The 279167-nt window shown below is 41.9% G+C and overlaps 6 protein-coding genes across 7 annotated transcripts; 5 read left to right on the plus strand and 1 right to left on the minus strand.

Annotated features, from left to right (window-relative positions):
• Positions 1-98143: 98143 nt before the first annotated feature.
• fgf11a (fibroblast growth factor 11a) lies at positions 98144-179455 on the plus strand. The gene is made up of 5 exons (XM_034136389.1): positions 98144-98389; positions 142743-142853; positions 154203-154306; positions 176775-176973; positions 178700-179455. Exons 1-5 carry the CDS (start codon positions 98197-98199, stop codon positions 178840-178842), a joined length of 750 nt encoding a protein of 249 aa, XP_033992280.1. The 5' UTR covers positions 98144-98196; the 3' UTR covers positions 178843-179455.
• Positions 179456-188239: 8784 nt separating this feature from the next.
• chrnb1 (cholinergic receptor, nicotinic, beta 1 (muscle)) lies at positions 188240-223588 on the plus strand. Its single transcript, XM_034136400.1, has 11 exons — positions 188240-188300; positions 192303-192436; positions 196285-196329; positions 196785-196894; positions 203507-203615; positions 203709-203853; positions 211977-212162; positions 213788-214011; positions 218334-218503; positions 222189-222336; positions 223216-223588. Exons 1-11 carry the CDS (start codon positions 188240-188242, stop codon positions 223360-223362), a joined length of 1479 nt encoding a protein of 492 aa, XP_033992291.1. The 3' UTR covers positions 223363-223588.
• Positions 223589-228164: 4576 nt separating this feature from the next.
• On the plus strand, positions 228165-242497 carry chrnb1l (cholinergic receptor, nicotinic, beta 1 (muscle) like). The gene is made up of 11 exons (XM_034136401.1): positions 228165-228255; positions 230514-230647; positions 230745-230789; positions 231134-231243; positions 232057-232165; positions 232237-232384; positions 232505-232690; positions 233155-233378; positions 233470-233648; positions 242063-242201; positions 242357-242497. The coding sequence occupies exons 1-11, from the start codon at positions 228165-228167 to the stop codon at positions 242495-242497; spliced, it is 1506 nt and encodes a 501-aa protein (XP_033992292.1).
• An 11191-nt stretch (positions 242498-253688) lies between these two features.
• On the plus strand, positions 253689-261061 carry cldn7a (claudin 7a). The gene is made up of 4 exons (XM_034136323.1): positions 253689-254112; positions 257442-257606; positions 259193-259277; positions 259940-261061. Exons 1-4 carry the CDS (start codon positions 253890-253892, stop codon positions 260106-260108), a joined length of 642 nt encoding a protein of 213 aa, XP_033992214.1. The 5' UTR covers positions 253689-253889; the 3' UTR covers positions 260109-261061.
• Positions 261062-262015: 954 nt separating this feature from the next.
• Positions 262016-265671, minus strand: si:dkey-112a7.4. The gene is made up of 3 exons (XM_034136388.1): positions 265407-265671; positions 264746-265089; positions 262016-263490 (listed from the first exon to the last, which is right to left on the minus strand). The coding sequence occupies exons 2-3, from the start codon at positions 264924-264926 to the stop codon at positions 263417-263419; spliced, it is 255 nt and encodes an 84-aa protein (XP_033992279.1). The 5' UTR covers positions 264927-265089; positions 265407-265671; the 3' UTR covers positions 262016-263416.
• A 3197-nt stretch (positions 265672-268868) lies between these two features.
• LOC117487676 (cornifelin homolog A-like) lies at positions 268869-276875 on the plus strand. Of its 2 annotated transcripts, XM_034136317.1 has the most exons (4): positions 268869-268971; positions 272072-272173; positions 272333-272487; positions 276274-276875. In XM_034136317.1, the coding sequence occupies exons 2-4, from the start codon at positions 272074-272076 to the stop codon at positions 276460-276462; spliced, it is 444 nt and encodes a 147-aa protein (XP_033992208.1). In that variant the 5' UTR covers positions 268869-268971; positions 272072-272073; the 3' UTR covers positions 276463-276875. The 2 variants fall into 2 exon arrangements, with proteins under 2 accessions (XP_033992208.1, XP_033992209.1); XM_034136318.1 differs by lacking the exon at positions 268869-268971 and having other exon boundaries at positions 271933-272173.
• The last annotated feature ends 2292 nt before the right edge of the window (positions 276876-279167 follow it).

Genomic DNA, 279167 nt, shown 5'->3' on the forward strand with positions numbered 1-279167 from the left:
ATGACACAGCTGATCGTCTGACAGCAGCCAGCTCTGTCCCCGTTATTTTCACAAACACCCCCGCCACACATTTACCGACACAAACATTTGTATCATCCGTTGTAGACCCAAATAAATAAAATAAAAGAACTCATTCTCAAAAAAGATAAACGCCATTCTTAAAATGTATAAACGAACAATAGTTTGATTAATATTGATTAGAGTGCACAATATAAATAAAATAAGAGAGAGATATATTATCTATCAAAAGCCAGTTAGATTAACATTCATTGGATTGCACACTTTGTTTGTTTGTGTGGATATGTAGCAAATTAACATTTTAAATAGTACTTAATGACTGACTGAATGGAAATGACAACGAAAATGTTTCCAATAAATGAATAAAATGATTTTTGTCCACTTTGTTGTTCAGATATATCACATATTTGTAACTGAATTATACATTAATTGAAACAAAACACAGTATAAACTGAGGAGTGAGTCCCGTGAGTTTCATGTGTTGTCTTCACTCCGCTGGGAAACTGCTCTCATGTCAAGAAGCATCAGATCAGTGCATGCGCTGCATCGTCCAATCAGTGAGCGGTACACAGTAACGGGCCGTCTCCACGGCAGCGTTAAAAAAATCTTGGAGGTGGGCGTATCTGAAGCTTGGGGATTTTTTTGCGATCAACCAATCACATAATCTCCCACCCGCGACGCCCGAAGTAAACTGGATATAAACTCCCCAAAACAGGCGAAAACATACCACTGTCTCTGCCACCTCCCTCCATGCCTGGCTCCTCCGGTTTATATCCCGGTAGGTCTGGTCATAAAGCACCGGGTGATTGATTCGCTACCGCTAATTTCTCCTCCATTTTTTGGAATATGAGGAAATGATCTGCGGTATGTCTCTCCCAGCATACACGCCGTTTGATTGGCTAGAGCTTGAACTGTCAGATTTGCGTACACGGGATTTGATTGGCTGACGCTTCCTCCTCAGCTTCAAAAGTTGAACATTGTTCAACTTTGGATCTTGAAAATCCTGAGAATCTCCGCTCGCCTGCCCACAATGCATTTCGGCGAAAGCGAAAAAAAGTGACGTCACCCCATTCAAAGTGAATGGGCAGAAGCGTTTCAAGATTTTTTAACGCTGCCGTGGAGACGGCCCGTAAGGGGACGGGGCGAGTGTCTGAGGATTTCACCGGAGGATGGTCTGGTGGTTCCTTGGTTATCGCTCCTCCATTATCACTCCTCGATCCTCCGGTAAAAATAAGGCCACTGGGACGGTACAGACAAATCAACTCCCGGTGATACCGAGACCGAGGAGCGAGGAAATGAAAAATAACCGAAGTGAGACGCACCCTTTGACGGGGGGTGTGGGCAGGTGTTTTGTTTTTTTAAATGTTGAAGTTAAATGCATCAATCTGCTGCACTTTGAGTGCAAAATTAGGTTACTAAATCTATGGATACATCTCTCAACACCCATATGAAACAGAACTGTAAACAGATTTACTTTTTCTTTATGCATATTTTACAAATCACTCCCCTTTTAAACTGTATTTTGTGTTACTGTATAGTATGAGTTGCAATTATTTCATACCTGTTCTCTTATTTTTTATAACTATAATGATCATATAAAGTTGTGCCTTGAAAATACTTATTTACATAAATGATTACCAAACCGTTTGAGACCCACTACTTAGACTAAAGTGAACTATCTAAACACTCAAGAGTCCTTTACCTCACTGAGCTGTTGTTAGAGAATAGAGGATTTTATTTTTTTATTTAGCCTTTATTTATACAGGTGTAAAATCTCATTGAGACACAAGGTCTCATTTTCAAGAGAGACCTGTCAGTGGTAACACTACCACACAAAGTTACAGACAGACAGGACACTAAACACAGAGGCAACACTAAAATACAACATCGTAAAAAAAGTAGTCAGATATAGCAGGTGCAAACACCCACAGATGATTTCTCCAGCTTTTTTAAAATTAGTTTAAAATCCGTGATGGGTATCAAACTGGTCAGCTTAAGTTCCTGCTGAAGTGTGTTCCAGGTCGAGGGGGCAGAGTATGATATGGCTTTTTTCCCAAGCACCGTGCGTACTGAGGGGACGGACAGAGTGATGTAATTTTGAGATCGTAGGCTATAGCTGTACTGTTTGTGTGATATGTAAGTGGATATGTAGAGGGGCAGCAGTCCAAGCATAGCGGTATAGATGAGTTTGTACCAGTGCAGTGATCTGCGCATTGATAATGATGTCCAGTTGACTAAAGAGTACAGCGTGCAATGGTGTGTGAGTGGTTTACAGTTGGTTATGAACCTCAGAGCCCCATGGTAGACAGCGTCCAGCAGATGAAGGGAGTGAGCTGAGGCGTTCATGTACACAACATCCCCGTAGTCCAAGAGGGATGTCCTCCCGTAACAGATTAAGGTAGGGATCCTCTCTCCCTCTTTTTCGTTCCTACTCTCTGTCTCTCCGTGTCGTCCTTCTCTTTTTCCTCCTCATCCTCTCGCCCTTTCTGACCTTCCTGGGCAGTGCTTGGCCCTGGATTGTACTCTTGGATGGAGGCATTAGGACAAACCAGAGCAGTAACTCAGGGCACCTGGGTCTGGTGTCCTGCAGCTATTAAAAGCCTCTCTGCTTCTCTCTGGGCTCTCTCTGTTTTCTCCTGTAGGCACCCGGCTCTGATTAGTATACACAGTACTTGATTTGAATTGTTTGTGCAAATAAACACCTTTTTCTACCCGCTGACATGTTGTCTCCTTTTTGTTGTGGCCTTTTCAGGGTTCGTACGGGTGCTGGAAATCCTTGAAAATGCTTGAAATTGTACGAGGTGTTTTCAAGGTTTGAAAAGTGCTTGAATTTTGGGAATGGTGCTTGAATTTGGGATAAAGTGCTTGAAATTGTAAATGCTTTACTTCGCTTTTTAGATTAAAAGAAAATAAAGAAGTCGGAGCGCGCTTAATTGCTTCGCTTTTACATAAAACAGCTCCGCCCCGGCCTTCCCGCGCAATGCGCGTGACCGGCAAGTGTTTTTGTTACGTGTGTGACCTGGGGCCTCATTTATAACGCCTTGCGTAGGATTGACGTAGGAAGGTTGCTTACGTAGTACAAAGCACAAAAATAGGTACATACATTTTCCGCCATTTTCCGATTCACAAAACATTGCGTACCGGCGAGGGAAGTGCGTACGGCACTCCCTACGCCTGTTTCCCTTTATAAATCACAATCGACTCGTAACGCCCATATTTGCCTATACATAGTCAAAGAAACGCCCATTCATTCATTCATTTTGACTGACTGCATGAAGAAGATCGCAGGAAATTACGATAGAACAGCTAAAAAAGACATCTCACACCGTGTCAGATTTTGGTTATTGTGGGGAGGTCGAGATAAATCATATTGTTTGGTGGATGCAGTTTGAACCAGAGTAGCAGCATGGAGGTCGGATCGTCACCAAAATAAATAAATAAGTGGTCCGAAAAAAGTTAATGACAAAAAAAATACACATAACCTTCCTCAGGCAGTGTGTTTGTCCCGGGGACAGGAGACACCCCCTTGATGAGAAACTGTAAGAAATGATCGGGGAATCCCTCCGGAGTGGAGTCATGACGACTGGATCTGAATTATTTTTGTTGTATTTGGTGGTTTGTGTTCCAGCTGTCGATCAGCAACTATATATCCATAATCCACCAGTTAAAGGAAATACAACTAATGGATTGTGTTATATTAGCTGTACAATTTACCACATATGGTGTTCTTAGTTTCCATACCTCCTCTGTTTTACGAGCGACTTATCAAGTCTTGGCAAACGGCATAAAACACGATTAAACGTGATAGTATATAAAACCATGCTCGTATCTACAACCTAAAGAAATGCAAAACGGCGTCAGTTTAGACGTAATTCTGTCCTCCTGCTTACCGCATCATTTATGAGAAAACATTTCATAACATTAACACAACATATTCGAGGTGGTTTTAAATAGCATATCCGTATTTATTTATTTCTCCAAGTTATGTTTTTGTGTGCACTGAGGAGTCTCAAACAGGCGTTTGTTTAATCATTTAAAGATTGGCTTTAATCAATGTTTGAAAATGAATTCTTCATATTTGATAAATGAGGTAACATTTTATTTATGGTATTATTTCCACATATTTCTCTCCATTCTTCCTTCTGCCAACGGTGTCGCAGTTTCTCGTCTCTCCCGTTTGTGTGCTTAGTGCGTACGCATGGGTTAGAGTTTGCGTGGAGGACAGCACATTTTCCCGTCAAGTTAGTATTTTATAAATCGCAAACATTGCGTAGAAACTAGCGTACGCCATTTTTTTAGCGTATATCCCTTTATAAATGAGGCCCCTGGGCATTCTGATGAGAGTGATAGATGACAGTATGCCAGGAGGTTGCCGTGTCAACGAGCGTTGGCTAGCAGAAGACAAATACAAGCCATGGCTTTAGACGAGGGTCAAGCGAAGCCCAAGAGTAGCCTCCTGCAAAGTGTGCAACAATAACGATGCGAGAGTCTGCGCTGACGAGCCACACACCACACGAAAGGTACGCGGTAGTAGAGCATTTTAGATTAGGCTATCGTTGCATGTAAAATACATGACAATTTTCTCTGTGCGAGGCAAAACAAGCTCGCCAAAATGGCTTCACTAGTCTGGCAGTATTTTAAGTGTCCGAAAATGACAATAAAATAGCGGTATGCAACGTGTGTGAAGCAGAAATCCTGCAGCTCCACCCGCTGTGACGGACCGGTGAGCGGAGCAGAACACACATTAAGAGTTAGACCTAACACACTTAGCTATTTTATCTACTTCTGGAACAAGCTGATTCCGGCGATCGGCCCCAAAATTGGCGATCGGAGCATCCCTAATAATTGTATATGATATGTTTTATAATAATTGATCATGAAAGTGTTATCAAAGCTGGTAAAGGTGCAGCTAGTTTGAATGACTTTGTATACTGCAGGTGTAACGGAGTTAAAAATGTGTAGACATAATTATTAGTTATAAATTACGATTTATAATAGGTTGTGAATTTTATTTTTATGAGATTGTTTCCTTTTGATGTTTTTGAGTTATGTTTCTGGTGGGAACACTTTCCCGTTGCACATCTTTTTCTATTTCCTGTATGTCATTTCCGCTTTCCCCTCACATTGAAGTGAGTGCTGCGGAGGGTAAGCTGTGCTGGGAGAGGCGTTACAAATCATTGCGGTTTTGTGTGATGGACCGGCTGTTTGGGTTGATGGAAGTGATGTGTGTTGTTGAGTGTTAATTTGGGTACATTGTTGACCCGTTTTTGTTGAGTTTCCACCGTAGGAAATTGTATTTTTTTAGTGATATCTGTGGTGTGGTTTTGGCGGGAATTAGACGCGATTTGCGTCATTCTCTTTGTTTACATGTTAACCCTTCCTTTCTTTTCTTTTGTAAAGATGTGCAGCGTGGATTCAAGGAGAATATTGTTTTTGTTCTCAGGTATGTTTGTATTTGTATTTTTGTGTGATTACTTAATAAGATTTTCTTGTTCATTTAATAATTTCTTAATCTCTAAATAAGCTAGTATGTATGAATGGACATTGAAGTGAGTGCTGCGGAAGATGTGCAGCGTGGATTCAAGGAGAATATTGTTTTTGTTCTCAGTCCTCAGAATAAATGCCAGAAAACACCCCAGATGCTTCGCTGTCGTTTCTTGAAGGATAACAGGTTTAATTTTTCATCCTCATGTAGAATGCTATTATGAAACACACATTTGGTTGTTTATAGCATAAAGAACATCTGATTTAATGTGAGGTAGGGAAATAATCATTTGAGTATAAGTATGAGTCAGAGTTCCCATTAGAATATTTTTTCGCCGGTCAAAATGTCAGTTAAAGTTGAAATCTTCCGGACAAAAGTAGAAAAGTGCCGGTCAAAGTCTTCTTTGTTATTTATTGAGCTTTAAAACAAATTGATATGATTCGATATTAAACAAACTAATTATAGTAGATTAACTACATTATTCAAAAGTGTACAGTAATTTACAATAACACGGGAATAATAAACGGAGCGCTCTCTCCCTCTCCTGACAGCCCGCCAGTATCATGCAGCTCGCGGATCAGTAATGAGTGACCCGACAGTAAAACTAAACATATCTATAACTAGTTTAGGTACTGAAACACTTGTAGTCCACGCCCGCCCGCAAGGTGGGCCCCACCCTCGGGCTGCCTTCCGGTATAAATAGGAAGGAGGCCCAACAATCTGCTCCCTCTTTTTCTTCAGCACCCCGTTACTGAAGCACAAGAGACACTTCGATTACAGAGAACATGAGCAACAATTGTGTGAGAGATTGTCCCTCATGTGGCTCTGGATACATCATGAGCTACGACCAGCACACGGTATGCGAATCCTGCCTGGGGTCAGAGCACGCGTACACGGCTCTCAGCCAGCAGGTAGCATGCATACACAGTGCCCGTCTCCCCTCGGACGACAGGAAGCGAAGAGCGGACGCTCTCGCTGCTGCGGCCGAGGAGGACGATTGGCCCGTCCAGGCTTTCGGGCCCGTGGACAGCAGCCTCATGTCCCTGGAGCCAAGTGCCGGGCAGGAGTCGGACGACTCCTACCCCGCCTCCCTCCACGGTTCACCGTGCGGTTCTCCTCTCCCCCGGACGGGGGAGACAGAGTCGGAGCAGAGTGCCGGCTTGGCGGCCGAGCACGCGGTCCCCTTCTCCGTCACCACGGCGCTGCCGGCGATAGGTGGCATCCTGGGGGAACTGCCGGAGATCATATGCAAGGCGTTTGATGCATTTCTTTCCGTATTGTTGGAGCAGAACACCTCTGCTACGCGCCGTTCGTTGGATGAGGCTGGATCTCTATTAAATGAAGAAAGGAATTGAAAACACCGGAATCAAAGTTATAACAAATTATCTGAGTTTACTTCTAGTAGGAAACCAAACACATATACAAGTTATACAGAGTACTCCGGGTACTCCGGGCTTCAGGTTTGTGACGCGGTTTACAGGTAGACAGACCAGCCTTCAGGAAACGAGAAGTACAGACTTCAGGTTTGGGATGCGGTTTACACGTCTCTAGACCAGCCTTCAGCAAACCAGAAGCATTTTTTCATACAAAACCAACCGTATACATATCCCTATTTTGGGGCGGAGATGTGTTGAATTGTTCCTTCCCATTTTCCTCCCAAGCGAATCAGAGAGCCCCTGGGGAGGAGCTGTGTAAGCTGACCACCTCCCCCAAGTGTCCTGACTGGCTGGATTCGCTTCTGGTGAGGTCAATAGTTCTCACCAGGACTTGAAATTCCAAAGTCCCCTAAGGTCAAAAGTCAATTCTTATCTCCGTCCCGATCTCCCCTCCCTACCTTTTCCAGGGGAGTTATCTCATAAACTTTTCTTTTTCAAACAATTAAACCTTTAGTGCCCCCATAAAAAGAGACCCAAATCTACCTTAAAAACAACATCTGGTGTGTTGAGGTGAAAGGGACAGGGTGTGTATATGACCCAGGAGTGTGATTACTTAAAACAGTTCAAACATGTTCACTAAAATACAATTCAAAATAATACATCTTTACTTCAATACAGTTTAGAATCATATCTTCTTACTTCAGTATCCATGCCTTGATGGGCCAAACTGTCGTAAAAACCATCCATCACAGGCAGACCCGATTGTGAAAGGACGTGAGTTCTACGTCGATCAGCTCGAGTCTTGTTCTGAGGGCTGGTTATTTTGGCAGTGCCGTTTAGATCCGTAGAGAAACTCGATTGCGAGGGCTGGAGGGAGGTAAACGTGCCGTTAGCAGACGTGCTGTCTTAAAAATGATGGGATTTGAAAGGTACTTCTGTGTTGCGATCGCGTCTAAATGTGTTTTGGGGTAAATGTCCGGGCTGCAAAGTAACCAGTACGGTAAGAGCCTTTCAGTTTGAGAGGTAATTAAAATAGCTACGTGTGATATTCTAACCTGAAGTGTGTGTTGCTCCGCTCACCGCTGCAGGGTCAGCATCATGTAGAGCTGCGTGTCGAATCGTCAGCAGCAGCTGATCTCTCTCTCCCGTCAGATTAGACTTCGCTCGCGTTTATGTCCATATCGATCAGATCTAGCTAGTTCTAGCTAATGATAATAATAATAATAGATTTATTTTATATAGCGCCTTTCAAGGGACCCAAGGTCGCTTTACAACTAGTATAGGAAAAAAACAAACATAACAAAACAAAAGTCGGACAGACAAAACAGATCGATTAGGGGCCGAAAGCCTTTGCAAACAGATTGGACTTGAGGGCCCTTTTGAAGGCGTCTAGTGTGGGGATGTTGCGAATCTCCGCAGGGAGAGCGTTCCAGAGGGTGGGGGCTGCCACACTGTAGGCTCTGTCCCCGAAGGTTCGCAGTTTGGTGCGGGGGATGATAAGCAGGCCAGAGTCTGAGGACCGCAGGTTCCGGGGTGGGGCATGTGGGTGAAGGATGTCCGATAGGTACTGGGGGGCAAGGGCATGGAGGGACTTGTAGGTGAGGAGGAGGATTTTGTATGATATACGGGACTTGACCGGCAACCAGTGTAGGTGGATGAGGGTGGGAGTGATGTGCTGCCACGGCTTTGTGTGCGTGAGTACCCTGGCAGCACAGTTTTGGACATACTGGAGCCTGTCCAGGGTTTTTTTGGGAACCCCGAACAGGACACCATTGCAGTAGTCCAAGCGAGTGGTGACAAATGCATGCACGAGGGTTTCGGCAACCGACTCCGAGAGTGACGGTCGGAGTCTGGCAATGTTCCTCAGGTGGAAAAAGGCCGATTTGGTCACAGATTTGACGTGGGAATGGAAGGAAAGGGTGGAGTCAAGGATGACACCCAGGTTGCGGGCTTCAGGAGATGGGGAGATGGAGCAGCCATCGACCTCAAGGATGAAGTCACCAACCTTCTGGAGCAGGGCCTTGGGTGCCACAACCATGAGCTCTGTTTTATTGCTGTTCAGCTTAAGGTAGTTGGAGGACATCCATGTTTTGATGTCATGCAGGCAGTTGATGAGAGACTGAGGGGGGAGCTGGGAGGATGGAGTGGTGCTGAGATACAGTTGGGTATCATCAGCGTAACAGTGGAAATTGAGTCCATGATGTCGGATGATCTGGCCGAGGGGGAGCATGTAAATGGTGAACAGGAGGGGGCCAAGCACAGAGCCCTGGGGTACACCGTGGTGGACTGGGGCCGTGGGTGAGTTTGAGCCACTGATGGAGACAAACTGTTTCCTGTTATGGAGGTAGGATGTGAACCAGGACAGCGCTGTGCCAGTGACACCTAGGAGGTCTGAGAGGCGGGTGAGGAGGATGTTGTGAGAGATGGTGTCAAACGCTGCAGAGAGGTCCAGGAGGATGAGGATGCTGAGGCGGCCAGAGTCAGCAGCAATGAGGAGATCGTTGGTGATCTTGATGAGGGCGGTCTCAGTGCTGTGTTGCTGTCTGAAGCCGGATTGGAAGGGCTCATAGAGCTCATGGTTGGACATGTACAGATTGAGTTGGCCGGCGACCACTCTGATATGACTACCTGCTTATTAAAAGACACCTAAACAATAAGCGTCGCTATGCAACCGGGTGAGGCCACAAAGTATAGCGCAGCAGCATTATGCATTTGTTTACATGCCCACCGGAACCCCGAGGCATTACCAACAGATCAACGCACAATCAAACCATACAGGACATCTCTTTCTCTACATTAAGGCCCAATCCCAAACCACTCCCTCGACCCTACCCCTCCGTGGCGGAGTGAACTCCGTCTGTAGCCACACTCGCAGCTGAATGAGGCTCCCTCCTGTCAGATGGAGGGAGTAAATACAGCGGCAAGCTTTGGGACAAACTCCCCTCTCTCTGACAGAAACAGGAAATGCCGTAACTGTATGTAACAACGGTTTCAAATCAGCATCTCTTAGACAAAAAATGTAAATTAATAACTCAAATAAAACTCCAAACATCTTTCATTGTGTTACTTTTTTGTAAAGCTCTTTTAGTTTTAAACCTGATGTTTATAAGCTTCTTAGTTTTTGCAACAGTCTGTAAATATACACAACTTTATAATAAAATGCACACATTGACCTTTTTCTAGACTAAACACAGGTATGATCCTAAGTTAAAAAAATATGAGGTTATCATGAGGTTGTTAACATCGCAATTTATCAGTGGATGTTTGCTGGAACTACTTGTAAACAGCGTGTTTCCTGACGGACACACACAGCGTGACTCCGGTCAGGTAGAGACCGGTCTCAAGTCAGCACCGATGCAGACTCGCTGTTTGAGGGCTTGATAGCCCACTCCCCCTCCACACCGCTCCACACTCGTTGGTTTGGAACAGCACTTAATGTGGCGGACCCTCCGCAGGGGTAGGGTGTAGGGGGCGGTTTGGGATTCGGCCTTAGTGTTCAACCCAGTCTCACGGCATTTCGTGTTATTAGTCACGAAATTAATTTAATCTATTGATTCGTGTTCACCAACACGATTTTCACATTTTTTTCGTGTCACACAGAACGTTTTTAAATGCAATGTATTTCTATTGGTAGTATGTGTCGTGCCTGCAACACGTCTTTTTGTCCGGTCGGGTCTTGGAAGACCAGAAGCTGTGTGGTTCATACAAACATGTTCTTACTCAATATCTTACCCTAAGCCTAACCCTATCCCTTTTATTTTAAATTGTATAATGTCTGAGTTTTTTTGCCGTCAGTGAGGAAAAGAAATGGGGCTCAGAGCCTCAGAATACTGAAATCTGTATTTTATGTCATCTTTTTTTCCTTCTAATTTGTTATTATTTGGTGCAGGCACGAAACATACTACCAATATAAATACATTGCTTCTAAAATCGTTCTGTGTCAGAATACTTAAATCTGTATTTTTTTAAATGTCTTTTTCCTTCTAATTTGTTATTATTTACATTGCTTTTAAAATCGTTCTGTGTGACACGAAAAAAATGGCGAAATCGTGTTGGTGAACACGAATCAATAGATTAATTTCGTGACTATAACACGAAATGCCGTGAGACTGTGTTGTAGTGTTAGACATTAGAATTGACTATTCTTGTCTGTCACATACTCTTCTTGTCTGTCACATAAGTGGCGCAACTGAAGCGGTATTGCGCTAAAGGGGAAATTATTTTGACCGGAGAGATTTAGATTTGCCGGTCTTCAGCATATTTTACCGGTCATAGTCCGGTAATTACCGGCTAACGGGAACTCTGGTATGAGTATATAAATATTAGGGCTGTCAGTCGATTAAAATATTTAATCGCGATTAATCGCATGATTGTCCATAGTTAATCGCAAATTAATCGCACATTTTTTATCTGTTCTAAATGTACCTTAGAGGGATATTTTTCAAGTTTTTAATACTCTTATCAACATATGAGTGGACAACTATGCTTTATATGTTTGTTTATTATCATTTGAACAATGACAAATATTCTCATGAATATTAAACACAACAACCTCTGAACATTACAAATATTCGCCTCAATTCAACCTAGAACCTCTCTCATACAATACTGTGTGTGTGTGTGTGTGTGTGTGTGTGTGTGTGTGTGTGTGTGTGTGTGTGTGTGTGTGTGTGTGTGTGTGTGTGTGTGTGTGTGTGTGTGTGTGTGTGTGTGTGTGTGTGTGTGTGTGTGTGTGTGAAAATGTGGAGGATCGTTGGAGCTATGTGCAGCTCAAGGCATATATGCCTGTGTGTATGAGCTGTGTTGCGGCACTATCCGTGCTGAGTGTGCTGTCTGGCTACCTGCATAAAGTCAAGTGCTCGGCGCAGTTGTCGGCGAAATGTCGCTCCTCTGTTTTCATTGAAACAGCTCTTTATATCCGTTAGCTCAGCTAGCTAGCACCAGATGCTAACAACAACACGTAAGGTGTGCTTCGCTCGCGCCACACATACACACACCCTCCCGGTCCTCCCGATGGCCAGTCCGGGCCTGCCGGTGAGCGTGGAAGTGTGGTCTGCCACAAGCGGGCAGCAGGAGCGGGGCTGTCAGCATCAGCTTGTAGATGGTATTTTAAACTCGATGCGCTCTGAAACTACGGCGGCCGAGGACAAAAAATACACATGCGTTAATCGCGTTAAAATAATTAGTGGCGTTAATTTTTTTTTGCGTTAACGCGTTATTAACGCGTTAACTTGACAGCCCTAATAAATATGTAATTTACACCATCTTGTGGTGACAGGGGAGAGGCACGGGCACATGTTTCATTTATGTGCACTGAAAAGTTTTTCTGTCGCAATATTATTTAAATAATATAGTGTAGGACCATACCTATATAAGGCATATTTATACTTTTTTTTTCTTCAAAATACCAAACAGATCATGCATTTTAGCCATGCCTCATTTCGCTCAATTTGAGCACCAAAATTACAAGGACAGGTTGCTTCAAAGTGATCAGAACCACAGATTTGACAATCAGAACAGTTTTGCCCTGGGCAGTCCACTTATCAGAGGTTCTACTCTGGAAATGACACTAAAGACAGTGGTTAAAGTGAACAGTGAAGTTGGGAGCTGAGAGACAACAATGCATACTCCATTAAAAAAACAGTCTGTAGGGTCTTGGACTTTGGGAGTTTGGGCTGAAGGGTCGCCGGTTCACGTCCCGAACGGACCAAAAATATGGAGTGCGGACTGGAACTGGAGAGGAACCAGTTCACCTCATAGGCCATTCCCTGCTGATATGCCGTTGAGCAAGGCACTGCACCCCCAACTGCTCCCTGATGCCGGCTGCTCTCCACTCTGGATCCTTTCAAATGCATGTGCATGTGTGAATATATAACTGTGTATTTGTACAACAAAAATGCATGTGCATGTGTGCATAACTGTGTGTATTTGTATGTACCTGAATAATAATGCATGTGCGTGTATATCAATAAAGGTCCATCATCTTCTTCTTGTTACAGCTTGGCACACATTATTTTTCTTTTAAGAATGTTTGGCATCTACATTGCGCTGAATATTTATTATTGTGCAAGTAATTAGGGCTTTATTTTTGGACAGGATGGAGTAAACATTGAGTTCAACTAAAAGTTAGCTGGGTTACTCTAAAAAACTATGAAGATGAAATTAGTTAACCTTTAAAACTTTTCTGTTTGTTTCAAAGTTTGTTGCAATTATAATGTTTTGTGTATAAAACGGAAATGTTTTGAGACCACAATTAAATTGTGAGACAATCTAAAATTCTATTAAAATTCGAAACATTTTAGTGGGTTGCTTTGACATTTTCAAAATACATTTCTGAGCTGCCTGATCAATTTCAGCATGTGCAGAGGAGTATTTAAAGTGGACCTATCATGCTATATTTGAATAATATAGTGTAGGACCATAGCTATATAAAGGCATATTTATACTTTTTTTTTTTCAAAATACCAAACAGATCATGCATTTTAGCCATGCCTCATTTTGCTCAATTTGACATTTTTTAGATCTGTTTTAGCAAGGGCAGATTCAGTGAGAACAGCACCATCTACTGGCCTGGCATATGTACTCCAGCGCTTTCGAACGGCAATGGCCGTGGCTGTCTCCTCCTGATTGGTGGAGTTGGCCCAATAGCCGTAGCGCCACCGTCCTGACGTCAGGACAGTGTTCCAATCTGGATCAGTTTTTATCAGATCCGTTGCAGCCCCTTTTTTAGAGATTTGGGTATGGAGGAAAATAGAGAGGGTTGTGTTTTCTGACACTTGGTGAGTTCCCTGGAACACCGGGGACACATATTCATGTATAAAAGACGTACAAAAGTGCATTTTGCATGATAGGTCCCCTTTAAGGGTGACGTTTGATTTGTTTACCCTCAATGAAAACATATTTATTATAATATATTGTATAAAGGAAAACATGCAGATTTGAAATGTACCTCAAGTGAGTACTTGGAGGATGGTTTATGTATAATTTACGTAAAATAAAGTACAATGCCCATTGTTCATTGAAGGAACATCCAGTGCAAACATTGTGTGGTGATGTGTTTAAATAGTGGGACAACAATGTAGTATTATGGCACAGGAGATTAAGATTTATTTGGCTTCGGCTGCACAGACAACATTATGAGCGGGATCAAGCTGATCTCGCAACCAGGCAACTTTCAGGACAAAGAAAGTACTTGGGACTCACATATGTAGTGTCTTTTGCCACCACAAACATCATCCCAGTTATACAGCCAATCTTTTGCCCCGATTACTTTTGGTGGGACAATCCCAATACAGTCTTGCCCTGCCTCAGATTTGTCCCAGGAAGTCCACGAATTGTTCGGCTCATTTTCCTTCCAGTTCACTAGCAAGAACCACGCCACAACAGTGATGTTTGTACGTTTATTGAAGTAACATGTGAAGGATATGAGGGGGGTGAAGAGATGATCTGGGAGGACGAGCTATGGTCCGTGCAGTGGGAGACTCAGAGTGGGGGTTCCGTCTCCGGCATGACCTGCGTGGGCTGATTACGGTCCCCCAGACGATACCTTGAATTTAATGTTAGTATAAGCAGTATATAGATATGCACCGTTTAGATATAAATGGTGATGGGCAGAGGATGAGGGATGAAGGGATGTAGGGATGAGGGATGAATGTATCGCTCGGTGTGAGTCGGAAGGGAACTGTATGGGTAGAAGGGTGAGGGAGGGTGGGTTGAAAGATGAGACAAGCGGTGGCCGGAAGCTTTTGCCGGATATAAATAGGGGTGGTCGTGGTTTGAGGCGGAGTTTTAGGCGTGGCCATGCTCCTGAACCTATGTTAACATTTTACACTCCAATGGAGTGTTTTGTCATTGACCCAAATGTAGACGTCCTCCATCACCATATCCTGCAACCCGATCCACACTGAATGTATGAGTTCTTCAGGGTTCTGCTCTTGAAACAGAAACGTCATGTTGGTCAGAAAGGCCTGGTCTTCAGCATTGAGAACGACAGCCAAGTCGCCCCCATTGTCAATACACCTACTGCGAGCTGTTTGCCACTTTTCCATGCTTTTTGTAAGGAGGTAGCAACGTGAAGCATGTTCAACCCAGCCAGGTAGGCAGCGGGAACATTGCAGTGTGACTTTGTCGCAGAGATTCCAGAGGAAGGACAGTCTGTTGGAGAACAGGATTGAATGTTGGCGATGGTTTTCTGTGTGGAGGTTTGGCGCAACTGTTTGATAGTGCCCAATCTCTATTACATTACATTTGTGTCTGGCCTGTATGCAGGATCTATGAGTGACCGGGAGATTTTCAAGCTGTCTGGCATCGTGAGCCTGCTCACACCAGACATGGCAATAATGGTCGACAAAGGGTTCCTTGTGGACAATCTGGTTGAGTGCAAAGTTTACCGGCCTGCCTTTCTGTAAAAAAAAACCCAAATGAGCAGGGAGGATGTCAGGCAGACTCAATCCATTGCACGTCTGAGGGTCCATGTGGAGAGGTGCATCAGAAGGGTCAAAGAGAACAAACTCTTTGACAAAGCCATACCACTGTCTGTGTGTGGAAGCATTGAGGAGCTTTTCAATGTGGCTTGCTTCTTGGTCAACTACCAGAACGGACCACTGGTGAAAGCATGGGCAAGCCTGGGCAGCAATGATTAAAAGATTTCTTGCTCCCAAACCAATTGTGTATTTCATTGTGGTCGTTACAAAAAGCAGTCATACCATACTATGTTTAGGTACTAATGAATTATAACCTCAAAACAAATGCACACAAAAATAACATAGGACAATACATAATATAATAAATCCACAATATGATAACATTTTACAGATTCATTTAATACACCTTTACAAAACATAGGTTGATGTTATATCGGGGGAAAAAAATACATATTTAAACATTTCAATTAGTCTCTGCATATTTAAGTAATGCTAGTTTATGTAACAGATGAACAGATCAATGCAAGATAAGTTAGTTAGCATCCACAACTTTTGTTAATGAATAACGTCATATGACATTAAATGTCTGCCAATAAACACCCCTTTCTTCCTCACATAGGTCCTTTGACTAAAGGATCTTTTTGACTTATAGAACACACTTTGTTCTGGTTTTAGCAATTGAAAGAACTATATACAGGAAAATATTCATGTTAGATCAGTGTAGTGTGATGTAGTGTGGTACACTAATGTAGTGTAGTGCATATCAGTCCATGTAAAAATAAAAATAATCTCCCTTCTCCCTCATTTCATTTCAAACCTTTATTTATCCAGGTTGCAGTGGCGAGCCGTCAGGGCCCTCTAGGCCCTCTGTGAGGGCCTAAGATATTCCAAAAAATAATATTTAAAAACATTAAAAAAAAAATATATTTGTTTTAAATATATATTTTTTTAATATTATTTTTGTTATATTTTTCATTAGTTTTACCGAAAAACTTTCGAAAAACTTGATTTAATTGTATTTAAAATAACATTTCCAAAGAAATAAATCCTTCGAATCTGCCTGTTCATTCTCTGTTTGAATGTGAAGGGTTACATGAAAGAAGCTCGCCTGGCCCTCTCTGTGATTCACAGAGGGTTGCTATAGTAACTGAACGAGAGAGTAATGTCAAATGACAGTACAATTGACCAATCATATCTTCCCTCTAAATGGGTGGGTTTTATTATCGCGGACATTATGACAAGTTCCGCCCGCTGTGAAACTTTTCTTGTTTCCATAGCAACAACAACTTCCTGTCAACAGCGTGAACTCGCCTTCAAAATAAAAGCATGCCAAATTACACTTAAGACATACAACGGCAATGAAAGTAACAAACACAATGCAATATCATTTTCAATGTCAAAGAACACAAATGGGGTTCACAGGTGTTGTTTTGTGTGGTAGAGGGTCGCTGTCATTGATGCGTTTTGCACCCTGGGCCGTTGTTTTGATATTCCGCTGAAGTATACGCTGTGACGTAATAACTCTTTTTTTCTTTTTTCGAGGGAAGGGGTGGGGGTCAGAGGGCCTAGGTATAAAGCTCACGGCTCGCCACTGCCAGGTTGTATCCCATTGAGATCATTGATCTCTTTTTCAAGGGAGACCTGCTCAAGTAGGTTCCACATGAAACATTAAAAACATAAACAGAACAACAAAAGGACATCACACTGTAGCATTACAGGGATTACAATTTACATACTATCCACATGCACAGGTACCAACAGCTTCCGATTCACTAGCATCCAACCGAGCTTTAAATGTACCATGGTACATTTTTATATATAAAGCCATGTTAGGGAAACTTCCATCCTACATCTGCTCCCTGATCTCACGGCGAATTGTAAGTGGCTACTGCCTGAGATCGCATGCTATGGTTTTATTAAATGTGCCAACTGCTAGGACTGTCTTAGGGAAGATAGCATTTAGATGCGCAGCTCCACTGTCCTGGAATAGTCTGCAATTGAAATGGAAACTGAGCAATCTGGTGCCACTAAATGTTTTTAAAGCTCGATTGGATGCTACTCAGTCGGAAGCTGTTGGTACCTGTTCATGTGGATAGTTATGTAAATTGTAATCCCTGTAATGATGCTGTATGATGTTCTTTTCGTTTATGTTTTTAATGTTTCATGTGGAACCTACTTGAGCAGGTCTCCCTTGAAAAAGAGATCAATGATCTCAATGGGATACAACCTGGATAAATAAAGGTTTGAAATGAAATGAAATGAAGCCTTACAGCCAATTGGTTCGCAAAAGGGTTCATCTCATGGGCTTCATTTGAACACAAATGAAGCCCATGTTGGTCAAAGTGTGTAAAACAGGCAGATTGGACATCTCAACAGTGTGCTCTATCTCATACCGAGTTTCCAATGAGTAAAGCCTTAGAATAACTCTAAACAACGAACATTAAATCATATGTTCATGTTAACAATATTGTTTTTATTCCAGTTGAATGATTGTGATTGAAAAGCCTAAGGAGGCTCGTAAACATTGCAAAGAGGTATTTGTATTCCTTAATAATATTCATAAACTTAACCATGTTGTAGCCTGAGAAAGGCTAAACCATATCAAAGAATACATTTATTAACTAAATTATCTCATTTAGCAGTAGCTTTTATAAACAACAAAAAATATGTATTCAGTCGTTGAACCAGGGACCCTGCGGTCGTGAGTCAACTGCTTTCCAGCTGAGCCACAGCACACACGCTGAATCTCCCTGAAAAACACTACACCAGGGGTACTCAAACTTTTTTATTAAAGGTCCACTTGTGAATTGTATACAAAAAACCTGGTCCGGATCAATGCCAGTAAAGTTTTTTTATAATGGGACACAGGGTTCGGTCCGGATCCGGACCTTAGTCCGGAGTTTGAGAAGCCCTGCACTACACCATATTTATTCATGTTTTTATTCCTACATTTATTTATGCTTGTATCTATTTATACTTATGACATGTTCCGACCTCTATATAAGTGAGGGTCTGAGCTCTTTTAATTCCATCGTGTCACCACCGGGCCCGGGTACAGGGGGGGTAATATGGTTCTTATTATACATCCATGGGTATGAGGAGCGTTGTGGTTCAACGGTTCAACAGATCTGAATCGCTTCCTGAAGCAGTCACGTGGTATCGACAGGCAGCGAGGCTTCGTTTGTCATCGATGACGTCACTGGCCCAAAACGATACAAGCCTCGATACATGCTTCACAAAAAGCTTCGGGGATTACTCGACACACGCTCCGAAGCCTCGACGCAATACGTAACATCACTAATTAAAACCTCACTTTGTGGCTTCCGTATACAGTTTCCTCTCCTTTTTCTCTCGCCCGGTCATTTTATATGTTGTTAATTCCCTCTTGTTCCCCTAGCCCAGTAGGTAACGTAACAGGGACACATCATGTTTTTTGGGTTTCAGGAAGCTTTAGTGTAGTCAGGTTTTGTGTGCCAATCAGAAGGTAAGATGTTGCTGTTTGTTACGCTTTTGTAAAGAGATTTCCCCGCTAGGCTTAAGTGGCGTTTCCCCTTGGGTTGCGTCTGTTTGTTTTTTTCATAGTGTTGTGGCGACGTGGTTACGGACCGTCTCCACAGCAGCGTTAAAAAAATCTTGGAGGTGGGCGTATCTGAGGCTTGGGGATTTTTTTGCGATCAACCAATCACATGAATCTCCCGCCCGCGACATACGAAGCCAAAAAGCCCGAAGTAAACTGGATATAAACTCCCCAAAACAGGCGAAAACATACCACTGTCTCTGCCACCTCCCTCCATGCCTGGCTCCTCCGGTTTATATCCCGGTAGGTCTGGTCATAAAGCACCGGGTGATTGATTCGCTACCGCTAATTTCTCCTCCATTTTTTGGAATATGAGGAAATGACCTGCGGTCTGGCTCTCCCAGCATACACGCCGTTTGATTGGCTAGAGCTTGAACTGTCAGATTTGCGTACACGGGATTTGATTGGCTGACGCTTCGTCCTCAGCTTCAAAAGTTGAACATTGTTCAACTTTGGATCTTCAAAATCCTGAGAATCTCCGCTCGCCTGCCCACAATGCATTTCGGCGAAAGCGAAAAAAAGTGACGTCACCCCATTCAAAGTGAATGGGCAGAAGCGTTTCAAGATTTTTTTAATGCTGCCGTGGAGACGGCCCGTTAGTGTCAGCTGTTTTCGGACAGCTGTCTCGGGGGCACATCCACATGATTTCTTGGTGTTACCTGCGTGCAGGTCGCTCCATAACTCCGCCGGGTTCCAGTGCGTAATTGCCCGCCGCAAGCCACATGAAGACTAGGTGAGATTAGTAAGATTTTGGTTGGGGGAAAATTCTCTGTTGGGTTTTGTCTTTTGCCCATGCGTGTTGGCAGTTTAATACTTTGCTTTCTGATTGGGTATAGGTAATATATTATGGCTTCTTTGTCGGCGTTTGTGGATGCGCCCTCAGTGTCTTTCTTAGATGATTGCCAGAAGGCGCAGTTGGTCGAAATAGCAGAGCATTATAAAATTGCTGTTGTAGGGAGCAAGCGGAAAGATGAGATTAAAGCTGTCATCTTTGTTTGAGCAGGGGGTGCTGCAGAAGAGTGAGTCTGGTACTTGATTTGAATTGTTTGTGCAAAAAAACACCTTTTTCTACCCGTTGACATGCGTCTCCTTTTTGTTGTGGCCTTTTGAGCCAGGTCGCAACAATAATACATATAATCATGTCTATATAACCTCTCACACCTTGTACTTGGTTTTGAGGTTGTCTCATTTTTTTTTGGCTTGGGCGTGAGTTACCCTTCCCTCAACCCCCATTTTTGCCAAAATTGTCCTATGTAAATGAAAAGGAGAAAGCAGCAATTAAATTACATCTTGAACAATATTTATAACCTAAACGCAGGTTTCGCTAACTCAAATTTCAGTCTTTTTAAGACCACTTTGAATATTATTTAAGACCTATTTCACGGCAAGAAAGTATGAAGGAAAATTGTTATGAAAGAGATACGTCCCATAATTACTTATAAAGTAAATCTATTCATGTTCAACATAAGAACAATGACTGAACATAACAGCATAACAGTCCAGAACTGTGTTAGCGTGTTAGACAAAAAGTGTGTGTGTGAGAGAGAGTGACAAGAGCTATATTCAGAGCTCTGCTGCCTTGGCTACAATCGTTCATCGTTGCTGTTGTATGATTGGTGCTTAACTATGGTATTTAGCGTCTACAGCACCTCCGCTTTTAGGGTTGACGTAGACCCAAACGTCGCCCGGAGGTCCCCTGGTGTTGTTGCGGGAGCTGCTGCACTAGCTAACGCTACATTAGCAAAACAAATGCAAATTTATTTTGCAAAAGGTGCAGCAGGCTTCAAACACGTTCCCTCCACTGGTTTCAACCAAGCACTACATTCGATGTTTTCCAACCAAATACGGTTGAACTTACACTTCCCCATATTTATTTGTAAGTAGATTTGAAGATACATGAGTTTCTGACTGTCGCTAGCTGAAGCTTGGTTGCGAGGTTACTAGCTGGGTGTTCTCCAATAAGGGGCCGGGGGAAATAAAGTTAGTGATTACTGGTTCCATGTTGATTTATTTCAATACAGATTGTTGGGGGGAACTGAAAGGCTAAAGAGAGGCGAAGTCCCTCCCCTTCCGGTTGAGCTCCATGGGACCTTATTTCGGAAAAGTTATTCATTGAAGTCAATGGAGAGAGAAAGATTATCTTTCGATCCCGTTTGAATTGTGCCACGAATTACACACATGATGTTTGTCAATTTAAAAGATAATTTTCAAAAGTCAAAAAAATAAAAATGTGTCGTAAAACTGTGAAGTAACACTTTGTGTGAAACTGCTCAATGAACTACATCTCCCGTCTCGCACCACACATCAAGACGGCCGTCACGTTGGCACATTTCACTTCTTTCTTTCAGAATGAGGCGAAAAGTATTAAAAGAGGTGAAAATCACTACAAGTCTGGCCATGTTGAGAGCTGTACAAAAGGAGAGTTATGCCCCTTTCACACCGGCGCTTTTCCAGCTCCTGCTGGGAGCTAGAGCCTGAAAAGCGCCGGTTTTTCCTGTTCACACCGCAGCGGCGGCGCGTCATAGCTCCGGAATGCGGTTCACTTCCAGCTCCAAAAAGTTGTCGGTCCAGAGGCAAGAGCTTTGGAGCTATGACGCGGCGTCGCTTACGTCGAGGCGTGCAGGAAACCTTACTTTGACCATCCGTTCGCTGTTATTGATCATTGTGGAGAGCAGGCAGACGTTTTGTTTGTTATTATAGCAGCTATCGGATGGAATTAATACATGGGCTGTACAGGTTGTCATGTCCGACTATCACAAGTAGATTCATAATGAAAAATACGCCGGTAAAATGTGCCTGGAGAAAACGGCTTAGCAAGTAGTCAGTTTAGCTTCGGTTGCTATGCCAACATCACCCATGTTATACCAGAGAAACTTTCATAACAGCGTTGTGATGCCAAACAGCGTCAATTCAGACTGACACACATTCACTTAAGGGGAACTGGGGATATGTATCAGCTGCTTGTGTGACAGTCAGACAGTGAATACTTTAGAGCCGTGTGAGCTAACGGGAGAATAAACTCCCGTTGAAGAGCAGCCAGCACTGTAGCGGTCGGTAAATGCCGCTGAAACACATTAATAAACAATGAACCACGGCACTCTGGAGAAAAGTATAAGGTTGGAGAAGTCGTTATTTAATTTAATCTGGCTTCGTATGATTAAAAGCAACACGATCGTCGACCCGACGCAGTCCCCGGCCCGTTGTTGTGGGAGAAAATCTCTCGGCAGCTCTGGGCGGTGTGAACAGAGCGGGAGCTGAAAAGGGAAACCGGAGCTGAACCAGAAAAGCTCTCGCTAGGAGCTAGAAAGGGAAAAGCGCTGGTGTGAAAGCCGCATTAGTCGGTTCCGTAAGAGCCAGCATGCGGGACCGGGATTCTGGGATTTGTAGTCTTTCTAGTTGCGTATTTTTCATAGTCTTATATTTCAACAGTTTTACGACAAACTGTCTTTTTTGACATGGAAATTCTTTTTTAATATTGACAAACATCATATGTGTAATTCGTGGCACAATTCAAACGGGATCGAAAGATAATCTTTCTCTCTCCATTGACTTCAATACAAACGTTTTCCGAAATAAGGTCCCATGAGTCCCACCGGAAGGGGAGGGACTTCGCCTCTATTACCGTACTGGTTACTTTGCAGCCTGGACATTTCCCCCAAAACACATTTAGACGCGATCGCAACACAGAAGTACCTTTCAAATCCCATCATTTTTAAGACCTTCTAAATCATATTTAAGAGCTTTCTTATTTTTTCGGTCATATTTAAGACCTTTTTCTGGCCTTAAATTCAGATTATCAAATTTAAGACTTTTTAAGACCCCGCGGGAACCCTGTAAACAATCTCACTTGCTTCTCACCGATAACCAGGGGCGGACTGGCCATTGGGAATACCGGGAGTTTTCCCGGTGGGCCGGTACCGAAGTGGGCTGGTCGGACAATTCACTAGCCAAAACTGAAGGGAAACTGGAGGAGATAGCAGGGTTGGTGAAAATGCTAATTCGAGCTCAAGCCACCGAAGATGAAGAGATAGGAGGCGTACGAAAAGTTCCTCAAAGAGAAGCTCCTGGTGGATGAGATTGTCGGGAAGATTTACGATGAGGATCAGATGGAGAGGCAGCTGGAGAAGGTCAGAGCCACTCAGCAGCACATTGAAGAGTTCAAGAAGCACCGGGCGGCGTGGAGACACATGGAGGAGAGCAAAATGGCCAAGATCAGAGAGAGATGCAAACATGCGCATCGCACCTGTCACTGCAGCCGTATGACTTCACCGTTCGTTACAGGTCAGGGAAGACCAATATAGTGGCAGACTTTCTGTCCAGAGTGTCGTAGGAATGAGGTACTGTTCTCCTTCGGGAGAGGAAGGAGGAAATGTAACGAAGGTAACTTCGTTACTATCGACTGACGGCTTTGGGGCCTTGTAATATTGCACATGTGGGTTTGCACTTTATAAAACAACTTCCCTTTGCACAGAAATAATGTCACTTGGCACTTTAGTGGTGAACACCTACAGAGCTGTGAACACCTACACGCTGGCTATCTGTTAACCCGTGGTGTTTTGATGAATAAATGTAACAATGGTTTAGCCACCCTTGCAAACAGACCTTTATTGGTCTTGTCATATTGTCAAGAAGACTGATATATTGTGATTGTTAATAATCTTTATTTAATGTTAACTTAGCCACTGGTATCCATGTTGTGTTTGGTTACTAGAAAGTGCAACATTTTAAATAAAAACGCTTAAATCGTATGAGTTTGTCGCCATTTTGAATCGTCTTTCATCTAGGAATTCAAATAATCAAACAAGTGCATTCCTGCAGTATGCATTAGGTAGTGGTGACGTATATGTTAAGATCTTTAATGGATTCCAAATGACGCTGGTGTATTTTTTTTACTACAAGGCGTTTTGCCTCTGGGTGAGCATCCGTTTTAATTAGAGGTCAATGACTGGATCAATCAACCCATCAATCAATTATTTCACTAATCACTTGTAAAGTTATTTGTCACAGCTCACCACCTCTCAGCCATAGCCGAGGGCGACGCTGCCGTAGATCAACATGTGTTAGAGAGAAAGAGCAAAGGAAAGTCAAAGGGGTGCCATCATGAATGCAAATAAATCAAAGAAAAGTTGTCAATAACAAAATGCCAATTACAGCAAAGGTTGAGGCTGAAGAAAGAACTAGAAACAATGGATCGAGATCTATATATGGAATCATGTTCCATTGCCAAAGCAGGGGTTGGGTCGAACACTTGAAGTTGGATTGAGATCTATGGATCGGACTCCTTTGAAGCTAAGACCACAAAATTGGAGATACAACACAATCTGTCCACTCCGTGTTTTCTACTCTTGTTGTGTGGAATTAAATATTGGCATCTCACACACCCCCAGTTTTCAAATATGGACGGTTGATGCATCTTGTGTTAAAGGGCAGATACAGTCTATAATCATTTGGTTCTTCTTACATCGTTCCACACCTGATTGGGGTTGATATCAGATAATGGGCCAATGTGCACAGAAGTGAAAAAGCACCTGTTCTAAGAGGACCTGTCTCTGTTACACATTACAAAGTCTGTGAAGACAACCATGTGGGCACTGATTCCTATGACATCATAAAAGTCTATCAAAAATGTTTTAAGCAATCACTAATAGCATGGGAAAACTCCACATGCAGAACTACTGTATGGCAAGCAGTGTAGTCCAACATTGACCTAGAAAGTTTGTAAACAGTACTGACAAAGAGTCATTTTATTGTTCGCTCTTGTTTTCTCTTCCAAATAAGTAAACCAACCGGGGGTTTGTTTACAACCTCTTTGGTTGTCTAACTGTTAGTAGGTTGATGAATGGGTTTTTAATAGAAAACAAACCAATAAACAAAGAAAAGTATGTGGTTTATAGGCAAACTCTTGCACGAATAGCACCAAAATCTGCCACAGGCAATGGAAAGGTGTTCAAATGTTTAGGTTTCAAGAAGCTCAAATTCACAATAAAGGTAGGAAGTTAATCTTAAAAGGGCCTAAAGAGCAGAGTTTCTGGTTGACATGAGGTTTGCATTCATTCAGGGAATGATCTGAGTGTTTGTTCCTCTTCCTTTCTTATGCCCTGCAGAAAGGGCGTCGCCACAATCTGATTGGTTGAGAGGAGAAATGCAACAAGCTGCTCTCAATTCTTAGTTAGGAGCTGTTCCCCACACCTGGTGCAACAGGTGATCTGAATGACCTGCAATCAACTCGCTGGGACGGAAATGTACTAGCAGATAAATATGCAAAGTTGGCAACAAGAAAAAGACAAATTAGTATGAATTTGAAATATAGCAAGGCTGAGATTAAAAGCAACATCAAATCCCAATTTAAAAAGAAACTGCAGGACGAATGGGACAGAGGAGTTAAAGGTAGGGTAGGTAAGTTTGAGAAACCGGCTCGAGATCGCTAGAATTTGAAAATACACAACCGGAGAATATCTGCCACTTCCTTATAGAGCCCCTCCTCCAACACACACGAACGCGCACATGACCAATGAGGGCACGAGATAAGTTTGTGCCCCGATGTAAGGCTGACAGGCAGGTAGGCCATCCAGTTATTTTAGCCGGGCCGGCTAAAATGATTGGTCGTGCTTTTTACAGTATTACGGCTTCCACAGATGACATATTTTTATGGATTTTTTGTCAAAGCAGTATTGGCCACTCAGCCTGCATCCAAAAAGCACTCACTTCCAAAGCTACCATCGTCTGGGGAAGGCAAACTCCTGTTCATAAAGTGGATGGACAGCCGTGAAGTGACCATGTGCTCCACAGTGCATGCAGCCTTCAGCGGTCAGATGGTCCAGCGGAAAGTGAAACAGGCTGGTGTGTGGCAGACTAAGACTGTTCCCGTTCCTGACGCTGTGTTGGACTACAACCGAAGCATGGGTGGCGTGGATGTGTCTGACGCTTTGATCGGGTACGACAGCGTTCTCCACAAAACAATGAAATGGTACAAGACTTTTTTAGATGTCCGTATCAGGAAGAACTGCAGGAACTGCCATGATGCTGGCAAAAAGAAGGCGAAGACAGCTGTGTACTGCAGGGCTGCATCTCAGGTCGATTAAATGGAATCCTTGCGTCCCTCACTTGCGTCGTTTCCCTGTGTTTAGTCCCTCCCACCAGGGAAGCATGAGAGACGCAAGGAAACCACGAGAAGCAGGGAAATGAGTTTTAAGAGCAATGGGATGTCCTTTCCTCCGGAGCGTCACGTGAAGCGACGTCCGTTTGTGATGACACCGCACAGCTGATGTCTGACAGCAGCTCTGTCCCCGTTGTTTTCACACACACCCCCGCCTCTGTTAGTACACATTTACTGACATATACATGTGTATCATCTGTTGTAGACCCAAATAAATAAAATAAGAACTCATTCTCAAAAAAGATAAACACCATTCTTAAAATGTATAAACAAAAAAAGTGATTATGAAAATGTTTCCAATAAATTAATAAAATGATTTTTGACCACTTTGTTGTTCAGATATCACATATTTGTAACTAAATGATACATGAATTGAAACAAAACACAGTATAGACTGAGGAGTGAGTCCCGTGAGTTTCATGTGTTTTGTTCACTCCGCTGGGAAACTGCTCTCATGTCAAGAAGCATCAGATCAGTGCATGCGCTGCATCGTCCAATCAGTGAGCGATACACAGTAAGGGGGCGGAGCGAGTATCTGAGGATTTCATCGGAGGATGGTCTGGTGGTTCCTCGGTTATCGCTCCTCCATTATCGCTCCTCGGTCCTCGATCCTCCGGCACAAATAAGAGCCATGGGACGCTACTCAAGATGGCGCAGACAAATCAACTTCCGGTGATACCGAGGACCGAGGAAATGAAAATAGTCGACCTGAGACGCAACCCAGGAATTGTCAGGTCCCTCTGTGCTTCACTTCCAAAAATAATTGTTACCAGGAGTGGCATGACTAAATTGTAACATTGTAAAGTTTTAAATAAATCTGCAGTTGGAGTCAAACTTCATTTTGTTCAGTTTTTTTTTTTTTTTAATTGTTTTTTTTTTACAACAGTTGTATTTGGATGGAATGAATACCTACAGTGATAATTCAAAGTAATAAAATGATTTTTACAGTGAAAAAGGTCAAATGGAACTGATGGTTCCCAAATTACCCAGAGGTGAGTCCGCCTGGACTTTATTTTTCTAAACCTCTCTAAAAAGGTCAAATTTCACTTGTTTTGCATCAATGTTGGAGAAACAAGAGAAGTCAACAGAAGTAAAAAAGAGGAGGACATAGGCTGCGTCTCACTTCGGTTATTTTTCATTTCCTCGCTCCTCGGTCTCGGTATCACCGGAAGTTGATTTGTCTGCGCCATCTTGAGTAGCGTCCCAGTGGCCTTATTTGTGCCGGAGGAACGAGGATCGAGGATTGAGGAGCGATAACGGAGGAGCAATAATAGAGGAACCACCAGACCATCCTCCGGTGAAATCCTCAGACACTTGCCCGCCCCCTACACACGGCGGCGTGCGTTGACGCTTCAACGCTTCTGCCCATTCACTTTGAATGGGGTGACGTCACGATTCGCCGAACTGCATTGTGGGAGCAAAGCGTAGCTTTTTTCGCGGTGCTCGCTGCAAAAGTAGAGCAATGTTCTACTTTTGAAGCTGAGGCGGAGGCGTCAGCCAATCAAATCCTGCGTATGCAAATCTGCCAGTACAAGCGCTAGCCAATCAAACCGCGTGTATGCTGGGAGAGCCAGACCGCAGTTAATTTCCTCATATGCCAAAAAATGGAGGAGAAAATAATCGTAGCGGTAGGGAATCACCCGGTGCTTTCAGTCCCTGTTCACCTGCCGGGATACAAACCGGAGGAGCCAGGCATGGAGGGAGGTGGCAGAGACAGTGGGTGAAACTGGTAGGTTTTCGCCTGTTTGGGGAGTTTATATCCAGTGTACTTCGTTTGAATGGACAGCTAGCAGGCATAGACAGTATTTAGCCAGCATGGAATGTTGTATAAAATAGCACCATAGACATTAATTAAAAATCGCTTTTTAGACATGAATGTCTATGGTGAGATTCATACACGGGAGCCTATTTACCCGGGGGAGACACGGGAGATTCATGTGATTGGTTGTTGGTCGCGTTGCTCGCGTTAACTCCCCAAGCTCAAGACACGCCCACCGCCAAGCGGCAACGCACGCCGCCGTGTGTAGGCTGCGTTACTGTGTATCGCTCACTGATTGGACGATGCAGCGCATGCACTGATCTGTTGCTTCTTGACATGAGAGCAGTTTCCCAGCGGAGTGAAGAAAACACATGAAACTCACAGGAGTCACTCCTCAGTTTATACAGAGTTTTGTTTCAATTAATGTATCATTTAGTTACAAATATGTGATATATCTGAACAACAAAGTGGACAAAAATCATTTTATTCATTTATTGGAAACATTTTCATGATCGCTTTTTTCGTTTTACATTTTCATTTATTGTCATTTCCATTCAGTCAGTCATTAAGTACTATTTAAAATGTTAATTTGCTACATATCCACACAAACAAACAAAGTGTGCAATCCAATGAATGTTAATCTAACTGGGTTTTGATAGATAACATATCTCTTTTTCTTCTCTCAATTATTTTATTTATATTGTGCACTCAAATCAATATTAATCAAACTATTGTTCGTTTATACATTTTAAGAATGGCGTTTATCTTTTTTGAGAATGAGTTATATAACTTTATTTATTTGGGTCTGCAACAGATGATACAAATGTTTATGTCAGTAAATGTGTGGCGGGGGTGTTTGTGAAAATAACGGACAGAGCTGGCTGCTCTCAGCCGATCAGCTGTGATTCATCACAAACGGACGTCGCTTCACGTGACGCTCCGGAGGAAAGGACGTCCCATTGCTCTTAACCTGTTAAGCACCAAGCCTGTTTTTCATGTTTCAGGCTAGAAAATGACATGCCCAAAACAAATGACTACAACTTAACTTCTAAACGGGTTATATGAATAATTTCTTTTATCAAAGCAAGGTTACATCTGTGAGTTGGATGTAGAAGTGTCAGAATCAATATAAATGTTTTTTATTTTAAAGAAAATTCAGATTTTACATAGTAAAAAACTGTAAATTATAGTGTCCGTCCAAAAATTATTTGTTACAGATAGTGAAAACTACCCTTGGATGATGGGTTAGTAAACTAAAAGCTTTAGGAATCCAAAGTACAACATATAATAAGTACCCTGTATCAAGATTGATGCAAAACAAGTGACATTTGACCTTTTTAGAGAGGTTTAGCCAAAACCACCCCACCTCTGAGGTGATTTGGGTGAAAATGTTTTATTTTCCATATCTCTGGCCCCCCTTGCTCAATTTTGATGGTTGACACCTCTTTCTGACCGTTAGAGCCAATAGAATCGAAGGGGGAGGCTCACACACACACATTGTGAAGAGAAAAGGTGGGGGCTGCGCACATGTAAATGTAAAGCAGAATGGAGCTACATTCTAGCTCTGGCATTTGGAAACGAAAAAGCAGTTTTATTGCTTATGGATTATCAGAAATCATTTCAAAGAGGGCACAGATACATTGGATGAACCTATGGATTAACTGCAGCATCGTTTTTTTTATCGTTTTAATGCCATTGAAGACCAGTTTTGACCAAGGTAAGCCATGTTAGCGTTTCTAGCTACCTAGCTCCACATGTTATGATGTACGCTTTCGTTTATAGCGTCGCAAATGTTTATCACTGAATGTTGAGGTGGGCACCACTAGATTCAGTGTCTCCAGGACACCAAAAACGAGTGGTTGGCTGTGCATCTAGGATAAGTAATAAGGGAGTTATTGTGAGTTTAATTCAGAGGCTGAGTGTTAGCAGTGTGGGTTTTTTTTGGAGAAAAAAAATTAAAAAGATCAGTTAGCTGAGTTTCTTCCTGTTACATGGATATAAAACATTCATAGTTTATTAAATATTAAGATCCCTTAGACGTTGTTTCCTGCAAATGACGCGTTTATCCGCCCGGTACCAGGCGGATGGTGCGTAACAGGTTAAAACAAATTTCCCTGCTTCTCGTGGTTTCCTTGCGTCTCTCCATGCTTCCCTGGTGGGAGGGACTAGACACAGGGAAACGACGCAAGTGAGGGACGCAAGGATTCCATTTAACCGAAGTGAGATGCAGCCATCATTTCAAGAATGAGATTTGGTCACACAGGGCTAAATAACACATTATTCATTATGAAAAACATGCAACAGGCAAATGTGGATATTGTGGTCATTATGACACAGTGGAGCACATTTATTTTTGCAATGTCCCAAATACCATCAAGAACGTATACTGCTAAAGGAAGCACTGAACAGAAATCAAACAGGATTAAATATAGTAAAGATTTTGAGAAGGAGTTCAGGGGATGTAGCATACAGGGTAGTATTTGGTTAAGAATTTAGATTAACACCCTGCTGATCCACACTCCATTTCAGAAGGTGGCGGTAAATGCACCTAAAAGCTGTTTGCCAACCGCCATTAAACAATAGAACAAGAAGAAGAAGAACTCAGTGGAGCTGCGTCTCACTTCGCTTAACTTCCATCCTTGCGTCTTACGGCCCCTACACACGGCGGCGTGCGTTGCCGCTTCAACGCTTCTGCCCATTCACTTTGAATGGGGTAACGTCACGATTCGCCGAACTGCATTGTGGGAGCAAAGCGTAGCTTTTCTCGCGGTGCTCGCTGCAAAAGTAGAGCAATGTTCTACTTTTGAAGCCGAGGCGGAGGCGTCAGCCAATCAAATCTCGCGTATGCAAATCTGCCAGTTCAAGCGCTAGCCAATCAAACCGCGTGTATGCTGGGAGAGCCAGACCGCAGTTCATTTCCTCATATGCTAAAAAATGGAGGAGAAAATCATCGTAGCGGTAGGGAATCACCCGGTGCTTTCAGTCCCTGTTCACCTGCCGGGATACAAACCGGAGAAGCCAGGCATGGAGGGAGGTGGCAGAGACAGTGGGTGAAACTGGTAGGTTTTCGCCTGTTTGGGGAGTTTATATCCAGTGTACTCCGTTTGAATGGACAGCAGGCATAGACAGTATATTTAGCCAGCATGCAATGTTGCATAAAATAGCGCCATAGACATTAATTAAAAATCGCTTTTTAAACATTAATGTCTATGGTGAGATTCATACACGGGAGCCTTTTTCAAGCCTTTTTACCCCGCTGGCTGAGAGCCCCCCCCTCCGCTACGCGCCGTTCGTTAGATGAGGCTGATCTCTATTTAATAAAGAAAGGAATTGAAAACACCGGAATCAAAAGTTATAACAATTATCTGAGTTTACTAGTAGGAAACAAAACACGTATACAAGTTTTACAGAGTACTCCGGACTTCAGGTTTGTGATGCGGTATACAGGAATTCTAGACCAGCGAGTCAGCAAACAAGAGGCACGGTCTTCAGGTTTGTGATGCGGTATACAGGAATCTAGACCAGCGTTTCAGCAAACAAGAAGCATTTTACATACAAAAACAACAGTATTCATATTCATATTTTGGGGCGGAGATGTGTTGACTTCTTCCTTCCCATTTTACTCCGAAGCGAATTAGAGAGTCCGTGGGGAGGAGCTGTGTGAGCTGCTCACTCCCCCAGGTGTTTTTACTGGTTGGATTCACTTCTGGTCGGGTCCAATACAGCGAATCAGAGTTCTGACCTGAACGTGAGATTCTGAAGTTCCACAAGGGCAAAGTCAATCTTATCTCTGCACCGATATCCACTCCCTTACTTTCCCATGAAATATTTCACATAAACTATTCCTTCTCACACAATTAAACATTGAGCACAGATATAATGATGCCCAAAAAGAACCTTGAAAAGAATATGTGTGTGTGTGCTGGTGGGAAGGAGGTGTATGTGTGTGTAACAGGATCTCTGGGTCAGTGAGTTGTAAGTGAGAAGACAATATCTATAAATGTGATTACTTAAAACAGTTCAAACAATACATGTTCACTAAAATACAATTAAAAATAATACATGTTTACTTCAATACAGTTTAGAATCATATCTGTTTACTTCACCCCCTTCCCATCACAAACTTTACACAGACCCCCCCTTCCAATTATCAACTCCTGTCTTGTTTCCGCAAACTCTTGTGTCCTGTGCAGCTAAAAGTTTTGCAAGCCCCCGTTCGTTTAGTACCTAAAATAATAGACATCGCGGCTTTTTCCAGCTGACAAACCCGACTTTCTGGTCAATTCTTCTATTTTCCAGCCCTTGGGGAGAGACACGGGAGATTCATGTGATTGGTTGTTGGTCGCGTTGCTCGCGTTAACTCCCCAAGCTCAAGACACGCCCACCGCCAAGCGGCAACGCACGCCGCCGTGTGTTGGCGCCGTTAGTCCCTCCCACCAGGGAAGCATGGAGAGACGCAAGGAAACCACGAGAAGGGAGAAGAAGCAAGGAAATGTGTTTTAAGAGCAATGCGAGCTTTCCTCGGAGCGTCACGTGAAGTGAGGTCTGTTTGTGATGACGCCGTACAGCCGATTGTCTGACAGCAGCCAGCTCTGTTGCCGTTTTATTCACACACAAACATACATCTCTCTTTTTATTTTAATGGGTTCATAATAAAAATGTATTGGAGATCATGAAAAATGTTTCCAATAAATTAATAAAATGATTTTTGTCCACTTTGTTGATCAGATATATCACATATTTTTAACTAAATCACACGTTAATTGAAACAAAACACTGTATCAACTGAGGAGTGACTCCTGTGAGTTTAATGTGTTATTTTCACTCATGTTAATCCACTGATTGGATGATTGCGCATATATATATATATATATATATATATATATATACACATATATATGTATATGTATGTATATATATGTATATATATATACATATATATGTATATGTATGTATATATATATATATATGTATGTATGTATGTATGTATATATATATATATATGTATGTATGTATGTATGTATATATACATACATATATATATATATATACATATATATACATACATATATATATATATATACATATATATACATACATATATATATATACACATATATATATACATATGTATATATATACATCGTTAGCGCTCTTCTCGTTTGCGGGCCGGCTAAAATGATTGGTCGTGCTTTTTACAGCGCTACGGCTTCCACAGATGACTTTTTTATGGAATTGTTGTCAAAGCACTTAAGATATTCATTGCTATCGGGATGTTAAGAGCATTCCATGGAATATAACAAAAAGTGTATCTCGAGCCAGTTTCTCAAACTTACCTACCTCACCTTTAAGATAAATGTACACAATTATAGCTATGACGTTACCACACACAAAGGATTGGACACAAAAAAAAAAAAAAATGCTTTTAGAAGGACCCTCTAACTTATGAGAGAACAAACAGTAGCAATAAAAGGAACAAAAGAAAAACGTAATTTGGTGAAATACATCAAATTATTACAACAAAAAGCACAGAAAATGAGTAGGAAACCGTACTAATTATAACTCAAACAAAAAAAAGCAGTACATGAAAAACAATAAGGGAAAAAAAACAGGAACAAAAACCCCATACGCGTCTAGAAATAACTAGAACAACATTTAATGCGAGGAAAATGCACTTTTAAAAAGGTTCTTAGTATACTGAGTTTTCAATTACATGTACCTTTGATGTTCCATATCTGTACAGCACATTATCATTCAGCTCAGTTCAAATATTAAAGTCACTATTATTGTCGTCCATTCACTTTGTCGCATCACTGTTCAAAAGTGCTTCAGTACATAGGTCGGTAGTGAACGCATTACTGTTTTAACGCACCTTAGTAAACTTCAGATTTCATGATTGTTTCTTTGGCTCTCCCGTCTCCGGTCCCAAGGTCCGTCACTGTAAAGAGTCCCCGGGGAAACGGCGAATCCTCTTTTATCGTTCCGGATGGGGTTAAAAGAGCAGGTTGGAGGCAGGGGTGGTTTATTATCATGTACATTGATCTTGTTGGTTTATAATGTTTTTCATTTCATACATTAATTAAGTATAATTTAAGTAATGGATGTTTGTTATTCTCAACTAAATGTTTATTGTTATTTAACTGGTTTCCTTATCTGAGCTTACCATCTCTGCACATGCCACCCCTTTTGATGGTACGGTCCAATTGATGGGTCTATAAAAGGTGGCATGTTAGGCTCATTGGGAGGAGGAATAGTGTGGGAGACAGTCATTGGGAATATTGATGTTGTCAAACATGTACCAAGGATGAATAAATTCCCACACCGGGTTGTATCAGAACGTTCTGCCTCTGTCTCCTTACTTGGTCGGGCCGCTCACTTGTCAGCTTCACACACACCAAGGCTTTTCCCGTTCTAGCTCCGTGCTAGAGCTTTTCTGGTTCGGAACCGGTTCTTCGGTTCAGCTCCCGCTCTGTTCACACCGCTCAGAGCCCGACTGGTGCTGCGTCATTGTTTGCGTCATGATGTAACCGTTTGCGTGCCTGCTTCATAAAGCCAAACCGCGCGGAAACCCCTCACATCGACAACAACAACAATGGCCGATTGTGTTGAAGCGCTACTCGTTTTGGTTTTGCTCTGTCGAAACGAAATGGGACGACTTTACTACCAACTTTACAGTCGTTACATGCTACATTCAAAAGTTCTTTACAATCATCATCAACTTCAACAACAATTCCGTAGGAGAAAGAAGGTAAATATACATCCTATTCGATGGCGTTAGAGCTAGCTGTTGTTAGCCTCTGCATGCGCCAAGCTCAAAATACCCAGCTTTGCAGCATTAATTACTATGGTATCACATTAAAACTGATTCTCAATGTTATTTCCACAGATCACGTTGAAGCTGGCGGAAAGGCGGATGTCGCGTGTTATTTGGACACAGCCCAGATCTTCCGACGTAAGCGTGACGTATGCGGTGCTTGCTTTCTAGACCGACAACAACTTTTTGGTGCTTGAACCGAACCGGATTCCGGAGCTTAGAGGCGGCTCCGCTACGGTGTGAACAGGAAAAAACTGTGCTTTTCAAGCTCCAGCTCCGAACCGGCCCTGGAACCGCGTTGGTGTGAAAGGGGCAAAAGACAGCAGAACACATGCATTATGTACTCAGGAGGGGACTTTGACAGAGGATTACTAAAAAAGTACACAGTAAAAGTAATTCATTTTATTTGTGGTAGCAGTCAAACTAGTACAGAGTCCAACAGTGTCCGTTTTATTAAGAACTTGCGGTAAAAAATATTTGTAAAAATGAAGAGCAGCTGATTTGAAAAACAAACTTGAGAGACGGCTGAGTTGACCGCAGTGCAGAGTCGCTTTATAGTTTAAATCTCCTAACAATGTTGTCCATTTTAGACATAGGCTTATTATATTTACAGCCCTTAATAACATTCATTTTCTGGGCTCAATGTGTTTCTTGGCAGTTTTCGTTGTGATCGCTAAATTCACCTTGTTTATAATATTATCACCGTTCCAAGCAAACGAGTGCTTTTGTTTTGAAATCACTTCCGCGAGTTTCGCGCCCCTCGCTCCAATGACCATTAGACCATTTAGTAAGCTAAAAAAGCAAAAACGCCTCGCATACGCTCTTCCGTTTATCTTTTTAATAAAGAAAAACAAATGGTCCGAAGATACACGGATTCATCTCCCTCTATCATGTTGATTTGAATCCGAAGTTCTGAACATGAGCCCGCCCTGCTCGACATTCTGAGCCAATCACAGCGCGATAATGACCTGCCTTCCGTTTCAACCATACTCCTTCCGTTTCCACTATACTTTCTCTCACACATACATACATTCTTCTCTTGCATACATATATTGTCTTCAGACATGCATATATTATTTATAATATTAAATGTAAACATTGAATGAATGTGCATGAGCAACATTTTTAAATATGAGCGTTTAAAATATGAGAGCAAAATGTATATATGTGTGAGTGAAAAATGTATAAATATGTGAGTGACAATATATGAATGTGTGCATTGAAATATGATAATATGAGAGCAAAATGTATGAATGTGTGAGTGTAAATATATACGTGTGTGAGAGTGAAAATGTATGTATGTATGTAAAAGGAGAATGTATGTGTGTAAGAGTGAAAATATATGTATGTAAAAGGAGAATGTATGTGTGTAAGAGTGAAAATATGTTTGTAAAAGGAGAATGTATGTGTGTAAGAGTGAAAATATATGTTTGTAAAAGGAGAATGTATGTGTGTAAGAGTGAAAATATATGTTTGTAAAAGGAGAATGTATGTGCGTGAGAGGACCAGTATGAATTACGGCCTGTACGGCCCCTCATACCATGCTTGGACGATGTTTACTTTGTGGTTGTGCATGTCCCTACTTTGTTTAATCACACTGGGGTTAATCACACCGTGCTGATTGGTTTTAAGCTAATCCCTGCAGGAACATCGGTACTAACCTACATCCTCATACAGATGAATGCACACACACTTGTGCCTCTTCTACACACTCTATTACAGAGCCATTCATCAGTGAGTTTTTCTGCTCCGATCCTCAGGCGAGGTGGCACTGCTGATGAAGATTTAGGACCTCGACCCCAGTCGTGTGTGTGTGTTTCCCTTTGTTAACACTTTCTTCACTATCTCCCCACACCAGTATCACACGGGGAAAGGCAGATCACAACTTATGAAGTTATCTAATGTCACACACACCAACTGACCTTGGGGATGCTGTCATGTGTGTCGCGTCTCATTTACACACACATGCTCAAGGTGTGTGTGAGTAAATTAGTGATTCGATTGTTAATCTGCCTGATGAATTCGCCTGTCTCTTCCAGGGTTATTGACAATCTCTGAATGCTTTATTCATCTATGAGTGTGTGCGTCTCAAGGGTAGATCCCAACATGTATCGGCATTAATGGGTTAGGATTACATCACATGGGGAATTCTCTGCTGTGATTGGTTACTTCTAGATGCTTATATTCACAGAACGGGGCGTGTTGCATTTCAGTTATCAGTCCATTACCCTTCTTGGAAGATAAGGATTGTCCAATGAGTGTTTTGGGATTTGTGTGAAACTGCCAGTACATTCGGTCATGTGTGATTGCACACACACGGCTGCCTTCCACATACGAAGTATCCCTTGTGTTTCCCGGCAGGAGAAGGTCAGAGGAGGCATCTCGAATGTTCCTCTAGGTAGGCAGTCAGTCATGGCAGAGCTGCTGATCCACTCCCCTCCACAGAGGTCATATCTGCAGTCCCCAATGCCCCGAGGCCTCTGAAGGAACATCAATCACGACAGACCTTGGACACACCAACACACACCCCTACGTTCACACTATAATGTGCTTTAAAGACAGCCCTGACCACCCCTTTCATGGGTAAACACCGGCCTCTTTTATCATGTTACATACTGTTTCAAAAGCATATAAAAGGCAATTCAATATTATTGATGGCTGGCGCCTTTGTGTAGTTTTAGGTAAGGCTTGCGTCTCATTGGCTAGTTTTGTCGTGTTATTGGTAAGGGGGAAATGTCATGCCATTTGATATAGAGATCAAGGTTGTTTCTGATGTCCTCATCAGTCACACTAACCCTTCTGTGGAACATATTAAAAGCACAAGGACAGTTGGGGTGTTCTTCCTTTCAGTGTGCATTGCTACTATATAGTAGTTGAAGAATACATCCACCAGCAGTTCTAACATCTATTAAAGCCCTTTTGACACGCGCCCTGCTACCCATGAAATGATCTAGACATTACCCGGAGGAGCTGCATGTGAAGACGCAAATGTCCGAATCAGTTCAATTGGACATTAAATGGACTTTTACCCTGCCAGCTCCCAAGTAGAAAGTCTGTGTAATGATTGAACGCATGTGTCAAAAGAGCAGAGAGGAATTAACCGCGAGCGAGTGGGCCTGTTGATGACGATTTTATTGCTGCCAGCGTGAAATAAGAAGAGAATTGCCACAAAATAAAATAAAAACATATATATGACAGGATTCGAGAACTTCAGACAGTGAGGGACAAAATCAAAGGGACATAATAAAGAGACTGTACGATCTACCCAGGTGCAACCACTTGCCTAAAGCAGGCAGAGAATTCTCATGTGAGAACATGCTTAACATGTGAAAGAGAAAACCTTGGATAATGTCTGGACCTGATTCTCTAGAAAATGCCAGAGTTTTTATATGAGAAAATAGCCTATTTAACATTTACATTGGTACCATATACTGTAGGCAGCTCTATTTAATCTCATTTCATTTTCTGTGACTTCACGTTCTATACATTTGACAGAAATACGTTGCCATATCATTAATGAAAACCAACAACACATCTTGGGTACAAATTCAAGCTTTTCTGACTAGGTTTGGGTTACATAAAACGTCACCAAATCCTGAGATTCACTCTAAGCAAGGAAATTATTTTGTAATTCAGCAGCACAAACACTTTTGTTTTTTTAAAGAAGGACGACTACAAACCAGCAACAGATGGATTTCTCTATTTTAGAAAATGTTCTTTTTGTATTAAGAAAAGTATTTTTAGGTGTGTTACGTATTGCGTAAAACCTCCTAATTGTTCAGTTATCCTTCAGAATGCGTCAGGCATTTTTACATTTATTTTTTATAAAATGGACAAAGTGATTTCCCACCTATCTGGCAATAATGCACATAATTATAAAATCAAGTGAATAAAACTGTAAGCAAGCGAGGTTTCACTCACTGTTACAAATATTACCAAATGTAAAACTTCATTCAAAATCCTAAAGAAGATGAATTAAGAATGTACAGTACAGTAGGGGCTGAACTTTTCTTAAGGCTGCGTGATATTTTGTGTTTTTTAAACTTCACTATGAGAGCAAAGCAAACAGATGATAAGTGCTCCGGCCCAGATTGCATGCATCTCTCTGTGCCTCGCAGCACAGTATCAGCACTGTGGTTACTTATGCATGCATAGCCTGGTCCGGCCTGCACAGATGAGTTTGGCTCAGCTTAGCAGAAGCAGAAGCCATCTTCTACTGATAACAGCAAACACTCCGACGGTAATTTATATTTTAATTTTTTTCTTAAATTATTAAAATCCCCAACCCTGACACACGCACGCACGCACGCACACACACACGCACACACACACACACACACACAAACTGTGGGAAGTCCAATGAATCGAAAATACGTAGCAATGTAGAGGAAGTGTTTTGCTGAGCCAAAATGTATTCAAAATATGAAAATATAAAACATGAATACATTTACTGTGTAGTACAGTCAGCTGAATTTTAGTTGCATACTGTATAGGAAAGGAAATGAAATGCTGACAAATAGGATATCATTTTGAAAGATAATACCTGACCTTAAAATTGTGTTATAATAACATAATATATGTTTTATGTATTTAAATTGTAAACAATTGATAGCTTACATTAAAAAATGTTTTTTGTTACAGCATTTCTGAATAATTGTCTTTCAATATGCAAAAGAGGAATTATTATATGTTTGTTTGTTTGTAGCCTTTATTTAACCAGGTTAAAAAATCCCATTGAGATCAACGATCTCTTTTTCAAGGGAGACCTGCGGTACATTAGTTACACATAAAAACAACAGAAAACAAAAAGGACATCACAACATAATTACAGGGGTATAAATTAGCAACCTATTCACTTATATTATAACTGTCTGTGAATGTAGGGAGAAATATACTGATGCATGGTATGGTATTTAACATGTCACTTGCTTAATGTGTACACAAAGCATTAATAAGTTAATTGCACAGTGTTAAATAAATCCATTTAAGTAATAATTGTGCAGAGTCACTGCTGCGGCTTATTCCTCAGTTGAAACTCAAAAGCAGCATCTTCTTCCAACCCTTCTTCAAGAGACCACGGAAGAATCCCTGTCCTCCCCTCTGCCTTTTTTTTCACAGTCTAGGGACCTCCACCTCCTCCTCCAGGACTTCCAGCTCATCATCCATGTGAACTATCACATTGGAGTCCAATCGGTGTTCACAGGGTCCACGTATTGTCATATTGATATTCTGTACAAATTGTAAAGTCCACAGACAAATATAACATTTGTGATATTGGGCTATATAAATAAACATTGATTGATTTATTGATTGACTAGATAAGTCTCCGTCTTCTCCAGGTCCTTCCTGCTGAATTACTGATGTGACGGTTAGTGTGTGTGTTGCAGGTCCTGTCGTGGGGGTGGGGGTAAAGCCCATATCCTGGATGGCAGAGATGACGCCCTCTTTAGCAGAGAAAGTGCTTTCATCATAGTCCATCAAGTGGAAGGACTACCCTCTCATAGATGGCTGTGACCAGGAGTTCTGCTGGTTTGGTGTCTCTTCCATCATTAATAGCTTTATAAACCAGTACAATTATTTTAAAATCAACATACTGGGAACCAATGCAATTTAACTAAAACTGGAGTATTGAGCTCTCTTTTTCTAAAGCAGTCTCTGGTTTCGAACTGCACTTTGTCTTTAAAGCACAATGGTAACAAACTGATCCACCTGTGATCCTCCGGCTCCAGAGAGACATTAGCTCTCTTCATGTAAAACAGATGTTCCTCATTCCTCACAACAGCTGCTGCTCTCAAAGCGAGGAGCAGAAAATGGATAGGCTCTCCAGGATATTTATCATTAAGTAATTGCACACAAAATCAAGCGAGAGTCATTTAGCTGGAAGTGGAGAATAATCTGGGTGATTTGACTCCACCAGCCTTTCGGACTTCCCCTTTCCTTTCTTTGATCACCAACTCCTTCTGCTCCTTTTTCTCCTCTTCTCCCCCCAGAGTGACCAGATGCCGGCAATTTCCCGACTGTTGACTTATTTACATTTCTGCAATCATGTGAATGTTTGAATATGTATGATCTCTCGCTGTGTGGCATCTGCCTATACCGCCTGCTTATATGTGTGTGAATAATATCCATAATATGTTGATGAACTGTTGGATTGTGTGTGTTCATAAGCAAAAGTGTGTGTTTTTGACATCAAGAAGAGAACAGCTGATCAGTTTGGTGTGTGTGTGAGAGATCCCTCTTCCTCTGATCTGAGTTTTCTTCTTCTTTTCCGTGAAGACATGCCAGTCCACGAGAGGACGGGGAAAGACCGGATGGAAAAGTCCAATCAATATTTTATGAGAGCTAAAACCTCACGGCACACACATTTTTATCTTTTCTCTCCCTGAACACTGTTTATAAATGGATTATCTTCGGGGAGCTGAAGGATGTTCGAGGAATGAGATACAGTACGTGTGTGTGCACCTCTGACCATTTTATTTCAGACATTTTATTTGGACTTCTTCGATTTGTCATATAATATCACCAGTTTTGTTCTTTAAAGGTCCCATGTCATGGCCATTTCTACTGATCATAATTCCATTGTTGAGGTATACTAAAATAGATTTATATTGTGCAATTCTCCAAACTCACATTGGTTTCTCATACAGCATCTCTGTATAGTATGTGTATTCACTCTCTGTCCTAAACGGCTTGTTGGATCTCCTGACCCCCTCCCTGTGAGCCCAGTCTGCTATGATTGGTCAGCTCGCCCACTCTGTTCTGATGAGTCCACCGTCACAGCGGAACATCAGTGATTATGTGTTACAATGGCGTTAGCAACCAGAAAATGACACCAGCAATGACAAACAGATGAGAATGTGGGGTCTGGGTGCCGTGTTGGCGGGACGTTGCGGGGCTCGCTGCTGGAGCGGACAGTGTGAGCTGACTTGCTGGTGTTGTTTCCTTGTTGCTGCGTGGGGTCTGTGGTCACACAGACCCACAGCCAAGCTGCGGGTGTGTGTGTGTGTGCTCCGGCCGAGCTCGGGCCGGGCCTCGCCGTGTCTCGCTGTCTCAGGCTGAGAAATCCGCGGAGCTGCAGCTCAGAAAAGTTGTTACGTCACTTGGTTCTCGGAAGAAAAAAATGGAAAAAGGAAATCTCCAACATAGACACGTCTTTTCTGTGTTAGAGTTTTAGTCGCTACAGGGTGTACTTTGAGGGTTTGTGACTCTGCAGACCGTATACATGCATAAAAAGCTACATAACACACAAGGGACGGGTAATAACCAGAAAAGCATGACATGGGACCTTTAACATTATTTTATTTGAACCACAGTATTTTCATAACTTTCAGTCGCATTCGGGTCGACGATGAATATAAGAAGGCTAATTATATTGGCTCTAACGGTTAAAAAGAGATGTCAATCATCAAAATCGAACGAGGGGGGCCAGAGATATGGAAAATGCACCCAAATGACCCCAGAAGTGGGTTTATTTTAGCTAAATCTCTCTAAAAAGGTCACATTTAACTTGTTTTGCATCAATCTTGATACAGGGTACTTATTATTTGTTATAGTTTGGATTCCTAAAGCTTTTAGTCTACTATCCCATCATTCAAGGGTGGTTTTCACTATAAGTAATTTTCTTTTTTTGGACGGACACTATAATTTACATTTTTTTACTATGTTCAATCTGAATTTACTTTAAAATAAAAAATATCTATATTGATTCTGACTTTTCTACATCCAACCCACAGGTTTATCATTGCTTTGAGAAAAAAGATTATTAATTTACCCCTTTTAGAAGTGAAGATATAGTCATTTTGAGCCTGAGACCTGAAAAACAGGCTCAGGGCTTAACAAGTTAGTAAGTAAGTAAGTAAAACTTTATTTATATAGCACCCTTCTCAACACGGATGTACAAAGTGCTTTACAGTACAGTACACAGGACACAATTCAAAGTACAACTATAAAATGTACAATAAAAGGCATAAAACAGCAGCAGGTAATACATAGGATAAAACATACGATAAAACACCAATAAAAGACAGCTACTAACTCACCTCCTCCGACGACCCAAAGGCCTGTCGGAAAAGGTGGGTCTTTAACTGCCCCTTAAAAATCTCTACTGAGGCAGAGGCTCTTAGTGTCTGGGGGAGTTTGTTCCAAAGCCTTGGGGCCACCGCCTCAAAGGCACGGTCCCCCTTAGTTTTTAGCCTGGTTCGGGGCACCCTTAGGAGGCCTTGCTCAGAGGACCTCAGGGCCCGGGTTGTGCTGTGAGGGTGGATCAGGTCATTGATGTAGGCTGGGACTGGGGCTTGGCCATGGACAGCTCTATATGTGAAAACTAGGACCTTGAATTGGGTTCTGAGATGGACAGGGAGCCAGTGCAGGGCAGAAAGAATCGGAGTGATGTGGCATGTTTTTTTGGACCGAGTGAGTAATCTGGCTGCAGCAAGCAGGTTAACCGCTTTGTCTTTGTGTACTTAGACGACATTCTGATTTTCTCCAAAAACCAGGAGGAACACGAGAACCATGTCCGCCAGGTTCTTCAGAGACTGCTGGAGAACAAGCTCTATGTCAAAACTGAGAAGTGTGAGTTCCACCAGAACCGGGTCAGCTTCCTGGGCTACATCATCAGGCAAGGCAGAGTGGAGGCAGATCCAGGGAAGATCGAGGCTGTGGTGGAGTGGCCAGCCCCCACTACGAGGAGGGAGCTGCAGAGATTTCTGGGCTTCGCCAACTTTTACCGCTGCTTCATCAGGAACTACAGTAAGGTTGCTGCTCCTCTCACAAGACTCACCTCTGTCAATATTAAGTTCTTCTGGACCCCAGAAACTAATGAGGCTTCTCTCAGACTCAAGTCCCTGTTCACCTCTACTCCCATCCTCATCCAGCCAGATCCTGATAAGCAGTTTATTGTGGAAGTAGATGCGTCAGACACTGGGGTGGGAGCTGTCTTGTCGCAAATTGCTGGTCCCAATAACAACCTTCATCCTTGTGCTTTCTTTTCACGCCGTCTCTCTCCTGCAGAGCGCAACTATGACGTTGGTAACAGGGAGCTTCTGGCAGTAAAGCTGGCGTTAGAGGAGCCATTCCTGGTCTGGACAGACCACAAAAACCTCGCCTAGATCCAGTCAGCGAAGCGGCTAAATTCCCGACAAGCCAGATGGGCTCTCTTCTTTAGTCGTTTCAACTTCAATCTCACATACCGTCCAGGTTCCTGTAATGTTAAGCCCGATGCCCTATCCAGACTGTACTCTCCTGACATTCCCGAGTCCACAGCTGTTTCTATCCTGCCCAAGAGCTGTGTCGTTGGCGCCCTCTCTTGGGAGATTAATAACATCATCCAGGAGGCATTGAGAGAGCAACCAGACCCTGGTAACGGTCCTCCGAACCGCCAGTTTGTTCCCGATGCTGCCCGCTCCAATGTCCTGCAGTGGGTCCACAGTTCCCGGTTCTCCATCCATCCAGGAGTTAACCGCACGCGCTCCCTCCTTAATAGGCACTTCTGGTGGCCAACTGTCAACAAGGACACTCAGGAGTTTGTCTCTTCCTGTTCCACGTGTGCTAGGAGCAAGTCCTCCCACCAAACTCCTGCAGGGTTGCTCCAGCCTCTACCCATCCCTAGCCGTCCCCTAGCCGGGACTTTTCATCTCCCTCTCATTAAGTGTTAACAAAATAAGAATCACATGCACAAAGTCAAGAAACTGACAGTGCAAATAAAGGCGACATGCATAGAAAACGTTAGTGCAGTTTATGGCCCGAGATAATACGTGCAAACACATACACGCTGTGCCATGACAACCAAGAGCTGCATGATTTAAGACTGTGGTCATCCTCTCCTCTGTCTTCTCTCTTGAATGCCCACTACTCCTCCGACACACAAAAAAAACATGACCTTTACAGCCTGTTGCATGATAAAAACACTTGCATTTCTACACCTGTCACACACACGAGTAAATAACTCAGGGTTCATTAAAGTCTCCTGAGGTTGAAGGTGGGACCCCCTGTCTCTAACAGGCAACAGATTGACAGGGGTCAAACCCACACTGCATCTCATAGCTTTTATTACCCCGATAACCACCAGAGCACTCCCAGCTCCTCCCCCGACTCCCACAGCTGCATGATGAAGCACTTCATGTTTTTGTTGCAATATTTACATTTATTTATTTATTAGACAGACACATGAAAACACCAAACATTCTTGATGGCATTGGTTACTTAACGTACACCTTTCACAGGTGTGGAAATAAAAGACTGCGACAAATAAAATGTAGTTTTTTAACCAGACTTAAAAAAAATAACAATGTAGGGGCCTAGCGTGATGACAAATGATGCCTTACTATGATAACCATTATGATTTAAAAAAAGGGTCATTTCCATTGCATTGTTGTTACAAATTAGCAAAATGTAAGTCACTCAACTATTGATTTGAAAGTTCAGTTTTAAAAATAATTGTTCAGTTTCTTTCGAAAACTAAAATCTACTTTTTACTTTGGATTCATGGCAGTTTAAAGCTTAAATTACCAATATATGTTTTTAATGTCCAAAATAAACTGAAAATATATATTATTTTAGCAGTAAAAATTGACTTTTATGCATGAAAATAAAACAATGCATTTTTAATCAAAAGGTTTTTTTTTTTTGACTTTTTCATATTTTACGACTACAGCTACTGCACAGTATATTCCCCCTTTTTATATTATGTAATTTATTTACTCCCAATCCACATATTGGGTGACAATGTGTCTTCCTTTTCTCATAGGGCAACTCTCACAAATCAGAACCTCTAACAAGTACAATATACTGTAAAAACCACCATGTTCATCAACATTTTTATACATTTTCGCCTCTCCACTACTGGGGGTTTCAAGATTTTGATTCTTAATTGAAAACTGTTAAAAGTAGGATTGGCGATTCTTCCGAGTATTTCTCTCTCCACTTCCACCTATGAGTAAACAGCATTAAATAAAATAATACAAAATGTTCAGTAACAAAATATCACCTACACTGTTAATATTACAGCCAATGTTGGGGCTTTTAATTAGATAAATAAGTAATTATTCCTAATAATCCCCATGATTAAAATAATTGGCAAGAATTTAAAAGAAAATGGATTAAGCAACACAGAATTAAACAGGAAATTAAAGCTTTGTATCGTGATCCTGAACATTATGTGATCTCCACACTTCAGCTTCCACCGCCCAGCCAGCCAATCAGATGCCGTCAGATGCAACTTTGCCAGGCTGCCTCAGGGCACCGCCCACTCACAACAGAGCCATCAGCTGTCAATCATTGCTATAGGAAGGCTTGTCCCCTGGCTACTGCCATCAGATTTGTAATCCTCAGTGATAATGGCTAATCCAATTGAGCAAATCCCTGCTGTCATAAACTCATCCATACCGTGGCCTATACATATTGGAACATAAATATAGAATAGGATATCATGCTGTGTTGAAAACTCTCCCTCTCTAACAGACACTCATGTAGCACAGAGCTAATACCATCAAAGGCCGCTCGGCTGTCTCTCTTCATGTGCCAGGCGCTGGAATACACTGAAGCACCTCCTATAGGACATGATGGGAGCAGAGAGCGGAGGAAACAAAAGAAGAAGAAGACGAGGCTTCACACCAGGAGATGTCATTATTGTTGGGTTTGAAGATGGGCTGAACAGCGGGAAGATGCTAACATGTTTCTAATGAGGGCTAATTCACCCCGAGGGTCGACTGCTAGGCGTAGCTTACTTGTCAAAGAAAGGGTGAGATTACATATAGATGCATAACCTGAGGCGAAAACCAGAGAAGAAGACAAAGGGTGGATAAAGACACATTTATGAATATGTGTCTCCATTGCAGTATAGTGGATATATTCCAATCAATATGCAAAAAAATATATATTTTACTTCTTCTCTACTTTAGAGGATCCCCTTCCAAACAATGAAAACTGCTCCACAGCTCTATCTCCGTTCCCCCCGCTTCCTCTTCCATCCCTTTTTTCTCTGTGGATCATGGCAGGCTAATCTCAATCTGTTTCGCTGTGATATCACACAACAGCTCTATATCTGTGGTGGTGCCAGCCTATTGGGCTCATTCGCCACAGTGCCAGCTCGCAGTCTGCCAGCTGGAGCTCCACACACTCCAGCATTTAGTGGGGTTTTCCGTCCGCTGCATCCAAACGCTTGAATCTGCTGCAAAGTGTTTTCCCCAGCCATTGTTCAACTCACACTGCGGAAAAAACCATACTGCTGTGACCAATGTGGGACAACCTTTTCTCAAAAGGTAGCCTTGAATCCCATCAACGTATTCACACCGGAGAGAACCGTACAGCTGTGAAGAGTGTGGGAAAACATTCACTACATTGATTAAACTCAAAGTATTTTTTCTTTTCAAGTGGAGTGTTTAACTGAGGTGTCAAGCTTCAATTCCTAATTACTTTCAGAACAATTGAGGAAATAAACAGGCTCTTTTGCAGGCCCTGGCATCAATGTCAATATTCCGAATGTGATCAAGCGTTGGTAATGAAGACAGTCAGAGATTGATTTGATACATTTAAAGTTTCTAAATTCCAATAGTTTTTAGTTTCCTTTTGAGTAGCTCAAGTTAATATGTCACCAGTGAACCTGGTCTTAATGGGAGCTCCTCTGTGAACAATTGCTTAAACCCTTTTAATTAGGAGTTACAGTGTGTGTGTTGTGTGTGTGTGTGTGTGTGTGTGTGTGTGTGTGTGTGTGTGTGTGTGTGTGTGTGTGTGTGTGTGTGTTTTTCCTCTCCATCCAAGCTGTCTTTTGCTGAAAGTGTGAGTGCAGTGTGTAAAGCTGTTCCTCTGCTGGATTTCCCAGGTGTGCACACCTTAATTTCTTTCTTTTTTAGTGCACGTTTTTATTACTGTTGGCCATGACAGACTGTTAATTACACTGAACTATTAAAAAGTTAGAGACTACAGATGTTTTAATGCCAGGAAGACCACAATCCCGTAATTATGATTAGCTCATCAGATTAAAACTAGTTTCCAAACTCTTTAAACATTTCTAAAAGTTTGAATTTATGTTCCAACCCTATATGGAAACCACCATGACACTGCGTCAGAATTCATGTTGTACTACATGTGATCCTCTTTGTAGTCTGCTGTGTCTCCTAAAGGGGAAATTGCTCTGGACTCAGTGAACTGGCCAGTGTCAAGACAAGATAGATCATTTAATATCCCAGTGTTGAACTGCCAGACTGGCTGGTGAAACACTGAACAAGAAACATCCTCGTCTCACATAAAAGCGTATCTGGGCAGCCCTTGAGAAACTCACTGTGCACTAATTTGAAGGTCTGCTGCTTAACACTTCCTTCTGTCAGTTGTAGAGAATCTCTATAATATAAAAAAATGGAAATAGTAAAAGCCCTGCCTCTTCAACTAGCGCCAATAGGTTTTGATTGAAATGTCTCGACAACTTTTGGAATGATTTTCATGTACAGACACACTGATCATTTACGTTTTCCGAGCCAAATGCCACTCGAAACTTTTATGAACTGGAACATTTCTTCAGCAAAAAAGAGTGTCTGGACCTTGTAGTAGTAGATACAATTTATTTTGAAACTGCGTTGATTGTAAAAAAAAAAAATGTAATTGCTTTTGATGATGCTATTTGGTAATGCCAAGTTTGTGCAGGAAGTCCAATGATGGGCTAGCAGATGCAGTGTTTCTACGTCACCTTTTAGTTTCAGCTTGCTTAGAAACAGTGAGAGCATGGCATGAGATGGTAATGGTGTTTAAAACTGTGCGTATGAAGAGTTGTAAATGAGACCAGCGTTAAATGACAGGTGACAAGCAGAATGTCTTTTAAAATTGCACGCTATTTATACCCATGAGATCATGTTGCTTTCAAAACAACTCCTGGGGATTGTATTGTCATACCAAGTTTGGGCTGAATTTGAGATATGTGTGTGTGGGTGGACATTTGGAAAATATTTCAAATGTCCAAACCTTAATTTTCTTTCCCGGGAGCACTGCTTTCACTTCAAATTGTGCTAGAATCGTACTAATTTACAAATTGGGGCTACACCATATTAAAAAAAAAAATGTCAATGATTGCAATATAAAACAAATTACACAAATAATTACAGGAAAATTCATCCCAAAAGATGCATTTTAAAGTTAAATGAAGATATCTGGTGAGTTAAAGAGAGATAACTGATGCACGTTGAGATGACCGTCATGTGATCTTGTAACATTTTTTTCTATAAACACATTTGATGTTCTATCTTACACAGGCTCCGCCCTCTACTGGATTCTATGGGTACTACTCTCATCAATGATACGCGAGCGTTCAAATACTGAAGTTGTATATACGTAGCCGGCCAATCAGGGCGAGCCTACCTGAATGCGCGCGCAGGCCGCACAGTATATAAGTCAGCTACACCTCCTGACTGTCATCCTTTTCTCTTCAGCGAGCGAGACAACACCTGACCAGAAAAGCATTCGAAAAAAATAAGTAAAAAGTATCTTTCCTCCAGGCAAGCAAATGGGGTCGCCACTGCAGGAAACCCGTGCCTGTCCATCATGCCCGGCTTAATAGCGAGCGCCCATCCCCACCAGCTCTGTTTTGAGTGCCTGGGACCAGACCACACCGAAGACTAGCTCGAGGTGGTGGACGTGGGAGACCAGGATATGGCCGAGGCGACGCCACCAACGTTAGCCATCTCAGCCGTGTGGGTTATAGATGTAGCACGTCATTTCGGACGCCCCTACCCATGTGGGTCCGTGATCTGCACGGGGCAGGCCCTCGCTGAAAGGAAAACCCCCGCATGACTTGATACGCCCCCTTGATAAATAAATGTAATTATAATGAACCAGCTGCAATGGATCATGGATCCACCAGGGGGGAGCAGTGATTAAAAAGCTGGCCACACTGGAACTCATGTGAAATAAAAAATAAACAGCTGATAGATCTACAGTAGAGGTATCTGATATAGCGGATATTTGTTAAGATCCATATGTCACGGATAGGATCATATCTGTGCTAAATAAGAGTAATGTCATAATTTCAGCTCGCATTTAATACCATCCTCCCCGACAGACTGGTGACCAAGCTATCAGTCCTGAGACTATCCCATTCCTTGTGCCTGGATTAAGGACTTCCTGACTGATCGCCCCCAGAGGGTGAGGATAGGCCCCCACACCTCCACGTCCCTCAGTCTCAGCACCGGGTCACCACAGGGCTGCATGCTGAGCCCCCTTACTATACGCCCTATACAACCCACGATCTCGTCTCCGCCCACACCAGCAACTCCATCAAAAAGTTCGCTGATGATACCACCGTGGTGGGCTGCATCTCCGGGGGTGACCAGACCGCGTACCTAGACGAGGTGGAGCAACTGTTAGCGTTGTGCAAAGTAAACAACCTGCAGCTGAACAAGCTGAAAACCCAGGAAATTATCATTGACTTTAGGAGGAAGAAGACCGACATGCAGCCCCTGTACATTGATGGAGGCTGTGTGGAGAGAGTCCCAGCCACACATGACGTGACGCCACTGTGGCTAAGGACAACACCCGCCCGGCTGCGGCGGCCACTCCATGGATAAGATTGTTCATCTGACCTATGCAGCGGTCTGTATAATCATTCCCGTCCTGAGAAGGGAGAGCGGGGGCGTCTGCTTGAGGAGAAATCAAGGAGACGCCCAACACACCTAGATTATTGGCCGCAGCCGCCATCTGTGCACCGAGCCTGAACATTTTGTCTAAATATTCCAAGGCCTCCCGGTCCCGCGGCAGCGGGGGCAGAGGTTTCTTCCCCTCCACCCAACCAGCTGATCGCGGCAACAGATGGGCCGCCAGGCTCTCATCGAGGGGGGGCACGCCAGAACACACCGTGTCTGATCTGCCCTGCACCCTGACAATGCCCGACATAGATGCTATGGCGACCTTCGTCTTCAATGGACGCCGCCATGTCGCCTCCACACACTGCCAGATCTCTGGCAACGGGGGCGAGGCGAAGGCCGGCTGTGCCGGAAGCACCGGGCCGTAAAACCCCTGCCTAAGGTGGCTTATAGGCCTCGGTGGCAGCGGTGGGGGGAGCGGTAAGCCTACAAGCTCCGCTGCCTGGGTCATCACCACTGGGAAGTCCAGTGGCGCGCAGACCTGAGTGCTGGGGCCCTCCTGTGCCGTCGGAACGGGGGGTGTCGGACAAGGAGATGTCGTCATCTTCCTCCGCGAAGTCGACCACCTCGAGGTCCACATCCTCTTCCTCTCCGTGCACCTGCGGGCCGAGCTTCCTCAAGAAGTGCCTCCGCACGATGCCGGCGGTTCAGCATTCGGGATCGAACGGCAGGCAACGCAGGCCGGTGTCTGGCCCACTCCCTGCACGGCATGATCCTGTTCCCAGGCACTGGAAACACTGACGAATGCAGATCTGCTCCCGCAATCAGGCCAGGGGCACGACAGGCAATTACGATGCTCCAGGAGTGGCTCCATTTAAAGGGCCCAGGTCATGGCCATTTCCACTGATTCATAATTACATGTTGAGGTATACTAAATAGATTTATACTGTGCAATTTTCCAAACTCACATTGGTTTCGCATACAGCATCTCTGTCAAGCATGGGTATATCAGCAGTATTCACTTTTCTCCACTAAACGACTCGTTGGAGCTCTTGCCCCCCTCCCTGTGAGCCTAGTGTGCTCCGATTGGTCACTCGGCCACCTCGTTCTGATTAGTCAACCACCAGAGAGGCTGCGCCCATGTCTAACAGTGCTTTTCCCGGCTGCTCTCAGCGTAACATCAGTCTTATCATGGCGTCAGCACAGCCGTATATATTTATATACATATATATTTTAAAACTGTTGTTATAGAAGAGTGTGACGGCCCCAGGGGCCTTTGTCTTACGATGGGGTGGAGCTGAAGAGGCTAATCAGCACGATCACGGACACCTCCGGACACTACGGACCCAGTCTCTCTCCAAAGCGGCTGCAGGAAGACTAACTCTGCGATCCTCTCAACCACCTATCTGCATTTACCACATAAATGTGCCGTGTTTTGTAAACTCGTGTATGTCTCCTTGTCTTTGTGGCCTACGAGCCGCTCATAACAAAGAGTAAGTTATTTTACCGCGTTATAAACTACTACTGTTTGATGAGAAATCAAATCATGGGTTTGCTATATATGAATTCAGGGAAGAAAAGGATAGCCCTACTAAGTATTTCCATTAAACTTTATTTTTAGAAATGTACAAAATGAACATAAATATACATATATACACGGTATATCATCCATTCCTCCTCCTTGCATCTTGCCTGCGCACAGTCGGTGCGGTGCCTTTTAGCACGACGCCTCAGTAGTAGTAGAAGTGCCTTTTAGCACGTCATGGATTGTCCGCCAGGATCTGGCTGGACGAAATCAAATGCAAATCACAAAATATTAGGGAAACTTAGTTGTTTTACATTCGTTAGTAGTAGTTGTGTAATGAACAGCTTGCCTGCTAATATGCTAACCTAGCTTTGTTTACCTTGGTAGCTAACACGATATGAACGTTAGCTTGGAGGAAAGGCAACTATAATGCAGTGTAATAAAACTACTATGAACAAAAGCTAGTGTTTCATATTAGGCTAGCAATAACGTGTTTATAATTGCAATCGTATACGGGTATTCTGCTACCATACAATGTAACTTGCATGAATACATTGTTTTGCGCTAGCATACAGCTAGCCTCGTTAGCTACATGCAGTATATGTACGGTCCACATGTACGGTAAAATCACAGTACAGTATACTGTATGAGTATTCCGTGTGTGTGAATGCAGACATTCTCCTGCTATGAGATACATGTATGCAAGGCCATCTGCTGATATTAGAGTTGATATATGGAAACTCTAGCAACTTAGTTAGCACAGTTAGCACTGTGTCAATGGCTTAGCAGTCCAACACAGTTTACACAATTTAAACAGTCTTGTTTGATAAATACACAAATAACATATGCAAACTCACAGGTTGTATACCCAGATCTTCCCCTGCTCCAAACGGTCCAAACAAGCTGTGGCATATCCGGCCTCAACTGGGCAATGTTTTGGAAGCTTTCGTTCTGTGAAATGCCGGTTCTTCGAACCTCTGGAGGAGGAACACGCCGCTGCTGGTGTGGCCATAGCTCTTCGGAGTGGTCCATTTCGTTCCGGGTACCGCATGACATCAGGCGGGTACCCGGAACTAAATGGAAGACTCAAAATGGGCCAGTGCGTATCTCCAACGAGGCGTTTTGGGGAGGTATTTCTGTGTTAGAGTTTTACTCGCTACAGGGTGTACTTTGAGGGTTTTGACTCTGCACACCGTTTACCATGCATAAAAAACCTTCATAACAACAAGGGACGGGTAATAACCGGAAAAGGCATGTACATGGGAGCTTTAAAAAAATATTCGTTTTCTTCCTTTCTCTCAATAGTACGTCTCGCCTTCAGTGCTAGGCTATCACCTCCGCTCGCTGAAGAGTAAAGGATGGTGGTCAGGAGGCGAGGCCTCCTTTTATACGGAAAGTGAGATTGCGCACGCATTCAGTTAGGCCCGCCCCGGGGCCGGCTACGTCTATAGAAATCTCAGTAGGTGAATGCTTGCATGATGGGTACTAACCCATAGAGTCCAGTAGAGGGCGGAGCCTGTGAGAGATATAAACCTATCGTTTTTCAACCATTAAATTGTCCTCATTGCCCCGTGATTTAATCTGGACTGCATCATCTCCCGACACAGTACGTTTTGGAAAACCCCCCCGTCTCTGGATGTTGACATCATCCTGCACTGTGATGACCCTCCTCATCTAACCACAATATGTTGGTACTGCCTTATACAAGTCATCATTTGCTTTGAAAAAAATATATATTCAAGTTCAGAGCACTGAATAGGGCTGAAACAATGTTTTTTTGCAGAGGAAGTAAAGAAACTTCTAATGAACAGACTGAAGCGGGGGAGGAGCGGGTGGAGGCCTGTGCTGCGGAGAGATTGTGCGCTTTGCTCGACTGGCTGTTGTATCTTCACAAGACAACGGGTCAGTTCTCTCTCCGTCTTCCACCGTCCGCTGTGGCTCTTTAAGTATTTAGAGCTGCCAGCCGTTTCTTCCCCCCCTCTCTTCTGTCGGTTCGAGTGGGTCTAATGCTCCGTCCCTTGTCAGCTTGGCCTCCACTCCCTTTCATTTCCTCTCATGTCTTCTTCCCTTCATCAGCATATTTCTGTCTCTGGACATAACGTCTACTCTTGTCTCCTTGCTTCTTGAAGAAATAAGTATTTCATATCTTTGTTTTGTCATTCTGCCCCGTCACGTTCTGTCCTATCCCCTCAATAAAACTTCCATGAACCCTTAAAGGTAGGGTAGGTAAATTTGAGAAACCGGCTCGAGATACACTTTTTGTTATATTCCATGGAATGCTCTTAACATCCCGATAGCAATGAATATCTTAAGTGCTTTGACAAAAAATCCATAAAAAAAATTCATCTGTGGAAGCCGTAATACTGTAAAAAGCACGACCAATCATTTTAGCCGGCCCAGCTAAAATAACTGGATGGCCTACCTACCTGTCAGCCTTCCATCTGTGCACAAACTTATCTCGTGCCCTCATTGGTCATGTGCGCGTTCGTGTGTGTTGGAGGAGGGGCTCTATAAAGAAGTGGCAGATTTTCTCCGGTTGTGTATTTTCAAATTCTAGCGATCTCGAGCCGGTTTCTCAAACTTGCCTACCCTATCTTTAACCTCTGCTTATGAGTGTAGACATCTTGTCTGTGTGTTTGTGCACACACACATGAATATTAATGGAGGGTCTGTGAGAGATATACAAAAGGTGAGGGGTAGTCTGTGTGACACACTAAAAAACTTGAATTTAATACAGTTATGTGGGCTGGTTCACAGACGGAGCTGTTCAGCTATCGGAAATACAGTGTACTCAGCAGGGCACAAAATAAAAACCATCCTCCCCAAAAACTGAACCCTAAACATGACCTTCTAGGCAGAGGTAAAAACTAAATTTACCGATAAATTAGGTTAGCCTTCGTTCAGAGTCACCAGTTATTAACAGTTTAACACTGTGTGTGGCAGAGTTCAGATTAAATGTTAAAGACAAAGTGTAGATACCATTTGTTACACGCACAAAATTATATATTTCTTTGGTAAAAAAAGTCAAAACGTCAGATCCTGAATTGACATTTATGTAATCACTGCATTTTGTTGATGCTTTGTATGAGTTTCCCAGCCAAGCAACTCCAATGTTTGCCAGAAATTAATTATAAGTCATTTTGAACATTTCCCTAATGAGATAAGAAGAGTAAAAGCACATTTTTCATTTAAACAAGGCTTTTAAACGGCGTAACAGACCAATATATTTTAGGGCCCTAAAGAGAGCCAACAAGCTGTCAACGGAAGTGAGTAAACTTAAAGGGGACCTATCATGCAAAATGCACTTTTATACATGAATATGTGTCCCCGGTGTTCCAGGGAACTCACCAAGTGTCAGAAAACCAACCTGGTCTCACCAGAATGCGTGACTCCACCACGACTCCTTAAACACCGCAGTGCGTGGTGGAGTCACGAACTTTGCTACATTTACGTGTCTGCAACCACGCAAACAACCCAATGTAAAGTGAATGAGGCTCCTTTGTTGTGGTGCACACATGCATTTCTACAACATCCAGCAGTGAGCTTTTATTCTATAAAACGTTTTTAAAATCTACTTTATAGCTTGTAGTAACTCAGGGGAGGCTTCTTTTATTTTATTTGTATTCATAATAATTTTTATTTTTCGTCAGAATGTATTATGGTGCATTATTTACCAATTTTGTTCTCAAAAAACAGTGCATTGTGTGTAATACAACTGTGATTTTTATTAAATTAGTTAGTTTTTAAGGAAGGCCAGAGCTTCAAGCTGTGTCAAATAGATTGTTCCCTTAGTTAACGTTATTTAAAAAATAATTATATTCCAATTTGATCATGTCCCCTTTATTGTATTACGGACCCAAAGAGCAATGTTGAGCGTCCATTCCCATTGGATAACGGAGGGATTTTACACCCCGGAAGTAAGTATTCTCCTACTGTCGATCGATCTTATTTACAGTGATATCTGCACTACTCATCAACTCAAAAACACCAGATTATCCTTGTTAATTACACAACATTGATTGGTTTTAAATTGTGTACAATGCTTTGTATTTTTCCCCTTTCAATTCGGAGAAACAAATATTTGAGTGTTTGGATGGCAAAAGACACTACACTACCCAGAATCCTCAGCTATGGGACTACACCATGTGCTTAGAACGTGTCCTACCCATAGACTGTATATATAAAGGTCCTACCCCCCCCCCTTAGGTCACAGGCTCCTCCAACAGTGCAACACAATAAAGCAGATACACAGAAAAAATAGTGCAAGTAAATACAAAAAGAAAAATAGTAAAAAGTGAAATAGTGCAATAAGAGTCTATATACAAGTGATTGGAATATGATGTATTAGATAAATAATTTCTAAGTAGCAGCCAGATGAATGTTATGGATGTTGTTTCTAAGTTCAGGTGTTTAATAGTCTTATGGCCTGTGGGTCAGTGTGGGATGAAACTGTCCCTGAGTCTGGTGGTTTTAGTCCGGATGCTGCGGTACCGCCTGCCAGACGGCAGCAGACAGAACAGTTTGTGGCTGGGGTGATGGGGGTCTTTTATAATCCTGAGGGCTTTCTTTAAGGTTAACCTGGTATTTTTACTCCACTACATTTATTTTAGTTACTTTACAGATTTGGATTAATAATGTGAAATATAAACAACCCTTAAATCAGACTTTAGTTACACCTGAGTAAAATTCAGTGAAGGTGATTGTCAAGTGCCAACAATCAGGCGAGATATTTGGTAGTGGGTGCTTGAGAAGACTAAATATTTATCTGCAGATCCCTATAAAGCATATTCCTTACTCGTTATTCTCTACTAATAGTTAATTAAAAACTGTATATAATGGCTATTTTGCACATCCCTTTCAAGATTTCAAGATTTTCTAAGCTTTATTGACATATCATATACACAACTACGGTGTAGTTATGCAATGAATGAAAAACTTGGGTCACAGGTTCCTCAACAGTGCATTACAAGACATCTATCGATATCTGTGTACCTCCACCATTAAACATATTCTGCACATTTCTTATACTATCTACATACATCTTATAAGAGTATAATTAATATGTATAATATCAGTTAAAATAAGTGCTTCAACATAGTTAACATTGCAGGAAAGTTGATTGTCAAGTTCCAAAACAAACCATGCAATATATTAGACGTTAAGTACTTTGTCAGGCTTAATATCTGTAGATACCCCCAAAGCTTTTTTCTTATTTAAAAGAAGACCTTAACCTAAAGTATTCTTTAATGTTTAAATAAAGCCTTATTAGTTTGTCTGTTTTGCCAACACACTCTCACTCCCAACGCGTCCAGGAGTGACGCTTGGTCAGAATTCCGTGGCGTCCAGTTGTGATGCGCCGAGTCTCCATCAGCGTCATAAACGGATGCAAAGAGCTTTCAACTGATTGCAATGTATTCCCATCGGCGGCGGTATTTGACGCTTAGGGAAGCACGGCATTCGTTTGTGTCGGCAGCTGTTAAAGGCAATGTGAGCGTCCATTCCCATTGGATAACGGAGAATTGTACACCCGGAAGTAAGTATTCTCCTTACTGTCGATTGATTTGACAGTGATATCTCCATTACTCATCCACTCAAAAACACCAGATTACCTTTGTTAATTAAACGACATTGATAGGTTTAAATTGTGTACAATGCTTTTGTGTTTTTCCCCTTCAATTCTGAGACAACTTGTTTTCTCTGAAATGTGGAGCGCCAAAGAGACTACACTACCCACAATCCCCAGCTATTGTTGTGACGACTTATGTCCGCTTTGCGACAAAACCTCGTGATAAGTCAACAAGCTCTGTGATTGGATGAAACATAAATAGGTGATATCTGCACTACTCATTAACTCAAAAACACCAGATTATCCTTGTTAATGAAACGACATTGATAGGTTTTAGTGTACAATGCTTTTGTCACGTTTTCCCCTTCAATTCTGAGAAACAAGTAGTTTTGAGTTTTGGATGGCCGAAGACACTACACTACCCCAATCCTCAGCTATCTTCGCGAGGCCAGGTCTCGAGGTCACGTAGTTCACGTGATACATCGCTCGGAACCTTGAGACACCACTACCCACAATCCCCAGCTATTGTTGTGACGACTTCTGTCCACTTTGCGACAAAACCTCGTGATAAGTCAACAAGCTCTGGTGATTGGATAAAACATAAATAGGTGATATCTGCACTACTCATTAACTAAAAACACCAGATTATCCTTGTTAATGAAACGACATTGATAGGTTTTAGTGTAAAATGCTTTTGTCACGTTTTCCCCTTCAATTCTGAGAAACAAGTAGTTTTGAGTTTTGGATGGCCGAAGACACTACACTACCCACAATCCTCAGCTATCTTCGCAGGCCAGGTCTCGAGGTCACGTAGTTCACGTGATACATCGCTCGGAACCTTGAGACACCAGCAAGGTAAGCTGTAATAAACTCGACTGCTCACTTAATTTTCGACAATATTCAAATATAACACAAATAAAATATTTGGGTTATGTATTCAAGTCCCACCCAGGCAGCAGGATTCGTAAGACAGTACGAGAAACTTAAAGAAAATGTAGTCTGTAACAGTTATTTTCTTTTTTGTAATAACGGCTCATTTAGAAGCTAGCATTAGCCACCGTTTGGCTAGCTAGCTGTGTTAGTACAATGTCGTAGTCATCAAAGGAGCTAGCACTGTTAGTTGTATCGCTCATCAAAACAAAGAGGACTCTCTGGAGCGAAAGTATTTGTAATTATTATTTATTATTTATTACTTAGCGGGAGTGTTTTACGTGTTCGGTGTAATGACGTAACATTTTTTGCGGTTGCTGGTCATTTGTTTTTTTTACCATAAGCTGTCATCAAGAAGGAATGCCATAATTTAATGTCATGATGTTTATATGTGAACAAATTACACAGTACATTAGAAGTCAGTACACATTAGCCTAATTATTAACAGAATGTTGTTCAATTTTGTTCAAAATGGAGTCACTTAGCATTGGCGTTTAAATGTTACATTCTGTTATACAAAAACCCCACTTGTCATTTGTGTTTGAATATATTGAATATTCACATATGATATATAATTTGATTCAAACCATTGGAAGTTTGCGCACTATCTCAAGTATTCACAGCATATTAGACTATATCTTCTATCTCTCCAATTGCATTTAATATAGAGCATGAACTTAATAACATATTTGTGTATTTGAGAAAAATGGATCAACTGACAGCAAACATTTTTGAGATAATCCCTCTATGTTTAACTTTCATTTGCAGAATGACAAAGCCCAAAACAACTGTGCCCCTCCTGCCAGGCCCCAAATTCCCTTGGGCGTAAAACATGCGTGGCGTGTGTCTGCCCCCTTCAAATAAATAAAATTTTAAAAAAAGAAGCGGAATTAAAGGACTCTAGCTGGGGGGCTTCTGTGAAGAGCAACAGGAACGCCAGCAGGACCGTTAAGTCGGCCGAGCTATCTGTGAGTTTAAATGACTTATTATTTAAGATGTTTGGCCTCTCAGACGATTACATATCTTATTTGTCAAACTTGCCCTCAGTGAATGTGAAACCATTTTTGGCTTTAAAAAGATTTGTATCATTGATCAATGTGCCTGTATGCAATCTTTTTCGCTCCAATTCTTGCAGGTTCTTAAACTACACACCCTTGGCTCCAGCCCGGTCCTTTTCCAATAAGGGCCGCAGTGGGGAGATCCGTGGGGATCTGGTCCACCATTTTGGAAATGCTGATGGGGTCGTTAGGGAGATCCTACTCAAAATGAGGAAACTCTATGAGTACCTCCTGAAAAGTAAGATCATCCTTGTACTTTATTATCTCATTGTGTAGTCATCCATGGGCTTTGTGTCAATGCATTCATCAAATTCACACTTCTGTTACATCTATCCCGTTATATCATTAAAATGTCATCCCCCCCTGAGCCTTTTTTATATAATACAAATGCTGTATTATAGAACAAAGGCTGTCAACATGGGCTTGTCAGGGCCAGCATGTTATCACTGTGAACACTAAGATACTAATATGAGGGTACCACACTAATGGTATTGCAGTTACCTACTTTTTAGTTTTTATTTATAATTAATTATTTGTATGCATATTTCTTTATTTTGTATTGTGTTTTAAGCCTGTACAGCACTTTGGACAACATTGAAATGTGCTATACACAAATATTTAAAGGGTTGAATTGAATGCAAATGTCGACATTACTCACCTGTAGTTAGCAAGCATGCACGTTATGCATGTGTCTGTAATACAAACACATCTTTGCAGGCATCATAAAGATGAGGCTGCTCTGTTTTCCCAGTTTGTAACTCTTGCCTCCTCTCTTCATGTCTTAATCCCTCTCACATGAGATGGGAGAAGAGGAGGAGACACCTCGAGAGACGAGTTGAGGCAAAAGACATTCAATGAAATTAGACATCATGACACTCCTACCTCGCACCCTAATGTCCAGGACACACATGGTGCCGCACGTGTGCTTATCATTACGGCTTATGCTTTTTATCTGGGCATCCGTAGAAACATGTCAGAGCAGCCACAGTTTCGAAATGACACAGAAGAAAAGTCATGCCTATTTTCTTCTGTGAGACGCACGTGGTTCTTTGCAAAAACATACCCGGCAACAACCTGTCAAAAGTCTTATCACCATGTTTCATTACAGATTTAATGTATTTATCTGCAAGTTTTAAATGATTTCTAGTTTAATGAGAGAAGCTGCTCCAGACTGCAACTACATTTTCATTATGATCATGGTCTTCACTAAATACGATAAGTTGTTGTGTTAAACACTGATATGAGAAACATAGCAATATGTCTACAGTCAGCTGTGGTAGCTTAAAAACATTATTTTCACACTACCTGAATTTCATTCACTTAAGAACTACCTGGTTGATTTATAATAAGAGGGAAATTCAATGCATTTAATTAATTTCTTGCAAGTAAGGCCAAAAATAAGTCTTCCTTAAAATGTGTTCTGTTAATTTTCCCTTGTATTATTTTCAACATTTGCAGTGTGTGCTGCACAACAAGCTGCATCAACATCTGCTGGTCCACCAGCCCCCCCTGGACCAGAGCAAGAGCCAGAGACAGAGACGGAGCGAGAGCCAGAGCAAGAGCCAGAGCGAGAGCCAGAGACAGAGACGGAGCGAGAGCCAGAGCCAGAGACGGAGCCAGAGACAGAGCCCTCCGGCCTCCTTCCGGAGACATTTACTCTCCATCTATTTCTCTTCCTCCACCTCCTCCACCTCCTCCATGCTCCCAGCCTTCTCTCTCCCCCCTTGTCTTCTCCTCCACCGCCTCCATGCTCCCAGCCTTTCTCTCTCCCCCTTGTCTTCTCCTCCACCGCCTCCATGCTCCCAGCCTTCTCTCTCCCCCTTGTCTTCTCCTCCACCTCCTCAATGCTCCCAGCCTTCTCTCTCCTCCTTGTCTTCTCCTCCACCTCCTCCATGCTCCCAGCCTTCTCTCTCCTCCTTGTCTTCTCCTCCACCTCCTCCATGCTCCCAGCCCTTCTCTCTCCTCTTGTCTTCTCCTCCACCTCCTCCATGCTCCCAGCCTTCTCTCTCCTCCTTGTCTTCTCCTCCACCGCCTCCACCGTCAAAGAAAAGTTGAAAAGGTTCGATTTGCACTATACTATATACTATACAATACATTTATTTAAATGATTGTTTGGAAGACTTATTACCTAATTATTAAAATGGTGTTATTTATTTTTAGAATGCAGGAAACACAGGACCCAGAAGGTGTTCCTCTATGAGAGCATTGTGGAAAGAAGAGTTTTTAATGTAAGTGTGTTATAATTTCTTCCTTTTTGTTTTTCTTGTTAAATAACATAAAAACGTACAGAACATTATTGGTACCGTCTACAGACCATCAGTGAGATATCTGCACAGAGCCCAAACGATACTAACATATAACCGCCTCTGAATCCAGAGATACACAAGTATCCACTATCGTACAAGTATGGAGCAGTGAGGTTCCTCAATCCATCCTCAACACTGCACCTTTTTTTGTCATTGTAAGCATTACAGGACTACGTTTTGCAATCACCTTATAACCTTGTGTTGTAGGAAACTCCCAGTCTTAAAGAAGCTGCTCATACTGGTACGATAGTGGATTCTTCTGTATCTCTGGTTTTCAGATGCTGTTGTCTGTTAGTATTGTTTATGTGTAGAAATCTAACCTTATTGATGGTCTTTAAATGGTACAAATAATGTTCTGTAAAGTTGTATCACCTAACTTTGTAAAGTATCTCTCATTAATATTTCTGTCCATTTCATGTCATGCCTTTCAGCAAAGACAAGAAGTGAAAATTCGCTGGACACCATGCATGTATGTGTTGTACTGGAAGCAAAGGGTTTATACACTGATACAGTAGGCTCATCTCAATTGAATACTTTTGTATTGTATGTTGTTATGTAATTTGTCCTACAGAAGAGACACAAATCACTAACACATGTATTAGTATTTTCTATTCTATATTAATTTATATCATTGACCTTCCACTTTTCCCACTATATTAAGAGTATGTACTCTTAATATTTAAATGTTTTCATCAAATATAACACATTCAAAAGTGCTTTACAAAAATGAAAGACATTAAGAAAAAGGCATTTTAAAAACAGTCATTAAAAAGCAACACAATCTACCTGCATTGCAATTACTCTAAACGTGTAAAACGTGCTTTAAAACCAGTAGGAGGTGCGGGTTAAAAAGCTGTCAAGTTTACAGTGTTAACAAAATAAAATATACTGCTGTTTTCTGGTTTAGTTTACGACGGATATATTCTGTTTATTGTTTGATATTTGTAACACAAAAGCGATGTAAAAAACTAACAGCAACACAGAAAAGATGGTCTTAACATGACCCAGCGGTCTAGTAGTTAATAAAAAACTGAGGGATTCTGGGTAGTGTAGTGTCTTCGGCCATCCTAAACTCTGAACAAATATTTGTTTCTCCGAATCGAAGGGGAAAATTACAAAAGCATTGTACACAATTTAAACCAATCAATGTTGTGTAATTAACAAGGATAATCTGATGTTTTTGAGTTGATGAGTAGTGCAGATATCACTGTAAAATCAATCGACAGTAAGGAGAATACTTACTTCCGGGTGTAAAATCCTCCGTTATCCAATGGGAATGGACGCTCAGCTCTCTGCGTCCGTAATACAATAAAGGGGACATGATCAAATAGGAATATAATTATCTTTTAAATAACGTTAACTAAAGGGAACAATCTATTTGACACAGCTGAAGCTCTGGCCTTCCTTAAAAACTAACAAATTTAATAAAAATCACAGTTGTATTACACACAATGCACTGTTTTTTGAGAACAAAAATTCGTAACTTCGTAACACCATAATACATTCTGACGAAAAATAAAAATGATTATGAATACAAATAAAATAAAAAAAGCCTCCCGTGAGTTACTACAAGCTATAAAGTAGATTTGAAAAACGTTTTATAGAATAAAAGCTCACTGCTGGACGTTGTAGAAATGCGTGTGTGCACCACGACAAAGGAGCCTCATTCACTTTACATTGGGGTTGTTTGCGTGGTGCAGACACGTAAATGTAGCAAAGTTTGTGACTCCACCACGCACTGCGGTGTTAAGGAGTCGTGGTGGAGTCACGCATTCTGGTGAAACCAGGTTGCAGAAAACACAACCCTCTCTATTTTCCTCCATACCCAAATCTCTAAAAAAGGGGCTGCAACGGATCTGATAAAAACTGATCCAGATTTGAACACTGTCCTGACGTCAGGACGGTGGCGCTACGGCTATTGGGCCAACTCCACCAATCAGGAGGAGACAGCCACGGCCATTGCCGTTCGAAAGCGCTGGAGACGCTGTAGTACATATGCCAGGCCTGTAGATGGTGATGTTCTCACAGAATCAGCCCTTGCAAAAACAGTGCTACAAAAGTGCAAATTGAGCGAAATGAGGCATGGCTAAAATGCATGATCTGTTTGGTATTTTGAATAAATATGCCTTATATAGGTATGGTCCTACACTATATTATTAAAATATAGCATGATAGGTCCACTTTAATTTTAACTACTATTTCCTCATGTACACTAAAGAGAGTGGAAGGACACTTTGAAATATGGGACTTTTTATTCCTTAAATTGAAAGTACTTAATTGAGGATGGGTTGGCCTTACTAAAGCTGCAGAACCTGACATGCCTGCCAACACCTGAGGCCATGTGCACACACAATAAATGGCACAGAATTTTTACTTACGGTAATTCACTTCAGAAACACTTTTTGTTATATTCCATGGAATGCTCTTAACATCCCGATAGCAATGAATATATTAAATGCTTGCATCTGTGGAAGCCGTAGCGCTATAAAAAGCACGACCAATCATTTTAGCCGGCCCGGCTAAAATAACTGGATGGCCTACCTGCCTGTCAGCCTTCCATCTCGTGCACAAACTTATCTCGTGGCCCTCATTGGTCAGTGCACGTTCGTGTGTGTTGGAGGAGGGGCTCTGTAAGGAAGTCTGAAGGAAGAGGCAGATTTCTTCCGGTTGTGTACTTTCAAATTCTAGCGCACTCGAGCTGGTTTCTAAGGAGCCCTGGACAACAAACAATTTATGTTTATGTGGGGAAATGGCAGTGCATACATTATTTGAGATATATTTCAAACTCGGACTTCATTTTCGGGACATTTCGGCCAGGGGTGTAGAGCTATTTGTTTAAGCACTGGATTCACAAAACAGGAGAGTCTGTGAACCAGTCTGACTTGATCTATGAATTCATGTCCGTGACTCTCACAGTATCTGCTACGCAGCGCCTTCACTGTGTTTACCTTCATTAGAACAGCTGCATAGAGATCGAGGCTGCTACGTTTTAGCCACACACACACACAACACACACCCACAACACACACACACACACACACACACACATCACACACACACACACACACACACACACACACACACACACACACACACACACACACACACACACACACACACACACACACACACACACACACACACACACACACACCCCTATTACTCGTTTTATGAAGGAGATGTCCGGTCACCAGGGCGCATGATGTGTAAATAATAGGGCTGTCAGTCGATTCAAATATGTAATCGCGATTAATCGCATGATTGTCCATAGTTAATCGCAATACATTTTTTATCTGTCCTCAATGTACCTTAGAGGGATATTTTTCAAGTTTTTAATACTCTTATCAACATATGAGTGGACAAATATGCTTTATATGTTTGTTTATTATCATTTGAACAATGACAAATATTCTCATGTATATTAAACACAACAACCTCTGAACATTACAAATATCCGCCTCAATTCAACCTGGAACCTCTCTCATACAATAATACTGTGTGTGTGTGTGTGTGTGTGTGTGTGTGTGTGTGTGTGTGTGTGTGTGTGTGTGTGTGTGTTGTGATGGATCGTTGGAGCTATGTGCAGCTCAAGGCATATATGCTCGAACGGGAGCTGCCTGGACGCTGCAATCATGTTGCGCGCACTATCCGTGCTGAGTGTGCTGACTTTTCGTACAATGTCCCACTGTCTGGCTACCTGCATAAAGTCAACTGCTCGGCGCAGTTGTCGGCGAAATGTCGCTCCTCTGTTTTCATTGAAACAGCTCCTTATATCCGTTAGCGCAGCTAGCTAGCACCAGATGCTAACAACAACAACAACAACACGTAAGGTGTGCCTCGCTCGCGAGTCGCGCCACACATACACACACCCTCCCAGTCCTCCTGATGGCCAGTCCGGGCCTGCCGGTGAGCGTGGAAGTGTGGTCTGCCACAAGCGGGCGGCAGGAGCGGGGCTGTCAGCATCAGCTTGTAGATGGTATTTTAAACTCGATGCGCTCTGAAACTACGGGGCAGCCGAGGACAAAAAATACACATGCGTTAATCGCGTTAAAATAATTTGTGGCGTTATTAACGCGTTAACTTGACAGCCCTAGTAAATAACCCAATTTGTGTTCTGTGAAACTGAAAAGGATATGACATTGTTTTTGTAACTTTCGTTGCAGTTGTATATGTCTTAAATGTAATTTAGGTTAACTTCCTGTTTTATTTAGATGCTTTTATTTTGAAGGCAAGTTTACGCTGTTGACAGGAAGTTGTTGTTGCTATGGAAATGTGAAATGCTACATGATGTGTGTGTGTTTGTTCTCTGCTCAGCTCAGCTCTGTGTGGGTGTGTGTGTTCGGTGTATGTGTGTGTCCGACACCGGCATTAGTTTTCAAATTACCATGAACAGTAATTTACACACATGTGTATTCCCAAGTGAAAGAAATGTGTTTAATCTTAATCTCGATGTAGGCTAGTGTTAAATGCTGTCGGAGTGCACCGGAACAAACGCTACTATCATAATATCTTCTGAAAACAAATGCCCACACACACACACACACACACAGACATACACACACACGCTCTGGCGACCGGACATCTTCATAAAACTAATAATATGGAATAATAATCGGGCAGTTCGATGTGTCTAACCATAAGAAAGTATCTCGTTCGCACGAGATATGTATATCGTGCGCACAAATTAATAAAACGTGGCCTCGTTTTATTTAAATTGAGGCCACGAATTACATCTCGTGCGCACGAATTAATAAAACGTGGCCTCGTTTTATTTAGTTTTCTCTCTATGAACCCTCCAGGGCTCCGTAGATTTCTCCATTCTTACCTACCCTAAATCTTCTTGAAAAAAGCTGATAGCTGTCTTTCTGGTTTTGAGTTGCCACCGGCAGGGAAAAAAAGATCCTTGACCAAGCATCATTCCACCTTCACCTGTCAGTAAATATGTCTCACAGAAACTGTCCGATGTCTGGCTTTGCTAAAAATTAATGGTGACAGAGGGTAGCGCAATATTTACGACAAGAAAAATCACAAACAAGTGCTGCCAAACCTCAAACCTAAAGACGTTCTTAGCAGTGTGGCCAAATCTCTTCTGCGTTTGTTTTTCTAGTTGCCGACAAAGTGGTAATACGAATCTCAAATATCAGGCTACGAAATACTTTTTAATTCTAACCAAGGTCATTCGTCTTTAGCTAACAGCACCTGCACTGACATTAATTGTCATCTTGGTTCCAGTGGGGAGCCCTGAGCTGTGTATAGCCCAGTGTGACTTTGTTCATTAAATCTTTATACTGTTTTGGTGGGCCACTGTGTTGTTATTTGTCTTGTATTGCAGACAGAAATGAGAGAAGGAATGCCTAACTGCACTCACATAATCACTGTGTGCAGAAAACAGGCTTTTCTGTCCTTGCACATCAACAAATTAGAGGAAATTGGATGAGACTGAATAAATCATAGTATAAAGTCAACAAAGGGAACCTGATTTTTTCTCATTTTTATAATCAGCAATAAACCCCAAAGTAGAGGCCTTTCCACCTCTTGTGTGTATTTCTAATGTGGTGTTATTGTGATAGTGGAGGCTGGCAGGTTCTGTTCTGGGACATAATACAGCTCTGCTCCATAAACCCAGCTACACCTGGCTCCAACTGGCTGGCTGCTGGGCTTTTTGGATGGCAGGATGGTTCACTGTTATATTTCACACAGGCTCCGCCCTCTACTGGACTCTATGGGTACTACCCTTAACCATGCTATGCGAGCATTCAGATACTGAGTTGCATAAATGTAGCCGGCCAATCGGGCGAGCCTACCTGATTGCGCTCGCAGGCCAACAGTATATAAGGTGGCTGCGCCTCCTGCCTGTCATCCTTTTTCTCTTCAGCGAGCAGCAAACAACTGATGAGAAGTTAAGCGTGAGAAGAGGAAAAAAGAAAAGATTAAGCGAAGATGGATTCACCACTCCTCGAGACCCGGCCCTATCCTGCATGCCCTGGCTTGATTGCGGGCGCCGATCCCCACCGCCTATGTTTCGAGTGTTTGGGGCCTGACCACGCCGTGGACGGCGTCAACCATTCCCCGGCCTGCAATGCCTGCCGAATGCTCCCACGGCTCAGACGCCAGCACCGCCTGGAACATTTCCAGGCACATTATGTCTCGCCGGGTGAGGCGGAGGACCAGCTGGAACTCGACGTGGTGGAGATGGTGGAACAGGATGTGGTCGGAGAGGTGCCATTTACATTCGCCATTCCGGCGAATCGGCCGGCCCCGTCTGTCGAGGAGGAAGACGACGAGGACTTCTCGGTGTCGCACGCTTCCGGGTCCGGCGTCCATGAGGGTCCACTAAGGTCTGCCGGTCAGGACTTTCCGGTGGTGATGGCCTTCGTGGCGGAGTGTGTGGGGCTACCGCTCCCTCCACTACCACCGAAGCCGGTGAGCCGCCTCCGTCAGGGGTTTTACGGCCCGGTTCGCCCGGCACAGCCAGCCTTCGTTTCGCCCCCGTTACCAGACATCTGGCAATGTGTGGAGGCGATGTGGCAGCAGCCACTGAAGACGAGGGCTCCAGTGATAGGGCTACTCAATTAATCGTATTTTAGTTGCAATTACGATTTTGGCTTGCAACGATTATGAAAACAACATAATCGAAATATAACGATTATTTATTTTTTTTATATATATATATATATATTTTTTTTAATTGGTTTTTCAGTTGAATGAAGTTCAGGGTAATCAACTGTTAAAAACATACTGTTCAAACAATATTTTTCCAATAAATGGATGTTTTCAAAGTAAATGGATAATCGTTTTTTAATAATCGTGATATCAATTATTGACCCAAATAATCGAGATTATGATTTTTGCCATAATCGAGCAGCCCTATCCAGTGGCTAGTATGGCAGGAATCCTCAGGGTGCAGGGCCGCACGGACACAGCGTGTCCCGGTGTGCCCCCCCTTGATGAGAGCCTGGCGGCCCATCTGCTCTCACAGGCAGCAGGTTGGGCAGAGGGGAGAAAGCCTCTGCCCCCGCTGCTTCGTGACCAAGAGACGCTGGAATATCTGGATAAGATATTCCGGCTCGGAGCTCAAATGGCGGCAGCGGCCAATAATCTGGGGGTGTTGGGCGTCTCGTTGATCACTCCTCAGCAGGACGCCCCCGCCTCCCCGTCTCAGGACCGGAGTGATTATGCGGGCCGCTGCATTGGTCTAATTTCTCGGTCATAATCGATTGTTGCCGTGAACGGCCGAATGTTGTGTCAGTAAATGTTGCGGCCGCAGACATTGTGGGACAGCATTTTCTCCTTTCCTTTCGTAAAGGAAGGTCCAGTGTTTCCTAAGCTAAAGGAGGTTATCATGGCTGCCACTGAGGCACTTCCGGGTCATTTCACTCCGTTAGGAAGATTCCTAAGCTTAACTGACTATTCGACCACAACCCAAAGCTTTTAAATAATAAAATGAAGTATTTACAAATTATGCTTACAGATGTACAGATGGAGCATCTTATTTCAGACTCCAGCTTACTGCTTCCTGCCTACTACCTGCCAGTTACCTGCCTAAGACCTGCCAAAGACCAGTATCTGGGAATGTTAAGCCCTCCCACTATTTTCCAAGAGGGCGTTGCCAGATTTTCAATTTCAGGATTTAACCAGGAGATGGCGCTTCCTTCACAAAAACAGGAAGACAACTTTTCACAGACTTTCAGTTTTGTTTAGAAGAGCATTTGAACACATCAATATTTTAGATCAAATGAAGTATATCTAATCTTGTAATTCAATAATATATAGTCTTTATATATTAAATAACTATGGCCAAACTAAGACTTAGGGTGTTGTCGGCCGTAAGCGAACCGGGCCGTTGGCGTCCGGCCGTTCTGTGATTCTCCAGAACTCACAGCTGGCCTATGAATAAGTCCCGACTCTCTCTCTCCGTTCTCCGCTTGTAATTATGCCGTTACAAGCTTCATAGTTGTATTTATCATCTCAGACATTGGAAAAGTCTATGTTAAAAAGCCTCAGTCACCTTAATTCATGTAATAAAAACATCTCAGGTCAGTAACACTGAAAGCTAAATGTGCAATACCATGTTCAGCTATGTTACTATTTATAATGTTATTGTTGTTACAACAGAAGATGTTTTTCTTTATATTGAAGTTAAATGCATCAATCTGGTGCACTTTGAGGTCAAAATTAAGAGATTTATGGATACCGCTGGAAAAAGCTGCAGTACATATGCCGAGCCTGTACGTAGCGCTGTAACTTCCTCCACAAAAGCAGTCTTCTGTTTATTCAACGTGGTGGGGGCGAGGGAACCGGGCAGAGTTTTTCGCCGGTCAACGTGTGTGAAAGTTTAAATCTTCCTTATTGAGCTTTAAAACAAATGAATAACAACTATATATAATAATAAAATAAACACCGGCTGTTGTTATGCCTGCTGTAACGTTAAATTACTCCATTCTCCGCTTAAGTAATTATGCCGTTACAAGCTTCATAGTTGTATTTATCATCTAAATTTGCCGAAACAAGTTTAATATTCTGAAAGCCAAGACTTTGTTTATTTGAAATCAGATGAAAACAAACTGTAACGGACCCTGCCGTGTTATCTATGATTACTATGCCTTACTGTACATTCATAATTTCAGCCGGAGGGAGGTGGGTGGCGCTGCGGAGGAGCAGATTGCGAGTGAGAGGTGCCTGTCATCTTCCCTTTACAAGCTTCACAAATGTATTTATCGTGTGATTTTGGAAATAAAAGTTTCATATTCTGAAAGCCAAGACTTTGTTTATATATTATACGTGGGTAGCTATGACGTCAGAAGGAGTTACCGTAAATGAGAGCTGCCGTAAAAAAGTGTTTCTAGGATTTCTAAACGAACTATTACAGCTGTTATAAAGCATTAAATAAAAAGTCATGAAAAAGATAAGGAGGAGAAAAGGTTTAAGGAAGTAAGCAAGGAATACAGAATGTCGAAATCCTCTGTTTCACGCGATGTCGAACATTGGAGACAGAGGACGGCGGTCCCCCAATCTACACAGCGGGAGAAAGAAGATCATAAAGCAGATCGGAGGAGACATCACGATCTTTCCCACATTATTGCAATTCACCTATACTTAACCCCAAATAAAAGAACCCAATAAAAACAGTTGTTAAATAATAGTGAAGTCACGTTGTAATAATAACTCATCTCTCAGTTTGAGTGTTCTTTTTCTGCTTTTCTGACTATTTCTCATTGTGGGGAAACATAACACCCAGAGTCCTGATCGTTTTAATGAAGTTGAATACAGAATATTCATATTTGTCAGTGATTTCATGTCAATTCGGCGAACATAAACATAAATGATCGTGGTGAAGATGGTGATTAAATTAGGATTACAAATCGGGAGAGCCGGCTGCATTTCCTCTCGTTCGTTTTTTTCGACTAAACAACATTATTTTGTTAAATAACAACATGGTGATGTTTTGTAAATGATTACATGTCTTATTTAGCACAGACTATGATCCTATCCGTGACATATGGATCTTAACAAAGATCCGCTATACAGTAGTACCAGACCCAGACATACTGTACATCCAGCTTACTGTATCGAAGTTGATTTCACATGAGCTCCAGTGTGGAACCCCACTGCACCCCCTGGTGGATCAATGATCCATTGCAGCTGGCTTCACAATAATTACATTTATTTATCACGGGGGCGGTATCAAGTCAGACTGGGGGCCGGCTCTTGATCACGGGCAAATCACGGGCCGACCACAGGTATGTTTTGGTGAACAGGAGACACAAAAAGCAAAAGGAAACTGAACGTGTTTTTACTGTTTTAATGGCTTATCAAGAGCACAACTGAAACATAACATCTGAAACGATGTAACAACATAATACACTTTTTGGGGATGCAGCTTGGGATGTGAGGAGTGAGGGACTCGGCTTAGAACGGGCGTGTCGCCTTCTGTCCTGCCAGTGTTGGCAGGACATGAATTAAAATGTCGAACTCGGACTTCATTTTAAGGACATTTCGGCCAGGGGTGTAGAGCTATATTTGTTTAAGCACCGGATTGGGAAAACAGGAGAGTGTGTGCACTGTGCACCAGTCTGCCTTGATCTATGAATTCATGTCCGTGACACTCACAGTACCTGCTGCCCACAGCTGTTTTATAGAAGTAACTGTAATCAGATCACTCGTTTTTCAAATGTAACGCGAGCTGAATACAGTTACTTGATTTTTGTATTCTGATTACGTAACGCCGTTACATGTATTCCGTGACAACCCAACCCTGGATATGAAGCCATTAGAATAAATCAACACCCAGTAGTTAATTCTTATCTAAAAACAGCGGGACGATAGCTCATATGACATTTCAAAGGTCTTTGAAATGCTGGTGGACTAACCGGAGATAATTACAGTGCTTGCCTCGACGGGGAGGGATTGCATTCAACCTGGTCTCACCAGAATGCGTGACTCCACCACGACTCCTTAACACCGCATTGCGTGGTGGAGTCACGAACCTTGCTACATTTACGTGTCTGCACCACGCAAACAACCCCAATGTAAAGTGAATGAGGCTCCTTTGTCGTGGTGCACACACGCATTTCTACAACGTCCAGCAGTGAGCTTTTATTCTATAAAACGTTTTTAAAATCTACTTTATAGCTTGTAGTAACTCACAGGAGGCTTCTTTTATTTTATTTGTATTCATAATCATTTTTATTTTTCGTCAGAATGTATTATGGTGCATTATTCACCAATGTTTGTTCTCAAAAAACAATGCATTGTGTGTAATACAACTGTGATTTTTATTAAATTAGTTCGTTTTTAAGGAAGGCCAGAGCTTCAGCTGTGTCAAAGAGATTGTTCCCTTTAGTTAACGTTATTTAAAAGATAATTATATTCCTATTTGATTAAGTCCCCTTTATTGTATTACGGACCCAAAGAGCTGAGCGTCCATTCCCATTGGATAACAGAGCATTTTACACCCGGAAGTAAGTATTCTCCTTACTGTCCATTGATTTTATTTACAGTGATATCTGCACTACTCATCAACTCAAAAACACCAGATTATCCTTGTTAATTACACAACATTGATTGGTTTAAATTGTGTGCAATGCTTTTGTATTTTCCCCTTTCGATTCGGAGAAACAAATATTTGTTCGTAGTGTGTGGATGGCAGAAGGCACTACACTACCCAGAATCCTCAGCTATAGGACTACACCATGTGCTTAGAACGTGTCCTACCCCCCCCTTAGGTCACAGGCTCCTCCAACAGTGCAACACAATAAAACAGATAGGCTACACAGAACAAATAGTGCAAGTAAATACAAAAAGAAAAATAGTAAAATAGTAAAAAGTGAAATAGTGCAATAAGAGTCTATATACAAGTGATTGGAATATGATATATTAGATAAATAATTTCTAAGTAGCAGCCAGATGAATGTTATGGATGTTGTTTCTAAGTTCAGGTGTTTAATAGTCTTATGGCCTGTGGGATGAAACTGTCCCTGAGTCTGGTGGTTTTAGTCCGGATGCTGCGGTACCGCCTGCCAGACGGCAGCAGACAGAACAGTTTGTGGGGTGATGGGGGTCTTTTATAATCCTGAGGGCTTTCTTTAAGGTTAACCTGGTATTTTTACTCCACTACATTTATTTTAGTTACTTTACAGATTTGGATTAATGATGTGAAATATAAACAACCCTTAAATCAGACTTTAGTTACACCGGAGTAAAATTCAGTGAATTCAGCCAACAATCAGGCGAGATATTTGGTAGTGGGTGCTTGAGAAGACTAAATATGTATCTGCAGATCCCTAAAGCATATTCATTACTCGTTATTCTCTACTAATAGTTCATTAAAAACTGTATATAATGGCTATTTTGCACATCCCTTTCAAGATTTCAAGATTTTCTAAGGTTTATTGACATATCATATACACAACTACGGTGTAGTTATGCAATGAATGAAACACTTGGGTCACAGGTTCATCAACAGTGCATCACAAGACATCTATCGATATCTGTGTACCTCCACCATTAAACATATTCTGCACATTTCTTATACTATCTACATACATCTTATAAGAGTATAATTAATATGTATAATATCAGTTAAAATAAGTGCTTCAACATAGTTAACATTGAAGGAAAGTTGATTGTCAAGTTCCAAAACAAACCATGCAATATATTAGACGTTAAGTACTTTGTCAGGCTTAATATCTGTAGATACCCCCAAAGCTTTTTTCTTATTTAAAAGACGACCTTAACCTAAAGTATTCTTTAATGTTTAAATAAAGCCTTATAAGTTTGTCTGTTTTGCACATCCTCCTATCAGGCACTAAACTGTTTTATTGTAGAGATCACTTACAGTATCTTCTTGATATTTTCTATTCTATATTATTTATATCATTGACCTTCCACTTTCCCACTATATTAAGAGTATGTACTCTTAATATTGAAATGTTTTCATCAAATATAACACATTCAAAAGTGCTTTACAAAAATGAAAGACATTAAGAAAAAGGCATTTTAAAACAGTCAATAAAAAGCAACCCAATCTACCTGCATTGCATTACTCTAAACGTGTAATAACGTGCTTTAACCAGTAGGAGGTGCGGGTTAAAAAGCTGTCAAGTTTACAGTGTTAACAAAATAAAATATACTGCTGTTTCTGGTTTAGTTTACGACGGATATATTCTGTTATTGTTTTGATATTTGTAACACAAAAGCGATGTAAAAAACCCACAGCAACACAGAAAAGATGGTCTTAACATGACCCAGCGGTCTAGTAGTTAATAAAAAACAATAATATCAAAACAAATTATTACTACTAACTTTATTGTGAAATTAAAATAGAACGGTAAAAGAATAGTTTCCGGTCCATTCTGAGGCCCGATCTCTGTAGATAAATAAAGAACTACGACAGATGAGTAATGTTTAATGCAGCCAAACCATTCATTACAATGCATTCATGTGATGACTTTCAAAGAGTAAAGCAAGCACTGCTGAATAAAGTATGATTTGATCTTTGACGAAACGTTTTTTTCATTGGAATGCAGTTGGAGGTCAACCAATCACAGAGCTTGAGGCAAAGCGGAACAATAGCTGAGGATTCTGGGTAGTGTAGTGTCTTCTACCATCCACACACTCCGAAAACATATTTGTTTCTCCGAATCGAAAGGGGAAAATACAAAAGCATTGTACACAATTTAAACCAATCAATGTTGTGTAATTAACAAGGATAATCTGGTGTTTTTGAGTTGATGAGTAGTGCAGATATCACTGTAAATAAAATCAATGGACAGTAAGGAGAATACTTACTTCCGGGTGTAAAATGCTCTGTTATCCAATGGGAATGGACGCTCAGCTCTTTGGGTCCGTAATACAATAAAGGGTACTTAATCAAATAGGAATATAATTATCTTTTAAATAACGTTAACTAAAGGGAACAATCTCTTTGACACAGCTGAAGCTCTGGCCTTCCTTAAAAACGAACTAATTTAATAAAAATCACAGTTGTATTACTTACAATACATTGTTTTTTGAGAACAAACATTGGTGAATAATGCACCATAATACATTCTGACGAAAAATAAAAATTATTATGAATACAAATAAAATAAAAGAAGCCTCCTGTGAGTTACTACAAGCTATACAGTAGATTTTAAAAACGTTTTATAGAATAAAAGCTCACTGCTGGACGTTGTAGAAATGCGTGTGTGCACCACAACAAAGGAGCCTCATTCACTTTACATTGGCGTTGTTTGCGTGGTGCAGACACGTAAATGTAACAAAGTTCGTGACTCCACCACGCAATGCAGTGTTAAGGAGTCGTGGTGGAGTCACGCATTCTGGTGAGATCAGGTTGATTGCATTGCAGCGGGAGCAAACGCTTGCCTCGGGGAGGGAGAAAAAAAGCCACAGTGGAGAATAAACAGAAGGGTAACCATGGTAACTATGGGCGGGAAGTCTTCTTCGCTGCTTTTGTGGCAGACTACAGCGCCACTTACAAGCCTGGCATATGTACTACAGCGTCTCCAGCGCTTTCGAGCGGCAATGGCCGGCCGTGGCCCAACCCCACATTCCCCTGATAGGTGGAGAGTTGGCCCAATAGCCGTAGCGCCACTGTCCTGATGTCAGGACAGTGTTCAAATCTGGATCAGTTTTTATCAGATCCGTTGCAGCCCCTTTTTTAGAGATTTGGGTATGGAGGAAAATAGAGAGGGTTGTGTTTTCTGACACTTGGTGAGTTCCCTGGAACACCGGGGACACATATTTATTAGGGCTGTCAGTCGATTAAAATATTTAATCGCGATTAATCGCATGATTGTCCATAGTTAATCGCGATTAATCGCAAATTAATCGCACATTTTTTATCTGTTCTAAATGTACCTTAGAGGGATATTTTTCAAGTTTTTAATACTCATATCAACATATGAGTGGACAAATATGCTTTATATGTTTGTTTATTATCATTTGAACAATGACAAATATTCTCATGAATATTAAACACAACAACCACTGAACATTACAAATATTCGCCTCAATTCAACTTGGAACCTCTCATACAATACAAAGTGTGTGTGTGTGTGTGTGTGTGTGTGTGTGTGTGTGTGTGTGTGTGTGTGTGTGTGTGTGTGTGTGTGTGTGTGTGTGTGTGTGTGTGTGTGTGTGTGTGTGTGTGTGTGTGTGTGTGTGTGTGTGTGTGTGTGTGGAGATCGTTGGAGCTATGTGCAGCTCAAGGCATATATGCTCGAACGGGAGCTGCAATAATGTTGCGCGTACTATCCGTGCTGAGTGTGCTGACTTTTCGTACAATGTCCCACTGTCTGGCTACCTGCATAAAGTCAAGTGCTCGGCGCAGTTGTCGGCGAAATGTCATTGAAACAGCTCCTTATATCCGTTAGCGCAGCTAGCTAGCACCGGATGCTAACAACAACAACACGTAAGGTGTGCCTCGCTCGCGCGAGTCGCGCCACACATACATAGACACACACCCTCCCGGTCCTCCCGATGGCCAGTCCGGGCCTGCCGGTGAGCGTGGAAGTGTGGTCTGCCACAAGCGGGCGGCAGGAACGGGGCTGTCAGCATCAGCTTGTACAGTAGATGGTATTTTAAACTCGATGCGCTCTGAAACTACGGGGCGGCCGAGGACAAAAAATACACATGCGTTAATCGCGTTAAAATAATTAGTGGCGTTAATTTGTTTTTGCGTTAACGCGTTATTAACGCGTTAACTTGACAGCCCTAATATTTATGTATAAAAGACGTACAAAGAACACCGTTTGGTAGGCTATGTTTTTTAGGTATATTTGTTATTTACCCAGTAAGCGCTCATTTTTAATCACACACGTCTCCCCGTCCCGAAAATAATAAAACAAATAAAAAGAGGAAACAATTTGATATGTCTACCATTTATTTTAGGAGTGTAATATTGTTAAGATCCATATGTCACAGATAGGATCATACATTTACAAAACATCACCAGAAATCACTCTGATTGGCTGTTCAACTTAGCGAATCAGTGCATGAGAAGCGAAGCGGAAGTGAGGGACCAAAACAAACTATTAAGAAGGCAAATCTGAGATTTCATTTAACTCTAGCTCTCGACACAGGTTCGGAAAGCCCCATGAGCTTCTCGTTGTAGAGTGAAAATGGAACACACACGCTATTTTTTGTTTGTTTATATCACGCATATCTGTCTGTTCTTCTTCTCTCGGTGTATAACGCAGTCTGTCTTCCGGTTATTGCCTCTTTTGAATGACGAATGCACACTACCGCTGCCTGCTGGTAAGGACAGTTATTGCCACTCGTCGACTGAAGTCTTTGCGGTGTGTTCGTAGGCAGGGCGGCGTAGCCGACGCAGGCGACGTAGGAGACGTAAAAGTCGGGACGCCTTCGGTACGCGTTCTTTGGTCTCAGGTTGGTGTGTAGCGGCCTTAAGAGCCAGCATGCAAGACCGGCTGTACAAGATTTCGGTGAGTGTTAAAGGAGTTATGACATCACTTACGCAACTCTTGGATTTGTGGTCTTTCTAGTTGCGTATTTTCATAGTCTTATATTTCAACAGTTTTACGACACACTGTGACTTTCTTGACTTAGAAATTATTTTTTTAAATTGACAAACATCATATGTGTAATTCATGGCACAATTCAAACGGGATCAAACAATTATTTCTCTCTCTACCATACATATTTTTCCCGAAATAAGGTCCCATGGTGGTCCACCGGAAAGGGAGGGACTTAGGCTTTCTATTAGCATCCTGGTCTAGTCTCACTTGTTATCCAGAGGTTTATTTGCATCATCTAGGGAGGCCAAAGCTGTGTATACGTGCATTATGTGTTCATTAAAGTTCCCCACAGAAAACCCCTCCATATCAATCCCAATTTGGGGCCCATTTGTTCCTGATTGGTGCAGGTTAACAGGCAGTGACTGACACAGAGGGATGGTGCATTATCATATTATTTGAGGCAGCACAGCGCAGCTGAGGCATACCGGCATCTAATCCACAGCTGTATCGAGGGATTTAGAGGTGAGCGGGGGGTAACACACAGATGCTGTGGCACTCAAAGATACACACAAACACAAACCGACTGACAAAAACTCAGTTCAACACGTAAAATACGCAAATGAAAAACATGTGCTTTTCAACCTCTTGTATAAGCTTTGACATGGCTCCATTTGTGGTTAGGTGCACAGTGTGCGTTTTCTATCTTTATTGGGTATATTTATCTGTGACACCAAGTCTTGGCAGGACTAAGGCTGACAAGCACCCCAGGCTCCCTTCATGCAATTGCTAATGTAGAGATGACAGATTCAAAGATATATGTCATATATCTCGGCCTACACTTTACATGTTCTCTATATACTGAGTAAATTCTTAAGATAAAGTCACTGCCTGATTTTAGTGCATATCCATCATACATAATCACCAAATTCCTTCTCCAAAATGTGTGATTTTTCCAACATTAGCTCCGGGCTCCTTGCTCTCTGTATGTCTATAACCCTCCGCAAAGTTCTCAAAGACGGTTAGTGTTGCTATCATTAATGTCGACTGATAACAGGGTTGAGAAAGGAGGCGGAGAGAAAGAAAGAGAAAAAAAGCCAGCCTTAATCAGGGTTATTGGAGCCAGAAATAACAAATGAGCCAACACGCCTTTACATAATGAGCTCGAGATTAGACTGCGAGACAAAACAGGACCAGTCACCTCCGCAGTGTCAGAGAGAGAAATAAAGAGGGCTACATGTGAAGCGACAATGGGAGGGGGCAAGACGATGAGATGAGTAAAAGAACGGGGTGGGGTGGGGGTTTGAATGAGTTACACATGGAGAGGAGGAAGATGAAGACACAAGGGTAACATGAAAATTGATGTATAGTTTTTTATACAAAAAACCGCCGCGGTGTTCGCACAGATCGCGGCCACTCTAATCAATGGGTACTATTCCACCAGACCCGCCGCGTTACGGCTCAGAAGCGTCCCAGAAGCGTCTCGGCACTGGGCTCTGCTCAAAATAGGATTCAAGTCTATTTTTCGACGCGACGCGAGGCGTTGCAGAGGCGCCGGGCAGGAAGTGGACCGGTCAGAGCATCCGGCCCATCCCCAAAATAAACTAATTTTGCAGACCCTATCTCTCCGTAGTCTTTCAAGTAGGAGGATAAATGCCAGCGTTCTCCTCCGGTTTACAGGCACTGTGTAAATTATATATATAGAATCATTTTGATGATGAATGCATTTTTTTACCACTAAAATACAGCAACACAGCTTTGATTCATGTCGTTTATAACTGGGATATTACAATTATTATTAACTTTGTCTGTACAAAGTAGTTTGTCCAGGAAATATGCCCAAATCAACAAAAACTGCGAGCCGGCAGGCAAGACGCTCCGCTTCTGAAACGCGCCCGGTAGGGTATGACGCTGGAGGAGGCCGGACCAAAACCGCGGCGCAGCCGTGACGCGACGCAGACGGACCCGGTGGAATCGAGGGGTCAGAGGAAAATATTTGTTGTGTCCAAAAGGTGGTACTACAATTTCCGTATCAGTCCGTGACGTCACCCGGCCCAGAAATACTTTTTCCCATTGACAAATATTGGGAAAGAGACGTCTGTAAATCAGCGGATAATTTTTTAACTAAATAAACTACCCAGTATTAACTATTTTCAACCCAGTCTCACGCCATTTCGTGTTATAGTCACGAAATTAATTTAATCTATTGATTCGTGTTCACCAACACGATTTTCGCATTTTTTTCGTGTCACACATAACGATTTTAAAATCAATGTATTTCTATTGGTAGTATGTTTCGTGCCTGCACCACGTCTTTTTGTCCGGTCGGGTCTTGGAAGACCGGAAGCTGTGTGGTTCATAAACACATTTGCTTACTCAATATCTTACCCTAAGCCTAACCCTATCCCTTTTATTTTAAATTGTATAATGTCTGAGTTTTTTTGCCGTCCGTGAGGAAAATAAATGGCTCAGAGCCTCAGAATACTGAAATCTGTATTTTTTGTCATCTCTTTTTCCTTCTAATTTGTTATTATTTGGTGCAGGCACGAAACATACTACCAATAGAAATACATTGCTTCTAAAATCGTTCTGTGTCAGAATTATTAGAATCTTTCGGTCCTTAAAGTTGTAAAATGCACTAAAAACCGAATCTAGATTTTCTCTTTCCATTCATTCTAGAGAGCCGAGAGCGGGAGCTCGGCGGGCAGGGCTGCAACTGCGCATGCTCTATGACCGCACATACGGGTATGTCTGCTCTGACAGCCAGGCATGACGGGTAATCTGACGTTTTGCTCTCGAAAACCAAATATCTTGCCTGATTGTTGGCTGAATTCACTGAATTTTACTCAGGTGTAACTAAAGTCTGATTTAAGGGTTGTTTATATTTCACATCATTAATCCAAATCTGTAAAGTAACTAAAATAAATGTAGTGGAGTAAAAATACCAGGTTAACCTTAAAGAAAGCCCTCAGGATTATAAAAGATCCCCATCACCCCAGCCACAAACTATTCTGTCTGCTGCCGTCTGGCAGGCGGTACCGCAACATCCGGACTAAAACCACCAGACTCAGGGACAGTTTCATCCCACAGGCCAGAAGACTATTAAACACCTGAACTTTGAAACAACATCCATAACATTCATCTGGCTGCTACTTAGAAATTATTTATCTAATATATCATATTCCAATCACTTGTATATAGACTCTTATTGCACTATTTCACTTTTTACTATTTTACTATTTTTCTTTTTGTATTTACTTGCACTATTTTGTCTGTGTATCTGTTCTATTTCATACTTACTGACCGCCAGAGGCGGTGCTTTAGCACTGGATATCTTCTGTCTCGCGCATGCGTAGGTCGAATATTTATATCAACAAAGTCACGTATGACCCCGTATGACACCGGAAGGTATAAGTTCCGGTGCTGTCAACGGGCTCAGTCCTTTTTCATCTTCTCGCTGCGTAGGTTACTACTTATGAGTAGAAGCCAAGCTAAGCTTACTGAAAATTGGGATTCTAGCTCATCGCTACCTGTAGCCTTGCGATCGTTTGATCGGAGCTGCGGGCTAGGAAAAACGCTCGCCCTCCAAAGGCTGCGACGAGCTGTCCGTCCTCCCAAGGGAGAGGACCGCGGTGTTCACCGCCCGGACCCCAGGAGCTCCGGACCGGTAAAGAGCGGACGCTCCTGCACACAGCCGGTGAGATCGCTACCAATTATTGCTGATTGTGCTATATCTATATACTCTCAAACTAATGAGATAATTGTGTACAAATTAACCGAGGGCTCTCGCTAATTTGTTACTGTTACCTGTACTATCATCCAGTTAGCTGAGTGCTCCCGGTGAAAGCTAACTTTCTACTGTACTAGTGAAGGGAGCGTCTCCGCCCTCCTCCTCACTACATACTTTTGGTTCTTTACCTGTACTATCATCCAGTTAGCTGAGTGCTCCCGGTGAAAGCTAACTTTCTACTGCACTAGTGAAGGGAGCGTCTCCGCCCTCCTCCTCACTACATACTTTTGGTTCTTTACCTGTACTATCATCCAGTTAGCTGAGTGCTCCCGCTGAAAGCTAACTTTCTACTGCACTAGTGAAGGGAGCGTCTCCGCCCCCCCTTTCACTGCTTACATTGGTTCCTTGCCTGTTCTATCGTCCAGTTAGCTGAGTGTTTTCGTTCAAGTTAACTGTTACGGCGCGAGTGAAGGGAGTGTCTCCGCCCCCCTCTCACCGCATACATTGTTTCTTTACCTGTTCTATCGTCCAGTTAAGCTGAGTGGTTTCATTCAAGCTAACTGTTACGGCGCTAGTGAAGGGAGCGTCTCCGCCCCCCTCTCACAGCTCACAATTAGTTCCTGTTCTATCCTCCAGTTAACTGAGTGCTCTCGCTCAAAGCTAACTTGCTACAGCGCTAGTGAAGAGAGTGAATCCGCTCCCCTCTCCCTGCACACAGTTGGATGCCCGTTCCAGCCTTCAGTTAGCAGAGTGCTCTCGCTTAGGCTAACTCGCTACGGCGCTAGTGGAGAGAGTATTCCGCTCTCCTCTTACGGCATAAACCCATTAACTGACTTCATTTTTTCTCACTCCAGTTAGCAGAGTGCTCACGCTCAAGCTAACTACTATTGTGCTCACTCCCCTCCACGGCATAATTGTTTCCTGGCCAGTTATTTACAGGCAGCTGAGTGCTCTAGCTATCGCTAGGTCTAACGGCTCTAACACCTGTATGGCTCCTCTTTAACCAGAGGATGGCCATGACCTTTGCCCCTCTTGTCTTGGCCTCGAGCATCTGAGGGAGGGCCTTTCGGAGGACCCGTGCATGAATTGCACCATCATGCCTCGTGCGGTAAGAGCTGCCGAGGTTGAACTACTGACTGAGGGTGGCCTTCCCCCCACACAGTCGACTCCAGCCCAACCTACCCATCCTAGGCGTTGGGCCGCAGAGGCTGCGGGTGCACCGCCCAAGAAGAGGACTAAGCCTGATAGGCTGTCCTCCAGGGTGGACCTACTCACTACTGAGCTAGCCCAGATGAGGTCACTCCTCTTGGCTCTCCATTCCCAAAACAGCGCCTGCCAGTGCGTTCTTTAGGCGCACTCCGGCACCCGCCACCCGCACTGTTCCTCCCTCTTGTGAGTATCTGAGGGAGTTACATGCATGCTGGAGGGACACTAAGGCTCTTTACAGTCTTACGTCCGATGGCCGAGCCTTGGTAGCCATGCAGGATGCGGCAAGAGTTGGCCTTGACCACACGCCGGCTGTTGAGCCTACCATTGCTTCCCTCATAGTTTCCCCTGAGGTCGGAGGCCAGGTGCCCTCGACTCCAATGTCGGGTCACTGATGACCTGCTCACTAAGGCTTACGATGCAGCGGCACGCATGGGCCGTGTAGGCACCTCGTGCTCGCCCTCTCAGCTTCCCTGCAGCAGGATGCTCTTAGCGCTTCCTTAAATCAAGGGTACAAGCTTCAGTTCCGACGCTGGCCCCAGTCTTCAGCCGGGTCAAGATGACCACCATAAGCGACCCGGCAAAATAAATCGCCCTAAACCAGGAGCTGTCAGTCCTCCTTGCCAAGGGTGCAATCGAGCCTGCGGACCCCATCTCACAGCCCGGGCTTCTACGCGACCTACTTCCTGGTAAGGAAGAAAGGCGGTGGACTTCGCCCAATCCTCGATCTGAGGAGACTCAACAAGTTCCTAAGGATTTTACCTTTCCATGTGCTGAGCACAGCGGACGTTCTTCGTACCGTGGCCAGGGGGGAATGGTTCACGTCCGTCGACTTGAAGGACGCTTATTGTCATGTGCCTATTGTGCCTCATCACAGGCAGTTTCTTCGCTTTGCCTTCAGAGGTCGTCATTTCCAGTTCAGGGTGCTCCCATTTGGACTCTCCCTCTCTTGGACGACTGGTTAATCTGTGCACCATCCCGGTTACAGACGATCCAGGACACGGCTCTCCTTCTCTCTCATGTCGCCCGGCTAGGCCTCAAGGTGAACATGGAGAGGAGTTGTCGGAACCCCTCTCAGAGCCTAACCTTCATTGGGGTGGCTCTGGACACAGTCACTCAACCAGCGAAAACAGTGTTCTCGCCCCCACTCCTGGTAGACGTGATGCTTTATTCTAGCAGCAGCCGACTGGATAAACCGTCCTGCTAAAACTTCTTGTTTTTTCCAGCTAGGTGAAGGCAGTGCTCTCGCTCCCGCTCCCTCTGCTGGTAACATGGGTATAGTTACATCCCTTTTGTGTTTGGCGAGTAGGAGCGTTGCTCTACTCTTTCCGTTCAGCAGGTAGCTGGTGAAGGCTGTGTTGTCGCACCCCGCTCCCGCCTACGCTGCATCTGGCATTCGTTATTAACTCAACCAGTGAGGGCGGTGTTCTCGCCCCCGCTCCTGATAGACGCGCTGCTTCATTCTAGCAGCAGCTGCCTGGCTAGGCTGTCCTGTTAAACTTCCTTGTTTAACCCAGCTAGGTGCGGGCCTGTCCATCTGCTGCACAGACTCTGCTGTGGGACGCCTTGGCGTCTCCCCAACAAGAAGGACCTCTTGTCTCAGTTGGAGGGTCGGATGTGGCACCCCGACCCCTGCCACCTCCAGCTGTGGGTCTGGCCACTGGGCCCGACCCACTGCTGAGCGACTGCATAGAGTCTGTCAGGAAGACTATTCTCAAATGCTAGGGCACAACCTACTCGTAGGCAGTACGAAAACAGGTGGAAACTGTTTTTTGACTGGTGCCAAGGGCGAAATGAGGACCCAGCATATTGCTCGGTACCTACGACCCTTGAGTTCCTTCAGTCCCTCCTGGACGACGGCCGGTGTCCCGCTACCGTCCGGGTGTATGTGGCTGCTATATCAGCTCAACACGCAAGGGCTGACAACAGCACAGTGGGGAGCCATAGGCTGGTATCCCTCTTTTTAAAGGGGAGCTCTGAGGCTTCGCCCCCCGAATATCCCAAGGGCCCCTACATGGGACCTGCCCTTGGTGCTGGATGCCCTATGCTTGCCTCCTGTTGAACCTTTGTTACAGGCAGAACTGAAGTGGCTCTCAGCTAAGACTGCTTTCCCTCTTGCCATCACCTCAGCAAAACGTGTAAGCGAGCTTCAGGCCTTGTCTGTGAACAGCTCGTGTCTGAGGTGGAACTCAGATGGCTCAGGTGTCACCTTATGGCCGAACACAGCGTTCCTCCCTAAGGTGCTGGCACGCTCTCATTTTAATCGGCCTATCCAGCTGGCACGGTTTGACCCCCCATCAGGAGAGGGGGAAGAGAGGTCGAGACTCCTATGCCCGGTGCGGGCCTTAGAGCTTATGTCCAGACTACCGCTGACATGCGTCAGTCTGAGCAGCTCTTTGTGTGTTACGGTGGTCCTAGAAGGGGCTGTGCGCTCTCAGAACAGCGCTTGTCCCACTGGATCGTGGACGTCATTGCCCAGGCATACAAGGCGAATGACCGTCCCTTGCCACCTAGAGTAAAGTGCCACTCTACCAGGAGTGTCTCCACATCATGGGCGACCTGGGGAGGTGTGCCCCTGGAGGACATATGTGCTGCGGCCACATGGGCATCTCCGAGCACATTCGCCAGATATTACAGGGTGAATGTTGCCGCCCCTCACCCGCTGGGTGTGGTCCTCCTGCAGAGTCCGTCTAGGCCATCCTTATAGGTGAGTATTCAGACTTCCTCGTGACTCTGTTGATATAGGTCATCCAGTGCTAAAGCACCGCCTCTGGCGGTCAGTAAGTATGAAATAGAACGATAGTTACGTATGTAACTACGGTTCTATGAATACTGGATGACCGCCAGAGTTCTTGGTCACTCGGAATTTCGTGTTTCTGCGAGAAGATTCCATAGGACTGAGCCCGTTGACAGCACCGGAACTTATACCTTCCGGTGTCATACGGGGTCACACGTGACTTTGTTGATATAAATATTCGACCTACGCATGCGCGAGACAGAAGATATCCAGTGCTAAAGCACCGCCTCTGGCGGTCATCCAGTATTCATAGAACCGTAGTTACATACGTAACTATCGTTTTATTGTGTTGCACTGTTGGAGGAGCCTGTGACCTAAGGGGGGGGGGGGGGTAGGACACGTTCGAAGCACATGGTGTAGTCCCATAGCTGAGGATTCTGGGTAGTGTAGTGTCTTCTGCCATCCACTCACTACGAAAAAATATTTGTTTCTCCGAATCAAAAGGGGAAAATCCAAAAGCATTGTACACAATTTAAACCAATCAATGTTGTGTAATTAACAAGGATAATCTGGTGTTTTTGAGTTGATGAGTAGTGCAGATATCACTGTAAATAAAATCAATCGACAGTAAGGAGAATACTTACTTCCGGGTGTAAAATCCTCCGTTATCCAATGGGAATGGACGCTCACATTGCTCTCCGTAATACAATAAAGGGGACTTGATCAAATAGGAATATAATTATCTTTTAAATAACGTTAACTAAAGGGAACAATCTCTTTGACACAGCTGAAGCTCTGGCCTTCCTTAAAAACTAACTCATTTAATAAAAATCACAGTTGTATTACACACAATGCACTGTTTTTTGAGAACAAAAATTGGTGAATAATGCACCATAATACATTCTGACGAAAAATAAAAATTATTATGAATACAAATAAAATAAAAGAAGCCTCCCGTGAGTTACTACAAGCTATAAAGTAGATTTTAAAAACGTTTTATAGAATAAAAGCTCAATGTTGGACGTTGTAGAAATGCGTGTGTGCACCACGACAAAGGAGCCTCATTCACTTTACATTGGGGTTGTTAATATAGCAAAGTTCGTGACTTCACCACGCACTGCGGTGTTAAGGAGTCGTGGTGGAGTCACGCATTCTGGTGAGACCAGGTTGTTTTTATGCCAGCTACAATGAATGACCGAACGTAGCAGACTACCCGTATAAGATTGCAATTGTAAACATGTTCTTGCTAGCCTAATATGAACCACTAGCTGTTGTTCATAGTAGGTTGGCATATTACACTGAACAACTAGCAAACGTAGGTTAGCATATTAATCTAGCTGGCAAGCTAACGAACCTAAAACAACTAAGTTTCTCTAATATTTTGTGATTTGCATTTGATTTCGTCCAGCCAGATCAGGAAACTCCTGGCGTATCCGGCGAACAACACATGACGGGATGACCACTCTGATGCCTCGTCCTAAAAAGCCCCAGCACCAGTTTACAAAGCTGCGATAGGCAAGATGCCAAAAACGCCTATAAGGGGAGGAATGGATGATATACAGCAGGGCTATTATACAGTGTGTATATTTACACATGTTCATTTTGTACATTTCTAAAAATAAAGTTTGATGGAAATACTTAGTAGCCTTTCTTCCCTGAATTATTTGCTCCTATAACCTATCATTCATATATAGCAAACCATGATTAGATTTTTCATCAAACACAGTAGTAGTTTATTACAGGTAAAAATAACTTACTCTTCTTCCGTTCTGCGCCTCAAAGGTCTATAATCGAATCTGTACATGTTATGGAGGTTCTGCAGGGTGTGGGGTATGTATTGTGTATATCTTGGCATATAATCAGGGGTGCACATAACTTTTTATGGGAGTTACTCAGATGAGTACCAGGAGACAGGGTTTGGTACTCACCCCACAGGAAGCGTCGTTTCAATAAGTGTATTCCTCCTCACTGTCCTCCTCAGTGTCTTCCTCACTGTCTTCCTCACTGTCCTCTATTTCCACTTCTTGTATGGTAGAGGATGATGCTGCAGATGCACCTCCCTGTTCCTTTTTATGCCTCCGATTTGCCGTCTCCATCCACAGGTCAACAGCTGGCTTTGGGTCAAATGTCTCTGTGGTCTTCTTTGACAGGTGAATGTGCATCAGGGCTGAAAGACGAGCATGTGACAGACGAGATCTGTACTTGGTCTTTATTATGTTTAGATGTGAGAATCCCCTCTCACAAGCTGCACTGCTCAATGGCAGTGTAAGAGACAGTTTAACTAATGTGTTGATGCTGGAGTAAGCATCTGGATTACAATTTATTATTTGGAGCAAGTCATACACAGAGGAGGCAGCCAAGTGTTTTCCTGCTTGCTTTAAACACATCCATTCTCTCAGAATAGTGTCTCTGTCAAGTTGCAAGGTGGCCTCATATTTCTGAAGAATGTTGCAAACGGTTGTGTTGCCAAAACTGTGAATTCCTTGCATTTGCTGAGGCCAAGTTGAAGGATCAAACACTAAGAAGTGATCAGATGACTTGAGGGAGTCATCTGACTTCAAACTCTTCAATTAACCCCCTGAGTACGTTTGTCTTGTCCCTGTCAGCATCATCATTAGAAACAGTGTGTGTCCTCCTGTAGTGGCCTTCAGCATCGAGCAGAAGTGTGAACTGTCCAATGGCCACCATGAGTTCATCCTTACATTCCCCAATGGTCAGTTTTTCCTTCTGAAACCTAATGGATGTGATCTTCAAAATGTTGCCAATGTCAAGCATGTTGGCCAGAAAACAGTGAAAACGCTCAGAGCATATATGCTTTAAGTCATTGTTATCACTTGTAGCCAGTTGCATTTTAATGGCTGGCAATAGTCTTGATATTTTTAACAGTGTTTCATGCCTCCACGCAGACCATCTGATATTGTGAAACTTACCCAGTTTCACAAAGGGGATCCCATTTTCATGACACCATTTCTTTAGCACAGCAGTGTGTTTTGCTCCACCTTTCTGTAAATAAAACTGGAGCAGCTTGACCACAGATCGATTAAAAGTCTCACAGTAAGGAACGTTGCGATCAGCTGATTTGGCGCAGTTCTCCAGTGTGTGCGCGGTGCACAGGATGTGCACAAGCGAGTCTCCCACCGCAGCCAGTCGGCGTAGTTTTGGCACAACTCCGTTGTACACACCAACGTTAACAGCAGCCCCGTCTGTGCACACAGAGACCAACTTTTTCTTCCAGTCATCCAAGCCTGCCTCCTGGAAAAGCTTCACCAGTCCGTCTGTTATGGCCTGCGCGGTTCGGTCAGCACCCAGTTCAATTAGTCCAAGAAAGTCCGAAGTAAACTCTCCGTTGCTGGACACGGACACGATGTAAACGATCTCCTGCTCGGTTTTTGTGATGTCCTCAGATCCATCAAAAAGTAGCCCCCAAAATTCAGCAGACTTCAACTTTAGTCTCAACTCCCCACTGATAGTTTGCGCAATGGTCTGCATTATTCGTGTCCCCCCTTCACGCGAGTGATATGCGCCTCCGATATTTACTCCTAGCCGCTTCAGTAAAGGAATATCCTCAGCATAGGAAGACATAGGACGTGCATGTTTAGCTTTATGAAAGGCGAGGAGAAAAATATTACACAGGGCTTGCCGTTGCTCTTCATTCAGCTTGCCTTGCCATCTAGCAAGTGGGTGGTTGGATAGTTCTTCTGTAGTAGCTTGTTTATTAGCAATAACTTGTGCCACATTAACATGCTCCTTGCTCTTTTCATGTTTTTCAAACAAAGGGTGGTTGAAATTTTTCGAGCCTGTATAAAACGTACCCGTTTTGTCCGCTAGATGTGGATGCGAGCGGCATATTTTGCACCACATTTCAGTGCGCTCATCATCGGCATCCAGCCACGGCACGTCTTGGAGCCACTTAACAGAAAATAATCGTTTCTTCGGCTCTGGCTCGGTTTGTTGTTTCTTTGCAGGTGGCGAAACGCCAAAGTAGTTGCTCAGTGTTTTTTGTTTTTTCGACATGTCTACTCCATTGAATTTTTACATGAAACACGTGTACACCAAATATGTTTTGATTTGACCAGGTACGCAAAGGCGCGCAATGACTCACGGGACGTTACGCATTCCACATTTTGGCCGCGCATGCGTACCTGCGTACCAGTTATGTGCACCCCTGCATATAATGTTGTGTGCTACTATTGGTGTTTTCAGCTAGCTGTCTACATAATGTTGTAACTGTCAGCTAGGCTACCTTTCTAATTTCTTTGCAACAGACGTTTTCCACTTCGGTAGGCATCATGGTGCAGTTTCCACAAGTGCACCTAAATAACAACAGTTGTAGGTACAGTTCGGTTAGTTAGCGTATAACATATACGGCTGTACCGACGCCATTGTAAAACTGATGTTCCGCTCAGAGCCGAAAAAAGCACTGTGTTAGACATGGGCGGAGCCTCTCTGGTGGTTGACTAATCAGAACAGAGTGGCCGAGCTGACCAATCGGAGCACACTGGGCTCACAGGGAGGGGGGGGCAGGAGCTCCAACAAGCCGTTTAGGACAGAGAGTGAATACACATACTATACAGAGATGCTGTATGAGAAACCAATGTGAGTTTGGAAAATTGCACAGTATAAATCTATTTTAGTATACCTCAACAATGGAATTATGATCAGTAGAAATGGCCATGACATGGGACCTTTAAGGCGAGACACGGCAGGCAAAAACATCGTTTTTCATGCACTGGTCAATTTTTGAGATTTTGTGCTATTTTAATTCCATAACATGTTTTCTTTCAGGCTTTTGGAAGGAAAACGTACAAAATACCCCTTTAGGTGTTTATTTTTACTATAGTTTGTCTATTTGCGTCTGTAGTTTTCTCCTAAATTCACCAAAAGTTAGCATTCTAACGTAACGTAAAGTACCGCGACCGCTGTTTGCACCATGTAATCAGAGGTATCGTTGGAAAGCTCCGTCTCTCCTGCACAATATAATATAAAAAAAATAAAAATATGGTCATTTCCTTTGTATCAGCAACCAATCGTGAAAGTACAAAGGGGTCTTAAACCAAAAAACCAAATCTCATTGGCTGGTGTCAATTTCTGACAACTTGATACGTTCAGATGCGTCACGTGGTGTGCTAAAACACTTCCTGGTTTAGCTTTCCACTGGAAATTTAAATCTCAAAATGGCAAAAGAACAGCGGAAAAAACGTTCACAGAGAAGACGACAACAATTCATGGGCCTGCAGGCCTCCACTCTCAGGACAGTTCCGGTGTAGGCTCCACTCTCAGGACACCTCCACTCTCAGTACAGGAAATGACGATTCTGACGAACACATTTTTTTTCCCCGCCCCCCGAAGGACTCGTCTGATTGAAGTTTTAAAAACACAATGGAGACTCATCACGGAGGTGATGAGTCTGCCATTTTTCGCTCAAATGACACCATGGAGGAATGTAACGGGAGTTGACAGGGGACTCTGCCCGCCTCACGAGTGCCTATTTCCGGACACTTTTTTTCACTTTTCCCCCTATTTTCCCCAGTTCTATACATTTTTCTTTTTTTGGCTATTTCACCCGGTTCTACCGGGGACACTGCCCAGTCTCGGGTGTCCCCCCACAGCCTGTGTCCAGCCGTTTCCCCCCCCACTCATCCATATATTAACGGATTTTGACCATTTTTGTTGCATTTTTCTCCTCTCCTCTGACTGATCGAATGGCAAACGCGACCCACCATCGGAGGGCCTCCGATGCCTCCGATATATATATATATAACGACATCTTGTATTTTAGTTACACCCGCTAGACAACACTGGAGGGTTCGAGAAATAACCGTGTTTGCCGGGTGCACCGAGGCGGAGGTGGGGAGGTTCCAGCCGAGAACACGTTTTTTTCCCCGCCCCCCGAAAGACTCGTTTGATTGAAGTTTTAAAAACACAATGGAGACTCCATCAGACGAGTCCTTCGAGGGGCGGGGAAAAAAACGCGTTTGTCAGAATCGTCACTTCCTGTACTGAGAGTGGAGGTGTCCTGAGAGTGGAGTCCACACCGGAACCGTCCTGAGAGTGGAGGCCTGCAGGCAGACCCCTCTCCAACAATTGTCATTTGCACGAAGCAAGGTTAGACAAAAAACAAATGACCCTGACCATGAAATACCTTCACGGAGTGCGTCGAGGCGCAAGCTGTCATCCAAAGAACAGGAGGGTTTAGGTAGCGCCACACAGCAATGTTTAAAGGTCGTTTTTTCTCCTATTCTGAGTGAGACATTTCCACTTAAAGGGGACCTATCATGCAAAATGCACTTTTGTACGTCTTTTATACATGAATATGTGTCCCCGGTGTTCCAGGGAACTCACCAAGTGTCAGAAAACACAACCCTCTCTATTTTCCTCCATACCCAAATCTCCAAAAACGGGGCTGCAACGGATCTGATAAAAACTGATCCAGATTTGAACACTGTCCTGACGTCAGGACGGTGGCGCTACGGCTATTGGGCCAACTCCACCAATCAGGAGGAGACAGCCGCGGCCATTGCCGTTCGAAAGCGCTGGAGACGCTGTAGTACATATGCCAGGCCTGTAGGTGGTGCTGTTCTCACAGAATCAGCCCTTGCAAAAACAGGGCAAAAAAAGTTAAATGAGGCATGGCTAAAATGCATGATCTGTTTGGTATTTTGAAAAAAAAAAAGTATAAATATGCCTTATATAGGTATGGTCCTACACTATATTATTATAATATAGCATGATAGGTCCACTTTAAGTAGCACTTACATACACCAAACTTTCCAGTTATATTCCTATCAATATTCTGAAGGTCTTTACAGAAGGGTTTGTTAATATATCATTCATAGCCTGAATTATATAACATTTTATACCTAAAAACATGGCGAAAATGGATATTTTAGGGCTGTTGACAGTATTTTCTGATTTAGATATCCAAAATCCCTTCTGTAAAAACTTTAGATTCTAATATGACTACAAAATGAAAGAAGAATTTTGAACCTGGCTTTATCCAATGTTCAGATTTGTGTTCCTGAAATGTATTTAAAATATGCGCATATTTAATGAGATTATGGCTCATTTGCATATTTAAACATGCTATTTCATCAAACTTGTAATACAAAAAACAATTGTCTTCATGTCAGTAATTAACCGGAGAAATCTCTAGCTGATATCTTTAAGTTAAAAAGATTACCCTATTCACCTGTAGTGTCTTGCCTTAAAGTGGACCTATCATGCTATATTTAAATGATATATTGTAGGGCAATAAGGTATATTTATTAGGGCTGTCAGTCGATTAAAATATTTAATCGCATGATTGTCCATAGTTAATCGCGATTAATCGCAAATTAATCGCACATTTTTTATCTGTTCTAAATGTACCTTAGAGGGATATTTTTCAAGTTTTTAATACTCTTATCAACATATGAGTGGACAAATATGCTTTATATGTTTGTTTATTATCATTTGAACAATGACAAATATTCTCATGAATTATTTAACACAACAACCTCTGAACATTACAAATATTCGCCTCAATTCAACCTGGAACCTCTCTCATACAATAATACAATACAAAGTGTGTGTGTGTGTGTGTGTGTGTGTGTGTGTGTGTGTGTGTGTGTGTGTGTGTGTGTGTGTGTGTGTGTGTGTGTGTGTGTGTGTGTGTGTGTGTGTGTGTGTGTGTGTGTGTGTGTGTGTGTGTGTGTGTGTGTGTGTGTGTGTGTGTGTGTGTGTGTGTGTGTGTGTGTGTGTGTTCATTGAAACAGCTCCTTATATTCGTTAGCGCAGCTAGCTAGCACCAGATGCTAACAACAACAACAACACGTAAGGTGTGCCTCGCTCGAGTCGCGCCACACATACACACACCCTCCCGGTCCTCCCGATGGCCAGTCCGGGCCTGCCGGTGAGCGTGGAAGTGTGGTCTGCCACAAGCGGGCGGCAGGAGCGGGGCTGTCAGCATCAGCTTGTAGATGGTATTTTAAACTCGATGAGCTCTGAAACTACGGGGCGGCCGAGGACAAAAAATACACATTAAGTTAACGCGTTAACTTGACAGCCCTAATATTTATACGTTTCTGTTTTCAAAATACCAAACAGATCATGCATTTTAGCCATGCCTCATTTCGCTCTATGTGCCGTTTGCTGTCTACGGGGCTGATTCTGTGAGCTGCAGCTGACCACGCCCCCCTGCAGGAGAGGGGAGCCGTGCTCTGATCAAGTCCAAGAGGGGGAGAAAAAAAGATCTCCGTCCTCCGTGTTTTATTATATTATTATAGGCCTATAGAGTCGTTATTCATTTGTTTTAAAGCTCAATAAATAACAAAGAAGACCTTTGACCGGCACTTTTCTAATTTTGTCCGGAAGATTTAAACTTTAATGGACATCTTGACCGGCGAAAGAAACTGAAAATCTGCCGCACGGTCCCCTCGTTCCTTGGAAGAGGCGGAGAGGTGGGTGTTTGTCATCTGCTGGTGGACTAACCGGAGAGAATTACAGTGCTTGCCTCGACGGGGAGGGATTGCATTGACTTAAAGCAGCGGAGAATAAACAGAAGGGTAACCATGGTAACTATGGGCGGGAAGTCTTCTTCGCTGCTTTTGTGGCAGACTACAGCACCACTTACAGGCCTGTAGCTTTCGAGCGGCAATGGGCCGGCCGTGGCCCAACCCCACATTCCCCTGATAGGTGGAGAGTTGGCCCAATAGCCGTAGCGCCACTTCTGTGACGTCAGTGAAGTGTTCAAATCTGGATCAGTTTTTATCAGATCCGTTGCAGCCCCTTTTTTTTTAGATTTGGGTATGGAGGAAAATAGAGAGGGTTGTGTTTTCTGACACTTGGTGAGTTCCCTGGAACACCGGGGACACATATTCATGTATAAAAGACATACAAAAGTGCATTTTGCATGATAGGTCCCCTTTAATGCTGCATGCGTTTTTGAAATAAGTGTTGTGTGTAATATTGTACTTTACCAATAAAGAACCATGTGAATTTAACTGGGGATGTGCAAATAGATCAGTCCATCTGGGTGAAGAGATGGAGGGTTGAAAGTGGAGAAAAGGGAGGGCGGAGTGGAAAACAATGCTGCTGCCTGATCATAGTGTCACCCTCTAAGGCATTTGCCGATGGAAACTAACTCGCTCACAGATTCATGCCCTGTCATTGGTTGATGGCTTTGGCCCAGGAAACACAGACACACACAAACTGACTCAGTACATTTATTTCCTGCTCTCTGTCCCTCTTTGTTTCATTGTCTTCTTCCTCTGTCCCTCTCCATCTTGGCCCGGGTTCCTGTCTGTCTCCTCGGCGTCTCTGTTCTCCCTGTTGGCACTCTCTCTACAATGTTTGGCTTGCTTGTACTGAGTGATGTCTTCATTGCAAAAGATCAGCGTCTGTTCCTCTACACCCCCCAAAACCAAATCCTCCCTTTATACCATCCTCCAATTGCTTTTTGAAACTGTGTCCTTTTACTCAGCCAGACTTTTCCCCCAGTTAGGGTTAATTTGGTAACTGTCTGTCCCAGCACAGGCCACGTTTGTGATTTTAGGGTTAGGGTTAGGGTTAGGACAACTTCCTTGGGCAACTTCCCACTAGACTAGGTTTGGTTTAATAGAAAGGGAGAGGGTGAGGGATGCCCTTGGGTGGGGAGGTGGGAAATATAGCAATGGTGCAGTATGAGGACAGGGCAAGGAGAGTGAAAGAGGTAATTACGTTATTTAACAGCTCAGGAAACTGCAATACGGTGGTGATAGGTGATTGAGTGTGTGTGTGTGTGTGTGTGTGTGTGTGTGTGAGTGTGTGTGGGCGTAAGGGAAATCCTGCAGGGCTTTCTCTTCTCGTTCCCTGCTAGGCCAGCAAAAATGGGGAGGGAGGGACTACAGCAGTTCTGCCTACAATCACAGAATCCCTCTATCATTTAACATTTGCCCTCTCAGGGGAATGCTGGCTGCTCCGGGGGCTGAGGCTGTTGCTCTGCTGTCATCTCAGTTTAATTTAAACCTTGTATTACAAACAGGAGGGGAATTCTTCTTTCTTTTCTTTTTTTTCTTTTTTACAGCTGTGTTGGCAGTTAATCATTGGGACTGCTCTTAGTAATTCCTCACCAGTCCGGTCTATTGTTGCTAATAGAATACAACTCTAAGCTAGCAGTGTAAGAGATTAACCTAGTTTGCTAATCAGACTGAATTGGCGTTTTGTTTTAAAAAAAAATCGGACATTTTGTTAATGTGCTAACAATTGGAAGACGATGTCCCCGTTCTTTCTACAGTTAGCAAAGACTATTGCAAGGGTTCAGGGGTGAGTTCTGGATACTATTCAGGGAGTAATCAAAAACCCTGACGTGTTTGTAATGACTCCAATTGTGTGATGGACCCATACCTAGCGGTGTAGAACATCAGAAAGCAATCCATTTAGCTGATGCCGTGTTCCAGATACAGTGTGATTCAGTAATTCACTTTCACGTCACCACGTCTTTGGCCAAAGCTGATGGGAATCTTGCCATGCTGCCAGCTAATCACCAGTGTTATTCAGCTGGGCATTCATAAATAAGCCCTCACAGAAGGAGAGAGTAGAACAGAGAAGGTATCTAAACTAAATAAATATTTGGTAACAAAGCATGACTAACATCAACCTTACCATGAACTTATCGCTCAGATCCCAAGTATTCATTGTTTATTTGTATTACCGATTGCCAGAAAATGCAGTTTCCTGTTAAAGATCCGTTTTTTTTACATAAACCACATCTCATGGTCTTCACCCGACGATTGACTGTTCTCAGTTGCAGTCGTGTTGCCATCAACATCATCACAATGACAATGCTTGCATACTGATGTTTAAATGCATATTGTTTACCATGTCCTCCATCTCAGTTTAGCATGTTATTATGCAACCATTAGCAAATTAGCACCAACACAGCTGAGGGTCATGGGATTTTGTATATCATATTGGTGCTGGGGGAAAAGGACATGATTGACATCTGTAGCGAATACAATTTGCTAATTATTATCCCCATTTCTGATTGACCTCCTTCTATAGTTGTACAATCGTTGGCTTTTCAACAACCTGTCTGATCTGATCTAGTTCCATACTCTGTTGAAGAGGAGTGTGCAGTGTGTTTGATAAGAGTGTGTTCGTCTGACTGACTGATGCAGATGTATGGATGATGTGACGGCAGTGAGGCAAAGTCCCGACTGACTCAGACAGTGTCACGGCATCTATACGTCCTTGTCATAGCAGAAAGCACAGCACTGACAACCTGGCTTAGTTTGTCTCTTCAAGCCAACATCACATCACAGAAGGTGGGGTGGGGCGGGAGAGTAGGAGGTTGGAGTTGTGGGGCCACCCTGCTCTGACCCGGCTCAGTTTGGTACCGGAGAAGTGACAGAGAGAATAGGGGAGGTAGAAGCGACTTTGTACGTCGAAAGGAGGGACTGAGTGACAGAGGGGGAGGAGAAAAGGGAGGGAGAAAGAAGAGCAAAGGGGAGGGTTTAGGGAAATAGATTTGAGAGAGTGAGGCGAGGGAGTGTGTGCGAGGGAGAGAGAGAGAGGGAGGGAGAGCATGTGAAGCACGCTGCCAGCCCTCACTCAGTAATGCACTGTGAACAGGGAGCAAGTCACACACACATACGCACACACACACACACACACACGAGTACATGCTGCCTCCGTCACACACCCTCACACCCGTACACTTTCACACTGTGTCGCTCCTTCTTACACACACATGTACACACTCCCTGACACGTGTGCGCTGAGGTAGAGGAGACACACACTTTCTCTTCTCACACACACACACTGACTCAACAGAACCAGACCGGACTACTGTCACCCACCGGTGGAGACTCTGGCAGGAGGAGCAGCATCTATCGTAAGGCATGGCTACCTGTCACCTCTCTATTCCCCTTCACCTCACCTCTTTTCCCTCCATTCATTCATCCCTCTTTTCTCCCAGCTGCGAGGAAGCATGCATGGCTGAAGGACACAGACTCTGCTGTGGTGTCGCGCGCTGCCTAGAGAGTTGGAGAGTCCGATCCGATAGGGGGGATATATAGACTCTCCCTCCCTCCCTTTCCCCCTCATTTTTTCTGTGTCCCTTTCGGTCTCTCTATACCGTCGCTCTCTGAATGTCACCTCTATCTCTGGGAAATGCTGGATTTGTCAAGCTCCCTGTCTTTTTTTCCCTTCTTTTCTCAGGGTGCGGGTGAACGCAAGGGTGATGCCTGAAGAGCTTGAGAGACAGCGCGGAAACAAGATGCACTTCGTCCAGCGGGGTCCATCTGCACCCCTTCCTCCTCGTCCCAGCTCCAAAAGCTGATACCTCAGGTCGGACAGTCTCTACTTCTACTTCTCGTGCTCTGACATTGTTTTGCTTGGAGAAATTGTACAGGTTGGGGGACAGAAGGAAAAGGAGCACTGTCACTCCTGTTATTTTGGAGCGTTGACATCCGGGCGTCCCACCGAATAGGTGCAGGCGTCTTAACTGCAGGACTGAGCAGGTATTTCATTTTTTCTGCTTTCGTCACGAAGCGAATGGTTCTATCGGACGGGGTTAAGTTGAACTTGATTAGAGCTCCAGGAGGAGAGTCGATTGGACAAGGACATATTGGTGGGCTACACTGCAATGGATTTGGGTGGATGACATGACCGGTCCTAAAAGAAGTACAGTGATTTGTAATAAGCTTCACCTGATCTTCACTTCCTAAAAGAAACTAGAAAGACTAGAAGGCAAACCTTCATCAATCCAACCTCAAAAAGCACCCATTTTCAGTTTTGGGTGGGCCTTTGTGGTATCCACCCCTATTTCCCCCATCTCCTCTTTTTGTGCCCTTCTCCCCGTGATACGGTCCTTCCTCAGAAGCCCACTCCACCGATCTACACTGCTCCCTCAGCGGTGCTCCGTCGCCCTGGGTGAGCGGGCAGGGGGGTGGCCCACGGTACCCCCCGACACCTGGGCGCCACCGAGCCGCCAGAGGCTGGTGAGGCGGCTGCAGGGTCAGCGCTGGGAAGATGGCCGCTCTAGCCAGCTCCCTAATTCGCCAGCGCAGGGAGGTCAAGGACCCCCAGGCGAACCGGCCGATCGCCAGCAAGCGCAAGCCCTGCCCAAAGAGCAACAAGTCGCTCTGCCAGAAGCAAATTCTAATATTAATATCGAAAGTTCGACTATGTGGCAGTCGAGGGAGAAAAATGGAAAAAAGACCAGGTGAGTTCCCAAAAGGCCTTCCTATTAAACTCTTTCCATTTTCTTCCTCTTCACTTCACCTTCTTTGCTCCATTTTCTGCCTGTACTGAATAACTGGATTTTGATGGTTAAGTTGCCAGACTACTGATTAATCCTCAACTGTAAAGCTTCAATCGAGAACATCCACAGTTTTTGATTTCCAGTGCCGGACTTAATCTGAATCTGGGAAACATCCCAGCCAATCTTACTGGTAGCTGGACACATCATGTCCTGTATTTATGGTTGTAAAGCAATTGGAGTCAAATCCAGCTTAATGCACACAGATTTAGACCACGGACCAAAGGCATAACCTCGGCCATGTTGTGACTGTTGAGATGACTCTGTTCATGTCAACACATCCACCACGCGCTGGTAATCTGCGAGCACACAACAAACTTGGCTCATACATACGGTGATTTACTGTGATATAAAAATGTCAGGAGGCGTCTCATTTGCAATTCTGGGGGGCCATTACTCTCCCTGTTGTTCCCCCAAGGCAAGTGGAGCACAGTGCGGCCTAATTTGTCTTGTGTGTTTGCATGTTAAATATTATTGCAAAATTATTCAATGAAGCTAAATGAGACAGTGACTGTTTATGTTTGCGATGAGTGTGTCTGTGCTACAAATGGAGAAGGTTTTTGACATTACGAGGCAAAGATACATTATTATTATTCTATAGTGTTGAACATCTGTATCCATATGATAGCAATATGTTGATTCCTTATTTTGTCAGACTTTCTGTGGTCTTGCCAAAACCTTTTTGATCTATTCTGCAATACACTTCAAAATGTATATAAGGAAAGGCAGGACTGAACACTTACACTGTCCAATGTACATTTGGCAATTTGTCCATGGACAAAATGTACTTTTGTAGGTCAGACCACCTTGGTGCCAATGTTTGATTTTAGGTTTGTACCCTTAGTAAGATAGTTTGATCAATTGTCTTTATCAAAAGCTGAAAGTTGCATTTTTTGTCTTGGGATGCATTTTCTGTTTTCTTTGGAGGAAGTTACTTTTTTATTTGTGTTTCTTCAAAGCAATTACACTTTAAAAAGCCTTATTTTGTCTTGTAATTTTTTTGGGGTATTTATAAATGACCCCCCATTTATTTAATTGTTTTTGATATTTATACATTAACACATAACCTTTATTTTTTTTAAAGATTGTTTTTGTTAATAAAAAAAAAGCTTTATTTTTCATCTTTGATAACTCTATATATCTTCACGTGTTTGTTCCATGAAAGTGCTCACCTCAGCTGTCTACAGTTTGTGTGTTCCTTTCCCCACATCTACCTTCCTTGCACGTCCATGCAGAGAAAGTGTGTGTCCTTCTCTGCACTGTGCCAGTGTGCTTGTGTGTTCTGTGATATTTATTACCTCACTGTGCCAAGTTCATCATTGTAATTACGTGGGGAACCTCTAACGGAAGCAGCATCTGCCATAGAGGCGGCTGCTCTCTATATTGTAATTACCGTAGTAAAGTATGTCGGACGGGTCGTGGCAGTGCCAGCTCTTTGGGAAAAGACCAAGCGTGCGCCATGTCCATCGTTGGAAACCATTTCCATCCCATTGGGTTCAGTGTTTCTCACACTCTGATGGGTTTATTATAGTAATCGCCTGGACAAGGTATGGAGGCTTTGGTTAGAGACGCATTACCAGCTTTACCATTTCAGGGTTGTGATTTACAACTGTCTTAAGTGCCATGTGTAGCAGTGTGTATTTTCCTCATTCTCTACATGTGTGTGGTCAGTGTAGAAAGGACACTACTGACCCCTGGCCATGAGTGTGTCTAGCTGGTGTATGTTAGTGTGTATTCTGTGCGAGTTTCCTTTTCTGAGCTTCAGCCCGAGGCCACAGTCGACCCCTGGCCAGAAATAAACGACTAGAATATTCCTGAGCCGCAGCCTCGCCGCCTCCTCCTCCTCTTCCTCATCTTGGCATCCCTTCAGAGCTGCCTGTTTACAGCTTGCATTCACTTTGGCTTCCATTGTTTCTGCTGGCATTATTTGGATGATATTGGCTTATTCTGCACCCTGTGGCTTTTAGTGCCTTGCATTGTCTTGTATTTTGGTTGGTGCCCATTGTTCTCCCATGGCTTCCATTGTCCCATTGGCTTTCTATTGACTCTGTTGCCTTTTTTTGGCTTCTATTGACTTTTATCAAGCCAGTGTTTCCCACACTTTGACTTTACTTGGATGGGCAGCCCAGCTATATTAACTTCCGCCAAACCATATTCTGCTCACTTCATCTGGTATGAGCGATGGACAATGGTGGAATTCACTGCCCTCGTTTGACTGGTTTTATTGACACATTACACCCACAGAGTTCAAATCATTCCCATGCAGAGCCCACAGTGAATGATTTATATAAAATCTTGTAAGCCATTTTACTGCTGTATATCCTAACCCTAACCCAGTCCCCACAAATGTGACCACCACAATCTTAAATGTCCTCCGTCAGATGCCAACGAGAAAAGCCAAAGAATCTCAAATATTCATTTTACATATTTGACAATAAACAGCAGAGATGATGACAAAAAAAATCCACCCAGATTTGACAACAGTTTGACATATCACAGTATCAGTACTTGTACAAGCTTGTAATTTATAATCCAAGATGATCAACACATTTTTTACTGTGACTCACCGGGTGAGCGTGTCAATATTATGGATGCAGCCATTAACGTTCATTGTTATGTTTGCAGCTTGCTTGAATGTCAAATGACATCCACGACAACATATACAGTAGTCACGCCCAAGTCAGTAGCTGTTTTCTACTGTTCCCAGGCAGGCAGAAAACACTCAAACTGCACAGCACCAGAGCAACATGATCACCATCATCAGGAGGAGGTTTTATGGAAAGTGTCGACTGGAAGTGAATAATCTTCTTTGTATAAATCGACTTATTAATTAGTTGACCAAATGTTGCAACAATAACCAAGAATACTCCACTTTTATGGAAAAGATGAAATCTGAAGTTTAATTATTTTTTTGTATATTTTGCTTTATCCCATCTTTCCAGACTCACCGACATATTTCACCAAATGTTTGTCCCTATTTGAAGTCCAGTATATTGTGACACTTTCCACAGATAAGTTAATGACACCTCAAACAGACATGATGTGTGTTTGTGTGTGTGTTGATGTCGTTACCATGCATTTAAATGTCTTGTTATGCAACACTGCATTGTGAGCATCTCCCCTTGTACTGCTGAAGGTCATTTAAGGCCACTGTTAAAGTGTAGGAGTTGTGTCCTCAAAAATGTGATACCTGATTCTAAGTGATGAATGGAGAGGTGTGACGAGTGTTTGCGTGTCCTGACCCGACCCAAATACCTCCCCCCCTCCCTTTACTTCCTCTGTTACGGTGTCAAACCACATCTCTCCCCACTCTGTCACCCGTCACCTCTACAGACACGCGCCCTCTAACCCTCACCTAACCCATACTAATGATGCACTACAGCCCACTCAGCTTATAACAAGGTCAGCTTGCCCCTGCACGAACACACACACACACACACAGACTTTCAAGTGCAGAATACGGAAGAACACCCTTAATTACTCACACATAAAAATACACCTACGCACAGAAGAACTAATAAATCAACACAAACGAATGATGAGATTTGGTGATAATTTAAGCAGCGAGTGTGGGAGAGAGATCATTTCGCCCTGGCGCGTGTGTCCGCCACTGATATGATCTAATGAGGATGTTAAGCCGCCTATTGGATATCAAAGCGAAAACCAAAATAGCTCGTGTTGTCCTCTGAGCGGCTGTGGAAGCCCCTTCTCTGTTCTGTTAACAGGATAGAATAACACTCAGAGTTGTTACTGTAGCGCGGGGGCCAAGTGTTCATCCAGCCACTGCAAATTGGTTTGTGCGAAAATACGACAAATGACAGATTTTAAATGCAATTTTGGGGGGGAATTGGGTCAAATTTCTGCCAGATTGATTGGCTTTTGATGCTCAGTTTGAAAGGGGTGGTAACGCCTGATTAATTGCCTTAATGATCAATGATCTGCTAACCACACAATCTGAATTTCGCTCAGCTATCTTGCACTATGAGCAGTTTCGCTTGGTCCGTCTTTTTTCGTGGCTGAAGTTATATTTTAAAATGTGTGGCTCTAGCTTCCTGATCTCCTCTGTTCTGTTAACAGGATAGAATAACACTGAGTTGTTACTGCAGCGCGGGGGCCAAGTGTTCATCCAGCCACTGCAAATTGCTGTGTGTGTAGCTCATTGTTGTGCCGTGATTCATCAGGCCACATCAGCTCCTCTCATTAACACACAATGATTTATCAATAATGTGCGGCAGCGTTTGGAGAGCACACATTGAGCCGGGCCGATTTACTGCCTCGTAGACCGGACACTCTAGACAAGCTACACCAGAGAGGACTATATTTCTCCCACTCTCTCTCTGTTTGCGTCTCTTTATCAGCTTTCTCCCTCGCTTTGCGTCCTGTTTTCGCCTCCTCCCTTTCTCCCATGGCCCCCGTCCCCCCTCCACACCACCCACTTATCTTCTCAAGGACATCTGGCTTTCTTATAACTGTCTCTCCCTCAGTGTCTCGCTCTTCACTCGCCGTATTTCCCCATTGTGTCTAATCATGTTGTCTCTGGGCCAGTCAGTTAGTCACTGTATGCTACAATGGCATAGATACTGGAGGTATTGTGCTGCCATGTTACGTAACCCCGCTTCTTTTGTTAATGGATCAGGACTGATGCATGATGCACGTCTAATGTATGGAAAATAATTGTTTGCTACTGTTATCCCCCCCTCTTGGTGTACTGTATATGTGATGCAGATATATGGAGGGTGTAGGTTTGCTTAGGTAGACAATTTGTATAAATATAACAAATAACTCATGATGAAATTGTTTTTTCCTTAATATTCTGTCAATGCAGCTAAAGCCATAGGTAGAGATTGACCTGATTTTAAATCAAGTTTTGGGGGAATTGGGTCAAAATTCTAGCAGATTGATTGTCTTTTGATGCTCAGTTTGAAAGGGGTGGTGACGCCTGATGAATTGCCTAAATGATCAATGACCTGCTAACCACACAATCTGAATTTTGGTCAGCCATCTTGAACTTTGTGCAGTTTGGCTAGGTCCGTCTTTTTTTATGGCTGAAGTAGTAATTATATTTCGTGGCTCTAGCTTCCTGATATTGCATATAGATTTGCACAAAGCATTGCAACCTTTTCCTTTGTTGTCAACATTTTTTAGGGTAGTGCTGGTCAACAGACCAAACTGATGAGGTTTCTGTGTACAAGATTGTTAAAAATGTTTCATTGTCTTTACAGTATAAGACATCAGGACTCTCCACGATGCACATTTATGCAAAGATTCATCTGTATTTCTTGATTTCAGGGCAATAAATTGAGCTAAATGGCTCACATTGATCCACATCATGTCACATCTCCTTCTTACTCAAAGCATGATGAAAAAATCATTATCATCCTAAATGTAGAAAATAAATCCGATGAACCTAACATTTTCTAATATCAATTTTAATATCCCCTGATGACTGACACTCAATCCAAACCATTCATTTCACCCAAAGCCTGTCCATGACCGTGTACAGAACTCCTCACAATTGCTATGGAATAATGCAGTAACTGTACAATAACCCTATAGATAAAAGGAGTGAAAACAAAGCAGAATCAGTTCAAAGAGTTAAAAGATGCTCCCTCCTTTGAGTCAGTGCAGTGGTGATGCAGAAATGAGCAGCTGTACAGTAAAACACAGCAAATGAAGCTGCTACAAGCCGGTGGGCATTTAAAATTGCTTCATTACATCGTTGTTTCCGAAAGGATGCTCATGAAAAGATTTTTACAATATTCCCGGTTCAGGTCCACCAGACTGCACATAAAGATGTCTCGGATTTTATCATGTGACACCTCTGCTGTGCTCCCACTTTGACCCTGGACCGTCCCTTTTGTTCCAAGCATTCTGAGGCATTCACAGATTATAAATGCCTGGCATAGATTTGGACAGTAGGACATTTATCAAGACTATTTTAGCTATATCCCAACGGATATATGTTGTCCCATGCAGAGGTGGGAAGTAGTGGAGTACAAATACGTTGTTACTATACATTTTTCTGGTATCAGTACTTTACTCCTACTTATTTCTCTGACGACTTTTTACGTTTACTTCTTACATTTTTAACACAAATACCTGTTCTTTCTACTTCTTACATTTTCCAAACAGGCTGGTTACTTTAGTTTGAATGTGTGTTCGGTGGCGTGATCATTATTATTTAGAGTCATTGCGTGCCTATTGATTTGAACACGATCCGTGTGTCCATCATTTCCTGGTCTTCTCTAAAGAAGAAACATTCATTAGCTAACAATGACATTATTGTTCTATTAATATAAAGGGATGTCAGGTACTCTTTAAAACAGATGGTAGTTATGGGTACTTTTTTACTTAAATACATTTCGAAGCCCATACTTCTTTACTTTTAATTGAGTAAATAAGTTTAGTCAGTACTTCTACTTTTACCAGAGTATTTTGAAACACGAGTATCTGTACTTCTACTTGAGTACAGGATGTGTGTACTTTTGCCATCTCTGGTCCCATGAACTACCTAAATAACTTTTTATTGTGCATGCTCCTTTTCTCATTAGCCACAGACAACCAACCACCCCCCATCCATCACCAAAAACGACAAATCGCCACATGCTTTAAAGTGTGCATTACCAGCAGGCTTCTGTTGTTTTGCCGGTGTGCCAGATGTTGGGTGTGATATGGTGCCCTGAATAAATGATTTGGGGATGCTAACACTTGGCCTGTGCGATGATCAATGTGGGCTCTCAGTGCCGCCCCTCCCAACCTATTGATTTATGGTGCGGACCTCCAATTGTATTGACGCGGAACTACTTTTTGATAAGCATCAATCAGCGTTATCTGACAAAATTGAATATGTCTGTGTGCGTTTTTCAATGTGGGCTCAGGGTTTGATTGTGTGTGTTCCAGAAAAGAAGTGTGTGTGTGTGCTGGTGAGGCTATGTGGGGTTAATGAAGGCTGCACTGTGCCCTGGTAGGAATGAGGTGAGCTGCTTGGACTCAATATGGCACGGTCCTGGCACGGCACGGCACAGCAAGTGTAATGAGAGCAGGGCAATGATGCCTTGGGGTTTAAGATATGGATGCTTTGCTCTTCAAATGACCTCCAGCGGAGACCCTCACGGTGAAGCATTTCTGCATGCATGCAAATCTGCTGGCGTTTATCTACAGCAGCACTAGACATCTTATTTAGCATCAGACAATTTCCACTCCGCTGGGATTCACCGTCTTAAAGTAACAAATGACCAGCAAGCGTTGAGTCAGCAACTCCCACCACCAGCACAACCTTGCTTTCCTCAATGTCAAAAAACCAGACGGAAAGGTGTGCACCGTCCCTTTAATCAATGCCCATAGTTAAATTGCAATATTAACATGCCGAGGACAGGAAAGCCAGCATTAGCATTTTTCGTATGCAATCAATTTGCCGCATGGTTTGTGTGCAGTGCCGACGTGTGTCACATGGCAGTTTAGGGATACAGGACAAACATGCACACACACACAGCTTTCAAACCTCCGCCAACTACAGTGTCCCTGACCGAAGTGACACTGTCTAAAGTAAGCTCATTAAATAATGTGTCATTTGTATTCACATCTCTGCATGTGTGTGTTTTCCTCTCAATCCCACACACAAACCACCTGAAACACTTCAAACTTGAGAATAAGGGGGCGAGAATATACCCCCCCCTCAATGGAGAAAAAGCATGTGTGCATTTCCTGCTTGTGTGCGTATCTGATTACGTGTTCATTTACTTTGATCACGGAGGCTGTGGCACCCAAGGGTGGTGTAGGATTTACTGACAGGTGCTGTGTGGACAAACAGATCAGCACACAGCAGCACAGGCGAGGCTGGACTCTAAAATGTTCAATAAATTAATATTACATCTATTTTATTTAGTAGAATGGAAGTTATTTAGTTAAAGCTCTTTAGCTTCTAGCTGTTGTAAAAGGCAATGGTTTGTTGGTTTTAATGAGTCTAAACCGGCTACACTTGTTTAGGAGATCTCTCAAATACACTTAAAGTGGACCTATCATGCTATATTTGAATAATATATTGTAGGGCCAAACCTATATAAGGTATATTTATACGTTTTCTTTTTCAAAATACCAAACAGATCATGCATTTTAGCCATGCCTCATTTTGCTCTATTTTGCTCTCCTCCACCCTGTCTTTGCATGCGCTGCAGCTGACCACGCCCCCCTGCAAAGGAGGGGGCCGAGTTACGAGCGTCATGTTACCATGCTGTTACCATGCCACGGCAACCTCTCATTCCCCTGATAGGTGGAGAGTTGGCCATATAGGCGGAGCTCCTCCGTCCTGACGTCAGAGAAATGTTCAAATCTGGATCAGTCTGTATCAGATCCGTTGCAGCCCCTTTTTTAGAGATTTGGGTATGGAGGAAAATAGAGAGGGTTGTGTTTTCTGACACTTGGTGAGTTCCCTGGAACACCGGGGACACATATTTATGTATAAAAGACGTACAAAGGTGCATTTTGCATGATAGGTCCCCTTTAATGTATTTTAGTTACAGAGGGATTTATGTCTGTTATTAAGTCTTAGTTTCCCCCTACTGTGTTTCAAAATGCTGTAATAAGTTGCAATTAAATTAAAAACACTTAATTTCCCCTCTTAAAATATTAAGTGGGCTTTCATAGGGACACATTTATTTCAAATCTTCGATGTAAAAAGCTAATTGTTTCCATTAAATCCTTCCCAAGTGAGGTTTGTGGATTATCAAGGTTCAAGGTTCTTTATTTATTTTGTCATACGAACATAGCTACACTGTAGTTATGCCGATGACAATCTTAGGTCACAGGCTTCTCCAACAGTGCAACACAATAACACAGATAAACAGAAACATATAGTGCAAGTAAATAGTAAATACAAAAAGAAAAAGTTTAAAAAAGTGAAATAGTGCAATAAGAGTCTACAGTATATGCAAGTTATTTGAATGATATATTAGAGAAATAGATAAATAATTACTAAGTAGCAGATGAATGTTATGGATGTTGTTTCAGCAGTTCAGTTGTTTAGCAGTCTTATTGCCTGTGGGATGAAACTGTCCCTGAGTCTGGTGGTTTTAGTCCGGATGCTGCGGTAGCGCCTGCCAGACGGCAGCAGAAAGAACAGTTTGTGGCTGGGGTGATGGGGGTCTTTTATAATCCGGAGGGATTTCTTCCTGAGCCGCTGGGAGTAAAGGTCCTCCATGGATGGCAGCTCCGTCCTGGTGATGTGCTGTGCAGTTTTCACCACCCTCTGTAAAGCCTTACGGTTGAGGGCGGTGCAGCTGCCGTACCAGGCCGTGATGCAGCCAGTCAGGATACTCTCTATGGTGCACCTGTAGAAGTTGCAGAGTATCCTGGAGTCCAAGGGATGTTGTTTCATCAGGTTTTAAATATAATTTATCAACGCCTTGTGCGTCAAAAATGTATTCTATTCACCTGGATTGAAGTTGGGGCAGACATCTCTGTTTCAAATGAATACAAAAACCCTTCCAATGACAGTGTTTCAGGGCAATTGTGGATAAAAATATGAATATTTTTAGATAATTATAGATGAAATAATATTATTTACAGGAAAAGTGTTACATCCACAAGAAGAAACTCAGACATTCTCAGAGAAGAAAATGTAAGAAAACTTGGGATTGTCTTTTCATTTTGTCAATGAACCACATTACTTTCCACCTTAATTTTCCCGCTCTTTTTTTCGACACACTTTCCTGTTGTCTTTATCAGTCCACCTTGTATCTTTATCATCTCTCCACCATTCCTCCACTTTCCCTCTCCATCTTACATCGTGCATTTACTGTACATAGTGCTCTTACCACATTGGTACATGAATAACACTGAATAATGGAACTCGCCTGCCTGTTTCTATAGACAGGCAGCAGAGGCGAGCGCTGCGACCCCATAGAGATAAGTCATTATGTTACTGTATAGAACATTACAGGCATTCACATAATGTGCCGGTGCAAAATCTGTGTGTACAAATGCAAGCGCCGCTGTGTTGTTTTAAAGACAAAAGTGGCACAGACAGGCGTGCACTTTACATTTGCAGTTGCTCACACACACAAAGGGACACACAGATGATAAAAGGGGACACGGTGCACAAACAGATCTATCAACTGCCTCTAGGCATGCTGTGTTTTCAAAAAGCATGTGTGTGTGTGTTGACTGTGGGCCCTGCTGCTGATACATATGTTCTTTTTGTGAGGATTTGGCATGTGTTAGCTCCCTTTGAAAATATACATCACACAAGTCAGATACACTGTAAATTCCCAAGTGTGTGTGTGTGTGTGTGTGTGTGTGTGTGTGTGTGTGTGTGTGTGTGTGTGTGTGTGTGTGTGTGTGTGTGTGTGTGTGTGTGTGTGTGTGTGTGTGTGTGTGTGTGTGTGTGTGTGTGTGTGTGTGTGTGTGTGTGTGTGTGTGTGTGTGTGTGTGTGTGTGTGTGTGTGTGTGTGTGTGTGTGTGTGTGTGTGTGTGTGGCACCTTGTCTACCTGTGTGTTGTTCCCCTGTGGTACACAAGCACAGGTGCGTGACGCGTCCTTCACTTCAATGTTCCATCAATCTGTAGCTGGAGACAAGCCAGAGCGCAACCTCTCCAGCCCACTGCACACACACATGCTCACACACACACGGACATACATTTGTGTATACACAGAGCTGTACTCTAATAGGAGATTTTGCATGCAGATGAGAGGAGAACTTCCTCTCGAAGTGGGGCTTTTCCGCTGCTATTAAATTATCCATCATGCAATTAGACCGTGCAGAGAGGGTGGGAGATAAAGGGACAGACAGAGATAGAAAGCACTCTTAGCCATGCATTAAGTAAAACTATATTGGTAAAAACTCAGTACAAATGGATCACAAATCAACCTGCCACAATCAATTCTGTTTTCTCTTTTGTTATGTCAATGCAAAAACAACATGTAATCGAAGCAACTGTGACGTCACTTTGTTATGAAAGTAAACAATGGAGTCCAATGGAGGCGTTTTGGGGGGAGGAGGAGAGGAACTCCCTCTGGAGGGAACTTTAGGATTTTAGCCTTTGCAGACCATTTACATGCACTCAAACCTGTATAACACACTACAGGAAAGGGAATACCCCAAAAGCCTAATAGTGTCTGTTGAAAAAAAAAACATAGATCAATGTTTTTAGACCAAATGTAAAAAAAAGTATTCAAGTAAACGTAAAAGTTGCAGAAATTATGATTTACATGTTTTTGTACTGTCATTTTTGGATATTTCATGTATGTTTTCAATACAGCTCTGGGGCATAGATATACATTTGATTCCTTTCAGTATCAATAAAAAGGTTTGTACAGATTATGCAGTAGAATGCAATAAGGTTGTCTATGATAAAAATTAGGGCTTCAACTTACACATATTGTCATTTGAGACTAATGTGTTGATTATGTCCTCAGTTAATCAATAGGTACAGTCTATAAAATGTCTGGAAATGGTGAAAATGTGTAAAAATACATTCATACTGGTAGTTTTCTTGCTGCCAAGCACTTGACACGTGTTAACTCCACTGCTTATCCTCAAGATGAAAGTCCCGTAGATTGGCGGGGAGTCAGTTAAAATAATTTCCATCCATTTATGTCAAATTCTAAAGCTGCTGGTTTCACGCTGGATATGTGAATGGCTCCAGCAGCAGGCAGCTAAAGGGCAGAAGAGGGATGGAGGCGGAGGTGGAGTACCTCTTGAAATATTTGCAAGTTTAAGCGCCTTGCGGCCGTCGGGCCATGAAGGACAGCCATTCACAGATATGTATCATCATTATTTTTAAACCATTACAGCTTTATTAGACGTTTTGAAGTGGTAAGTGACGGGATAGAGCGGCGGTCGGGCGCTGACATTCACAAAGGTCACATGACAGATTCAAAGCCATGATGCTGTCAAACCATGATGACTCACATCGACAGAACATATATCGCTCTCTGCTTTAATTCATGTCCAATGCATAAATGGATATATTAACACATGTAGTCGTGTTCAGTGGGTTTTTCGTGTAATCCATATAAGGACATTCTGGGATGGAAAGGCAGAAGCATTAAATCCTTATAATAAAACCAGGCGCGATGACTTATTTAACTCAATTTTCATCACAAATTCATGTCACTCTTAAATCAAGGCTCATCATTTCATCATGTCTTATTGCACAAGATCTCGTTTTAACCTAAAGACATTTACATCAGCTTTAATGTTCTGTATCGTGCGGAATATTTAAGTGAAACCCATCTTACATAAAGACTTTATAGAACTAGTTGACGATGGCATATTGATAGTTGCTAGTTTGAAATAGGTAGTTAGATGACTTAAAGATACTCATTATTGGAAATTGGATGTGACAGAACAAGCTGAATATAGAGAGCTGAATCACAATCAAACCGGTCCATACTGTAAAGTGTTTGATTTGTGCCATTCTAATGCGTTCATGGCTCATGATCCGCCTCATATGCCTTCCCCGGGACTTCCAATGGACTCTGCTAAAGCTTCAGCTGCTCGCTCCAGAGAACACAGACTTTGTGGCAGGACGCCATCTTAACACCCCAGCGCTGAGAGATAAATAAAGAGAGGTAAAGAGAGACAGATCTATTGCTTGCGTTGGCCTGTATGCAACTTTAAATTGCTCTAAGTAAAACGTTTCTTTCACTATTCGCCCCAGCAACTGAAATCATCTTCTTCCTGTCTTTTAGTTTAGTTTAGTTTATTTTTTTCGAGCGTGTAAAACTAAAGAAAATACAAATGAAACAAAAGGTGATACAGACATGATACAGTACTATACAAATGAATGCAATAACAAAACGAAACATTTAATTAATAATTGAATAATCTGTAGTGTCATTGTCTGATATCAATAATCAACAAAGCTTTATCTAATTACACGTCCGAAAAGGGGTCGGAAGAAGTTTACACTTATTTAATCCGACCCCTTCTCCCTTTTTTTTTACATCTTAATATATGTTAACATACAAAAATGTATACTTATAATCTTGAATAATTTATATAATCATTCATATAATATATACAGGCAAGTTAGGAGGATGGTCTCTATATATTTATATATATACATATGCACACACACAAATTCATAAATAGAATCCAAAACAAGAATATAAACAGTTATGGTTTAGCAGTTTCATCCCTGTACCTTGAGAGAATTGTGTCTTTATACCTCTTTTTGAATAGTTTTATGTTTGGACATCCCTTTAGCTCCTCACTCAAATTGTTCCAGATCTTCACCCCACAAACAGAAACACAAAAACTTCTCTTTGTTGTGCGCACCCTAACATTAGTGAATATAAATGAACCCCGTAAATAATGATTCCCTTGTCTTTCATTGAACATTATCTGAATATTCCCAGGTAATTGAAGGTTTTTTGCCTTAAACATGATTTGTGCGATTTGGAATTCAACAAGATCTGACAGTTTTAATCATTTTAGCTCTAAGAATAATGGGTTTGTATGATCCCTATAGCTGACATTTTTAATAAGTCGTATTGCTCTTTTTTGTAGAATAAATAGGGATTGTGTTGTAGTTTTATAATTACTGCCCCAAACCTCTGCACAGTAACTTAAATAAGGTAAAACCAATGAACAGTAAAGAATGTAGAGGGAATTTTGATCAAGAATCTGTTTTGCCTTGTTTAATATTGCAATACTTCTTGAGACTTTGGAATGAATATGTTTTATGTGTGGTTTCCAGCTCAGTTTCTCATCAATTGTGATTCCAAGGAATTTATGTTCTTTAACTCTCTCAATGTAAATCCCATCTATCTTAATGGATGCTTGCTTGCGTGTATTGCTATTTCCAAATATGATTAATGTTGTTTTATTCAAGTTTAATGATAACTTATTACTGTTTAGCCATAACTTTAGTTTGCATATTTCAGCTGTGATCTCTTCCAATAGTAGCTGTACATTGTCCCCAGAACAAAATATATTAGTGTCATCAGCAAACAAAACAAACTTGAGTACTGTCGATACTGTATACAACTGATGATTACATTTTTCGTTTTTTCTTTGCAGATTTCAATCGTGATACATTCCAATACATTATCAATCACTGTTGACATATCATTCATCACCTTAAATTGTAAAGTATTGTCCACATACAAGGCTACTCTGAGTTCATAGCCCTCCAGCTCAAAGTCTTTGCCTTTGTCCTCCGTGATCCAAGTTTCAGATATGGCAATGATGCTAAATGTTTGTTGAATCTGATTGAAATATTCCTTGATGAGATTAAAGTTTGCATACATGCTTCTGCTGTTGAAGTGAATAATAGATAGCTTGCCCTCTGATGATATGCTCTGGTTGTACTGTTGATCAGAGTAATAACAGCAGTTGTTGATGATAGAAGAGAAGAAATTATTGTCCGGGTCTATTTCATAATCCAGATCTTTTGTTTTATAGTCAGTGTGTTCAAATGTTTTTAGCAACAGTTGGTCTTGTTCCTTGATCATCTGAGACATATTCATATTTTCCCCTATTGTAGATGATTGCCTCCATTCAGTGTGAGTCATGGTTGTGTGTAAGTGCTTGTTACCTTATGTGTGGTCCAAAACATGATGATTAATGGTATTTATCCAGATCCTCCATGTTTCTGATGACCAGTACTTTGGCCTCCTCAGGTGTTCCGTTTAGTTTTATAAATATTTTGCAGTTTGTTGTCCAGGTGTTCTGAATTTTCTTCTGTTTTTTCATGAAGCGAGCCTTTCTGGCTATGTTGTACTTGGTCAGATGCTCGTTGATGTAGACATCTGATCCTTTCAGCTTCCTTCCTTGTTTGAGTAAGGCCGTTTTGTGTTTCCTGTTCACAAACCTGATGAGAATCGCCGGTTTGTTGCCAGCGTTACTCCTTGGCAGGAGGTGGCATGCCTCGATGTTCTCACAGCCCAGTTCGATCCCCTTGGACTGGAGGAAAGCAGCCACCTGTTGCTCCGTGGAGCTGACATCAAGCTCCCCGGGCTCACCCCTGTTGTTAACGCTCACAGCCCGAGCGTATGACCGGGGTTTTATGTTGAGCCCGGTAACAATAACATTGTTCATCCTGGTATATTGCTCAAGGTCCTCCACTTTGCTCTCCAGGTAAGTTATCCTCTTGTCCTTCTCATCATTCTGGATCCGCAGATCCTTAACCTCTTTTACAAGGTCCAAAATGTTTCTCTGCTGCAACCTGACAGCAGAAATGTCCTCCGCCAGGAAGTCGAGCGACTTATTAATGTCCTCGACCTCCTCCGCAGCGATGGTTTTCTTTGGACCCATGAAGTACTTTGATAGAATCCAGCGATTAAGATGTTATATTGTATGCTACGCATGCACAAAAGTAAGTTGTTAATAGTCGCAAAAACTTCGCTCTGCACGCTGTTGCTGCTGCTCACTTCCTCCTCCTGCGACTCAATTTACTCTTAAGTCTGCCATCTGTTTACATCAAATCAAAGCATAAAATAAGCAAACTGAAACAACTCTGTTCAGGTCAAGCTTAATAAAGAGGTATTATAATAGTGTCACAATTAGACGATAATAAAGAAGACAGCAGTTTGATTCATCCAACCATAGCCTTAACTGACTAATAAGGTAACCATGTTGCTAGAGGTCCTCTTATCTTAACCAAGAACTTTTTCTTAAGCCAAACATATTTCCCTCAAAGAGAAGCTCTCATGCTGTTTGGGGTTTTCCCTTTCCTGCAGTGTGTTATATATGTTTGTGTGCATGTAAATGGTCTGCAAAGCCTAAAGTTCCCTCTACCTGAAACGCCTCCATTGGACTACCTTGTGAACTTCTGTAACATAGTGACATCACTATGTAACACTCACGCTTCTATTGGCTAGTGCTCCAACACAAATGTACGTGATAGGTTAAGGGGCGGGACATCTCAAATTCAATCAGGAGAGACATGTTTTGATGTAACAATATATATGTATTGCCAAGAATACACAGATGAAAGTATTGGCGATTAAACCCTGTTGTGCAGGACTATCATTAGGGAGGGGAAACCCCCCCCCCCCCCGGGGTCTTGACACTGGTGGAGGCATGAAGGTATTGATGCAGGTCGGTCTGAAGAGGAGTGGTTTAAGCTTAACGTGGACCCTGGATTCGGAGGAACAGGAGTTGGAAGGGGTGGAGGAGGGCTGCGACGAGTCACCAGGTTTGAAGGTGCGCTATGATTGGCTTGTGGGAATAGAGACGAAGTGATAGGTTTAGCTGGGGAGTGAACACCCCCGGTCGCTGATTGGAGGGGTGAGCTTAGTAACAGGATATAAAGACGGTCTTCCTGTTTGATAAGATGTACTTTATTGATCCCAATTTGGGAAATGTTAGCGTTGCAGCAGCATAAAAGAGAAGGCATTGCACATAAGAGAAATTAAAAGAGTAGAAATAAACAATTCTAAAATCATGTAAACATCTGAAAACTTGAACTTGCGCTGAGCTTCATGTGGTGAAAGAAGGTGCTGCAGCACAGGCAGTATGAGAACAAATAAAGACCTTTTTGAACATTAAAGCATGGAAACTTGTAACCAATTCATCTTTTATGCAAAAAAATAATAATTTTGTGGATTAGCCCATGGACATTCATGTTTGTAAAATGACTAAACACTTCAAAAATATTATAGGAGAGCCGCAAGTGATTTAACCTCAACACCCTGCATAATTGCTGTGAATATAAGATTTACTCAACCATTAGCAATTAAGAAGCCATTGAAAAAGCAAGCATTCTACATATAGCTAGATAAACTGCTACAGGACGAGTGTTCATGAGACTTACACAGCTGTACAGATTCATCTTTCTTACCACAGAAGAATACATCACTGGTTTTGTTAAAAAGAAGTGTGTCTTTTTTTTTTTTTTGTGGGAATAAATGTGTGTGCATCCACTCCCCCCTCTATTTCTCTGGGACTAGGAGTGAACTGGGAGATGGTGTGATTAGAGCAGACAAGGACAGAGTGAAGGGCGACCTCTAACTAGCGGTAACCAAGGGGGAAGGAAGGGGGAGAAATCAGCGGGATGCCAGAAATACGTGAACATCTACAAATGATATCAGCCTATAACGTGCATACATGTTTATCCCTTCGAGGATGAACTCCGAGCATGGATTGGACAGTTTGGAGTGTTTCAGCAGCCGGATGAAAGTCTGGATTTTTCAGGTGTCTGTTCCTCAAAGTGTGAGCATGGAGAGTATTTACTTTTTGTCAGCTCTTGTTGAACCAGAGAGTTTTGGAGGGTTTACACTTTAAACAACTCTGATATCAGGACGTCTCTATTTGGTTTATAGTGTAGAGAGTGTTCATTGTTACCAAAATTGTCCAGAGAAAGGTTTGTCCTAATGTTCATAAGTCTATTTTTATATACCAATTTATAAAAGGAGTATATAAGCCGTTATACATTGTCAAAAGGGTTGGGTTCTTCTTGCATTATGTCACAAAAAATGACAGCCATTACCCAGAATCAGGCCATCATGGGTATATATCACTGCTCAAAGGTGGCTGCGATTATTAGGAAACGTTTGTGAAAAGTGTTTGTGTTAATGCTTGCATATTAGTGTTTCAAAGTTCACCTTAATACACCATTGACAAAATAATCTCTTTATTAAGAATTTGTCAAATTGCTAGAACAATTTGGTCGAATAAGGTGATTTGCAGTACAAATTAAATCCAAACTTTATTGCAGATTCATGAAGAAAAACAAAACAGAAAGGAAATGACGATAATCTGTTTGTTTTTTTTACTTCTAAGAGGATTTGATATAATCTTATATAAGGAGAGGTTCAGCTCTGCAGGAGGTGATGAGTCAGGCTCAAGCGAGGTAAGGAGGTAAGGAAGTAAGGAAGCAAGGAGCACACATATATCTTGGAGAGCCAGAGAGAGATGGACAGATAGGGGGAAGAGAACTAAAGAGCAGCTCTAAAATGGCGAGGAAGAGATGGCGTGATAGAGAGATGGAGGGATAAAGAGGAGAGGAGGTAGGTAGGTGGGCAAGAAGGAATGTAAGAGGGTTGGAGAGAGATGGGCTGATAGGGGAAGGAGGAAAGAAGAGAAAGATGGAGGGAGGAAGATAATTGAGAAAAAAATACAAAGTAAAGAGCGATGGAGGGGCGAGAGATAGGCCTGGGAAAGATGAAGCTACCAGCAGTGCTCAATTATATTTAAAAAAGGGGGGGGGGGGGGGGGGGGGGGAGGAAAAGTGAATTCATGACTCTCACAGGAGCCTTCATCAGATAATTTAGTCTGCCAGTAATTCTACGTGTGTGTGTGTGTGTGTGTGTGTGTGTGTGTGTGTGTTTGTAATGAAGATTTCCATGCTTGGTTGGAGACACACATATATAAGTTATGTATATAGAGAGTGTGTGAAGGGTTTTATGTAAATATCTACATACTGTGTGTGTAGCTAAACTGGAAATTGTAGTCTGGGGGCAGTGCCGGAGCTTTGGAAGAAGATAAGCACACATAATTAAGAGGCCATTAATACATTTGTTAATGAGCACATGTAACGGAGAAAGGCGTGAGAGAGACAAATGGGAGGGGAGGGAGATCATGCCTGCATGTGTGTGAAGTGGAGACTTTATGTGTGTCTCTCATATTCCATATCAGGCGTATCTGCAGCCTGAGATAAGTTATCATTATGAGATATGTCCTGCCTGTGACAGACACTCACTGTCATCTCCGCCTCATTTGCATAAAGAGGGCTTTTAGCGATGCCCTTGTACCCTCAATGACAGTATCTCTGCATAAGTCAATGAAGACACACACACACACACACACACACACACACACACACACACACACACAGGCATGCCCCACATGCATTATAGCTTTACTCATATTTATGGTTTAATGAATGGATTAACTTAATTACAAGAGGTTAAAAATGCTAAATTAAACAAATATATACCAATATCATGGACTGTTTATCTGTATTCAAATATTCGGAACAACAACCAATCACATTAATCTCCCGCCCCGGACACACAAGCACGCGGTTTGATTGGCTAGCGCTTGTACTGGCATATGATTTGATTGGCTGGCGCTTCCGTCGACGCTTTAAAAGTTGAACTTTTCTCAACTTTCGAAGCGAGCAGCCGAGGCAAAGCGAGCAGCCGAGGCAAAGCGACGCGACGGAACCACAATCCAGTTCGGCAAAGCTTGACGTCACCCCATTCAAAGTGAATGGGAAGTGTCTCCGTTGAAGCACGCGACGGAACCGTGTGGACGTACCGTTATCATCACTACTTGGTTACTTTTTTATTTTTTTATTGTTAATCAAACCTAAGATATATTCTAGAAGACTTTATACTGCATCATAAGTCTGTATTGTTTCACCTGAGTGGAAATGATCAAATAAAACATTTCAAAATAATAATGCTTTTTAAGGTCAGGCCAAAACAGAACAGTTTATCCAGAAAATGAAATTAAAATAAAATACATCACAAAAGAAGTGATCATTTTAGCATTCTTCAAAACCTGCTCTCCTTTAGGAAAAACCATTGCGGTTTGCCACATATGTAAGTAAAACCTTTTTTAGGAGACTTTTTTTGTAGTTTCACACAACTGGCGAGAGAGTGATAGTCTCTCTTTGGAAAAAAGAAAGTTGGTCTTTTTTTGAAAATGTCAGAGCTCAAATAAGCCATGATTTCCAAGGTCCGTGCTTATATATTGCAGATGAACCCGGCAAATCTTTATATACGTATATGTATATATATATATATATTTTAGATAGCTGTTCTTACAGAAAAAGACCATTACCTGCAAGCTGGAGCTTAATAAGATGCATCACATAAAATTAAGCCACCTTAAAGTTTACCTATTACAGTTCAGGATAAGCTGGGCTTAACTTACATATAGAGCACTCCTCCGCCTACTACATGTCAAGGTAAAGTGAACTCTCAAGTCTTAGACACAGCAGTTTCAAATATTAACCAGCTCAAACATATACACACACACACACACACACACACACACACACACACACACACACACACACACATACATACATACATACATACATACATACATGCATACATACATACATACATACATACATACCTACCTACCCAGTCCCTCCAGCCTGAGGGTCGTGTTGTGCTATGTGAGGCTTTCAGCGGAAGTATAAATGTTAGATTAATGTCAGTCAGGGAGCTTGGGAGTGCTTATGTCAGAGAAGGATGTGACATGGGAAGTTGAAGCGTGTGTGTGCTGATTGCAGTTTACATTTGAGCATGTGTGAAGTTCAGTAAGTGAAGCGCTGGGAAGGGGGGGGGGTTGCGTGCAGTGAGTCACCCGGGGAAACCCTAACTGGGCAGTAAAGAAGAGGAGAGTTTACTGCTGTGAATTTATTCTCCCTCCATGGAGACAGATTGATCCTAGCTATGCTGCTTTTTACTCTGCTACTTACGCCCTAGCTGCCTTCAATCATAGTGTTTTAGAATGACCTTCAGTTTTGTGGACTTAAATGTTTGACTAAAAAATTGCTGCAGAAATTGATTTTCACACTGACATCATGTTTTGTTTGGTGGAATGCATTTCGAAGGGATTGACATTCAATTTGAGAAAACTCACAGGTTTAACTTATGAGCTTTGACACTCAAGAAACTACCCTCCGGAAGCCTGAAGCAACAGAGCCCATACTGTAATCTGGAATGTCAACATGATGTACGACCTGGAGGTTGTCCACTGACAACGACTTTGTGGACTCACACAATGTTTGTCTGAATTTATACATCCAGACAGGCTTTCTGCTGTGCTATTGTAATCGGTCCAAAAAGCAAAAGTACTTTTCATTCAACAATGCCAGAGTCCTCCTGCAGTGCCAGACAAATGAATGAAATGTACATCGATAACACTAAAAGTGTCTTTGCGACTTAACCTTAACGTCCCATATGTATACATATACTTACAATATACATTCAACTAGGCATTTGTTGGAGAAGTTAAAGCTTATAATAATGTGCCAGCCCATGTGAAACCTGGTTTTGATTAACCCAACTGATATTACATTAGATTTCATTTAGCTCACGCTTTTATCCAAAATGACTTACAATAAGTATATTCAACCATGAAGATGCAAAAAAAGCCATAACCCTGCAAGTACATTCACTTCCAATAAGCCATACCATTATTATCGCTACATACAGAAGTGGTTTGGATCCAATCCAATCCAAATATTTACATACATATATAGCCAAGTCTGTTGAGTGTTTGCTATTAGCATGATGGCTAGGTGGCCAAATTACAGCAATGTTCAGGTTTATGTATTTTTAGTTCTTTGGACTAAATGTACTTTTGCTTTCTGTTTGCTTTCTATGTTGGACTTTTTTTTTAACCTCCGGAAGCAACACAAACTCGTAGCTTTCGCATAGCATGCAGTTCAACTTGGGGATACTTTCAGAGTAACACAGCAGCAGGAAGATGTTTGAGGGTTTTTGATATGGTATGTATTGCTATTGAAATATTAGGCAGGTAATGTCATAATTTTTATATCTTGACAACAATATTTCTATCTCGATAGCTAAAGTAGCCAGGCCTGTTGCTAAATGCCTGCTAAGGAACATTAGCATGTTGGTGAGCTAGCCAGATAACAGCTCATTTCCTTTTAATGTCACTGCTTCGGCTAGAGCTACAGCAGTTTTTTCTCTAAGAACTTGGGAACTAATGGACTATCCTAATTTCCATTAAACATTAGTTATAGTTAACCTTTTTGCCATTTTTGTGTAAATCAGGCTCTTTACCTTGGTGGCAATCAGATGTTTGCTAGATGGTATTTGAGCTTTAATTTAATAACTTTAAAATGTAAGCATTTAATATAATTTCCTTATTCTCAGCCTATCTTCACTCAATCCTCATACAACCTAAAGAGGCTATGACTTAACTGTAATTACAAAAAACCTACTCCCACTCCAACAGCAATTAGAATACAAAATGGCTGAGGATCTCCTCCACCACCGCCTCACTCCCTCCGATTAAACCAGAGAGAGAGAAAATAAGAAAGAGCTAGGCAACATGGGAGAGCTGATCACTGTATTGAAAACCTGCCTCTACTTCCCACCCTCCTCCCCGTCTCCTGTCTAACTCTCTAGAAGCCATCATTTATGTACATAGTAAATCTCCCAGGACCGTAGAAGGAAGCAATTAGGCCTGTTTTGCCTCCCTGTTGCATGGCCGTAATGATCGGCCTGACGATAGTCATTATGGCTTTACATGTTGGAGTTGGTTGCCAAATCCTTTGCATACTCCTCCTAAGCAGCGATCCACTGAAGAATTGCTAGCTCTTGGAGGATTTTTAAGATGATCTTGAGTAAGCTCTAGTTGAGCCACCTTGTTTGGAAGCATCTGCTCTTCTCAAGTGTCCTTCAGAAAGACAGAAACATGGTGCCAAACTCATGCATGATCCTCTCTGTCGGTGACCTTAACCTCTGACTGTGGGCTGTGGAGTAGGATCGTTTTCTAGTAAGAACAATGAAATAGTTGGATTTAAGTCGTTTCAGTGAAGTAATTATTGTTTAGAAGGTAATTGGTAAATGGACTGCACTTATATAGTGCTTTTTCCGGTCTTTGAGACCCCTCAAAGCGTTTTACATACTATGAGTCATTCACCCGTTCATACCTCATTCATACAGAGCAGTCCCACTTGCTCTAGGGAACTACCATTCATACACATTCACACACCGTTGGCCATGCCATCAGGAGCAACTCAGGGTTATGTATCTTGCCCAAGGATACATCAACATATTGACTGCACTGGCTGGGATCGAACCCACAACCTTCTGGTTGAAACACGACCGCATTCCTCGTAGCCACAGTCAAAGGGTGTTTAGTAGTGATAATCTATGCTTAAGTGTGCACCATTTGTCAGGGGACAATATAGTCCTCATAGTTGAAGCCCTCTCTTTTGTAAAAGCTGAAACATTAAACATGTCCATAAGGGCTGGTGAAGCATTGATCTCTTTACATCACAAAAATCCTAGTAATTCTTGCTTCTTGATAAAGTATTTACTTTGTACTTACTTCCTCTATGCCAACAAAACACCTTCTGTAGCTGAGATCTCTAGGTTAAACTGGGCCATCAGAACACTTTTAGGACCTGAATTAGATGTAAAGTAATGTTAAAGAGGATTCTAGTTAATTGTCAGACTTCACTTCATTGAAGCAATGAAGAGAGTGCATGCTTGAATGATTTTTATTTTGACTTCCACCAAGGACGTTTTGTTTTGTTGATTTGTTTGTCCAATTGTCTGCAAGATTACAGAACAATTACTTTCCCAATTTTCATGAAAGTCGTTCGATGGGTGTAGAGTGCGCCAAAGAAGAACCAATACAACCCAGATCACGGGGGGATACACACATTATTATTTACTACATTATCAGACCTACGAGCACATAGTTTTACTTATGTAAAAGCATTGCTAAATCTTTTTCTGCTCCATCACAGCCAAGTAAATCAATCACACCACACACCCAAGTATTTCACTTCTTCAGTTGACATACTCAGTTACTTTCTTGGATAATGCAATAGCTTCCCCTCAACCTTATTTAACCTCTCCGTGCTGAGTGTTATCAGAGTTTTGTACCCTTCGCTGCGGCGTAATAGAGATACACAACGGCAATAAATAGAATCCCTAGCAGTGAGCCAGAGAAGCTCACCCGCCAACAGAATAGGAAACAGAGAGGTACTAAAGGGACAACTGGGAGAAGTAACAGATGGATAAATGTAGGAAGGAGATCACCGGGCCGGCTGGAGATGATGGGGTTGCCTGGATGGGTTTTAACGGGAGGCCCGTCTCCGTGCGCATAAAGGGAATTATCCCCATACAGTTCAATAAAGCAGCATGTATAATTACAGTGCACTTTACTAGCTGGAAGGAAATGGAATCCCTCAGAACCAGGGTGAGAATGGTGAGAGAAAAAGAAGGTAGATAAGCAGGTGAACAAATAGGAAATTATAAAGAGCAGGAAGGAGAGTTCTCTAGCTTCGCTTTTTCCATTAACTCAAATTATACTCACAGGCGCTACTGTAAAAACCCCTTCTATGTGTGTTTCCTTGTTTGCTGTGATTAGCTGCAGCAGGTTAAAGAAACGAAACCCGATAACCACGTCTCGCTCGGTTCAATTTCGGCTGACAAAATGAACTGCACAGAAAAACGTCCAGTGACAATTTTACTTTGGACATTTTGGTTGGTTGTTTTATTGTCGAGTCTCCGCTGTTTGGTGCCGCCAATCAAAGACTGATTGTGCTGGATGTGGAAAAGCTGCTTCAATGAGATCAGGAAATAATCAGGAGTAACATTTTCGTGAACTGCGTGGCATTTGAGTTGATTGCGGAGCTGCCAACGGAGAACATAGCGGGATGAGGATGTACTGCATGAGTGTGTGTGCGTGTTTTGGTACGGGGGCATGAATGAATTGAGGACAGACTGGAAGAGAGAGTCTCCGCAAATCAGTTTAATTAAAGAGTACCGATGCATGAGATTAGATTGGGAGCCTATGGTGTAAAGGATATGATTACACAGTGAGAGGGACCCAGGTTGGAGATAGAATAAGAGGGAGAGAGAAAGTGAATGATGCCAATGGATTTGAGAGGAAACACAACCACGTCGCGGCAGACACTTGAGGTATTTGTTGCCTGCGGTGATGCACGGCATGCTGGTCCCATGGTGCTTCTAAACTTGCCACTCCACCCAAGGTGTTTCCTGTCATGACGATGCAGTACCCCTTGAGTCAGGCAATATGCGTGTGTTTCTCTGTGTTGGTGAAACATCCTTGGCAGTGCGTACTGTCTGTCTCTCAGAGCCTAATTAGTAGTGTCGTACAGAATCTGGTGACAAGATACAACACAACTGCTGCAGGACACACACACACTACTGTACGTCCCATGTCCTTCATGAGGATATTGAATCCCCATCGTTGCACTCTCTGAGGACAAGGACTCTCAGACCACAGGCGCATCTTTTAATGTCATAAAATAAAAAGCATTTGCTGCATGGCCGGTTTACATTCGAGTCATTTGGAATCCTTGAAATTGGGTTCACAATTACTGCTGTCTAGCATGTGGAGTGTCAGACTGAAACGTACCAGCAGCCAGTTTAGATTAGTGTCAAATAAGCTGTGAATAACACTCAGAAATACTCAATTCAAGCTTTGAGATTTGTTTACTTCTTGAAAACCCTGTCCACCCTACTAAGAACAATTTTATCTGTACTCAAAAAATGTTTTAATGGTCAACATTTCTCACAAATTGCAGTGTAAGTAATTAAAGGATTTTTAGTTTCTGAACTTAAATTACCATGAATGATTTTATGCCCCTTAGAGTTGGAACATTTCTGCTCTATAGTAAGTATGAGGGCACAGCCAAAAAACTGTTAGCATAGCTTAGCATAAAGACTGGAAGCAGCTACTCTGTGTTTGTCCAATGGAACAACATGTACATACCAGCAAAGCTCACTAAAGCTTTGATATCTTGTTTGGTAATCTATGCAATCCATAGTTAATCCTCTCCTTTTGCTAATCTAAGAGGCCCAGCTGCTTTTTGGAGCATCTTATGTATCATGCACGCATAAGATTGGTATGGATCACCCAATCTAATTCTGGGAAATAAAGCCGTATTTGCGTATTTCTCAAACTTTAAGGCTTTACAGATTTGTCTAATTTAATTCCTCCTTAAAGGTGGGGTTTGAGAAACCGGCTCGAGATACACTTTGTGTTATATTCCATGGAATGCTCTTAACATCCCGATAGCAATGAATATCTTAAGTGCTTTGACAAAAAATCCATAAAAAAATGTCATCTGTGGAAGCCGTAGTACTGTAAAAAGCACGACCAATCATTTTAGCCGGCCCAGCTAAAATAACTGGATGGCCTACCTGCCTGTCAGCCTTCCATCTGTGCACAAACTTATCTCGTGCCCTCATTGGTCATGTGCGCGTTCGTGTGTGTTGGAGGAGGGGCTCTGTAAGGAAGTGGCAGATTTTCTCCGGTTGTGTATTTTCAAATTCTAGCGATCTCGAGCCGGTTTCTCAAACTTACCTACCCCACCTTTAAACTAATCTGAAATGTAATAAATAAATCATTTAGAATGGCTTGCTTTACTTATATTATCCTGTTTTATTGGTGCTCTTTCTTGCATACACATGCGCAAATTGACCATGTGATCCAATAAAACGTGTCAATCCCTACGAGATATGGAAGTCAACGTAAAAATAAAGGTTGCAAAAAAACGTACCGGAGACATAATTGATACGCTTTGGTAAAAAGGATTATCTACCAATACCAGGGGGGGAAAGCGCTTATCTTTTCCAGTTTTGGTTGCGCAAAGGTTGAGTCATGTACTATAATGGAGCCTTCATTTTTCCAGAAGATCTTACCCAGTGGCAATTAGAGTTGGAAAGTGAAAGGTAAGCTTCATTTGCAAGGTAGATGGTGTTAAAGTCATTCCATTGTGCATTCAACATTTACTTCATAATGATAAGTAAAAGCTAAAAATGTGTGGATTGCCACTTTGGAAACGGAAATATCACAGTGTGCAGTTTCGAGAAAGTCCTAGGGATATGACCTGAAAAAAAAAGACAGTACTTCTATAGTGGTGGTTGATTTCCTCATTTGGGAGCTGATGCTGACATAAACCCATAAAAGAGAGACAGAGGAATGGGTTGAGCGAGAGGAGGAATAGTCAGAGCATAAAATGCGAGGCAAAGTTTGATTCCATTTACGACTCCTGACACCCGTGAGACAAGGTTTCCCATCTCCTGCCTGTGTGTGTGTGTGTGTGTGTGTGTGTGTGTGTGTGTGTGTGTGTGTGTGTGTGTGTGTGTGTGTGTGTGTGTGTGTGTGTGTGTGTGTGTGTGTGTGTGTGTGTGTGTGTGTGTGTGTGTGTGTGTGTGTGTGTGTGTGTGTGTGTGTGTGTGTGTGTGTGTGTGTGCGTGAGCGAATGAGAGAGAGGAACGGGTACATATGGCGCGAGAGCCTGATTAGCATTGTACCCCATGTTCCACTGCTGTGGCTCGGAGAGGGAGAGGACGAGGGAGAATGAGAGGGGTGAAGGAGGCAGGAGTGCTTGCTCAGCACTGTGCCAAAGGAGAGAAGGAGAAGAAGAGAGGAGGAAGGAAGTGAGAGGTGTTCACTCATATGTTTAGAGATGAATGAGGAGAGCACAGTGTGGGATAAGAGGAGAAGGTAAAGCCTCCTCTCCGTTTCCCTCATTGTTAAAAAATAGATTTTGCGCTGAGACATGAAACAAACATGAGAGATTTGTCAGACATAAGCCCCTTTAACATGCAAAGCCACACTGTCATTATCTAGACATTACACAGTGGAGCCGTATGGGAATGCAAATGTCCAAATCATTCGGACTTGACATTAAGCATACTTTACCCTAGTACTCAGTCTGTGTGATGTACATTTAAGCCCATGTGTGAACAGAGTCGTTCCCTGTGGAGACTTTCATGGCAAACTAGTGGGCGTGTTGATGTTTCTATAGCAGCTAACATTAACTAGAAGTATACGAACATTCAAGGGTAAAGAGAGAGGGCTATTTACATTAAAACGACACAGGTGGAAGAAGTATTCAGATGCTTTACTTGTATAAAAGTACCAATACATTGTCAAAATACTTCACTACAAGTAAAATCCTGCATGTAAAATCTTACTTAAGTAAAGTACAGAAGTCTTATCAGTAAAATGTACTCGAAGTAGAATATGGAGTATGTGTGTATATAACTATATCGTTAAATGTGACTTTTCTAATCGCATTTTACTGTTGTAGACAAAGTTCTGCTTGACTTTTTGTAAAATATTTAAATAATTTGACTCTTTTATGACTCAAAGAGTTAGTCTACTAGTTTATTTTTGGATATACATTTAGTTAAAACTGTTAATTAAATGTAGTGGAGGGAAATTAAATTATTTCCCTTTTAAATGTAGTTGAGTAGAAGTACATTGATACTAAAGTGACTTGCAATAAGTGCAATCAATTTGTTTGTTTTTAAATATTTTTGGGACAAATATAGAGATCTATGGCAAAGAGAAACCAGTCCTACGTGAAAAGTAGTGAATACAAGAAAGAAAATGGCACAACATCATAAAACCTATAATAGAACGTGACACATTATCTAAAAGCCATTGTCATCCTGAAATACTGTCAAGTCTGAGCCTTGCACCAAGATATCATAATTAATTCTCCAGTGATGTCCTGACATTTAAAACCAACACACGTAGAGCTGTGAAGTGTTTCTGATAATAATGTGAAAGCAAATTGATTTGTCCTCTTTATATCAGCGACTCTGGATGTGATCCAAGTGAAGAATTGAGCTGAGAGTCCTTCTGGGTTGTTTAAATTCGTCAAGTCATTGTCGATTCACACTTCCCTCCAGCCCATTAGCCATCTGTTCCAAAACACACACACACACACAACGTCTCTTCGTGAGGATGACAAAACCACCTGAGTGTGTGTGTTGGATGGAGACAGCAATTGGCCATTAACTAATGCACGGTGGGAGAGCGTGTCCACCGCTGCCGGACTCGCCGAGGTTAGAAGTCGCTGACGCAAAAAGCACACGAGTCCTTCGCAGGACCGACCCCACCTCATCCATCTCTGTCAGAATCTCAGCCAAAAACATACACTCAGGGATAAATAGAGACACGTATGTATGGGTTCTCAGGTGGTTTCATGCATTCAAACATGAACACGTTTGCATGCATTGCCTACGATCACACACACAGATGGGGCAACTTCAAAGCATCTGGTGTCACTTTCAAATGCATTTTGTTTGCACTCGCACGGGAGACGATTGACAAAGAGAATGACAGCAGCAAGTGTCATGAACTATGTTTGCCACAGTCTGTTTGTGTGTGGGCGCACTTGTGGATGTGTGTCATCTGAGGAGTAAAAGGATCTTTAGCTGCACACACATAATCGCATAAAGAGTGGAGCAGGTGTACTCAAAAGCAAGAGACAGCAGTAACTCAGCACACAGACTTCTAGTTAGAAGAAACACACAATGCAGATACATGCAAACACAATCACACAAGTCAAATACTCACAATTCAATCTGAAAATAGTCAGCAGATTTTGAGAAACACTGTTCAGTACAAATATAGCATTGAAATGAATAGGGTTTTTTGGATGTATTTCTGTTTAGCTGGCTTTCATTTTATTTCAAGACCAAAGATAAAGATACAAAACAAAACTGTGAAAACATGTAAATATATTATTCTCAATTTGAGTCGACAGGTTCAAGCAATCTATGGATCGGACACAGACCTATTCACATAGTAGACATGCAGTGCTGGCACCAAATAAGGCTAAAGTTTCAGGACTAAAAGCTCAGCAAATTCTGCACATTCAACCATTTAATAACATCAGAGTTGTAAACGTTGAGAATTTGGCCAATTTTCTTGTACTTCTTTCCCAGTCTCATGTCCGATATTTATTCCCTCCACTTGTGCGTTGCTCTGAATGATGGCATAATATGCTTTAAGTGTCATCTGGAGAGCGTCTATAGACAGGTAATTGCTTGTATTTGCCTCTAATGGCTCTTAAGGGAATATTCCTATTTATCTCTGTATAGGTCAGCACTTACCAGGTCTAGGAGAAATATAGTATGGTGTTAAAAAGCGAAAAGATGTAAGGCGTCTTTAAGAGAGGGAAAAAGAGGGCGATAAACTGAGTGAGTGCTGAGGAGAATAAAGATTGGAGGGTTTTTCAAGAGAAATAGAGTGATGTTGGTGAATAAAAGAAGAAGTGTGGGTGGAAAGTGTGGTTCCTGGCCATTGACTCTTTTCAATGTTACAACACCAGGGCCATTGGTGATTGATCTGTCGCTTTGCCTCCCACCCTTCTCTCTCCCTCTGCGATTGCCCTCCTTCGTCTCTTACTAGTCCACTTGCTTTCATCTCCCCCCTTTGCAAATATTTTCCCACAGTTTATTTCTATACTTCCTTCCTCCCTTTATCTTTTCCGTATTCCTTCTCCTTGTTGTACCCTTCCTTCTAATTCCACTTTCTTATGCCTTCCATCCTTCCTCCTTCCTGTCCCGCCCTGTTTATCCAGTCCTTTCTCCCTCCCCCTCAAGTGATATCGGGTCCTGGCCCAGATTTACACTTGGTGGGCGGGGTCTCACAGCTAATCGTTACTGTAATCAACATCATGAAAAAAAGAGTCCTGGGATACTGAAAACCTCTGACTCACTCAGCTGTCTCTGTTTGACTTGTCTTACTTCGACCAGTCCTCTGCAGTGTTCTGTTGCAAAGTAAGCTAATACATGTCAAGATATGGATCACAGTTTACCTCTATGGCAAGGAAACTAACAACTGCCAGGTTAGATTTGTACAATATGAACTCAATTTAAAATAGTTGTGGGCCTTGTGGAAAAAATTAACAGCTGCCATTAAGCCCAAAACCTTATTGGATATTGAGTATCACATGGTCCCAGGTCTTAAACATGAATTTGGAATAGGCAACATATTATCACAAAACTCAAATTACAAGGGATTTAAAACAAGATTTTGGCACGGGTAACTTTCATTCTGGCCCTTCAATTGATCTGGCAGTGCTTAAGTGGTGCATGCCTAACCCTAACCCCAACCCTAACCCTAAAAGCAACAGTAGAGCTGAACAGAACATGTGTTGAAAGCAAACTAAATTAAATGCAACAATGGCTACAGGGATGGATTCAAACCAGACATTGCCACTAAAATGTAAAAAAACAACAACCTTATAACCATAATCAGAAGGTGTTTTTTATGCCTTAACCATTGAGCTAGCAGATAAGTAAGCTTTGATTTTTGACAAATATTTTTGAAAGACACTGACCAATGATCCAAAAGAGCCAATAGGATTTTGAAAGTTTGTGCCAAGCATCCTGTTTTTCTGTTCAGCTTTGACATCTTGTTGGCAAGGTTACAGTAAGTAATCGCTGTTTTTTTTTTTTACTTGTCCAGCAGGACCCATAAATCCAGATTTCACTGGTGCTTTTTGCAAAGCTGTCCTCCTTCTGTGTATCTCTTACATTTCTTTTTCTGACACTTGCACTTTTCCTGTCCTTGTTTTCTGTCTCTGATCTAAAGCTCTGTCTGTTCTCTTACCCTCTTTTTCCTCTCTGATCCAGGTTATGGCTGTCTCACTAGGCCCCTCTTTTTCTTTTTGAGCCATTGCTTTAGATATTCTCCCTCTTCGTCTCCACATTTCTGTCTGTATTCCTCTTACAAACACTACAACCCCCATGGGTATCTTTCTTTCAGCTTTTTCCAAAGTGTCGTCTGCTCTCTTGATCCATGCCCACCGTTATTGTCTTGCTCTTTCTCCTTTTCATCCCATTTTCAATCTCGTTCTTTATCCCCTTCCCTTATCTTCCTCTCCATATACATTCTCTCTCACTTCTGAGACAGCTGCTTTTGTTTCTGCCTCTCTCTGAGTAAATCATTAGGACATTCATTTAAGCTTTAAATCATTAAGCTGTAAAGTGCAGTCTGAAAAGTTCACCCGTTGTCTTTCTAATCAACGTCTCACTCTCCCTGACCTACACGTGTGGGTGTCATGTCACTTCATATCCAAGTGGTTTCTTGTTCCCAATGAACTTGGAATCTTTGAATCTTTTCCAGTGTTTTTGGTGGAGGTTTTAGACATTCTAGCTAAACAGTAGGCTTGATAACATCATAAATAATGTCTGATCTAAACACTTCTTAACATATTAATGATTCCAGATATCATATATGTTAGCAATACTCCAAAAAACAGCCATTGGGAATCCATTGTCTCAATGTTATAGGGATAAAATGGTATTGCAATCGTGACATGAATGGTATATGAACAAACCCATCAGAAAGAAACCTTCAACAGATACAGTATATAGATAGGAATGACATTGGGAAGTCTGTTGTATGTACATTTGTGGCATTTTGATAAAAACATCCTGTTAAGCCCCATGCCCAAAACGCAACATCTTGCAAGAAACAGCATCTGAGGGCTTCTTAACATTTAACAAACTATGAATGTGTCATATCCACTTAACGGTAAGAAACTCAGCTAACTGACGATATGAACAATTTTTAGCTAAACGAAACACAAGTCTAACGCCGAGCCTCTGAATTAGCCCTGAGCGAAAAAATGCTAACGCACTTAGCACAGAACTAACGGTAGAAATGCTTTATTACTTATCGGATCTGCACAAACAAGACATCAGCTAGCAAGCTGAGATTCCACAGATTCTAAAAGTATTAGTATCATCACTGTGCGATCAAAACTTGCGGCAGGGGAAGCAAACCCAGACATCACACAACGTAGCTTTACTGAGCCAAAGCGGGAAATAGTCTTACCTTTGCTGTTGTTCTGATCAAAAGTTGTGTTCAATGGCATTAAAACGATAAAAACGCTGCTGAAGGTTAATCCAATGGTTAATCCAATGTGTCTGTCACTTTGAAATGATTACTGATAATCCATCATCATATTTATAGCAATTTCAGTTTTCAGAGCGTAACATAGCTTTTGGTTTGGGCAAACTGCGTGCGCATCACTCTCACTCCTCATGGTGTACGTGTATGTGGATTTGGGATCCCCTCCTCGATTCTATTCGCTCTAATGGTTAAAAAGAGGTGTCAATCATCAAAATCGACCAATGGGTTCCAGAGAAACGGCAAATCCACCCAAATCCACCCAAATCCACCCAAATGACCCCAGAGGTGGTTTCTTTTTGCTAAACCTCTCTAGAAAGGTCAAATGTCACTTGTTTTGCATCAATCTTGATACAGGGTACTTATTATATGTTATGGTTTGGATTCCTAAAGCTTTTATTCTCCGATCCCATCATTCAAGGGTGGTTTTCACTATAAGTAATGTATTTTTTTTGGACGGACACTATCATTTACATTTTTTACTATGTTCAATCTGAATTTACTTTAAAATAAAAAAAATGCTATTTTGATTCTGACTTTTCTACATCCAACTCACAGGTGTATCATTGCTTTGAGAAAAAGATGATTAATTTACCCCTTTTAGAAGTGAAGATATAGTCATTTGTTCTGGGAATGTCATTTTCGAGCCTGAGACCTTAAAAACAGGCTTGGGGCTTAACAGGTTAAAGATATTTGGATGATATATACTGTATATTGTAAAGTTCCATCAATTTTGCAACAAACTTACGGTGAATAAGGTAAATGACCATGATCATCATGATTATCACAAAAAGACATGTATTGATTGTATTGCAAATGTTTAATAATAGGCAAATGAGGAATTATCGGTAGTTTTTTGTTGAATTTAAGAAAAGTATTCTTACAGCCACAGCCTTGAAGTGAATATAAAGATACAGGGGACCTTCTGCTTCATAGCTGCTGTCTGTGGTAGCATTGATTTCTTCTCTGTAATACAGACACTGACACGTCAGAATTAGATTTTCACAAATGGACACTTGTTCTTCCCTTACTTAGCAATACTTTTACTTTTCCACATTGGCTGATTCCAAATAGTCAGGAAATGTAATAGGCCAATCAAAATGCAGTGAGCTTTGTGCACTGCTCATGCTTTTTTGTGTAATTTCTATAAACTTAAAGACTTTTATCTACAACTAAAAACAATTCTGATCTGGAAGTCTGCTAAACAGTATGCACTTCAGTACTTTTGTCATTATTGATTTTTTTTTTTTAAATGTAAAGTTGGACTGCAGTGAGAGAGAGGGATACAGAGAGAGAAACAGTTTGTTTTGAAGGCACCCCGCCCCTTTCTCTCTCTCCGTCCTATGAGGGATGAGGCTGCTGGTGGTTTGGAGATGATTGATGGTCCTTGTAAATATGGCCATTACAATGTAGGCTCTCCCCGCCTTTATACTCATTATTCATTGTCAACCGGGGCACTGTGAGCCCCTAATGTTATGCAATTTAGCTGTGCACTTAATGTGAATGGTGAAATATGAAAATATGAGAACATGTATGGCGCCTCCTCATCCCGAGTCTTGCTCTTCAGATAGAGCAAAGTGCAAAAAAATGTAATATAAAAAAGAAAATCTACATACCATACTCCACTTGCTCTCATATCAATACAAGATATGTTTGTGGCTGCTGTCAAGCATTTACCAGTGAATGCAATAAATGCTGGGAGATGAAATACTGGCAGTTGTAAAATCCATATGTCCATGGATTAATAGCTTCAGGCTCTCATGCTAGTGGTGAGAAAGACAATATTAGAGTCAGTGGGGAGTAACAAGCTTATTAACTCCGGAGAAAGCTGAGAAGTGTTTCTAGGACCAGTGTGCAGAGGCATGGCATGTTAAGTAGCAGCAACCAAGCAGTTATTTGGCCACAGTGCTGTATTCGATAAAAGAGAATTATACTGAAATGACCTTTTTCCACAGGATGGAGAAGGGACAAAGATGACGTAAGCTTGATGTTGAATTGTAGGCATTATGTACACAAAAGAAATGCACAAACACTGATTGTAATATAAGTAATTATAATGTGTTATAAAGTGACAACAATGCTCCTTTATTGCAGGAACAGTATGCAACTGTAAATTGTTGTAGCTCCGTCGCTAGCCTCAAGGAGTAATTATTTGAAAATTCAACTGTGCTTTGTTACCACCTGTCAGGCGGCACAAAGGACAATCTGTCAGCCAGTTGACTGAGAGTTTTGTTTACAATATGCCCATTCAATTTGTTTTGATAGCTACAGAATGGAAGGAGACATTTGTTTACTTTAAGTCACATTTTAGTAATTCCATTTGTGTTAGTTTGGTAATTTTATAAGCTGTGAAACTGGTTTCTCCATGATTTTTAATTGTATATAACTTCAAACATTACATGTTACAGAGACATTTTTGGGGCTCGTAGATATTGTGCTGCTTCCCAGAATTGGATGCTTGTTTTTTCTTAGGTTCCAGAAAATAGAACTTAACCAGAGTGTGTGATTCCAAAGAAGCATGCAAGTCGCTGAATAAGACTGTGCAATTCATTTAACAACAAAAGAGAAATAATGTCCTAATTGGATTCAATGGTTAAGTTTTATATAATCTTGTTTTGGCAACCGAGAAAAGCATCTGAATATATTGAAGACAAACAGGGCAGTGGGCAGAGTCAAAGCAGTGAGAGGTCTTTCATGTTGGAACATGTGAAAGGTGATGAAAGAATCACTACAAACACATTGATCTTCAGTAAATCCAAAGGGAAAGAACCACTCCACAGCAATGTATGGCCTTGCTGTTACATCATCTTTATTGCACTGGAAGAAAGTATGTCTGAATTGCATACCACTTGCAGTACGTACTATATTATAAACTCATTTTCATAGTATATTACTTTGGCAGCTAGTCATCGGCCTATAAGGTTAACATAGCTAGGACCAGCCAGCAGGAGTAGTGTTGAGCAAAAACTCACAAACCTCAAGCAAGACCCCTCATATCTACAATTAGAATAAAATAGAGTACTACTTGGTTTTATACATGATTTTAACCTGATATCAAGCATGTGTACCAGGGGGCCTACAGATTTTCACATTTTCTGCGTAAGTACACTGTGCATGGATGTGTAACAATGCTGTGGTCCCCTATTTGATAGGTTTACAAGTACACACACACACACACACACACACACACACACACACACACACACACACACACACACACACACACACACACACACACACACACACACACACACACACACACACACACACACACACACACACACACACACACACACACACACACACAATTGGGACACAGCTAATTAATCAACTTTTGGGAAACACTACCTGTAGCAGTATCTCTTCTAAAGGTACCTATCTCAGTTCTCTCCCAACCTTCTTTATTTAGTCCAGTATACATGACTTACTTTTAAATAATCACTTTTTCTATACAGTGTTACCTCGTCGAACTTTACCAGTAGCCATTCTCCTCTGTTTGTGGTGATTCATTTGGGGTGCTATGATGCATAGAGCTGCTGATTCTCTCCGATGAAGTTTTCAAGCTTTAATGTAGCAAACGCTGAAACAGTTAGTGAACTACAATGACCATAATATATCAGCGATGCATCAGTGAAGTAGCACATCTGTTCTCCCCGGAGTCGAATGAGTCAGTGCTGACACAGACCAAACAGAGAGCATTGAAGATGACACTTCGGCAAACAGATGGACATATAATAATAAGCCGTTGCGCAGTGCCATCAGTTTCAAGTGGCTTGACAAACTTAAGTGTCTCAGAAAAATAGGAATTACTGCAATCGCTAAATGAGAAATCTACAAGTCATCAGTGTCTACCAGTGCTGCTGAAATACAGTGACTACCTGTGAAAAACAAATAAAGGTGAAGAGATTTACTCTTTGTTCCCCCCTCGTCTTCTTGTCAGTCAACAGAGTTTCTGTTGCTGTTAAGTGACATTTATTGACACTACTGTGCTTCCTTAACGTTTTAAAAAGAGCAAAAGTAAGGACTTCTGTGCTGATTGGATATACATCTTTGGAATGAGATAGGGAAGATGAGATGGAGGAGAAATGCAGGGAAGAAGGCAGTTACACAGAATTACTAGATAATGCGGGGTTTGTCTCAGTTCATATTCCATTTTAGCAATGCAAATACTTTAACAATGGTGCCAAAAATGAAATAACTAACAATTTACATTTGGTAAACTTGGGGGCAGTGGGTCAAGGACAAGTTCCCATGTTGCTAGTTATCAAGCTTAGGGGAGGGTAGGAAGATAGAAAGAGGGACCCATCTACTACCCTGACCTCTATCACCCGTACTGATTCTAAATGTTGGCACTGGTAAACTGTCTCCTACCCAAATTGTCTAATATTGAAGTCATTTAACAAAACCCTTGAGGAGAAAGTAAGAAAGATGTATAGACAGAGGAAAGGACAGACAGACATTATCTTTGGCACACTCTCTCTGCTTCTTCAGCCAAGCCCGTTGGAGGTGTCCAACACACATAGAGAATTGGAGTGTGTCAGGGGGGTGAAAATAACACTGCCCACTTGTCATCTGCCTTGAGGCATCGAGCAGCCGGAGGGTTCAGGGTGACTTTAATGGTTGAGATTCTTAATAAGTCAAATTAATCCTGCTCTTTTTTAAGGTCACTCTATAATTGGCATTGAATGTCTGTGGAATTATAGACCCACATCTTTCTCATGCATAACACACTCATACATACTACCACATGACATCCAGTATGATGAACTCTGATAGCAAATCTCTTGTCTGTCCACTAATGCTATGATATTCCCAGGATACATTCCAATGTGACAGTGGGATTGCTGGCTATACAAGTGTGAATTTCTTATAGTCCCATGGTTTCAATGCAATTTCAGAGGCCTTTTAACCCTGCCAAGAATACAACTGGGAACTCTGCATTGTTTTCAATTTGGACAATTTGTTTTAAAATCAGCAGCTTTAATCGGGATATGTCAGTATGAGTTTCAAAGGGCCCTTTCAGTTAAACCCTTGGGTTGAAGTCAGGCGTTAACTTGCTGAATGTTTTAGCCTCCATGGTCCATGTAACTACATCTGGTAAATGCAGCAATCAAAGCAATATGTTCATACTTTACATTTACTTAATAGTAGTGGATTGAAACAAGAAAGCATTTTCAGTTTTTAAGACAATTTTCTCGAAATGTAATTAACATTTTGGATACATTTGATTGAATACTTCTTATTCAAACATAACTCCAGCAGGCCACCCTAGTATGCATATGGGATACAAGTTTTCACATCTTGCCCTAATCATGTTTGACTTCTGCATACATTATGCACATCATCGCCCTTAGAGCTCAGCAAATATACCATCTAAAGTTTACCAAAAAGCCAAGGAGACTGCTGAATCAGTTGCCAAGGTCATCCCACGTTCAAGTGATGTGGCTAGGTCTAACACTGTATCATCAAACACCAATGTAATGCTTCAATTTGTCAAAAGAGCAAACATTTTATTTTGGACCCACTGAACCAACACAGTCTCAAATCAAATCAGGTTTTATTTATATAGCACATTTAAAAGCGATTTTTGGTCGAGCCAAAGTGCTGTACATGTAATAAAAAACACATTACTACAAATCACAATAAACGACAATAAATTACAACAGATATATCTTAAAAACAAAGTAAAAATAAAACACACGGAAAAGTCAGGAATCGTGCTCCGCTCTAACTAGAAAGCCAGAGAGAAGAAGTGTGTTTTTAGTTTAGATTTAAAAACCCCTAGGGTCTGGGCCGACCTCACATGGAGGGGCAGAGTGTTCCAGAGCCTAGGGCCAGCTGCTGCGAAGGCTCGGTGCCCTCGGGTTTTGAGCCTGGTCTTGGGCACTACCAGCAGCAGCTGGTCAGCAGACCTTAAAGCTCTGGCTGGGGTGTAGCGATGGAGGAGTTCAGCTATATAGGCCGGAGCCAGCCCATTTAGGGCTTTAAAAACAAATAAAAGGATTTTAAAATCAATTCTGAGCCGAACTGAGCCAGTGTAGTGAGGCCAGAATAGGGGTGATGTGGTCGCGCTTTTTGTGGCCAGTCAGCAAACGTGCAGCTGCGTTTTGGACTAGCTGTAGGCGTTTAATTGAGGCCTGGTCCATAACCACATACAGAGCGTTACAATAGTCCAGTCTCGAGGTAACAAAGGCGTTAATAACCCTTTCTAAGTCATTAAAAGATAAATACGACTTGGTTTTGGCCAATAGTCTTATTTTAAAAAAGCAGGATTTTACTACGGTGCTGACCTGCTTGTCGAATTTAAAAGTGCTAGTGAAGGTCACTCCAAGGTTCATGACCGAGGGGAGGATGTTTTTTTTGATAGAGCCCAGAATATCAACCGGAGAGGCTGGAGGTTGCGGTCCAAAAAAGATGACCTCAGTCTTGCTCTCGTTGAGGTTGAGAACGTTTTTGCTCACTCCCTGATAGTCCAAGAGCGACGCTTGGTCAGGGTCCTCGGTGCGTGCAGTTGTGACGCACCGAGTCTCCTTCAGCTTCATAAACAGACGCAAAGAGCTTTCAACTGATTGCAATGTATTCCCATCGGCGGCGGTATTTGACGCTCAGGGAAGCACCGCATCGGTCCATGTCGGCGGCAGTTAAAGGCAATGTGAGCGTCCATTCCCATTGGATAACGGAGAATTTTACACCCGGAAGTAATTATTCTCCTTACTGTCGATTGATTTTACAGTGATATCTGCACTACTCATCAACTCAAAAACACCAGATTATCCTTGTTAATTACACAACATTGATTGGTTTAAATTGTGTACAATGCTTTTGTATTTTTCCCCTTCGAATCGGAGAAACAAATGTTTTTTCGGAGTTTAGGATGGCAGAAGACACTACACTACCCATAATCCTCAGCTATCGTTTAGGACTACACCAGCCGCTTTGCTTGACAAACCCCGTGATTAGTCCTCAAGCTCTCTGATTGGATGTTGGAGTGGCAGTGCGCGAAGTTTACACCGAGCGTCAAACAGCTCTTTGAAATGGAATGAAACCACGGCACACTATCCAAAACTGGACTCGAACGTGTCCACCCCCCCCACCCCCCAGAACTACACATGCTGGCTATATGTGTGTTTCGCAACATGTTCTATGGCGCGTCTCTACTGGGAATTGTAGTTTTCGATCACCTTAAGATAAGATAAGATATACTTTATTGATCCCAAGTTGGGAAATGTTTTTGTTACAGCAGCATGTAAAACATGCAATTTATTGTTACTTTGTAATTCTCTAATCGTTCATTAAAAACTGTATATAATGGCTATTTTGCACATCCCTTTCAAGATTTCAAGATTTTCAAAGGTTTATTGACATATCATATACACAACTACGGTGTAGTTACGCAATGAATGAAAAACTTGGGTCGCAGGTTCCTCAAAAGTACATTACAAGACATCTATCAATATGTGTGTATACCTCCATCATTAAACTGTCATTCTGCACATTTCATCTTATAAGAGTATAATAAATATGTATAATATTGGTTAAAATAAGTGCTTCAACATAGTTAACATTGCACGAAAGTTGATTGTCAAGTCCCAAAACAAACCATGCAATTAGACTTTAAGTACTTTGTCAGGCTTAATATTTATCTGTAGATACCCCCAAAGCTTTTTGCTTACATGTATTTAAAAGAAGACCTTAACTTAAAGTATTATTTAATGTTTTAATGAAGCCTAATTAGTTTGTCTGTTTTGCACATCCTCCTATTAATATCTTTGTACATCCGGCACTAAACTGTTTTATTCTAGATATCATTGATATTTTCTATTCTATATTTCTATCATTGACCTTCTACTTTCCCCCTAATTTGTATGTACCCTTAATATTTAAATGTTTTCATCAAATATAACACATTCAACAAAACATGCAGCAGACCCTAGGCAAGGCAAGGCAAGGCAAGTTTATTTATATAGCACCTTTCAACACAAGGCAATTCAAAGTGCTTTACAAAAATGAAAGACATTAAGAAAAAGGCATTTAAAAACAGTAATTAAAAAGCAACACAATCTACCTGCATTGCAATTACTCTAAACGTGTAATAACGTGCTTGAACTAGTAGGTGGTTTGGGTTAAAAACGTTTACAGTGTTAACACAATAAAATATACTGCTGTTTCTGGTTTAGTTTACGACGGATATATTTTTTGATCCACAGGCGACCACACATATATTGTTTTGATATTTGTAACACAAAAGCGATGGGAAAAACCCACAGCAACACAGAAAATACGGTCTTAACATGAACCAGCGGTCTAGTTAATAAAAAATAATAATATCAAACAAAATATTACTATTAACTTTATTGTGAAATTAAAACAGAACGGTAAAAGAATAGTTTCCGGTCTATTCTGAGGCCCAATCTCTGTAGATAAATAAAGAACTAAACCAGCCGAACCATTTATTACAATGCATTTATGTGATGAATTTCAAAGAGTAAAGCAAGCACTAGCTGAATAAAGTATGATTTTATCTTTTACGAAAGTTTTTTTTTTCATATGGAATACAGTCGGAGGTCTACCAATCACAGAACTTGAGGACTAATCACAGGGTTTGTCGAGGAAAGCGCATGGTGTAGTCTCAAACGATAGCTGAGGATTATGGGTAGTGTACTGTCTTCTGCCATCCTAAACTCCGATACAACTATTTGTTTCTCAGAGTCGAAGGGGAAAAACACAAAACCATTGTACACAATATAAACCAATCAATGTTGTGTCATTAACAAGGATAATCTGGTGTTTTTGAGTTGAGTAGTGCAGATATCACTGTAAAATCAATCGACAGTAAGGAGAATACTTATTTCCGGGTGTAAAATTCTCCGTTATCCAATGGGAATGGACGCTCACATTGCCTTTAAATGCCACCGACACAAACGAATGCGGTGCTTCCCTGAGCGTCAAATACCGCCGCCGATGGGAATACATTGCAATCAGTTGAAAGCTCTTTGCATCCGTTTATGAAGCCGAAGGAGACTCGGTGCGACACAACTGCACGCCACGGGACCCTGACCAAGCGTCGCTATTGGACTATCAGGGAGTGAGAGTGTGTTGACTGAACCCGTAGGTCCAGGGAACTCATTACATTGAACTCCTGAAACTCAGACAGGTTTCATGCTGCGTTGACATTGTTAGGACAGAATCTGAGCTCAGTGTGCCGAGGACAAAGCATCCATCACTTTGAAAGTCTTGTTTAACAAGCTGTCATGGAATAGTGTGAAGTACAGTAGATCTACGAACTAAAGAAATACAGATCCCCTGTCTTCAGTCAGTTATGATAAAGAATAGAAAACTATTATACAGTGTTTTTGCTTCATAAATATTAAGCTAACAATGGTCTTTTCATGCAGTTTTAACCAGCAGTGCTACAGACCCTCTACACAAACAAAAAATATGTGAGTGTCTGTGTGTTTGTGGAATTGAATCGCCAATTTAGATCAGATTAACTCATATACTGCCTCATGTTGCACTCAAGGCCACTTCTTCTGCTTTTAGCCGATGCTTCCACATGGTTTGATGCTGTGTGTTAGCTTTGTCAAGGCTCTTTACATGCACTAGTAGTCTTGCATGTTCAATGTTTTGGATTACAGCATAGTCACCGGAAAACGTTTAAAGGTCAACATCCGCCTCTTGTGTGCGTTTGTTGATTTACTCTGCACTGTGGCAGTTGTGTTGGGCAGCACATGGCCTGGTGTGTGGTCTGAGGCTTAATTTGGGATTAACGCTCAGGATATTACAGATTACAACACTCCGCGTTTGACCTCTCTGTGTCTCGGCAGCCAGCGATGGATGGATGAGCTTTTATCTTTTAGTAGTTACAGCAACTTAAGGCCAGAGCCTCCGATGAAAAGCTTCCAAACATGCTGTGTCACACTGTCAGCATGAAAGGGGGGGGGGGGATTACACACCAGCATATATTTGAGTCATTCACAGACCTCAAGGCTTAACTCAAACCCTAATGAGCTTTCATTCAACAACTTCTTGAGGTTTGCAGAGAGATAGGTTAGGTTTGCAACGACAAAAAGTTGAATATTTACTCAACACGTTTAATCGATGATTGTTGAATAGGTTGGAAAATGTTAAACAAATGATTCCACAACTAAATTCCATTGATGAAGAATATATATTAAGACTTCACAAGGTTTACTTCTACAGTTTAACATATGCAGTTCAATGTATTCTTCATGAAAAGTAACTTTGTTTTTGCTGTTGTATCGACAGGGAAGGTCTACTAAGGTGTCAGTATACGACAGTGCAGGACTGTACAAAATTGTGCACTATTATCCCTTTTGGACAATTCATTGCATCTCGCCGCGCTCTGTCACGGTTTCCACCCCGCCTTTGAGTGAGGCAGTTCAGAAAAGCTATAAACACCACCGCCTTGGATTTGTTCAGAAAATGGGACTCTCTTGTGGCTGTATTTTTTGCCAGAAAAAATAAATCTGCCAAGGAATAACAGGCAAAAGTACTGCTAAATCATTATTACTGGCATTTAAATCAATTTTTATCACCAATAGAAGTAACATTACATTTCAAATTGTATTACTTTTATTTCATTCACTTCAGAAAACATTTTTGTTCCCTTCTTTATCTCTCTCTCGAGTTAGATTCAGGCCCTAGCACAGAAACAAAAATATTTGTTTCCCATGTTTTCCACATTTTCTGTTTACAAAATTGAGTGTACATTTGGTGAACGATACGATTTGCAGTGCATGTCTTTCTCTTCTGCGCTCTCTATCTCTGTCTCACACCCCTGCTGTCATCCGAGGGCCAACTGCCAGCTGCCCCCGTACTTCTCTGTCCTCATCCATATTTGATGTGTCTCATTAAAACTTGATTGTGGAAACACTTCAGCATTCTGACATTCCTTCTGATCCACTATTTAGTCACCCTCAGCACTTCCGAGTGAGATAGCCCCCCTCGGTCATGCGTGTGCGACCTGAGAAAGAAGAAACTTAAACACAAACACTTAAAGTTTTAAAGAAGACACGCTACTTTATCCCTGATGAAAATGCCTGATTTGAAACCAACAGTCTGATGCCTCCAAGTGCACTGAGTAAATGACGACAGTTGGTATTTTAGAGCGGGGTAAACAGACGATAGGAGATGCTTCATAAAACATTCAGTACGACGGTTAAGTTGTTCTTGCTTGTTGCCATCTTACATGCAGGAAATAGAGTTGTCTGCTCATTTTGAGGCAGCATAACAAGGGTTTACCCCTGAATAATGATCACAACCTGCAAAAACAAACATAACTACCCTAAAGGAAAAACAAAATGGTGCCGTCATGACAGCTGGTTGCGTATTATTTATAATAATTGAAAGATCTAAGACCGTTATTTACAAGTAAAATAAAAACAGTAATACATTTTACTAATTAAAGCAAAGCAGAAGAACAATAACTAGCAAATTGTCTTTATAAATTATAACAAAGAAAAGTTCCTATGTCCTTGCTGTTTTAGCAATAACACCAAGTCTTATTAACTGAATTTTGGTCAACACTCATGTTAGCCTCACCCCATTGTAGAGTGATGGGCATCTGCTTAAAGCAAGCACACACACACATGCAAAACACACCTTGCTTGCCTCACTTGAACCCGTATAAGATGCTTCTTTTTAGCCAACACCGAGAACCCATCAATCCTGCTGAAGGCCAGAGTCACACACACCCATGCAAGTGCACACACTTCATTGTTTGACTATTCCACAGTGTAAATATCAAGCCTCTTGTTTAGTCAATGTGAATGCTCACAGGTGGGCGTATGCATTAATACACGTGCCCTGACAAGTGTTTGTGTGTGTCGTGAATGCTAACGTGTGTTTAACCCTGTGTTTGCTCTGCAGAGCCCCAGCTGAAGGGCATCGTCACGCGGCTTTACTGCAGACACGGCTTCTACCTCCAGATGCTGCCGGGTGGCACCATGGAAGGCACAAAGGACGAAAGCAGCTCCTTCTGTAAGTGAACAAACACACACACACACACACACACACACACACACACACACACACACACACACACACACACACACACACACACACACACACACACACACACACACACACACACACACACACACACACACACACACACACACACACCCACAGATCACACAGCTAGTTTGATGAGGGTGTGTATTTCAAAGCTCTGTAATATACAACAAGGAGTTTCCCCTGCTTATATGCCAAAGGACATTTTAAAAGGGACTTCCCAACAGGACGGTTGTAAATCTCTAATTTTTACAGCACATGCATGCAGGATAACACTGCCATGTATGCACACTTGGCAAGGTGCAGTGTGTGAACGCCAGCTAAAAGGCATTTGTTTTAAAATACTGTATATAACAGCAGAACCTCTGCTTAATATGGAGCATAATGTAGGTTTAAACTTGGGGAATAACACGGGATGTCGTTATATCCTAGATAATGTTTTCAACATACTAGTTTAATTTAACTTACATACTATACATCACCAGTGGCGTCGCCTAAGCCCCGAATGTTTTTTCTGTAGCCCCGGACAATTCTCCCTCAATAATATAATCAGGGGTGCACATAACTGGTACGCATGCGCGGCAAAAATCTGAATTGCATAACGTCACTTATGTCACTACGCGCCTTTGCGTACCTCAAAACATCAAAACAAAACACATATTTCGTCTACACGTGTTTCTTGTCAACACTCAATGGAGTAAACTACTAGACATGTAAAAAAAAACAAAGACATTATGCAGCTATGTTGCCGTTTCGCTCCCTGCAAAACGTCTTCAGACTTTCTATGACTGATTGTACTGGGTGCTGTCCGAGCCGCGCAGGACATAACCGACGGACCTGTGAAGCTTTACAGGAGGCAGAGGCTTAGATCACTGTGGAAAACAATGAGACAGAGTCATATGAGAAGCACCTTCTAAGGTGCTTCTCATATGACTCTGTCTCATTGTTTCCTAACTGTGTCTGTGCACATATAAATATTGCATCAAAGTCAATACAACGGAATAGTGTATGTACCAGGGCGCATGATATGTGTGTGTGTTTGTTTGTGTGCAGACAGTGCGACATTAAGATTAAACACATTTCTTTCATTTGGGAACACCCACATATACATATGGAGTTGGCCAGAAGTGTGTAAATTACTGTTCATGGTAGTTTGAAAACAAATGCCGTTGTCGGACACACACACACACACACACACACACACACACACACACACACACACACACACACACACACACACACACACACACACACACACACACACCACACACACACACACACACACACACACACACACACACACCACACACACACACACACACACACACACACACACACACACACACACACACACACACACACACACACACACACACACACACACACACACACACACACAGAGAGAGAGCAGAGCTGATCAGAGCACAAACACACACACACATCATGCGCCTTAGTGACCGGACATCTCTTTCATAAAACGAGTAATAGGGGGTTTAATCGGGCAGTTCGATGTGTGTAGAGGTGTGTGTGTGTAGAGGTGTGTGTGGTTAAAGCGTAGCAGCCTGCGGTCGCTCTTTAGCTGGTGCTGCACTTCTCAGAGGCGGAGTTACATGTCCCGCTGCCTCCTGGTGCTGTAGCGATTTCATGAAGTGAATGAGAGTCCGAGTTCAAAATATATCTAAAATAATGTATGCACTGCCATTTTCCAACAGAAACATTACAGTCTGCAATGAAACGGTTGTCTCCTGTGTGCTCCGATTCCTACTTGGCGCTCCGGTAACTTTCTCGTGCGAACAAGATAAAGTATCTTTTTTTTCAAGTCAAGTCTTTTATCAATGTTAGTCTCGAGTCCAAAAATATGCGACTCGAGTCTGTCAATATGTTATTCAAAAAATCTAAGATTTTTTTAAGAAATAAAATACAACGCATCTTTATTGTAGACTCCGAGTTGTTTCCATATTTCACCAAAGCTAGAGGAACAACTTCTGATCTAGGGTTAGGGTTAGGGATTTTGGGGAAATCAGTGGAGAATGTGAATGCACCATTTGCCTTGGCACAGATGGGCGCCCTCCACAGTTTCAAAATGTTCTTCTCCTCCATTTCTCACATTCATATCAGACTATTTTTCGGATGTCTACATGCACTCAGCTTATAAATGCAGTATTTTAAAGTCACTTAAGCAGAGAGTTCTCTGAGGATCTGAATGGAGACTTTAAGTTTTCGCCCATTATTGCAAAAAACCTGCTGAGGTCCTCTATTGATGAAAACACTCACACACCAACATCACAACCATGTTAACACACTCCTCTCAGGGATGCAGGGTCATCAGCTAGGTGATTACTGCCCAAAACATCATATCCCCTGGATTCCATCCAACCCTCCCAAAGAGATCAATATTGTGTTATAGGATAACCCTGATGTGGCAACACAGCATTTTTTCTGTCATAACACCAGTTTGGAGGGAAAACATGATGCTTGCACAATTTGGATTTATAATCTTCATAAGGAGGAAGTAAAAAAAATGTCACTTGTGTGGTTCTTTCTGTGAACATTTCCTTTACAACAGCACATTTTTAATGGATTTAACCGTGAGGCAAATATTGGGAGTTTTTCCCTCGGCGCTTGTCCCGCAGAAAAAGTATAACAGCATGTTTTATGTGACTTAAGGGGCCTACACACCAAACTGACACCAAAGAACACGTCCCGACGGAACACGACTGTTGTGTCGCCTCACGTCTCCTGCGTCTTGGCCAACAGTCGCACTGGAACACACCGCAAAGACTTCAGCCGACGGCCAAGTAGCACGTACGAACTGCGCATGCGTGGCAATAACTCTCCTTACCAGCAGGCGGCGGTAGTGTGTATTCGTCATTCAAAAGAGGCAACAACCGGAAGACAGACTGCGTGATAACCAAGAGAAGAAGAACAGACTGCGTGATATAAACAAACAACAAATAGCGTGTGCGTTCCATTTTCACTCTACAGCGAGAAGCTTTCCGAGGGCTTTCCTGAACCTGTGTCGAGAGCTGGAGTTAAATGAAATCTCAGATTTGCCTTCTTAATAGTTTGTTTGGGTCCCTCACATCCGTTTCGCTTCTCATGCACTGATTCGCTAAGCTGAACAGCCAATCAGAGTGATTTATTTGGCCGACGGCCTATAGCCAAGAGCCTCCCGATCGGCGGCGGAAGGTGTCGGTACGGCCGAAAAGACACGACGGGGCGGGACACACTAATCTGAGTAGGGCGACAGGCTGCTCAGCGATGGCCAGACATCTATCGACATCTATCGACGGCCGAAATCGGCTTGGTGTGTAAAGAACTTTAGACATTGCCAGGATTGTGTTTGCTGATTCTAAAGTGTTCATTTAGATTTGGACGTGTACAACCTTTCAAGACAGTTCTCTTAAAGACAAGATCCTTTGAAAGAAAGCATTGGGAAAACTTGTGAGAGCCCTTTAACATATGTTTGGATAAATTAGGCCGCAACACCTCAAGAAAGCTCCGCAGTAACTGATTAGACATGCTCTCACCTTTCTCTCTTATGTAACAGCACACCTACACTGAGGCAAACATCGCTGCACTGTGAACTTTGAACATTCTCATGTTCGATCTGAAATATTCATCACATAATACCGTAGGGCACATCCGAAGGCGAGCGGGAAGGGAAAGGTGGATGTAGGGGAGGGAGGAAGTATGGAAGCAGAACAAAATGTGACAAACGTATGGCCTAGCAATACTTTGATCACTAAGTTCCCTCAGGGCTTCTGGAACTAGGCGATAGAGAAAGTTGTTACAAAGCTGGAAGTGATAGTATATCGAAGCTACAAAAGAAGGACAAAAGAGTGTCAGAGAAACAAAAAGAGGGCACGGCGGAATACGCCAGAGAGAACCGAGCCAGCGAGACGCGGTGGGTTGGCAGAGGAAGAGAGAGGAAGTGAGAGGAAGTGAGAGGGAGGGGAGAGAACGTGAGGATGATAGAGAGGAAAGAGATGGGGAGCAATAGGAGCAGCTGGCACACAGGTGATGGCTCCTCCATCACTGTGTCTCCCCCCTCTGGTGGGAGGTCAGAGGAGATGCTCCCCCCGCCCTGCCCCTCTCTCCTTCTCTGCTCTTGGCTCTTCATCGCTGTTATGTAATAAAGCTGGAAGAGGATTGGAGGCAGCAGAAATGAGCATGCTGAGGGAGATGTATTATCTATTTATTAGGCCATAAGGTGATGTTAATGTAGCCCCTTTACAATGAATCACTTATTCTTTACAGTTCGCCAACCATTTTCCGAAGTACCGTTCTAGCAGCCATAGGTTTCCATTCATTCCATTATGGAATGCAGCTTTCTAACCCTAACCATTTTTTTAACAAAGAAATCTCACCCATAACTTGAATGAGGGACTTATGCATCTAGAGTCTTTCTGTAATTAAACCCACTAAGTCTAAAGTGTGTTGTAATTTTAGCATATTTCAAATGGCATACATTGTTAATTGTAGTGCTATGCAGAGTAATTGTAGGGTTCACACGCTGCACATTATGGCTGTAATTTAATTAGTTTCTGACTTTAGGAACTCATTTACATGAGTGCAAATGTTGTGTAATAATTACAAATTGCCTAACAAAACCCATAAAGTATATTATGCTGTGGAAAATTTTAAAAATGTCATGATTATTTCATATTTACAAAAAAAATGAAAAGGTCTGAGGACCCAGGGAACATCTGGATTTTCTTTAAATAATAAAGAAATTCAGTTATAATATAGTTTTGTGTAACAAACGTTATTTTGCGGCCTTTGACCCGTCAGGTTTTATTCAGACCTTTCCCCCTGTTGGGAATGACATTTCCAAGGCCCTGCAAACTTGTTTTCTCTACAATAATTAAATATTCAAGACCAAAAAACAACAACAAACAATTGTTAACGTTTGGGAAAATACCTGTAGTAATTATTTTTTGGGAGTTTTGATTGAAAGTGCTTGTGACTGAGATATACAATTCCACAACTGGTTCAAACCACAGACACAGCAACAGAGGTGAGACAAGGACATCATTGGTGTTTGGAGGGTTTGTTCACTAACCATATAGATGAAGTGACATACAGTGAATCAAACATAGATCATAGGAGCTGAATGAAGAGTACAAAATACACAAAAGGAAGCACAGGGAAAATAATTGAAGTGATGGAGCTGCTGGTGTGATTGTCACTGGATCGTTTAAATTCTGTTTCATGGAGAAGAAGAGAGAAAAACCCAGAATGAGACAGGAAGACAGACGAGGTGACTGAGACAAAGAGAAAAGAGGCGACAGAAAGAGATGAAAGCTATTGACTCTACATTTGAAAGCCATAAGAAAAAGCTCGACTTTTATCCACTTTAATTACAATCTCCCACTGTTGGAGAGAAATCTGACTTTTCTCTATTCTGGAACAAGCTTGCTCTTTCTGTCTGACTTTCCCCAGTGCTCGATAACAATCCTTCAAAGAGGGCAGAGGGAGAGAAAAAGTTGAAAGCAGCAGAAATGTGAACATCGAAAAGCAGATGCCAGATGAGGAGGAAAGGTGAAAGACTACCAGGTTTAGTTAGGATGAAAAGGAGAGCATGAAGAATACCAAACGCGGAGAAGTGAGGAAGCAGAGACAAGAGGAGAGAGTGATGAAGAGACCCGCAGAGAAGGCTGCAGGGTAAAATAGGACAAAGATGAATGGACGCCGTTGGAAATGTATTGGTTTCACGGGACGGGGAGAACGACAGCAGGCGTTGAGGGAATTGAAAGGGAACAAATAGGGAAGACAAATTAAGAGACGGGTAACAAAAACACTGAGTTAGATAATAAAAAGGGTTGTTAATTCATGATAAGGCAGGGTGAAAGCACCAGGGACAGAGAGAAGAAGAGACAGATGGACTGAAAGGCTCAGAGGAATGGAGAGGAACGCCTCGGGGAAGAGGGAGAAGTTAAATAACAGGAGGAGAGAGGTAGTTGTCTTGTCATCGGCGTCATCGACCGCGAGGGAAATCAGCCGCGAAGTTGCTCTACAAGTCATTTAATCTACTGGTGTGTCTTTAAAGCTCATTTTTTACAACACCAATGACAGTGTGTGAATGGAGAGAGGCTGTTTCCGTTGTTGCCAATGCAAATTAGCTTGTATTTATCAGTTCAAGTGTCACTTAACTGATTCCAGGGCCTTGTTTCAAGATGTAAATCACATTTTTTTGGAAGTGATTGTTTTTAGCGTGAAACATGGACATTTGCTTTCTGTCACGCGAGAGCAATGAAGGTGTGGATCCAAATGTAGGACGTACCCAAAGGAAAACTGTAATGTTTGGTTTTTGGCATAGCAAGGCTTATCAAATATAACTCTACAAACAGCAAACAGGGGATCCAACAAACGGGAAGGAAACAAGAACTTGAATGCATGCAAGTCTAATCACAAGGACAAGACACAGCTGGGGAGGTGAACACAATCAGTTAGTCAAACAGGAGGGAGAGACAGGAAGTAAAGCAGACATTAACATCGTAAGTTAATTCGTAACGAGGTTGATTTCTCTGAGCTTTCACACAATGCATAAAGCAAGCAAACGCCAAATGAATCTAGATACAAGTTAGGAAAAGTGTCTTTGGTGTTAAGGCCCTGACACACCAGGCAGTCACCAGAGAACTCGCCGACACCGACAGTTCCATCGACGAGTTCTCCTGCGTCTTGGCCATGTGTCGCACTGGAACACACCGCAAAGACTTCAGCCGAGCACGTACGAACTGCGCATGCGTGAGTGGCAATAACTCTCCTTACCAGCAGGCGGCGGTAGTGTGTATTCGTCATTCAAAATAGGCAACAACCGGAAGACAGAGAAGAAGAACAGACTGATATAAACAAACAAATAGCGTGTGCGTTCCATTTTCACTCTCGTCCATCGAAAACATGTTTTAGAATATAAAAATACATGAATGATGAAATGAGCACATAAAGTGCAGACATACTATAAAATCACAGTTAATAGACCTGCATCTGATGATCGCAGTGTTCTGGCGGGTGTGTAGTTTATTGAGTCAGCAATGTAGTAATGTATGTATGCCACTTCTTGCTAAATTTACATTTCCATGTGATGCTTTTATCCGAGTTGACTCACAATAGGTAAATGAACAGCAGTAGACAGTATCTCATTTACTGCACTGTACTTAAGGACAATGTTGAGGTACTTGAGACTAATCCTGCAACTTTATACTGACAAATAAACCCATGAGATGAAAAACCGGACTTGACCAAACAAATCACGGAGCTCTCAGCAGAGGACAGCCGGGGACGCTCCCGCCGATATCAGAGATGTCCCTGCTATGTGTGGGAGGTAAGAGAGGACATTTAAGGGCTATGTTTGATGTCTTTAAGTATCACCTGCTGGGGTTTAGCTGCTGTCCTGTGCCTTCTTAAATCGTTTGTTTACGTCCCTCACTTCCGTTTCGCTTCTCATTTGCTAGCTGAACAGCTGATCAGAGTGGTTTCTTGGCCCGATAGCTTGTGTCCGTATTTTGGCTGATTCAACATGTTGAATCGGCCGGGTGTCGACCGTGAAAGGCCAAATAAGGCGTGTCACGGCCGAGGGTTCGGGACACACCAAATTGACTTTGGGCGACAAGGAACGCGTTGTTGCCAGACAACCGAAGACGGCCGAATACGGCCTGGTGTGTCAGGGCCTTTATGTATTCAAACTAGTTTTGTGTTACAGGTAACTGAGCGAGAATACAGAAACACAAGTTATATATACATAAACCCTCTTACTATATTTTGCACATTCTTGCACACATGTCTGCAAAGCCCTCCACCTAAAAATATAACTGTAGTTTGTCATATATTCATTATGTTTTTGTTTTTTGTAGCTTTTAAGGTACTTTGTATATATAAATTAGGTGTAAATACTTGTCTTTACTCTTTTTTTAATGCTAAATAGTTTCTTAAAAATACTTGAAAGACATACAACATTTTTAATACCACAGGTCACATCCATTTGCTAATTGCATGACAATGGTCTCAGTTGCACACTAGTGTTTGTCAAATTATACTATACTCATACTGTAGATAGAAAAAGTACCCGGATCATCCTGGGACTTGGGCCCATAGAGCATAGGCACTGTAGTGTTTCTTAAGCTTTGAGATGAATGGAGAGGGAAAATAAGTCTGGATTCGGCTTTTGCGCTTTTTAAACTTTTAGGCCCTAATGATACTGATGGAAGTGTAGTACCAACTCTGGCCACTTAGAACATTTGCTTTGCGCCTACTGGGGTCAGCCACTATAAGGCCACACAACAAGTTGAAAGAGACTACATATAACAAAATGAGACCCAATCAGAAAGGCAAAACCCAATCGCAGAGCAGACTATATTTCAAAAATCACACAACAATAAGTTTCCATCCTGCCACAATGCTTTTATCTAGTCAGCTTTTGACACAAGTTCAACTCTGCGTGACTTCTCACAAACGACTGTAATCCTTTTCTCTTTCCAGTAGAGACCAACTGGGCTACACAATGCAACCGACAGTGTGCAGGCCTGCAGATGCCCTCTGCACAGCTTAACACAGCTGTGCCCTCAGCTGTGCCCCCCTCCCCCCCCCCAACCCCTCCTCCATCTCACCCAACCCCTCCTCCATCTCACCCCACCTCCACTTTCTCCTTGTTTGTTTACTGTGTAGATGATCGCGAGCCTCAAATTGACTTGCGGGATTGATTCGGCAACACCCTCCTCCCCTCCCCCTTCATTTGTCTCTCCCTCAAAATACTTTTGATTAATCCGGCGACCTCCTCTGTGAGAAGAAAAGGCGAGTCAAACAGAAAGGACGATAAAGGGGAAAACAGAGGAGAGATGGGACGCCTCTGTTATCCCAGGCAGAAAGTTGTGTGATCCATTCGATAAGAGAAGCTCCTTTCGATTGAGGAAAAAAGCAAGCTGCTTCCTGGAAGGGCAAATAAAGAGAGATAGAGAGAAACAAATGACAGATTGGTGGAGAAGTAATAGACAGTTTGCTAGGCCCTGTTACTGTTGCTACGCCTGCCAAGCTTTCCATTCTTAGTACATAGCTTATAATGACGGGGGCAGGAGAAGATCTGAAGCTAACTAGCTAATTAAGCCGCCGTTAGCTTGGTTGAAATCATTCAGGTTATGTGGGGTCATCAATACCGAGCAGAGCGAGGGAACAAGAGTGAAGGGAAAGCGGGAGGAGGGGGGGGGGGGGAGGCGACTGGAGCGTGCCTTGCTCTATTTGTCATCCCGCCCGTGGTCTTTGGTGACACCTTGTTCATTTGCGAAAGCGACTGTTTGAGATGCAGGGATCGATGGAGCAAATAAGAAGCAGGGCCCTGAAGATAGAGAAGGAGAAGGGGAGAGAAGCATTTGCAGTTTTCATTACCCACACATCTGCATTTACGCACTGGCACACGTCACTGTTTGCACTGCGTTTCATGTATGATGCAGGACAGATGGGATAAGCGATAACCTTTGGAATTAACAAATGTCTGCTCGTTCCACACATCGCCTAAAAAGAATAAGCTTGTTAGCTAGCATGTGAAAAAAACGTTAGAATCTTCCATGAAAAGAGGACAAATTTGTTTCGTCGTATTTAATTATACACTTCCAAACTCAAGGCTAGGGTTAGGGTTAAGTTGAGAGGGTGGTAAGTTATGTTTAGTTTGTGTTTGTCACCATGGCCAGCATTGACTTTCTATCTCCACCTGATGACTTTACTTCCATCCATTATGTTGGCAGAAATGTTGATGTGAAATTGATTTATTTTAATAGTAGCTGTTGCCCCCAAGAATCTAATAATTACCTCTGAGATTACATTTTTCCTCTGTATAAGGGATCCGTCATCTTGACAAACATGCTGTCATTTTAAGAATGCATTGAAGAAAAAAAAAACCCTCATGTGCTTCATCACAATGATGCAGGTTTAGTTTTTTCTGACCAGAATTCAAACTAAAATTGGTTGATTTTCAAGCTTAAATCTGTTAGTGACTTAATAAAGATGGCTAATATGAGCTATTTAGCGTTTCTGTTGTTACATTTGTTTTTTGAGCTTACAAAAAACACTTAATTGGTCACTTGGCAGACTTGTGTCATGCTCAACCTAAAATATAGTAGTAAAATAAAGTTTGAAAGGTTATTAATTAAGGTCATGTTTTGCCCAACATGTTAAAGGTTCAACACTCCTTAAGAACATTTTGGAAATACACAAACTTGCTATTGTTCTGCTCTAATCTCTGGGTAACTGTGCGGTCTGTCAATAAGCTTGGCATAAAGTGGCATCAAAGCGGGCAGCACATTTTATTCACTAAAATAAGAATGATTGTCCATAGTCCAACAGGTTGTGGTTTTATGTGAACTGCAACAACTTCCCGACATAAGATGGCAGATATACAGTGCACAGACATACAGTAAGAGTGGTATTGATTCCATAACCAATTGTAGGCAAATCAGCATATTTGCAAACTTTGTGCTAGAGTTAAAAACAAAAACGTGTTTATTCCCACTTTGTATAATGTAATAATAGCCGTTGCATCTTCTGAAGCTGGTCTGTTTTGGTTGTATGTCTCTTCCCGGATCCAAATGCATCATGGTAATGTGTGTTCATCATGACAACGTGACCACAGAGCAGCTGGCAGCCAGAGGCCGTTTTGTCAGTATCACTCAGCTCAGCGTGTCACATCCTATAAGGCACTGTTTTATGGCACACACTCCAGCGGTCTGAGAGGGATAAACACACACGTGCACACACACTGGCGAGCAGAGTAATGCATTCAAAAAGCCCCTAACATATTGCATGTACACATTCACAAACATCAGTGTGTGCTGCTCCAGTGACTGAATTGAAGTTAGTTTATATGGAGAGCTATGCACATATAAAAATCCAAGGTTCCATCAAACGGGGATTCGGTAAACAGCATTACAAAGTGCTGTTTACTGTGTCGGGACAGGAAATGAATTGAAAGCAGGCTCAGGAGTTGTCACTTTCTAATGTACTGTGTTCCTAAAGCTCTCTTTATCTATCTCTCCAGCAGGGGAATTCTCACTCCCGGCTTTGTCTGACCTGCGGTGTATTAGCAAGCAGACTTTATTCCTCCTAAATCTCCCACTCCTAATCCTACCCTGCTTCTCACTCTCTCTCCCCCCCCCCCCCCCCCGTTCCCGCCTTTGACAGATATACTGTACAACAGGGAGGATGAAATAGGAGACAGCTGGGAAGCAATTGTTTTTTTATGCATCGAGGAAGCACTGTGAGCGTTTAAGAGGGAGAATGATTGCTCTAACACCACTCATCCTTTCTCTGTTTTTCTTTTTCTTGCAGTGCAGTTCAACTTGATTCCTGTGGGGCTCAGGATAGTGGCCATCCAGAGCACCAAGACAGGGCTGTACGTCGCCATGAACAGCGAGGGCTACCTCTACACTTCGGTACGGTCAGCACATAGTACAGTATCGCAGTAAGCCTTTAAAGATCGTGATTTGAATGCACCAGTCTTGATTGCAAAACTGCCACCCTACATCTTGAGGTACATGAATAATGTGTGGCAACATAACTTGAAATGAAAAAAAGGGCACCATAATTCACACAAAAATATGATATACTTGCCACATTATTCTCCATCTTGTAAAATGTGATACCAGCAAGTTCTGACTTTATTTAGATGTATACAAATATATCTCATTTACTTTTACCAGGCACCATTTTGCATGTATACTGTAGCCAATGTCAAGCAATACTACGCAAAGTAGATCACTATTTTAAAAATAGTATATTATCCCTAGCCTTTTTTTCCACAACAAATGTTTAATGTGTTATTATAATTTACGATACAGATAAGTTAAACAGCAAATAAAGCATGTTTTTCTAAGCATGCTCAGTATTTTGTAATGTATTTTAAAGCTGCATGTCGACTGAGACTGAGTCTTTTTATCCCAACCTGGTTCCTTTTTACTCACACAGTGGTAGGCTGATGCTGGCATCTGAAACTGTGGGTAATGTCTGCCTCTGTGCATGAAACAGTTTCAGCTTTTGTACGCTACAACTTGTGGAACAGCTCATACGGTGCTTCCAGAGAGTTGTTTCTCCTTGATGTGCAGAGAGAAGCGGAGTCTTGAGAGTGAGATGGAGGAACAGACAAAGAAACAGAACGAGTATCAGAGTGCACTCTATCAGCATGCAGAGAAAAGCACCTTTTTTTTTGTGCCTTTTTCCTCTTGGCACACAGGCAAAGTGTGTGAGATCTTGTTTGAAGTGCATCGGTGCGCTCACTTCAAAGTCCATCAAAAGCTGCCTGCATGCATACTGCCAGAAAACAAGCAGATACAGGGTTTCTATGAAGAGGAACAATGGAAACTCAGCCTGGAGAGAACACGCATACAGTGAGAGACACAAGTCTGCTGCTGCATGTACAGTATGGGAACATCATTCAGTTGAAACATGTACGTTACCTAATGTCTGTCCTTCATTTATTTGCCAAGAAGGAATTGCAGTGAGACTTAACACAAGCCATTGAAGTTCAAATCCCTTCCCGGTCAACAAATCACATAACATGACAAGTAGTTGGCAAGAGTTCTTGAGTTTTATGTTATAACATGTGTTACTTAATGAATGTAGAATTGTTGAGCCTCATCTTGTAACAATAGGGAGAATTGAGCATTTTTCAATTAGAGTACCTGCTAATGCTAATGCTAACTTTGTGCTCGCTTTTCGTAGTGAATCGGGAAAAGCAACGTACAATGTTCTGGTACAAATAGTTTCCAAATAAACCCACATTGTATAATTCTTGTCCTTCAAGAGCTTGTTTCTTTGTCTAAATTAAAGTAAACACAGACATTATTTCAGTTGATTAGCATGCTGTAAGGCAACGGGAAAAGATTTGCGTCTTGGAAGGCTTTCCGTTTTTGGTCGTGTACTATTGACCAATCACGTAAGAGCCGGCTTTGGTCGAATGCAGGCAAAAATAATCCCTGTGGAAAGCAAAAGTGACAGAACCTATTGGCTGAAATGCTGTTTTGACACTAATCGGCTAACATCTTACCACCATTTAGCTAACCGTTAGCTTAGACTGAATACCTGAGATACATTTATTTAAAATTACTGCATTTCCATTGTCTTCTTAACAGAAACAGTCCTGAGTAATTTGAACTTGCTAAAAAGTCAGAAGTAGCCCCAATCCATATATTACCCTAACTCCACCCGACTGTAACGCCATACCCAAAAAAAGAAAATGTTCCCCTAATGAGACCCAGAAAATGGTCCTTGCACATCACTTTTCCAGAGCTCGGAAACCCCCCTAGACATTAAAAACCTTGCATGCACACACACACACAGGATATAGAGGTTATACTTTCCCAGCCATTCTCCTGACAGAAGAAACGTGACCCATTTTCACTAAGGGGAATAACCACGGGGAAAGAGAGATAGAGCGAGGCGAAGGAGAAAAAAGTACGAGAAAATCCCTCTGAGATAAGAAAGGAAGGAGGACACCTTAAACTACCTGCTCTGCTATTGTTCTGAGCACCAGAGAGAGAGAGAGGGAAGACGACTGGAGAACAGAAATAGAAGATGAGGGCATGTTTTGCTCTGGTTGCCCTCAGGGTCCCGGGAGAGGCCGTGCAGAGCCTTAACACCCTGTTATGCAACCGTTAGCATGTGCAGAAAACAAGGTCCCTGCACCAACCCCTGAAGGGTAAGGGGATTTTTAGCATGCAGTTGAAGAAATAACCTCAATGTATGATCTTGATTTGAACATACAGACATTTCTCTAAATATGTTGGTGCCATTTTAGGTCACAGGGACCACTTTCTTGTTGCTTCCTGTTGTGGAAACTGCTCTGTGGGGTTGTGGGAGATGGGGACTCTCTGTTGTTGTTTAATTTCTTATGTGTGCTTTCTTTGAAGATTCATAATGGAGGAGATGTTAGAGATAATGGCTGTTAGTGTGTGGGTGGTTCTTTGGTCTGCATTGCAGGGACAGGAGAGGAAAGCAAAGGTATTGCTATTCAATCTGCTTTAATCAATGTTTTCATATCAATCATGGATCAAATTACAGGGTTTTTTAGACCCCCCAATAAATGTATATGTTATGGCTTTAGTTCACTCTCACGGTTCTCATCAGCATTGTTACCAAACGGACCAAACGACATAAAGAAAGTTAATTATTAGCTAACGAACATTGTGCAGAAACTAGCAGTTAAGAGTGAGATATGTTCTTAATTATTTATTGGAGAAAAGGTTAACAGAAAAGAGTGAATATTGGACTTAAGTTATGTGCGTTTAATTTGTAAACAAGCTATGATTAGCTTACAAGGCTTGTTTCTGCTGACCTCTAGCGGATAAAAAAAACACATGTTAAAAAAAGTTCCAAAGTATACTGTCTAGAAATTAGGTTTATATATTCATTTACAATAATCACATTTATAGATGAAGTATATTGTGCTTCAAGTCACTGGTTAGTTATTTATTTGACGATTTCTTTCCCGAACCTAACTCAACATTCATTTATAATGTTCTCTTGATTATCTTGATGAAAAACTAAATAAAGCAGTAGTATGAAAGTTATTTCTATGACACAAGTCTGGCAATTACAACTTTATTTACTTTCTCAGGCTCAAATCAAGGTTTTTTCCCCGGCATCATCAGAAAAAAACCACATAACCAAGGAGGAGAGGACATTCCTCGTACCTTTTTGTTGCAATAACAAAGGCTCACCTCGGCTGCGGCAGTGTTCCAGTGGCTACTCAGCATTAATCTTTCATGGGCTTCTGTAGCAGGCGTGTGTGTGTGTGTTAGTCCTTCTGCAGCTACACACACACAAACACATCCAAGCAGACAATTACAACACTTATTTAACGGATTTGAAAATGAAGTACCCTCTCCCAGCTGTACATTTGCCAGTAATGGCTCAGAGGGAAGATACATTAGTTTTCCAACTTGGCCTTCATTTATCTTTATCAGTTGCATCATTCTCATTGAAAGCTCTTTGGTGTTATTTTCTTTTTGTATTATCTCCAGTAGTTTCTGTTAGTTTATGTTCTCATTTATATTATCTGCTCCTTTTGCTGCCACAACTCATTTCTCCCATGAGGGTCACTGAAATTCCATCTGATTACCCAATGTAATTTAATCATTCAACCTTTTATAAATACTCCCAATATTTGTGACCAAAGTTAACAACCTGAAACACATCAACACACAGTATTATATGTGAAATGAAGTTGATCATGTGTTCCACTTTGTGGTTTAATCTAGCCTGCAAAATGCTGAATGCTGTAAGGGAAGTCCTAAATTGCTAACAGTTTATAAGCTAATAGTATGTGGACTTAAAACGTCAAGTCAAAGGCACCTCTTCTAGCAGGGGGAAATCAACTCCCGCCCAGGGCCGCCGCTTGCGGACATGCGAGGCAGGCAACTGCTTGGGGCCCCGGACCAGAAGGGGGCCCCCAAAGAAGGTCGATTGAGAAGGTCCACAGCAACGACAACCTGAAACCCCCTTTAATTTACTGCAATGACATGTCTGGAAACCCCCTCTAGGGTGCCCCATGCATAGCGCGCTGTTAAATGCTGCTTCATAAGTTAAGTTTCGATTCTCCGCTCCGCTCCGGGGGGGGGTGCGTGGTGATGAAAAGCTGGTTCGAGGGGCCCCCAGTGAATGTTTGCCTAGGGCCCCCACATACTCTAGAATCGGCCCTGCTCCCGCCATGAGAAAAGTCCATCAAAAATATGCCGAGTACACAATAAATACCTCCTGTAGGTACATTACGTTTGATTGCTTTAGGTTGCACAGTGGTGTTTCCCCTGCAAACACACAGCATGAATTATTGATCACATGCAGGCAGGGTATCTCCTCAGCTCCCCTCTGTGGCTACGGGTAACTAGATGACACACACACACATCTCAACTCAACTGCTCCTGACAGGACAAGTAAACAGGAACTACTTTGCGGAAGAGGGATGAACTTTCTCCCTCTCTTGAGAAGTTGGCAGACAAACATTAGCGTTAAGCTTCCACAGAAGGAGAAGGATCACGCAAGTAAATGTTTCGTGCTTATTTTAGAAATGGATCATGGAAAACAAAGTAGCCTGACTGTCAGGGGTTTTCTAGAAAAATATATTATGAGGGCGCTAACGTCACTTACGGTAAAATTCCGGCCCCGCCCACATTCCAGCGAAAATAATGCTTTCGAGCGAAGCGGAAAATAATAGTTTCTTCATGTCTTAAAGCTGCAGAGTCATATATTGCACCCAAACAACGGTTTCTTTACTTCCTCTACAGAAAAAAGGACGATAAAAGTGTCTGCCGTCTGACGGTCCATTTGACACTATTATCATATTTTTGGAGTAATTATATATATATATATATATATACCGTTTTTGAATAACAAAAATATCGTTTTCTGGCATCACTTTAAATCCAGGGAAAATCTGCATTTTGGTGTGAAGGTGCCCACCGAAAGTAAGAGGGCGCAGCGCCCCTGTTACCAGGTTGAGACAAAACCCTGATTGTCATTTTGCCCTTACATGAGCCTCTTGTTTCAGGAGGATAAGACGAGATGATGATACAGAGAAGTGAGTCACTGCAGAGCATCAGTTTTTCTGCATTTGCATTAGAATGTACATGACGGAATTGGACTCTGAGTAACATGTGTGACCTTCCCATACATGCAATCACACAGCATTCATATCCATATAGCACACAAATATGAATCTGTATTCACGGCCGGGGCTTCTCAAACTCCTTGAGGATAAGGGGGGTGGCAGGGCAATTTGATTGACAGGACAGGCTGGGTCTTACCACTAGTAATAACAAACAGGGCTGATTGTAGTCGCTGTCTTGAGAGGAGGAAGATGGAAAGAGAGAAGGGGCGAGGAGAGAGAACGATGGCCTGACAGCCCTGGACTCGTACGAACATAACGTCTCCGCTGGGAGCAACAACCCCAGCCCTGCCTCAACACACTGTCTCACTTGTACAGCTTTTACTCGCCTGTCAGTCTGTCTTGCTCCCTGTCCGGACATTTGTGTCTGTTGGCCTCTCTTGTGTGTTCGCCTCTCCACCATCACTAATACATCCTCCCTTGCTTTTTGTCATTCCCCCAAACCTATTTTATTCAGAATATATATCCCTGTCTTGATGCGTCCCTCATCTGCTGTCCTTGTCCCGGCTCTGTCCTTTACTTCTCCGTTCCCTTTTCCCCTTCCTCCATTTGTCCTTAGCCTCCAGGCCCTGAAACCTTCACTGTCAGCTCCACCCTCTCCCGTTTTTATTCTTTCCACTCTTTATTTCACCATTCCTTTAACTGCACCCTGTCTATACACTGAATAAGACAAATCCACTTTCCTCAGGGTTCCGTCCGTATCTATTTTTGGACATAATCCATTCCTCACGGTGGCAATAGATGCATTTGTGTTTGCTTTGACCATTATGAAGTACATTTTGATAGCCCGATGGTTTTAGATTGCTATAGAATAATGACAGCATTGGCATTTAGATTGGCTCACTATAAGTCAAATCTTTCACTTCGCAATCCTGTCACCGGGTACGATTTCCAGGAAAATAAAGGGTCAATTTATTGAAGTGTGCCAACTATGGTGCAACCAAAACTGGAAGAAGATAGCGTTTTTGTCTTCCCCGGTAGCTATTCCCACGGTAAGCGATCAGGTAGTCTTGGCGGACATCAGTAAAATCACTTTTTAACCGTCTATACGATAGAGAACGTTAGCGGATTCAACTGATATCGTCTCCGTGTGGACGGGGCCTTAATCAGCAAAACCCTCTAGGTGCCAGAGTAGAAACAGCTGTCCCAGGTGAATGTTAATTGTAAGGGCATAATGCAGCAAGCACATGAGACATGTTGGTGCCATGCTTTTGGCAACATTATGTGGCACAGCTCCAGGTACAAGACTCATTCACTGATTAAAAATGTGAGATGGACGGAAGACGAATACGAGCGAAGAGCTGATCTGGGGCAATTCTGGATAAGGGGTTAAATGACTCCCCAATCAGAGGGTTGGTAGTTCAATCTCCAGCCCCTTGAGTCAACTTAATATAGTTTCATTGGACCAAAAACTGGACCCCAAATTGCTCCCGTAGGCATGGCCAACGGTCTATCGATTAGCAGTCTTTGGATAAAAGTGAAACGTAATGATCTTTTTTACGTCAAATCAGTCCATTTCCAGTTGTAAGTTATGTATTCAAAGTTTCTGATCTGGGACAGCTGTAGTGTAAAAGAGGAAAGACCGGGTCTCCTTTCTTACAGTCCTTCTGAGTGACCTACATCTATACACTTAAACATTTCACTTTGCCGCAGTTCAGCGATGATAACACACAGCAATAACTGAAGCCTTCCTCCATGGTGATAACACTTAACAACTAAAGTTTTTCAGTGCGGATCTGGATAGCCCAGCTGTAAGAGGACAGATGGGCTGTGTGTATCCATCTGTCTTTACACATCCCTAACAGTACACACCTCTTCATCTTTCCCTCTCCTCACCTCTGCAGTACCTTTGTTCATCCGGTCCCCGTACATTATTTACATTTTTAAATGATGGGGTGGAAGGGAGGCAGAAGTACAAAACATTTTCTACCTCTTTTCACATAGGAGAGACTAATATAGCTCCAGGAAGTGTATTGATAGTATCTTGGGATACCTAAGGAGACAGTACCAATGATACATGCACACTTCTATTCAGACTGTGCTGTCTCTAAGTTAATTGACAGACATGATTAGTTAGGTCTAACACCCTCCAAATCTCAAATCACTAAAGGGCACATAACAATAATTTGTGTCATTTATCCATTGTGTCTCCAGAAAATCTGACACAAGGAATGGCTTTTGAGGTATGGTTATTAATACATGGCCCGGTTCTATGCAATGGCTGTGGAATGCTCCCGCTGCACCGGGGCACTCCACAGTAGATCGGCAAAGGTTAATGGCGGTGGGAAACTCCTTGTCATGGCTCCATTGTCTGAGGCTCTGGGACCCGCTTACCTGTGGGCACCTCCTGAAAATTGCTTTCTGATAAAAATAGTGCTCAACCACGGACCTGGCCCACTTTATTAGCCGCGGAAAAGCCTCCTGGGTAGAGAGATGGCAGCGGAGAGGGAGGTAGGAGTGATGGCTGGATGGTCGGCTTGGTATTGTACACACATACACACACTCCCCGGTGCAATTTAGCCACCCTCCACATCCCCACAAACACAAATGTGCAGCCAGGTATAAACAATCTGACAGCGGCAGAGAGACATAATTGGGCCGGACTCTGATACCCGGGACAAGCTCCGGCCAGATTCTACCCAGTTAACGGGGGAAAGTTGGGCAAAGTAAAAACTTTACTCTGCCGGCTGACATTGTGGATCTGCACTTGGAGGATAAACAACCATCTCTCCTTAATCTCCACCAATACTGAGAAGCATTGGTGGGGCAGAAGGGAGCCAGAAATACAACCAATTGTCCACCGCTTTTCACGTAGGAAACACAAATATAGCTACAGAAAGTCTATTGGTACTAATGTTGGGATACCTCAGGAGACAGAGATACTTCCATTCAGTGTGTGTTTTACTTTTTTGGAGAGAAAGCTGTCTCTAAATGAAATGTTAAAGACATGATTGGTTAGCTTTAGGGAAAGATCAGGATTTGGGTTTTGAAAAGGTGGATTAGGTTAAGGCAGGCCCGTGCACAGATAGACCTCAAAACTCACATCTGACAAGCCTTTGCTGCGGGAAATGCATTCTGATTGGCTTAGGCACTTCTGTGATGAAACTCTATGTTACGATTGGCTAAGACACTTCTGTCTGGTTAAACCTTTGTGACCGGGTTACATGTGCACAAACAGAAATGTATTGATCATTCATTTAATGTAATTTATCAGTGTTTTAACCAACTTCGGTCATGGATTTGTTTTAAAAACATACATTTAAATATCTCACTGTCACAAAAGTAGACATTCTAGGTATATTTTAATTTCTTTAGTAATTAGTGCACTTTTATAAATATGGGCCCCTGCCCCTTTAATATCCTCTGCACATGCCTGGGGTTAGGGTTAGGGTTGACAAAAGCAGACACTGTTAATGTTATAAAAACATTGTATTTTGGCAGAGCTGACCTTTGGCCATCTGAGGTTATTTTAAATGTGCTATATAAAAAACTTGACCTTGACTTGACTTGTAGAAATTAAGAGCTCAAAATTGAGGATGCTAATTCCATTTTCCGAATTGCCATTGAAGGATTTGAACTGTTTTGCCCCGTCCACTGTGTTTAAACTTCCTGTCATACCATAAAGTGCTTCTTTAAAAGAATAAAGGTTCATGCAGACAGTTATGAGACAGCCGTTAATGGGACTAAAATACATTTTAAATAAGCTGTGTGAACTTATTGTCCCATTAGCTTCAGGGCTAATACGATAACAAGCCTGTTGGTCGAGACAGCTTTTTGTCCTCTTCAATAAAACAATTTATTGCAGGAAATGATGTACAGTGTCAAAGAACAGGAACAAAATGTCAGTAGGGAGTACAACTTAACAGCAGAGAAAGTAGAACGAAGCACAGGAAGCTGTCTTGACTGAACAGTGCCTCCATGTCCCAGTGGTCTGTTGTAGAGCGCTACAGGAATGACTCTTAAAATGTGGAAATTACCTTTTTTGCACATCAGTTTCCATTGCCTCAAAGTCAATCGTTTTTTTAAGGTTTTTTTTGGTTAGGTGCCGGAAATAAAGTCCGTGATTAACATAATCCAAAAACCAATGGAAGAATCCAATTGGCTTTTTTGTCCAGGCCACCAGGGAGATGCTAACTTCCAGGTTAAACGCAAATAAAAAGTATTATTGTAGTTAACCAACAACTTATAATGAACAAGAAGTCCCTACATCCCAAAGTTCCTAAACCCCAACATTTCCTCCATCTTCCTCATATTCCATTATGGGTTCTTCAATACCTCAAATTGTTTTGTTTTTCATTGTTTGTCTATCACATCTTGCACTGTTTTTGCTTTTTCTCTATCCTCAACATATAAAAGACCTTGCTTCTCTTATCTCTCATCAGAGAGGATGGGGAGATTTGGGGCAGGAACAAGAGAAGGCATATTTGTGGAAGAGATGAGAAGGAAGGATATTGGAATTGTGATTGGTAGAAAGGTGAAGGAAGTGACTGATGAGACTGGATTTCATAACAATATAATGTGGCATCCACATAGATGTGTGTTGACAGAGCTACAACTTTTCCAATAAGCTGAGATGGTAGAGCCCTGTTCAGCATTCTGATCAGTACAAACAATCCATAAACACACACACATATACTTGTGTATGCATACATGTCATGTGAAGATTTATGGGATATGAAACAGATATGTGTAGAAGTACGGTACACTTTTTACTAACAACTATTTCCCCTTGGGTGTAATTGTTCTTTATACTTTCATGCTGTTCCATTTTGCTGCCATATTTAACAAAGCATGTTATTTGGGATGAAGTTACCACATCCATCATTACGCTGTGTTCTATAACAGCGAGCTGTGGAGACTGGCTGAGGGAAGGTGTGTGTGAGGCAGTAAGTGTGTGTGTTCTCTTCACGATATTTAGTTCATGGGTTTTCCTGCAGAGCTAGTGTGAAGAGTAGGTCACACTATTAATGCAGGGCTGAGGATATACTTTTAAAAGTTAACTTCTGTTAGCTAGTGAAAACAGACCCACCAAAATTATGCTATTCAGAGTTGTATGAGTGTCATGCTGATGAAGGAAGGTTCGGCAAAATGCTGAATTCACACCCATGGGAAATGTAACAGTGAATATTTCTACATGTAAAATTATTAAAATTATTAAAATTGCTCCACACAATAAATATGCTATTAAATCTTTTGGGCAGTGTTTTACTTTGCTGACCATTATCATGATTGATCCCTCTTTCACACACACACACACACACACACACACACACACACACACACACACACACACACACACACACACACACACACACACACACACACACACACACACACACACACACACACACACACACACACACACACACACACACACACACACACACACACACACACACACACACACACACACACACACCTCTGACAGGTAGCAAACTGGCAATTAGTCTGTTTCCTCAACAAAGCTTTCATCAAAGTCTTCTAACAGTATGACCTGAGGGGACCGAGCCACACACACACACACACGCACACGCACACGCACACACCTCTTGCCTCCATCTCCCCTCCTCTGACCTTCCCTCAGCCGCCCATCGAATCCGCTTGTCTCTTTTTCTTTGAGTCAGCATTCTTGTTTCCTTCCCTCTCCTTTCTTTCTCTCCCTCTTTTGCACTATGATCGACCCTTCTACCCCCGATCACACACACACACACACACACACACACACACACACACACACACACACACACACACACACACACACACACACACACACACACACACACACACACACACACACACACACACACACACACACACACACACACACACACACACACACACACACACACACACACACACACACACACACACACACACACCTTCCTCCTCTGATGTGGCAGGCAGCCACACGTGGCCTTAAGGAAGGGGATGACAGGAAATGTGAAAGGTGGAGGAAGATGAAGCAGGATGAGGAAAAGCTAGTAGAGAATGAGAGATAATAAAATGCAATGTAAGTAATGCAGGTGATTTCTAGTTCCCTTTGGAAAATCCCCAAACGCACTGCAAGGGTCTGGCAGTCAAGGTGAGAAGCAGAGGACATCCACCCCCCTCCCCCTCCCTCTCTGCTCCACCCCCCTTGTGCACCCGCCTGCACCCTCTCCAGCTGTTCCCATTACTGTGTGTGTTTTCGCCTTCACTGATTCTACTGGGTGTGTGTCAGAGGGTTGTTTCATGCATGCATCTTGTTTATTCGCCCTTTAGTACAGTCATATGAACATGTTTGTATGTGGACGTTTCTTCTTTTCCCGTCTGCAGTGGTGAAAAGTAACTAAATATATGTACTCAAGCACTGTACTTAGAGTATTTTCTTTTTATACTACTCAATACTTCTACTCTACATTTTGGAGGCAAATATTGTACTTTTTCCTCATTACATTTGATTTATTTACTAGTTACTCTATAAATTCCCATTCTGACACACAACACTTTGGAAAAACTATTACAAATATTATTATTTGGAATAGATGAAACCATCAAACATTATAGTTTTGTAACTATACCATGAGTGGGTTAACATAAATTAATTGGCATCAATTTTGCGAAGAAGTATTTTGTTCAAAAAAGAAATATTTCAAACTGAAGATCTACTGCTTTTAGTACTTTTACTCCTAGGGTTAGGGTTAGGGTATTAAGTACCGTTTCTTAATTGTACTTAAATACTTTCACTTAAGTGCCATTCCTGATTTTACTTTTACTTGAAATTAACTATTTTTACAATGTGGTGTTAGTACTTTTACTCAGGTAAAGAATCTGAATACTTTTTCCACCTCTGCCCGTGTGTGTTTTATGCTCCAGCGCTCCTCAGGGCGTCCCTGTAAATGCCAGAATCTTGGCACAGATGAGGCCCCCTCTCAGTCTGAACTGCTAAAACTTTGTTCTCTCCTCTGTCGTTCAGCAACTCATAGACACTCATGAGAGTTCACACGGGTGTGGGGGGGGGCCAGGAGGTGGAAAACAGATGGAGAAACGACCTTTAAAAGCTGGCGGTTGGGTTGTTGTGAGGTCTGTTTGATTCATGGTTATCTGGGAGAGCTGTCAGATCATTCAAAAATCCCTCTGCGGAGGAATGGAGAAATGTTCTGAGTTAAAGGGGACCTATCATGCAAAATGCACTTTTGTACGTCTTTTATACATGAATATGTGTCCCCGGTGTGTCAGGGAACTCACCAAGTGTCAGAAAACACAACCCTCTCTCTTTTCCTCCATACCCAAATCTCTAAAAACGGGGCTGCAACGGAGCTGATTATTATTTGAATTTTTCTGACGTCAGAAAAGGGGTGCTCCGCCTATATGGGCAACTCTCCACCTATCAGGGGAATGAGAGACCGCTCGAAAGCGCTGGAGACGCTGTAGTACATATGCCAGGTCTGTAAGTGGCGCTGTAGTCTGCCACAAAAGCAGAATCAGCCCTTGCAAAAACAGGGCTGGAAAAGAGCAAATAGAGCAAAATGAGGCATGGCTTAAATGCATGATCTGTTTGGTATTTTGAAAAAAAAACTTCACAGACATGTTTTATATAGGTATGGCCCTACAATATATGTTTCAAATATAGCATGATAGGTCCACTTTAAACTGGGAACATGCCGTCTTACTTTTCCAACATTGACAGAACGACAGATCCTGTGTTTAAAAGCAACAAAGTAATGTGACGTTTTGATCTTGAGTTTCACTTGGTAATGCTTTCTCTGCTAACTACTCCATACACAAATCACTTTGAGTGATACAGTGGCTTCTTGACCTTGGAAACAGTAGTACAAAAATCAACCCATCTATGAATTGAGTAGCTGTTCTGGAGCGTTTTATAATTTCACATGATATTCATAAGCAGATGGAGTTTGCTCAGCCTTAAATTATCATAATTCAATTATAATTCAATTAAATTTAACCCTAAACATTTAGAGCAGCTAAAATCAATATTTCTGTATTCAAAATGGATTTAATGACTCTCACTGGGTTACCCATTGACATTTGCCTCCCAACTCTGCAGCCCCTAATTTAGGGCTTTTAAGCTCATTATTTTGTATTTATAACACCTATATTTAATGTTTCGGTTCACTCAAGTTCCCTTCAATATCAAAAGATGCAGTTCAGTCAGCTTTAAATGTTTAAAATGCCAACTTTTCTTAACATTTTGAGCAGTTATAATCAATATTTTCCTGCTAACAATTGAATAAATGGCTCTGTGCATGAGGAAGTGGTCTGTTACAGTGAGGAACTATATTAAAAATGACCACCAGATCCTTTGTTTTCAGCACAGTGTTTTTGTTTTATAACCCCCATATTTAAAGTTTTGATTCATTTTTCGCTGTCATCGGCATCAGTTTCAGAAGCAAGCAGCAGTTTTTCAGCAAAGAAAAGCTCTAAAAAACAACTGAACACTTCCTGTCCGGCACCAAAGACAGACAAATTAGTAATTATCTGGTGAACAATAAACAGCTTCTTTGCCATATTTTGCACTTCTTGTCCATCAGGCAGTCTCACAGTGATACAGCAGACTCACACGCCTACAGGGAGGATGACACATCGTTTTATTTTTCAGACAGAGCATTTCCTCCAGCAGCTCTGCTTACAAGTTGTACAAGCCAACCAGAAAAATTCAAACTCAAGTGAACAGACTGTTTAAGTTTTTCTTCTCTAAGTGCAGAGTGATGGTTTCTACAAAGCATTTCAAAGAGCAGTGCTGATGATAACACTCCAGATAATGCCAGCGGGGCTACATGTTGTGCATAAATTAATACATGATAATTACTCCTATCTTAAGACAATTATTCTACCAGCTCCTGTGATGCTTCCTCAGCTGTTTGTCCTCAATTAAAGTTGTTTTTTCTCCTGCTCATTTGTTCAGATCGTAATCAGCATGGCTGGTAAACAAGCTTTTGTAAGGCTAACCTTGCCCTGTGTGCTTTTAGTGCTGATTCTTATCCTTCTGACAAGAGTTGCATCTGCAGGTAAATATTTCATCATTCTTCCTGCAGGGACAATAATGTCCCACTTTATTTCACTATTATCCTCAGCCAAATATCCTGTATTCCCTCTGCTTTACATTCTGCTTAAAGCTCAATTAGACTAAGATTACACACAAAGTAACACTCGCAGCTGTAGCATAACATCAAAACACTCTGTTATTTGATATCTTCAGATGTTGTCAATGTATGATTATGATAGAAGATGCTCCACATATAATTGATTTACACAGAAGTGGTTTTTTTAGGGCCTTAAAAGATGATTTCTGGTTGGAAATCCTACTGAGAAGTGCTTTTTAAATTGAGAAAACACTTCAATTCATGATCAATCCAATAAAGTTTTAAGCGGTTCCATGAAATTTCCCCTCAGGATATTTTACTGACAGTTTAATTTTTGTGTTGGATAGTGAGATGAACAGACAGGAGGGACAGGGAGGCTGAAGATGTTGACTGATTGGTTGTGAATCTAACTTGACCTTATGACCTTTATCATGACATGACCCTTATTCTCATGCAACAAAGACATACAACTGCTTGTAAACATTTTTAAATGTATTTGGCTTCAAAAAATGACTAACATTTAACACAGGGATACCATTCAAAAATAGAATGTGCATTGCAGTTTGAATTTCCAATAAGATAAGATGGTACTTTATTGATCTTTTACAATACTTTACAATACTTGATCTTAGTATTTTGTTGATATATTTCCCAAGCTTCTCTTCTCAGGTTTTGAACCAATCCCATGCAAACCAATGAAGTTGAGCATGCTGGAGTATATTTTAAATGTTTTTGTACATTTGTTAAAACCTGTAACAAAAGGTTTTTACGGTTTCATGGTCAGCATCCAAAGAGCTCTTGGACATTTTGATGGCCTACTTTATTTTTGTAACTGGTCCACCCATACTTATTTTCAGTTGTATCCCTAACCCAACATCTTAAAATCATATTTTCTGTAATTGGAAACTAAATTGGCATTACATTTGATGAAGGATGCATAATAATTTGACGTTGGATTTGAATCACAAAGATTAGCTTACTTGAACTTGACTCAACTTGTTGGTCTTGACAATGAACTCCTACATCCTACATTGTGACTTGACTTCATAATACTCACATTGTCCCACGCTTATCGGCTGATATATATATATCAATCTGATCCATCATAAACATTGACACTAGCCAACAAAAGCCCATTGGACTTGAACGAGGCCATCCATTCTCCCAGTGATCATTCGGTGCTGTAACAGCTGTGACAGGAATAGGCCGGTATTGATCAGCTGTTCACACAAACATAATTTACTGAAGGCTGTAAAAATATGGCACATCTCGTGTATTTCCCACATGTGAGCAAACTCATACGCCTGCTTTATCATCGCCGTGAAATACATTCGTCCTCTGGGATGCGGTCGATAAGCGTCTGCGACTTAAAGCCCCCAGATTAACCTGCGGTTGCCCGATCGCCGCTTGTAATCGTTTCAAGTTCTTCACGCTCGGTTATGTCGCCGCATTGTGGGTCCGATCAAAGACTAATCCGGGTTTTTCTTCTGGACTAATGCCTATTGACTTTTCACAGAGGTCTTACATTGAATCAATTCCCCAGTTAAGCGCACGAGAGGCTCAATAGTTAATGGCAACCTGCGGAATAATGTCTTTAAGTGCCAACGGATGGAAATGAGATGGTGTGTCATTACTGGGGAATAATCCCACTACACTTTCTCCGTCCTCACGTGTAATAGTTTCATCTCGCCCCCTCTTTTCCTGCTCCCTCTCTTTTGTTCTGCGGGGTTGAGTGATGAGGGAGGCGACCGGACCATCCGTCACTGTTGATGTCGTGTGTGTGTGTGTCTTAGTGTCTGTGTGTGTGTACGTATGCATGTCATCTGGCGCCGGGTGGCCTCCCGCTGATGTAAGAGGGATCCGTCATGTCTCGCTGTCACAACAGCAGACACGCATGAGTGGACACACACACACACACACAAACACACACACACACACACACACACACACACACACACACACACACACACACACACACACACACACACACACACACACACACACACACACACACACACACACACACACACACACACACACACACACACACACACACACACACACACACACACACACACACACACACACACACACACACACACACACACACACACAATGCAGTTGTCTCCTCTAATGTGTGTGTAACAGAGTATTTCAGCGTGTGGTCATGGATACTTTTTACTGAATTGATCTGATTAATAAGTGGGTTTTGTCTTTCTTTCTTTATTTTTAATATACTCTTCTGTCCATACATGTTGTGTAATCAGTGTGAATTTCAACAGATTTTTAGGCCCTGGAACTTTGCAAAGCTATGATATCAACTTCCATAATTTTTTTTATATCCATGTCTCTTCTTCCTAAATCGTGTTAAGCACCATGATGGCTCATTTCAGCGAATCCTGCTAGAAATATAAAAAGACCTTTGGTGCATAAATAGCAGCACAGAGAGGAATCCTCGTGTGTACCTGCCCCTCGAGTGGTTTCCAGCGAGCTAAAAGAGGCCCTTTGGGACGAGCTGAGCATTATGGAGTGGCAAGTAGACACAAGTTAATTTTGGAGCATCAACAGAAGCAGGAAGTGTGACAGTATGTGTTTGGAGCATCCCCTGCTGAACACAAGAGGAACTGCAGCACTTATTTGTCTTTGAGATGATTACAAGTTCTATCTCACACAGGCTCCTCCCTCTACTGGACTCTATGGGTACTACCAGGGGTTAAATTGGGATTTGATATGTGGGGGGGCTCTGTGTGGAGGTGCGAGGGGGGTTCTCGAGGATCTCATTATTTGACCTTAAGGGCTATACTGTATAAGAGGCCCTAAAGCAACTGCTCCATTATCTGTATCAAATGCACACATTGATGCCACCAAAGGACACAAAAAAAATATATAGAAAGTACTACATATAAACTAGAATTAATTTACATCTTAAATTATTAATATATACACAAAAAAAGGTTTACAAATATCCAACCTTCAAATTGCTTTTTTAAATCAACAATGCTCTGCACACTTGCTAAAGAATCTTTGTGTGGAAATCTCAGTTGATTTGTAGGCTGCGCGAGTATGGCCAAAAGTATGTGAGTAAATCTCACTGTAAACTATTTAATCATCACCAAATTCTGTGATATTATGACCGATCATAACTCAGCTTTATGCACACACATACATTTTGCATGGTTTAAGAAACGGCTCCGTGTTACAGGACGGGTCGGGGGGTTTGGCGGAACCGCTGCAGACTCTCTGCACGGTCCGGCGGCTGGTGCTGCAGCTCCTGATCGGAAGCAGAGACACACGTTCACTAAGCCGAAAAACTATATTCGGTCACAGAGATCTGCTATTTTAAAGTAAAGTCAACACATATCGAACCTTAAATATAGTCTATATTAAGAACGAAAAAAGTTTTAACATATATATAGTTTTTTGTACAAATGTGCAAGGGTGATGACGTCAGAGCATCGTCCTAGGTGCCGGGGCTGAGCCCCGGACAGCCCCGGCCCAATTTAACCCCTGGGTACTACTCTTCATCAATGATACGCGAGCGTTCACACACTGAATTTGCATAATCGTAGCCGGCCAATCAGGGCGAGCCTACCTGAATGCGCGCGCAGGCCTCACAGTATATAAGGCAGCTACACCTCCTGCAAAAAAGTCCCACATGTTAAACAGTTACTGGAACTGGTGCAGCCGGGCGATTGGTTCACAACCATCGACCTGAAGGACGCTTACTTTCATGTCGAAATTGCTCCAAAACACAGGAAGTGTTTGCATTTTGCCTTCCAGGGGATAGCCTGTGAGTACAATAGACTACCGTTTGGCTACTCCCTGTCCCCACGCACGTTCAGTGTACGCCCCCATCAAGACCGAGGTGTACGTCCCCATCGTGGGAGAGGTGTACGCCCCCATCGAGAAAGAGGGCAGGCTACTACGTGCCACTCTGTCAGAGAACAGACAGACGTCCCTGCTTCAGGCAGTTTTCAGACTGTGACGGGGGGCAACGGTGACAGTCCTGACCATCATGCAGACCTTGGGTCTCATGGCGGCTGCTCACCACGTGGTACCGCTGGGGCTACTGCACATGCCTCGCCTACAGAGGTGGTTTGCCAGCCTTCGTTTAGATCCCAAGAGACACAAACGATGTCTGGTGATCATCCCCCATCAGTGGAGGGCAACCTCCGATACTGGGGGTCCCCAAAGCATTTGCTGAAGGGGACTCCACTGGGGCAGCTGACCTCCTATGCCACGGTGTTCACAGAAAAAAAGAACGTCCGTGACAGGATGGGGAGGGACCTGCCTAGAGACAGCTATAGGTGGTTGCTGGCCTCTGACAGAGACCCGGCACATCAACCTTCTCGGGCTACAGGCAGTAGTACTGGTCCTACAGCACTTAAAAATCTTACTACAGGGAAAACATGTGCTGGTGAGGAGCGATAACTGCACCACAGTGGCGTACATCAACAGGCAGGGCGGAGTCAGCTCCGACGCCTTGTTGAGCGCAGCGGAGAACCTGTGGTTGTGGGCCTCAGAGAATGTTTTTATCTCTAATGGCGCGTTTCCACTACACGGCCTCGCTCGGCCCCGCTCGGTATGGCTGGGCCTCGTTAGGACTGGCTCACTTTATGGCGCATTTCCATTACAGTTTAGGAACTGGGGCAGTATCTATAGTAACGCAGTGTAGGCGGAGCCGTGACGTGATCTTCAGAGGACCCCAGAAAAACAACACAGCCGTTAGCTGTTAGCACTCAGAGCTCACAGCTCCTCATATATATTCAGAAACTAGACAAAAGTTAAACAAGTACAAACCACAGACTGCCTGTGTCATGGTGAATACAGTCGCTGCTTTATTTATGTCTGTATAGGCCGTTGTTGTGAGTGTGGACGGTCAGAGCATATACTGCGTTAGCTTAGCCAATCTCCATTTAGAAAACAAGCATTTTAAAAGGTTTTTCCCCTGCCGTCTGTCTGCAGACTTGACAAAGCATTAATTCATGGTTTTTACTAACCGGTATCAGTATGTTGTTACTTCGGCATCATTTTGAAACGTGTATTACAATTAAATCACGGTCAAATATGTCCATCTTGTTGTAGTTGTTGCCCCCTTGCCAGCGACGCTCTCTCTAGTTTAGCATACTCAGCCCGACTCAGCCTCGTTGTCTCTGGCCCTGGACCCACGATTTTATGAGGCCAGAAAAACTGTGAATTAGGACCCGCCGGCCGGTACTAGGCCAAGTGGAAACGCAACCAAAGACGGGCCGCTGACGTCACAGCCCTCTTAAACCGGGCTGCGGGCTGTAGTGGAAACGCGCCATAAGGCCCTCCACATTCCGGGACTGGAGAACAGGGGGGCCGGCCTCATATCAAGAGACGGGCCCCTGCCAGACGAATGGGGGTTCTCCCTGGCTCGGCAGGACAATCCACCCTTGGGGGTGGAGACGTTTGCACACGAGCCATGGCCAAGAAAGCTGCTCTACGCCTTTCCACCGCTGCGTCTCATTCCCCCACTCCTGGAGAGGGTGAGACCCGAACAGTTGTCGGTCATTCTGGTAGCCCCAGGTCGCTGCTCCGCGCCGTGGTACGCAGAAGTGACACAAATGATGGTGGGCCAGCCGTGGACCGTCCCTCAGTTCTGGGGGGGGGCTGTCTCAGGAAGCAGGTGCAATAGGGGCGTTACCCAATCTGGGCCAACCTCTCCAGGCTTGGCTCCTGAGAGGGACAGGCTGAGAAGGGGTGGACTGTCTGACAATGTTAGACAGACTATCCAGGCAGCAAAAGTGGGATCCACCACAACCTGTTACAGGACGGAGTGGTTTGGATTCCAACGTTGGTGCGAGGAAGGGAGTCTAGAGCCTCTGTCCGGTACATTGGGCTCTATTCTATCCTATTTACATGCTCTACGCCTTTCCACCGCTGCGTGTCATTCCCCCACTCCTGGAGGGTGTGAGACGAGAACAGTTGTCGGTCATTCTGAATTATCTTCATTCCAGTGTGTAAGGAAGCTTTTTTTCTCACTTTGTTTTAGAGAGTAAATCACAATGTAAAATCAGCCTGAAGTGCAGTCAGAGTAAACACTCTGCAGACAGATGTGCATATGTCCCCTGTGTCTCTGCTGGGTGAATAATGTGTCTCTGTAAATGACTGTTTAATAGTGTGTTATCCTATAAAGCATCATCGCTGATGGCACCCCGAGTGTGTGTGACTAAGTACAAGTGGTGGGAGTCTGGCTGGGACAAAAGTGGACTGATGGAAACTTCACAAAGAGAAAAAAGTGTTTCATGTATTGAAATAAAAATGAAATAGTTGGATCATTCTTTTGACAAAAAAGTTTTCTCATGCAATCAAGCGTGTGAGCCAGGAAGTCTTTGTGTTTCTCTGCAGGGGGACTCTGCCGGCGTAGTGCCATGCTAAGCATAACACTGAGTAGTAATAGTAAAGGTTTATTTTTCAAGGGGAAATCTAAAATGTATGATTCACTGAAAACAGAACAGATTCTTGCCCATTTTTACTGCTCAGCCTATGATGTTTACTGACTGGAGGTCATGTTTTACAATGGAGAAATAAAGAAGTATGAAAAGTGATGCATACAGTAGAAGGAAATTGTCAGCCATCTTTTTAGAGGGCAACAGCATTGGATAGACACTTGTAAAAAAGGGAACATTACTTATTGCTGACACTTATACCTCTACAATAACAGACAGTATAGACTCTAAAGAGGATATAGATTAGAATGAATTGTATCGCTAACAGATAACTATCATTATGTAGGTTCATGTAAAGTGACATTGCAAAAACACTACAAGTGGTCATTTTAATGTGAGCTGGAAAATGTGGTTAATTTTGTCCTCCAATATTTACGAAAAAAAGTATACTGTAACAAGCATCAAACAAACATTTTTAAGTAAAGTATCTCAACATTCTGCTTCAGTTATATGTGGGCTCCTTAGGTATCTACAGCACGTAGGCTGTAAATGGACCCAAAATGTCACGATCTAATGGACTATTCTCAGAGGAAACATCATAAATGGCCTCCTAAAGTTTTATCTTTAATCACAAAGTCAGCGTTTGCCTGGGGTTGGAAAATCCAGCCTCTATATTTCCTCTGTTGGGTCTCCCAGGATGATTATGGATCATCGAAAATACCTCTTTTGCAGTAGCTTGGTCATGGATTGGTAATGATACAGGCCTCATTTAGACCATACCTGGAAAATTCCCTATAACTCATAGTCAAATAATGAACTTGAGCCTGTTTTTGGTTGTGTGTGTGCTGGTGATCAGGTGTTACCAAAAGAAGATGAGATGCAACACACTGCAGTGCAAACACGGTTAATAACAGCGATCTGATTACACCTTCCAAGAGGCTCCAGACCTTTGGATTTGGCTCTGTGCTATTAGACCTCAGTTAATGGGTGGCTGAGGAAAGGAATGGCCGCCTAAGTGAATGGATGTGTAATTATGAAATGGGCGATACAGTCAATGTAATTAGCTTGTTTATGTGCGGTACAATGGATATAGGCAGACGTTAGGGCCCTGCAGTGGCCGACGAGTACAGAGAGAGAGGAAGAGTGAGGGATGAATGAGTGAGAGAGAGAGAGAGCAAAGTCCTTATTCAGGCCTTTTCTGCTCACCCGTCACATCAAGGCTCCAAATCAATCCTGCAAATTGGTTTGTTCCTTCAACAAGGTTACCAAATGATGAAAGGATGGGGGAATGAAGTGCAGAATATGAGATAGAGGGGGAATATGTGAGGGCTGTAACGAGAGTGAGATAGAGGGATGAGGGTGGGGGATGTCCCGGTGTTGACGTATCGCCTAATGCAGAGCTTCGTGTGTGTGTGTGTGTGCGCTGAAGGCCGACAGTTTACTACAGAGGGGGGTGAAGGATCCCGTGATTGTTTGTTACAGGTAAACCGAATCGGCTGAGTTATGGCATCCCGGCTCACACACCGCTCTGGTCATGTGGCAAATAGGTGTGTGTGTGTTGTTGATGCAACCACAGACGCTCCTGTAATCCTGTCACGATGAAATGTGGGGCCCATTTCCCCTCATTCCCAGCTGAGTTCAGTGGAATTGCAGAGTAAATATATAAATAATAGAAGCGATAAAAAATGCCAGATGTTTTATTTTTTTCTCTGACCTGAAGCTTTTGTTTTCTGTGTGTGTCTTTCAGGAAAAGTTCACGCCGGAGTGTAAGTTTAAGGAGAGTGTGTTTGAGAACTACTACGTCACCTACTCATCCATCCTGTACAGACAGACCCAGTCAGGACGGGCGTGGTACATCGGCATCAACCGAGATGGACAGGTCATGAAAGGGAACCGTGTCAAGAAGACAAAGGGGGCTGCGCACTTCCTGCCTAAACTCATTGAAGGTACAACAGATTCATATAACTTACAATATTCTTAATGCTCTTATGTTGCCACCAGAGATGGACTGGTCAAACAAAATGAATTTTGGCAAATTTGGAGAAGCAAGGCTGACTGAAAATAAAACATTTTTGAAAAGTAAGGGGATGCCAATGTAGGGGGTTTCTAAAAACCTTCCACTTCGAGGTAGTGAAAAGTCGTTTTTTCACCCCAGCTATGTTTCAGAATGCTCAAAATCAGCCTTAATCAGAAAAGTTCAATCAGCAGCAAAGTCTCTAAAGGGCCTAAAGAGCAGAGTTTCTGGGTGAATTATCTGCATGTTTCGCCCGTCTGGCCAACATCTCAATGGCCTGTAATGTAAATTCCCTAGCTGAGCTCCCCTCTGTTGTCTTTTTCCTGTATAAAGTGCTTGTTTTTCTGTTGTAACAGGGTCAGATCCTGGTGCTATCTACTAGCGCAGGACCTCTGGCCTTTCCAACTGGAGATAATATTGATTCTGTTAAATGCTATAACTCTTTATTAAATAACACAACTTTGGTTTAAGCTTGAATATTTGTTATGTGTGGAATTTCCACCACAAGGGAAATGCACCAAGCTGCTCTCAATTCTTGATTGACAACCTGTGCAATAGGTGATCTGAATTACCATCTAATATACTCAGGGGAATTGTTACATTTAGCTAAAATAATTGTGAAAAGACAAGTCACATCAAGTACCAAAGAATGACTGCCACTTTATGCAAAGTTATTTGATCGATTGCTCATTTAAATATATTAAATTGATATTTCAAAATAAAAGTTTGGAAATTCATTTAGTTTTAGGTTCTCTCCCCTTTACTATTTCCCCCCCCACTCCTTCTGTATCTATATGAAGCATGACCTTTTATATATAAGGTCATGTTAAAAGTGTCAAACAACTATGTACAATAAATAGAGTAGTGCAGGAATGAGTCCTAAAACCTGAAGATGAAATAGCATTTGACGACTTCCGGTTTCCTTGTATCAAAGTATTTTTTTTTAGAACGGGTTTGATGTTAGATACCTGAATTAAGGTTTGTCGTGTTTTTTTACATTTTGTTCCAAGACATAAAATAATAATAATAATAATAATAATAACTTGAATTTATATAGCGCCTTTCATAACCTCAAGGTCGCTTTACAAAGAAACATATAAGGACAAGACATAAAACATAAAAATAAAATAGGGGGCAGATATGGAAGTGTAACATTGCAGTGGGGGGGGGGAGAGTGAGTTATTGTTGGAAGGCTATGTTGAACAGATGTAAAATAGTTATCAGTTACCCCTACCTTGAATGCCTGAAGCTATGTGTTGTGAAATGGCGGATGCAAACAAGTGACTACTTAAATCTACAACGCCAACAATTAGCCGCCTTTATCTTAGCAGTGGTGTCATTTGACCAGGATGTGGTGCATTTATAGCCTAACAATAGCTTTTTACTTCTGGCAACTCCATTTGTGCCACAAAATCATAAAGTGCTGTAATATGTGGAGATTATCCTGCCGAAGAAAACATGCAAGTATCATAAACGTTTGTTTATTCCGAAGTCAAATGGAAAAATTACATTGCTTTTTGTTGAGGGAGCTCTTGAGATGCTGATTTCCGGGTCCACCTACAAAAATATTATGCACCAAAACACAAAGTGAAGTCTTTCATTTATACTTTCACCTGTCTCTTCTCAGTTTTAACTAATTCAACCCTCTCCCTCCACAGTGGCCATGTACCGGGAGCCCTCTCTACACGACGTTGTGGAGCAGAGTCCGCCCAGGAAAACGCAGAAGACCTCCAGTGACTCGCCAGTGCTCCAGAACGGCAAGAAGGACCCTAAATCCAAAACCAAAACCTCCACCTCCTAGCGCTTAAAGACACGGGTGGGAGGAGGGGTGGAGGACACGGGGCACTTGGCACCAGCGGACACCTGAACAGGGTTGTTAGGGCTACTCCCAATGTGCAACACTGACCCTACATGAACTCTACGTACCACAATGCACTGGTGTAAAGTTGGAGACAAAAGTGGCAAATGGGGAGCCCCTTTTACCTTCACAGACCCCCCACCCACCCACACCAGCCCTCCACCTTCTTATTATCAAAGCCTGGGATATAAAAGCAATAACTCCACGAAGGGGTGAACATCATCGTATAGCATGTCACCACTGCGTGTTTAACTTGCTGGAAGGAAAATCCCACACCGCCATCATCAGCGACATGCTTCCAGTCAACCAAATATTTGAACAAAGTCTTCCTGGTTCTACCACAACGGGTGCAACAGTCAAAACGGTCCCTCAAACATACTTTACAAACGGGTTTTCATTTCCCCACAGGGTTCCATGCTAAGGTTAGCTTGACGCAGAGCCATGCTAATGCAAAGTCTGTCACAGAGACCCTTGCAGACTTTTTGTTCCGCAGCCATCTGCTCAGTCCACTTCTTCCGTGTGTGTCAGCGACTTTGTGAGATGGCCTGGATACTTGTCAACCTCATTCTGTTTGTGTGGCTGTGTGTGTGTGTGGCTGTGTGTGTGTGTGTGTGTGTGTGTGTGTGTGTGTGTGTGTGTGTGTGTGTGTGTGTGTGTGTGTGTGTGTGTGTGTGTGTGTGTTCCTTTCATCTACCTTTCACCTTTAGCGCGATTTGATTAGTTTGTGACATGGACTCAATGTTCCACTCGGCCGCACAAGAAAACCCCTCCCATCCTCCCTGGCTCTGTTAATGGAGTCTGGGGCTGATCAGAATCTTTTCGACCCTTAAACGAGGGGCCAAGAGCTCCCTCGACACACTGCATAACCACACACACACACACACACACACACACACACACACACACACACACACACACACACACACACACACACACACACACACACACACACACACACACACACACACACACACACACACACACACACACACACACACACACACACACACACACACACACACACACACACACACACACACACACACACACACACACACACACACACACACACACACACACACACACACACACACACACACACACACACACACACACCATCAGAAAATAATCTCACGTTTTAACACTCTTAACACCACAACATGCATTGACACACACATGCACACATGCTGACTTGGTGGGGGGTGTGTGTGCAGGTGGGGGGTGGGGGGGGGCATGATGAGGATATCAGCAGGTAGTGATGGAGCCTGACTGTGTAGCTTGTGATTGCACTGTGATAGCTTTTCTCGTTGTGGCTGGCCATGCATTGCACATAACCCTTAAGGCCCGAATAGTATCTTGGGATCCTCTATCACTCAATTTGGTATTCTTCCCAAATAATAATACAACAATTCTTTTTTTTTCAATTCTTGCATCCAAATTGTGACACAACATTATGATAAAAAAAATAAAATGTTGTGTGTTCACGTATTTTAAAGGGGCACCCCACCTATTTTACATGTTGAAGTCACGGAGAGCCTTTTTAAGCCTATGAAAACATTTGTTTAGTGTCTTCTGGGGCTGTATGGGAGCTTTGTCAATTCTGAGAAAATACTAGATTGAGTAATCTAAAGCCATTTTCTCAAATAACCTCCAAACAACGTCTGGAATACCAAGTCAACAGGTAGACATTTCTATTTGCGTCTTTGCTGTCCTCGATAGAAAATTCCTCAACATGCCCACTGGCTTGTCCTTAAGGCTCAGTATTATGTGTGGCTCTGTTCATGCTTGGGCTTATATTAATCGAACTGCAAGCAATGAGAATCCACCACCACATTTTTGGTTGGACATTCTGGTCTGTTATGCTAGTAGCGGCTAATGTAACCTCGAGCGACTATAGGCCAAGGAGCTTGGGAAGAAGGTCAAGTAAGATCTCTTCTTATTGACTCAAGATTTTTTTTTCACTTTAAAAAAACTGTAGTTTTCAACCCCAATTTCTGACACCTCCTTGTGTCCAATCACTTTAGGCAATTTATCAGATTTGACAAAGTTCCTTCAGCAGGTCCAAAATGTATTATTCAACTTTTTACATTTGCAGAAGTTGCCGTTTAAAAATATCACATTAGAAATTAGATAAAAACTAAACCCAAATCAAGCCCAAAGCTTTATGCAACACAGTTTTCCATGTTGGGAAGCAAAATAAAAAATAAAACATATGACAAGGCCAACACTTTGCTTTATGGGGAGTGCACTACTAAATCACCAGTGGTCCTTTAAGCCCTTATTTACACATGAATTAGTCAATCTAAAACCTCCTTGCTGACAAGTAACAACACAATGCTAAACATTAATCACTTGGTCGCTCAGTTTTTTTTAATCTGTTTTTGAAATGTTATGATGCAATGGAATTCAAGCCTTCATCACTAGACATTTCAAGTCATACGATTGAATTAATAAATTATGATTACTATGACTGTTTTGTTAGGGGGAATTAGGAAACCAAAGTCATATACAAATATTAAAATTGATGGCTGTAGAGGACAGGAAAATGTAGTTTCCTGGTAAAGAAACAAACCATTTGAAAATACTATGCTCGCTCAGGAGACATTGTCTTGAGTCTTTCCATTTGTTCTCTCCATTCAACACGAAAAGCAATAATTGTTCATAACAAATGTGTTGGTGCAATATGCCTGGCAGGGTAATTGTTTCTGCCTAATGTTTATGTATTTAAGGAAAAGAGGGAGTCCTCTGTTTTCAGGAGGCCGGAATAGATTCACGATCAAGCCTCAGAGAGTGGGTCCAACAAAGGAGAGGAAAAGTGATGAGTAGAAGAAAAAGAGGTTATTAAGTGGACGGCGTTCTCTGGACTCACACATCTTATTTCATGCACAACACTCAAACAACTTAACCTGCTGTTGTAAATAATGATAGCTGATAACCCGTGCAAGATGGAGGTGAGCTGCTGAGCTAAATAATCTGGGCAAACGTTACCTTTGTTTCTCCAGGTAAAAGGAAACATAGAGAGTTTACTGAAGGACAATAAAAGGTTCAAGAGGGAAGACTAACGGAGAAAGAACTGATTCCACAAACAATCTATAGGAAGGACTTGTTGGGAACAAAGCTATTACTATTTTTTTATTTTATTTATTCAACACAAACTACTTTTAAAACCTCACTCACTCACTCACTGAAGACCTTAATTAAACTGTTAAATGGACCCTCAGGCTAGTGTGTCCGACCAGTCTCCCCCTATGGATCGCTAAATCCAGAGCACGAGTACTATTCACAAAGTAATTACACAAATGTTTAATTAAATGAAACTCCTGCCAACTAGATTGGAAAAAAGACTTACAGTAGTGGGACTTCATAGAGGAATACACTTAGATGAGAGGGTAGGAGGAATTCTGCAAAGCCATGACTTCTGTTACAACTTCTATGTTAAGGGCTGGGAAATCTATGTTGCAATATTTTCTTATGTATATGTCATGTTTGCTGTTTTCAGACTTTGTATCAAAAAGAAAATAGCTCTAAAGGAGAGTTAAGGGCTAATATGTTAGTGCAAGCTCATAATGACTGAGGAAATAAATAAGAATATTTGCCAGATAAAGTATGATAAGCAATCATGCACACAAGCCGGCATTTGACTGGAGGTAGGCCTATGGGGTTTAAAATAAGTGAGCATTTACGAGGCACAAAGGTTCTGATAAAAGATAAGTTGCATCATGGGAAATGTAGGCTGCAGCTAGACAAATAAAATGATACAAAAAGACAGGATATCTCAGCCTCTGCTCTTTTAACTTTCATCCTTCTTTTTAAATTGGCCTCTGGTGAGCCCTCTCACCTTATGGAGGTGCATTACTATACTGATTGAGAGCCCCTTAAAACTTCAATGCAGTATTTATGTTTAAGTTGATGCATATGCCTACACAGATGCACAGGTGGTCTACACTCATCTCATTTCCTGCCTCAGACAGTTTTATTTATATCTGCTGGAATATTTCATGATGTGTGTAGACATGGTGATTAAATCCAATCCAATACAAATGATACATTGGCCACTTATAGTTGCATCAGTCATGAGGATCTATTCCCTCTAGAATATGCAGCTAGATTAGCTCTTTTTACATTTTTATTTTAATCAATCTGACCTATAATCTCTTTATTTTTATTATCTGTAATGTAATTACTATAATTTATGCAGAGGCTCTAACAGATACTATCGTTTTTAATTAGATTAATCAGATTAATTAGATGTTGATATCGGAGTATTATTGATATATTTGGGTCTGTAGATGGGGGTAAAGATTGTAAAAGAGGAGGTATGAAAATCCCACTCCGTTTTGCAGTGATTTCACTTTGCAACTTTGCAAAAAGGTAGATAAAAAAGTAATGTATTCCCTGTGTGCGAGTGTGTGTGTGTTTTGCACACTAATTTCTCTGTCTGTTAGTCCCTTGTGAAGCCTGAAATCAGCTTCTCTGTTCACCAGCCTTCAGGCTTCACTTCAAACACCCCTGTGGATAACAGGATGCAAAGATTGCCATTTATCTCGGCAGGCCGTCTAACTGTGCACATGTTTGATTAGTGAACCCCCTCTGTTGCTGAATATACAGCCTTTAACTCACTGATAAATGTCTTTGGTTTCAGCTGTAAATGTTAAATATTGGCCTTTGGGCTCGCTGTTTCTTTTTCTATGAAAAATTAGTGGGAGAGGTGTGTGTCTGTGGATATATGAGGGGGTTAAAGAAATATATCGGATTCAGCTGCATGCTTCACACGTCAAACCCTCACACACACATACCCGCGCACATACCTCTCTGGGGACTCCATTTTTACAGGGTCAGGTCTCTCCCTGCTTGCAGAGCAAATGAAGCGAGGGTCATGCGGGGTTGTGAAAGACTCAGAGAGAGGGAGGTGTGTGTCACACTTACTTCAGCTAACTTGTGCCCTCACAGTCTCCTTCTGAAGATTCACTTCCTCTCTGATCCTTTTTGCAAACACAACTTCCCTTTAACCTGGAGGCGTGTGTGTGTGTGCGTGTGCGTGTGCGTGTGTGTGCGTGTGCGTGTGTTCCCGATCTCACTCATCAGCTCTGGTCTTTGTGTGTAATCGTTTTGTAAACGTGATTAAATATCTCTGTATGTCCAATATGTGTGAGGGAATAAAGAGAATTGGAGGGGGGGGGTAGAGGGTAAATCAGAGGCCAAATCAATGAGTGTGAGTCCTTGGGCAGAAAGCAATAAACTCCATTAACAAGGTGCAGCCACATTATCTGGGAAGGAGTGTGAACAAAAAAAAGATGAATATTGATATAGAAACCAACTGCGTGTTTTATTAGAGCTTTTATTTTTCTAACCCCTTTTGTGATCTGGGTTGCTGTGTGTGTGTGTGTGTGTGTGTGTGTGTGTGTGTGTGTGTGTGTGTGTGTGTGTGTGTGTGTGTGTGTGTGTGTGTGTGTGTGTGTGTGTGTGTGTGTGTGTGTGTGTGTGTGTGTGTGTGTGTGTGTGTGTGTGTGTGTGTGCGTGCGCGTGCATTACTACGAGGTGGAGTCCCTTCACCACATCTGCAATGCAGCAGAAAACACAAAAAAGAGAGGGAGGAAGAGAGAGGCTCACGTGATAAAAAGAGTGACGCCGTCCTCGGACACATTTTTCTCTCTTGCTCCCTCTTCATAAAAAGTGCTTTTATACTGAAATCCAGAGCACATCATGTCACATCCTGTATGATATTGTCCCCACATTAACTTTAGGTATCAAAATCAGGCTGTGTTTTTCCCAGCGCACATCTGCACTGCACACATACACCCTGCACCAAGCCAAAATGTGGCAAATTGGGGTGACCTTTAACAACATGGAGGGACTCCACCTCTCCCAAGCTGATGCACCGACAGTGTTTAAGTTGTGATTGTACACAAGGCTTAAATGTCTTTATTTACCCCAAAGTGTTTTGTTAAAAAAAGATGTGTATATCATTGGAAGTACTGTGACCTATAAAGAAATGAGGAATTCTGAGTATTGATATGAATCATGTTGGTCTGTCCATGTGTGTTAGTTTGTTTTAGTGTGTTTAAACGTGTCTTTTCTCTGGATGTTGGACAATAGAGCTCAAAGAGAGAAAACTTAAGTACGCCAAGTCCTCCACACCCCTCTAGCACTCACCTGTCTGACCGATCTTTGATACCTTAACGGGATTTGAATTTGCTCACCGGCAGCATGTGGACTGCTCATTCACCGTCTGTCTTCCCCTCAGACACACACAAACACACCTGCTACGTGTGTGTGCGATTCTTCGATCGATCCTTGAGGGATCTTTTCTTTTCTTTGTACTGCATGGACGATCCAAGTAATTGTGACAAAGTCTTCCAGAAACGATGTTAAGGAAATCACCATAATCTTGCTTTCCTTCTTGTCTTCCAAATGCAAAAAGAGTGCTTCAGTCTTCCAAAGCCAAAATGACACTATTTTTGTATACAAATGGGGCAAAAAAAGATATCTATATATAAATATATCCATGCAAACATGGTTGGGGTGCAGTAACTCCCCCTGTTGCTGGCAAGGTGGAATAACACAACTACTATACGCCATCTGAACCCATGGATCACTGCGAGAAAACAGCTGAAAAGGAATACAGAGAGTTGTGGGACTTGTAGTTTGAAACTCCTGGGTTGAGGTAGAGGATCACAGGCAGGCGGGACTACAAGCATGCATGCGCCAATCATTTACTGGACACCTTCGAAGAAACAGTCTTTACCCAAATATTTACTCTTTAACCCCTTAAGCCCCCCATCCTCCAACACTCTATTATCCTGAACTCTTGTCTCTGCATTTGCAATATGTATTTATTTCTATGATAACTTACACAAAGTCAAGGGGATACGTATTATTGGATATAATTGAATAAAACAAACTAATATATTTGTATGATTGTATCGCTGGTCTACTGGGAGTTTTCTTTCTTTGATGTCAAGACATTTGACCCACATTTCTAATTTAGGTGAGTTGACTAATATGTTTATATGATATGTTATGGTTTGGGCTGGGTTCCTTTGGACGCGTATGCATCTGGAGAACAGTTGGTTTGGATCAAGGATATCCAAATTCTCGAAAGGTGCATAATTAGTCTGGACCGAAAGAAAACATAACACTGATTTTAAGAGAAAATATAATAAGTCAAGACTAACACTGGATGTCAAATGCCATTAAAACCTGGCTTTTGGACCAGCTTAAACTAACTGAACCAAATCCACCGAACACAATCGGTAAGCTGAAAAGAAAAACAACTTCCAAACACGCAAAGTCATAATACTACATTTGTATTTTAGACAATGGTGTGCTTCCAACGTTGTGGAACAGTTCCAGTATGTCCATTTCCTGTTATAACATGGCAGAAAGCTGCTCGAATAAGAAATTGTGTTCCCAGTTTGGAGTGGAATTAGTTGACTGGCCTACTCAAAAAGAGCCAAACCCAGACATCAAGCTTGGAGAATAATTGGATTACCCTTTCTCCCAACAAAAGTGGCTGACCTGTTGTTGAAAGGGATTAATAGCACCAGATTGATGGTTTTGGAATAAGATGTTCAACCGTGCAAGATTGCTTTATTAAGGTCTCCCCAAACCTTTTTGCCCATTAAGTATTCTTGTGTTACTTTTAATTGTAAACTGAACACAAAGATCAATTGGCAGACTTTTAATTTGAAATCTCAGATAGGACAAAGTTTATCTCTGCGAGGTAATTAGGTAAATAAGCACAAAGGAAGTGATTACACTGATGGATTTTCAATATAATCAAAGTGAGAAAAGTTGACACTGTGCTGGAATTAATTGTTAAAAGCATCTCCAACATCAAACTAATTAAATTGTTCTTACAGTGACATCAACTTTTTTGAGGTGATCCGATTAATATCATTCCGTTACATGTCATTTGTTATAACCCGTGAAAATAACAATCATGGGTAAGCAATCTATCTTATTAAACTATCTATTTACTTCCAAATTAAACAGTGATCTATTATGGTTGCCCTGAGAGAGTTCCCTGACTTTGACTCACTGCCAACAGTGTCTTCATATACACTCCCTCATGACCACAAATTTGATGTGTGACTTGACACTAGCTGCTAGCTGTTAATAGTTAGCTTCTATGGTAATTAAATTGGCAGGAGGCCAAATGGCAGTGATAGTGGATCGTACATTACGGTGGTGTGGAAGGCCTGTGAATGTGAGTGAAAAAGCACAGTGGCATGAACTAAAGGGATATAGGCTGGTAGAGATGTGTTACTGCATAGGCCTTCAGGAAATACAGCAGAGTGTGGCAGTGAAATATTTTTGTTTAACTATACGGTAGGCATAATAGGAGTGGGTGACTGAACAATGCTTTTTTTTGCAGAAAGGGCATTGTATATCACTTCTCCACCATACAAGACAACCATGCTTTCCATGTTTAAGTTGAATAAGCAGTGAGGCCTTTAAGCGACTAACGATTGGTTTCTTTGCTACACTTTTCATTGCGTTACTTGAAATGTTCAAGCCATTCATCACTTAATGGAAAGTACAGTAAGCTTTACATATATGGTAAACTAAGAACCTCCACAAGTCAATGCCACTTACGGAGAGAGAAGATTCCACATTATGAGGTGTTATGGTAGCTAATCTCTACAGTAGGTGACAAACACAATTTTTCTAATTGTTTTTTTTAATATACAACATGATACATGTGGAAACAGAGGCTCGCCTACTTTACTTATTACATTTCACTAAATAAAGAGCACACCAGTACTTCCTGTATTGCTCCTGAATGAAATTGCAAAGCACAGATTCCATTACGGACCTCGAAATAAGCAAGATAGAGAAAATGAAGGTTTAGCTTTGGGCACAAAGTAAGTGTCAAATGTAGATCAATCATTGCTATAATTCCGAAGGTATCATAGCCAGTGACCCATTGAGTGTATTGTAGCTTCATTGTTTCCAATTTGGTTCTATTGGATGAGGAAGCAGAGAAGGAAATGTCATATGAAGAACCAGTGAGAACCAGTGGTATGTAAGTACACTTGCCTTGCCTTGCCTTGCCTAAACTCTCATTGGGCTTGAGTTCAGCATGATCCACACTGACTGAGGGGGTGAACAGTGACACGCATCCCCCCCTCCCCAAGCATGTAATTGGAGGAGACAGCAGTTGGCCACACTGGCCTGACTGACAGACAACAACAGTACAAACCGACCAAACCAAAAGTTGCACTGAAAAGTTCCAGTCGGCCGCACTGGAAAGACAAAGAGGGACCAACAAAGTTTGGATTTATTTACTAAGGATCTGTTTGGCGGAGGGGAGATCTTTTTGGTTTGGGTTGCCACCATGAAAGGCCTGGATCTGCTCCTGCTGGCATGTTGTGTATGCTGCCTGAGCACATTGGGAGGTAAATTGACACAAAATGCCAATGTAACTTAGCTGTAGTAGCCATGATACACATTTTACTTTGACAATACATTACTATCACATGTAGAATGCAACATTGAACAAGGAGTTCACCAGAACTAGCAACACTGTCTCTGGGACACAGTTCACATACTTTTAAAGGTGTACAATAGTTACATTTCCGTTGGACATGGTGTGGAGATCAATTTAACATAATCCATAGGGCTTGGCAATACAGATCTCGACTATGAGAAGGGCAAAAGACGTCATAATTTATGACGTCTTTTGCCCTTCTCATAGTTTTGTTTATGACTCATAAACAAAGCTCAAGTTACTTTATTCTCCTTTAGCTCATGTTGCTTTAGTTTTCATGAATATGTTTCTTTTCTGCCTCATTGACAAAACTGAATCACAGCAAACATTAAACAGTAGTTAAATGTCACAGCAACAACACATTCTTTAAAATAAGTACAAGGTATTTTAACTCAGAAGAGCCATACAAAATCACATTATAACAAAATAGCAGCTCTGTGAGGCTGTACTTTAGTATTGCTTTGAGGTAAATGCAAACATTAGCATGCTAATGCTCAACGTGACTTGCTAACATGCTAATGTTTGGCACGTAATATTGGACAGGTTTAGCGTTATTAGAGCATGCTGATTGTTGGTTGGAGTTAAAAAGAAAGAACAGCTGAGGTGAATGTGAGTTTCAATAGTATTAGGATGCCTATTTGATGTAAAAAATGATAGTAATACAATAGATGCATATTTCATGGCAATGGATCAACTAGATGCCATCCTGTTTCATTTAAATGGAAACATTAGGGTAATGTTTAAGGTAAAGTCAGGTCACAACTCCAAAAACTTAACTAAATACCATCGAAAGTTACTTTAACCATAATAAATCGTTGGTCAGTTAAGTGGCCTCCATTTCTTCATAAAGAATAATTGGCTTTCTTGTTTGAGGCTGTTGATTTGATAACTAACCAACTTGTTATGGACAAGCACATTGTATTCAAACCACTCAGAAAAAGATTTGGTTCATATCGAACTGCTCTCAATGTCCTTATGAAATCACTTTGGTCACTACTAATGGCGCTTTTCCACTGCAGCACGAAGCACGGTTTAAGCGGGCCGGGCCAAACCAGGCCCGTTTTTTTTGCTTTTCCACTAGAGGTAGTTCCGGCTCAGGGCTACTTTTTCACCTTTTTTCTGGCCCTCCAAAATCGAGGTTCTTACCGGGCCAACAACCGGGCTGAATAGAGAACCGCAGTGACGCGTCCTAAAACCCGGAAGTAAACTCCTTCCGGTTCCTTCGTCAAAAACGCAATGCAATTTCTCCATAGGATTTTGGAAAATAGCTCCAAATAAGGTCTGTGGTTGACACACATTTAAGAGACGGATCACGTTTTGTTCAGCCGGATAATCTCCACATGTCTACCCTACTTTTATAATTTTCGAATCATAAATCTAGTCGCCAGAAGCAAAATGCTAACGTTATGCTATAAACGAACTACAGTCGCTGCTTCAACGTCACGCCAACTTAAGATCAATATTCAAACATACAGATTCTAAATGATACAAGTTGAAGCGTTTGTTTGAACAGTTTGCAGGAGGCAAGTGCTTGCTTTCAAGCAGAACAGGGCAAACAAACTTAGCGGGAGTGTTTTACGTGTTCGGTGTAATGACGTAAAACGGCCTGGACAACTTCTGTAGTCCTATTCAGCCACATGTTAACAACCATCGTTTTTCAGACACGTAAACTCTTCAAAAATCACCAGCGGGGTCACTGCTGATGTATTTAATGTCGTAGAACAAAACGTGATCTGTCTCTTCAATTTGTGTCAAACACAGACCTTATTTCGAGCTATTTTCCAAAATCCTATGGAGAAATTGCATTGCTTTTTGTCGAAGGAACCGGACGTGATAAAAATGCTAACTTACTTCCGGGTTTTAGGACACGTCACTGCGGTTCTCTATATGCTAAACTAGTGACGTAAACACTCTCGACTGCTGAATGGTCAGAGAGAATCGCTGGCAAGGGGGCTACAACTACAACAAAATGAACATATTTTATCGTGATTTAAATGTAATACACGTTTCAAAATGATGCCGAAGTAACAACATACTGATACTGGTCTGCAGACAAGACGGCAGGCGAAAAATCTTTTAAAATGCGTGTTTTCTGAATGGAGATCGGATCGATCAGGCTAAGCTAACGTTGTATATGCTCCGTCCACACTCACAACAATGGCCTACAGACATAAATAAACCAGCGACTGTATTCACCATGACACAGACAGTCTGTGGTTTGTACTTGTTTAACTTTTGTCTAGTTTCTGAACAGATATGAGGAGCTGTGAGCTCTGAGTGCTAACAGCTAACGGCTGATGTTTTGGTTTTGTGGTTCGCATTGAAGATGACGTCACGGCAGTTTTACGCAGCGTCACTCCGCCCGCCGAACAGCCGATCGCCCCGCCTACACTGCGTTACTATAGTTACTACCCCAGTTGGTAAACTGTAATGGAAACGCAGCATAAAGTGAGCCTGGCCTACCAAGGCCTAACCATACCGTACTATGCCATGCTAGGTCCTGCAGTGGAAAAGCGCCATAAATGTGCCAACTTTTTACTTTTATCATTAGAATTCTCATAAACACTTCCTTATGCCATTTATTCAAATGTGCTTATTTCTTTCAGTTATATGCATTGCAAGCATCCTTCACTGGCCCAACACTACCCTTCAAAATGGCCTAACCTCAACTTTGTACTTTAATCTGTCTAATTACCAAGTCATTTGAAATAGGAAAAGAGTAAAAAATGCTAAATCCCAGCTCTTTAAAACCACCTCACAGCCTCGCCCATCAGCAGCCATGTTTCCCTCCGCCTAGCTAATAGGGCTGCCTTGCTTGGTGATCGTTGTCATTTATTCCTGTCAGGTCAGATCCTGCCGGGGCCACAGCCATGCCAAACGTGATGAATGCTGCATCACCAGAGCTGCCGATTATAAATGTGTCTAACCTTCCAAAACTTGAGGAGGAAATGGTTGGAAATAAAGCAGGAATAATGTATGAATATGGTGTGGGGTGTAAGCGTTTGCATTTTGTTAGGTAGACAGCTTTACAGGCGAGTAGGAAGCCACAATAACTGATGCTTCTATAAGACATATATTATGGTCCGAGGGATATTTTGCATTGGCTTTTCACCATTTTGACCATAGCTTTTTACGGTATATGTTACAGTAGTGTTAAATGTTGATAATGAAACATTTCTTACAGCTTATTTTTATGTTATTTGCCCATTGTAATGGTGGTAATTGTATCTTTCAAGGAAAAATGTCTAACTAAAATCAAATATCCTTAAAATTCCCATTGATAAGGAAGACTGCAAACCAAGCAAAAGAACAGAAGATAATGGACTATATTTGGAAATTAACCATACCATTCTCCCTTTGCATTAAGTCACACACTTCACTTTTATCTTTTACCCAATCTCTCCACAAGCCTCCACTCCACTCTCTTCCACCAACACTCATTGTATGTGTACCTTATGTTTTTTTTCAATGTGACTTGGTGCTGAGACAGTAGATGTCCCATTGATTTCATTGACCTAACCCTAGTCTGGCTTTCTAAGGGTTAGGGCTTTCTACTGTGCTAACTAATTCTGGGAAGCATCAACTCAATGTGCACTTTTGACACAGCTGCAAAACAAGAGGGTACATCCAGGTCATATTTGGATGCATGACACACCCTACCTGCCAATCAGTAAGCTTCACCCTCACTTGTCACCAGTGTGTTGGATTTTGCACCTTGCTGAAACTTTAGTTAAAAGTCTTTGGGTACATTCTAGGAATTTTAAGCTGTAAGAGGGTCGGGCATTGAGAATATAAATGGAAATTGGTTCCCAATAGTCACTACGGTAACTGCTATTGTTTGCTTAAGGGGTTATGAACATAATCCATTATAAACAGAATCAATGAAGCCTTCTATGTATTTTTGATTTAGGTGCGTTGGATGAAGAGAAGTCTCTGATGGTGAAGCTCTTTACCAACTACAACCTAAAGGTTCGGCCAGCATTGAGCCCCGAAAATAGGGTGGTGGTTCGAGTGGGGATGGTCCTCTCCTCCTTGGTTGGACTGGTGAGGCCCAAGACCCTTACACTTAGTTGTTTACACACTCACATGCACAACCAGAACACAACACAACAGTGGCAGGTATATAGACAAACAGTTAATATTTGGCCACCTATGTCTTCCATTAACTGAAAAGCAAATGTGCCGGAAATCAAGCCATTTATTCATAAGTAAATAGCAGATGCGACTTGAAGCTGGATTAACACTTCTCTGTTTAAATGCTTTTATAAAGGCTAAAATAGAATCATTAAATGGATGCCCCACTATCACACAACTAATGAAACAAATTGCCAAAGAAGGACTCCCAATGGTGCCTTCACACCGGACACGAATATACGTTTTTATTGCGGCAACATTTGTGTTTACTTGCGTCACCCAAATAAATGCGCCATTGATGAGGCGTGGCCTAAAGTCCCAACAACAGGTTTACGTTAATCCTAGAAACAGTGTTTGGTTTCTTTCCAAAATGAATTATGGAAGATATGACAACTGTTTCTGCGTTGTACCTGCTTTGGAAGTCCTACAAACAGGAACAGTAAACGTCGTAGTGTGTGGGTTCATAACATCATCAAACATTGCACACAGTTGGGTGAATTCTGTAGTGTTCTCCAGGAACTCCGCTTAAATAACTGCCGATTCCAGCGCTATTTGAGGATGACCAGTTTCCAGTTTGATGACCTGTTAGCTCGAGACTAAATCAGGATCTCTCGGATGCTGAGGCTTAATGTTGAAGTCTCAATATTCTAGACCAGGGAATGTTTGTGTCATTCATGAACAGATTAACTATGGTGTTAACGGTACTGTATGCAAATTATTTAAAGCATTTATTTACTGTATGTAAAGCTAAAGGATAGTCTTGCTAGTTTTTAGGCTAACTATACCCCAGGTGACCATTCCAAACTTTGATCTTTGAGTTGTTTTTTGTGACGAGACTAAATCTCCTGGGTTTCTCATGTGCTGCCCTTTTCTTATTAATTTACATTTACTGAGCTTCAATACTGTTTCTCATCCAGATATAAACTAGCATCAAGAACAGTTCTGACTTTGATTAGAGCTTATTTAAGAGAAAGTTTTAAAATTCAAACTGTGAATATATCTGAGAGCCATCTGGATCTGAATCCATTGCTTGCTAGCCTGCTGAGTCAAATGGCACAAAGAGTTATGCTACTCATGTGAAGTATTGAATTGATATTCACCCATGCTGGTATATAGTGTTTTAGCACCATGCACCATTTTGTCTCTGTGACGATTCAAACACACTCACCACTTTATCTGTTCCTTATTTGTTCCCTTGGGTCTTTTGTGTACACAGCCACACACATCCACATTGTGTCACATTTACATATACAGTGAGCCTTACATCTCCACTCAAGGTCAGTCTCACTCATGAGAGGAAGTCACATGGGACCCTTGAGATCTGGAGTGGAACGTTCTTGAAAACTGACCCACTTGGATGCTCCGTCCCCCCCCGCCCTTGACTTGTCAGCTGGATAACAGCAGTGTTATTATTAACATTTCCCCCCAACATAAGCCTGAGGTGAATTCAAACAGTTACAGGAAGTATCAGTAAGTGATAGGTTAGTGATGAGTTTTTGTGAGGGTGAGAGAGGGAGATGGTTTAAGTCAACCTCCCTCTATCCCCCCCCCCCCCCTACTGCTTTCTGTCCCAGCTGTCTCCCTGACATTCCTTCATGCGTTTTAAATAGCCGGCCTGGCTCAGGGAAGCTCCACCTTCCGGATGGTCGGACCATCACATGGACACAAACACACACATTTATTCATTTCCTGTTGTGGACATGTAGCCTACACAACCACGCACCTTCACAGCACTGACACTATCACTTTCATCTGGGCAAAATTAAGGGCAGATGAAAACTTATTATAGGCAAAAGTTCCTAATTTTTAGCTTAGAGGTCATGTCGGACAAACCCTTCTACATTTATCTGATGGCAGTATAGCATATAATAGCTGATTAAGCATCAGGGTTACATCAAATTCATGACAGCAGTACGTTGCCATCATTTCTTTCACATTAATGCTGTCAAACTAACATATAAGTGTCAGAAGCACAAGGTTAGGAATGCAGGAACAGAGAGAGAGAGAAGAATGTGTGTCTTGTTCCGCCTCCTTGGATCACTGTAATATATTAAATATGAATTCTCTGCTAAGCACAAAATCTGTTTAACCCTCCTATTGTCTTCGTTTTCCCCCCTTTACTTTGGTGTTCGCGGTCAAATTTGATCGGTCCTGTTTTAACTGCTATTACATTAACACAAAAACCATTAATCATCACCAAAGTTCATTTAACTACTACTGGTATACATGAAACACTGCAGTACATATACAAAGAATAGACACTGAACATGTATTGCGTGTGCCAGGTGTGATCCATGTGGGGGGATGGGCACATAAGAGCGGGAAATGTGTCAAATTGTTCTGTGTATGTTTGTGAGTGTTGTGATTCACATGGGGGGATTGGGCACATAAGGAGGGGGGAACACATCTTGTGTGTGTGTGTGTGTGTGTGTGTGTGTGTGTGTGTGTGTGTGTGTGTGTGTGTGTTGTGTGTGTGTGTGTGTGTGTGTGTGTGTGTGTGTGGTGTGTGTGTGTGTGTGTGTGTGTGTGTGTGTGTGTGTGTGTGTGTGTGTGTGTGTGTGTGTGTGATCTGATCCGGATGGTTACTAATTCCTTTTCTTTATGGTGGACCGGGAACACCATGGGTGTTACAAAGTTGACTAAATCATCCACAATTCAATGAAAGTGGTGATCAGCCATTTTATATGTTCAAATGTCTACTGTGAAGGATATCATAAAGCCTTAATGCATTCGAATGTAAAACAAAAAAGTTAGGATTGATGAAAGTAGTAAATCGGTCAGATTTGACCCGAAGACAACAGGAGGGTTAATATACTTTGAAACACTGTGAAAGAGCCATGTTTAGGTTGTTGAGAAGATTGATAAATCTACAACATGTTTTCCTCTTGTGACACAAATGGGCCAGAAGATGAAAAAAACAAATGATGGTAAATAAATAAATCTCCAATTGAACGTTTTATTCAGTATTGGAGCATATTTTGAATTTCGCTAGCAGATTTGACTTCAAAATGACAATGGAATTGATGTGAATATGTGTTCTTGTCACTCATGTGAGGGGGAAATATAATGTTACATGTGAGGGAACGGAAAAAACTAACTTTGGTCTCTCAATATTGATCAGAGCAATTCATTCCTTATTAAAATGTCTTATCCATGAACAAGTTCCAGAAGTCATCTTTGAGAAAAAGCTTTTTGCAAACAATAAGATACAATAGGATAAACTTCATTGATCACGAATTGGGAAATGTTTTCATTGCAGCAGCATGTAAAACAAGTATTGCACATAATTAGAAATAAAGAAAGAGTAGAAAATAAACAATTATACAATATAAACATCTAAAAAAACAGAACTAAAAGAGTGAAAATATAAAAGTTGAGATGTAAACTATCTGACAAATAAAACATTATTGATAGGCTAAATTACAGCTAACACAATAAAGAAATTGGATTGTATTTACATTTAGTGTTCACAATGAGATATTCAATGAAATATATGTATATGTATGTAAAATGAGAAGTGAGAAGTTATAAGTCCATTAAACAAAAGAGAAACTATGGAGCAGTGCCCAGAAGTAGATCGCCAAGCAGTTAAACAAGTGTGTGAAAATGTAAAATTGAAGTTAATTTGCAAAGATGATCCCTGGTGGTAAGTGCATAACCTGTAGTGAAAATGTCCAAAATGATGATAAGACTCATCTTATCAATCATCACAACACTACTTGGAAGATGTACCAGTAACACACTCATTTTTGTTTCAGAATATGAAGAGAGAAGAAATGAGCACAGTTGTTGTCATGAATCTGGTAAGTGTGTTTGTTTAAAGGGACACAAGAGCTTGTTACTACTAAAACAGAGAGTTGCATTCATTATGCACTATAAGTGATTACTTCCTTCTATTTCATATGATTCATCATATCATTATTCCTCAAATAAGCACGTTAACATGAGACCTCCTTTTCCCTGTATAGCTCATTTACGATACACCCCACAAATAACCAAGCGAGAACACTTGGAATAGTCCTAATAATGTGCAAAATGAAAAATTATGCAAATGGTGTTTTGTTATGCAAGGACAAATGCACAAGGGAATCATCCCGGTGGAATCTAATTACAGAAGTGGGAAGAATCTACTGATGAAATTACAAATTGGTTACACGTGTAAATGTAAAGCTTCTGCTTCTGTCACTTTATGTCTGTGTTGTTTCTGCCCTTTTTAAGTACTTGTTATTCCAACACAAACTCTTAACTTTCCAAACAGGAATGGATGGATTATCGGTTGCGATGGAATCCCAACGAGCATGATGGGATTAACGTGATGCGAATCCCCGCTGTGAAGGTTTGGCTGCCTGACATGGTCCTCTTCAATAAGTAAGCACGAGCCCTGCACTCCATTTGGCATGAATTAATAAGCTCCAGAGAGTTGAGAGGACAAACTATTTGGTCTCTTTCCAAACTTTCCACATTATCTGTGAAGGATGGTTTCTGCGTAGGCCATACATAGCATGGAGTGAATAAGAGCGACACATGTTTTATGAGGAAAATACTGGGAATGCCTTTTCATTCAGTCGTTACATCCACCCTGCTCATAGCTGGGCAATTGTCAAACAGCTAGCTAACTCTTCCTGTTAGTTATATAATCAACTTTACATATGCTCCCTACCAGTGACGTGCGGTGAGGTTCATGGCTGGTGAGACACTGACTCTTTCAGAGTCAGATTTACAAATATTATATTTTGAACTTAATCGAAATATTCAGTTATTTTCAAAAGCTTTTTTAGTCTGATGCTTCGATTCATTTTAAACAGACCGTTCAACAAAAGGATACCCAAGATCTAAATATTGGATTGTTCTTTCTTAGTAAGATCCCATTTTCATTAGAAATGTGGTCTTACCTTGACTTGAAGATGAAGTCCATGCTATCCTTCTGGACAACAATCTCTATTACTTTTTTGTAAAAGTCCTCCTTATCTCCCTCTAGTTTTAAAACAAAAGTCTAGTTTGTTGTTTGCGTCTACCGTCTCTGCGTAGAATTACAGTAGCAACAAGAACCTGTGGGCTCACGTGCGCCCCCTTCAGTGCGGCAGAGGTTATGGCTGCCTCTCCTGGTGCTTTTTTCATTGCCGTTGTATGATGAGACCAGCGAGCCTAAATATCATATATACGTGAAATAAGTTATTTAGAGACTATGGATGGCGAGGATAAATGTAATAAAGGGATCTACAAACATCACATTGGTGACCTACAGTGAGATGGTAACAGGCATGTGCTTAGTGCCCGCTTTCCAGCCAGTTTCTGTGGGGTGACGCATTCTGAGGTGAGGCAGAGCTCATCTGTGCCTCACCTCACCCCACAGTAACTGGCTTGAGCGCACTCACAAAATAAGTGCCCGCGCTAAATTAGTGCCCGTGCTCCAGCAAGTTACTGTGGGCTTACGAGAGGCAGAGCACGTGCCTGCCTCACTTCTCATCGCTCCCGTAGCGGAGCTCGGCAAATTTGCTGATTTTGACTATAAAAAGCGATTTGAATCATACATAAATCACACTTACAACACAGATCAGTGAAGACATTTTATTATTATTAGTATTTAGTTTTTCTTTAGTTGTTTTTCCGTTACATTGGAGTATGACAGGTGAGGCTCTGCCTCCCCTGCCTCCCCTGACTGCACGTCGCTGCTCCCTACTGTACATCCTCCATGATAACCAGAGTTGGGTGTAACGCGTTACTTTTATAATTCAGTAATCACACTACAGTTACTAACATTGCCCCGACACACGTTACTTCGTTACTTTTATAAAATCAGTCATAATCACACTGACAGACAAGAGGGGTTTCCGCCGCAGGTTTATATGTACGTAATCTGCGCGACTTGCGCGTCCACATCTCCACGTGCAATGCTGCATAAACATGGCAGAGTCAGCGATAACTTTCGAGGGGTGGAGGTATGCCCATTATTTTGAGTTCGTCCGAAGAATAGACAGGAATGTGACGGTGAGGTGCAAACTGTGTCCAGGCCAGAAGCTGTTATACACTGCTGCAAACACCACGTCAAACCTCAACAAACACCTGCAAAGAACACATGCTAAGGTGAAGCTAATAGCTAAGGACCGGACCCCCGAACCCAGAGTGAGGATGTTGTGAGTGCGCCGCCGCCGACTCCGAAGCGGCACAAATTAGAATTTGGAGGACCGGTAACCAAAGCAGAGATGGACAGGCTTGTAGCATCCTTCATAGTAGAGGTAATGTTGCCCATTTGCACAGTGGAATCACCATCGCATCGTTCAGAGATATACTGCGCAAAATACAGATAGCAGGAGACAGGACAGCCATGGTCAGAGCTATCTGGATCAGTCTTATGCGACAATGGAAACTGAACTAAAGAGAACATTTGAAACTTTAGCAGTCTGCGTGATCTGCCTGTAGGGAGGGGCGGGCCGGCCCTGCGAGTAAAGTAACGAGTAAAGTAACGAGTTACTTTATGTAGAGAGTAACGAAGTAGTGTAATATATTACTTTTTTAAAAAGTAATATGTAATATGTAATATATAACTTTTTTTTAGTAACGACCCCATCTCTGATGATAACACGAGTTGGCATTTAATATAAAAGCTCCTTGTCATGACCCCAATGGCTGCTCTCGGCTAGGTCTGCAGGAGAGAGATTCAGAGTATCTTTTTAAACAGCTCATGCAAAGCACTCTGGTGCACTAAGTTAACATTTGTGAATGATCAATTATACACTTGTCTAGTCTACACAATGGTAGATATTGGTATTTCACATCAAAAACAGCAGCAAGGAAATGCAACCAAAGAAGTTTGGTGGTTTTATTTTTCTTCTAATACGTTGCTGATATGAAGCCATTAAACCAGGAATTGAACTGTTGTAAGAATAGTTACGACAGTTCCTGTTTCCACTTGAGTCAATTTGTATAATTTGGCACAAACATCAATAACCTAATTAGAATTTGGTGGTCAAAGCTGAACGTAAATGTGACCTTAGGAACACGTTTTTGGCTCCTTGACTAGGCATACATCTGCAAGGCGGTGTTGAGGAATATCTTTGCTTGGTGTTAGCCCTTGACCTAGATCATCATTCTTTATGCTCAGTTTCCCGTTTCTCATGACTCAGGCATGTAGCCTTGGAGAGTTGCTGTTATCTCTTTCTATTGCCAGTGTATGCACAAGCTTACACAAGATAGTTTATTGTCCAGGGACACCTGGAAGTCTAGCATATCAGATGTACAAGTTCCTCTGGAGGATAACCTTAAGTTATGGACAAACAGTTATATTGCCCTGCTTGTCTTAATATGAAGAATGTTGATTTATTCTTTATGAACTAGTTAACATCTCTGACCAGGGGAAAGATTCTTCAGAATTGGTTTGGGCAACCGCTGTGTCACCTCATGGCTGCAGAAAATGTCTTTGCCAATTCTCAATTTTTTCCATTACAGGCGTTAAATCAAGTTATTGTTTGTCATTCCTCCTCAAGCACAATGTGAAAAAAGAATGCTTCAATACATTATTCAAGAAATACAGATATAAGAGTCTTGATGATAACTGATCTTGTAGAGAGGACAAAGTATTAAGTCTGAACAGTGGCCTTCGAATGACACACTGTGCTCATTTGCTACATTTCGTCCTCTATTTAGCTGTTTAACTCCAGCCAAATAAGACTAAAACATTATATACAAAGGAAGAAACTTTTACAGATATAAAGGTAGATAGAAAATGTCCTTTGTACAATAGTTGTAAGTACAGGCAGTATAAGTACCTGTTGCCGTATTGATCATGAACATGCTGCAGATAGTTTGTGGTGAGACTGTGGACATTAGGTCAAAGAGCCAGTGCAGGTACGGTTCCTACAGAGGGAAAAAACTCTTGTCACAGCATTAAATTAGTAAATTAAGATACTTAAAACAGCAAGTGCAGTCTCTCTTTCTCACATCCCCACACACACTCCCATTAACACCGCTGTAAAGAACCCCACTGGTCCATCCATCAACGCTTTATAGGCAATTAAGCAGCATGGCTCCCTAAAAACCCAGCTGACGGCACCATTCAGCTACTTCAGCCCGGGAGGCGCTCACTTGGAACCGCACACAAATATGTACACACACGCAAATGCAAAAGTGTGTATACCCTTCTTCGATCAATGTTGGTCATTTAAGCTGCAGCATTTTCACAGGGACGGGGTTTTAGGAGGGATCGCTTTAAGGACAAAGGCTTCTTCTTGTTGAATCCCTACAGCCATAAAAGCCAAAACACTGCACCCTGACAGACGGCTAAATCTGCATCTAAATGACTTAATGTCTTTGTTGTGTGTGGTGTTATGAGCTTATGACCAGAGCTCTGTGTATATCCAACATTAGTGCAACATTTAGAAGAGTCCTGCAAAGTGTATCCTGCATTTCATACTCGCCAATTAAAATGTTTTAGTGTGGTCCTGCAGCACGGGACTGCGGCCAAATGTTGATGTACTCCATAGCTGTGGTTAGAGAACGGAAGGAGGCAGTGGGACTGTAATTATCAGACATACAAGACGTAGTATTTTCATTACTTTGACAAGAACTGACCCTGTCTTTATTTGTACTGTAGGTAGTTTATAAGCAAGACCCACCTCTTTATTTGGCGTTTAAATTATATGTATTATTATACTCTTTTAATGTTATTTTATTCGTATTTATCTAACTTATTTATGTGTTTTTTTTTCTTAATTTCTTGATTTAATAATTATTTATTTCATTATTGTTCATTCAGTCCTGTGCTTATTGATTTCTATTGGTGTTAAGTGTTTTTATCAATCACAAATGTTTGTGTTACTTGGTTTGTGAGCGTTGTGGCTCACACTTGAGGAAGGAGAGTGGTAGTGGTGCAAAAACAAAACAAAGTTTATTAAAAATAGCCAGGTGGCAGAAACTGAGGTATTCGGCAAAGTAACATTTAAGCAATAAAGCCGTCCTCTATTTATTGAGGCTATCCCGTGTCAGTGGATGCCCCTCTCAGGACCCAGCCTACTGCAAGAGACCAGAATCAGGTTACCAGCCTGCTTTTATTTATTGACTCATGACTTGATTCTGATCAGAGGCCTGTACTACGAAGCTGGATTTTCGCTTAGCCGGCTAAATTCAGGGAAATCTCGGGCTTTCCGGTCCTACGACGCTGGTTCTCTTTTTAGCAGGCTAGATTTCCATGGTAACTTATGCTGAGCGGCAAACCTGCTCCGGAGCAGGTTAGGTGGCAGGCTAAGAGATCAACTCAGTGAAAGCACTGCCTGCTGACCAATCAGAGCTCCGTGTGCGGAGTTTAAAGCGATCAATTCATATTACAGCATAGAGGAAATACAGAAAAACTGCCGTTGCAGGAAAGACTGCCGGCCAAAATCAACTGACTGTGTGAACGTGAAAATTAATAGAATACCCCTCCCATCTTCAGAGCAATCTGACTATTATAATATTAGCGTTAAGAAAGCTTACTTAAATATCTGCCACGACATAAGTAACCGGATCAGAGTAACATTAAGTACAGTCCGCGGCACTGTGAGTGCAGACGTAGATGTGTCCCATTATCATTCATATCATATCACATCATAATGTATCATATATTTCCTTATTTGAGTCAGCTTCTTGAGCCGTATCTGGCCGTGCAACACTCACAGTGTCACATACTGTATGCAGAAGTATTATTTTAAGCAACACATTAAGTTGACGAAACACTCGAGTCAAATTCTCCTAATTAAAGTCAGATCCACTCGTGTCTTGGACGGGGCAGTGATTTCATAAACCTGTTAATGTACGCATTCAAACACTTTTTCTTTTACCAGCTGTATTCACCTTGCAGGTGCAGCTATGTGGCTTTTATCCTGGGTAAAGTGTTTAAGTCATGGATGTTTAAAGTTTAACTTCTTCATATTTGACTAATATTAAAGTTCACTTTTCATTCAGGAAGTATGACGCTGCGCTGTCAGTACGCTTCTCCGTGTTTGCGATTGGTCGAATGCTCCAAATACCACCCCTTTCATGTGAACGCGCACCTAACTAGATAGGACACGGCGGCTTGAGCGATCCACTTGATATCCAGCGTCGTAGTACAGTTTAGCGCCAGCGCGTATGTTTTGGCTTAGGCCAACCGGCTAACTCCAACATATCCAGGTTAGGTTGAACCAGCTTCGTAGTACAGGCCTCAGCTGTCTGGCCTCCGGCTTAGCCACTCCCATCACTCCAGCAGCCGGCACTCTAACCACACCCTGCCTTTTAGTTTAGTTTGTATTTCCTTTTTGGTTTGTCAAGCACTGTGTTAGGTGTTGTGTATAATAATAATAAAGTTTGATTGATCGATGAAACAAGGGGCGGAGGCTAAATGCAGACCCAGGATGCTGCAAATTCATATTATGTGCATCATTGTTAATATGGGATGCACTGCAATTACATTTTTGCTTGTGTCCACTTCAGGAAGTCGTAATGTCCAGATTTTTGTTTTTTTAATCAAGCCAATTATCTCTGAAAGACAGGTTAAGGTATTAGCCCATCCTACATCAAAATATGTAATATGCGTCATATGTCTTAAAAATAAACAGTATGTGGAGTTTCTGATGCGGCAATCCTTTTAAGCAAGATCCTTACACTACATTTCTTTAATGTGAGACTTTTAAACCAAATCAAATTCAATACTGTCGACATGCCTACGAGAGCAATTTTGGGTTAAGTACCTTGCCCAATAATTATTTGACATGTTGACCGCAAAGCCTTAGCATCGAGCCACTGACCCCTGATTGGAAGACGTCCATTCACCCCACCAGGTCACAGTTGCCCGTTTGCCCTCAAAACTATAGAACATTATCTGTTCATATGTGTAAATAAACAAAAGCTTGCGGGTTAGGGTTAGGGTTGCTAAGTCTACTTGGTATAGGTTAGTTAGAGATCATGGTGGAAATTCATTCTTTTTTCTATATGACAAGAAAAAATCAGCATTTTCCTCTCTGTTTGCAGTAATGATGGAGTGTTCGATGTGGCCCTGCATGTCCATGTCCAGGCGTATTTCAATGGCAGAGTAACATGGACGCCCCCTGCCCTGTTCTGCAGCTCTTGTGGAGTTAAGGTGACCATCAGCACACACACAAACGAAACATTTACTACACAATTAATTGTATACTAATCCCGCCAACCCTCTTCCTCTTTTTCTTGCGTCTAGGTTAAATATTTCCCGTTTGACTGGCAGAACTGCACCATGCAATTCCGCTCCTACACGTACGACTTCACAGAAATCGACGTGCAGTATGCGCTGGACTCAAAAGGGATGGAGATCAGGGAGATCCAACTGGACGAGGCTTACACTGGTGAGAATTTGATGGGGATCCTATGAGAGGATAAATGGATGGATGAAGGGAAAGAGAAGGAAAGGGTATCCGCGGCTTTTAGGGAGGATACAGTAAAACCACTACCACTACCACTTTACTCTTTTACATTTTCTCTCATTAGACACTTAGGTTACGTTCAAGTTGTCAGTTAAGCTTAGGAAGGTTCCTAAAGGAGTTAAATGACCCGGAAGTGCCTCAGTGGCAGCCATGATAAGAGCCGTTCGAATTCTCTAGATCAGGGGTGCCCAACCTTTTTTGAACCAAGAGCTACTTTTAAAGTTGCCAGTCTGCCGAGATCTACCAGTCCAAATAGAGGGGGGGGGGGGGGGGGGGGGCTGGGGTGCTAGTGAACTGTCAACTGGGGGGAGCCTCGCTGCGGGGAAATGGCGGACCTCTGTCGGTGCAACTTCAATGATGCCTTTTAAAAACATAAAAGATTAAGGACGGAGACGGCCATCAGCGAATCGAGCCGGCCATTGACGACCGGCTGTTCTGTGATTCTCCAGATTCTACAGATGGCCAGTCCGCGGAGGGTGGAAAATAAATACCGGAAGTAAAAAAAGACGTGCAACGGGAAACAAAACTTAAAATATTAAATGAAACAATCTCATCTCTTAAAATTCACAACTTATTATGAATTAAACATTCACAAACTTATAATTATGTATTCACATGTTTAATTCGGTTACATATGCACGCAACGAACAGAAGAGCGTAGGGCAGAATTAGGAGGGGATTCCGTCTCGTAGCGTGCGTGCACCGTTTTGAAATGCCGCTCCTAAATGACCCTTCTTCGGTAAAGCCACGCTCGCATTGCAGATGAGACAGATGGACTTTGAATTGGAATAAACAAAAAAATAATCATCCTCCCACTCGGAGTGAAAATGATATATTTTGGGCTTTTTTGCTTCTGCCATAATTGTGGTCTTGTGTGTGTGCGGACTGTCACTCCTGTTGACACGGACAACGTCAGCTAACTAGTGCCCACTACCCACCAGCCACGCCCCGACACATGGGGTCACGCCAATCACAAAGCTTTGATGCCTTCAAGTGCATTATTCTGGCACAGGAAGATTATGTTATAGGACATTAACGATAAAACAGAATATTGTTGTTCTATTTTTAGACACATCTCGCGAATGACTGGGAATCTCCCCTGGTCGATCGCGATCGACTGGTTGGGCACCCCTGCTCTAGATGATAGGAAAGGAGGTTTGACACTTCCTTTATAACCTCCTTTAGCTTAGGAAACACTGGACCTTCCTTTACGAAAAGAAAGGAGAAAATGCTGGGCCGCAATGCCTTGTGGCCTCAACATTTACCGTGACATTCAGCCGCTCACGGAAACAACCTATCGTGACCGAGAAACTAGTATCATGTAAGTTATGGTGCTTATTAAACATTTTACAAGTTATACTGTAACTTGCAGTGGCGAGCCGTGAGCTTTATACCTAGGCCCTCTGACCCCCACCAATTCCCTCGAAAAAAAAAAAAAAAAAAAGAGTTATTACGTCACAGCGTATACTTCAGCGGAATATCAAAACAACGGCCCAGGGTGCAAAACGCATCAATGACAGCGACCCTCTACCACAAAAAACAACACCTGTGAACCCAATTTGTGTTCTTTGACATTGAAAATGATATTGCATTGTGTTTGTTACTTGCAGTTGTATGTCTTAAGTGTAATTTGGCATGCTTTTATTTTGAAGGCGAGTTCACACTGTTGACAGGAAGTTGTTGTTGCTATTGAAACAAGAAAAGTTTCACAGCGGGCGGAACTTGTCATAAAGTCCGCGATAATAAAACCCACCCATTTAGAGGGAAGATATGATTGGTCAATTGTACTGTCATTTGACATTACTCTCTCGTTCAGTTACTATAGCGGGCCCTCTGTGAATCGCAGAGAGGGCCAGACGAGCTTCTTTCATGTAACCCTTCACATTCAACAGAGACTGAACAGGCAGATTCGAAGGATTTATTTCTTTGGAAATGTTATTTGAAATACAAATTTATTTTTTCGGTAAAACTAATGAAAAATATAACAAAAATAATATTAAAAAAATATATATTTAAAAAAAAAATATATTTTTTAAATGTTTTTAAATATTATTTTTTAGAATATCTTAGGCCCTCACAGAGGGCCTAGAGGGCCCTGACGGCTCGCCACTGGTAACTTGCCCAAGTGCTTTGTTTTGAACGTTCAACACTATAATAATCAAAAGGAGAAATATGAACATTACTTTTTCACTGTAAAATGATCAAATAAAGTCAACATTTCATAGTGTTTACAGACTGTGTTCCTAAACTTATTTAAACATGTTTGAATGGTGATATACACAGTGATAGATGTTAAAGCAACAAGTTTATAATAAAGACAATTGTATTTATTTTTAAATATTCTCATACACTCATATGTATTGGGATTCATGTGGATTAATACGTATTTACTTTTAACATACAAAAGACGGAACAAAACTCTCCATGGGACAATCAAAAGAGCACTTCCACAAATGACATCTGACAGGATCTGACAACAACTAACAGACCACCAGTACTTAAATATTAATCACAAGGACAAGACCCAGCTGGGAAGGGAAGGCAAAACACTATGGCTGCGTCTCAGGTCGGTTAAATGGAGCGATAGTTACGGCTGTAACTACGGTTCTATGAGTCCCGGATGACCGCCAGAGGCGGTGCTTTTAGCACTGGATATGTCCATCGTGCGCATGCGCAGCTCGAGTACCAATAACTACTCACGTGACACCGGCTATAACAGCCGGTGTCACGTGAGAACCGTATGATAGAACCGTAGTTACAGCCGTAACTATCGTTCTATTTCGTCCCTACTGACCGCCAGAGGCGGTGCTTTTAGCACTGGATGACTTATACCAACCATGTCATGAAGAATCCAAGCCCTGGCTCACTACTGGAAGCAGCGGAGCTCGGCAAAAGGACCACGCCCAAGAATGGGGAGTGGCGACATTAACCCGATAACAGGGGCGCCCCTCTCAGGGCAGCCCAAGATGTTGAGATGCTCCTTGCAGAGTGGTATCTCAGCCCAGATGGCAGGGGGCGGCCACTGGCCCCGTAGGCATGTGAGATGGTATCGACAACCCAGTGGGGCAGCCACTGGTAGAGGGCACACCTCCTTTAGTGCCGCTATGGCAAAAACAAGAGTTGCTCCGACTGCCGTATACAGGCAGTAGCCTCGATATTCGCCCTTTGGGCACCCACAGGGCACAGCAACTTCGACGTGCCGTTCTCCCGAATGTCAAAGCGTGCCGGCTGGGCAGGCTGATTGAAGTGGGTTTGTGGAAGCACCCTGGGCAGGAATGCCAAGGCAGCCGTCAGTCTGCCCAAGGGCCGGAGGAACTGAATATAAGGCACCCTCTTGCCCGGCCCACGAGGAAGTAGGCATCCCTAAAGTCCACGGTTGCGAACCACTCCCCCTGTGCATGTGCTGTGGTCAGCATATGGAATGGCTGCACCTCCAGGAATCTGTCGATTCCTCTGAGGTCCAAGAGCAGGTGAAATCCGCCGACTTTCTTGGCCAAGAGAAAGTACGCAGAGTAGAACCCCCTGGGCTAAGCAGAGGGTCTACTGGCTCGATTGCCTCCTTGGGCAGAAGGACGGACAACTCTTGGGCTAGAGCTAGGGCATCTGCCGGATCGCTGACGACTGTCATTTTGGCCCGGCCGAAGGCTAGGGGCCGGAACTGCGGTTCGTACCCCTGGGTTAAGGTGAAAACCACCCAAGGGCCGGAAGTACAGACAGCCCAGTAGCTGAGCTGCTGCTGGGGGGAGGCCGGTAAGGCTCTGAGGCACGAGGCCGCCTAGAAGGCCGGCAGCCGGGGGCACAACGGATGAGTGGGCCGCTGGGACCTGCGCAGACCACCACTGTAATCTGGTGGCTGAGTGCGGCTGCTAGAGGGGCCCCTGGGCCTGCTGGGAGTGGGCCTATAAAGACCCGAGAGCTGCTGCCTGGTCTGCCTAGCTTGGGCAGCACGCTCCAGTGCCTACAGGGCCAGAATCGGGGAGGCGATGGCAGGCTCAATGGATGGCAAGCGACCCAGCCCCACCCTCGCCGGATCCTGCATGGCAGCAGAGTGGGAGAGGGCCCTGGTGTGTCTCTAGCATGCATGGAGCTCCCTCAGGTACTCCTCTAAAGGAGGAACAGTGGGAATGAAAGGGGCAGGGTTATGCCTGAAGAAGGCGCTAGCCTGGGTCGGCCTGCGGAACCTGAAGCTGCAAGCGTACCAGGGCCGCACGAATAATGGCCGCCATGGAGCCGTCCTCCGTGCCCTGCAAAGAGCTCTGAGCAGAGGAGTGGGGAGCCTCTTCGGGGGTGAGCGGGCCCTGCCCCCCCCTTCCAAGAAGAGGTTCAGCCGGAGCCGCTAGCGACATGGCATCCTCAAGCAGAGGTGTGGCAACCGAAGGCGGGCCAGGCGGCAAGCTTGCAGCCCCCACACCGGCCCCTGGCTGAAGGGCCAACAGGAGCGGCTTTGTCTGCTCCATGATGGGAGCGAGAGCACTGCCTTCACCTAGCTGGATTAATAAACAAGGCAGTCTAGCGTCTACCAGGAGCGGGGGCGAGAACACTGCCTTCACTGGTTTAAGTTCGAGACGAATGCCAGATGCAGCGTAACCGGGAACGGGTGCGGGAACACCGCCTTCACCAGCTACCTGCTGAACAGAAAGAGTAGAGCAATGCTCCTACTCGCCGAATACAAAGATGGATGCAACTACACCCACGTTACCAGTAGAGGGAGGGGGAGCGAGAGCACTGCCTTCACCTAGCTGGATTAACGAACAAGGCAGTTTAGCGTCTACCAGGAGGGGGGCGATAACACTGCCTTCACTGGTTAAGTTCGAGACGAATGCCAGATGCAGCGTAACCGGGAGCGGGTGCGGGAACACAGCCTTCGCCAGCTACCTGCTGAACAGAAAGAGTAGAGCAATGCTCCTACTCGCCGTACACAGAGAGGGATGTAACTACACCCACGTTACCAGCAGAGGGAGCGGGAGCGAGAGCACTGCCTTCACTGGTTAAGTTTGAGACGAATGCCAGATGCAGCGTAACCGGGAGCGGGGTGCGAGAACACAGCCTTCACCAGTTACCTGCTGAACGGAAAGAGTAGAGCAATGCTCCTACTCGCCGAACACGAGAGGGGTGTAATGTCCTAAACCCACGTTACTAGCAGAGGGAGCGGGGAGCGAGAGCACTGCCTTCACCTAGCTGAGTAAATGAAAGTGCAAGGCTACTAGCAGAGGGAGCGGGGAGCGAGAGCACTGCCTTCACCTAGCTGAGTAAATGAAAGTGCAAGGCTACTAGCAGAGGGAGCGGGGAGCGAGAGCACTGCCTTCACCTAGCTGAGTAAACGAAGCACGGAGCTACCAGCAGAGGGAGCGGGGAGCGAGAGCACTGCCTTCACCTAGCTGGGTTAAATAAAGAAGTTCAACAGGACAGCTTAGCCGCAGCTGCTGCTAAGAATCAAGCAGCACGCAGAACACGCCAGATGTTAGCCAAGTGGCCGCTGCTAATAGTCAGAGTGATACGTTACAGGGCAACGTTACCGGGAGCGGGAGCGAGAGCAGCTCACCAGCTGAGTTAAATAATGAAGCTAAACGGTCCATGCAAGGTGTTAGTCAAGCGGCTGCTGCTAACAACCAAGCAAAATCAAGTCAAAAAACACAATGTTTAAGACCAGATAACTAGCTTCCAAAGAAGAGAACAGCACAGAGCTGTAGTTACAGTAGTAACCATGGCCAGCCTACACGGCCTAGAACTGTAGTTACAGTAGTAACTATGGACAGTACTTACACGGCTTAGAACCGTAGTTACAGTAGTAACTATGGCCAGTACTTACACGGCTTAGAACCGTAGTTACAGTAGTAACTATGGCCAGTATTTACGCGGCGTAGAACCGTAGTTACAGTAGTAACCATGGCCAGTACTTACGCGGCTTAGAACCGTAGTTACAGTAGTAACTATGGCCAGTACTTACGCGGCTTAGAACCGTAGTTACAGTAGTAACTATGGCCAGTATTTACACGGCGTAGACCCGTAGTTACAGTATTAACTATGGCCAATACTTAAACGGCTTAGAACCGTAGCTACAGTAGTAACTATGGCAAAAGTAACCGTGGCCGGTGAATGGCCACACATGCGGAGCACACAGCACACACAGTGAAGATTGTTCTCCGCATCTACCCATCCTAGTACTAGGAGCGGTAAATACAACAATATAGCGCTACTGTAGTCGCTGAGAATGAAGCTTAACAGTACATGCAAGGTGTTAGCCAAGCCGCTGCTGCTAACAATCCAGCAAGACCAGGTCAAAACCCAATGTTAAGACCAGATAATTAGCTTCTAAGGAATAGAACAGCCCACAAGAACCATAGGCCATGGTTACAGCAGTAACCATGCCGTAGTTGCATGGCCTAGGACCGTAGTTACAGTAGTAACTCTGGCCAGAACTTACCTTACTCTCTGCACCTAACAAAAAACAGGCAAAATATGGCACTGTGGGCTTTCCATACAAATTAAATGAGACGCAGCGAAAGCTGGGAACTCAAATGCTAAAGATAGCTCGGGCACAACGCCACAAGCAGAACTTTCAAAAGAGCATCATAAGGGCAACTTTATGGGAGAGGAGGCGAGAACACTGTCGTCACCAGAAAGTAGCCCGACAATAACAAGACAGCAATCAGGACAACTTAGCTGGGAGAGGGTGAAACACAGCCATCACCACAAGTTGACACGAACCTGTCCGTCGAGGTTCTGCACGGCGCACAGCCGGCCACAGCTCCAGGAGGACGCGTTAACAACCCGTAGCTCCGACTATCAGTCGCGAAGCTCCCCGCGGCCAGCTGTATGCAGAGAAATCCCTCAGATCAAACGTTCAAACCTGAACGCTGTAGGCTGCAAGAATGCAGCCACGGTACTCTCGCGCAGCGAGAAGATGAAAGGAACAGATCCTCTGACGACACCGGCTGTTATAGCCGGTGTCACGTGGGTCACAGGTGACTTTGTTGTTATTGGTACTCGAGCTGCGCATGCGCACGATGGACATATCCAGTGCTAAAAGCACCGCCTCTGGCGGTCAGTAGGGACGAAATAGAACCCTTGCATCCCTCACTTGCGTCGTTTCCCTGCGTTTAGTCCCTCCCACCAGGGAAGCATGGAGAGACGCAAGGAAACCACGAGAAGCAGGGAAATGAGTTTTAAGAGCAATGGGACGTCCTTTCCTCCGGAGCGTCACGTGAAGCGACGTCCGTTTGTGATGACACCGCACAGCTGATGTCTGACAGCAGCTCTGTCCCCGTTGTTTTCACACACACCCCCGCCTCTGTTAGTACACATTTACTGACATATACATTTGTATCATCTGTTGTAGACCCAAATAAATAAAATAAAATAAGAACTCATTCTCAAAAAAGATAAACGCCATTCTTAAAATGTATAAACAAAAAAAGCGATCATGAAAATGTTTCCAATAAATGAATACAATTATTTTTGAACACTTTGTTGTTCAGATATATCACATATTTGTAACTAAATGATACATTAATTGAAACAAAACTCTGTATAAACTGAGGAGTGACTCCTGTGAGTTTCATGTGTTTTCTTCACTCCGCTGGGAAACTGCTCTCATGTCAAGAAGCATCAGATCAGTGCATGCGCTGCATTGTCCAATCAGTGAGCGATACACAGTAAGGGGGCGGAGCGAGTGGCTGAGGATTTCACCGGAGGATGGTCTGGTGGTTCCTTGGTTATCGCTCCTCCATTATCGCTCCTCGATCCTCGATCAGAAATAAGCGCCATGGGACGCTACTCAAGATGGCGCAGACAAATCAACTTCCGGTGATACCAAGGAGCGAGGAAATGAAAATAACCGACCTGAGACGCAGCCAAAGGCATCAGGTGAACACAATAAGGTGATCAAACGGGAGGGAAGACACAAAGACAGGAAGTAAAAACAGACAGTGGGTGAACACTCTTCAAAATAAAACAGGAAACAAAGACAGATCGTGACAGTTTGGACCCTTGGTATGCAGATGTATGTCCCTTTGCTAATCTAAATTCTCCAAATGTTTTTCCAGAGGGTGGCGAGTGGCAAATCATACACAGGCCGTGCAGGAGGAACATGAACGACGATGACTATGAGGACATGACCTTCTACCTCATCCTGGAGAGGAAGCCTCTGTACTACGTTTTGAACATCATCCTCCCCTGCATCCTCATCACCATCATCGCCATCTTCAACTTCTACCTGCCTCCTGACGCAGGTATAGCAACCATACATAATGAAACATTCAAACCAGTTTAACTATGATATAATCTGACTGGTAGTACACACATTTTCCACTTTGATCAAGCTTGAGTTAGGGTTAAATTGCCTGATTATCGTCTATAGGCAAGGCAAGTTTATTTATATAGCACTTTTCAGCACGCGACAATTCAAATGCTTTACAAAACAAATTAAAATACTTTTTAGGAATAAATACAGTAAAAAAACACATTGTAGAATGGCATTTTACAACAGGCATTAAAAAGCAAAGATAATAAAATAAACACAACAGGTATACAATACATGTTTAAATGGCATACTGTAGTGCGAATATGAGCAGCTCAATTAAAAGCAGCGGCAAAGAGATATGTTTTCAGTCTCGATTTAAAAATAGTAAGAGTTTCTGCAGACGTGCATGATTTGGGTAGTTTGTTCCAGAGTGTCGGGGCATAATAGCTAAACGCTGCCTCTCCATGTTTTGTTTTTACTCTCTGAACCGATAGCAGACCCGTCCCAGAAGACCTGAGGCACCTTGATGGTTCGTAATTATGTAGGAGATCAACAATATACTTTGGTCCTAAACCATGTAATGATTTAAAAACTAGCAATAGTACTTTAAAATCAATTCTTTGGCCGACTGGAAGCCAATGTAAAGATTTCAGAACCGGACTGATGTGATCCACTCTTATAAAGCTCCTGATGCCATTTTGTAATTGTGTTTCTCTGGTCTGGGTAAATTGGGCAATCACACACTTCTCCAATTACTGTCACAAGGGTATTCCATTTCAGATTAGATATCAGTTTCCCATAGAGCACCGCAAAATCAATATCCACTCAAATGAAACAGTAGAAATCAGCCCCAGAATGTACTTCGTCCACAACACTTACATGGTTCAACAAGATTTTTCTTATCGACTTGTTTCACAACATTCATTGGGTAAGAAATGATACTTACAGACTGTTAACAAAACACATTCCAAAAAAGGTTCATTATTAATATTATTTACTTACTCACTTCAACCACTTCATCCTAACCCTGGCGCGTGGGTCCAATAAGAAACTTTTTTACTTTTCACTCACACAGTGCAAAACCATGTTAAATTACTCATTTAAGCTGTTTGAGGCATATACTGTATAATTGCCATACCATATAACTATAGGGAATTGGTCTTGTATTACATGGGAGATGACATTCCAAAAATTCACAAAAAATACAAATGTTTAGAGGTAATACAGTATATATTTTGTAAAAGTGAAAAAGAAAACCTATTTTTCCTCTTCTCTTCATAAAAATCACCTGACGAAACCTTTGACATTTTGAACTTTGCGGTGATTTACGTCAACGAAGTGATTGAGGGAAATGCCACTGCTTTGACATTTACCCACTGTCGGAGCGTGCACGGCCCTAATGCACATCCATTTCTATTTACCTGCCAGTGCCAACTATAGACAAGCTGTGGTACACAGTTTGTGGGTAACCACTAAGTACACCTTGATCTATTGGCCAATCAGCTTCACTTAAATCAGTAGATGAATTTTCCATTAGAGTAATTACTGGTGAATGACAGAATCAGAGCAGTTAGTGCTAAACTGCTATCTTCTTTGTTTTGTTTCCCCGACCAGGAGAGAAGATGGGTCTGTCCATCAACGTGTTGCTCACCCTCACTGTGTTCCTGCTGCTGCTGGCTGATAAGATCCCTGAGACTTCACTGGGTGTCCCCATCATCGTCAACTACATCATGTTCACTATGATCCTGGTCACATGTTCAGTCATCCTCAGTGTGGTTGTCCTCAATCTGCACCACCGCTCGGCCAACACCCACTGCATGCCCATGTGGATCCGTATGGTAAGGTCCGACACTTGGTTACCCCCATAGGCGATTACGTATATGCTAAATATACACATTTATGAGCTCCTACAATACAATACAAAAAGACGTTGCAAAAAAAAGTGAATTTTCTATTAATCCAATCAATTGCAGTAAATAAGAGCAAGCAGATGCATACACATTTCAAACATTGAGGTCACCATGTGCAAATAATAAAAATCACCACCATTTTTTTAATTAATGAAGTCATTGAAGCAAAACCTCAGTCAATGTAGTAAATGGTGGCCTTTATTAATGAATGTAATGGACATTTTTATACTCATTTAGAGATTTTAGTAGTTTAGGTCCAGGCAGATTATTGTTTTAGGTTGACACAGTCCTCGCCAAATGTCATGTTTTACCATTAACCTCCATTAACCGTGCTAATTACTGTACAGGCCTGAGCAGCAGTGCTCTGTGGAGTTCTGTCGTGTTTATAGGGAACACTCACGTCAGAAAGGCTTATACACAGGTGATTTGTATGGAAGTTTCCTGCTTGGCTTGACAGGAGGAAAGTACATTATGGGTTCTGCTTCCTTTCCTTTCTTTTCCTGCTACCTTTTTGACGATCAATGTCGTCAAATAGGGATATGTGTGATTCAGTCGTTTTTGTACAGTGCAAAATCCCAAAAGCCAGACATATCATGCAAAGTTGAATGTATTCTGTTGTCAACTCAGCACTGTATGGAGTTACTTTATTGAAAACAAATTAAATTATGTCTTGTTAGGTACATTTAAGCATCACTGACAATATTACATCTATCCACAGATTATTACAAAAATGATACCTGAAAAATTGACTTTCTTTTATTACAGTATTAAGCTTTGATGGCACCACTTACAAGCTCGGCATTTAGCCCTGCTACTTTTCAAAATCAATCTTCACATTAGATACATTAGGTCAGAAGAAGTCTTAATGTTTAGATACATTTAAATTCCAATGTCAAAAATCTGCTAATTTCAGTGTCAGGAAACATGTGACGAGTCCTAAAACCCGGAAGTGAGTTAGCATTTTACCACTACCGGTTCCCTCGTCTCAGAGTCAATGGGATTTCTCCATAGGATTTTGGAAAATAGGGGCAGGTTGGGCACAGCCCCACCTAGTGTCAGCAAAAAGTAATTCAATTAAGCATTCCAAAAAAATGCAAATAAATGCAAAAACAATACATCTCAAAATATATTTTAAGTTCATGTTTAATCATCTGATTCGTCTGTACATTGCTGTTTTAGTCTGTGTTCTTCTGATTAGTGTCTACAGTGTGCCTATTGAGCCGTTTTGAGCGACGTGGGTCAAGCCCCGATCTAGCCCCTACCTCTCACTGTCTAAGTGAATGGGTGCTGTAAAAACTACACTACGCATGCTCAGAGTATTTTTCTTTTCAATGTGTGCGGCAAAAAAATAATCACCATAGGGGCACTGTGCTGGCATACCTACCAAACGTCATCTCATAATTCAGAGAGCTGCAAAATATTTAAATTGTATTTTCGGATCCTGAACGAGACCGAGAACGTTACCTGCAGAAGGAAGCCAATGCAGCCCCGCTCTCTTTAACTCCAGGCGACTTTCTGTCGCTTTCCTCCGTGGTGCAGTGCTGATCGTTTCACCACAGAGGAAAGCACTTCACAAATTGCAGTACCCATAAGGAGCTGTACAAATGCCGCAGTTTTTGCGTGGCTGTGTCTTTAGTTGAAAGCCCAGTGGCGATCTGCTCATCTCTCATCTAAATAATATGCTACAAAGGGGCGGACTGGCCATCTGTGTGTTGAACTTTCCCGTCGGCTCCCAGACCGTAGTCGAGGAAACAGGGGGGATGACCAGGGCCGTCCCTGGCCAACTGGCGGCCCCACGCAAAGTTATATGATGAGGCCCTCTGTTTCGCGAACTTCGACGGGGGGGGGGGGGGTGGGTTAGCGTGCTAATGGAGCCTTGCGATACCATACTAATTGCTCCGCCGCATTTGCGGCTCAGATGGGGCTCAGTTGCGGCTCCTCCCGCAAGATGAGGCACCCACCGCGAGGGGAGGCCCCCTCCGCAAGGTGAGGCCCCACGCAGTCTGCATGATCAGCCTGTAGGGAGGGACGGCCCTGGGGATGACTCTCTGTCGTCTCCCAGGGCAGAAGCAACAAGTTTCAGGTTCAATAACCCACTTTAGCTTAAATGACTGGAGAGAGGCTGTCACGATCTTGGTGTTATGTCACGGTTTTAGTGTTGTCTGTCTGGCAATGGGTTTTGTTTTGCTGTTCTGTTCTTCCTGTCTCTTGTTTTCCTCCTGTGTCTGTCTCATTGTGTTCACCTGTTGCCCTTGTGTTTCTGCCTCCCTTACCCAGCTGTTTCTCGTCCCGTGATTACCCCTCTCTGTATTTAGTCTTGTCTTTCCCTGTGTTCCCCTGTCGGTTCATTGTTTGTCTTTCCTGTCTCCCTCCATGTCAGTCACGGTCAGGTTTTTGGTAATGTATCTTCCTTGTGCTACCATTGTGTCTTATGCCATGTTATTTGCCATCAGCTTTTAAAATAAAGCTCGCTTTTGTTTTCTAGACCTTTTTACCTCTTTTTGTAGTCTGCTTTTGGGTCCTACCTTTTCCGCGATCATAACAGAGGCGAGCTCTTCTTGGGAGGCCGTTACATTTATTTAGTTGTTCTTCTGTTTCAAAAAATACATCACAGACCTCTGTTTTTCTGCTGCCTCACTTCACTTCCAGAAACATACACACTCTCGCTCTACCATACGCACACGCCACACCCCTCTCTCTCTCTCTTAAAGGGACAGCGATCTCATCTCACTCTACATGACCCTAATATCATAACATGTGTGTTCTGGAGAATCACAGAACGGACGACCGTCCTCATTATTATGCCGTTTAAACCAATTATTTAAATGTGTTTGTTAAATTCTGCATCATGTAAGTTGCGCTGACAGGTCCACACCAGGCGCTTCGCCTGGCCTGGGCTTAGTTTATAGCATAACGTTAGCATTTTGCTTCTGGCGATTAGATTTATGATTATAAAAGTAGAGTAGACAATTGTGGAAATTATCCGGCTGAACAAAACGTGCATTTATCAAACAGGTTCGTTTTCCACAGACCTTATTTCGCGCTATTTTCCCAAATCCTATAGAGAAATCCCATTGCTTTTTTGTCGAGGGAACCCATGCGCAGCTTACTTCCGGGTAAATACGTCATCCCTGCACCACTCTATAGAATCTCCATTGACGGTAGCAATTTAAAAATTGTGGGTTAATGTAGGTCCTGCAGAAGTGTTTTAACTCCACCTTCTAGTACAGCTCAGATCAATGGAAACCTTGCTACAAAAGACAATATGCAAAATAAATGGATAGGGATAATAGGGACCACATAACAAGTATGTTTCCGAGCGAGTCAGGTTGAGTAGCACGTTGGCTGTGTTCTTGTGGTCATGTCACAATGTGTGACTCACTGCTCTGCTATATTATATTTCCCATAGAGGACAGTCAATGGGAAATATGACATGTGTTGCAGTATACCGGGAAATGTAAGGACGGGAATGAAGAATATGGACATATGGGATTCTGAGTGGTCACCTTCCATTTCCTTGAAACTACTGTACAACACCAGTCATCCTGTTCACCTCACATTACATTCTCCATTGTATTTACAGTACAGTATGGTCCTTGGGGCGGTGGTGATTGACATCTATTGGTCAATGCAGGCTAGCCAACACAAACAAACAGCATTTATGAAATTGTTTGAGACATTTGCCCCAATGGTTAGCTATTTATGTCCAGGTCAAATGTCCTTGACAGCCAAGTAGTAACTGGGTTTTATCAGCATGTATCTCTATTTTAATTAAGCACATGTAAGATTAGCCCAGTATAGCTTTATTTAAAAACTCCACTGGAGTATCCAGAGTTGATGTTCTTAGTTCGAGGACACCTTGATAGTAGACTGTGAGGAATTGGAAAGCATTACCCATTTGGTTTCCCCGCCCACGTCATTCAGCAGCAACTGTTCTCAAAGGTTATCTCACCGCTAAAGTCAACATTTGGACTAATTTCTCAGCCTTAATAGGCAAGTACACTTCAGCTGTCCCATAAATCGCGGAACAGGAATCCAAACAAATAGATTTTTATTACACTACAAGCTATTGACTGAAAGTGAAAAGTATACTTAAATAAATGTATGTTTCCCATGTGGTTTGGAGTCAGAGTAATACACATGAGTGGGTTTCTTGTGATATCCATTTTTAAAGTAACAACGCTAAGAAACTGATTTTATTTGGAATTATCGAGTCAGCCTTACACTTTTCACCTTTCCTTTCCTCCTAGATCTTCATCCACATTCTGCCTCCTGTCCTGTGCATGCTTCGACCCAAAGTAGAGACCCCCCTGTCCCTGAAGACCCAACCCAAAAAAAGGATTGTCACCATCAGCAAGGTGGCTGATGAATACTTCATTCGCAAGCCCGACTCCTCCATCTTGTTCCCAAAACCACACAGGTGAGACAACAACTGCTCTGGGGTTAGGATGGTAGTACAGGGACACGTAGGTATGAATATATTGCATTTACATTTTCAGACGGGCGTTATGCACGCAAGTCGGTATGATGAGATTTTAAATTTACACAAGCTTCATACTGAACTGTTATTTTCTTTACTTCTATTTTACAAAGAGGTAAGTATATTTCAAGACAATTGCACGTTAACGCTTTGAATTCAAATGTGTATACCGATGTAATACATAATCCATATCTGACTGTCTATAACAGGGCCGTCCAAACTTTTTTCACTGAGGGCCGTATACAGAAAGAAAATACGAAGGGCTGAGACCCTCACTAAAGGTGAGGTATATTGCCTCAGAAGTTAAGTTATAAGTTAGAAAAATCGATCAATTTTGCTTGATACTTGAATAAACTTAAAGAAACAAACAGCCTACATCACAGCTCTTTATCGGGTTTACTTTATTTTGTTACAAAAACTGTTGTTAGTTCATTCTTTACAACAGAAGCCTCAGATTGCTTATAATAAGGGGAAATAGGAAGGGTATATCGGAAGCTTGTTATGCAAATAAGTTATTGGGCTTTTTTTTTTATCAATTAAGGTTGTTAGAAATACATTTCAACTTGAATTGACTGAATTTATTTGCAAAGTATAGTTAAAATAGTTAAAATACTGCTGTGAAATATATTTTTACATATACATTGAAGAAGTAAAATAACAAGTTTCATGTGTGGGCCATTCTCCATTATAATTTTAAATTTGCTGAGGGCCATAAAATGGACAACGGGCCGCAATTGGCCCCCGGGCCGTAGTTTGGACACCCCTGCTCTATTACATGGGTTATCACTCTTTGTAAGATACTTGCCATTTAAACTACATTTACTGTTAAGCTCTTTACTTTCTGATCTTTTTTCTAGAGTCTAGACTTTGAGATGTTTTCAGCAGGACGGATGTGCTCCATATTTAAAATAGAATATGGACAGAATTACATTTAACAAATTGTATTTAGACGTTAGAATCCAAAGACCTCTACTGAAACCCATACTGATGACTGCTTTGCCTTTAGCTTTTGAGCTGAGCGCACTGCTACAGTAGCTGACAAACCCTTCTATCAGTCTTGAAGTTGGTGCACAGGTATCAGATGACCTTGCTCAGATGAACTTGGTAGAACAAGGAACTGCACGTCCAAGGAATTAGCTACTATGAGACATCCTCATCCATTCAGCTTCCCTGCCGCTCTATTAAAACCAAAAACCTCCCTCACAGTCTGTCGCTTCCTCTCTATATCTCCCCTCCTGTGAGATCTGAAATATGTCTAGCGGGAAAGTCTTGAGGCGGGTGAATCGTTGCTAAAATAATAATGGCCCGCACAAATTGACACATTAGAGCTAGGTGAAAGAACGGGTGACGGAAGTGAAGGGGAGGAGGGGGGGGCTCTATTAGAGCAATTTGAAGAGACAGCAGCATCTCTCTTGAGCCCGTATTACACACACATGCCTTCTTAATTGGGTTTAGTGCGTGTCTTGGCACCAGTCAGTTTTAGTTGAATTAGTCTCCTGAATAGTAATTTACTTCTCGCTGATGAAGGGCTACTTTGAGACACGAGGGAGGGAAAAGGGAGGAGAGGTTAGGAGGCCAAATTGTGTCTCCCTGGCTCTCTCTTCCTCCTTCCTTTATCCCTCCCTCTCCATGTGATGAGGCTGTACCCCTCCTAGGTCGCAGCCTCTTCACCTGCCACACTCACAGGAGCAGCGCTGCATCGTAAACCCCAAACATTGCAGCACTGAATACCAAACTGCTCCATACTCTCACCTGACTGTGAGGTTATACTCCATTTGAATGTTTCCTTAAAAGACATAGTGCCATACTGCCCTCTGGTGGTGGGCTGTCTGACCTGCAACTCATGTCTGGAATAAAACAAATGATAGGATCAAAACAAATTAAGGGTGTTTAATATTTGAGGTGTTTCATAAGAAAACAGATGTTTGGATATGGCAGCTGTTCAAGGGGGATAATTTGTTAGTGCCGGACAAGGTCAAGGCAAACACTAACGGGCCGTCTCCACAGCAGCGTTAAAAAAATCTTGAAACGCTTCTGCCCATTCACTTTGAATGGGGTGACGTCACTTTCCCTCACTTTTCGCCGAAATGCATTGTGGGCAGGCGAGCGGAGATTCTCAGGATTTTCAAGATTCAAAGTTGAACAATGTTCAACTTTTGAAGCTGAGGTGGAAGCGTCAGCCAATCAAATCCCGTGTACGCAAATCTGGCAGTTCAAGCTCTAGCCAATCAAACGGCGTGTATGCTGGGAGAGACATACCGCAGGTCATTTCCTCATATTCCAAAAAATGGAGGAGAAATTAGCGGTAGCGAATCAATCACCCGGTGCTTTATGACCAGACCTACCGGGATATAAACCGGAGGAGCCAGGCATGGAGGGAGGTGGCAGAGACAGTGGTAGGTTTTCGCCTGTTTTGGGGAGTTTATATCCAGTTTACTTCGGGCTTTTTGGCTTCGTATGTCGCGGGCGGGAGATTCATGTGATTGGTTGATCGCAAAAAAATCCCCAAGCCTCAGATACGCCCACCTCCAAGATTTTTTTAACGCTGCTGTGGAGACGGTCCGTAAGAGTTGAATAGTTTTAGTGACTTTGATAAAGGGGAATACTGCTCAATCGTAAAAGTAATTTTTTTGTTTGTTATTAAAAAAATAACAAATGCATACTTAGAAACCAATGTCTCAACTGTTTTTTCTGTGTGCATATACGTTTTGTACTCTTTTTGTATGTAATGCGCCCAGAAATGTCATTGAATTCAATTCCTTTCTTATTTTCATAACTTTAACCTTATGTCCAATGCATTACATCAACAATTGGAAAATAGTATAGTTCACCTTTAATTAATACCCAAATCTTTCAATGTACACAAATGACAGACAAACTCAAAGACCAACTTCCTGTTTGAATTTGACCAATAGTGAACTTGGATGGATGACTACATTTTGGGTGAAATTACGCTGTACAATTATGCTTTAATATCCATCAGGGAAAAATCAGAGCAGAAAAGGTTAATGAGTAACACGTTGAGTTTCTGGGACAGCTGTGTTTAATGGTAGAAAATCAGTCTTTAAAAAAATGTAAAGTTGAATTAAAAAGCAATCAAAGACCATAGCAAAGTTCAACACATTTAAGGGCTTTACTTCTTCTATAGTATGACCAGTAATTGTGAATAAAAACAACTTGGACCAACTGTTAGAGATGTCATGTGAAAAGTTGTGAGTGACAAGCAGAGTTACGAAGGCAACCGCTAGCACGCTATCGGAGATGACGGTTGGTAACTGAGGGCAACGAGTAAACACAGAAACATACACACACACACAAACACACACAGAGGGTTTCCACGCCAGAGTGGCACAGTCAGCAGATGCAGAGCGGTGACTCCCAGCAAGCCCAGGGAGCTCCTCTGACCTTCTCTTTATACCTCTCTGAATAACAGCCGAGTGAAAAGGAGACGTGCAGCCCGCCTCGTAAACGCTTGACTATTTTACAGCTTTTAATTAGTCTGGTCTGACATCTGCTCGCACATTGCTACATTCTGCAAGCCCCTGTTTGCCTTTGTTCTGTTAGATGTTGACCTATAAAATGTTGCTTCATGGTTATGGTTGTTGTTCTGTGTGTTGTCGTTAAGGTATAATCCAGAGGGGATGGTTACAGATATGAGAAAGTTCATTGACGGCCCCAGTAGCTACCTGAGTCTACCCGAAGAGCTCAAGTCGGCCATGGACGCCATCACTTATATCGCTGAGGCCCTGCAGGCGGAGAAGGACAATGATGCTGTAAGTTTCCCTGTCCGAATTCGCTGTAATTCTCTTCAATGTTTTTTTTAAAGGTCATGCACTTTTTGATGTCTTTTATACATAAATATGTGTCCCCGGTGTGTCAGGGAACTCACGAACCCTCTCTCTTTTCGGCCAGCAGCTACTGACCCAGAATCAGAACTGCTCTAATGGCGCTTTTCCACTGCAGGACCTAGCACGGCTTAGTACGGTATGGTTAGGCCTTGGTAGGCCAGGCTCACTTTATGCTGCGTTTCCATTACAGTGTAGTTACTGGGGTAGTAACTATAGTAACGCAGTGTAGGCGGGGCGATCGGCTGTTCGGCGGGCGGAGAGACGCTGCATAAAACTGCCGTGACGTCATCTTCAATGCGAACCACAAAACCAAAACATTAGCCGTTAGCTGTTAGCACTCAGAGCTCACACCTCCGCATATCTGTTCAGAAACTAGACAAAAGTTAAACAAGTACAAACCACAGACTGTCTGTGTCATGGCGAATACAGTCGCTGGTTTATTTATGTCTGTAGGCCGTTGTTGTGAGTGTGGACGGAGCATATACAACGTTAGCTTAGCCTGATCGATCCGATCTCCATTCAGAAAAACACGCATTTTAAAAGGTTTTTCGCCTGCCGTCTTTGAAACGTGTATTCCAATTAAATCACGCAGTGGAAAAGCGCCATAACAGGGCTGAAACAGAGGGATATGAGGGATGTCTAAAATGCATGATCTGTTTGGTATTTTGACCAAAACACATCATAGACACGTTTTTTATTTCAAAAGAGCCATGTCTAAATGTCTTTCCCCGCCATCCAACCAATTATACTACCTCATATTCACTCGTTAATTTTTCTCTTTTTCACGGATCCCCCCTCCTCCAGCTGAAGGAGGACTGGCAGTACGTGGCCATGGTGGTGGACCGCATGTTCCTCTGGATCTTCGTCGTCATCACCACCGTGGGGACTTTGGCCATCTTCGCTACCGCAAGTTTTAACCACACGCCCACCGACCCCTTCAAAGCCCCCTGAGGCTGCAGGACATTTGGTGTTCTTGAGCTCTTGATTTACCACCTCAGCAAATACAGAAGAACCAATTTCATGAAGTTTGCGAACAATTTTGACACTCATAAGTACATGCACGACACTAGCCGAACTAGCAACAACACCTCATCAAGCACTTTCAATTTACTTTCTTTTATCTGACTTGCTACCAAAGATTACCTCAAGATGTTCATTTGCCTTTAGCTTAAAGAGTGAAATGTTTTCAAATGTTGAAATAAATCCTTATATAAAAACAATTTGTAGGTTTCCATTGCGTCAGTTCTTTGCTGTTTCAAAGTGGACAAAATTGGAAAATAAGCGATATTTTAAGACATTAAGCCTGAACAGAAAGGCATGTATCTTAATTATCTACCTAGCCAAGCTCTAGGTTATCCGAATTAGCTTTCAAAACACTCTTAAGGTTTTGTCTCCATTCAACCTCTACCTGCAAGTAAATGCAAATGAATGAACATCTGGATTTTCCACAGCTGAATGACCTACAGTGTTCAAGTTCTCAGCCTTTATCACAGGGAAATGCATTGCCAATAACTATATGTCTTCAACATAGATATATTTAAAGGGGACCTATCATGCAAAATGCACTTTTTGATGTCTTTTATGCATAAATATGTGTCCCCGGTGTGTCAGGGAACTCACGCAGCGTCAGAAAATAAAACCCTCTCTTTTCTTCCGTACCCAAATCTCTAAAAACGGGGATACAACGGAGCTGATCCAGATTTGCGTCCGATATGACGTAATATCGGAAATGTGGACCCACGGCACCATCAGAAACGTTGCTATCAGAAACAATGCCCGACTGTTTTGGACGTAATATGGTCGTGTTTACATTAGCATCGCTAAAACTCAGAGCTAACCTGTACTGGAGAGCATGTGTGTGAAGAAGCTGGATATAAAAAGGAACTCACCTTGTGGTATAACCGGCAAGAGAGAAAGCCTTTCTTACTGTTTCAGAAATAATCCTTGATAATCCATGATATGGCGTTTCATCACGGCAGTATTTCGTTTAGACAGTATCTGCCGGGTCCTGCATGAGCTCAGCCCCCTCCTTTTCTATTTTTTATACCCAAAATCAGCTCTTTTGAAACAGGAAGGGAAATAGAGGGATATGAGGCATGGCTAGAATGGGTTATCTGTTTGGTATTTTGAGCAAAACACTTCATAGACATGTTTTTTATATATTTCTATATATCTGAGACCTATGCTATTGCCTAAAAATTGCATGATAGGTGCACTTTAAAGTAGCCAAAACTGCATCATGTGTTACAGGCCTTTGATATTGCATGAAATATACCAATATGTCATCTGTATAAAAGTGTGTTTAGCTCTAGTAGGACTCTGGGTCTGAAGAGTGTGGAACGGATCCAAAGCTGGATATTCATACGTGGTGTTCACACATAAACACCAGGACAAACCAGATGCTATAATGAGCACGCTGTATGCCTTTCATTTGGCTGTGTCAGAATGTGCTGGAGTGTGGCACATGCTCCACGGATATTTCTGCGACCGTAGTAATCCGCTTTGTATTTTCGGCGCTAGTGTATGTGTGCACGGAGGCTATTTCTATGTCTGGGTGCAGGCCAACTCAAGTCACCAGCTGCACCAATAGCCTGTGGAATTCCCATTATATAGAAGACCTGTGCCTCTCAATATCTAGTAGACAAACACAATACATACATACTTTTTCTATCACGTGACATTAACACACCTGCCATTTTGTGGTTTAAAAAAAAGTAAAGATCTAAAGGGAAGTTGTCAAAGGCTCCATCTGTTGTCAGAATGCTGCTGTGAGTTGCGACCAGTGGCGTTTTTATATGTACAAAAGTGGTGGGGCACAAAAAACGTAGATGTCTATATATAAGCTTCTGCAGTGACGTGCAGTGAGGTTCATGGCTGGTGAGGCACTGGCACTGACTCTTCAGGTTTACAAATATTATATTTTGACCTAAACCAAAATATAATATTATTTTCAAAAGCTTTTTTTGTCTGATGCTTCGATTAATTTTAAACAGACAGTTCAACAAAAGGATACCCAAAAAATGTAATTTTATCATTTAAATATTGAATTGTTCTCTCTTAGTAAGATCCCATTTTCAATCAAATTGCGGTCTTACCTTGACTTGAAGATGAAGTCCATTTGCCTATCCTTCTGGACAAAAATGTCTATAACTTTTTTGTAAAAGTCCTCCTTATGTTCTTGTAGTTTCAAAAGTCTATCATAAATCTAATCCATAGATTTATGATAAAAAAATTATAAAAGTAGGGTAGACATGTGGATGTTATCCGGCTGATCAAAACGTGCATTTATCTAACAGGTACGTTTCCCACAGATCTTATTTCCAGCTATTTTCTAAAATCCTCTGGAGAAATCTCATTGCTTTTTTGTCGAGGGAAGCCATGCGCAGCTTACTTCCTGGTTTTAGGACGCGTCACTGCAGCTCTCTCGTCTCCTCTTCACACACCACACTTTTCGCGGCACACGTACTTACAGCCAATCAGCTCTGAATGATTTGAGATGACGTATGGTGGGGATGGTAGCTCCATGCCCCTCTGGTCATTATTTTTTTGCCACACACATTTCATTACAAAATACTCTGAGCATGCGCAGTGTAGTTTTTACAGTCACCGTTCACTTCACAGCGAGAGGAAGGGGCACGATCAGGTTTTGTCCCACATGGCTCTAAACAGCTCAATAGGCACACACTGTGACTGTAGACACACTAATTAGAAGAACACAGACTAAAACAGCAATGTACAGACGAATCAGATGATTAAACATGATCTTAAAATATATTTTATATATTTTTTTATTTATTTTTTTGCATTTTTGTAATCATTATTTGTAATACTTTCTGCTGACACTAGGTGGGGCTGTGCCCCACCTGCCCCTAATGACCAGTCGCCACTGGTTGCGACCAACGCTTGTCACTTGCCTGCTCTGCTATTTATAATCCTACACACACAGACACACACTGTCAGAGGTTACTGGACACTGCTGCATGGGCTGTGTGTACATACACTCTTGCATATATTGTATGCAGTTTAATATGAAGGATTTGCAGTCATTGTTTAAGGCTCATTGTGGCAAGAGTGCCGATAGAACTTAATTACTACAGATCTGGTTAATTCTGGTTTGAATTGCAGCTTATTAGGTATGTTTGACCTTGCATGAAACTGTAGCATTGAGAAGACAGGCTATTCAACAGATACACAAAACACACATTGGTTATTCTGACTAAGTGTCCGCATGCAGGAGGGAAAGTTGGAGGAATTTTCCCAGCCTGGGGTCTGATTTATGGCCTGTTTGTGCTCCTGCAGTGGAATCCCTGCCCAGCATGTGGGAGGGAGGATGGTATGAGAGAGAGTAAGTACTGGGAAGAAGGTGATGATTTTCTTATCTTGTATAACAGACTTTAACTTCACGACCCTTGAAATACAGACATGACCTTGATTAAAGCGACATATCCAAGAGTTCATTGCAAGGCCTTTGCCTCATTGATCGTAACACTTGTAGTCTTCACGTCTCCTTCTCACCATCTCTATGGCAACAACGTCCATCTCTATTTTTACATCTTACTGGAAACGCTTATATGCTCTTGCTTCTCGCTCACTCTATATCAGCAAGACTGAGATGCTCTTTCTCTGCTCAAACTCATTTTTCACACCGCTGCTGCCAAAATGTTTGGAAGTTTTTGGAGTCTGCTTCCATAACTTCATCCTGCAGGTTTTCACTCCCCAGCATCTGTACTGTAGATTTGAGCCTTTTCTGCTCTTCTATCTGCATTTTTGTATTTTAATTTGAGGAACTCTCATCACTATAGTAATATCAAAGTTATGGTAATTCCAGGTTCCATCTAAACTATTTGGTAAGCAAATTAAAGCATCTTAGATTATATGTGCAATTGGGTTAGGGTTAGGGTTAGGGTTAGGATGCTGGAAAAATTAACTTTTGAAAAATGTTGCCTTTCATTTATTGTGTACATTTTAGTCAATAGGTCAAAGATTAACATTGATTTAAAAACCAACAGCCCATCATTTTTACATATATTTTATAACAACTTATAGAATTCTTGAGAACCAATTCCACCCTGTGATACAATGCACAGCTTTGATTCCACTTTTGTGACCAGTAACAATGTAGCACAATGAAGAGTGTGTGGAAATTAATATGTGAAGGGATGAAGGGAGGAAGAGGAGATTAAGATTGAACAGGAGAGAAGGGGAGACTTCAATTAAAGGATGATGAAGGCAATAAAAGGGAAATTATCAAGAGATGCCACCTATAAACAACTTCAGCTCCGAACCACTACCAATCATTCTTCATCCAAAGAGAAAGTCCAACATTCAATGAACTCCATGACCAATTGTCCTCCCCCCCCCCCCTAAAATATCTCCTTTGTCATAACCCATACCCATTCCTTTACCCCATCCCACCCCCTCCACTTACTCTTCACAGCAGTGAAAACCACACATTGGCGAGCACCAACAGGTGCCTGCCCCAGTACAAACACATTCCGCCCTCTTGTCACTCCCAGCGTGCCCACCCAATCAGGCCGTGGTTTCACCCATGGCCACAAAGACACGCAGGGAGACAGAGAGCTGACAGAGTGTGCTGCTGAAGGTGCTAACGAGCTGCAATCCAGCTGAAGGTGTGCATGTAGCTAAGAGCCAGAAAGGTGTTTCTTTTCAGGACGCTGTATCGAGGGTTCTAGAGGAAAGCGCAGTTGGGACAAAGTGGGGCCTTTGATTGCATATAAACATTTTAAGATGTCATGATTGGACCAATGAAGATGAGGACGATCATTCATGCAAGGATGAACGCATTGATCATCGTATGCAGCTGCCTTTGCATCACTTTTACCGGTAAGGACATTTTATGCGGAGCTTGTTGCAATGTTTGGGCATATCTGTATATATGAACATTCACCCGATCAGAATTGAACTCATATCATTTCTAGTCACTGTTACTACAGTAAATGTTTATCCTTAATTTTGTTTTCTGTTATTTTTATCCCTGTGTATATTCTCATGTTTATTGTCTGTGTTTCTCTCTTATTCTGGTGCTGCTATTACACATGAATTTCCCTATGGGGATCAATAAAGATCTATCTTATCTTATCTTTCTCGGTTTGAAATCAACTGATATTGTTTAGTTTTCATTATATTTGATCAAACTGAATGTATGTTCCTTAATCTAATTCGTTGTACAAAAGAGGTGTAGCATTTGTTGGCTCTAATATTGCAAACCCAATGTCACGTTTAAAGGTCCCCTATTATACTCTTTTTCATCAATATATTATAGTCCTCAGTTATATACAAAACATGTCTCTGAAGTGTTTGGCTCGAAATACCAAACAGATCATGCATTGTAGCATCCCATAAACCCCCATCAGCTCATTTTCATACAGGTTTTTATATACAAATAGAGGGGGTCTTTGTTCCTGAAACTTTCAGAATCTCTTTACACAGAGGGGACACATATGTATGTATAAAAGACATGAAAAAGTGGATGCTGCATAATAGGTGACCTTTAATGGTGAACTGTACAGTAACAAGGAGAGATAGGGATACGTTGAAAGAAAAACAAAAATGTTTCACAGAATCTGACCTTTAACCCAATATCAGGCTTGGGAAAACAAACAAATGCCCTGTGCTTGTTGGCGTCCTGTGGTGCAGTCTTCACATTCCTATGTCACACCAACACATCAGGCCTACCTTTTTACTTGTTTGGCTGCCTAGAAGATAGACCTTTCCATCTCTGTTTGTGAGGAAACACTTAAAAAGTTAAGCAGTTTTCTACTCAGGTTAACTTCATCAATTAAGATAACAAAATCTCACTGCTCTCCGTCAGTTCAGTTGGTATTGATTCCACCACTTCTATTCTTTGTGGATAAAATCATAATTAGAATCGATTTGCAACGCCTAGTTCTTATCAGAGCTCAGCTAAAGGGACCTTCTGATCCCTCAATGGGAGTAGAGTAAAAAGCTGCTTTTAGACCTCCGATGGGGTTGTAATACATTGTTCCTGTCCCCTCTTACACCTATGGCGATTTGAATTCCCCAAAGAGAACTGCCAACAGCATCAATACAGAGAGAGAAACAACCCTTAAAGGGGTAAATCACAGTAGAAAGAAGAACTTATGTCTCGTCAAATATTCATTAAAAGGCTAAAAAAAAACAAGACTGTTCCTGCGCTGGAACATTTAATGAATCATATTAACACATCATTGTTTGTTAATCAGTCTATTTTTGGCCCTGATGGAACTGGTATCCAAGACATCCCTTTGATCCCATCCCCCTGCTGCATATCAATTACATTAGCTCAGTCACCTTTGCTACCCATACGCACCTGACCTGCGTCTTTTGCATGTCCTCTCTGTCCTTCTCTGTATTTTCAGTACATTGTTTTCTTACATATCTTGGAGGAAGGTCAGTCCATCATCTTTTTTTATTGAAACACATCATGTAATGTCACACCTTTCCTCAAAGTCAATAAAGGTAGTAAAACCCAATTCATGTTCCCGAGACTCCTCTGCAAGGTAAACAGATCGAACTCTCATCATTTCTGTTCCGCATATATTTCCAGATTAAAGAGTAATAATGTGCGTATTAATACTATTACACTATGAGTCAGAAAACAGTCCACCCATAGTAAGTATACATGAGCATACAATATTTTTAGCATGGGTCATCCCAGTGGGAAATTAACCCCTGACTCACTGATCCACAGAGAACAAACACACTGTGGTCTTGGTGGGGGTCATGTGCTTTGGTTGTATTGTACCCTGTGTCATACCAACAGCTGTGGTCTTTCTCACTGATCTACTTGAGATCAGGCCCTGCTTCTGCTTTAATTTTTTTACTTTTTGCATTAAGTATATTCTTTATCAAATGTTATTTTGTACAACAATAGCAAGCCAATTGGAAGGTATTCAGAAATGATTGTCAAGCCAGTAATCCTCTTGTCAAAGCAATTTAAATTGGATGAAAAATATCACTCCCTTCTTCTCTTACTTTTACCAAGTGTTGTGTCTTGTTTCCAAGTTGTGTTGGCTCTTGGTTCATTAGGTATGGCTTTCCCCTAATGCTTCCTGTCTCTTTGCATCCACCCTTTCCTCCAGGAGCCTCGGATATAGAAAAGTTGCTCCATCAGAAGCTCTTCAAGAACTACAACATGAAAGTCAGGCCTGCTCGGAACTGGGAGGATAAGGTTATGGTACGAGTGGGAATGACGCTCTCTCAGCTTGTCAGCTTGGTAAATACAAACACACATCCACGCAAAAACATTGGTATGAATTATTATGATTATTTGTTAACTCCTTGTGTTTCATTTGCTCTCTATCCCACTACAGAATGAGAAGAACGAAGAAATGACGACCAACGTGTTCATGAATATGGTATGAAAACATTCATCCTCATCACTGAGCCATACTCTGCCGTCTTCTCTCTCCCTATCCACTGCTCCGCTTCTTAAAGGACTTGTCACTTACTATAACTAAAAATGATTTCTTGCTTTATCCCTCTTATTCTCTGACTCGCTCTTTAATTTCTGTCCCTCGCCCTCGCTATTTGAAACTCCCAACAGCTTGAGTGTTTGTGACAGTGTGTGTCTGGGTCAGTGGGATTGAAATGACTCGAAAAGACACAAGAGTGTGTGACAGATACATCTACTGTCTGCTCCACTATCCCTGTTATTAACTCTCTTTCTACTTGCTCCCTTTTGGTCTTCCTTTCTTCCCAGGCATGGATAGACTACAGGTTATCATGGAAACCTGAGGAATATGACGACATTGCAGTTTTGAGGATTCCTCCGAACAAGGTGTGGCGGCCTGACATCTACCTCATTAACAAGTGAGTGTCTTATCTTCGGGCAAATGTCCATATCAACCAGCATACAGTAACTAACAGAGGTTTTGCCAACAATTAAAAACACAGCGACGTAGCTCTATAGACGGCCATGTTGGTCTACCTTGGTCCACTGCTTGTTTGGAAAAGACAAATATATTCATTGTTTGGGGACACTTTATGGTCCATGATTCCCATGTTCTTCAAACGCCACCATGACGTTGCATTTGTTGTTTTGAATCAAATAACAATTGGTGAACTTGCAGTGGAGCCGAAATTCACACAATAACATTCCCATCAACCTCATTTCCTGTTACGAACCAAGTATCAAATGTTAGCATGATATAAGCTAACATGTTACAAACCGGCTAAACATCAGCATGTTTAAGTTGTCATTTCCAGAGTGTTAGCATACTGCCGTTAGCATTTAGCTTAAAGCACCGCTAACCTTATTTTTTAAAATCAGCCTTATTTTTTTTAATTGGCTGGCATAAAGGAGAAAATGCTTAAAATGAAGGGAATACCTTTGCATAGTGCTCTTATAAATGACAGAGATTAGGAGGGGCAAGATAATGATACATCTGTAACAGGCAAGAGTCATGTAGCCATATTGACTGATTTGCAATTTGCTTTTGACACGATAATAATGTTGTTAACAGATTTGTGTGTTGATAGATACATTTATGTCCCAGTACATCCGTACAGTATCAACAGTATACAGAAGGGAATTGTATTTACAGGGTCCAGGTTGTAGAATGACTTGTCAATTATCATGGTATGCTAACATGTGCACCACATTTTTTTATTTTCTCCCTACAGTAATGATGGCCAGTTTGACGTGGCTCTGTACGTCAACGTCTTGGTTTACAGTGATGGGACAGTCAACTGGCTTCCCCCAGCCATCTACCGCAGCTCCTGCTCTATAGAGGTAGGCTATTGTTAAAAAAGCAATACCATGTGTTTTTACTCAACAATATATCATTATATCCACTCCCATAGGTATCGTACTTTCCATTTGACTGGCAGAATTGCAGCATGGTTTTCCGCTCGTACACCTACGACGCCTCTGAGGTGGAACTGCAGTACTTTCTGGACGAGGAAAATAAAGAGATTCAGGAGATTGTTATTGATGAGAACGCTTTCACTGGTTGGTGCCTACATTGACCTCATCCAGAACCTAAAGCCCAGTTTTTTTAGCACCTTATAATATTGCCTCTATATACTCTTAGTAACACATATTCCACCTTGTACGTCTCTTTCTTTACAGAAAACGGAGAATGGGCAATCTGTCACAAACCCTCCAGAAAGCACATTAAGGAGGACTTGTACGAGGACATCACTTTCTACCTCATTATTGAGAGGAAGCCTCTTTTCTACATCGTCAACATCATCATGCCCTGCATCCTCACCATGGTGTTGGCTATATTTGTCTTCTACCTGCCTCCTGGAGCAGGTCAGTACATCTGACATGTTTTGACACTGACTACACATCACTAAGACAGGATGTAGGAAAGGAGACTCTGCCTTGATGCATTGTCTTATGTCATGAGAAGAAGCATGAGTCCAATACATACTACATCAGAAGGCAGACAAACCTTTGAAGGAATGTATTGATACATTACAGATTGAAGGAAAGTGACCTTGTACAGGAATGCACTTTGTCAATCTTTGGCATTGTAGAGCCTGATTGCAAAGCAATGTTTTACTGACATAGCGAAAAATATGGATTTACCAGGAAGCTAAAGGATTGATGACAAGTTTTAGCATAAACTCGATTCAGGTCATATGTGACAGTGTTACATTGGGAAGTTGTCAACCATCTTTAAAGATAAAGCTGATTCATTAATTGCAACAAAAATGTAATGTAACCATGCAGTTGGGGTTTGCTGTTAAAATGTATCTCCCTGTTGTCTGCAGGAGAGAAGATGACTCTTTCCATTTCGGTTCTCATCGCTCTGACTGTTTTCATGCTCTTATTGGCGGACAGGGTCCCTGAGACTTCCCTTGGAATCCCAATAATTGTCAACTACGTCATGTTCACCATGATCCTGGTTACTTTCTCTGTCATCCTAAGTGTTGTTGTCATCAATTTACACCACCGAACGCCCAGTACACACATTATGCCCAACTGGGTTCGAACGGTGAGGCAAAAACATTCTATGAGCAACCATCCAGGCTCTTGTAATGCCTTCGAGAAACCCTGGTCTCACAGATGTCTTTATATTATGACAGGTATTCATTCACTTCCTGCCTAAGTACATCGGCATGGCAAGGCCAAAACCAGAAGAACCTATGTTGAAAGAAGATTCTAGTGATGACTCTCCCAACCCATTCTTCAATGGTAGGCAGCCTGGAGGAGAGTACTTCTTTCGCAAGATCAACCCTGATCTCGTCCTGCCGTGGAGAGAAAGGTAAGGATACATTTACATCATGCCAATTACTCTAAATTACAAAGTATATTGGAACTGGCAATTTGTTTAGTAGGTAAGGTGTTTTCCAATAACTCACAAACTGGAATAAAGTTAATCTGGTTATTCAAAGAAAGTATCCACAATAAGTTTGTTAGCACACATTGAACATGTCAAATATGTCCTCTTTAATTGTCACACATGATCATGCACACAGCACACACAGTGAAAGTTGACCTCTGCATTTAACCCATCCTAGTATTAGGAGCCGTGGTATGGTAACTCCTTAGAGTACAACTTATTCTTGACAATGTACAGTGTAATAACTGTACCAATACATTTAAATATAAGGAATCAAGGTTTTTTTAACCAACAGGTCCATAATATAATGTGTTATACTGCATTAGGACTGACGGAACTACAATCTGATGCAGATCTCCTAAGGATCCCTCATGGGGACCTTTACATCTGAAGTATGGCAATTCCACACATTTCATCTAATTGGAAAGAACCATGAGAAAAAGATGGTCTGCATTAAGTCAATGAAGCCAAGCTGCTTCCAATTCCTAATTAGGAGTCAGTCCCTACACCCTGCTCGACAGGAGATCTCAATTAACCTGCAGTCAACTCAGGGGAACTGTGACATTCAGCTCAAATATATGGGGAAAAGGAAATGACGATTATCAAATAATGAGGGATATTATTTCAATATGTTTGCATTGATTCAGTGTGGATTTGAGGTTTTCCAGCTTTGTTTTCTTGTGACGGTGTCTTTTTCTCAGGTCTGTCTTGCAGCCAGGGAATCATAAGACTGCCGAACTAAAATATATATTTTTTTAAAAGGACTTTAGAATGAAGGGGGTTTCAATAAAATAATAGGGTATGAAATAGTTCTAAGACGGCCCTGATACAGGGTTACCTAGTGGAAAGTTTTGTATAAATATTCTCTCCAGTTAGGTTTTCAGAATGATCAAAGTCACCCTAGTTAAAACAACATTTCTAAAGGGCATAAAAACCAGCTGGCAATATCTGCTCAGATGATGCTTGCATTAAGTGGCGGAAGGATCAGCATGTTGGTTTCTCTTCCTCTCTTAAGCCCTAAACAAAAGGCATCCTCACTCTCTGATTGGCTGAGATGGAAATGCACCAAGCTGCTCTCAATTCCTAATTAGGAGCCAGTCCACACACCCTGTGCAACAGGTGATCTGAATTACCCTCTAATCAACTCAGTGGAATTGTGACATGCAGTCAAAATTAATTGGGCCGCAAAAAATAAAACAAATTCTGAACTGTAATAAATGTGCCCTTACTTGTGTGCAAATGCTGTGACTCCTAAGAGGAACCAAGGTCTTTCTGTGGTTGAGTTTTTGAGAGATAAAGTGCCAAAAAACTAATACCTGTCAAGACTGTTAAACACCAAAGACTTGAAGTAATCCCTATCAGTGTAATTCATCTTCTTTCCAGGCTGTGATACGCTGATCCTGACAATACAGCAGAGAGCCATTTCTATTAACGTTAATAAAACCAAGTGCAGCCATGAATCTTCTTTTTAAGGAAGTGCCAAAGTGTGAAAGTTGGATTTGATGCCAGGCTAGCTATTACAGTAGAGTACACAGCGTGCTAGACTTGGCAGGATTACAGCCATCTCCACAGCAGCTCAGAGAATCTGTAACCGTGTGTGCCCTTTATTCAACCCTGTTTAATACAGCTATATGAAAGGTAGCCTGAAGGATCAATTGGAAAGATTAATGAGTATGTCGTGTGTATGTGCATTAGGATATCTTGAATCATGCAAGCGGCAACATCCAGGTTTAAGTGCCTTAAACTTGCATTTTTTAATATCAAGGGGGGACTCCTCTGTTTTAAATAAAGGCCAATTGTTTAGAATTCTATGAGAAAATTACCCGATTTCTCACTGGATTTATTACCTCGAGACATTTTGAAAACCGGCTAAATCAGCATATCGACATTACGAGGTTCATGTTGTAAATGTTAAGATGCTAAAGCGTTGTTTTAAAACACAACAGCATGCACATACCTTTTTTTCCATGCTAAAAACGTGAAAACAACATCACTCCGTAGCTTGGTACCGGACTGAATTATCTAAACTTTTAGACGGATTCCCATGAACAACGATTGTAACTTTTGACTTTGATTGTAACTTAGGACATTTGTTACTGGGTGCGAAATACCTCCACAGTTCATTGGATGGTCACAACATTGGACATTTGATCAACGAGCTGACATGATCTGAGCATAGGATGAGTCCCTACACTGAAAAAACTGAGACGTTGATTTTAATTAAATGTATTATGTCAACAAATTACACATAATTGTATTAGGTTAGTTGAGTGTAATATTATTGCTATCAACTAATACTAATATGTGTAATTTGTTGACATAATACATTTAATTAAAGTCAACGTCTCAGTTTTTTCAGTGTATTCTGTATATGCAGGGTATACCAATGTCTTCACTCTGGCTAATCTACACCATCTGTACCAGTAGGCCTCAGCCTTGCCAACATTGGCCTTATAAACAGCTCCAGCCCTCTGAACCAGACCCTTTTTGCTGGGCATCTCTCATCCCGTTCCAAAGGCATCATATTCATTCCCGTCTAAGCCCCACACCCGCGGCCCACAGTCGCCAGCCTCTAAGCCTCTGTTTAGGTTGGACATTAGGGGTTAATCCCCCAGAAAGGAGGTGGAGAGATTGCGAGGAGCAGATAGGGATAGATGAGTGGAAGGGAAAACCGGTGTTGAGTGATAGGGGCAGGGGGGGGAATTTGGCGTTTTTGATGTGGCGGAGACGGTGGTCAGACCCCATCATCCCGTCTGTGTCGGCTGGTTTAGCTTTTATTCTGTCAGAGGGCTGGTTAAAGCCAGTTGGTGTCCTTTAAAAACACATTTATGAGAATAATCTGCATGTTTGAGGACGCTTAACTCCATTTTAAAACACTGTAAGTGCTGTGAAGTTACTAAGTACATGCACTCAAGTACTCTACTTAAGTACACTTTTGAGATACTTGTACTTAACTTGAGTATTTCCATTTTATGTACTGTAACTTTGTATTTCTACTCCACTACAATTCAGAGTTAAATATAGAGTAGTAACTTAAGTTACTTTGCAGATATAGATTAATGATAAACAATATGATCAACACTTAAATAAGCCTTTAGTTATACCTGGATTAAATTCACATGCAACCCAACAGTACATTTATTAATTAAAGTTAGTTTCACCTTTACCAGCGTGATAAACACATCAAAACATCAATACTTATAATCAAAACATATATGATGTGATCTGCCAATCTGCATATGGAGAACTTTTACTTTTGATACTTTAGGTATATTTAGATGCCAATACTTTTCTACTTTTACTTGAGTATCATTTTGATTACTGGACTTTTACTTGTAGAGTAGTCCTACACTTTCTACTTTTACTTAAGTACAAGATCTGAGTAATTCTTCCACCTCTGAAACCAACACTGTACATGTGCTTGTGTGAGGGTGTGTTTGTGTGTGTCATGGTGAGAGAGGCTCCATGCATCAGCAGTGTAAAGCTGTGGAATGTGATTGGCACGCAGCGTGTGGAGCAGCGCGCTCAGCGCCGCTCAGCCCTGAGCTGTGGCCACACACACACACAGAGACACACACACACACACTTACACAACACCATTCCTGCAGGAGCTCTTGGTCCCTCGTTTTTATTGTCCCGCAGTCCATCTGTTGTCACGCTGTCTCTCTGGGACCCTGATAAGTTGTCCCGCTCCCTCACTGACGCCTTCCCCTCTCTGGTGCCGGAGGGGCAGCACGATCGTGACGACCTTAACTCAATGTCTAGGGGACAGGTAGCACAGGAAGTTTAAATAACCTTTGCAAAAAATCGGACCAATAGATTATCTTTAACAGAGATGGAATGGAAGCATATCATTTTGCAATAGCTACAGTATGTCCACATTCACATTTATCCATGCATTTATGCGTTTATGCATTTACACAAACACGACCTCACAAACACGTGACTTTCAACAAAGGTTTTAGCTTCGTTTTCTGTATAATTGTATTTTACCAAGTGAGTGGGGTCTTGAATACACACACTACATTCACAGTTAAACATGACACAACATTTTCCTTCCTCACCAACACAACATAAGGTAAAAGTCAAGAAAGAAAATGTACATACATAAAAAATATACTGTATTTGAAACAATAATACATACATACATTTGTTTAGGAAGGTAGATGAAAAATGGTAGTCATCGACTAATGTATGCATGCCTTTTGATGCAAAGTAAAAAAGACTTTGGCAGGACTGATATTCAAAGATCACAAACATGCAACTGGAAATTCAATTTTTAGTACCCAGAAAATAAGATACCCACCTGCATGGCATTTATTATTTGATGACAACGTTTTAACTTCCAAAAAGCTGTGGCTGCATAGGGTTGGGATATGTCTGTGTACCAACGGACCGACCAACCAACGTTAAGCTGCTGGTTGCAGCGAAAATATGGTCTCTTAAAAAAAATGAACACAACGAAAATGTATTTGATTAGTCTGCAGAATCAAACCAAAAGATAACACCCAGCTCCCTCAGCAAACACAAAACAGGACACAAAGAAGATGAACCAATACAAGGAGTCCTTAAACGTATCATAAGTCAAAGGATGAGTTAACGGTGCTGTTTCAAGGTGGTATCAAAAAACCCCAATAAGGGTTTTATTGGATTTAAACTCAACAAAAGTAGAACCAGCCCGATCACTGGTTCTGGGAGACTTCAATTATTTTCAGCTGTTGGTAATTAGGCACACAGAGAGGGGCGTGGCAGACCTGAAACACAGTGAGGGGATTTTAGAGATTGAGATTGTTGTAGATTTCAAGAATAAAACTTGGATATTCCGTAACATTTGAGTGGTAAATATGTGGGGTGATAAGGTTTTTTTTTTTTTTAATACTTTATATTTATTGGCTTATTTCAGAGTATACACTTTGATTTTTTACATAGGCTTGATCTAACCTGAAGTGATGAAGCAATGTGATTTCTTGCAAAAAAAATTATCAAATAGTTTCATTGTGATCAGGATCTTTAATGAAATGGCTGTTACCCATTTTAAAATACACAAACTTAAGAAATAAATGAACATGACTAAAATAAATAAAATAGGATGTTGAGTTACAGTTTTCAGCTGACAATAAGGGTTTTCAAAACACACCCAAGTCTTACAAGAGGTGAAGGGTGAACGGGGTGATGGGGGGTGATGGGGGGTGATGGAAGCAGGAGGAAGTTAAATCTGTAACAAACAGTTAGCGCCTTCTTCGAGTGTGGTCGGACACGCGTCTCCGTGACCTCACCTGCTGTGTTAAAAAAGTATACGTGTTGGGTCAAGTATGCATAAATAAATGGATGAAGAGTGAGGGTGAATAATGAGGGTGTGAATCTACTTAAAGGCTACACATATATTCTTGGAGTTTCAAATGTTTTCATTGTAAAACCATCATGCATTGCTTTTTTCCATATAAACAATAACAAATCTCAAAAAACACGGGAAAGAAAAAAAAAATAACAGTAATAAGTAAAGAAAAATAAATTAATTAATTCAAAAACAATATATTTAAAAAATGTAAAACGTAATATTTATAATTGTACAATCAATTATTGAAACAAAAATAAAATTAATGACTTATTAAATGAACATAAGTTATTCCTTTAGTTATTGTTTATTTCAATAATGTAAATGTTTGATTATTATTATCAAAGTATTTTATAATTTATTAATTAAAAATATAAGCATTTTATAATTATATAAACTATTTGATTATTATATTAAATATTTGATTTTATATAATAATACCTAGCCCTAACCCTAATTTCATATGTATTTGATTTTAGTTTTTTATACCTTCTACATCATTTCAAGTGAATTCAGAGATGAATTTCTAGGCATGACGGCACTACAGGAACGCTGTCAATAGGACTCCCTCACAGCTCATATGTTTTGGTTTATGGAACAGCTGTTTGAAGGGAAGAATGAAGGAGGTCAAAGGTCATGGTATCACATGAATGTTGACCCAGCGTTGTGTCAGTGTGCTGCTGCTGTCACTCACCGTTGGAGGAGCCACATGAAGGGCCGCAGCGGTTGATTTGTCAGGAGCCAGAGGGCACACAAGGGCACATAGTGTACGCTACGAAGCGACAACACGGACATCTACGTATCTCTGCCCGTCCTTCACCTGACAGATAATGTCACCCATGGGTTGTTTTAGCAGAACCATGCTGTGCTGGTGACACTCACACATACATCTGAGCTTATTGAGCGTTTGTGAAGGGGGAAGCTGCATTTGTTAAAATCCACCAGAGGACATGCATCGGAATATTAGCATGGCACTACTCACAAGACATTACATTACATATCATTTAGCCGATGCTTTTATCCAAAGCGACTTACAATCAGTGCAAAAACAATAGAGATTCAAACTCCGAACAACAAGGAAAGTGCAGGGATATTCACTTCAAGCAAGCAATACCATATTAAGTGCTGGGTTGCGGTCGAATAGTCCATTTAGCTTAGGAACCTTCCTAACGGAGTGAAATGACCCGGAAGTCCCTCAGTGGCAGCCATGATAAGTGCCGTTCTAATTCTCTAGATGAAAGGAAAGGAGGTTTCAAACTTCCTTTATAACCTCCTTTAGCTTAGGAAGCACTGGACCTTCCTTTACGAAAGGAGAGGAGAAAATGCTGCCCCACAATGCCTTGCGGCCGCAGCATTTGCCGTCACACAACAGTCGGCCGTTCACGGAAACAACCGATTATGACAGAGAAATGATATCATGAAAGTTACGGTGCTTATTAAGCTTTTTAAAACGTATGTGGTAAGTTGCCAAAGTGCTTTGTTTTGAACGTTCATCAGTATTATAATCAAAAAGAGAAATATGAACGTTAGTTTTTACTGAAATTATCAAATAAAGTCAACATACAGTCTTTACTGAGCTGTGTGGGGTTTGTTCAACTTTTAAAATATGTTTGAATGGTGATATACACAGTGATAGATGTTAAGGACTAACGTTTATAATAAATACATTTGTATTGATTTGAAGATCTTTTCACAGTTCATACAATCATACGTATTGGGATCATTTGTATTAATGTGGACCGGAGGGAGAGGGTGACGAGCATAAGTTTCACTTTCCTTTTTTATTTCAATTCCAACTTTGGTCATGAAGAATATGTTTCTCTGTTGTCCCCGTTCATAAAGCATAAAACAACAGCATCAGAGCACGGTGCAGAGTCTCTAGATGAGTTTACAGTAGTCCCTCGTTCTTATTAAACATCCATGTTGTAGTCCGCTGTATAGAAAACTGTAGTTTCCATAGTTTCCCCACAGCAGCAGACGCACATTTATGACCTCTGCTGGCGCATCATAAACACGTTGGATAGTAAAAGTGCAGTCGGATTCTCTAAAGTACCGCAGTCTCTTCTCCGAAGTCCTTTTGAATTCTCCTATCCACTATCCCTTAACCCCGTGACGTTTCACTCAGAGGTCAAGGAATAGACGATAGGGATAGACGTTAGGAGCTGATTTTTTTATTATTCGACAACCCTGGTGAATAAGTTCCAAGGCCTAAATCAACCTTTGATTATTTCTTCTTCTCACCAATAGCTTAATTGCCATGGTACAATCGAAATAGATGCATTTTCAGTTTGTTTTGGAAGATATGCAGAGTTTCTGCTGTCCTGATGTCAATGGGGAGCTCACGTCACCATTTAGGAGCCAGGATAGCAAACAGGCATGTTTTTGAGGGGTACCTGGGTCCCAATCGCAGTGATGGAGTAGCAAGCCGATTGGCAGACGCCAAACGTAGTGCATGTGATGGAGTATATCATGGTTTAACCAAGGCCTGGATGAAGGAAGGGGCTGATCCCCTCACAGCTCGGTAGGCCAGCACCAGTGTCTTGAAGCGGATTCTTGCATCCACTGGCAGAGAAATAATCACTATTTCTACTATTTTTCATTTGTATATAAAAGTTTGTATATAATGATCATAAAAGCTCAAATATAAAATTATCTAATATATTAATCTTAATTGTACTGTTAAAAACTACAAATTAAAAGCATAAAAAAAAAAAATAAGTATCAACTTTTGGTCAGTGGCTATGGCTTGTGGCAAAAGTGAAAATCTAAATCAGTGCATAGAAACCATTGTAAAACAATAAAAAACCATTATTAGAAGTATTGTAAAGAGAGAAAATGCTTTTAACAGTGTATGTAAAAATAACAGGAAACACAAGTGTGGAAACCATCTTGGAATCTTAGCTAGATTTGAAAAGAGTTTGACCAAGACTAAATGTGTTGTTGCAGAAATGTCTTAATATCAATGCATATTCTTTCCCTACTTTCCCCGCTTGTTTCTCAGGTCTGAGAGCCCAGTGCAGCTCCAGCGGCTCCCGAACACTGACCGCTTTTGTCTGATCCTCCCCCCCCACCTGAAGTCAGCCATCGCTGCGGTGACATACATGGCCGAGCAGCTAAAGAAGCAGGACACGGAGGACACGGTGAGAGCAACACACTCTCTGTCAGGCAGCTTGTTATTCAGTCTGTCTGCAGCTCCAGGTCACACAGCGTCCCACACACTCTGATGTTCCTGTGTCATTGCATACACACAGTATTTGCTGAGTCACTGCTTACAGTAAGTCTGTGTTCCCTGCAGATAACAGGAGACTGGCAGTACATCGCCCTCGTGGCGGACCGCCTCTTCTTCTGGCTGTTTGTCATCATCACCACGCTGGGCACCTTGGCCATGTTCTTGGACGCCAGTTTTAACTACACCCCCGACAACCCCTTCCCATAGAAGCCAAAAACACAAGCTTGATACATTTTTCGGATGTCACCTCTTCTTATTGGTGATTTCTGAGACCTGACTTTCCATTAATACCGATTCCATATTTATGATGTCTGCCTGAAAATGTCATATTTGTGTCATATTTGCATAAAGTACCCGACATGATTAAGGATTCCATGTAGATGTATTGGTAATCAATTAATCAAGATGTACAGTACCTAGTTCCAGAGTTATGGGCGCATCAGGGTAAGAAGAGAGGCGGATGAAGTGATGTACCCATCATGCCTAGTGCCTACCGCACAAGCCTATGGGGGCAGTGTTATGATCTGGGGTTGCTGCAGTTGGTCAGATCTATAGGTTCAGCAACTTTATTTTCCCAAAGAGTGAGGTCAGCTGACTACCTAAATATACTGAATGACCAGGTCTTTCCATTAATACCGATTCCATATTTATGATGTCTGCCTGAAAATGTCATATTTGTGTCATATTTGCATAAAGTACCCGACATGATTAAGGATTCCATGTAGATGTATTGGTAATTGTAGTAACACTCAATGGTTTTTCATTCTTTTTTTTGTCTAAATGATGTATTTAACACATTGTGGTATCGGTTAATTGAGTCTTTCAATACATTTTTCTCAAAAGTGACATTGTCTGTTCCTTCTGTACTTACACAGTGATTGTTATGTTTGCCTGTGGGCAGTAGAGGGCAGTAACATGGTGTTCATTTAGAACACTGCAGTTCAAAGGGACTCAAAATGTACATACACTTCCCGTCCAAATAAAAAGTCACCAACTGGATTTAACTAAGCAAATATTTTAGAGCCTTCCATTGGATAATTACTGCAGTGATTGATATGTTTCAGCTGGCAACAAGTTATTAAACCCTACAGCTGATGTGGTGACTAGCTTATCATTTCTTAAACAGCCATGTCTGAAGACATCAATCAGTTTCAGAAGGGTCAAATTATTGGCCTGCATCAAGTAGAGATAACAACTAAGGAGGGTTAAGAACTGGCCAACGCATTATTAAAACCAAATCAATGAATCAAGATGTAAAGTACCTAGGTCCAGAGTTATGGGCGCATCAGGGTAAGAAGAGAGGCGGATGAAGTGATGTACCCATCATGCCTAGTGCCTACCGTACAAGCCTATGGGCAGTGTTATGATCTGGGGTTGCTGCAGTTGGTCAGATCTATAGGTTCAGCAACTTTATTTTCCCAAAGAGTGAGGTCAGCTGACTACCTAAATATACTGAATGACCAGGTCTTTCCATCAATGGAGTTTTTCTTCCCTGATGCGACTCTCCCATCATCAATACAAGATCTTGGCGGAAAATTCAAGCAACTCTGGACAGAAATATATTTTGTTACATTGCAGAAGATTATCGATATGATGCCCTGGCGACTGCGTGCCGCATTCAAAGCTAAAGGCCGTCCGACTAAATATTAGAGTGTGCAACTTTTTTATGAACAGGCAATATATTTCTACAGTTATTGTTAGGAGGATGGTCTCTGGATAAAGGTTTTATCCCTTATGTTCACCGATATACCCTTTCGAACATTGGCTTTATAAATATGTTGTCAGGATCTCGACACAAACTGATGAACCCAAATGCACGACCCAGAGACAAGGTCTTGAATGTAAACATTTTTTAAACATAATTTCACAGATCAGGTAATCCCTCTTAACAGAGTAGGTACTGGAAATAACAAAAGGCGCTCACAAGGAGGAAAAAACTAGCATAACAAAAAGAGAACTTAAGCCTACAAAATTAACAAAAGAAACAAAACCTGACATGAGTGAAAGCGATCCTTTCTGAGCTGAGGCTTGGCACGACCATTCGGAGAAACAAACAAGACGAACTGACACAGGACAGGGGAGAGACAGGACTATTTAAACATGAGGTGAGTGGGAACAGGTGGAAACAATCAGGGCGGGGCAGACACTGATGATGGCGGGAAAAACACACAAGGGGAGGAAGAAACGGCCTGAAATGAAAGACAAGAGGTAAGAACAAAATAAAACAGGAAATGACAGACAAAATACATAAACATAACTAACACATTTGACGAGACACAACATATGTAAAAATAAAAGAAAACAAACTATGTTTTGTTGGTGAATGACTATGAGTTAGGCAGCGTTAGTATACTACCTTAACTTTAGTATTAGAAGAAGTATAGTGTTCAGAAATCATGAAGGAACTTTCCTTTATTGACATGCTGTGGAACAAGATCTATTTTTATAAGTATGAAAACATTTTGAAGGGCTTTACAGGAAGTTGGATCTTGAAGAAATGACACACTATATGACTCAAATCCAGCATTTCTGACACAGTGAGGAAATAGGAAATAGGAATAGGAAACTATACGTGTTTTGAGGCCTCAGATACAATTTCTCATGTATTCTTGTGACTGTTTGAAGAGACCGTGATTTGGTCAGATGATTGTAGACTCTTTGAGTGTTGTTGTACGGAATGAATCATGAACTGAGGCAATACTGTCTTGACTGTCCAAAATGAGTGTCCAGTCAATCCCCAGGCAATAGGTGTTTAAAAAGCCATTGTTTTTCTATTGTATCGACTACAATGAAGCCTATCATATTAGCCCTTTTCTTTTAATCTGAGCCCCAATCTCACCTTCCCATTTAAAGTTTGTAAATCCAACAGTGAAATAAAAAAGAACCGGTCAACACCTGATATTGCATCAACGCTAGACTGACCGAAACTGGGTAAATCTGGACTCAGCACAATTGAAGCAGCGTACTGTGTTGTTATTAACTTAGTCTTACAGTAAAGTGCATTCCTGCGACACTGTAGTCATGTTCACGCTCACTGAGGTGCAGCACAAAGCCACAGAGCCAGTGATTGTATCCATTGTGTCCAAATATGTCTCCACCCTGCATGTAGCACTTGCCAAACCTCTGAGGAGAAGAGAGTCTACAACACCGAGAACACAATCTATTGGCCCGGTCCTGCTACTGAGTCTTGTTGCATAAGAAGACTGAAGGTGATAAAGACGTAGGACATGTAGCGAGGGGCGCCATCCCCCTCATTTGTGCACTCGGGAGCTTTTCAGGGAAAAGCAGCGGGCCCGGTGTGCTTTATTGCTAATGCCTCAGTGACTTCCAAGGGCACTTAAAGGACCTCAATCATTGGACTTGCACTCCACTTGCTCACTTCAGACCCAGAGGAGGCCTCAGGAATGGGAGGGAGAGGCCCCCCGAGAGAATGTTGTTAGTGCCCTTCTTCGGGCTGAGTTAGGTGTTTTCTTTTTCAGTTCCCATTGAGCAACAGCAAGCAAGACACATGTGAAAAAGGGAAAGTAGTAAAAGGGAAAGGGGGGGAAAGAGCAATGTTCTTCTTTTTTGTTCTTTGCTACCTAGGTCCTTCGTGGAAAAAGCAGCCAAGAGGACATCAGATAAATCAGGTAACCCATAGCAACAGCATTGGTAGGACTTGGACTGGCCCTTGATATTCTTCCTGTTGCACAGCTTACCAAACTCACCTTTTCGTACCTTTAAATGTTTTTCTTTACTTTTTTCTTTCATCTTTCTCAACTCTTTCCATCACCCAGAACACCCCCGCCTCCTCTTCTTCCTCCTCCGCCTCTATATCAAAGTGATTCCTTAAGCTATGGGGTACTTCTTCCCCGGCAACAATGAGGCATTTGTTTGGCCACAAAAGCTACGACTTGAGGCCTATTACCCCGGCCTGGATACAGTATAAGGGAAAGAGTTATAGTGGGAGAAAATGTGGGTGAAGGTGGGGGGGGAGGAAAGGGCAAGAATGTGAGAAAATTAAAGAAGTGAGGAAAACAGGAATAACAGCAAGGACTCATTACATTTTAAATTGGTAATCCAGCCAGTAGGTGAGCACATTTCCATAAACCTGCAGTGGGATTACTTCCTGCAGGTTTATGGGTTATTACTTCCTCTCCCATTGCTGTAGCTATTGTTCAGCCTCAGTGTGAAGTCAAAAACACTGCAGTGCCAAAAGCCCGACCACTGGTATCGACAACGCTTGTTATTGTGTCTTGGTATTTGGCAACTAATGGAAAACATATATTGTAAAATATTAGTAAGTAGCAACATGGCAACTTTTAACATAAATAGTGAACTATAGTATTGATCTCAATCTCTCAATCTTCAGTAGGAATATAATGATTGAAAAAGGCAGTTCTTCTTTTTTTCGTTCATTATATGTGGTCCATACCGTGGCCCGCAGGTGCAAAAGTGCTACAAATGGCCCAAAACACGTGTTATGCCCCACCCTTAAAATGGCCCAATGGGAATAACAAAATTCCACCACTGACCCAAATACAACACGAAATACACCTTTAAAATAATAAAATCCATAGGATTTATTACAATCAACCATGTGAGATATACAAATATTCATCCTGGGTTGAGAGACAGGCCTTTCCTCCTCTGCTGCTGAACTGCAGCCTTTAACCTCTTCCTTCTCCAGGTGAACCTCATCTAAACCTCTTTGCAGCAATGCAGCACACCTGGGAAGAGGAACTAAAGGGAAAAAGGAACAGGGAACACATACAGCCGTAACAAGGAGAAACACACTGCTTTTTAAAAAACGATGCACGTTTTTTGGATCCCAAAACACTCATTTCCCGAAACGCATGCAGCACGTTTCTCCCAATGGAAGGGTTTTAGGCCATTGTAGCTATTGGCACCTGTCTGCCACCGTAGGTCCAACCTGACAATGTGAGCTATGTAAATATAAAGAATTTTAAATTAGCATGTAAAACTACTTCATATTTCTGATATGGTGGTTATATTTAGCTTTATAAGAACATCTGTCTGGTCATTCTCTGGCCATTTGAATGCCAATAAAGCATCCTAGTGACCATATCTGTAACTTTCAGAGTTGCAGAGTTTAAGAAGTTAGTCTTTGTGTTTTTGGACATTATTAGGTCATGAATCTGCTCTGAAGCAGTGATTGGTGAGCTGTAGTAATTGACGGTTAGGAGTTTAGTCTGGTACACTGACAGTGAGCTGAGTTATAGCATCAATCTGGGTCAGTGGGTAGACTGTATTCATTTTCTGTGCACACACACAAACCCTTTCGAGTCTAATTCATAGGTGACTCCTGAGGCCTGTACTACGAAGCCGGATTTTCGCTTAGCCGGCTGACTTCAGGGAAAACTCGGGCTTTCCGGTCCTACGACGCTGGTTCTCTTTTTAGCGGGCTAGATCTCCATGGTAACTTATGCTGAGCGGCTAACCTCCTCGGGAGGAGGTTAGGTTGCAGGCTAATGGCGCATTTCCACTACACGGTCGGCCTCGGCCACACTCGGTACGGCTCGGTACGGCTTGGCCGCGTTGGGCCTTAACAGGGCCGACTCACTTCATGCTGCGCTTCCATTACAGTTTAGGAACTGGGGTAGTTACTATAGTAACGCAGTGTAGGCGGAGCCGTGACGTCATCTTCAATGAGAAATCCAGAAACACAACACAGCCGTTAGCTGTGAGCACTCAGAGCTCACAGCTCCTTATATATGTTCAGAAACTCGACAAAAGTTAAACAAGTACACACCACAGACTGCCTGTGTCATGGTGAATACAGTCGCTGCCTTATTTATGTCTGTATAGGCCGTTGTTGTGAGTGTGGACGGTCGGGGCATATACTGCGTTAGCTTAGCCAATCTCCATCTAGAAAAACACGAATTTTAAAAGGTTTTTCGCCTGCCGTCTGTCTGCAGACTTGACAAAGCATTAATTCATGGTTTTTACTAACCGGTATCAGTATGTTGTTACTTCGGCATCATTTTGAAACGTGTATTACAATTAAATCACGGTCAAATATGTCCATCTTGTTGTAGTTCTAGCCCTCTTGCCAGCGCTCCTCTCTCTAGTTTAGCATACTCAGCCCGACTCAGCCCTGTTTGTTGGCCCCGATAGAACCACAATTTTCTAGGGCCAGAAAAGAGGGGAAAAAGTGGCCCCGCGCCGTGCCGCGCCGGAACGAGGCCTAGTGGAAGCACAACCAAAAAAGGGGACGGCACGACACGGCACGCTTAAAGCGAGCTACGCGCTGCAATGGAAATGCGCCATTAGAGATCAACTCAGTGAAAGCACCGCCTGCTGACCAATCAGAGCTCCGTGTGCAGAGTTTAAAGCTATCAAGTCATATTACAGGATAGAGGAAATAGAGAAAAACTGCCGTTGCAGGAAAGACGGCCGGCCAAAATCAACTGACTGTGTGAACGTGAAAATTAATAGAATATCCCCTCCCATCTTCAGAGCAATCTGACTATTATAACATTAGCGTTAAGAAAGCTTACTTAAATATCTGCCACAACATAAGTAACCGGATCAGAGTAACATTAAGTACAGTCCGCGGCACTGTGAGTGCAGACGTCGATGTGTCCCATTATCATTCATATCATATCACATCATAATGTATCATATATTTCCTTATTTGAGTCAGCTTCTTGAGCCGTATCTGGCCGTGCAACACTCACAGTGTCACATACTGTATGCAGAAGTATTATTTTAAGCAACACATTAAGTTGACGAAACACTTGAGTCAAATGTAATTAAAGTCAGATCCACTCGTGTCTTGGACAGGGCAGTGATATCATAAACCTGTTGATGTACGCATTCAAACGCTTTTTCTTTTACCAGCTGTATTCACCTTGCAGGTACAGCTATGTGGCTTTGATCCTGGATAAAGTGTTTAAGTCATGGATGTTTAAAGTTTAACTTCTTCATAATTTGACTAATATTAAAGTTCACTTTTCATTCAGGAAGTATGACGCTGCGCTGTCAGTACGCTTGTCCATGTTTGCGATTGGTCGAATGCTCCAAATACCACCCCTTTCATGTGAACGCACACCTAACTAGATAGGACATGGCTGGCTTGAGCGATCCACTTGATAACCAGCGTCGTAGTACAGCTTAGCGAGAGCGCGTATGTTTTGGATTGGGCCAACCGGCTAACTCAAACATATCCAGGTTAGGTTGAACCAGCTTCGTAGTACAGGCCTCTGGAGAAAAGTGTAATACACATTCACTGTTGTTGTTGTTGTTGTGTTCAGGAAGGGTAGAAGGTAAAATATATAACTAAGCATCATAAACCTTAAGTTCTCCTTAAGTTACCATGTTTTTTTTCTAAACTACAATCATTTTATAAAGTCTGTTTTTACTTTTTCCTATACTTCATATGCAGTGGTGGAAAGTAACTATTTACTTAAAGGTGGGGTAGATAATTTCGGAGAAACCAGTTCGAGTGTGCTAGAATTTGAAAATACACAACCGGAGAAAATCTGCCACTTCCTTACAGAGCCCCTCCTCCAACACACACGAACGCGCACATGACCAATGAGGGCACGAGATAAGTTTGTGCACAGATGGAAGGCTGACAGGCAGGTAGGCCATCCAGTTATTTTAGCCGAGCCAGCTAAAATGATTGGTCGTCCTTTTTACAGTATTACGGCTTCCACAGATGACATTTTTTTATGGATTTTTTGTCAAAGCACTTAAGATATTCATTGCTATCAGGATGTTAAGAGCATTCCATGGAATATAACAAAAAGTGTATCTCGAGCCGGTTTCTCAAACTTACCTATCCCACCTTTAAGTATTGTACTTTTAGTATTGTGTAAGTACTTCTTTGTATGTGTTTGTACTTTACTTGAGTAATTCCATTTAACGGCATTTTATACGTCTACTCTACTACATTTTATATCATACTTTTTATTCCACTTCATTTATATTAACACTCACACAGTTATTTTGTTCATATATAGGACCTAATATGCTGATATTGTATAATGCAGTACTGTACTACTGTAGTAATCTATACGGTATTTCAATGATCTAAATTAAGTTTGCGTGGACAATCTACAATACTAAAACTCTTACATGTATTAAAATGGAAAAATATAATAACCATACCAATAAAATACTATGAGAAGATCCATTCTGCTTTTGGTACTTGAAGTACATTTAGCTGAAAATACTTCTATCGTTTATGTTATTCGGGAATGGGCCATTGTACTTTTACTTTTTGTTTTTTAAGTATACTTTGATGCAATTACTTTTACTTAAGTAGAATTTTGAAATCACAACTTTTACTTGTAATGGAGTATTTTAACCTGTTAAACCCCAAAACCCCAAAAACGCATAATCTGCAGGAAACAGCGTCTGAGGGCTTCTTAATATTTAATAAACTATGAATGTTTTATATCCATGTAACGGGAAGAAACTCAGCTAACTGATCTTTTTTTTTTTTTTTGCAAAAAAACCCACAAAGCTAACGCTTAGCCTCTGAATTAGCCACGAGCGAAAAAATGCTAACGGCGGTTGCACAGAAACTCACTCATAACACCCTTATTACTTATCGTAGCTGCACACCCAACCCATCGATTAGCATCGTGAGAAGACACAGAATCGATAGGTACCTACATCATCACTCTACAGTATGATAAGAACTCGCGACTTTATAAACAAAAACAGACATCACAACACTTGGCGCTAGGTAGCAAAAACGGGAATATGGTTTACCTTCGTTGTTGTCTGATCAAAGTTGTCTTCAATGGCATTAAAACGATAAAAACGTTGCTGAAGGTTAATCCATAGGTTAATCCAATGTGTCTGTGTCACTTTGAAATTATTTCTGATAATCCATAAGCAGAGTTGGGTGTAACGCGTTACAAAGTTACAAAGTAACGCGTTACTGTAATAATATTACTTTTGTCGGTAACGGAGTAGTGTAACGCGTTACTTTTATAATTCAGTAATCACACTACAGTTACTAACATTGCCCCGACACGCGTTACTTCGTTACTTTTATAAAATCAGTCATAATCACACTGACAGACAAGAGGGGTTTCCGCCGCAGGTTTATATGTACGTAATCTGCGCGACTTGCGCGTCCACATCTCCACGTGCAGTGCTGCATAAACATGGCTGAGTCAGCGATAACTTTCGAGGGGTGGAGGTATGCCCATTATTTTGAGTTCGTCCGAAGAATAGACAGGAATGTGACGGTGAGGTGCAAACTGTGTCCAGACCAGAAGCTGTTATCCACTGCTGTAAACACCACGTCAAACCTCAACAAACACCTGCAAAGAACACATGCTAAGGTGAAGCTAATAGCTAAGGACCCCCGAACCCAGAGTGAGGATGTTGTGAGTGCGCCGCCGCCGACTCCGAAGCAGCACAAATTAGAATTTGGAGGACCGGTAACCAAAGCAGAGATGGACAGGCTTGTAGCATCCTTCATAGTAGAGGTAATGTTGCCCATTTGCACAGTGGAATCACCATCGCATCGTTCAGAGATATACTGCGCAAAATACAGATAGCAGGAGACAGAGGACAGCCATAGTCAGAGCTATCTGGATCAGTCTTATGCGACAATGGAAACTGAACTAAAGAGAACATTTGAAACTTTAGCAGTCTGCGTGATCTGCCTGTAGGGAGGGGCGGGCCGGCCCTGCGAGTAAAGTAATGAGTAAAGTAACGAGTTACTTTATGTGGAGAGTAACGAAGTAGTGTAATATATTACTTTTTTAAAAAGTAATATGTAATATGTAATATATTACTTTTTTTTAGTAACGACCCCATCTCTGTCCATAAGCAATAAACCTACTTTTCCATTTTCAGATTTCAGAGCGTGAGACAGGTTCGCTCTGGGCAAAACTGCATGCACGAAGCCCCCACTTTTTTTTGGTAACGTGTGTGTGTATGTGGAAATTCCCCTTCGATTCTATTGGCTCTAACGGTTAAAAAGAGATGTCAATCACCAAAATCGACCAATGGGTTCCAGAGAAACGGCAAAAACGCCCATTTCCACCCAAATCACCCCAGAGGTGGAGTTTGATTTGCTAAACCTCTCTAAAAAGGTCAAATGTCACTTGTTTTGCATCAATCTTGATACAGGGTACTTATTATATGTTGTACTTTGGATTCCTAAAGCTTTTAGTCTACCTTACCATCATCCAAGGGTAGTTTTCACTATAAGTAAAAAATAATTTTTGGACGGACACTATATTTTACAGTTTTTTACTATGTTCAATTCCGGTTATTAACCGTCCCCTTGTGTGTTATGTAGCTTTTTATACATGTAAACGGTCTGCAGAGTCAAAAACCCTCAAAGTACACCCTGTAGCGAGTAAAACTCTAACACAGAAAAGACCTGTCTGCTGACCCAGAACGCCTCGTTGGAGATTTTTCTTTTTCCATTGTTTTCTTCTTATAGTGTAGTAAGTACAGTGACATATTGGGTATAGTGACGTAACGTCTCCGTGGATTGGTCCAAATGGACCAATCTGCGGACTTCCTCACACACACACACTCAATCTTTTCTCAGCTGCAGCTCCGCAGATTTCTCAGCCTGAACTCAGCCTGAGACGGCGAAACGCGGCGGGGCTCGGCCTGGGCTCGTTCTGAGCACACACGCAAACTCACAGCCAGGCTGCAGGTGTGTGTATGTGCTCGGGCTGGGTTCATGCTGGGTTTCACTGTGTCTCGCTGTCTCGCTGTCTCGCAGATCCCCCGCAGCAAGCCAGCTCACACTGTCCGCTCCAGCAGCGAGCCCCGCAACGTCCCGCCAACACGGCACCCAGACCCCACGCAGCATTCTCATCTGTTTGTCATTGCTGGTGTCAGTTTCTGGTTGCTAACGCCATTGTAACACATAATCACTGATGTTCCGCTGTAACGGTGGTGGACTCATCAGAACAGAGTTGGCGAGCTGACCAATCAGAGCACACTGGGCTCATAGGGAGGGGGGGGGGGTGGCAGGAGCTCCAACAAGCCGTTCAGGACAGAGAGTGAATACACATACTATAATACAGAGATGCTGTATGAGAAACCAATGTGAGTTTGGAAAATTGCACAATATAAATCTATTTTAGTATACCTCAACAATGGAATTATGATCAGTAGAAATGGCCATGACATGGGACCTTTAAATAAAGGATCCGCGTACATCTTCCAACACTGTTCATATGACATGATGCGTAAATTGGGTAAATATTTAGCAAATATACATGTTTCAGAAATACATATTAACAGAAATAGGTATATATTTGATACGCAGTTGCATGTTATGACGAAGCCTCTGAAGTATTTTGAAAAGGTTAGAAAGTGTTGAAGTGTTGAGTGCATAGACATCCTGTTGCTTTGCTGGAAGCGGAGGGGACATTTCCCAGCAGAGCACAGAACATTGCGTCTCCATGCATCAGCAGGCATGATAACAACACACCCACTTTACACCATCACCCACATCTCGAGTGCCCATCCCCGACTGAAGACCCCCAACTCTGGACTGTAAACCAGCTGCGTTTTGCGAGACACTTTTCCGGAGCTTTCCTGCAGGAGAGGGATCCTGCGTCATTTAAGTTGATTTTAGAGAAGGACACTTTGTTTGCAAACCATGGCAAACTCCGGTATTCAGCTATTGGGGTTTTTCATGTCTTTAGTTGGCATTTCTGGACTGATCATCGGGACTATCCTGCCGCAGTGGAAGATGTCTGCGTACATCGGGGACAACATCATCACAGCCGTGGCCATGTACCAGGGACTGTGGATGTCCTGCGCGTTCCAAAGTACCGGACAGCTCCAGTGTAAGATCTACGACTCCATTCTGCAGCTCGACAGTAAGTAGTGTGATTGTGGAGTAGTCGATAATGTCCAGTGCTGTAAAGTAACTAAGTCGATGTAATCAAGAACTGTACAGAAGTACAATTTTGAGGTACTTTACTTGAGTATTTCAACTTTTTGGAACTGTGTATCTTTTACCCCACTACAATTCAGAGGTAAACAGTGTTCTTTCAATCCACTACATTTATGTAATACTTCCTTTGGTTACTTTGCAGATTTTGATCAATTATGTGAAATATAATAAACTCTTAAATCAGACTTTAGTTACACCTGGAGTAAATTCACAAGCTACCCTGCAGTATACAATGTCATTCAAACTAGCTGCACCTTTACCATCTTTGATAACACTTTAATGATCAATAATTATAAAACATAAAATATATATTATATGCATAACATGTACTTTTACTTTCGGTACTTAAGATGCCAATACTTTTGTACTTGAGTAACAATTTTGATTGCAGGACTTGAACAGAGAATGTTTGGCCCTCTTGTACTTCTACTTTTACTTCAGTATAATATCGGAGTACTGTTTTCACTTCTGATGATGACATGTCAATCACTGGTTTTAAAGCAACAGGTTGGATTGTGTAGTTGATTTTCCCACAGTGACTTATTCACGGCAACACACCTGGAGACACACCTGGTGAAACACCTGAGTGAGACCTCAATGGAGCACACTGTTATCTCTGATTAAGTTCCCCACCTCAGGGTACCTCCTCCTCATCACTCCATCATTACTAACCACACTATTATCAGCAGTAACAGTCCACTGTGATCTGTCACTACAGGGGGACATTGTCTCTTTCGCAAGTGACCGATTCCTTAAAAAAAGTCACAAGGGAAAGATTTATATTTATTTCTGAAAGCATTCCTTCTAATCCTCACCCACACATTGTCACATTCTGGGAAACCCACCCACCCACCTCACCTCACCTCCTGCCATAAGGACTCACTTCAACAGACAAAAATACTGTAGAGTTATCAAAATTCAAGAGCTAATTCTGTGATCCATCTCTTTGCAGGTGTTTGCATGAGCATATATAACCTAAAGATTATACGTTGTCACTATGGCCGTGCCTTCCCAGGTTATCCCAAGAGATGCGTTACTGAGAACTTTGTTGACACTTCTGTTCCCAACTATGATGAATACGCCACAACAGTTGTTGCTTATTCCTAAAAAGGGGACTCTACAATGACATACTAATACTAACAATGGCTTCAGAACATAGTTCATTCAAAAACTGGAAGTTGTTGTTTTCAACAATTGAATACCCATTATCCTGGACAAACACTCCTACTTTTTAGATGATTTTTATTTAAAACTGATAATTTCTCTGCTGATGCATCCAATACAAAACATTTTCTTTTGTGAGTGATTCACACACTACCTACTGTGTGCTCTGCCTACAGCAAGCTTGATGCTGAGCTGGATTAGTCAGGAATTGGGCCTCAGACCCCCCAATGTCCATATTTCCATCAGTCTGTGATAGTATACTGTATATGTACATGTGTTTTGGAAGGGATTGGAACTACAATATTATTAAAAGAAAAACATTAACCTTTTTTCCATCGAGTATTGTCCAACAGTGTTTAAAAAAGGCCCTTTTGAAAAATACATTGTTCAGACTGCTAAATAAAGTTTAAAGTTTTACCAAATTACACGTTAATAGAGACCCACAGTCTATTTTTCTAGTGGGCTGTGGCCTAATGGTTTACCTGTAGATCATACTTTTCTTAAATCATGTTTTTCCTTAGTACAGCTGGTATGACTTGCATTAAATACAGTATGTCAACATACATTTGCTATACAGAATTGAGAAAGCTAAAGTAGCCTCTACCACCTTGAAAGTATTAAACAAATAATATGTATCCCATTATAGAGTAGGAGTGGACATTGAAATCAATATAAAATACATATTTATGTCATTTAACTTAAAGATAGGGTAGGTAAGTTTGAGAAACCGGCTCGATATCGCTAGAATTTGAAAATACACAACCAGAGAAAATCTGCCACTTCCTTACAGAGCCCCTTCTCCAACACACACAAACGCGCACATGACCAATGAGGGCACGAGATAAGTTTGTGCCCAGATGGAAGGCTGACAGGCAGGTAGGCCATCCAGTTATTTTAGCCGGGCCGGCTAAAATGATTGGTCGTGCTTTTTACAGTACTACAGCTTCCACAGATGAAATTTTTTATGGATTTTTTGTCAAAGCACTTAAGATATTCATTGCTATCAGGATGTTAAGAGCATTCCATGGAATATAACAAAAAGTGTATCTCGAGCCGGTTTCTCAAACTTACCTACCCTACCTTTAAATAACAAATATTACACAAATGTTTTTTTTTTAAATATAATCTCTGTTAAATGAAAATAAGATAAGATGATAATATAAATATAACTTGTTATCTGTCATTGTAGGCATACAAAGTGGTATGTTTGGTAACTTTCAGTAACCAGCAGTGAGTACTGTATGTACGAAGTAATCAAAACCAATCTAGTGTCTTCACGTCTCTTGTTCTCAGTGAATAGCAGCAGATGTGCAACATTTGTATTGACACTACAGAGCTTCCTCAGACAGCGCAATGACAATAATGAGAGCAGTGTTTTAGCTCCAATCCAGGATACTGTGCATCCTGCTCTCTATCTGCATTTACTATATAATACAGGCTATTGTTCCCCATGTCTCGCTACTTCATAGAGTTACCCCTCTCCTCTGCACCCCTCCTCCCCTGTGTCCCTCTACTCCCTCTCTTGGTCGAGGGGTTTGTTTGTTTGGGCTGGGCAGGGATGGCCTAGACTGGCACAGACTGGTTCTAGGTGGACCGAGGGGGAGAGACAAAGGGGGGACTCACACTGTGATAGGTTTATAGCCTGAGGAGGGGCACTGACAGATAAGGGGTCCGGCAATGTTTCAGCAGGCCTCCACCTCTAATTAAACGGCAACAAACGGGCAGAGACAGTGGGAGAAGAAAGAGTGTGGGATGTGTTTTTTTCTTTCTGTTTGTGCGTCCATGTGTATCCCATGGTTTCGCTTCCAGGAACAGCTCACATTCAAACGTCCTGACAGGCTAATGTGAGCATATTTCACAACCCCTGGACACACACATAAAGCCTCTCTGAAAGGCTGAGGTCTGTTTATTCTTCATTATTTATCAGTTTGTGACTTTATATGATCTTTTTATGCTGTATTTTCAAGATACAGTGCACTCCCACGATCTCCAAAAGCCATCTCTCCACTGCCTTCCCTAATGGAACCAACACAGTCTTTGTGTACTTTTCTCATTCTTCATATTTTTTTCCTTTCCTCTCTGCCCCAGGTTCACTTCAGGCCACTCGTGCCCTGATGATAGTTGGCATCATTGTGTCCATCGCAGGCCTGGGTGTGGCCTGTATGGGAATGAAGTGCACCACCTGTGGAGGGAACAACAAACTGCGCAAGTCCCGCGTCGCCATGACAGGAGGCATCATCCTGCTGGTGGGAGGTGAGGAAGCCATAGTGATGTTTGATGACATGCAGATGGATGAAAATTAAAAGGAAAAACAACATAAAGGTGTTGTTCCAGCACTGAGGACTGCTGCTGTGTGTGGGACTACAAATGTCACTCCAACTCGTACATGTTTGCAATTAAGTTGAGACAATGTGACTGGGTTTTAGCATCTTAATCACGTGATTTTTTTCCAAATCTTTCATTATACCAGTCATTCTTTTGTCTGTAGGTCTGAAACACTGCCAACCTTAAAACTAGACTTAAAGTCCATGATATCCTGTGAGGCTGTAGTAGGGTACTTAGAGCAAATGCTGCTGGTAAACACTTCAACATTTCCTAATGTCTTAATACTATGATATAGTGTAACAAACTATATATACACTGCTTTCAAATGCTAAAATGGGCGACTTAAAGTGGACCTATCATGCTATATTTGAATAATATATTGTAGGGCCATACCTATATAAGGTATATTTATACGTTTTCTTTTTCAAAATACCAAACAGATCATGCATTTTAGCCATGCCTCATTTCGCTCTATTTTGCTCTCCTCCACCCTGTCTTTGCATGCGCTGCAGCTGACCACGCCCCCCTGCAAAGGAGGGGGCCGAGTTACGAGCGTCGTGTAACCATGCTGTTACCATGCCACAGCAACCTCTCATTCCCCTGATAGGGCAGCTCCTCCGTCCTGACGTCAGAGAAATGTTCAAATCTGGATCAGTCTGTATCAGATCCGTTGCAGCCCCGTTTTTAGAGATTTGGGTATGGAGGAAAAGAGAGAGGGTTGTGTTTTCTGACACTTGGTGAGTTCCCTGGAACACCGGGGACACATATTCATGTATAAAAGACGTACAAAAGTGCATTTTGCATGATAGGTCCCCTTTAAAGTAAAGTATCATTAGGAACGTCTCACAATACCACAAAATAAATGAAACATTTGAACTTGGTGATACAGTTCACCAAATTCTTTAGGAAACATACAATACTTAGAAATCCCTAGGACTGCACTGCTAGTGTGACTACAAAGCTTATAACTTTCATAACCTTCCAGCTAGTAAAGTAAAAACAAATATATTGACAAATGAGCAGCTGGCATGGTGATGTAATACATGAGAAAAGTGTGGTGACCATATCATTTTTCAGTCTACATGTTTCTGCTTTTTGTTTCTACATGCCACTGTACACTATGGAATTGGGACCTACGCTAATCCATATTAATTTATTAGTATGGAAAATATGACCAGTTTCATAATATTACATCAAAGCTTAGCTCGTTATCACATCCTTGCTAGATCTAGAGCACATCATACAATAAGTAGGAGGAAGTTTGATCCATTGTCCAAAAAGCTTTCCTCCCACTCCTGTGCTGCAGCCCGGAATGAATAAGTCCATTACTCCTGGCACTGTTTCTGACATAAGAGGTCTAACGGGCTCCGAAGAGAACAGAAACACTAAAGGCTAATTGTGCTGGAGTCAATAGCTCGCCGCCTGGTGACTATAAAAGCATGTCTCCCCTCTCAGGGTTTGATGTTGTGTCGATGAACTGATTGATCTTTGTTGTTGGCTTTCTGTCCTCTCAGGGCTGTGTGCCATCGTAGCGTGCTCCTGGTTCGCTCATAATGTGATCCGGGCTTTCTACAATCCCTACACTCCAGTCAACACCAAGTAAGTAACACAGTGTGTCCAAGAACTGTCATTAGTTTTACATGATCACATAATTGCTAATCCCATTCTTTACAAAAGTTAAAAAGACACAATTGAGTCCCTTCAGATATGAAACGTCAGGCTAAACAGATAGTTTAGCTTAGCATAGCATGATGAGTGAAACAGGGGAAAACAAATACCCAGGCTCCATCCAAAGGTAATCTAATCTCCTTGTCCACAATTAAGTAATGATGACACATTGTTGTGTTACAGTAATGTGCTGGACTATTTCTTGTCACTGTTTCCTGTTTTATGCTAAGCTAACTCAAATGTAATTGACCGATAAAACAGTGGAATGTGGCATGTTTCCTAAAATGTTGAACAATTATTTGTAGTATTATTTTTAAGGTCCATTCCAGGTAGATTTGACCACTAATGCAATACAGCTTAAAGGCAGGTATTGCACTTTTTAAATCATTATATTTATTTGACACCTATTGTTGGTGTCACTTAATGAAGCATTATAAAATGTAATTTAGTCTTTAGAAATGATGGCTGTTGATGCTTTAGTATATTCGGCCAATACTACTGTAATAAGTAAACTTATTTTACTTACTTTTATTTATAATCAATAAATTACATTTTTTTAATTACCCATGTGGCCACCCTCTCTCGTGTCCCAGGTTTGAGTTTGGCGCGGCCATCTTCATCGCCTGGGGTGGCTCCCTGCTGGACGTTTTGGGCGGAGCCATGTTGGCTGCTTCCTGTCCGCGAAAAAAACAAGTGGCCAAGTACCCGTCCATGGGCGGCTCCCGCAGCGGTCCACCGAGCAGCACTAAAGAATATGTGTGAGAGCGCCCCCTACAGCTCGGGACTCCAACAGAAGCTGTCAAAGAAGCTCCTCCCTGCTTTTTCTGCAGCACCAGCGAAGAAAACCGAAGGTGTACGGGAAGTTGTGAATCATAGAGGCAAAGAATTACTGACTTTGTTTTCTTTTTTTCGTCAGGCTGACCTTTGATAACCCCTTGATTATGACGCAGCACTCAATTGTTTCATGAATGATGTCCCGCACCCCGTCGACACATTCCACAATTGTTTACAAGTGACCTTCACAAACACATTATAATTGGATCCCCCTGATTAATAGACAGGCACTTGGGGTGTAACCTGTTGAATTGTAGCCTGAATAGTGGATTGTAGCCAACGATAGCATCTCCGTGTTAGCACCAGCGTCTGTTAGCGTTTGCCATGTAATTGAAAGTAATCAATTCCAGTTTGGTGTCTAGGCTGCGACTCAGGGGCTCCGTACAACAGAGACACATGGTGACAAAACATTGTTTTATATTAACTGTTGATGGTTTTAAAATAGACATTATGATGAGCAGGGTGTGATTTCACACACAGGCCTTTTACTACAACACTCACTACAGGCCTCTTCATACCAGTCCGCTACAAACCCTGCTCACATATGAAATATTTTATTATCTAGTCACCGTGCTGTTTTTACTCTTAATAGCTTCCGTATCAGCCACTATGAGAACAAACTGCCTCTATTTATTTGGACAAATGTAGGATGAAGTTTTGGCTCTTCTAAAGGTAGATCACTGTGGCCCAGTTCTAGCTTTTGGATATTATAAAGTCATTTTTCTATTGTGATGTTTTGAGCTCTGAACAGTGTCGACTGTTTTTTATATGGCATAGTTTTATACACTTGGCTCATTTAGCAGATAATGAGAAATGAGTGAAAGAAATGTTTTAACATGTCCAACAGTACTTAAATAATAAACATATTGAAACATTGTTAATTGTGTGCTGGTCATAGTGATTGATTGTATAGAAATAAAGAATATTAGAGAGCAACAAGAAAACAACCTTCTTTTCCACCAAACTTTTTTAATTTATGATTTTACAGTTACTTAGTTGTGATGAGAAAAAAATTGTTTTTCTTTTTGTTACTTTACTTGCATGTTAGAGCCTGACTTGAGACTGACACAAGAGGTATTTCCAGATACATCTGCTGAAGGAGGAAAGATTCCAGTATTAATATACTATATTTATACCTCACATTAAAGTAATTTGTGCTGTGAACAACTTGAAAACATTGACAACTTATAGGGAGATTGTAGTAACTAAACTAAAATATGTGCCTTGTCCCAATTCTTAAATGAGGAAAACTATGTAATTTTAAGAAGTTTTATTCTGTATCAGACACAAATTAATGTTTGAACCAGAGATATTTTGTGATTTTTAAAACATGTTTGAAGAGGATATTTGAGGATACAGTATTTAAGTGTGTTTACTACTCAATATCTTGGCTATAATTTGCATTAAGCACTTCACACAACTGTAATATTCAGCTTTAAAAAAGCTCTACGTAATAAGTCCAGCCTCGGCATGACTGTAGTGATGTCATCCTCAATGGAAAAAAAAAGGCAATTCATGTTTTTACATGAGCCTCACCAGAATTTATTTTCCCACATTAAATATGTATCTCACCTGCAGCTAAATGTATTTTCTATTGTCCTGTTATTTTAGAGGGAATAATAGAGCATGTAAAAAAACCTTTACACATGTCTGGATTTTGGTTATGGTGTCAAGTTTTGAACCACATATTCACAATTTGAATGAGTGAAACATTTTTTCCAGTTAGGAATGAAAATGCTAGGTCTTCCTATGTGAACGTTATGTTTAAGTTAAAAATAACTGCATGAAATAAACAAAGCAGCTAAGTTAGCAACAAATGCATCAAAACGACAGAGTCCACAAAGATTCGTCTTTTATTTCCAAAGATGCATTATGAAAAATTGACCATTTCCATGCAAATGGTAGAAGCCACAACTGCAGACAATAATCTCAGAGTCAGAGACTGGGAAATGCAGTGAGGCAAAAGAGTAAAGTGATTTAGTAACAATTTCACAGCCAACAAAGTAACATCAGCATGAGCCTCTACAGACAATAGCATCTCATCTCAAAGTCCACTGCAATCTTTCAAAAAAACAACCCGAAAAACATCAGAGTTAAGATTGTCTCAGCAGTGAGCGCTAACTATAGAGTGCTGCGTGTTCTCATTATCTCATACTGTAATTGTAAAGTTCACCTGAACCGGTAAGACACTATGACGCCATCGAGCAGAGTACTGCTGTAAATATGAATACAAAGTAAGTGTTTCCTCAATTCTTTTCGATAATCAATCTGATAAATATAATTTGGCAATTTAAATAAGTAGAACTATACATGTCTCGAAAACCCTGCCTTTAAGAACAAAACCTCCATAAATAATTGTTGTTTAAGATATTTTGTCTGCCGAGTCAGCAAACAACGAGCTTAGGAAAATGTCGACTCAGCGTTATCTAAAGAGCATAACAGCGCTGTGGTTTGAACTACATAGCCCTTAATAAGAGGATACCAGTGTTGATGCTTCTTCAACAGACTCCATGCATAGAACATGTCACTGCACATAACAGGCATTCCCACAAAAGTGCACCATTTTGAAAAAAACATAATAAATCTCAGTAATAGAGGACCGAAGCGATTTCCATTCAGGAACGAGTAAAAAACATGTAGAAGCCATTACAATACAACCATTTTTTTTCCAAACAATAAATAATTAGCAGTAGTTTTTTTTCTCTTTCCTGTAAATACAAGCTTTCATCCACCGGATATTAGGACACCACTTGAATCAGTGTGAGAGTGATAGTCCTTGCACAACGAAAGTTTAACATTTCACCTGTGTGTGACACGTTAACAGTGTTCCGCCACACGACCAAATCGCAGACGATCTCACCGGAAAACAAGCAGGTGAGAAGCCGCTTCTCTTCGAAACTCAGTGCAACTTTAGAAATGTAGCCCTTTTTAAGAAGCTCTGAAAAATATAGACACTTTCTCCAAAACCGTTCCTGATAATCTACCGCCAAGGTATAGAGTAGAGAGCGATGCAATACAATTCATTCACAGTCTGACTTAAATAAACACTATGTACAATCAGGGGCCTAGGCTTCAGCTGCCGCTAAAATCAGCCGTTTTTTTGGTGCCTTTTGTCTGAGCCAATCAGAGGCTTCAGGAGGACACACGACAGGATCAAGGCCAACATCACCCACGTTGAGATTTGGCGTCCTGGGAGATTTAGAGATTTTGTTTTACATGGCACTTCTTGGTGAAGTTTAGGAGATGGGCGATACAGGACACTGGCCGTTGTTGTTCATGATGTCATCCAAGTCTTCATCGTCCATGTCCACTAAAGAGGAGGAAAAGGCAAAGGTCAGGGATGTGGGCCTCTAAGCAAAAGAATACTTTAAAAAAAAACTTGTTTCTGTCAATTTAGAGAAATGTTCACATCAACATCCCATAATATGCATCACAATTTGTATTTCTCTTTTGGTAATTTCCCCCACAAAACTAACACACATATTTGATTGCTGCTCCGAGCCCTTCTTATACTCAAGCAACAATTTGGGGACAGTGTGATGTTAAAAGCAGATCTGTATTCACAACTGTTCTTTTTCATAAATATCATAATGACATAAAGCCTCTTATTAAAAAAAACAGATTTTACTCCCTTGTTTACCAAATGAGTGTTTTAGTTTCACGATAAAGCTGAAAAAAAATCCTCTTTGTAGAGACTTCAAATTTGTTTTTGCGGTGTGGTCTTATTATGTAATAACAAAAGTACTGATTTGTAAAGACATTTGACTTTTCTTACTGTTTGTCTGTGTCTTGCTTTTCAAAAGAGCTCACATATCCTCATTTACTGTATATCCTCCCTGAATTTGCTTCAAGTGAACTTCATGATTGATTTTAAGATACACCATATAGCCCCAGCATACAGCTGTTGACTTATACTATTTAAATCTTACTGCGCGCAATCTCAGATCATAGAAGAAAACACATTTAACCATTCCCTGATCTGGACTTCAACTTGCAACCTTCCTGAAAACTCATTTTAATGAATTTCTGTTTTACCTTTGTGCCATATTTTCTTATTACGAGGGTCGAGTGAGGTTAATTCTTTTTGTATTATTGGTATACCACCGTTTTGAAAGGTGCTATATAAAAGCAACATTATTTTGCACGTCATGTTTTATTGTAAAATTGTGGTTATATCATCGATAGCATACTTATCTTTAGTTATATTATCTATGGAAATGTCAATACTGGTCTATTGTGTGTCATATTTATAATGTCTATAGTGCATATGTTATACTGTTTGTACTACCTTTATAGTGTATTCAATAGTTATAATATAGTGTTTACCTATTAATACTGTTTATAGCTCCTTTTGCCGTCATAATGATATACTTATATTATTCCAGTGCTTTACTGCTTCTCTTGCACTCATGTTTGGATGTATTTTGTGGTCTATTTAATCTATGATCTGTCATTATAATAAATGAATGTATACACTATACATTCATTATGTATGTATGTGGCTGTTGTGTGTGTCACTGTCATGTTTCTGATCTATGCAAACAGACAAAGCAGCAGTCACACACCTTTCTTGGTTCGACCAATCTGGCCCAGTTTGGGGGCCCTCTGCCCGAGTCTCTGAGGGTTGGCCCCCCCTCCATCCCCGTTGACCTGGGGGTGTCCCGGGTTATACTGGCCCGCCGGACCCGGCTGCCGGGGCGGCCCGCTGGGGGGGATGAGCTCCGGGATCCCAGAAGCTCCGTACATCTCTCCGGGGTGCGCCTTCTCCTGATTGGCCGCTAGATGTCCACACTGCCCAGGCTTTGTGTCGTGTCAAAAGGCTTCTCACTTCCGCAATGGCATTCAACAATGAATGTATGAACGACACACGACAGAATGCTGGAAATGACAGAGGGAAAGTCCTCGTAGCCTGTAAAAGAAAGTAAATACGTTTGTCAAAAATAGCTCTCATGCGTCAGAGAGCGGCCGGCTGTGGACAAGTGCGCAACACTTCTGCGCTGTTTATACTGAAATAAACGATGTTTTTCTAACATGTTTCCAGTCTTATACAATTAACATGTGTAGAAAATGTCTCCCTGGTCTGTATAATAGCAGAACAGCACAATAACGTGTGTACTGTTTGAGCTTCTCGCTATAATAAACTGCTTTTCCGCCCTTTCTGAAATAAACATCTCTCTCTCTACAATCCTTTAGGAATACTGGTAAATATGGTTGATAATACCTCACCTTTTGTTCACTGAGGCCGCAGTATGAGCTGGATCCAGTGAGAGCGGCTCCTGACTGAGAACACTGTTGTTGTTTATCAGAGCTCTCTCCCTCTCTCTCTTGGCATAGCACCGGGGAAGCGTCGATTTAAAGGGGCCTCTCTCCCTTTGCTCTGCCTTGGGGATTTCCTCGTATTGTGTCTTGACTCATAGCGGCGTGGGGACGTCACGCCGTGCGGGTGATATAAGCGACAGTGCTGACTCTTCGGATAACATGGTGGAGGTGTGCCAAAGTTTCGAGGGTGCAGTGCGTAATTACGCACCTTCGGTTGTGAGAGAGAGAGTGACTCAGGCGCCAGCCAATGACAGAGCTGCTCAGTAATCCCATTAGTGTGTTATATCAGAGGTAGCAGTTAACTCACCTAACTGAAGTCCAACATGTCCAACCTGGTTCCGTTGTTCAGTGATTTATTATTTGTTTGGTTGGTCATTTCTCATCAACTGCGGTTTCTTAAATGGACTTAAAATCCGTGTCAAAGTCTGTTTCTACATTGATTTGAGTTTTCCCGTAAATTACACCCCTACCAATAATCTCTGCATCACATAACCATGACCTGTCCCTCAAATGGTCATCTCTAGTTAATAATAACAGTTTTCTGATGTTTCTGGCTTGACTTTTTGTAAATATGATGCAAATTTCAAAAAGCAATTAACTTTGAAATTACTTAGCATGTACAAGCCATAACAGCAAGTCCTTAAACCCAATCAATGTACCAGTGTCACTACAAACTTCCACTGTGCAGCCAAACATTATTAAAACTTTTATTGGAGATCCAAACGCTTTCAAATACCAAAACTCTGGAGGAAACTTTGGGATTGTAGCCTTTGCAGACCATTTACATGCACAAAAACCTATATAACACAGGAAAGGGAAAACCTAAAAAAGCATTATAGGGCCTGTTTAAGCTTATTCAAAAAACAAAACATTATGATTTTGTAAACACACAGCAAAATACTATTACAAATGTGCACGACGCTTATTTTAGTACATTTGATTGTCACTATGACCACCAAACAAGTCTTAGGAACAAGTTTAACCGATTGTTTGTGTTTTTGTTCATCTACCTGTATGTGGGGAATGTGTAATCTCTATTATCTTCACACTGTAGGAATGAATCCATGCACAGTTGAGAGATTACCCCCTACCAAAAATCCCCTTCTAGGCCTGCCAAGTCTAATCTGATCAAAGTTTGCAGCCCTCCATGGTAGCTGGTTTGTATATAATTGAGTTTTTAGAACAATTAAACACTTTGTCGGGAACGGAGCTACACACTGCCATCATGTCCAGGATCATAGGTGTTACGTTCCTGCTCATCATTCTGGTGGATAACTTCAGCAGCACAGGTACATTCACAGAGATGTTAATTATTTCTTCATAATCTATTTTATCCTGACAGAAGACGGTTGTTTGGTAATGGAATATTGTTCCACACAAGTGATTTATTTTTCCACTGTGTGCAGCTTCACATGCAGGATTGCATGTGTCCAAAGTTCACATCCGCAAGTGCAGGTGCAGAGGTGAGTGTCCATTGGTCTGTCGTACATTTTGGTTAAAGATTTGTTAAAAACCAGCAAATAAAAAGTTCCTAATCATCGTAGCTGTTATGATATTGTATTGGGGTCTTTAATAGGATTTAAAGATGGATTTTTTCTGCCAAAATAAATTGTGTAGTCTGCAGGTAAAGCAGCCAAAAGGCATTATAAGTGGTTATCACCTAAGTTGTTGTGTTCTGCATCTCGATGACCACCATTGTTCTCATTGCAGTTTCAACCAATGGAACAATTGAGTGTCGCAGCCCACTTTTCCCCACAAACCACAAAGAAAAAAAGAATCCGATGAAATGTCTTTGCAGCAAAACAAACCAACACAGTGAGTGATTTTGTATGTGGGTGTGAAATACAGTGAGGAATTTCTCTTTTCTGTGCTAATATTCAGTAAAGATGTTTAATTTATTGCCATTTATTTCTCCTTATCTATAGAGTTTCCAGCCTTAAAGGCCGCCTGCACCACACGGCGTCATGAATTTCCAATCCCCATGATATGAATCAGTGGAATTATGTGGAGATAACAGGAGAGAAGACCTTGTCATGATCAATCGTTATCAATTAAATTTCACACAAGATCATATTATCAAATTATGTTAGCCATAACATCCCATGGCATGAAAGTACATCACAATATGTATCACGTCCTCCTTGTATTGTAAAATAGCCTACTTTACATGTCAGTGACCTTAATTGTAAATAAATAAATGTTCTATTAAAGACACTTAGTTTGTATTGTTTGTTTATGTATGTTTGAATGTTAGTGGAGCATAGCAATAGTTTGACATTATGGGAAATATGCTAACTCACTCTTGCCAAGATTTATATGAAAAGATCATAGTTTTGTTTACTGAAATGGTTTCAAAATAAATTACAACATTGTTGAAAAGGGAGATATCTTAGTATCTCCACAAACGGCTAAATAACTTTTTTTGCAATCAGACGCGACTGGGGAATTTTCCGGGAGATGTTCTTAAAGAGACAGGTGCTAAAATGGAGCGTTTCAGGCAAAGGGTGAAAAAAGCTATGTTCAGACAGACAGTATGAGAAAATATTGTGTATTTTTACATTAAAGCTAGTACATTGGTCTAATATTGTCCCAAAATACAAGTATGACCCTGACAATGAGAAACATGTGTCCCCTTTAAAACAGTCACAGTTTCAGGCATATGCATACTATTCGTATTGCATAATATATTGTTCTGAAACCCTTTTGAATATGTTTTCAAATTGCATTGTCATTGTCCGTTTGACTCTGAATGTTCCACATTTTGGAGTGGATGTAATTTTAGACACCATGAATGTCACCTTTAAACCTGTGTGTGATCATCTGTGTCAGCTTCAGCCCTTATGGAAGAGGAGACAGGTTTTTTCTTGATAGGGGTAGGATTCACTCCCGTGTCACTCAGGAGTCAGGACAGTGAGAAATCAGATATAACAGTAGAGTAAATATGCTGCCTTTTAATATGGTTACAATTCCATTGCTTGTGTGAACAATCTCATTTGATTTGAGGTGTTTCTTAATGAGCAGTAACCTTCAAAAGCAACATCCTAGCGATCATCATAGCTCACTTTTGCAAAAGAAGAAAACTACTGTAACTCAATTTAATTAACTGTGTAATACAAAAAAAAGTGACATTGTAATGACATAGTGTCAAATTAACTTTTTTCAACGGCGAAAACATGGATAAAGTGGAAAAGACCGGACAATTATAATGGCATGATCTTGTAAATTATGGTATAATTTAAGACTTCAATTTATCTCTCACTATGGTTTCTAAATACACTTAAAATCTAAATGCAGGTCAGCAGAGTAGGGAGCACAGGGCCTTGTTTACCCAGCTTATCTGGCAGTTTGGTATTTACACCAAAACACTGCAGTGAAGCAAAGAGCACCCGCTGTGAGAAAAAGTCTCACAGTAGATAACAAAACTGTGGCCAGTACTTGGTTTCCGGGGATTTTAATAACTAAACTCAGACAGGTAAGTCATTATGCTTTATCAAAACAAGCTTGGTTACACATTTTTAGTCATACTGTAGGGACGTGAATCATTCTTTAAGAAAAGAGGGAAAGCTCCGGTGGAATCTTCTTCTCCTTTCACTGAGGAGCAGAGCTAAAGAATAACTCAGGTCAGGAGACAGTTGGTTTAATCCTGAGTGAGGGAGGGGCGTGGACTCTGTTCAGAGCCAGCTCCTCACTGGTGTGTTGACCTTATTCAGTGAAAGAGTTAATGGTTTCCTGTGAATGTTGGCTTTGGTTAAAACCCAGGATTATGGGTCACGGACACTACATTTGCTGCTTTGTAATCTCTAATCTGACTGGTGTTAATGTGCAGAGCTGATCAGAACAAGCAGTGTGTCATTTAAATCAACTTTATACTTCTTATACATAATATTTGATCACATTAATTTATAAACACTACCAATTATATGAAATAAAATGACATGGGTAAGCACCATTCAGTAGCATAATGGGACATTTCACAATAATATTTCTAACATTTTCAATGGAGGGTTTTTAGTTGTAATAAAGTTGTATTAGTATGATGTACTTCTTCAATCACTGGATAATATAAACCTGACTAACTAAATACTTGGGGAGAATTGTCTAAAAAATAACCATAGGAATCTCAAATCATGCTTAGCAACAATCTGAGTACCATTTTCTTCAGACTAAATATGTTAATGCTAATGTAGTCTAAAGTAGGTTGCAAAAGGACACAGAAATCTGTCGTCATGTTTATACAAGTGTCATATTTTAATATTACTGGTATATTAACAAAATCCTCATAAAAATGAATATAAATAATTAAATGAGCTGTTGGAAATTTGGACAACTCATAATTTCCATGTGGAGCTCTAGCTTTCATATGCTCTGAATTGGCTCTGAATGCTAACACTTTAAAGAGATTTGTCAAAAGTGCTAAATGTATAAACAGGATCCAAATTCAGGTGCTGGGACAGGCAGATATGTGAAAACGTTTTTATTTTATGTGACAAACTGGTGTTGGATGTGGTAGGGGAAAAGTGGGGTTCAAGGAACGTAAGGCTGGTAGGATTGCAGAGATGGTCTGGTTTTACTGAAAAGTTTAGTAGTAGGATAAAGTATTCTGGCAGCAAAGAAACATTTCCATTGGAGCTGGGTTTGAGAAGTAAAGAGCTGTCTTTTTTGATAGGCAGGTGTGCTGATTGCTGGTTCTGGCCAGATGAGTTGTGAGACAGGACAAGAGTGGGGGAAGGGAAACAAGAAAACGGGAAGATGAAACTTGCACCAAGCACACAAAACTCAAACTAAATGGCAGAAAAATTATAAAAAAACACAGACAGGAAGGTGTCACAGAGGAACTATGGCAATGTATCATATTTAATAAATGATGAAAGAGCTGATACTTCATTTTGTAAGAATATTCTACAAGCATTCTTTTATATTGGAAGTACACATAAAGGTTACACTATTGGTTAGCTGAAGAACAGCATTTCTGTGTTAATTATTAACCAGTTGAGCCCCGAGCCTGAGGCTCGAAAATGACATTCCCAGAACAAATGACAATAACTTCCCTTCTAAAAGGGGTAAATTAATAATCTTTTTTCTCAAAGCAATGATAAACCTGTGAGTTGGATGTAGAAGAGTCAGAATCAATATAGATTTTTTTTATTTTAAAGTAAATTCAGATTGAACATAGTAAAAAAATATAAATTATAGTGTCCGTCCAAAAGAAAAACATTACTTATAGTGAAAACTACCCCTGAATGATGGGATAGTAGACTAAAAGCTTTAGGAATCCAAACTATAACATATAATAAGTACCCTGTATCAAGATTGATGCAAAACAAGTGACATTTGACCTTTTTCGAGAGATTTAGAAGAAAGAAACCTACTTCTGGGATTTTCAATATCTCTGGCCCCCCTCGGTGACCGTTAGAGCCACTAGAATCGAGGGGAAGTTCCTAAAATCCATCTAAACATTACCCATTGGTAAATAGAGTGATGCGCAGCCAAAATACCCAAAACCGGAAGCTGTCATACACTCTGGTAGCAGCTAATATGAAATCTCCGTTATTGACATAAATATGAAGATGGATTATCAGTAATCATTTCAAAGTGACACACCTGGATTAATCTTCAGCAGCGTTTTTATCGTTTTAATGCCATTGAACACAACTTTTGATCAGAAACAGCAAAAGGTAAGACAATGTCCCGTGTTTGCTACCTAAAGCTACGTTGTGTGAAAAAAAAAGTGTTATCCATGTCGCGAGTTCTGGTCGCTCAGTGATGATACTTATATTTCTGGAATCTGTGGAATCTCAGCTTGCTAATCGATATCTTGTTTGTGCAGATCCGATAAGTAATAAGGGTATTTTACTGTGAGTTCTGTGCTAAGTGCTATAGCATTTTTTCGCTCAGGGCTAATTCAGAGCCTTTGTTATTACCAGGGGTGCACATAACTGGTACGCAGGTACGCATGCGCGGCAACAATCTGAAATGCGTACCGTCACTTGTGTCACAAAGCGCATTTGCGTACCGACGTAAATGTGAAGCTTTTCCAGAAGGCGGTTAGTTCACCGGACGAGAGTCGGTCTCCGTGTGCACAGACAGGGCTGCTGTTAACGTCGGTCTGTACAGCAGCCCTGCGCTAAAACAGCTGATCACAACGTTCACACGCTCCGCGGTCACGAAGCTCTGTACTCTACTACCACCCCCCCCCCCCCCCCGTTGACAATCGCGAAGCGCTGTACTCCACTGACGCCACCCCCCCCCCCCATTGACAATCGTCAGAAGTTGGAGTACCAAACACTGACTCCAGGTACTCATCCGAGTACCTCACTGAGAAAGTTGTGTGCACCCCTGGTTATTACCCTTGTGTTTCGTTTAGCTAAAAATTGTTAATATTGTCTGATAGCTGAGTTTCTTCCCGTTAAGTGGGTATGACACATTCATAGTTTATTAAATGTTAAGAAACCCTCAGACGCTGTTTCTTGCAAGATGTTGCGTTTTGCCCCCGGTACCGGTTCCATACAGTATTAAAAGCATTAAAACCATAATTTAATCCTGACTCTCCTCCGTGGTTCTGTATTGCCTAGCTATGTCTCGACAGGTGGTCCAGGTCCAGCCGGAGAGCAGGGGTCAGCAGGAAGGTCAATGGAGTACTGGCCTGTGTGAGTGCCATAAAGACATGGGAGACTGTAAGTGTCCCAACATGAGTAAATACCCTGATACAGAATATAATGAGATGTCTGACTCCATCTATACTTGATGATAAAAACAACTTCCGGAAATAATGAAGTCTATAATAAAGTGTCATGTTTTTGTGAACTGTGAGCTGTTCTGATATCTGTATACAGGCTGCTTTGCCCTGTGCTGCCTCCCAGTGTTCACCTGTAAGGTGACCAGAGCAGTGGGGGCCTGTGCCTGCCTGCCTCTGCTCGACTGTATCGGCTGCGTCCCCCCCGCCTCTCTCGCCATGAGGGCATCTGTCAGGCAACGATACGGCATACAGGTAATACTGCATAGATTTCACTCTGAAATAAATCATTTAGTATTTTACAAATCGTAGCTCTTCGATATATTTTCCCGTGATTGTCTTTGGTTCATTTAAGTATCCTCCCATTGACTTCCATTGTTTTCACATTGCCTTTACAACACGGTAACTCCAATGGGAATCTTTCAATGGGAATTTTAACACAACACAAAGACTGACATTGTGATCCTATATCATTTTAACAATGTAGTCATTACAGCTAACTAGCATCTGATAGCTACCATGAAAGCTCATTATAGCTTTGGTTTTTCGTGTTGATAGAAGAAGAATTTACTAAAATACAGCTAGTGCATACTTGTTGGTGTTGTCGGGCAAAAAATCTTAACTAACTTTAAGCATATTGCAATTCAAGTAGTTCTTGAGGAAAGGCAATTGAAAAGGCAAACTAGCTACAGCCAGGCTAATCTATAAGCAATATTTCCTTAAACCTCCGAAACTCTTCACTGAGATGCACATTTGTCTGTATTTGTTAAATAACCAATGGGAAACCTCTCCATCTGAAAGGACCTGTGATTGGCTTAAGTCTCACGCCACAAGCTTAAAAAACGGAAAACAGAGCCAACAGGTCGTGCGGATATCTTGTTTTCTCTCAGACTATAAAAAAATACTAAAAAGCTGTTATGGAATATTCTCCCATTGATGCAAAGGTAAACTGCCTCAGCTTTAAATGATTTCAGTAAAGAATAATGGTCCTGGGATGTTGTGATAAACTTGCTTGAACAATGCAGCTGATGCGTACCTCACCATATCCCTAGCTCAGTTACACCTGAGCTGCTGGAGCTCAGAATAATTGTGCTTGCTGCTGAGAAGATGGAGATTTTTTAAGTTATAAAACACAATAACAGCACTCCGGGGAAATATCTGCAACATCACTTAATGACAAGGGTTATTACTTTAGCAAACCAAACAATGCTTCGAGCAATGTCGTGACATCGAGATATGATACAGTGAAATCAGGACACGTGTATTAAATCAATAGCTCTGCACTCGAGTTATAAATAACACTAATGAATAAACAACAAACTGTTATTGCCTTTAAGATAGAGCAGGCTGCACACACTGCCCACACGGTTTCACGGCTTAACATTCCATAAAACTGCGTGCATGACGTCAGATCTCAACAGACATCAGTGCATATTCAAAACAGATGTTTGGTATGCAAACAGCAACATGCCGGGACCAAGTTGGGACTCTGTTTCTGGATAAGCGGGCAGGTGGTTTCTGGGACAGTGAAGAGAAGGAGAGATAAGCCTGGAAGGTGGGAGTGGTTGGAGGCCAAGCAGGCAGAAGCTGGAGCAATGCCATCGGAGAGAAGGAGGGCGGTTGGAAATGTTGGCTTTTCTGGAGGTGGAGTGGGCCGTGGATCGCTGTCGATACTGCAGAGCGAGGAAGGTGCCAGAAGATCTTATGTAAACAAGTCCCAGCATGTAGGCAACAACGCTCTCATGGGTGAAAGGACACAATGCTGTAACAGTGAGCATCATGGGAATACAACGGTGGATTGTTTCCATTTGAATTAGCAGTTATGGATCATCTATCTTCTCCATCTTTTTAAGTCTTTATTTCTTGATCTTGATGATGGTATTCTTGGCTATGTATGTCTGCAGGGGGGGGGGCAGTGTTGGTTGGTCGGTCTACCACTTTGGTACGGACTGAAATATCTCAAGATGAGTTACCGCACAATCACGTGTATGTTCCCCAAAGGACTTCTCCTTGTGCAGGTTTACATTTGTATGCTAGAGTTAAGTGAAAAGTGGTTGATTTTCTGGGATATTTGGTACAAAACTAAATCACTGTCACTGTTGGTTGTGTCAGACTGTCAGATGTGTTGGGGGAGGGGAGTATGTGAGCAGGAAGTTTTTATACTCAATCCGGTGTTGTATAGGGAGCCAGTGCAGTTCGATGAGGATGGGGCTGATGTGGTCAGAAGAGACATCAAGGTATCAAATCCTTCCAACACCTCATCCAAATTTCGTTAAGATGATAACAAAATATGTTTATTGTGATAAGGTTGTATTTGCATATTTGGTATCCACAAATATGTAATGTGCGTAGTGATAATTTTAGTTGTAAATGTCACCCTCCCACATTCAATTCACATGGAGGCAGAGCAGCTGGGAGGAACTGTGCTACTGAATAGAACCAGGTTTGTCGCACACGTATGTAAATCTTCATTATATACATGTATATTATGGCTCTTATAGTTGTATCAGATCAAAACGATGCATTCAAATCCTTAAATCTGTAAGGATTATTATGGGTGGATTGATTATCTGTCGGTATTGTTACTTTGAATGCAACTGTTGAGTGTATTTGCAGTGGTAGAAATTGTCTTAGGAATTGGAGTTCGTGGACCCAAATACAGAAAACTGAAGGCAATAGGCACATTTAAAATAAACGGTTTGGTTCGAGGCAGGGCTAAAAAGAACCTCCAACACACACAGAGAGATCAAAACTCGACTGAAGAGGCACGCAGGGCTTACATACAGACTGATCAGATGCGAAGATGAAGAGCAGGTACACATGAGGTCAGCTGGCAGCAGGGATAATGGAGGACAGGTGAAACTAATGAGGCCAATGAAAAAAGGCGGGAAAACTCTGGGAACAGCAAAGGAGCTGATTGGCTGGGAAGACTAACAAGGCTGATTCAGAGCAGGGGTGTTGAGGAGCAAAGGCAGCACCGAAACACACAGACAGGAAGTAAAACCAGACATGCCAGAAAGATTTCAAAATAAAACAGGAAACAGGTTAACCAAAATGCAGGACAAAATTAGTAAAATAAACATAAACTTGTCTTAAAGGTGGGGTAGGTAATTTTGGAGAAACCAGCTTGAGTCCGCTAGAATTCGAAAATACACAGCCAGAAAAAATCTGCCACTTCCTTACAGAGCCCCTCCTCCAACACACACGAACGTGCACATGACCAATGAGGGCACGAGATAAGTTTGTGCACAGATGGAAGGCTGACAGGCAGGTAGGCCATCCAGTTATTTTAGCCGGGCCGGCTAAAATGATTGGTCGTGCTTTTTACAGTATTACGGCTTCCACAGATGACATTTTTTTATGGATTTTTTGTCAAAGCACTTAAGATATTCATTGCTATCGGGATGTTAAGAGCATTCCATGGAATATAACAAAAAGTGTATCTCGAGCCGGTTTCTCAAACTTACAGTACCTACCCCACCTTTAAGTATAAGTGCTGACTCATAAAGGAACGTGCACATGCTGCAGATGGAATGATAGGATCTGCGTTCGTGATGTTTTTCAGACTTTATCGATTTATCAAATCTCACCCACCAACATTTCCAACTTTGCTTACAGCTCTTGTTGCTAAGAGCTAATACTTGGCTGCAAGAAATCCTCAGAGGGAGGAAGAGCAGGATTATTACTGTTACACTGACAAATACAGTGCCATCTATTGATTTACAGCAAGCATTTCTGTATATTACATTTGATATCTCATAACTGTGTGTTTACCTAATTTGGTATTTTCCTGCAAGACAAAAATAAAGGTGGTATACTACGACAAAAGTAATCTCTTTAATTCAGTATTTAACTTTGAGTAATGCTTTGAATTACAATAGAGTTGAGTATACGCTCATACCAGAGTACAACGTGCAGAATGAAACACATATCTGCTGCGTTATATATCAATAAAATGTATTTATTGCACCTGAATGCTAATGTTAACCTTTTGTCCGAGCCTCCCACCTGTGTTCAGGCCTCTCTCCGTGTGTCTTACAGGGGAGCGTGTGGAGCGACTGCCTGTACGGATGCTGCTGCTATCCGCTGTCTTGGCTCCAGATCTCCAGAGAGCTGAAGAGAAGAGCAGCATCCCACGCCGCCTCCTCTTCCTCCTCCTCCTCCTCCCCCTCCTCCTCCTCAGCCAGATACAGTGCTCTGTGCTCCCTGCAGGGGGCGCACTTGGTCTAGCCGTCCTCTCCGCTGCAGCCTGGCCTCCAGGGTACAGGAGTAGATTTAATCACACTTCCTCTGATCTGCAGCCACTCCCTGTTACCTCGCAGAATTCAGCAGGGACACAATCTGTCCCGCAGAGAGGAACACTCTTAATTTCCCAAGATAATACAAAAAAAAGCGTGATGAAAGTAATTGTTGCATGTTATTTTGGGAAGCAGATTTAGCATGTATTTTATTATACTTGTTATGCTGTTATATGATGACATCATTTTATATAATGTAGGTACATTTACTCAAGAACTGCCCTTAAGTGTGCTTTTGAGTGGATTTTCATTTTCATGTCACTCTATACTTGTACATTTATTTTTAGATTAACATTTTACCACACAGGCAGAGGTGGGAAGTAACTAAGTACATTTACTCAAGTACTGTACAACTTTGAGGTACTTGTACTTTGAGTATGTCCATGTTATGCTACTTTGTTCTTTTACTCCACTACATGTATGTAATACCTTTAGTTACTTTACAGATGTGGATGAATGATGTGAAATATAATCAACTCTTACATCAGACTTTAGTTCCACCTGGAGTAAATCTACCCTGCAGTATACAAAGTCATTAAAACTAGCAGCACCTTTACCAGCTTTGAGAACACTTTAATGATCAATCATTATAAAACATATCATATATATTATTCTGAAATGGACCAATAAGTCTTTCTACCTTTGGTACTTTAAGTTTATATTGATGCTAATACTTTTCTACTTTTACTTGAGTAACATTTTGAATGCAGGACTTTTACTTGTAACGGAGTATTCACTCTGGTACTTCTACTTTTACTCAAGTACAAAATCTGAGTACTTCTCCCACCTCTGCACACAAGTTTCCCTAAAATGTGTTTTCATTTGTAATAACTGGTCTCAAATTGGTTTGAAAAATATTAAAGTTTTAGTATTTCTCTTTTTTGCTTCCATTAATCGTCTCATGGCCTCTTCAATTTATATTGTGACCCGTTGCAGAGGGCCAAACCACTGTTTGGAGACCACTGGATAGAGCTATGTCACTTAATCTAAAGTGCATACCAGCTACATTTAATTGAACAAAATTAATTTATAGAAATATATCAGTTACAGAGGTCCATTCTCCGAAGAATGAGTACCTCAACTGTAATACAGTATGTAGGAGTTTTTAACAGTGTTGTATTTGCACTTTTGTTTAAGTAAAATATCTAAATACTTCTTCCAACATGGACTAGAGTTAAGGATAAGATATGAATCCCAAAATGTATTAAAACTAAAACCACGAAAAGGCACATTTATTCACATGTTATAGCAAATCACTATAGGAAATAGAATATTGCAACTTTCCCTGAGCTGATATTGAACATTTTATACTCCTCAAAAATAGAATTGTGTGACTTGACTGGTAAGGCAGCATGCATTACATTAATATTCATCTTTCAAGTTATCTAGTTTGTGTCTTATTTATTTTAAAGCTCTTCTGCAGGCAAAAGACAGGGAAATAATGAGAGAGAACATGAGTCAGAAAAGTAATTCACTTGATTGTTGGTAGTCACATTATTTCTTAAGGGCCCATGTCATGCTTTTCCGGTTATTACCCGTCCCCTTGTGTGTTATGAAGGTTTTTATGCATGTAAATGGTGTGCAGAGTCAAAAACCCTCAAAGTACACCCTGTAGCGCAGGGATGTCAAACTCAATTTATTCGCGGGCCACATCAGCATTATGGCTGCACTCAAAGGGCCGGTTGTAACTTATATATATATTACATTATTGCCTCTGCATTGGATTATTATTGGATAGGGTAATAACGTCATAATTAACTACGTCTGAAAGCAGAAGTCTGGGGCAAATAATTGCAAGTCTCTTCAGTGAGAATGTCACAAAATGATTTCAAAAGAAATGCTGGAAAAAAAGTCAAAATCAAAAAACAGAAGTGACATTTAAAAAAAAACTGACATTCAAAAAAAAAGAGTCAAATTCTGAGAAAAGGGCACATTCTAAGAAAAAGGCATATTTACTGTAGAAGAAAAAAAGTCTAATTCTGAGAAAAAAAGAAAGAAAGACGCGTTACACCCAACTCTGATAATAAACATATTATATTCTTTGCAAGCTCTTGTGGGGCCACAGAAAATGAAGTCACGGGCCGGATTTGGCCCCCGGGCCTTGAGTTTGACACCCCTGCTGTAGCGAGTAAAACTCTAACACAGAAAAGACCTGTCTATGCTGCCCCAAAACGCCTCGTTGGAGATTTCTCATTTTTCATTGTTTTCTTCCTGGGATCTGTGACGTGTGAACACCCAAATCAACAACAAATGACCGGATCCGGACCAATCCGCAGAGCACCTCACACACCAGGATCCCTTTGCTAACTAACAGGGAGTCCCCATTGACTTGCATAGAGCTCCCTGAACGCTGGTAATAGACGAGTTGGGATGGCGGAGAAATTCTCTCCGCAGACCCATTCTCACAGCGTTATAAACCTTACTCAATATCAAGCCACCCTTATTGTTTTTACTGTGGCTGTGAGTGTTTGTGTGTGCTCAGGATGAGTTTCGCTGTGTCTCGCTGTATCGCCGACCCGGAAACCTGTCCGCTCCTCGAAGCAGCGAGCCTCGCAACGTCCCGACCAATCAGAGCACACTGGGCTCACAGGGAGGGGGGGGGCAGGAGCTCCAACAAGCCGTTTAGGACAGAGAGTG

The sequence above is a fragment of the Trematomus bernacchii genome, unplaced genomic scaffold (assembly GCF_902827165.1).
Source record: "Trematomus bernacchii unplaced genomic scaffold, fTreBer1.1, whole genome shotgun sequence".
Taxonomy (NCBI): Eukaryota; Metazoa; Chordata; class Actinopteri; order Perciformes; family Nototheniidae; genus Trematomus; species Trematomus bernacchii.

Coding starts and splice junctions, on each gene's coding strand:
- fgf11a (XM_034136389.1), top strand. CDS start 98,197: ATGGCCGCTCTAGCCAGCTCCCTAATTCGCCAGCGCAGGGAGGTCAAG. Junction 98,390..142,742: donor AAAAATGGAAAAAAGACCAG/GTGAGTTCCCAA, acceptor TTTGCTCTGCAG/AGCCCCAGCTGAAGGGCATC. Junction 142,854..154,202: donor GGACGAAAGCAGCTCCTTCT/GTAAGTGAACAA, acceptor TTTTTCTTGCAG/TGCAGTTCAACTTGATTCCT.
- chrnb1 (XM_034136400.1), top strand. CDS start 188,240: ATGAAAGGCCTGGATCTGCTCCTGCTGGCATGTTGTGTATGCTGCCTG. Junction 196,895..203,506: donor GACATGGTCCTCTTCAATAA/GTAAGCACGAGC, acceptor CTCTGTTTGCAG/TAATGATGGAGTGTTCGATG. Junction 218,504..222,188: donor TTGTTCCCAAAACCACACAG/GTGAGACAACAA, acceptor GTTGTCGTTAAG/GTATAATCCAGAGGGGATGG.
- chrnb1l (XM_034136401.1), top strand. CDS start 228,165: ATGATTGGACCAATGAAGATGAGGACGATCATTCATGCAAGGATGAAC. Junction 232,385..232,504: donor TGATGAGAACGCTTTCACTG/GTTGGTGCCTAC, acceptor CTTTCTTTACAG/AAAACGGAGAATGGGCAATC. Junction 233,379..233,469: donor TGCCCAACTGGGTTCGAACG/GTGAGGCAAAAA, acceptor ATATTATGACAG/GTATTCATTCACTTCCTGCC.
- cldn7a (XM_034136323.1), top strand. CDS start 253,890: ATGGCAAACTCCGGTATTCAGCTATTGGGGTTTTTCATGTCTTTAGTT. Junction 257,607..259,192: donor CATCATCCTGCTGGTGGGAG/GTGAGGAAGCCA, acceptor CTGTCCTCTCAG/GGCTGTGTGCCATCGTAGCG. Junction 259,278..259,939: donor TACACTCCAGTCAACACCAA/GTAAGTAACACA, acceptor CTCGTGTCCCAG/GTTTGAGTTTGGCGCGGCCA.
- si:dkey-112a7.4 (XM_034136388.1), bottom strand. CDS start 264,926: ATGTACGGAGCTTCTGGGATCCCGGAGCTCATCCCCCCCAGCGGGCCG. Junction 263,491..264,745: donor GATTGGTCGAACCAAGAAAG/GTGTGTGACTGC, acceptor CCTCCTCTTTAG/TGGACATGGACGATGAAGAC.
- LOC117487676 (XM_034136317.1), top strand. CDS start 272,074: ATGTCTCGACAGGTGGTCCAGGTCCAGCCGGAGAGCAGGGGTCAGCAG. Junction 272,174..272,332: donor CCATAAAGACATGGGAGACT/GTAAGTGTCCCA, acceptor ATCTGTATACAG/GCTGCTTTGCCCTGTGCTGC. Junction 272,488..276,273: donor GGCAACGATACGGCATACAG/GTAATACTGCAT, acceptor TGTGTCTTACAG/GGGAGCGTGTGGAGCGACTG.